General features: G+C 42.2%; 9 protein-coding genes and 1 long non-coding RNA gene across 14 annotated transcripts; 4 read left to right on the top strand and 6 right to left on the bottom strand.

Annotated features, from left to right (window-relative positions):
* Positions 1–26,047: 26,047 nt before the first annotated feature.
* Positions 26,048–38,967, bottom strand: nrn1a (neuritin 1a). Of its 2 annotated transcripts, XR_005446517.1 has the most exons (4): positions 37,760–38,967; positions 31,503–31,650; positions 26,680–28,488; positions 26,048–26,478 (listed from the first exon to the last, which is right to left on the bottom strand). XR_005446517.1 is itself a non-coding variant. In XM_038732923.1 (3 exons), exons 1-3 carry the CDS (start codon positions 38,181–38,183, stop codon positions 28,260–28,262), a joined length of 801 nt encoding a protein of 266 aa, XP_038588851.1. In that variant the 5' UTR covers positions 38,184–38,967; the 3' UTR covers positions 26,048–28,259. The 2 variants fall into 2 exon arrangements, 1 of the variants encoding a protein (XP_038588851.1); XM_038732923.1 differs by having other exon boundaries at positions 26,048–28,488.
* Positions 38,968–60,840: 21,873 nt separating this feature from the next.
* On the bottom strand, positions 60,841–68,292 carry LOC119913502 (pseudouridine 5'-phosphatase). 3 transcript variants are annotated; one of them, XM_038732920.1, is made up of 5 exons: positions 68,021–68,153; positions 67,099–67,317; positions 64,243–64,472; positions 60,947–61,199; positions 60,841–60,904 (listed from the first exon to the last, which is right to left on the bottom strand). In XM_038732920.1, the coding sequence occupies exons 1-4, from the start codon at positions 68,088–68,090 to the stop codon at positions 61,023–61,025; spliced, it is 696 nt and encodes a 231-aa protein (XP_038588848.1). In that variant the 5' UTR covers positions 68,091–68,153; the 3' UTR covers positions 60,841–60,904; positions 60,947–61,022. The 3 variants fall into 3 exon arrangements, with proteins under 3 accessions (XP_038588848.1, XP_038588850.1, XP_038588849.1); XM_038732922.1 differs by lacking the exons at positions 60,841–60,904; positions 68,021–68,153 and adding an exon at positions 68,271–68,292 and having other exon boundaries at positions 60,958–61,199; XM_038732921.1 differs by lacking the exons at positions 60,841–60,904; positions 60,947–61,199 and adding an exon at positions 62,852–62,998 and having other exon boundaries at positions 68,021–68,154.
* A 5,805-nt stretch (positions 68,293–74,097) lies between these two features.
* Positions 74,098–97,228, top strand: LOC119913486 (coagulation factor XIII A chain-like). The gene is made up of 18 exons (XM_038732919.1): positions 74,098–74,123; positions 77,279–77,366; positions 77,447–77,540; positions 77,641–77,817; positions 80,648–80,896; positions 82,234–82,352; positions 82,429–82,536; positions 83,929–84,103; positions 86,629–86,767; positions 88,544–88,647; positions 88,731–88,819; positions 90,014–90,167; positions 92,145–92,254; positions 93,752–93,917; positions 94,005–94,159; positions 94,322–94,458; positions 94,531–94,636; positions 96,201–97,228. Exons 2-18 carry the CDS (start codon positions 77,313–77,315, stop codon positions 96,234–96,236), a joined length of 2,172 nt encoding a protein of 723 aa, XP_038588847.1. The 5' UTR covers positions 74,098–74,123; positions 77,279–77,312; the 3' UTR covers positions 96,237–97,228.
* A 10,351-nt stretch (positions 97,229–107,579) lies between these two features.
* rreb1a (ras responsive element binding protein 1a) lies at positions 107,580–173,640 on the top strand. The gene is given in 27 exon segments (XM_038732914.1): positions 107,580–108,503; positions 147,909–148,001; positions 148,088–148,307; positions 148,774–148,843; positions 151,466–151,555; positions 151,826–151,989; positions 160,822–160,957; positions 161,109–161,257; positions 163,742–163,931; positions 164,018–164,272; positions 164,274–164,330; positions 164,435–164,524; positions 164,526–164,907; positions 165,001–165,464; positions 165,466–165,786; positions 165,788–166,345; positions 166,347–166,397; positions 166,399–166,703; positions 166,851–167,035; positions 167,125–167,319; positions 168,760–168,921; positions 169,265–169,414; positions 169,892–169,959; positions 169,961–170,020; positions 171,439–172,126; positions 172,831–173,405; positions 173,407–173,640. Coding segments are annotated over 27 exon segments (5,817 nt in total). The 5' UTR covers positions 107,580–108,463; the 3' UTR covers positions 173,506–173,640.
* A 12,683-nt stretch (positions 173,641–186,323) lies between these two features.
* LOC119899864 (amiloride-sensitive amine oxidase [copper-containing]-like) lies at positions 186,324–189,676 on the bottom strand. The gene is made up of 4 exons (XM_038714674.1): positions 188,125–189,676; positions 187,501–187,789; positions 186,761–186,893; positions 186,324–186,593 (listed from the first exon to the last, which is right to left on the bottom strand). Exons 1-4 carry the CDS (start codon positions 189,659–189,661, stop codon positions 186,324–186,326), a joined length of 2,229 nt encoding a protein of 742 aa, XP_038570602.1. The 5' UTR covers positions 189,662–189,676.
* Positions 189,677–193,614: 3,938 nt separating this feature from the next.
* LOC119899859 (amiloride-sensitive amine oxidase [copper-containing]-like) lies at positions 193,615–197,485 on the bottom strand. The gene is made up of 4 exons (XM_038714660.1): positions 195,943–197,485; positions 194,901–195,189; positions 194,171–194,303; positions 193,615–193,995 (listed from the first exon to the last, which is right to left on the bottom strand). Exons 1-4 carry the CDS (start codon positions 197,477–197,479, stop codon positions 193,726–193,728), a joined length of 2,229 nt encoding a protein of 742 aa, XP_038570588.1. The 5' UTR covers positions 197,480–197,485; the 3' UTR covers positions 193,615–193,725.
* Positions 197,486–204,983: 7,498 nt separating this feature from the next.
* Positions 204,984–209,733, bottom strand: LOC119899852 (amiloride-sensitive amine oxidase [copper-containing]-like). The gene is made up of 4 exons (XM_038714648.1): positions 208,191–209,733; positions 207,614–207,902; positions 206,874–207,006; positions 204,984–205,716 (listed from the first exon to the last, which is right to left on the bottom strand). The coding sequence occupies exons 1-4, from the start codon at positions 209,725–209,727 to the stop codon at positions 205,447–205,449; spliced, it is 2,229 nt and encodes a 742-aa protein (XP_038570576.1). The 5' UTR covers positions 209,728–209,733; the 3' UTR covers positions 204,984–205,446.
* Positions 209,734–216,797: 7,064 nt separating this feature from the next.
* On the bottom strand, positions 216,798–222,368 carry LOC119913472 (amiloride-sensitive amine oxidase [copper-containing]-like). Its single transcript, XM_038732903.1, has 4 exons — positions 220,817–222,368; positions 219,861–220,149; positions 219,121–219,253; positions 216,798–217,969 (listed from the first exon to the last, which is right to left on the bottom strand). Exons 1-4 carry the CDS (start codon positions 222,351–222,353, stop codon positions 217,700–217,702), a joined length of 2,229 nt encoding a protein of 742 aa, XP_038588831.1. The 5' UTR covers positions 222,354–222,368; the 3' UTR covers positions 216,798–217,699.
* Positions 222,369–236,229: 13,861 nt separating this feature from the next.
* LOC119913442 (protein NLRC3-like) lies at positions 236,230–272,484 on the top strand. Of its 2 annotated transcripts, XM_038732871.1 has the most exons (8): positions 236,230–236,341; positions 245,327–245,476; positions 245,842–245,958; positions 249,314–251,224; positions 261,338–261,514; positions 266,783–266,959; positions 267,676–267,849; positions 272,283–272,484. In XM_038732871.1, exons 2-8 carry the CDS (start codon positions 245,346–245,348, stop codon positions 272,467–272,469), a joined length of 2,874 nt encoding a protein of 957 aa, XP_038588799.1. In that variant the 5' UTR covers positions 236,230–236,341; positions 245,327–245,345; the 3' UTR covers positions 272,470–272,484. The 2 variants fall into 2 exon arrangements, with proteins under 2 accessions (XP_038588799.1, XP_038588808.1); XM_038732880.1 differs by lacking the exons at positions 266,783–266,959; positions 267,676–267,849; positions 272,283–272,484 and adding an exon at positions 261,641–261,710.
* Positions 272,485–277,491: 5,007 nt separating this feature from the next.
* Positions 277,492–286,045, top strand: LOC119913435. Its single transcript, XR_005446449.1, has 3 exons — positions 277,492–277,532; positions 281,452–281,649; positions 285,849–286,045. It is a non-coding gene; the product is annotated as an uncharacterized LOC119913435 (long non-coding RNA).
* The last annotated feature ends 2,313 nt before the right edge of the window (positions 286,046–288,358 follow it).

Here is a 288,358-nt window from a genome sequence, read left to right as displayed (position 1 = left end):
CCATTCCTCTCAAATGTTGCAGCATGGGTATTGCACAGGTGTGCCTTAGGCTGGCCACAATAAAAGGCCACTCCAAAATGTGCACGTTCACTGTAGTGGGTGGGTCCGTGTCAGTATCGGGTGTGACCACCATTTGCCTCACGCAGTGCAACACATCTCCTTCACATAAAGTTGATCAGGTTGTTGATTGTGGCCTGTGGAGTGGCGGTCCACTCCTCTTCAACGTGAAGTTGCAGTCAGGTCGACACCCCGATGAGGACGACGAGCACGCAGATGAGCTTCCCTGAGACGGTTCCTGACAGTTTTTGCAGAAATTCTTTGGTTATGCAAACCGATTGTTGCAGCAGCTGTCTGGGTGGCTGGTCTCAGATGATCTTGGAGGTGAAGATGCTGGATGTGGAGGTCCTGGGCTGGTGTGGTTACACATGGTCTGCGGTTGTGAGGCGGTTGGATGTACTGCCAAATTCTCTGAAATGCCTTTGGAGACGGCTTATGGTAGAGAAATGAACATTCAATTCACGGGCTGGTGGACATTCCTGCAGTCAGAATGCCAACTGCACGCTCCCTCAAAACCTGAAACATCTGTGGCATTGTGCTGTGAGATGGAACTGCACATTTTGGAGTGGCCTTTTATTGTGGCCAGCCTAAGGCCTTCTATTGTGGCCAGCCTAAGGCCTTTTATTGTGGCCAGCCTAAGACACACCTATGCAATACCCATGCTGTCTGATCAGCATCTTGATATACCACACCTGTGAGGTGGATGGATTATCTCTGCAAAGCAGAAGTGCTCACTAACACAGATTTAGACAGATTTGTGAACAATATTTGAGACAAATAGGCCTTTTGTGTACACAGAGAAAGTCTTAGATCTTTGAGTTCAGCTCATGATGAATGGGGGCAAAAACAGAAGTGTTGCGTTTATAATTTTGTTCACTATACATAAGTCACAAAACCTCTGTCACATGACATTAAACACGTGGTTAACGTGAAACGGTCGCAGTTTGGTTAGGCTTACTGTGCTTTCAGCTAAGCGAGCATTGTGGGTGGCGCGATAAAAAGTCAATGCAAATACACAGAGTCTCTGCTGGCCGACGGGGAGCTGCTGAGTGACGGGGAGCTGTGGAGGAGAGAGCGCCTGAGCTTTTTGACAAACACCCCCAGCTCTGACAACTGAACCGTTTACCGGTGGGAGGAGCTCAGAGTTAACCTATTTATTAAATTAACTTTTTTATTTAATTTTTGTGATTAAAACCTTGATTTACTTTCACTCGTGCTTCTCTGCAGCGAGCTACTGAGTGTTTCCGACTTCCAGCGTTGTTGTTAGCACCAGTGGGCACCCAGAGTTACTACTTCTTCATATTTACATTAAAAACCCAAACACAACTGGACATTGCTGGGAGGAAAGCAAGCGAGGAAGTTGAACTACCTGGTAAGTTCAGAAAATATGTATCTGTTGTTTTTTGTTGTACTTTACTGTGAACAAGTTAGCACAGCCTGATCGAGCAGAACTCCATTCAGAAAACAAACATTTTAAAGTTGTTGTCCCGCTGACTTGCTGACAGACCTGACAAAGCATGAATTCATATGTTAGCATCATGGTGTGGTTATTTCGGCATCACACGTGGCGGAAGTAAGTAACGCCTTTTGGTTAAAACATAATATAACATTAACTTGGTTTCACATGGGACTTGAACGCCGTTCTCCTGAATAAGAGTCCTGGGTTTGACCCATCCGACCTCCTTGTATATGTATATATTGGTTGTAATAAAGTGCTGCACAATCTACCTATATTGTTGTTTTTCTGGTGAAGACAGTTTCCCTAACACAGCACTGTAATGTCTTCTGTTGAAAATAACCCTGATGATGTCATGGTGATGTCAGAGCCTGTGGGACGAACTTGGGACATGGAGTTTGAAAGGGTGTACTGAAAGATGCTGGAACACTTGGCATTATGGGAGGTGTAGGACTCAGTGGTTTGGGATTTTGACCCACATTAGGATTTAGACCCTTTTTAGACGAACTGTTGTGAGTCATCTTTGTGAAAATGCAGTACCAAATCATTGGATGGCCCATTTAGCACTTCCACTACTGCTACGAATGGACTACTAGTACCATAGGTTATTAATTTGCTACTAGTAGTACTGCATCTACTTGTTTTATGATGCAAATGTCTACTACTGCCACTACTATTCAATTCAGTTCATTTCAGCTTTATTGGCATGAAGGTAAAACAACAATATCGCCAAAGCTACAAATACATTACAAAAGAACAATTCATTTCATACAGTTTGTTAAATAAAGAAAATAAAACAGTAATGTGTGTGTTTGTGTGAATTAAAAAAATAAAAAATAAAGTAAGAAAGTTTATAAAACAGTAAAGTGTGTGTTTGTGAGTTAAAATAAATAAATAAAGTAACAAAGTTTATAAAACAGTAAAGTGTGTGTTTGTGTGAATAAAATAAATAAATAAAGTAACAAAGTTTATAAAACAGTAAAGTGTGTGTTTGTGAGTTAAAATAAATAAATAAATAAAGTAACAAAGTTTATAAAACAGTAAAGTGTGTGTTTGTGAGTTAAAATAAATAAATAAATAAAGTAACAAAGTTTATAAAACAGTAAAGTGTGTGTTTGTGTGAATAAAATAAATAAATAAAGTAACAAAGTTTATAAAACAGTAAAGTGTGTGTTTGTGAGTTAAAATAAATAAATAAATAAAGTAAGAAAGTTTATAAAACAGTAAAGTGTGTGTTTGTGAGTTAAAATAAATAAAGTAAGAAAGTTTATAAAACAGTAAAGTGTGTGTTTGTGAGTTAAAATAAATAAAGTAAGAAAGTTTATAAAACAGTAAAGTGTGTGTTTGTGAGTTAAAATAAATAAATAAATAAAGTAAGAAAGTTTATAAAACAGTAAAGTGTGTTTGTGTGAATAAAATAAATAAATAAAGTAAGAAAGTTTATAAAATAGTAAAGTGTGTTTGTGAGTTAAAATAAATAAATAAATAAAGTAACAAAGTTTATAAAACAGTAAAGTGTGTGTTTGTGAGTTAAAAAAAAATAAATAAATAAAGTAACAAAGTTTATAAAACAGTAAAAGTGTGAGTTTGTATGAGTTAATATATATTAATAAATTAAAAATTAAATTATAATAAATAAAAACATAAATGTGTATATTAATAGACAAAAAAACAACTAAAAAAACAGTATCAAATTCAGTTAATCAGTATCAGTGTGAAATTTAAATAAATAAATAAATAAAGGAACTACAATAACAAACAATGAAAATAACAATAGTTTGAAAAATTTACAGTACAATTAGTACTATTACTATATCCTAGTGTGCTGATAGGCTATTAGTGGTAATAAGTGGCTGATAAGATTGATTGTGAAAGTGATTGTGGACGGCTCTGCCAGCTGATTACTCCCTTTAGGAGAAAAATGTAAAAATGATCACAGACAGAAAGCACTTACACTACTTACTTATACATGCATGTGTCATTAAAGCAGCTGGAGGAGTAGTTTCTGACCAAAAGACACGGTGATGTTAAACATAAGGCAGCAAAGAGAGAAACACTTTCACTTCCTCGCTTTCATCTCCCCGTCTACATCCTCATCACCACTCCTTCACTCCTTCCCCCTCTTTCTCCTGTTCTTCAAAGACCATTCACATTTCATTTTCATCCCCCCATCTACCCTACTCACAGTCCTCTTCCTTCTCTTCTTCCCCTCCACTCTAGCTCATCATCTTCCTCTTTCTCAAGTTTGTCTTTGCCTCTTTTGGAAGCAACAAAGCGCTCTGATAGAAATGATATTTTCTGTGCAGGTGGGCAGTGCAGGTGTGAAATGTTTGGTGTTAAATCAGTGTTAAAAGAAAAAATAAATAACTGGAATGATTGTGTCGCATTTAAAATTATGGCTGCCTTCTCTGAGAAACTACCTGGAATCAGTCCTCTCCTCAGTGATAGCTGTATCTTTGAGGTCCGTCACAGCAGGGCTGGGCGATAAAATGTTATTACAATAAAAAACATTGCATATCATTCCATATCGATAGTTGTCACCATAAATCAAGTTTTAAGGCTGATTTTTGCCCCTGAGTGAAAATTGAAGAAACCAGATGGTTAATTGTGTGGTTTGTCACAAGCCAGCTCTTAGCCCGTGACGAAAAGGAGGTGAGACACAACAGGTTTGCACGCCAATGGTATGATTTATTATAAAAGTATAAGAAGGGTCAAATGATCACCAATAATATGTGGTGTGGCAAAGTATGACTATCAGTTGTGTCAGCAGTGAATGGATGAATGAGATGTGTGTGTTGTCAGGATTAACCTGAAACACAAGACAAACCCGGTAGGACGGCGGCCTAGAGAGAACAAAAGACTGATCAGTCCTGGCTAAATAAGCTCTGCACAGGTGATTGTCCAGCCCAATCAGCCTCCCTGCCTGCAGCCTCCTGCAGGAGAAGGAAGCAGGAAGGGGGAGGGGCCGTAACAGGTTACACTTTCCTTTATGGTCAGATTGGGACAAACACTTCACGCCAAACGGTGGATCGCTTCACAAATCTGAGGGAGAACATTCAAAACTATTAAATGATAAAAAAAAAATGTTAACATATTATTATATTGATGTTGATGAAAATTATATTGCAATAATTATAATTATTGTTTTATTGCCCAGCCCAGCTACGTCAAAGATAAAAATGCATAAATTTGCTTTGCCATCATTGAAATTTCACAATGCAGGTTCTCTAAAATGTAAAGAAATATAGGTGCTTATTTCTGATGCAAAGACAATAATGATAAAATAAGTGTTTTTTTAGTATTCTCCATAGCATTTCTATTTGTTTTATTAGACGTTAAATTAGTTAATAATGTGATGTTTGCCAGATCTGTGTGAGCAGCAAAGCCCGTTACAAAAGGAGGTCGAACAAAACAATAAGTTTATTAAATGAACCATGAAAGACGCCCAAAACTCAACCCAACAAAATAACAGGTCAAACTTACCGAAAAGGGAGGGAAGCCCACAAACCTGAACCACCCTGAGCTAAACTACACCAAAGAGAAAGAAAGACTAAAGTACCACATAGGGGGGGGGGGGGGGGGGGGGTGTGTAAGTATATCAGGAAACAGGAAGCTGCATTCACACCTTTTCAGTTTATTTTTTTTTAGATAGATATGCTGTAATAAATAAAAGAAATGGAAACATACTGCTTTTAGGCTTCAAATGGTTCTTTAATGAATTCATGTGTTTCTGAGCTTCGCCCTGCTGGTCTCCCCCCTGTTGGACTCGCCTCGGGTCAGTGTGAACTTCTGTAGGATCGCATACGAGGCGCTAAAAGGTGAGCTGAAAGCAGCACTCTGTTGTCATGGAAACAAGACGAAACCGCTTTTTTTTTTTTTCCTGAGAGAGCGGAGAGGTCTGTTTTTGTGTCCGAGGTCACGCTGGTCTCAAACATCCAGCGCTCCCTGACAGGGACACTTTGACTTCTCCGCCTTTCCTTTATTTATTGTCTCTCCAAGGACTCACTGCTCTCTGAAGTACGAGTGTCTGTCCTTTAGCTGCCTATAAACTCAGGAGTAACTGGGACCCCTCCGTGACCTTTAACCTCCCAATTAGCTGCTTATAATCTTCAGCTGACTTGTATTCTGTTCTGAATGTCAGCTGTAAATGCTAAAAGCTTGCTGCTGATAATGTGGTAAATGTTAGCCCCTGATGTGAATGGGTAATGATCTAATGTGTGGATGAAGTGAGGCACCGGGGGAAAAAGAAGTCCTGTTTGAGTAAAATCGCAGGCTCCTCTTCAAAATGTCACAGGAGCGTTTTTACAAACCGCAGCGTTTCAGGCTGTCAGCACGGTACTGAGACTTTCACACGAAGTGCTCTCACAGAGGCGGATTCAATTAGGAAAAAGTATCACAGAGACAAACAGCTGGTGGAGCCGACTCTCCAGTCGCTGCCGTTAAAGCATCGCAGAAGAAGGAGAGGACATGGCGAGGTGACGCCATTAAAAGAGCTGCAGTCAAAGCAAACCATGTGGAGTGCAGACATTTCAGTTTTCAACCTCAGCCAATCGTGCAAACTTTACTTTACCAACAAGACCTCCAACTAAACGACAAAACTGGTTTATCCACGCCCCCCAAAATCACACAAATGCAGCGTTGGGCAAGCTACTTGGAAAATGTAGTGAGCTAAGCTACCAGTTACTCTACATTAAATGAAGCTTCACTACACAGAAGCTACCCCCAAGGAAATGTAGCAAGCTAAGCTACAGCAACGTAGCAAAAAGTAGTTTACTACATCTAAGCTACTTTTATTTTGTTTTAATTCAAAGTCATATCATTGCAGCATAATGCAACAAACAGAACCACTGTTGTTTGTATAAAGCTACTGTAAAATGATCACATTATCATCATTAATGTTGTTTGTTATTTCAATAATTGTTCCTTTGAAAAATTCTACTGCTTGTCAAAAAGCAAGATATTTTCAATGTCACATATTTTGAGTTTTGAGTTTGTTTTTGGTTGTTTTTTTTCCTCTTTCTTTAGTTTTTATAATGTCATTTCATTGTTTATTAATTGTATCATTTTTATTGTTTATATGTGAATTTGTGCTCTGGCAACATTGTTTACCTAAACATTCGTGGAAATTCATAGTTTTCAGTCGCGTGACATGCGCTGACCTGGAGGGGAAAAAGACCGGGATAGCGGCTCACACCGTGACTCCCTCGTAGAGACGCCGCAAGAAAGCTGCTAAATTTTATTTATATCACCTCTCAACTCAAAAAAAAGAAAATTTTTTACACAAACTGCATGTGTTGGGCGCCAGGTCCCTGCCGCCGCTCGACTGATGTTTACGTTCACCTCACACAGCCCAGGCTTGTCTCCTCAACGATTAGTGCATCCAAAAGCACAACAACAATCAGCATTTTGGCAACACCAAAGTAACAAACTCAGTAAGTAGAAGTACTGCTTCCTGGTTCTTTGCCTCACAGCCTTGGCCCCGGTGGAGTTTGCATGTTCTCCCCGTGTCTCCGTGGGTTCTGTCCGGGTGCTCCGGCGTCCTCCCACCATCCAAAGACATGCGGACTAGGTTGATTGGGGACTCTAAATTGTCCTTAGGTGTGAATGTGTCTTTCCGCCTTTCGCCCGACGTCAGCTGGGATTGGCTCCAGCCCCCCGCGACCCTGTACGCAGGATAAGCGGTTGACGATGGATGGATGGCCAGAGAGAGAGAGAGAGAGAGAGAGAAATCTCTCATCTCATGGAAAGTTTCTGGCTGGACCCTGATCCTTCTCACAAGATGTCTTACAATAACTATCACAACAGAAAGTAAACTCAGTCGTGCGTGTCTTCATTCTCCTGACTGATGATTGTGATTTAATGGTTTGCAAACAACGGTGGAAAAGAAAGGAGCAGTAGTAGAAAAACACCCGACATTCTCCAGTTAAAGCCAGAAGCCTCTACTCGCCCATTCAGAATTTCACTGCAAGGCAAGCAACACCCCACAAAGTCCCGGTACTTTCGGACTACTAGCCCTCGAGCAGGGGCTTTTTGGGGGGTAAAATAAAGACCCTAGAACAAAATTTAGACCCTGGTCCCTTCGGTGGAAACGTAGTGAGTTCCTCCAAAGGTTCCTAGTTCCAGGTTAAAGTTATAAAACACAAAAACAATTACATGCTGAAAACAAGAAAACACTTATAAGACTAGAATAGAGGTTTAAAATAAATAAATAAAAATAGAATCAAATAAAATTCAGTATAGAAGTAAATATAGAAGAAACAAATCTGCTTTGTCCAAAAAAGTAACTTAGTCTAAAAAACAACCTGCTGATGAACCTGCATTAAATTTGATAATATTTTTATATTCTGAATTGTCTCCGTCCACATGAATTTTTTTCCACCATAAATTGGTGCAGAATATGCAGGAAATTTCCCCCAAGTCCAGCCGCCTTTTTCATCAATGAATATTTCTTATAAATAGCATTGGAGCATCTTGTTGTCTTGTTCTCGTGACTCCAATATTGTGCATCGTCACGTCTCGTGGACTAAGTGTTTCGTCACACCCCTAAAATGAGCCTTTAAATGTCCGCACCACCTTTCAACACAAAGTGACGCCCTTGCACGGGACTCAAACGTCGCTCTCCTGAGTGAAAGTCCTGGGTTTGGTTTGACCCGTCCATCCACCCCCTCACACTGGCTGTATAGACTCATCAAAAATAATCCTCTCAATCACCATTCGTGTGTGTGTTCATGCTGTCACCGTCTCCTCAGGAGAACTCGACAGTAACACCGTGCAAAGACAAAAACGCACCATAAGACACAAATCCTTAATTAGTTTACCGCCTCACTAATGTGTGCACAAATGCAGACGCTCCCTGAGTTATCGGTGCACTGGTACTGCACACAGACGCTCCCTAACTCAGTTTACCTCAGCCTGAGGGATGTTCGCCTCGCAGACAGTCGCTAACTCAGTTAGCGCAGCTGTAACCTAATATCACAGGATGAGGATGTAGTGAGAGCGGCATCTGACTGTAATAAGTGTGTGAACAGGGAATAACCATGCGTGCCTCTAAGCCACGTGGATGAAGGTCTCACCTCCAGAATAGGAACATGAGGAGAGAAACCGTGTCCAGAACGCCATCGTCAGTGTCAGGTCAGTGATCAGTGTGCTGTGACATCACTAGTGGGTGTGGCTACGGCTCTCCAGAAGAGGAACGTGACACAATGCTTCTCAGTTTGGTGCAAAGTTCCTATTTTGAAACATTTGATTTCATATTGAAAGATTAATAAAAAAAGGTCATTTAAATCCTTCTTACTGAACAAAGAACAAAGAAAAATAGAAATACTTTTTCCATTTCTAGGACCTGAATCCATACATTAGATTTTAACGACTTTAACGTGCTTTAATTTCTTTAGTTTTGGGGTCTAATTTATAGGAGGAACATCATGCCACATCTCAAAATCCAACTCACTCCTGTGACACCCTGCGGGGTCAGGAGTGGGCGTGGCCTATCTCTCTCTCTTCCTTGTAGAGGAAGAGATGATTGTGGTAACTGGGCCCAGTTCCCTTGAGTGTAGGATATTTGTAACACTGTCTCCTCATTCTGCAGGAGGCTGCTGTCGAGGCCAGGTCACACCTCCCTGCGGCCCGGCTCCCCGGTTTTCCCCTTCAGTTTGGTTTTCTTTGGTTTTGGACTGTTGCTTTGTGGTTTTTACCTTTTACCTTTTTGCCTAATAAAACACCTTCACACATAGACATTCATGCAACCATCATCCTGCACAGACACCACTGAACCCACACACTACATACCTCATACTTTAATTATGTTACCTCTTAATTTGGCTTATTTTTGTTAAATAAACATATGTTGTTAACCATATTTTTTTTTACCATGGTGTGTCTCTCTTTTGTTGCGGCCTTCTGAGCCAGGTCATAACAGTCCCGAGTCATCACATATGGACGCATGCTCAAGAGCCATTGGCCTCAGTGTGTAACGCACTGGGGAGCCCTGTAGCGTCCTTTGTGGACGCTAAAAGCCAGTGTAGGATATTTAACACAAAAGTCTAAGTAAGGAGGTGGTTGGGGTTGATGGCTGGTGTTTCCTGCGTGAAACAAAAAGAGGTGTGATGTGAATTCGCGACAATCTGCGTTAACCAAACTGAGACTAGTCTTGTTTTGCAAATATTTATTAGCGCCACACATCCAAAAACAGCAGTGAAGTGGTACCCAGGGTGTTAAAAAGCGATGCCAAGGGGTTTTGATCAAGTGAGAATGCGTTGCAAAAACTGTTTTGAAACTAAGTTTTTAAGGTTTGCATAATGTTTTGAAATATTTAAATATCTGCAAACATTATTTTGTGTTTTCCTTCTTCACATGTGCGGCAAAGTTTCACATTTGAAACTTTCTAAATGGCGTTCTGACAACATAAACACAACCAGCTGTTCACAGAGCCAAGAGCCGCCAACATGGCCGCCACCGGTGAGTGAGACTCTCTGGTTATAAGCACACTTTAAAGAAGCACCTTCTTCTTTCCCCTCTCCTTTGTCTTTCTTTAAGCGATTCTAACATGATGTCTTTATTGCACCCCCTCCTCTTCCTCCACGTTACAGTCCTGAAAGACCTGCTGAGGAATTACAAAGGTGTTGCACAGATGTTGCCTCTTCCTCTTCATCGTGCATTTCAGTGCTAATGACTTATGTGTCCAACTTTATAGGACTGTGGAGGATATCTTCCAATAGTGCTTCTCCTCCCTCCTCCTCTTCCTCGCCTCATCGAGTGCTGATGAAGCTGCTGTGTGATTAAAATGTTCCACAGATGTTGCCTCCTCCTCCTCCTCCTCCTCCTCCCTTAAACTGTTCAAAACATGCAGTCATGTTTTTGTTTTTTTTGCAACTCTTCCGTTCTTCTTCTCGTCCATGTCTTTCGGTTCTGGAGTACAGATGGTGCCTCCTTCTCACCTCCTACTCTTCCTCTCATATTCCTGTTCGTCTTCCTCTTTGTGAATAAAGTGTGAGACAGAAAAGGAGAAAATGAAAATACTACCTCTGTTTACAATTCTCTTTACTAAGTACTACTTTTGTTCAACTTTCTACTCCACTACATTTATTTGACAGCCGTAGAGACTTCTCAGATTACAATTTTACATAAAAAGACACGATAAATTATTAACATTCATCCAGATTAACAGGATTAAAATAGTAATTATCAACATTTTAGGCTTGTGGTCTCGTACAAAAATGCAGTTTCTAGTTGCCCCTTAATTTCGGTTCCCCTTCACATAGTTTCATTCAAATAACTGTTCAAGACCTTAAGGGGCCAAATGATTTAAGGCTGGAGAAAAGTCCTAAAACTGAGAACAGATTTGGTTTCCAGAACCGGGTTTTTCTTCTTTCCTCTCCCATTAATCATCTCACGACCCCTCAGATTTATTCGGTGACCTTGAGGGGCCCGACCCCTAGGTTGGGAAACACTGGACTAGCTAACTGTACGAATATACAGTCAACTAGTTTTAAATACAGTTGCAGGGAAAATGATGTGAACATTTTGATCATAAAATGTGATCGGATCTCCATCTAAGTCGAAACAATAGACAAACACAGTCTGCTTTATACAAACAATTATATGTGTTCATGTTTTTATTGTAACACACGGTGTAAACAGTCACAGTGCAGGGTGGAAAAAGTATGTGAACCGTTGGATTTAATAACTGGTTGACCCTCCTTTGGCAGCAATAACTTCAGCCAATCGTTTTTCCTGTAGTTGGTCAGGAGGAATTTTAGCAATTCCTCTTTACAAAACTGTTTCAGTTCAGCAATATTCTTGGGATTTCTGGTGTGAATCACTCTCTTGAGGTCATGCCACAGCATCTCAGTCGGGTTGAGGTCAGGCCTCTAACTAGGCCACTCCAGAAGGGGTATTTTCTTCTGCGGAATCCATTCTGTTGTTGATTTACTTCTGTGCTTTGGGTCTTTGTCCTGTTGCATCACCCTCTGGTGAGCTTCAACTGGCGGACAGCTGGTCTTACTTTCTCCTGCAAAATGTCTTGATAAAGTTTGGAATATCATTTATCCGTCGATGATAGCAACCCGTCCAGGCCCTGAGGCAGCGATACAGCCCCAAACCATGATGCCCCCTCCACCATACTTCACACTTGATAAGAGGTTTTGATCATGGTGTGCTGTGCCTTTTTCCTTCCAAACAACTCAACTTTGGTTTCATCTGTTAATAGAATATTTTGAACTCCATTCTTGTTCAGTGTTTGACGTATCGTAGAGTCGTCAGTGTTCCAGAGATTTCTGTAAGTTTTCAGCTGACATTATAGGATTCTTTTTGACCTTATTGAGCATTCAGCTCTGTGATCATGCAGTCATCTTTGCAGGACGGCCACTCCTAGGGAGAGTAGCAACAGTGCTGAATTTTTTCCATCTATAGACAGTTTATCCTACCATGGACTGATGGACATCAAGGCTTTAGGATACTTCTGTAACCCTTTCCAGCTTTTTGCAAGTCAACCATTCTTAAACTTAGGTCTTCTGAGAGCTCTTTTGTTTAAGACATGGTTCACATCAGGCAATGTTTCATGAGAATATCAAAAATAAAATTGGTGGGTGTTTGTATAGGGCAGGGCAGCTCTAACCAACACCTATAATAATCTTGTCTCATTGATTGGACGCCAGGTTGGCTGACTCCTGACTCCAGTTAGCTTTTGGAGAAGTCATTATCCGAGGGGCTCACATACTTTTTCCACCCTGCACTGTTGAATGTCTACATGGTGTGGTACATTGTGTGGTAGTAGTTTAAGCAGACTGCGTTTGTCTATTGTTGTGACTTAGTTGAAGATCTGATCACATTTTATAAGCAATTTATGCAGAACCAACACATTCTCACTCCCGACTCGTCACATATTGAAGCTTGGTCAAGGCCCTTTGGCGTCGCTTTTTAACGCCCTGGGCCAAAGCCGTCTCTATTTTCTGAGTTCCTTCAACATTTGTCGGACGATTTTGAAGATGTTTTATGAGTCTGTGGTGGCCAGTGTTATCCTCTTTACTGGTGCATGCTGGGGCAGCAGGCTGAGGATAGCGGACGCCAACAGACTCAACAAACTGATCCGCGAGGCCAGTGACATTGTGGGGGTGGAGCTGGACGCTCTGTCGGCGGTGTCAGAGAAGAAGATGCTGTCCAAGCTACACATAATCTTGGACAATGTCTCCCACCCGCTCCATGACGTGCTGCTCAAACACAGGAGCAATTTCAGTGCAAGACTTATTCCCCCAAAATGCACCACAGAGCGCCACAGGAAGTCATTCCTGCCTGTGGCCATCAAACTTTATAACTCCTCCCTCTAAGTGTCTTTAAGTTAGTCATTAAACTGGACCTTATTATCTGTCGTCCGGTAAAATTAGCAACAACAAATATGCAACGTCCGGCTATGCATTCAAAATAAAACACTAGAGTTTTGAAACATCGCCATTTTGAAACGACACGTTATTAAAGTTGTGAAACGTTGCAGTTTGGTTAGGTTTAGGCAAATAAAGAAAAAGATCATTGTTTGGGTTAAAATAACTACGTAGGTCAGTTAACAGGTAAGTTAACTTACGTCACTTACATAACTTGCGTAACTTCAATAAAAATATTTAATGTTGTTGGTTCAGAGTATATATTCAGTAGCTGGTTATAAATTTAACATTTTATTGAACAACAAGTACTTTTACTTTTTGGTACTTTAAGAATGTTTTGCTGATATTACTAATATGCTTCTATTTTCAAATGCAAGACTTTTACTTTATTATTACCTGTGCATCCACTTCCTTCTCTCCAAACACTTTCTCTCCTCCTGTTTTCTCTTGTGATTTAGTAGTACTCTTCTTCCTCCTCCTCCTCGTGTTAAAGTGCTGATGAGGCTGGTGTGCGATTAAAGAGGTGCTCCACAGATGTTCCCCCTGTGATTGATTGCTTCATTTATTGTCTGAGGGCTGAATATAATAAACTCATTATCACAGTCTCTGGGTAGGAGGCCTGTCAGTGTGTGTTTGCTGTCCTGACCTACAGTTTCCAGCTCGGTCTCTGTGTCTGTCTGACAGCTGATTAATGCTGGATTTCTTCTCCCCAGGGTGAGTTACATTGCTCCGTCCTCCTGTTTCTGTTTAACTAAACGCAGCAGGTCGTGACATCATGTCACAAAGTTTTTACATGCTTGAAGACCATCGACAACAGGAATTCATTCCAAAATCCACAATTTTGTTTCAATATTGCGTTGTTGAATCAAAGAGCAGTGCCTGTAGGCTAACACTAGAGCTAACTTGGTTTGTAGTAAAGTTCAACTCACAGCTGAAATCAAGTAACAGAAAAATATTTTTATAACTTACCTTATAGTATTATGGTTTATCTCAAGTCCTTTCTCACTCCCAAGTCGTCACATATGGATGCATGGTCCAGAACCCTTCGCGTCAGTTTGTAACGCACTAGAAAGCCCCATAGCGTCATTATTCAGTGCACTGGGGGAAGCCCTCTAGGGTCATTTAGGAACGCTAAAAGCAGGTGTATAGTTAATAACAGAAAAGTCAGAGTAAGGAGGTGGTTGGGGTGGACGGTGGGCCGGAAACTGGACTTTCGCCCAGGAGACTGGTTTGTTTCCTGTGTGAAACAAAAAGTCAATATTGATTGTTTTTAGTGAAGCTACGTATGCTACCTAAGTTATGTGAATACATGTAAGTAGTGTTGCTTAACTTACGAAAGAGAAAGTCACAGAGACAACTTCCCAAAGCATGTTTTCTCAAACGTAACCAAGTAGTTTTGGTGCCTAAATCTAACTAAATTGTGACGTTTCAAAACATTTACCACTAGTTTTATTTTGAAAGTCTAACCGAATGTTGCATGTTAGGTTGTCCTCCACTGCTGATTTTTTGTGACGTCGGGAGAATCTCAACAATTATAGTCATGATAAGGTCAATATCTGAGCTTAAGAAAGCCACAGTTGACAGCTGTCTTGATAAGGGTGCAATGTGATCTATTTGTTAGATAACTCAGGGTCGGTTTATTTTGTTTTATTACCGGCAGACTGACTGGATCTATGTAAAACAACAAGACCTAATATAAAAACAAGAGACACAAAAGGACAACAAATGCAAAACAACTATAAAGAGACACAAAACAACTACAAAGACAAAAACAAAGCCCTAATACAAAAACAAGACACAAAAAGATGATGAACAGATGCAAAACAACCTCCAAGAGACACAAAACAACTACACAGAGACACAAAATGACTACAAAGAGACACAAAACAACTACACAGAGACACAAAATGACTACAAAGAGACACAAAACAACTACACAGAGACACAAAATGACTACAAAGAGACACAAAACAACTACGCAGAGACACAAAATGACTACAAAGAGACATAAAACAACTACAAAGAGACACAAAAAAACTACAAAGACAAAAACATGGATTTTACATGTGGCCCGATGTCTTATAATCTGTGCATGGCTGTAAGATATTGGGAGGATATATTATTTGATATTATAATATTTATTACCATTGTTAATTTGACTTTAATTTATTACCATAACTTTAAATGCGTTTCCCCCTTCTTTCAAACTCTGCCCCTGTCTGGCCCCCCATTCACAAGTTGCCCAACCTGCCCCTGGTCTAAAGTGTCCATGAGCAAGACGCTGAACTCCACCCAGCTGCTGTGGCCAAAAAGACCTCTGACGTTGTTGGTGAAATATTTTTGCATGTCACAATCAGAGACGTTTTCCAGTGTGGTGATTGAGAGCTCTAATTTTCAGAATAAGGCTGCAGATCAATTTCCTCAGCAGCATTTCTCATTACAGCTGTTCACTGCAGCGTTCGCTTCGGTCCACATTGATCTTGTTCCATTTCCATCTTCCATTTTCAGGCTGAAGGTAATATCATCTGTCCAGCCTGCAGCTCTGGCAGCAGTTTACAGAAGGGCGAGGTTCTGTTCAGCCTCTGGATGTACAGAGGACAGGAGTAGTTACTGTTGAAACAAATGCTTGATTGACTGTTCCTATTCTCTCCAATGTGAGGATTTGCTTTTCTCTGCTCTGAATATCTTTGGGTCTTTTACAAGACATTTGAAGATGTCATCTTGGAGTCTGGGAAACTGTGATGGGCATTTTTAAAAAGCATTTTTTAGAGCAGTTAATCAAAAAAGGAGATTGTTAAAGTTGTCGTAGTAGTCCGCTCGTTCTCATCTTCTGCCTAATAAAGCGGAAAATCCCACAATATGAATTAAACTGGACTTTTCGGTGATCCTGGGAAAACTTGTTGACTGGTTTTCTGTGGGGAAACAAAGCGCTTCCTCTCCGTCCTGCCAACTGGCCGTCTCTGCCTGTTGGACGTCGGCTTTGTGTCTGTTGCCTCGCCAGATTTTATTTATTTTTTCCTCTCTGCAGGGCTATCAATAGACCGTCACATGACAGGCACGTGTGGTTCATGTGAGGATGCTGGATGGGAACCAGGAGGCTGAAGCGGTTTCCCCTCAGCGCTCCGGCGGCCCAGCCGATGTGTTTATTGCTCTGCACTAAGAACGCTGCAGGATATATATTTAGTAATGACCCAGTTCCAAAGGGTGCTGGCAGGGCCAAGCTGGTCCCTGCAGGATAATTTCCAGAAATGAAACAAGATCAAAACCAGAACTTCAGGAGAAATACATGAAGCTTCCTTGTGCAAAGGAAACAACCACAATGAAAACAGATCTGTTGCATCGTATCTTCTGCTTGTATTTGAGTCGTTTTATCCTCTTTCTGACCTCTGAATGAATCCTATTCATCATGTTTAAAATTCAAGGATTTTCACATCCAGAAATCCAGAAGTGCCTGGTCTTTGATGCTTTACACCAGAAGACACCAAAGAAGTCAAGGATCTGACACCAGTGAATCAGGCTCACTGCAGGCAGGGTACTGGTTTCCTGCTGGTTCAGACTTTTCCCCTGAGAGTTACATTCACTTGTAACTGTTTTATGTTTGTGTTGCATTGTGGGGAAAACATAATACAGCCCGCGTTATGTTTTATATCAGCATGTCAAACAAAACATTACAGAAACTCTTTGTGAGCATTTTACAATCTTCTTTTTCAACCTTGACCTTATTTTTCATGCTGCAACGAAACCTTTTCCGTCAAGTAAGTCCCCTAAAGTGCTTGTTTTTGCCTCTGACAGGCTCAGATTGTTCTAAGTGATTGACAACATTATGGAAAGGATCCCTACAGAGAGAGAGAGAGAAATTTTTTTTAATGAGTAAGATCCTGTTTGTTTAACCAGAAACAGGTAGTGTTTCGCTCTTGTCAAAGCCACCAGACTCCATTGATAAAAACAGCAATTTTACCTCACAGAACACGGACGTTGCTGGTCTACCGCTGCCTCGGCCTGTTAGTTTGTTTGTGTTATTGTGTGTTATTGTGTGACTATTGGGTTTTCAAGGGTAAAAACACCAAAGTTACAAAATAACACAAACTAACTAAACAACCAAGACAGTGGTAGACTAAAGAGGTAAAATTTCTATTTTTGTGAAAAGAGTCTGGTGGCAAGCGCGATTTAGCAACTGTTTCTGGTTAAACAAAATGCATGTCTCTGTAGGGATCCTTTACAAAATGTTCTCAGACACTTATAATGACAAAATAATCGTAACTTATGGTCTGGAAGGGTGCATGGCTAATAAAGTTTGACAGCCACTGATATACACAATTCTACATTGTGTAGTGAAATGCTTAGTTACCATCTGCAGATGAAGTTTACTCATCTGGGGATGTTTAGTCACGATTTGTTTGTCAAACTATATAATATCTCAATAAAAAGATGTTTGAAAAGTCAGAGAAAAAAAGTGCTTTGCTAAAGTTTAAGCAAATTTTACTTCAGGTTTACCTTGAGATCCATTCGAGGTTAAAACGACATTGTTTGTTTTGATGCATTTCTTTCTTCTTCATTTTAGTACAGGCGAGATAATAATCAAACCTGTGGCATCTGAAACACAGTGTGAAGAGTTGGTGTGAAGAAATGCTGCAGAGCTGCTGTCAGAAACTCTCAGCCAACCCACTAATCTACTTCTGTGAAGCGTCTTCCAGCTGAAATGTAGGCTGTTAGCTCAAAGTAAGAACTTGTGACCCATTTACACATCAGCAAACTCAGTTTTAGCTCCCTCTGCTGCGAGAAACTACCGGACACGTTTATGGCGGGCCGGACAGTCACGGCTCACAACCTCAATTCCAGTCCCCGCTGCCTCTCACATAATGCTGTAAGCCTCAACATCTGCCCCATTTACACCAGCTGAAATCCCAAAGAACGCAGGGGATGTTATTTTAGGCTGCCGGCCTGTTTTAAATTTCAGATATTAAATGTCTGTGTTTTCTCGAGGTCCCAGACCCAGCATCCTGAACGCATCACTGCTGCTGGTCTCAAAGAAAACAGATGGTCTGGTTGTGTTTCTGCCCGTTCGCATCAGGGCTTGTTGCTGTTTAATGCTTCGTCGTAGCTTCACGGCAGAAATGTGATTAATAAGGATTATTAAGATAATAATGATTCCATAATAATCCTCTTTCCTCTGCTGTTCATTCTGAATTCAAACTAAATTGTGGAAATCTGAGTAAATATTTATAAGAGCTTTCTAATTAGAAGCCTTGGAACAAGCAGAATATGTTATTTTTGTACTGTGGGGGTAGTAATTTAACAGCATGGTGAAATAACCACAGCAGCATGGATAGAGGGATGCTGATTGGCTGTTTGATAAAATGCTGTACAATAGAGCTCAACATTGAGGTTCCAGAAGGAGAAAATCCTGTTCATTTTCTGTATTTGGATTTTCATTGTGAGCCATAATTTTGTAACCACTGGACGTAGACTCGCCACCAGCTACGAGGATGTGCTACGATGGTATATGCTCCTGTAGAAGCCACAAGTCCGTATGATATCAACCTTGTTTAAAGATAAACACGTTTTATTTGCGACAGCTGGATCACCAAACGAGTAACGTTACCTAATATATCTGATCCACCGGTTTTTCGTGTTCCTCCATGTCACACTCACTGGGGAAGCGGTAGAACCAACACTGCTGTACACATGAGCGGCAACAATATAAACACTGTGAGAAGGATTCATTTCAAGAAGAAGCTAAACCATCGTTGAGTTGGAAGTGCTTGGGAAAGGTATCTGTCGCAGTGGTTTATGGGATGAGTAGTTCCTTCACTCATTTAAATAATTATGTACACTGTCTTGGAGCTTTTGTCCTTTTTCACATTTTTCTTGTAGTTTTTTTTTTTTTTCCCCAGATTCAAATATTTTATGGTCATGATTCACATTGTAGCTGGTTACATTGGTTCAAGGCTTAAAACTCTTTATATAATATATTGCGAAAATCAGGAACATCCTGTCTAAAAATGATGCAGAAAAACTAGTCCATGCATTTGTTACTTCTAGGCTGGATTACTGCAATTCTTTATTATCAGGCTGCTCGAAAAAGTCCGTTAAGACTCTTCAGCTGATCCAGAATGCTGCAGCACGTGTTCTGACAGGAACCAGGAAAAGAGATCACATTTCTCCTGTTTTAGCTTCTTTGCATTGGCTTCCAGTAAAATCCAGAATATAATTTAAATTCATTCTTCTTACCTACAAAGCTCTTAATGGTCAGGCACTATCTTATCTTAAAGAGCTCATAGTACCTTACTACCCCACCAGAGCACTGCGCTCCCAGAATGCAGGGCTACTTGTGGTTCCTAGAGTCTCCAAAAGTAGACTAGGAGCCAGAGCGTTCAGCTATCAAGCTCCTCTCCTGTGGATCCAGGTTCCAGTTTGGGTTCAGGAGGCAGACACCATCTCCACATTTAAGAGTAGGCTTAAGACTTTCCTCTTTGATAAAGCTTATAGTTAGGGCTGGCTCAGGTGAGTCCTGAACCATCCCTTAGTTATGCTGCTATAGGCCTACACTGCCGGGGGATTTCCCATGATGCAATGAGCTCCTCTCTCCTCTACTTTCTCTCCCTCTGTATGCAACCTCATCCCATTATTGCATGTTACTAACACAACTTCTCCCCTTTCTGGTAGTCTTGTGCTTTCTCGTCCCTCTCCTCTCTCCTCCTATCACTTCCTGCAGGTTTTCTGGCTCTGGAGCTGTGGAGTCTGGATCTGTGGTTGCGGGTCACCTGCTGCCCCCGTGTTCCTGCTCGACACCCTCTACTGCAACGACTATTGTTGCTAGTCCTATTGTTATTATTGTTATTATAATCATTAACATTACGATTGTTATCATTAACACTATTATAAATATCTGTACCATTTTTCATTTAGTCTATAGCAACATCACCTTCACTGTCTGTACCTCTGTGTGGATATTGTGTAGTCTCTCTCTCTCTCTCTCTCTCTCCTCTCTCCCCAACTGGTCGAGGCAGATGGCCGCCCACCCTGAGCCATGGTTCTGCTCGAGGTTTCTGCCTCTTAAAGGAAGTTTTTCCTTGCCTCTGTCGCCTAGTGCTGCTCTTGGTGGGAATTGTTGGGCTTCTGTAAATAGCATCATAGAGTACAGTCTAGACCTGCTCTTTATGAAAAGCGCTGTGAGAAAACTGTTGTTGTGATTTAATTGAATTGAATTGAATATAAGGATTTTTGGGAAAACTCAATGGATTAAATGAACAGGAATTTTTTACCTCCGGGACTGGAGCCGTGAAAAAAGTGGGTCACTGCTGAGCTCTATTTGGACTGCTGTTGTTAGCCTGTTAGCCATGTTAGCACCCACAGGCCGAGATGCTAATCCAGCCTGATGTCATCAAAAGGCGCATGGATAACACACTGATTTCTTAAGCCATTTGGCGTTCCAATGCATTTTTTGCATTTTGCGTGTCATTTCACGCCGTTTACACTGCATTGACGTTTATTGTGCAGAAACGGGTGCCATTTTACGCCTGCTGTCACAGGTAGAATCAGCACGACGCTCTGTGCACGTATGAAGCAGCCTCATAATGTTTTTGGAAAAACACAAATTGAAAATGTTTTGGAAACTTCTTCTTTGCTTAAATCTGTGCTTCCCAGAGCAAATCCACATCTCATCACGTCCACGTTGACTTTGTATGCAATTCAAAAGAACTACGTGGATTCTGTGAAGGGATTATTTGACTCGTTGATGTATTTTTCTGATTTATTTTTGGTTCAGTAAAACAGGATCATCAGTGTGCGAGGAAGACATGACTGCAGACTCATCACATGTGTGAATGGGAAAAATATGAGTGACACCTCTCTGGGGTTTTGGCAGATTTCCAACTATTCACTGATATTCAGCCAGCTGGTATTTTCCGGCTGACTGCTGCCTTACTTGTCTTAATTACACATCTTTTAATATTAATTCCAGATCCTAGGCCATCATATCATGATAATACTCTGAGGCTAACGCTAGCAGGTCTCAGGTCATCATATCATGATAATACTCTGAGGCTAACGCTAACAGGTCTCAGGTCATCATATCATGATAATACTCTGAGGCTAACGCTAACAGGTCTCAGGTCATCATATCATGATAATACTCTGAGGCTAACGCTAACAGGTCTCAGGTCATCATATCATGATAATACTCTGAGGCTAACGCTAACAGGTCTCAGGTCATCATATCATGATAATACTCTGAGGCTAACGCTAGCAGGTCTCAGATCATCATATCATGATAATACTCTGAGGCTAACGCTAACAGGTCTCAGGTCATCATATCATGATAATACTCTGAGGCTAACGCTAACAGGTCTCAGGTCATCATATCATGATAATACTCTGAGGCTAACGCTAGCAGGTCTCAGGTCATCATATCATGATAATACTCTGAGGCTAACGCTAACAGGTCTCAGGCCATCATATCATGATAATACTCTGAGGCTAACGCTAGCAGGTCTCAGGTCATCATATCATGATAATACTCTGAGGCTAACGCTAGCAGGTCTCAGATCATCATATCATGATAATACTCTGAGGCTAACGCTAACAGGTCTCAGGTCATCATATCATGATAATACTCTGAGGCTAACGCTAACAGGTCTCAGGTCATCATATCATGATAATACTCTGAGGCTAACGCTAACAGGTCTCAGGTCATCATATCATGATAATACTCTGAGGCTAACGCTAACAGGTCTCAGGTCATCATATCATGATAATACTCTGAGGCTAACGCTAACAGGTCTCAGGTCATCATATCATGATAATACTCTGAGGCTAACGCTAGCAGGTCTCAGGTCATCATATCATGATAATACTCTGAGGCTAACGCTAGCAGGTCTCAGGTCATCATATCATGATAATACTCTGAGGCTAACGCTAGCAGGTCTCAGGTCATCATATCATGATAATACTCTGAGGCTAACGCTAAACGATAGGCCTACAGGAGACGAACTTTACACTTTTGCTCTTTTTGATCGAATTTTATGTCTCCATCTCATTACTCTGTGTGAAATGTTGTCTTCTCTGTACTCAGAATTGGCAGTGTTTCCCCTATATGCATTCAGGAGCGGCGGTGCGCCGCTGCTTAATCACGACCGCCGCTACTAAAATTTCCCACGATCATTACGTGACAGATGCTGTTATAAGTGCTGCGTAACTCTGAATCAGGTGCGTAGCGAGTGTTTGACTGTCCGAGCGGCATAAAGTGGATTGGATTTTAATGTGCAAATAAAATGCACCTCAGAAGGGAGGAGGTTTCTCATGCTGCCTGTTTTTTATATTAATGTCTACAAATAAATGTCAGAAGCTGTGAAATGAAGACACAAAGGCAAACATGAACAGTTGTATCTATAATGATTCTCAGGTCATATTAACAGGGTTTTAGGGGTGATGCCCAAAACATGCTGTGCCATCACTGTAAAATCACTGTGGAGCAACAGAACCAACCAAATTACTTTCTCCAGATCTAAAAGGTTGTCGTTCCACCAGCAGACTGATCTTTGGGTGTTGTTTATTTACTATCTGCTCCAGCTTTTCCAACTATTTGTTCAGAGATATGGAGAAAATAATGGCCCAATATGATGTGAAATTACATATTTTTCATAGGAAATGCTGCTGTTTGTCCTGCCCCCGCTGCTGAAAATAATCCTACACCGATTGGGATGATTTATTCACATTTCATCTCTAATTCATCCTTTAAATCTCAGTATAGCCTATGATTTTTTTCAATCCCTAAATTACAAAAACAAATAAAAGGGCAAAATTCCTTCTGAACTGACAAAGGATTCTGGGTAGTGTCGTTAAGGGAAAGGAACCCCAGGAACAGAACCTTATTTTGTAGCATCCAGATGTAAATGAAGATGACTGACTCTATATTAATATTTCAGATCCCTGTGAAGAAACCAACCCCCAGTTCGAAGCACAAAACCAGATCACATGTTCATAATTTAATCTAATTTGAGTCCGAAACATAATATCACGTGAATAAATGAATCTTGTGGTGCTGGCATATTACTGAATGAATATAAAACGAGGTTAGGCTGTTAGAAGTCTCTCCAAATCCCGCGGGAATTCCTCCATCTCAAAGGCTTCCCTCCATACATTTTTAATGAGCAGCTCGCCTGAAATCTCGCCTGCTCTTGTTTCTTCCTACAGGCGATAATTGCGCTGGAAGAATGTGTTGGTTTTTTTTCATTTTCCAGGAATTATTCTGTCTCCTCCTCCTGCTGCTGCTTTATCGCTTTATCAAACATGTTTTTAAAAATACGATAAAATCACATTCCGTTGTGATTTTATTAAAATATTTATGGGCAATTAATTGATTATTATTGGGTTTATTACATATTGAGACAAAAATGAATTTAAGAGGAACATTTTGAGAATTTTAAATTAGCTTTCTAACGAAAAAACGCCTTAACATTCTTATTTTTATTCTTTTTCATTTCATTCATTTATCTTTTAGGCCTATTTCCCATTTTCTACTGCGCCTATTGTGTATTGTGATAATGTTTTTATACAATTTCTTCTTATTATATTTTTAATAGAGTCTCTTTTATGAGAAGTAGGCTACAGTCTACTGTATATTGATTCCAATAAAGGCTGAGGGGATAAAAAATAATCGATTACGTGGATTGGCCTTGCACAACTGAGCTTATAGCAACCCTTATATATCACTTTACAGAGTTAGTGTTTAATATCCCTATATTATGATAGAACAGTTTTATGTAATAGTTTTCAATGACTCCCCTCTAAAATCTATCATAGGGTGACTGCTGTTATTTATAAAATCGGATATCACGCTTTTCACTCTCAGCTGCTGTTTTTTCCCCAAGATGTTAAGAGTGAAAATTGATGATGAAGGGAAATAAAAGTCGTTTTCTCTCTGTTCTATTTTTTTTTGTCCTGTGAGGAGCTTCCTGGTCCGCAGCAGCCGTGTTCTCCATCACATCACATCGCATCCATATTAATGCAGAGAGACGCACATGTGCGTTTCCCCCCGAGACCCGCAGCACGCAACCTGCGGCTCAGATGAAAATCTGCATGAGCTTCATTAAACCTTAACGAAAATACACAGCTATAGCATTATTGAAACCCTTACTATAAAAACTGTAAGGCCTTAAAGTAATTTCACACGCAACAAAAGGCCTTCAAAACGGAAAAATAGGTTATTATCACTGTAACCTGATTATAATCTGACATAGGACACAATAATATACTGTGAGAAAGGAATCTAGTGTCACTGCAGTTAAATGCCTATAATAAGACTGTTAAATGATAAACAGCACCATAAACCTGCACAATCAATAAATAGACACATTTTTATAAGCTTAGAAATATAAACATATTAAAATATTATCAGATCACTTAAAAAATTAGAGGGATGCATAGAAACACTATGAGCCCTATATTATAATAATATTTAAATACTATAAAGCACAAAAAGTCTAAAGAAAATCAAACGTCTCCTCCCTGTTTCAGATTATATTACTGTTGTATTACCACATCAGGCATGTTTACTCCTGCTTCTATGTTCTCTTGCATCATTATTTTTGGGATATTAAAACACAAAACATCAGCTTTGCAGAACAACAAACATTTCCACTGGAGTATTACAACAGCATCATAGAAATATTCCATCTGGAGTCTTTTTCCTTTTGTAGATCTCCCATAAAGTCCACATTTAGTATTATATTTCCTCCTCTAGCATGGAAATGTGGTCTGTTTTCATCCTAACAGGATCATTTAAAAACCACAAATGTCAGTGTAAAATCTATTTAGGAATAATTTAGAAATATTGAATCACCTACTTAAGAGTTTTCTTTGCATTATCGATCCTGAAATGTTCACCTAATAATTTCTCCTGCAGCAAGGAAACAACATCTGGTTTGATCGTTGAAGGTTATGGGAATATTGGCGTTTTTAAAGCACCATAAAACACAAAATAAATCTTAAAAATCACCTCCTTGTTGGAATATTTGTTTCATTATTGGTCTTATGGAAAGATTGGTCAAGATCAAATTGGTTTTAAAGGTCTTGGCAGCTTGGATTATCCACGTTAGACTGAACAAACATCTTCTACATCAGGAGAGTCAACCCATTGCCTCCTCCTCCTCCTCCTCCTCTCGATCAATATAATCTGAGTGCTGAGACATGTGGCAGCTCAGGGACTCTCCCTCTTATTAATAATGAATGCACTCCAAACCACTCTGTGTGTATGTGTGTTATCCCCGCCATCAAAATAAAAGCACACACTTATTTTCAAACATTAGTCATTTTATTTATTACTCTTTATCATTTTAGCAATCTTTTATTTATCTATTTTTTTATATCTCAGTAGGCCTACAATCTGTAAAGTATCAATCTCGTGTTAAAACTTTCTGGGATAGACTATCTATAATAGAGCTTTTTTATTTTAAATTCTATTTTTTCAAAATCCTTTGATATACATATTCTGTTGTTAGATGATTTTTTTTCTGAAAACTCTTTTTTCTTAGGCAACATCCCCATAAACAAACGAAGAGACAAACCAACAAACAAACAAAAAGGTACACATCTTTTTGTCAGAAGGCAGTGGAAACGTCATCTGTGCCTCAGCAAAGAAATAAACAACCTCCTCGAATTTATTTACTGTATTTATGTAGTTTATGATGCTACTGTACTGTTGGGACTTTTTAATCTAACATACAGACCTAAAATATATCACCTCTAAGGTTGTCTAGTATGAATCACTGCCATATGAAAAGGGGGGATGTGCTAAATGGCAACAGTCTTATCACTCTTCAGCCACGGTTTTATTTTTTATTTTTTTTAGCTACGCTGGCCATGAAGTCTTTGTATTGCTGTCGGCTTTTCAAAACAACATATTTCTTTCTTTGAGTAACGGTTTTGCGCACAGATTCATTCATTTCTAACATGGTTGTGCTGAGCACAATAATGTCGTTCTACTGTCACGTCCAGGCTGATGTGCAGTTTATACTCTGAACTATTTCTGGAAATGAGCGCAATGCCAAGTGGCTAGCTCTGACACAATCCCATTTTGTTGTTGACATAGACATTGTCTGTTTTAGACTATAACTGTTAGCTCACATGACCCAGTCTTGTTTAGTTGTTTTCTGTTTGAGACTATAAACTGTTAGCTAACCTGACCTAATCTTGTTTAGTTGTCTGTTTTAGACTATAAACTGTTAGCTAACCTGACCTAATCTTGTTTAGTTGTCTGTTTTAGACTATAAACTGTTAGCTAACCTGACCTAATCTTGTTTAGTTGTCTGTTTTAGACTATAAACTGTTAGCTAACCTGACCTAATCTTGTTTAGTTGTCTGTATTAGACTATAAACTGTTAGCTAACCTGACCTAATCTTGTTTAGTTGTCTGTTTTAGACTATAAACTGTTAGCTAAACTGACCTAATCTTGTTTAGTTTTCTGTTTTAGACTATAAACTGTTAGCTAACATGACCCAATCTTGTTTAGTTGTTTTCTGATTCAGACTTAGCTAACCTGACTTAATCTTGTTTAGTTGCCTTTTTTAGACTATAAACTGTTAGCTAACCTGACCTAATCTGGTTTAATTGTTAACCTAAATATTGTCTGTTTTAGACTATAAACTGTTAGCTAACCTGACCTAATCTTTTTTAGTTGTTTAGCCAAACATGGTCTGTTTTAGACTATAAACTGTTAGCTAACCTGACCTAATCTGGTTTAATTGTTAACCTAAATATTTTCTGTTTTAGACTATTAACTGTTAGCTAACCTGACCTAATCTGGTTTAATTGTTAACCTAAATATTGTCTGTTTTAGACTATAAACTGTTAGCTAACCTGACCTAATCTTTTGTAGTTGTTTAACCAAACATTGTCTGTTTAACCATATAAACTGTTAACTAACCTGACCAAATCTTTTTTGGTTATTAAAGTGAATTTCTGGCTAATCCAATCTATTTTAACACACACAGCCATCCATTGCATATTAGTGAAAATGCCAGATTTAACCAGGGTTGTTGGTACTGATTTGGGCTATGATTGAAGTCCAATCAGCAGCAGCCGATCCATAAACCTTGCTGGATAAAGTCAAGAAACATTTTGGCTAGGTGGAAACAACTTATGGGACCAAAAGTTTAAAGCTATGTCCACTTCCTTGCTGTTATTCCATATTCCTTTATGTCAGTGGGATGAATCAACATTTCAGAGTTTGTGCTCATTTCCTGAAATGTTTTGAGACTGTCTGAACTTTCATCATGCAATTTAACATCAGTCTAAACTGTTATTTAATGAAAAGCAGGCTTTACGATCTCACTCCTACACCTCAGATCTTGGTGGGGACAAATAAGGCCACGGTCACACCAGAAAACGGCAGAGTGAGATTTCTTCACGCGGCGTTGATTTTATAAGTGGTAGCTAGCGGCATAGCAAGCTAGCCAGTTCAACAATCAAAAGTAAAATCCACCGCTGGCACACGATTGACTGCAAGCCATGCTGCATGGGTCAAAGGTCAATACTGTCATCATCAGTGTTCATCAAGGACAAAACTAATGTTTCCGGTTATGACGACTCCATTCAAATTACTTAAACTTGGTGCAAATTGCCGCTGTAATAAAAGCTGGTGTAACCGTGGCCTGAGCAAGACAAACAGCCAATAACAATACAAATATTACATTGGCATCAAGTGTTCAGTCCAACAAACCTACCGGGCTCAACACAGTCAACTTGGCGCAATACAAAAGGAAAAACTGTCTGTGATGGAAATGAGGCGACTGGTCTGGGCTCTAGGCTTCGGCTTGTCTTATTGATTTTGTGGTGTTAAGCGCTGCCTCGCGTTGCACATGAATATGTACCATAGGCTATATGGGAACCCTAATATATAGCCTGATACTGTGTCAGCACCCAGCAGGCACATAGTGCTATCTAGGCCTAGCCTACTAAACATTAATAATTCATAGTTGACTTTAATACTGTGTAATTCCACGATTGTAAGCGGGCAAGGATCCATCAAATTTTCATCACTGTCATCGTTTCAGCTCGACGGCGTGTTGAATATTTCATGTTATCGACCTCAGGGTCAGGTCAGTGTGTGATTGGATGAGCACTCCAGGAGGATGGCCTGCAGATGTCCCAGGACGGCAAGCCAGGCCGCCGTACAGTGATGTAGTAAAAATCCATTTGGGGTGTCGTTTTCTGGTGATGAATTCAAACTCGGTCCTTTTGAAGTTGTTTTTTCAGTATCGAGGAGAAGTTATCGCTCTTTTTCTATTTTCTTTTTTCATTTGTATTTTCCCTTTTTTTTTTTTTTCTTCTTTTCACTTTGTGTTTTGTTTTATGTTTTTCCTCGTTTCTGTTAAAACGCCAGCCAAGTCAGTATGGTGGGCAGTGTGGTTAGGACCAAGGCGAGGCCCCTGGCGTCGGCTGATCTGGGGGCTGCGTTGCCGCCGCCACAGAGTTCAAACAAACTCCCACGGAAATCCAGGCTGCGGGACTCCTTTTTCAGTTTCTCCCAGAGGTCCGTCGCTCCCTCCTGGCAGTCCGCCAGCGCCGTCGTGGCACAGGAGTGGAAGTTATCCCAGTAACTGGCAGGAGAAAACACAGCAAGCGTTAACACCACAAGCTTATGACTGCAGTGGGAGGCTGGTTTTAAACTGAATGCATCATCTAGTCAGGAGGCAGAGCCAAGAGTGGAAGTCATCCCAGAGTCTGGCATCACAGAAAACACAGCGAGGAAAAAGCTTATGAAGACACAGCCGGTGAAGTTTATATTACAGCTAAACTAAAGCAAGTGTGGAGCCTCAGAGCATTTTACTCCACTGTCTTTTCCACTGAGTATTGGACAGAAAGACAAACTAAAAGACAGATTACTTGCTACCAAAGCTACCATTAATGACACCAAGAGACATTATTATTATCACCATGTTGTTTTCGATATCCAACTTTAAGGTCAATAAATACACTGCTTTTTCTAAACTCCTGGCAATCGTCCTGCTCAGGAAGCTCCAAATAAAGATATCAGAAGTCTGAAGTACTGGACGTCATCGGTTTTTAGACATTTAGGCTTCTAAATAAACCAAATTAAATAAATATAATTCAGTGGACAAAGTATGTAAACATTAAGAATTAAAAAGTCGAGAGTGAGTGGCCAAGAAACTACCTACTGTTGCTTAAGGGTACTTAAATTCAAATTTGAGGTACTTGCAGTTGTACTATGCTACTTTATGCTTCTGCTAAACTACTTTTCAGCTTTTTTACTGCACTACATTTGTGACGGCGCTGCAGAGTAAGTTTTATGTAGAACACAAGATGGGTTTAAAATAATAAGCACAGCACATAAAGTCCACTTTGAACAAGACTGAGGCGGACACGCAAAGTATAAATAATATGTCACGAGGTTATCATGATGATAATAAGAGCAGTTAGCGTCAGGTGACCAGAATTACTTAAAATAGGATAATATGACATCATCTGCTCCAGTGAATGTGACATAAAGGCACTTATTCAGCTGACTTTAAACTCCTTCTCTTCTTCCATCCTACCTTTTTACCGCTCTCCTTTCTCTCCTCATAGCTCCCTCCCCCACACTCCATCCTCCCTTCTTCTTGTAAACCATGACTCTCACCCTCCCTCCCTCCCTCCTCTCTCACTTCTTTGCTGATATAATGTTTTTATTCAGACTCAAGCGGCGGCGTCCTCCCTATCTTCTTCTGTCTTCACCCCTTTGCCCTCGTTATTCCTTCCTTTTCCCTGTCCTTTATTTAGTTTTTCTGTTTTTCTTTTCATTCCCTCTCATTCTTTGTCTGTTTTTGGCTCCCTCTCGCTCTCTTTCTTTAGTCTCCACCTCTCATCTGTTCATCTTTTTTTTAACCTCCTTCCTCCTGCCAGCTATTATAAAGGCGTCACCAGCCTGCTCGCCCTCGCGTGCTGACACACACACACACACACACACACACACACACACACACACACACAGCGTATCTAATCCAATCTTCCAATCTGCTCTTATTGATGTTGACCTCCTGAACCGAGCCGTGTCGATGCTACATCTCTGAGCAATTAGTGTGTGTGTGTATGTGTGTGAGGAGGCGTATTAACACATCCCTCCTGCCACGCCTCAACACCGCTGTGATGGAGCTGTCGCTGAATTAAAAAATCATGTGTGTGTGTGTCGGGGGGGGGTTCTGGCTGCAGCGTGCCATCTGGTGCCCACCCGGTTTGGGTGGTGGGGTGGACACGGGGGATAAAAAGGGGTTTGCACAGTCCCCAACTGCTGGCCTCAGTTTCCCCCTCAGGGTCTGCAGTTAAATCACTCATATTATTTTCTCTGTTTGATCAAGAAGCCTCGCTGTCAAATGCTGAGAAACCTTTTAAAAAATTGCACAAATATTCAAATAAATAGGCATTAAAAAAGAGAGAGAATATATAAATATATAAATGTAAATATGCTGCAAAATGCCAATTTGTTTTATATACTTTCTACTTTACTTGGGAGAACTATTGCTGATATTGGATGAATTTGCAGTATTTCGTGTGATAGTTGAAGGGCTGCTTTCTATTCTCTATATAATACTATACTACCATTACACAAAACAGCTTTATAGACTGTATACTTTCTACACTGTGCAATTTTACAAAATGTTCCTATGTTTTCCTGAGAAATACTTGAATCCAATAAATCAAAATCAAAATCACTGCTACAAAGCACAAGGGGTGGACAAAATATCAGGAACACCTGCAAAAGCTGCAGCAATCCCATTAAACCAAACACTACCACAATGCAGTAATAGCACAGTGGAAAAATACTCAAGCCTCACATTCAAAAACTTACTTGAGTAAAAGTACAGAAGCAAAATGTACTTTAAGTAGGCCTATGGAAAGTATTTTTACTGATGCATTAACATGAAAGCAGCATCTTCATTTGTTGCAGTAGTTTTATCTACTTATGGGGAGTTTATTCTACTACAATGATTAACTCTATTAATATAATATATAAATACACATAGAGCAGTATCACGTTTAATATTTACCACACACACGTAGTGAAGTACAAGTAGCACTAAATGGAAATGCTTAAGTAAAGTATGAGTACCTAAAAATGAAGTTACATCATATTTAATTAAGTAAATGTACTCAGTTTCACTCGACCACTGGACTCATTTTTAGGGTCTACATTATGTTGTGCAGGATTCTCAGTTGTCATTTTAGGGGTCCTGGGCTACAATGGGGGCCCTTGAATCTGACCCTCAACTCTTTTCAGTCCATCCTCACATGAATTTACAGTCATGGATGGATTTTCTGTAAGCAGCTGTTGATTCTTTATATTTAAAGCTTGCCAGCATGTGCTTTAATTACTTCTTGTGTGTTTGCCCTTGTCAGTCTTTTAGTGTTTTGCAGCACTTGGTGGGAGTGTAAAAGAAACCAAGTACGTGGTAAAGGCCATGCATTAAAGAGTAATACTCTAATATTTTGCCTTCTCGAGCCTCTGTTGCCACTTCAGTCCACCTCCTCCAAATGGGAAGACCATCTCTAACATGATATCGTAATCTGATAATATTGCGATGTTTCCACCCTCTGAACGTGTGCGTGGTGAACGTACCTGCAGATCTTGTGCAGGTTCTCCCTGTCGTCCAGGTCCTGGGGATAGTTGGCCATGTTCTCCCCCAACTGAAGCAGACAGTCCGAGAAACCTTTAAACACAGAGTCACATTGACCAGCACTGACCAGCACCGTCTGCAACACAGAGACTGCAGGGGGAGGAAGAGGACGAGGAAGAGGAGGTAAGGAAAACAGAGAGGAGGGGAGACGGGGGAGAGGATGGGGGGGAGAAAGAGAGAGAATTTTACATTAAAGAAAATCACATTAAGCTTCTCTTTGATGCGTCCTTGCAGGAAAAAGGCAGACCTCTGATGGGCCACATCTGTTCTGTTTTCTTATTGGACGAACAGCAAAACGTGAGGACCACCTTTCATATAGGAGGTACCGATTTAAAGAGTTAATTCATCCGTTTCCTCCAACATTAACCTTTAAACTTCTCTTTTGAGCTTTAGCACGACGTGTGCTACTTACACATGTTGATGTTTTCATTTCAAGTGTTTTTTTTCCTACAATTACTTTTAATTGTGTTTTAGAAACTTGCCACCACATCTTTTAAGTTTCATTTCAGTCTGCCTGAGGTTGATGTCACGTATCTGCAGTTTGCTGGTGCTCTCTGCCGTCTCAGCCAACGCCTTACCAGAGAAACGGCCGTACAGGTCGATTATGCAGAAGTTTATTACGACCCTTATTTAGGCCGTGACCTCTAGTGGCAAAAGAAGTCAGGTGAAGAGCACACCTTCCTGTAAGGTGTAGGGGTGGATGGATGAGTCGCGTAAACTAAGGACTTTCACTCAGGAGACTGAGGAGTCCCTTGAGAAAGAAAGTAGAAGTTGACATGTTTTAAGTTAAATAACGTTTTGTACATGATATACATTTCATGACTTATGTAATGTACTTACATTTACCCAAACCACGATGTTTTCCTAAACCTGACCGAGTAGTTTTTTATTCCCTAAACCTAACCAAACAAAAACTGTTTCACAACCTTTCCCACGTGTTCAAGGTCATGTGATTAAGGTGTGATACTTGTCAACCCTCGGGCATGTCATCTTGGAAAACCGTCTTACAGTTTTACAAGTTATTGTAGTTTCCAATAGACAAACGACCTATTCAATCGTTTAGGTAAGATGTTGTATATATAGTAACATTTGTCCAAAATGTCCAAAGGCTTGACCTGATGTAAGCACGCGTGGTTTTTACAAATGTATTATTTTACATGTAAAACATTAAACATGAACTGAAATATTTAACTGAGTAGCAAAACTGAAATCACCAAAATATCTCGCATCATGACAAAATGGCGTGGCGACACACACACACACACACACACACACAGTTCAGCTCTGTATATGTAATCAGCAAGCGTCTCCTCTCTGATTCCCTTTAATGGAGAGAAAACTCCCTAATAAAACTCAGCACGGGTTGATCTGACACGCCTCCACCCCCCTCCTCAGTCCCAGTCACACACACGCCCCTTTACATGACCTCTGTGAAGTCACTGTGTGTTTGTGCACGTGGTTCGTTAAGCAGGGGATGGGGCTGATTGATCGGTTTGGATAATAACACGCCTGCTGTCCGGTTCCACTCGATCTAACTGCGGACTAACACAGCATGACGTGTAGGACGAGACACGGCTGTTAGAGGAGGACGGCGGGGAGAAATCTATTCGTCCTGACTGCAGCATTCAAAAACCATGTGACTGTTTCTATCGGCCGTGTCAGTTCCTCAATAATGGGTTCACACTGAGCTTCTACTTCATGGGATGTACTTCTACTACATCTTTCCAATAGTATCCCAATAATTTTCCTATAACATGCCAACAGATGTGTGTCTGGCGCTTCGCAGTGAGTTTAAACTGATGTATCATCATCACACTCCTATAACCAGCCTGGGATCACCAAATGGCGTCTAAATAACACACCAATGGTGTCACTTCACACCATTTAGTCTCTACTGACTTATATTGTGCAGAGACGCAGTGTCATTTCATGTGCGAATGTCACAGAGAAAAAGAAAAGTCAGGTGACGTAGTATAAAGAGGGAGAAAGTCTGCGTCAGTGTGGATGGACGGGTCTAACAAACACTGGACTGTTTGATTCACCTAAAGTCATCTTGGATATTTACTTACAAATGTTAAGTTATGTACTTATTTTAACCCAAACCATCATCTTTTTCTAAACTGTAGCCAAACTGCGACCGTTTCGCAACGCTAACCACGTGTTTATTACCATAAGAAGGACGGCAAAGGTCAACCAACCAACTGTCCTTTCGTGCACGTCCAAAACTTGACGTGTGCGCTACATACTGTTTCTCAGCTATCCCTTGACATCATGTAGCTATAACAGTGTTAAAAGTGTGATTGTATGGAAGTCTCTGAGAAAATGTTTCTACTTCTCAGCTGATTTATTCCCTCAGTAAACACTTTCCTGATGAGTTTATGGTCTCAGTCGCTAGTTTCATGTCTTCTTCAACACAGCATGATGTTCATTTAGTAAATTATGGTCCCATTTAGAGGAACATAGACCAGAAAGCAGGGAAGGCTTTAGGGTGGGGCTATAGAGGCGACTTGTATCCGCTGCTCTGTGTACATTTAACCAGTTGAAAAAGCTAATTAAGCCTGTTTGTCACAAGCCAAAATTAGTATCCAGGTTAAAATCACACTTATGGTGCATTCCATTTACCTCGGAAGTCGGAGCTTGGAATGACGTCACACCCAGGTTGACGGCGTTCTCGCTCGGCCAGCTGTTGTTTGCAACTAGCCAGGCTAGTCATTGTTATGCCGGTTGATTAAAAAAACACATTGTGCGGGATTTACTCATACTAAAAGTTTAAAGTTTATTATTAAAGTGTAAAATCACCAGCTGTGTGGTCCCAGTACACTTTACAGAAAACAAAGACACATAGAATTTGCATAAAAAGAAACACATAAGAAACACACATTAAAAAACAACAATAAAATAGAAAATTATAAAACTAATAATAAATACAATAAAATAAAATAGACAATTAAAATGTATAAAAATTCATAAAATACCCTAGCCCAAACTATAAGCCTTCTCACAAAATACAGAAAAAACATCCCTAGCTAAAAGCTTACTAAAAAGAAAAGTTTTTAGCCTACTCTTAAATATGGAAATGTTGGTTGCTTCCCGAACCCAGACAGGGGTCTGATTCCACAGCTGAGGTGCCCGATGGCTAAAGGCTCTGGCTCCTATTCTACATCTGGAGACCCTTGGCACTACAAGTAGCCCTGTTCTGGTGGGGCAGTATGGTGTAAGGAGTTCTTTCAAATAGGATGGTGCCTGACCACTAAGGGCATTGTATGTAAGAAGAAGTATTTTAAAATCAATTCTCAATTTTACCGAGAGCCAGTGCAAAGTTACTAAAACAGGGGTGATATGATCTCTCTTACTGGTTCTTGTCAGTATGTGTGCAGCAGCGTTTTGTATTAACTGGAGAGACTTAAGAGAATTTTTTGAGCAGCCTGAAAGCACGGCGTTACAGTAGTCAAGCCTTGAGGTAACAAATGCGTGAACAAATTTCTCTGCATCATCTTGATGTAGAAGGTTTCTAATTTTCACAATATTGCGAAGGTGAAAATAGGCAGTCCTTGTAGTTTGCGTTATGTGTGCGTTGAAAGACAGGTCTTGATCAAAAATAAAATAACCCAGATTCCTCACGGTGGTGCTGGAGGCCAAGGCAATGCCATCCAAGGTAACTATGTCTGCAGTCAATGTGTCTCGGAGGAGTTTGGGTCCAAGTACTACAACCTCAGTTTTCAGAGTTCAACATCAAGAAATTATAAGACATCCAGGTCTTCACATCCTTAATGCACATTTAAAGCCTAGCTAACTGGTTGGTTTCATCAGGTCTGATAGAAAGGTATAACTGAGTGTCATCAGCATAACAATGAAAGTTTATACTGTGGTTCCTAATGATATTACCTGGCGGAAGCATATACAAGGTGAATAATATAGGTCCAAGGACTGAACCTTGTGGAACTCCATGGGTAACTCTGCTGTGCAGAACTGTACAAACTGGGTGCGATCTGATAAGTATGATTTAAACCAGCTTAAAGCAGTTCCTTTAATGCCGATTAAGTGTTCAAGTCTCTGTAGTAAAATATGGTGATCAATTGTATCAAATGCCGCACTTAGATCTAATAAGACTAATACAGAGACTAGTCCCTTATCTGATGCTGTTAAAAGATCATTAGAAATTTTCACCAGTGCTGTCTCTGTACTATGATGCATTCTGAAACCTGATTGAAATTTTTCGAATAAGTTGTTGCAAGGATCTTGGATATGAAAGGAAGGTTAGATATCGGTCTGTAACTGTCTAAAACCCCTGGATCAAGAGTAGGCATTTTAAGAAGTGGTTTAATAACCGCTTCCTTAAAAAACTGAGGTACATAGCCTGTTGTTAAAGAAAGGTTGATAATATTTAACAAACAAGTACCAACTGATGGCAAAACCTCTGGTTTGGACGAGGACACAACTGAAGTAATAGGCTGCTCTGGTGCTGTGGAGGGCCTTCCTATACATTTTCAAACTATCCTGCCACATTAAATGAGAATCTTCGTGATGTGTAAGACGCCATTTCCTCTCAAGTTTCCAAGTTGTTGCGTGTTTGACTGTTGTACCATGGAGCTAGTCTTCTATGTTAGTCAGTTTCTTTTTTAAAGGAGCAACAGTGTCCAGTGTCATTCGGAGCAGTCCTGTAGTGCTGTCCACGAGATGATCGATTTGTGAAGGATCAATTTGTGAGGGATGGACATTAGCATAGGAGTCTATAGGAGGTTTTATGAGACACGTAATTGAGGTACACACTGATGCAATAAAATCCTTAAACTTAACTACAGCACCATCAGATAGGGATCTACTAGAGGCATATTGGCTTGGTGGCTTGAAGTCCAACATTTGGAACTCAAAAGATAATAGATAGTGGTCAGATAAAATGGGATTATGAGAAAAGACCACCAAGTTTTCAATTTCAATACCATATGTTAATACTAGGTCAAGGGTTGAAACAGTGTGTGGGTTTATGAACCGAATCAAGCAGTGAACTAAATGCAGTGCTGAGGCTGTCATTCTTGACGTCCACATGAATATTAAAATCACCTACTATCATTACTTTGTCTGTTTTAAGGACTAAGTCAGCAAATTCTGATAAAAACTGGGTGTAAGGACTGAGAGCACGGTACAACTAAAATCTGCAGCATATTTGTCCAGGTTGGGTTTGAAATACCAAGAACAAGGCTTTCAAAAGAGCCATAACTTTGTTTGGGTTTTGACTTGACTAAAAGGTCTGAATAAAAAATAAAAACTCCACCACCTCGGCCAGTGCCTCGAGGTATGTGCATATTACTGTGACTGGGAGGAGTGGATTCATTGAGGCTTACACAATCATCATGACCCAGCCAGGTTTCAGTCAAACAGAACAAATCTATATTATGATCCGATATTAATTCGTTAACCAGTACAGCTTTTGAAGAGAGGGATCTGACATTTAATAGCCCACACTTAATTTTCATGCTATTCTGTTATTTTGGAGCAGTTGTAATAATCTTTATTAAGTTGTTAGGCACAGCTGTTTTTCTGTTCACTTTTGATTTAGGTGGCCGAACAGATACCGTTACTATGGGAATATGAGAGTGATGCATGTTTATACTTCAAAATCAAAATCAAAGATGAGGGTAGCTGCCAAGGGGAGCCACTGATGGAAACAGCGCAGGTCGGTGCAGCTGTGGACATAGAAAAAGTGGCAGCTACTGTGGAGGGGGTGTGTGGCGTAACTAGTCAGACACGTGGGGCGCATTGTACAGTGTGCTCGATATTAGCAGCCAGCATGCGGCTGCCTAATCTGCAGAACAGATTAAAATTGTCAATAAAACCAAAGCCATGAGTTTTGCAGGCTGACTGGAGCCAGGAATGAAGGTAAAGAAGTCTGCTAAAACATTCCGTTCCTCGACCAAGCCGGAAATAAAAACTGATTTTCCACAGCCAAAATCCCCTTTTGTCAGTTCAGAGGCACCCCGAGCTACATCATTTGCCCCGACATGCAAGACTACACGGCAAATGGAGGCTGGGAGTGAGCGGAGCAGTTCCGGGAGTTTATCCAGGATGACGGGGACTGTGGCTCCAGGGAAGCAATGAGTAGCAGCATTGAAGAACCGGATGGTCCGGATAATTGAGTCTCCAACTATCAAGGTAGTCGGGAGGAAAAGGGGACGAAGAGATGGTGATTGTGTAGACTTACAGGTGGAGGGTGTGTGATCCAGGCTGTCCACACCGTTTGTGGAGACCGGCGGACTCGGCGGGGAAGCAGCATCAGACCTGGTAGGGCGACTGCCCCCCAGCTCCGGGTGAGGAAAACCCCTGGATCGCCGTAGTACCACCTCCTTCAGGATTTTTCGCCGAGCAATGGAAGTTGTAAAGCGGGATGGTGGTTGAAGAGGCTTGCTTGTTGTTTGGCCAGAGGTCTGGGCGCTGTCAGCCACCAATGGAGGGAAGGCGACAGCATCGAAGTTAGATAGCAATGGGAGACGGGCCTTAAAGCTGGACAGGAGCGAGTTCCTTTGCTGGAGTTCATCAGAGAGCCGTCGGACATCCTCCTTAAGGTCAGCAATGTTCTTTTGTGCTTTTTCAAGGAGAAAACTGTCTGCGCACAGTTCACAGGCCATTGTTTATATCTTAGCCCCAGTGTTAAAAGCAAGCCGGCGTCAATCCAGGCCAGATTGTAGGCCGGTGGCTGGCAGGTGGCAGGTACTAAACACAACAGCAACAGAGACAGCTATTGGACAGCACTTTGTGTGCGAAAATTTCTATGAGACACAAGTACACAGAAGTGCTAAAAAACAGTATAAACTACAGCTGCTCATACTCAGAGCAGCCATCTTCCATCACAAAGTCGGGGTAGTGCAGTTCTTCCGACTTTCCAAGTAGGAAATCCGACTTAAGGGGGCGTTCCCTTTGAAATTTACGACTTTGAACTCAGACATTCCGACTTCCCATGTCAAATGGAAGGCACCATTAACATAAATCACAGATGCTCCTAGCTAACCAAGCTAGCTACCACCACCATCTCATCCATCACTTCTGGTGCCTGGCTCCAAAACACAAGATGGCGATAAACCCAATTCTTCAAACTGTAGTCCACAAACCCACCGGTGACGTTGCGGCTACATCCACTTATTTTATACAGTCTATGCCCAAAAACTTCCATTTGCATGAAACACAATTAACCTCGACCACCAACAGGTCAGTCAGAGAATCAGGTGTGTTATGCTAGTAGCTGCTAATGTAGCCTAGCATCAGCTCCAGAGGTCTAGACGACTCCACACCAACAGATTTCTTCCAGTTTCAAACTTGTAGTCTTCAATAGACCCTGACTTAAGTGACACATGCATTACTACAACAACTGGACACACACCTTGATGAGGAAATTGCTTTTAAGCTGACCCTTATTGACCTCCTAGTAGCGCTGCATGGTAATGTGACACACTGCAAATCAGGACATCTCCATCTCTTTGGCAGCACATATACTGTATTAATAACAAAAACACACAAACCACATTAAACAAAGCAGATTTTTTCACTTTGAGATCATAAAGAGACACAAACGAATGCAGAGGACACTGAGAACTGATGAACATGCTCGTCATGTTGTAAAGGCTGCTGATGATCTGTGCAGTAGCTGATATAAAACAAAGCTTTCGCCAGAAAATTGAAATCCAACAATTTTGCAAAAATTCTACTTTGATATTAGATCATGAGCTGCTGCGTTGTCCGATACGTCCTGAGGATGTGAGGCTGAATATCACCGATCACAAGAAGTAGTGGAACATACCCAAGTCTGTTTCTAGGTACCTCAAATTTGGAAAAAGTTTAGCTACTAGTTACTCTTAGATTACAAATGTTGATCACGTTTTTATTCTCAGAGCGTCAAATAGCTACACTTTGTCACGTCTTTCGCCATCTGGTACCAACACACGAGGGGAAGCCCTTTAACACTAACAGTGTTACTATAAGGGAGACTGTCCTCACCAGAAATACGACCATATACTGTCGGTCAAGACGTAAACGCCAACGCGGAAGTCCCTTAAACCTGAGAAGAAGTCCGGCTCCATTAGAAATAAAGGTAAAATGTTTCTATTTCTCAGCTGATTTATTCCCTCAGTAAACACTTTCCTGATGAGTTTATGGTCTCAGTCGCTAGTTTCAAGTCTTCTTCAACACAGCATGATGTTCATTTAGTAAATTATGGTCCCATTTAGAGGAACATAGGCCGTTAGCTCCACCGTCTCGTCCAAATATGGTCACGTCCGGTGCCGCAGGTTGCAAACTCAAGACTTCAAAACGGCGGCCCACAAATCAACGGGTGACATCACCATGACTACGTGCACTTCTAATATACAGTCTATGGTCACGTATTATAAAAAGCCAGAAAGTCCTAATTTGGAGGTGGTGGGTTGGACACCAGACTTTAACCCAGGAGGCCGGTGATCCGGACGGTCTGAAACTCAAGTCAACATTGATTCCTTTTAGTGATGTTACCTAAGTTACGTAAGCAGTGTTAGTTAACTTACGTAATTTAAGTCACGAAAGTGTCAAACCACGATCTTTTCCTAAACCTGAAGCTAGCGAATAGCTATTTAAGTTACTAGTAACTTGACTTTACTTGAGTATTTTCATTCTGTTACCAGTTACTTTACAAATTACGATTTTTACACACAAAAGTTACGTTTTGTCATAAATTAAACTACTTTTACTACATTTGTTGACAGACTGTTTTGGTAATCGTTGAAGTCATTTTTCATGTGAAGATTTGCGGCTTTTCTTTTTTGAATATTTAAATGTATTGTATTGTTATTGTAAATTCAATAATTTTGAGGTTTAAACTTACAAAACAAGCACTGTGAAGGCGTCACATTAAATATATGTAATAGCAGCTAAGAAAACTCACTTCTGGAGCTTTTGATCACATGATCTTCATCTGCGTTTCCATTTTCTCGCCCTGATCAATCAATCCTAACACTCAGCTGCTGTTCCCAACGTTAGAAATGAACTTTGAAGTTCAAATTTTGAGCCAAAATTCACAAAAAGTCCAAAAAGTAGAACAAATTCAGCCCGTTGTTACAGACTCTGTTTACGTGACCCTGCAGTCTTCCTCTAATATCTCCTCTGGGACTCTTGATACTCAGACCTATAATAACTCCTCACTTACTATATTATATAATATCACATATTTTCATGTATTATGTCGCTGTAATATTACTTTAATGTTTATATTGTGATTTTAATTAAGTGGAGCTTATAGTAAAGCCTTTAAATGTCCATTATATCTGTAATATATGTAATTAATACTCCCATAATACTCTTAAAGCTGCATCTGGATTAATCCTCCAAAACAAAATAAACCATTTTAAAAACTCCTATAATGTTTTTTGAGCATTTTTCTTTTTTACTCCGGAATAAAATATATATTAATTATAAGTGTTAGTGCTTAAGACTGTTTTCTTGTATGAACCTGCTGTTTGTGAAAATCTGCACTATTCTTCAGTCTCTCTCTCCATTGTTTCTCCTGGTGTCTCTCTACCACCATATGGAGGTGGCGGCATTACATCATCTCAGACATGAAGCCTCCTCTCTGCAGCAGTTGGGTTATTTTCTCTCAGTGAGACGGGCCAATCAGCTCCAAACAAGGTCACCAGAACACATGAATGAATCTACCCCCCCCCCCCCCCCCCCCCATTCACTACAACCCCTAAAATCGTCAGTGTTTAATTTTAACGACCCAAAATCTGCGTTTATTAAAAACAGAAATCTGACTCTTGAATAATTTTCATTCAGGCTGTTTTAAAATAATCAGTATTTATTATTAGTAATATAAAACGGAGTTTAGTCACGTGAGAAATGAGAGATTTTTTTAACGTTATTTCCTTAATTTTTATTATCTGCAGCATTTCCCCTCCCTTTATTACCTAAAAATAGCCATTAAACTATTCATGTTTTATTTATTTACATTTGTTATATATTTAAAGTATATATTTGTGGTTTTAGCCTATTTGAAAGGTTTTATATCACCTGTTCAGAGATGCAAACCCGTTCGTTATCTTTTCATTCTTGATCCCTAAAATCGCGTTTTACCTTTTTTATTTTCGCGCTTCTCCTTTGTTTTAAAAACAAAATTATTTCATCCCGCTGCTCCCTCAGGCCTTTTGTTTATTAATTCATTATTTTTATCAGTTATTTATTTTTTAATTCTTGTGAGTGAAACCAGGACGCACGCGCGTGAACGGGGCCGCGCACAGCATTATTCGTTCACGCCTCCCATTAAGCAACTCATTCACCCCACCTCCACACACACACACACACACACACACACGCACACACACGCACTCACACACACACACACACACACACACACACACGCACTGTTGCCTGCAGTGCATCGATGCCAGAATCAGCGTGTTGTAGCTTCCACGCAGCAGACACACCCACCATCACACGACACGAGGCAATTTCTTCGCGCGTAAAAATGCCCCCCCCCCCCCCCCCCCCCCCCCCCAGATTAGCCTACAAAAAAAAAAAACAACTATAAAAAATATTTAACTCGTTTTTAAATTACTGCTGGGGATTTTCTGCACACAAATGAGTTGAACAAAATAGTAAAAAGAGTTAACAATCATATATTTAAGAATATTTGTGCAGTAAATGTAGATTTTTTTTCTTTGCATTTGTGCAAATCATTTGATTTTGCTTTTTCTGGGTGGATGAGACGTTTGGCTGCAGCAGCGCGCCAAATATCATCTCGCAGCAGCCAATCACACGGCAGCATTTAAATAAAAACACAATAAAATATTAAAAATAATTCAGGCTGACAACAGGAGGAGGATTCAGAACCCCCCCCCCCCCAAAAAAAACAAATGAACCCCAGTCTGCTGGAGGCGGATTCGCTGAAAATCAAACGGGATGGCTGATATTTAAAATGCAGGCTAAAACATGTAAAAATTAGTGAAATAATTTAGCAGCTATTTTCCCTCATTTCGGTTTTATTCTCGTCTCGTTTGTCATCTGAAAGCATCCCAATAAAACACACACATTTATCTTTATTCCACATCTATTGTTTCCAACACGAGTCCGCTGGTTTCTGCCTCCTGAACCGTCCGGACCGCGAACACAGAACCTCCCTCTCTAACAATAGCACCGGGGAGGATCCTGCGTCTTGAATAATTCAGCACACACACACACGCAGAGACCTCCTCCACAGCGTCGTTATGCAACAGCAGAAAACAACAAGCATCTCCATATTCCTCTTGTTTCATCTCCAGATATTTGCGTTTTATTTTTGTTCCGTCCAGATATTAGACGGATCCCGGAAGGTTTCCTCCTGCAGATCTGCTGCATTAAAACCAATTCAGGCTCACGTGAAGGCTCATTTTGACTACACACGATTTTACTGTATTATAATACCAAAAAAAAAACAAAAAAAACCGTGCAGTTGGTTTTTATTTCCCGTCGTGCACGAGGCGCGTTCACACAGATAAATCAGATAGATTGATGAAGCTTTTCTCTCCTGATTTCTGCTTAAAAAAAAATCAGAAACAGGAGCTTTAGCTGATAAACACTGAGATGAAACGAATAACGAGATGATGTTTAAAATGGAGGCATTTCATCCTCCCGTTTTGACTCCCGGACATGCGGGTGTGCCGGTGCTTTCCTCCCCGCAGCCCCGCGCACTGCGGCGGGAGGAGCGGATCCTGCAGAGCCGGCACACCGGGCAGCTGCTCCGGCTGGACATTTTAACATCTATTTCTGTGATATCTTTCTGTTCTGTTAAAAGGACGTTTGCAGACATTAAAACAGGCCTTTCTTCTTCTTCTTCAGCTGCAGAAAAACCCCAAACACCATCAGATCCGACCGACAGCAAACAAAAACAGCGGAGATGATTTTTACATCATTAAAACTGAAAAATAAATTCGTTTCTGAACAAATTCAACAAATGTGTCCAGTGTGGGACAACCGGGGTGCAGGGGAGGAGAGGGGGGAGGGAGGGAGGGATGGGGGGGGGGGGGGGCATTCCCCTTGTTAGCGCACACACACACACATGCACAGGCACGCACTCGTGTCACGCGTACACACTCCAAATGTGAAGTGGAGCCCCGGTAAGATGAGCCGCCGCTGCTTCCTGACACCACCTGACAGCAGAGATTTTTAAATATCAGAAAAATATATTTTATTGACATTAAAAACGAATTTAAGTTTCTAAACCTTAAAAAAAAAAAAGGGTTTTTTTTCTGGCGCTGATTTAGAAATGAAGATAAAATGTTTCAAACTCGTTCTCAGACGCGACTTTAATGATGAAAGCGGGTTTACATTATTAGTAAGACATTTTAAACACCGTCATGTCTCAGAATGATCCACATGGAGCCTAAAAACACCACATTTACGCTTTTCCTAAAAGAGGAGCACGCGGCGAGAGAGAAAAAGAAAATCACGTTTCTCGTCCTGGAAACGACTAAAAAATATTTTCAGCACAAACACATCGAGAAGTCTCCGCAGCTCTTCTTCGTTAGATTTAACTCACCTATGTGTAGAGCTAGAAAGAGTGCGAGGCATCTGGAGGACCAGGTTACTCCCATCCTCTGCGTCCTCCTCTCACCATGAGAGCAGACAGTCAGAAAGTTGGAGAGCACATTCCCCGCAAACTGCAGCTACATCCACCGCTCTCTCTGCTTCCTCCTCCTCTTCCTCCTTCTTCTTCTTCCTCTCTTCTTCTTCTGCTGTTGTCTTGTCTTTCCTGCCTGCTCTTCTTCCTCTTCTTCTTCTTCTGTGGCTCCTGCTCTGTGTCGCGCTCTGCTCTGCGCTTCCTGCCCGTTTTACGCGTCTGGAGAGAAAAAAGAAGAGAGAGAGAGAGAGAGAGAGAGAGAGAGAGAAAGCCCCTCCTCTCTCTCTCTCTCTCTCTCTCTCTCTCCCTCTCCCTCTCCCCTCATTCCTCCATCACCTCCCTTTTCATCCTTCATTTCATGTTTTCATGGTTCCTTTTATTCAGAAACACAAATCAGTTTCATTAAAAACAGATTTAAGTCGCAGCTTCACCCCTGATTAAAAAAAATAATTACATCATTTATAATAAAATCACTTTATTAAAAAATATAACTTTTATTGCAGATCTGAAAAATATTTAATTTATACATTAAATTCTGACATAAAAAAAAAAGTCTGTTCACTTTGACCCTGAAAGGTTTGATTTTTGAGTTCTCTTCTCAAGCTTTTTCCAGGGCTTTCAAGGCCTTCATCCACTTCTTCATAAAGAAAAATAAGAACTGCCTCTTTCAACTTCTGTGTTTCCAAACGTCAAGAATTAAATTCAAAACTCACATTTTAAAATCTGCTAAGACCTCAAAATATTGATTTAAAGTTTCCACTTTATTCGGTGCGACTCTTCAATCTAATGTAATCTTCTACCATAAAGTCTGTAAGAAGAAGGAAACACCAGCACCTGTAAGCTGGAGGGACCAGGCCTGCAGGCTTTAAACCAATCAGCTGCCTGCGTCATTCATTGGGTTCGATGACCTTTGACCCCTGTGGAGTCAGAGCTGCTGTGAGCTCCGTTTCCCCAAAAAACGGTTTTATTATATTAATATTAATATTATCTGACCCCATCGCACATCTAATGAAGATGCAAACCTGAAACACTAATATCATTTGTAATAAATCTTGACTGCAAGTCTTCATTTTTAAAAGTTGTTCAGATAAACAGAGGGTGACTCCTGTCTGAGACTTTCCTTTGCCTCTAGTCACAGGCAGGAGTGAAGTTTCACACAGACACAACAGATTTTGCAGTAGTAAACACAAATAGATGCACACACCGGCTCTGTTGTTTCCTGTCCAACCATGTGCATCTACTGAAATACAAAATATATCAAAACAAAATAATACCAACAATTAACTTCTACGCAAATGTCGTTAAAAGAGCATCTTTCCACAGTCCCAGGCCCGACAGCTGCAGGACGGCGACGTCGCCTTAAAGGACAACGTCAGTGTTTTAAACCCGGGCCCTGTTTCCACACGTGGTGCTGTTGACTTGTAGGTACAGAAAGTTTTGGATCCGTGCAGTTTGATGCTTCAGACTGCAGCTGAACCGGCTGCAGCGGCTGCAACGTATTCTGCGTCCACAGAAAGAGCTTCTTTTTGTCAGCGACAAGCTCGGGCTGTTTTACCAGGTGTCTCACAACATCATGGAAAGGATCCCCACCAGGGACTCCCGGTGACCCCCTTAACAGGAAACTGAAGTCTCCCTCAAGGACAATTCTCGCTCTGAAATCACGTGAGAAAACTACAGCCAAGGTAAAGGCTTAGCTCCCTCCTTAAAGATTTAGAGAGGGTGATTAACGCCTTCATAACTTCATAAACCAGTCAGCCATTCAACGCCTGCAGCTAATCCAAAATGCTGATCGCCTCCTGACAGGAAAGAAAAAGAGGGACCACATCACATGAACTCCCTCCACAGGCTTCTTGTTCACCACAGCATGGATTTTAAAATCTTACTGTTACATTTAAATGCCACGTTCCTCCTGGATTTAGACAGAACCAGAGGTGACTGAGGAGCCCCCTGACCTGCCGTTCTAAAATCAGAACCGCCTCCACTCTCAAAATGTTTGCTCTGGCTTTTCCTTCGGGTCAAGAAAGTTATTATCCCAGGAGCATCTATTATCATTGTGTACTTTAATTGCTGTTTTATTATTGGACATTTACCCTGTAAAGCATCTTGGTTGTTTTAAATATGCTATATAAATAAAGTTGACATTGACACTGAGATTTCAGAGCGAGAAATTGATTTTGCAGCACAAAAGGCCATTTTAAAGCCAGTGCAAAGTGCTTTACATAAAACAGCACTGACATTTAAATAAAACGAGTCAAAGAGAAAATAAAAACATGAAGAAAGAGTGTGAGATATGAATAAAAAGCCTCACGTTTCATTTAATAGTACTAAGTCCTGAATATGTAATCATGTGCTCTGTCGTCCAATAAGAGCGTAACTCCCCGGGAGGCCTGTCTGGCCTTGCAGCCTGTCCTGCAGGGCCCATGTGCTACCGTGGGGGCCCCCTGGTGGATGAATGGAGCCTCACATTATTTAGACCACATTGTCCTCTGTCAGTTGTGTAGCTGAGCTGAAGGTTTACCTGCAGGAGCACCATCTTTGTTCCTGTTAAATAAACACTGCTTTCACCTGCACGGCTTCATTCTCTGTGTTTGATTTCAGGTTTGACTGATTATTGGCGAACAGCCTCGGCGCTGTTTGTCCTCTGACGACCTCATTTATGCATTTTGACATTTTAAAGTCCTACAACATGTTTTAACTCAGCTGGAGGTGAAATAAGAGCGGCAGCATCTCCAAAAGTGCTTCTGACCTTTGACCTTTACAGGAGAAACACACACAATTTAACTGCCATGAGGAAAGACATGAAATATCACTGAATACCAGAGATGCTCACAAGTCAGCTAGAGTCCAAGTCAAGTCTCAAGTCTCTGAGCTAGAGTCCAAGTCAAGTCTCAAGTCTCTGAGCTAGAGTCCAAGTCAAGTCTCAAGTCACTGAGCTAGAGTCCAAAGTCTCAAGTCTCTGAGCTAGAGTCCAAGTCAAGTCTCAAGTCTCTGAGCTAGAGTCCAAGTCAAGTCTCAAGTCACTGAGCTAGAGTCCAAGTCAAGTCTCAAGTCTCTGAGCTAGAGTCCAAGTCAAGTCTCAAGTCTCTGAGCAAGAGTCCAAGTCAAGTCTCAAGTCTCTGAGCTAGAGTCCAAGTCAAGTCTCAAGTCTCTGAGCTAGAGTCCAAGTCAAGTCTCTGAGCTAGAGTCCAAGTCAAGTCTCAAGTCTCTGAGCTAGAGTCCAAGTCAAGTCTCAAGTCACTGAGCTAGAGTCCAAGTCAAGTCTCAAGTCTCTGAGCTAGAGTCCAAGTCAAGTCTCAAGTCTCTGAGCTAGAGTCCAAGTCAAGTCTCAAGTCTCTGAGCTAGAGACCAAGTCAAGTCTCAAGTCTCTGAGCTAGAGTCCAAGTCAAGACTCAAGTCACTGATCTAGAGTCCAAGTCAAGTCTCAAGTCTCTGAGCTAGAGTCCAAGTCAAGTCTCAAGTCACTGAGCTAGAGTCCAAGTCAAGTCTCAAGTCTCTGAGCTAGAGTCCAAGTCAAGTCTCAAGTCACTGAGCTAGAGTCCAAGTCAAGTCTCAAGTCTCTGAGCTAGAGTCCAAGTCAAGACTCAAGTCTCTGAGCTAGAGTCCAAGTCAAGTCTCAAGTCTCTGAGCTAGAGTCCAAGTCAAGTCTCAAGTCTCTGAGCTAGAGTCCAAGTCAAGACTCAAGTCACTGATCTAGAGTCCAAGTCAAGTCTCAAGTCTCTGAGCTAGAAGTCCAAGTCAAGTCTCAAGTCTTTGAGCTAGAGTCCATTTCAAGTCTCAAGTCACTGAGCTAGAGTCCAAGTCAAGTCTCAAGTCTCTGAGCTAGAGTCCAAGTCAAGTCTCAAGTCACTGAGCTAGAGTCCAAGTCAAGTCTCAAGTCTCTGAGCTAGAAGTCCAAGTCAAGTCTCAAGTCTTTGAGCTAGAGTCCATTTCAAGTCTCAAGTCACTGAGCTAGAGTCCAAGTCAAGTCTCAAGTCTCTGAGCTAGAGTCCAAGTCAAGTCTCAAGTCTCTGAGCTAGAGTCCAAGTCAAGTCTCAAGTCACTGAGCTAGAGTCCAAGTCAAGTCTCAAGTCTCTGAGCTAGAGTCCAAGTCAAGACTCAAGTCACTGATCTAGAGTCCAAGTCAAGTCTCAAGTCTTTGAGCTAGAGTCCATTTCAAGTCTCAAGTCACTGAGCTAGAGTCCAAGTCAAGTCTCAAGTCTCTGAGCTAGAGTCCAAGTCAAGACTCAAGTCACTGATCTAGAGTCCAAGTCAAGTCTCAAGTCTCTGAGCTAGAAGTCCAAGTCAAGTCTCAAGTCTTTGAGCTAGAGTCCATTTCAAGTCTCAAGTCACTGAGCTAGAGTCCAAGTCAAGTCTCAAGTCTCTGAGCTAGAGTCCAAGTCAAGTCTCAAGTCACTGAGCTAGAGTCCAAGTCAAGTCTCAAGTCACTGAGCTAGAGTCCAAGTCAAGTCTCAAGTCACTGAGCTAGAGTCCAAGTCAAGTCTCAAGTCTCTGAGCTAGAGTCCAAGTCAAGTCTCAAGTCTCTGAGCTAGAGTCCAAGTCAAGTCTCAAGTCACTGAGCTAGAGTCCAAGTCCAGGTTAAGGTTACGGTTGACCATCTCCTCATGCCCAAGTCGTCACATATGGACGCTTGGTCAAAACCCGTTGGCGTCAGTTTGTAACGCACTGGGGGAAGCCCTGTGGCGTCATTTATGAACGCTAACAGCAGGTGTAGAGTAAATAACAGGGAAGTAAGGAGGTGGTTGGGGTGGATGGTGGGCCAGAAACTGGACTTTCACCCAGGAGACTGAAACTGAAACAAAAAGTTAGTGGTTTTATTCCTCACGCCAGTAACTTACGTAACATAAGTTTTAACCCAAATCATGATCTTTTCCGGAACCTGACCGTGTACTTTTTCACAACGTTAACAAGTACTTTTATTTTGAAAGTCTAACCAGACTTTGAATAGTTATTTCTGCTAACTTGACCCATACACGTCCAAAAACTACACTATATGGACAAAAGTACTGGGACACCTACACATCACTTTTATGACATCCCATTCTGAATCCATAGGCATTAATATGGAGCTGGTCCCCCCTTTGCAGCGGTAACAGCGTCCACCTTCTGAAAAGGTTTTCAACAAGACTTTGCAGTGTATCTGTGTGAATCTTTGCCCGTTCATCCAGAAGAGCGTTTGTGAGCTCAGACACTGATGGTGGATGAGAGGGTCTCGGTTCTAGTTCATCCCAGAGGTGTTCGATAGGGTTCAGGTCAGGCCTCTGTGTGTGCGGGCCAGTCAAGATCTTTCACACCAAACTGGGAAACCCATTTCTTTATGGAGCTGCTTTGTGCACGAGGACAACGTCACATTGAGACAGGAGGAGGCCAAACACAAACTGTTGGAGGAACTGTTGTCCACACCATGATAAAACTGCCCCCACCAATAGTGTCCATATAGTGTTTGTTAAAGGGCGTTAAAAGCGACGCCAACGGGTCTTGACCAAGCGTCCGCATGTGAGGAGTTATCTCCATTCGTACGTTTCATCGCGATGAGACCCCTGAGAGACACAACACTTACCTTCTTGTTGAATCGTTTGGACTACAAGATGTAATAAAATAGTGTAAAATGACCATCACAGTTTCCCAAGATCACACGGTTTGTCTGAAACCCAAAGAGGCCGGATTCGTGAGGGTGGAAGGATGAACATGTGGGGGATCTCATCCTCCTGCTGCTGATGTCAGCTGAATCTGAAACAAACCAACTCTCTCTCTCTCCTGCATATTAACACAGATGTTTCCCTGCGGCGATGCAGCAGCAGCAGAACACACACACAGTAACTGGGTCTGCGGACAGTTTCCAAGCGTCTCAACAACACTTAACTCCTGGACAGACACAAAATGGCCAGCTGTGTGTGTGTGTGTGTGTGTATTACTGTGTTGACTTTGACTTTGACCTTCAAACACACGATCCGTCCTCGTCCTCGTCCAATCAGCCTGATGTGATCCCATGTGCAGAGTGAAACCCACCAGTGAGCCTCGCTGCTGCACTTCACGAACACTTAGTATTATTCTTTCACACAGACTCCGTCCTGCTGCACCAAACACTCACTACAGCTCCACACGTGGATTCATCCGCCGCTGAAAGTAGTCCCCAACAAATAGCACTACTTCCTCCTGTTTTTTGAAGGTAACATTGTTTACGTTATTCCTCCCCACACGAACGCATAGTCAAGACCCCTTTGTGTCATTTATGAACGCCAAAGGTAGGTGTAGTATTTTTCACAGAAAAAGAGTGACAAGGTGGTTGGTGTGGATAGACCGGTGTGAAACAGTCAGCATTGATTCGTTTCTTTAAAGAGCCAGTGTGTAATATTTCTGAGCATCAATATAATATCTATAACTATGTTTTCAGTGGTGTAAATAGACCTCACATAAAGAACCTTTGTGTTTTTATTACCTTAGAATGAGACATTTATATCTACATAACTGCACGTTGCCACGTTGCGCCGCCATGTTTCTACAGTAGCCCAAAACAGACAAACTGCTCTACAGGGCAGTAGAAAGTAGTAGTAAATATAAGTATACTGTGGATTGGTTGCAAAGTTTAAAAAAGTTTTCTCCCACTGTTTGATATTAAAGTAATAAATACGGAGCCTTTCATCGCGACGCAGAGCTGCAGTGAAAATGCAGAAAAGACAGATGCATGCTGTGTTTAACTCTGAGGTGCAGTGAGTGGGTAAGGGGAGAGAGACTGATTTAAAAGCTGTCACTTTCAAGAGCGTCACCGAGTGCAGCCCAGTAGCTTTGTGTTTGGGCATGTTGATTGGTGTAACAGGGACACAGGGCTGCCTGTCACCCACACAGCGATGCCTGGTGATTACCAATAGACAGAGAGAGAGGCAGCTGGATCAGAGCTAAAGTAGCAAATTAAAATAAATTTAATCCTAGAAAAACTATGGATCGATCCGAACCCTGAGTTTTGTGATCAGTTGCATCACTAGTGAAGTAGCATTGATCAAAAGAATTTTCAGCAGAGGCGGGCAAGGCAATTTTATTTACATAGCACCTTCCAAACACTGCAGTCATACAAAGTGCTTTACAGACACAGAGATACAAAAACAGATACAAAGGTACTTTAACATATGAAGCTAGATAATTAATGTGCAACAGATAATAAATTCCAGATTAAAACAATACACATGTATCTGTCAAAGTGCATTAGAGAATTTTAAAAAAAGAGATACATTAAAATACTATAAAAAGAGATAAAATAAAAATAAATATTGATTTTAAAACAACGAGATAATTTATTGGACTGGGCTAAAAACCTTTATTTGATAAATACAAATTTATAAAGGTTTAAAAGGTTTAAACGGCCTCAGAGAACCTGACTTAAAGGACTGTAAGGTGCTGGCTAGTCTCAGGTGCTTTGGGAGTTTGTTCCAGGCATAAGGAGCATAAAAACAGAAAGCTGCTTCTCCATGTTTGGTTCTTGAGAAGGGAACCACAAGCAGCCCACCATCTGAAGACCTGAGGGGTCCGGCAGCCTCCAGCCTTTGAAGGAGGTTGTTTATGTAAATTGGTCCTAGCCCATTGAGCGCCTGATAAACAAGCAACAAAACCCTAAACTTGATTCTTTCACTCACTGGAAGCCAGTGAAGTGATCTCAAAAATTTTCTAGTCCTGCGGAAAACTCCAGCTGCGGCGTTCTGAATGTGCTGAAGTTGTTTAATTGATCTTTTAGAGGCCTGTGAAAACACGTTACAATAATCTAGTCTGCTAAAGATGAATGCGCGTATGAGTTTCTCAAGGTCCTTCTTGGACCTGAGATTATTGAGATTATTTTTAAGGTGACAGTAGGATGATTTTGTAACGGTTTTGATGTGGCTGTTAAAATTTTATTCTGAATCGATAATTATAGATTTTTTACTTGAGTTGTGGTCGTTGTGGACAATAAGTTCTGTGTTATTGGTATTGAGCTGCAGGAAATTGCAGTGCATCCAGTTGTTAATATTTTCAATGCATTTGGTGAATCAACTGGACCGTATTCATCAGCTACGTAGATCTGAGTGTCATCTGCATAATAATTGTAGGAGATGTGGTTATTTGTGGCAGGGATATCCTAACCAGCAAATCGCTCCCTGGAAGTAGAAGTAGAAGTCGACTCGTTTGTTAGAAGTAAGAAGAGAAGTGAAATTTGGACAAACGGAGAACCACACGTATTGTTTAGCCAACAGTAGCTTCTCCTGCTCGCTTGCAAACGGAGGGGGGAGCAGTTGCAATTCACAACCCTCAGCACTAGATGCCACTAAATCTTACACACTGAACCTTTAACTCTTGTAAGTAACGATAAATGTCTTTATTTAAAAAGGGAAATTCAGGTGACAATTCAAAATAAAATAAAAAACAGAATGTAATGCAGTAATCAGCAGTTAGTGTTACTTTTTTTTGGACAACGCACATTTGTTGCAGTTTTTTGTTGTTGTGCGAACAAACCTTTCTCAAGGTATTTTCATTTAACATTTCTTGTTGTTATTTTTCAGAAAGGTTTTAACAAATGCTTTGTCCCTATTGTCCCCCGGGGCGTCTCAGACGAGGTCCTTGTGCTTTTTGAAACCCAGTACTGAGAAGAGAAGCACCGTTTAACCAACTCGCTCTGTGAGTCCAAGTCTGCAGCGGCTCTTTTCTAAACCCCCCCAGTCACAGCCACTCATATTTTCAAAGCAAACAAAGTAAAATATTCAGTGTTGATGACCTCAGTGTGTTTAAAATCTCTGCCTGCAGCTTGTTTTTTGGGCCCTGAGACTGATTCAGCCGCTTGACACCAAACTTCATTCACTTTTCTCGTCACCACTTGTGCGTCACCATCGCCTTACAGTCCCCGTCCTCTCTCCTCCTCCACAGGCATGACGTCCAACCCGCCCCTGGTCTTCAGCGCCAACATTGCATCGCTTTGTGTGAGTGTTTGTTTCAGACGTTATTAAAGTGTGCAGCAGTTATGAGTTTTCTTCATGCAGTGTTGGGAGCGAGGCACAGATTGGTTGCATTGATCCTCCGGGGAGATAAGGACACACCATCCATAATACATCACAACTGTAGATGTTCAGGGGGGGGGGTCTGAGGGGGGAGGCGGTGGCGATGATGTCAGCCAAATGGCTCTTTTAGCCCCATGAGGAGGAAGGAGGGGTGACGTCACAGCAGCGTATTCTTCAATGGGGAAGTGCAGCAGCATCATTCATCATCATTAACCTCCATTTGTTTTCTCAGTTGGTGGCGCCATCTGGTGGCAGAAACATGCGACCGCAGCTGTGAGAGACGACCGATGCTCTTTGTTTTTGTTTGTGGTTTAAAGTTTAACTGCGTACATTTACTTGATGAAGTATTCTGATCCTTTACTTAAGTAAAAGTATTAATACCGCACTATAAAAATACTCTAATTTCTGCATTGAAAATGTATTTCAAGTATGTAAATATATATAAAATAACCTTAAAGTATTAAAAGTGTCCCGCTTTGACTGTTGTACTATTATATCATTACATTATTGTTCCTCATGCATTAATGTAAAAGCAGGATTTGACTGTTTGTATCAGTCTGCAGTTAATGATTATTTTCATTATTAATTAATCTGCGGATTATTTTCTTCATTAATCGATTGTAAAACTTCTGAAAATAGTGAGAAAAGTTGTCACAGTTACCCAGAGCCCAAAGTGACGCCTTCACAATGTCACTTTGAACCTCAAAAGGATTAAAAATCGATGAAAATCATCAAAATGAAAAGCAGCAAATCTTCTCATGAAATGTTTTTACTTAAAAAAAATGACTTCAACGATCATCAAAGTAGTTGCCAATTAAATTTCTGTCAACCAAAGAATGTCCCAGCTGTACTCGTATAAACTGTTGGAGTTTAATTTATAACAAAACATCTTATTTTATAAACTCTTCATGTGTTTTGTGTGCAAAAATCTGACTTTGTAAAGTAACTGAAGCTGTCAGATAAACGTAGAGAAGTAAAAAGTGCAAAATCTCTCTCTGAGAAGTCGAAATGCCATGAAAAGAAAATACTCACACAGTACTAGAGTAAATGTACTTAGTTACTGTCCACCACTGCATTTACTCAACGAACTGTAAGTACAAGTTTGAGAGTGTTTACATTTTCTGCTACTTTATACTACATCTCAGAGGCAAATACTGTAGTTTTTACTACATCAGTTTGATAACTTTCCAGATTCAGATTAATATTAACAAATATAATCATCAAATAAATGACGACATTATGATGTTAATGAGACTTTATTGATCCTCGGGTGGAAATTCACAAGCCAGCATCCTTTGACTCTTCCCTTATTTCCTCTGTTGAAACTCAACACCTGAAACATGCAGTAAAAGATTTTAAACTTTAAGTTAAGATCCATTTGTTAGCTGTTTGCAAAGCTTTTAACTGCATCTCCTTCCTCTGAGCACCAAAAAAGTTAGTGAGGTGACTAAAAAAAATGTTTGTACCACTTGTCAGTGCAGGTGAATAAAGTAATAAAAACTTTCAGAAAAAATATTATTAAAGTCAGATTTGATGTCGCTCGAGCCTGCAGTCGTCTCTCAGCTCTGCCTCGTCTCTTATTTATTAATTACCCATGGCTGTGTGTGCAGAAAGGTTTGCTAATCCCTGCAGCATAATTACAGGGCTGTCTCGGTACAAAGCGCCTGTCGGGCTGATGGGTATTGACTCGTTCTCCCGGGGTGGCGACGAGCCGTTTGTTCTGCTGCTCTGAGACGCTCGGCTCATCGCCGGACCAAACCTCTGAGGAGGTTTCTCAAGTTAAGACAAAAAGAGATTAGTTCAACATCAGGACTTCCTCTGCAGAAACACCACCGCCATTTATTTTGTTTAAACAACTCGACCACAGGGATATTATGACGTCCCAATGACCTTTGACCTCGGTCTCTTTGGATTTTACAGCTCTGAGAGGAAACAAGTCAGATTCTTAAAGGGCCAGTTCAACCAGATTCAACCATGTTCTCACTCCCCTTTAGTTGTGTCCATCCATGCAGAAAGATCTGGGCTGCGGGCAACAAGTCTTCTTTGCTGAGGAAGGCTTTAACTGAGTGAAATGACCTTGAAGGATGTGAGTGGGAGCCACGATAAGAGCAGGTCAAATTCTCTAAAAGCTGAGGAAAGGTGCTCATTGCTTCCTTTCTTAACTCCTTTAGCACCGGGCACACTGGACCTTTACCAAAGGAAGGGAGATTCATTTCCATGTGGCAGCAACATTTAAATCGACACAGTTTTGTACTTTGACCATGTAAATGTAGAAACAACAGAGCGCCTGTTTTATGCTTATAACACGTTCCAAAACGTCTGGAAATCTGTGTGTGATGAGCTACAACTAGGGTTGCCAACTGTCCCGTATTAGCCGGGATGTCCCTTATATTAGGCCAAACTGATTTGAAACCTTAATTTTTTGTAAAGCATGCAGTTTGTCACTTATCTTCCATGTGTTACAGGTAAAGTGTTTTTTTTTAAAGCCTAGCGTTAGAGCGGGCTGATTCTCTGAGCATCTTTTCGTAAGTCCATATGACGTATTTCACTGAGGTCCAGGAAAAGTGGTTAGGGAAGGACATTTTTGGGGCCCCTTAAATCCAGGTCCCAGGTTCAGTGTACGGATGAAATCGTCGTTCCACCACGTTGGTCCAAACTGAAATGTCTTGACATCTGTTTGAAGCAGCTTTGAGCTAAATGCTAGCGTCTGCATGCTAACCAGCTCACAATGACAATGCTAACACGAGTAATGTTTACCAGGTTAACCATCTGATTTTAGTATGTTAGCATTTGCTTATTAGCACTAAGAAGAAGAACAAGAAGACATTTATTAATCCCACAAGGAGAAATTCAATGTTTAACACAAAGTGGCTGATGTTTGCAGGAATTCGGTCATAAACCGAAGTATAAATAAAGTGTTGGACACATTTTGGCCTGATGATGGCGCTACATGGAAAATCAGAGGGTTATTATAACTGTGCATTCATGTGATGTCGGAATAATTGGGAAAAATTATTTCCTGAAAATTCACGTGTCGCTCCCCGAAGACGGAACAACAACTCGGAGAGTCTGAGAAAACTTTGGTGCACGAGCTGCCGAGTTATTGACGTCTTACTTAAGTACAAACAATATTTTAGTGGTTACTGGTGCAGAAACAACTCTGGGACAAAAATCCTTTTGTAATAGAAAGCTTCAAACTGTTTTAGCACACTTGGATGACAACGACAATCCAGCACATCCTTGTAGCAGTCAGTGTTGGGCAAGGTACTCAGAAATTGTAATCCCTTATTACTTATTACTGGGTGAGAAAAGTAACTTTTGAACTATTGTTTTTCTGCACAGTATTTTTCAGTATTTTTTCAAAACGTTACGTTAACGCCACTCCCTCCCGACGAGTCCAAGCATCAGTGGCAGCAGCTGCAGGAGTTTCTTTCTGTAAGTTTCACGTCGCTGTGCCGCTTCATCAGATGCTTAAATAAATCAGATGTAAAAATGTTGAAAAGCTTACAAAGAGTTTACAATAGACGACAATGTTCTTTGCATCTTAGACTGTGACACAATAACGGCAGTAGCCTCTTACAGCTGTGGAAAGAACGCCTCTCTCCCTCGGTCTCCGTTCTTCCTTTAGCTTCTGGCTAACAGCGGACTTGAACAACAAAGTGCGGGCTGCTGCACAGCCGCGCATTTAAGGATGGTGCGTTCAGTAACGCAGTAACGCAGCATTACTTGCATTAGTAACTGTTATAATGTTACTGTTGTAGAAAAGTAATCCTACTGGGAAAAGTAATATTATTACAGAGACGTGTTACAGCCCAACACTGGTGGTAGCGTCCAAGTGGTTTCCACAAGCACAACAACACCGAAGTCAGAAGAACAACGTCACAACTCAGGAAATGGGACCATCCGAGCAGCACGTGAACGCACAATAAGTTATTATGGACGTCTGAACCAACTCTCATGAGAATCCATCTCAGAGCTGATGAGATATTTCATTCCCTTTGAACTTATTTTATCACAGAAATGACTTTTGCCTGATGATTGCAAACTGTTTGTACATGTCAAATGAACACCGTGATTTTGTATTCTTCTTCTTTGTTTTAGGAAATGCTTGGTGAAGGTGAATGTTAAACAAACTCCGACTAATGATAATTTATTTAGTTCACAGGATGACTCGGTGAAAATGTTGTTGATGCAGCAGCAACATGTCGGAGTGTTTTCTGCGTGAGGAGCAGCGTGACCTCTCACTTCCTCTTCTGTCTCCGAGACGAGTTGACACAGCTCGTATTAAACATTTCACAGGTCAAACATGATATGAGACAGAGATCACTTTAGAGCCAGTCAACGCACTGGGGGGAAGCCCTGTGTTGTCATTTAGGAACGCTAAAAGCAGGTTTAGGATATATGAATAACAGAAAAGTCAAGTGATTTGGATGAGTGGGCCAGAAATCGGACCTTCTCTAATACTCCGTTCTCTCACATTTAAAGTCCCATCATCCTCGTCCTCTCCATCTTTTCTACGCTTATGTTTTCCATAATGTCCCATCCGTGTTTCCTGTCTTCTCATTCTTGCCAATGTCCTTTCATTTCTTTGTGTCCTTTCTTTTCCTTTAATGTCAAGTTTTCTTCCTGTTGCTTTCCTGACATTTTCTATACATATACATCTTTACGAATTTAGCCTCCCGGGGATCAATGAAGAATTTCTTCTGATTTCTGATCATGACCTTCTTCATCTCTGTCCTTTTCGTTTCCTTTTCACTGTAAATTTCCAGCTAAACTGAGGCTTTTTGAAGACCCCTTTCTCTCTCTCTCTCTCTCTCTGTCTCTGTCTCTCTGCCATTCACCGGTCTTGTGCAGAGTTTTGCGTGCATGACGTGCTGCCGACTGCTGCGTACACGTCGCGGTTCCTCGCGGGTCTATATCAAGCAGCCGGCTGCTTAAAAACGATAAAATATTCTTTGTGTGCTTCATCAGCGGTGATAAATTGGTGGTGGAGGTGTGGACAACTCGGCACAACACCAGTGAAGCTGGAGCTCCGTCTCTTCTGCCACCGCACACATTTTTCAAATTTGGATTTATTCACGCACTTTAAAAACATTTATTGAAAGTTTCTTTCTTTTCACATGTTTATTTACAGCATTAAATGGTGAAATGTGTATTATAACAGGCTGTATATAAACTTCTTGGGAGAAAACTGGTATTTCTGTGTAAAACCAGACGTTGAGCACCCCCATATCGCCAAAATTGCGTGATCCTTGCTCAACAGCTTTACATCAAACTGCGACTTTCTTGACTTTGAAATGAATATTTTACACTGACCATCATCATGTGTGTAATTATAATTAATTATATCTTTATCTTGGGGGGAAAAAAAGTTTAATCATCTCAGGATCTCGAGAAAGTTATCTGGTTATCTCTGGAAAACAACATATGTTATTTTCCAGATACTTGTCATTTCTCTCCAGTGATATCCTTGCTTCTATTCGTCTTTTCCATATTTCTGTCCTGCTGTTTTTGATTTTTCCCGTCTCGTCCTGCACACTGAGAGACGAGAGCAGATCGGCTGACAGACCATAATAACCCTCAGTCAGTCCTGATGAGTCAGACGGATTACAGCCCGTCGGAGGTGAGACGAATCAGCCTGAAACCTCAAGACGTTGGTTTAAAGATCACTGGCTCTCCGCCCAGAAAATAAAGACAAACCACAGCTTATATTTCATCATGTCGTCTGGTGACTGATTAAATGTTGCAGCAGAGGAGAGACATGATGTTATAGAAGGAAACTTTTACCGCTGGGTTGATTGTTGTTTACGTGCCAAAATAACTGGGTGGATTTGGAGACTTTTTGTTCCTTAACAGAGGAAATAGGTTTTGGGAGCTGACACCAAACTTGAGCTTTGTTTCTGCTTGATATAAGGTCCCGAACCTAAAGGGGGCATCGACAAAAAGGACAGTAGTGGAAAAATTAGACTTAGTGCTGCTTTGCTTTGCCTAGAGTTCTTGAAATGAAGTGAAAAGCTAACTTGGCAGCAACCAGCTGACTCTGAAGGGTAATATTTCGCCTGGCTTTCAGTTTGGCCTGAACATGACAATAAATTCTACAGATTGTACTTATTAGTGTGCCTAAAAGAGGGTCTTTGTGGTGACAGAAGATGGAGAATAGACTGGAGAGGGTGGAAATTATGAAAACTTGGAGAGGGAGTATAATATAACTAGAACAAAACCGACTACCATATAAACCATGGAGCAGCTGCTAGTTAATGTAGCCACAGTACAAATGTATTTAGTTATCCTGACGTTACACTCGTGAGCTGTCTGTGATATTTCCTGTCTCACTTGGCCCTGAGTCTCCCTGCAACACGTTTGTGAACACAGAACCGTCTTCAATGCAAACTCTGATGACATGCCGCTAACAAAGTCTTTTTACCATGTGAGTTTTATAATATATTACATCTACTAGCTATCAACTTACAAGCTCGTCCTCCTCAGTTTGTTCTACTCCTGCTCCTGTGACCTCTGACCTCTTAAATCCTGCAGGATGCTCGTCTCTGTGTGAACATTTTGACTGCTTTTAAACTGTTTACGGACACGAAGCAGAGACACATGCACACCTCCTGGCACATGTTTTTAAGGTCAAGGATGGTCACAGACCGAGGCAAAAAAGTGGCCCAGGAGTTTGTCCCCGGTCAACCTGCTCTCCAGACAAAGCATGTGTCGGGCCCTCTGGGTCTTTAGAGACCTTATGTAAGTAGAGTACATCACTAAATGAGCCATTAAAATATATTTTCAAAACTAGAAACATCCCTCTAACAGCCCTAAAGTAAAGTGATCACTTCAGCTGAGCCCTTGAGTAGATGAATAAATAAGCCATATCATCATCAATCTGACCATAAACTGCTGCTTTGACTCTGTTCTGCTACTGACCTCATCTCTGCTGTCTGTCTCATGTTCACCATGTCAGCGCTAGTACTGCTGCTGCTGGCCAGTGGCAGGGAGAGTACTCAAAATCTTTACTCAAGAAAAAGTACAATTACTCCCATAAAAAGGAAAAGAACAAAATGACAAACCTACTCATGTATATATAAGCTATAATAATATATTTCATCTGCTGTTCATCAGGTTTGAAACAGCTGCAACATGGTTATTTCTAGGGAAAGCAATTTGCTTTGCTGGCTGATTATCTTTAGCTATTTCTGTTCAATAATTATTTTCCTTTTTAAATCTCCATGAATTTGTTGATAAGATCACTTTAAAATATCAGCTTGCTGCCCAGCCGACTTTTGTTGCCTGTAAATTTTGTTATGGACATGCAGCCAATCAAACCTCTTGCTTTGCAGCAGCACAGGCAGCCAGTTTGTTAAAGAGCGACGCAGGCTGCTTTCCAACAGGCCACCAGTCCCACGGTGAGCGCTCACTGGATTTCAGTTGTTTCAGTAGAACAATAAAGCCTTTAACTGAAAAGGTATTTGCCTGATTTTCTAAATGTTTATATCTGCCCAGCTCATTCATCTCTGTGATAAGCGCCCGTCTCTGTACCACAGAGGAGACCTGGCGCTCTTGTATGCACTTTGAGTGGTCGTAAAGACAAATACAAATATCAGAAAACCTTGACTATCTACATGTATTCTGTACATTGAAAAATGAGTGACACATCAAGAAAGATTTTTAAAAGGTGTAATGAAAAAGCTTTAAAGATTTTTCCAATGATGTGATGCCTCATCTGACAGAAAAACAAATATTCACAACAGAAAAACAAATATTCACAACACGGTGACATGCAGGAAAACAAACTTTAACATCACTCTATCACAAAGACTGAATTACACGGTGTGGTTTTTGTGTCAGTTGAAAGCCGGCAGGCCAAAGAGCTGCGGCACAAATTCGTCCATGCTCCTAAGTCGCATCGTGGCCTCCTGGGTAAGGCCGGGGTCCAGGTTGTCGTCAGGAATCATCACAACCTGCATCCCCGCAGCCAAAGCTGCCTTCACACCATTAGGAGCGTCTTCAAACACCAAACACTAAGAAAGGACAGATGAGAGGAAAACAAAGTGGTATTATCCTATAAGCCTTTTAGGTGTGCAAGAATGTCACTCTTGTAAACTGCAAACCAAAAGCAAACACAAGAAAACGGGAAACAGGAGCACCAATTCCATTTTCAACATAATCTGCAGATAAGAACTGTTCATCTCTGCCACGTGGAATATCCTTTTATTCTACAATTTGAATACCTCCTCTCTGCTCTACCTCCTCAATATGACCTAAGTGAGCACCACATGCATGAACAGCAGTAGGATTGGAGAGAACACTTAATGATTGTGCCGCTTGGGAGACGTGGTTGTCACATGCCTTCTGATATGTTGAGACAATGACATCACAGCCCAGCTGACCGTGCCTGACTCCACCTGCAGGTGGATCACTGACTTCCTGACGCACACGGAAGCAGCAGGTGAAGCTGGGTAAACAACTGACTCCAGGACCATCAGCACTGGATTCCCTCAAGGCTCCATTCTTTCCTCCCTTCTCTTCTCCCTGTACACCAACAGCTGCACCTCCAGTCACCAGTCTGTCAAGCTCCTGAAGTTTGCAGATGACACCACCCTCATTGGGCTCATCTCTGGTGGGGATGAGTCCGCCTACAGGTGGGAGATCGACCATCTGGTGACCTGGTGCAGCCAGAACAGTCTGGAGCTCAACACTCTGAAGGCCGTGGAGATGGTCATGGACTTCAGGAAGAGCCCAGCCCCACCCTCCCCCATCATCCTGTGTGACTCCCCAGTCACCACTGTGGACTCCTTCTGCTTCCTGGGCACCATCATCACCCAGGACTTCAAGTGGGAGCTGAACATCACCTCCCTCACCAAGAAGGCCCAGCAGAGGATGTACTTCCTGCGGCAGCTGAAGAAGTTCAGCCTACCAAAGACAATGATGGTGCACTTCTACACCTCCATCACCTCCTCCATCCTCACCTCCTCCATCACCATCTGGTGCGCTGCTGCCACTGCCAGGGACAAGGGCAGGCTGCAGCGCATCATTCGCTCTGCAGAGAAGCTGATTGGCTGCAATCTTCCATCACTTCAGGACCTGTACGCCTCCAGGACTCTGAGGCGAGCAAGAAATATTGCAGCTGACTCCTCCCACCCCGGACACAAACTGTTTCAGACTGTCCCCTCTGGCAGGAGGCTGCAGTCCATCAGGACCAAAACCTCTCGCTACAAAAACAGTTTCTTCCCGTCTGCAGCCTCATTAACAAGGCCCGGGTCCCACTGACACTCCCCCCTTGCAAATAATACAAATGTCTCTGCACGTGTAAATACTATTTCATTTCATAACGGCACAAACCTGGCAAATTGCATATATTTGTTGTTAATTGTTAATTAACAACAAACAACGTTGTTATTCTGTATTTTTATATTTTGTCAAATATATATTTATGTACAGTATATCCTCTCCTGTTGCAATACGTCTGCACAACACAAACCTGGAATAATGTACTCTGCAAATAGTTGTATTATCTGTCTCTATTCTTTTATCATTCTTATATTAACTGCATCTGTTTATTCTATATTTATATATTTCTACATTTATTTATGTCAACTGTATGTTTGTCTACGCGCATTACATCACATTTACTCATTTAGCTGACGCTTTTATCCAAAGCAACTTACAATTGCTATATATATGTGAGAGGTCGCAGGTGGCAATGAGGGGTTAAGTGTCTTGCTCAGGGACACTTTGGAGGATGTGTCACAGCAGGGGATTGAACCCGGTTCTCTTGCACCAAAAGCATTTGTCTAGGGCTGGACATAAGCATCATTTCCTGCAATGTAGAAATCAGAACAAAGTTCTTTACAAAAATTAAATGTAACCTCCCAGATTTTGAGACGCTCTCTGACCAGAATAAAATGCACCATCTACTTCTCTTTTACTAGTCCTGTAGCCTAGTGAGTGTTGCTGAGCAAGAGACAGCTAGAGTTTTAATCTCATAACACAACATGGTTTATTAGCTTTTAATAGTTTAACAGTAATTCCAACTGATATAACAGAGTCAACTGGAGTGGATGCATATTTACTTCAATTTGAACTGCCTGGACCAATTCTTCAGCTTTTATTGTCACATACAATTATTTATAAACAGCACAACACATGCTATTCTCTGCATTTAACCTATCCTAATTAGGATGCAGGGGGCATTTACTGTGTTCAGACCAAATGCAAATTTAATCCTCGCACTGCTTCTCTCGCTGGACTACTGCCGAGAGTTCACACACAACGCGATAATGCGAATAAACACAACCCACAATTACTCCAGCTGTATGAATTGATGAGTTAATTAATTGTGATTTAATTGCACTAAATGAATAAAAATGATGGCAAAATAACTACAACATGATGCCGATTTGAATTCATGTTTGCCAGCAGGACAGAGAACAATAACTTTTAAAATGTGTGTTTTCTGATTGGAGCTTGAAACGATCGGGGCTATGCTACGCTAACTTGTTCACAGTAAAGTACAACGACAGCTGGAATCAAGTAACAGACCTGAACTTACCAGGTAGTTCAACTTTCTCGCTTTCTTTTCTCCAAGCAACGTCCAGTTTTGTCCCTTTTTGATATAAATATCAAGTAGTAGTATCAACAACAGTGGAACCAGAAACACACAGTGGCTTGACTGTGTGTTTCTGGTTCTGGAAAATTGAATAAAAGCGTCAACTCTGAGCTTCTCCCACGTGTGAACGGTGTAGTTGTAAAAGCATAATCAGCTCTTTCCTTCACAGCTCCCCGTAGCTCAGCAGCTGCCCATTGGTTGAAATTCACTCCCCTATTCTGCCTGGCCCTCTGCAGACAACGCTCTGAAGCCATCGGTGACATCTAGACAATCTCAGCACTGATAGGTCAAGGAACTTTCTCACCTTACCTTTGAAATCTCAGCTTTCCACTTTAAATACATGTGTACACCATTTAAATGTCACCGCGCTAGTAAAATGGGCTGACCTATCAGAGCCTATTCTTAAATGAACAAACATGACTTAAAAATGTGGATCTGCAATCTGTAATACTTACTTGTTCCGGAGATGCTGGAGGGTGGAACCTGCTGGCACAGACCAGGAAGGAGTCAGGTAGAGGTTTGCTATTCTTCACCTCAGGATCATCACCCAGAACAATGTGGTCAAACAGACAGAAGAAGTCTTTGTGTTGGCTTGTTTTCAACTTATACGTCACACTTGCTGAGCTGGTTGCCACTGCAATGGGGATTTTGTGTTTATGCAGATGGTGGACCAGTTTCTCCACACCTGGTGATACACATGTTGAAAAATTAGACTTAAGGTTAGACTATCTATAAAATAGGTATCTACACTGCTCAAAAAAATAAAGGGAACACTAAAGTAACACATCCTAGATCTGAATGAATGATATAATCTCATTAAATACTCCTTTCTTTACATAGTTGAATGTGCTGACAACAAAATCACACAAAAATTATCAATGGAAATCAAATTTATCAACCCATGGAGGTCTGGATTTGGAGTGGAAAACCAAACTACAGGCCGATCCAACTTTGATGTAATGTCCTTAAAACAAGTCAAAATGAGGCTCAGTAGTGTGTGTGGCCTCCACGTGCCTGTATGACCTCCCTACAACGCCTGGGCTCCTGATGAGGTGGCGGATGGTCTCCTGAGGGATCTCCTCCCTGACCTGGACTAAAGCATCCGCGAACTCCTGGACAGTCTGTGGTGCAACGTGGCGTTGGTGGATGGAGCGAGACATGATGTCCCAGATGTGCTCAATTGGATTCAGGTCTGGGGAACGGGCGGGCCGGTCCATAGCATCAATGCCTTCCTCTTGCAGGAACTGCTGACACACTCCAGCCACATGAGGTCTAGCATTGTCTTGCATTAGGAGGAACCCAGGGCCAACCGCACCAGCATATGGTCTCACAAGGGGTCTGAGGATCTCATCTCGGTACCTAATGGCAGTCAGGCTACTTCTGGCGAGCACATGGAGGGCTGTGCGGCCCCCCAAAGAAACGCCACCCCTCACCATTACTGACCCACCGCCAAACCGGTCATGCTGGAGGATGTTGCAGGCAGCAGAACGTTCTCCACGGCGTCTCCAGACTCTGTCACGTCTGTCACATGTGCTCAGTGTGAACCTGCTTTCATCTGTGAAGAGCACAGGGCGCCAGTGGCGAATTTGCCAATCTTGGTGTTCTCTGGTGTTTGGGCTGTAAGCACAACCCCCACCTGTGGACGTCGGGCCCTCATACCACCCTCATGGAGTCTGTTTCTGACCGTTTGAGCAGACACATGCACATTTGTGGCCTGCTGGAGGTCATTTTGCAGGGCTCTGGCAGTGCTCCTCCTGCTCCTCCTTGCACAAAGGCGGAGGTAGCGGTCCTGCTGCTGGGTTGTTGCCCTCCTACGGCCTCCTCCACGTCTCCTGATATACTGGCCTGTCTCCTGGTAGCGCCTCCATGCTCTGGACGCTACGCTGACAGACACAGCAAACCTTCACAGCTCGCATTGATGTGCCATCCTGGATGAGCTGCACTACCTGAGCCACTTGTGTGGGTTGTAGACTCTGTCTCATGCTACCACTAGAGTGAAAGCACCGCCAGAATTCAAAAGTGACACAAAACATCAGCCAGGAAGCAAAGGAACTGAGAAGTGGTCTGTGGTCACCACCTGCAGAACCACTCCTTTATTGGGGGTGTCTTGCTAATTGCCTATAATTTCCACCTCCATTTGCACAACAGCATGTGAAATTGATTGTCAGTCAGTGTTGCTTCCTAAGTGGACAGTTTGATTTCACAGGAGTGTGACTGACTTGGAGTTACATTGTGTTGTTTAAGTGTTCCCTTTATTTTTTTGAGCAGTGTATAAAAGATATGTGTTTTCACAAAGATCCCTGTTGATATGGAGCGCCTTCCCAGACAACAATTGGCACATAGGCTTTTATTCGTCTAATTTCAATGGTGACCAGAAGCAGATATGAGTTGTGGGAAGTCTTTAATCTTTGGCTACAAGGATGACAACCTATTAAACCTGTAATAAAACTACCTCAAGGAACGAACTCTTACGTCTCACTCTTCTCATCTTATCTGTTAGGTGAAAAGAACATGGACACTGGACACATCACTATGTACCGAGTAAACATTACGAAGAGTTGATCTTTGACGCCACGCCACGGACACGCCCATTGACGAAAACTCACAGATAGCACAACTTTTCATCTTCAATGCCTTTAGAAGGCACAGCACAAATTTGACGTCGATCCAACTAAATCCCTTGGAGGAGTGTGTTAAAGTACGGAGTGTGTAAATCATCCAAAAATGACCATAAAATTCAAAAGACTTCCTGTTGAGTTTAGGATATGGGTTCTTGAGTCTTGAGCTCCAGAATCTGCAACGCAGCTGCCTCACACCTCGACGCGCTGCTGACAGCTTTAATTGATCATTATTTTTGACGTTTTACAGAATAAATGATTAAACAGAAAATAATTGCAACCGTAGTACTGAATGTCAGAAAAAAATATTGCATACATGCCCCAACAGTTGCATAACTGCATGCAGTGGCTCAACACGTGTACACAAACAGAAAGAGCAGCACTTACACATGTAGAATAAAGAGTACAGCAGCCCAAACCAGAGATTATGATAGGCCGCTTTTGAGCTGAGAACAAATCAGTTGCAAAAATTTTATTAAAATTTTTAATCACGATTAATCGCTTTTCTTGCGATTAATCACATTGTTACATGTGAAATTGAATAATGATTTCTAAAGTAGTGTATTGTGCACTTTTAATTTAAATGTACTGTTATATACACAAAAGTGCAATAACATGTGCTTTAAAAACACTTAATAAGGGGCTTTTTACAGTTATCATTAAATATCAAACTGCATGGTAAATCAGGCATACCTGGCAAGAGTTTGGCAGAGGGAAAGATTCTTTCTTGTATTTGTCTGCTTTCAGCAAGGAGTTCCTCAGCGGTCATGGGAAGCTCTAGAGTGTCCCGAATAATTTGGGCAGCATCCAGAGCCTTTTTACCCATCACCGATGACTTCACGTCCCATGTGTACCGTTTTCCAAAGCGGTCACATATTTCCTGGAAGGACACAGTGTACAGTCGCTCTGTGTCTAAAATCAGAAAACAGAAAAAGAAAATTAACAACTTTTAATTAGATTTAATGAAACCTATTTTAGCGAGAAAATGAAAAGAGAAGATCATTGGCTGTGACCGCAAATTGTGAGTCAAAATAAAATGTATTGCCTCATACTATTGAGCATCTTTTTGATAGAGTTAACGTTTGAAAATTAAATGATCAAAGTTTAACACACATTAAATGATCGCACAGAAAGATAAAAATAGTCCCAGGCAGCGCTTTAAGATCAAGTTTAACATCGTTAAAACTTAAGTGAAATTAATTTCTAGTGGTTGCGACACCTACAATCAAGCATTGTAAGTTTAGTGTTACCCCTCTTTACCTGGTCAGTCTATAAATCGCTTTAATAAGACACATGTTTGATTAATAAAGCAGTTCTGTCAGTAAAACTTTAAAAAGTGGGTGAGCGTCGCAAGCGTTTGTTACGGTAATTTGGGGGGTAAACTAACCTAATTTACGTCAACCAGGACGTTGAATGTGTAACATTTGTAGCGCATATCGCTAATTCAGATATATGCCAAGTTTACACAGATTATAAGGTTATAAAATCTATATTAATGTTACACAAAGCACGATTTGTTAACCTTAGTTTCTGTATCGGGTTTAGCGTAGGCGTAATCTAATCGTAAGAAATGAGCAAAACTACAAGATATAACACACAAAGTACGTTTCAAGACCTAATAATAATCCATCCATGTCGAAAACAACATAGCTCACAGGTTTGAAGGTGCTGCAAGGCACAGACATGTTTGATTCATGAGTTTTGGTTCCGCGTCGGACACGAAGGGAGGAGGACAAAAACAAAGTAACACTTGTGTGTGCCAGCATAAAACACGTTGCTAATAACGTGTCGTGCTCCAATTACAGCCACGAGGACGGACATTAGTCCAATAGCACAGACATAACTTACAGAATGATAAAACTAACCATACATGAATATATTTGGTCTGAGATTGAGCTGGAGCCTGTTCCGGGATACTTTTTAGTCGTCCCAACGCAATGGCTCACGGGAAGTGAAGTCCACGCTGAATTCCTGAATTAAAAACTGAAAAATAATTGTAGTTTTTAATATTTATTTTGCACATGCCAGCAGTTGTAGGCCTATAAGAAACAACTTTAAAAAAAAGAAAGTATATTCTCAAGGTGAAAAATATTTTTTTTTATGATTTTCTGTTTTAGCATCATTTTTATTTCTAGAAAAATCACTGGAGTTGATACCATTGTGTGCAAGTTTCACAATTTAATGTTGCCTGCTTATAAGATTTGAATCTGCATGTTAGCGTTCTATTTAAAGGTCTGCAAATAGTGTGTAATATGGAGTCTGATATATTTACTTAAAAAAAAAAAGGTCAAGGTGGCGCTTCCCATGTTATGAGCACAGATTTAGGGTTGGCTAGAGACCTTTGTTGTATACCAGAGAGAGGGAGATTAAAAAAACTCAGAGAGGAAGAGGGTCAGAGAGAGGGAGTATAATATAACTAGAACAAAACCGACTACCATATAAACCAGGGAGCAGCTGCTAGTTAATGTAGCCACAGTACAAATGTATTTAGTTATCCTGACGTTACACTTGTGAGCTGTCTGTGATATTTCCTGTGTCTCACTTGGCCCTGAGTCTCTTAAATCCTGCAGGATGCTCGTCTCTGTGTGAACATTTTGACTGCTTTTAAACTGTTTACGGACACGAAGCAGAGACACATGCACACCTCCTGGCACATGTTTTTAAGGTCAAGGATGGTCACAGACCGAGGCAAAAAAGTGGCCCAGGAGTTTGTCCCCGGTCAACCTGCTCTCCAGACAAAGCATGTGTCGGGCCCTCTGGGTCTTTAGAGACCTTATGTAAGTAGAGTACATCACTAAATGAGCCATTAAAATACATTTTCAAAACTAGAAACATCCCTCTAACAGCCCTAAAGTAAAGTGATCACTTCAGCTGAGCCCTTGAGTAGATGAATAAATAAGCCATATCATCATCAATCTGACCATAAACTGCTGCTTTGACTCTGTTCTGCTACTGACCTCATCTCTGCTGTCTGTCTCATGTTCACCATGTCAGCGCTAGTACTGCTGCTGCTGGCCAGTGGCAGGGAGAGTACTCAAAATCTTTACTCAAGAAAAAGTACAATTACTCCCATAAAAAGGAAAAGAACAAAATGACAAACCTACTCATGTATATATAAGCTATAATAATATATTTCATCTGCTGTTCATCAGGTTTGAAACAGCTGCAACATGGTTATTTCTAGGGAAAGCAATTTGCTTTGCTGGCTGATTATCTTTAGCTATTTCTGTTTTCCTTTTTAAATCTCCATGAATGTGTTGATAAGATCACTTTAAAATATCAGCTTGCTGCCCAGCCGACTATTGTTGCCTGTAAATTTTAGCCTTGTAGCGTCAGTTTTTGACGGTAAAGGAGGGTATTTGATATTTAACAGAACGCAGACTTTGAACCAGGAGAGCGGGGTTTGTGTCCCGTGTGAAACAAAAAGTCAACAACAAATATTTTTATTTAAGTTACATGAGTTACGTAAGTTAACTGACCTACGTAGTTATTTTAACCCAAACCATGATCTGTTCCAAACCTTAACAAAGTACTTTTTGTGCCTAAACCCAACCAAACTGCAACGTTTCACGACTTTAATATCGTGCCGTTTCAAAATGGCGATGTTTTGAAACGCTAACAAGTCTAACTGGATGTTGCATATTTGTTGTTGCTACACCGCGGAGCCCTAAACGTCTAAAAATTACGCTCAAGGTGTACTTAGGGCGATAAAACGCGACGCCAAAGGGCCTTGACCAAGCGTCAATATGTGACGAGTCGGAAGTGAGAACATGTTGGCATGACACGCCTCTATGTTTGAGACCATGACCATCAAAGACCAGACCGAGACCTTCAGTATGTGATCCTGAGACCGGTCTTAAGTACTACAACACAAGTAGCAGCTACAAGCATTGGTGTCTGGAAGGTTTCCGGTTTGAAACGCAAGCTTTACAGAAATAGATCTTGTTTACACACTGTGGACCGTGAGAAACAGCAGCTCATTAATTTTTATACTTGATATGTGGATGAATGACAATAAACAAACTTGAACTTGGAGGCAGTTTAGATTCTCTCCATCCATTACTGTCTTAGTACAATCAGTTCTTAGTTCTTTTATTTTGTACTGTAGTCTCTGTTTTCTTTGTCCACCAAACAGGAAGTGGAACACTGGTCACCTGACCAATCGGCCTCAGTGTGTCAGGATGACCTCCCACCGTGACGGTAGAAGTCAGAGGAAGCTCCTGCAGAGGAAACAGCTTTCAACACAACACAACTTTCTGGTGTTTATCACTTTTTCCAACATCTCAGTAGGTTTTTAATAAAGAACCAGAAAGTAAATATCTAAACCTGGAACATTTCATCTCATGATATATTACATTTTGACATTTTAAATTTAAAAACTGCTTCTAAAAGACAATATGTCCCTCTGAAATGCACAATAATGTGAAACTGCTGAGGAAGTGAGTTTATTTGAGACACAGAAACCAGGCCACAGGCAGGTCATGTAATAAATCCAACAATTAGTGAAAGACAAAGCTATTTCTTAGTAAATCTGAAATCTCAGTCAGCTGACTCTTGGCAATCCCCTTAAATCCTGTCAGGACAATAATAATACTGTAATATAATCTACATTATAGTGACACCGGTGGTTTCAGGATGATTATAGGCTTCGTTCTGTACGTTTGTTTTGTTTGTTACCCTTTTGTTTGTCATCTTTCTCACAAAACTATTCCCTCCAGCGTCAGAGAAGATGAAATTGTACCTGTTTTATAGCGACTGTCCTCCCAAGATAAACGAAAGCATCAGTTGTTGCTGCAAAAGCGACCTAAGTTCATGTGACAGCGCCCTCTAGCTGCCGGTGTACTTGTGAGTCTTGTCTGTTGGCAGGATGTCGTTAGATAGAAGGGTCAACAAAACTTCTGACCACCATCGTTTGTTATGTAACTATGATGACGAAGGTTCCTTAACCGTAGTGGAGCAGTGATTTTAACCCAAACCATGATGTTGTTCCTAAAACCAAACCTTATTGAAGGAGCTGTATGCGACATTCACTGCCACTAATATCCCATTACATTCACCAAACCACATGGCTGCCACAGCCCACCGGACTACATTGAGAAAAACAGTAATTAAACACTTTCCTAGGCTGTAATTCCAAGATATCATACGGACAGAAGTCCTGGCTTTAAATGGAAAATAAAAATGCAGATGTGGAGAGGTTTCTCAGATTTACATGAGACAAGTCTGTGAGGAAGATTTAATCGCCATCATCATCGGCGTTGCCACCTCCAGGTTCAGAGGCATTGTCAGAGCGGCGTTACAGATCATTGTGAAACACGCTTCATTTAAACTCGTTTGTTAGTCTCTCCGCTCTTCCAACAATCACCAGAATATAGTGCAGTTTCTGCGAAGGGATACGGAAGTTCTGCGGTTGAGAATATGTAGTTCCTAGTGAAATGGCCTATGGCAGGCAAAGCTCTGGAAATATTCTGAATATAGTGTACACTTGAACTGATATTGTTTTTTTTAAGTGGGCCTTCTTTCAGGTGGCTAAAACATGTTAGCAGCTGACCCTGTCGTCTGCAGAACGTTGCTTTGCTTTCTTGACAGTACAACGTCTGCTTCTCCAAACTGGGGATCTACCACCATGCAGTCAAGACGGCCCAAACCGAGACCAAGTCAAGACCAAGAGGAGAGTTTATGGAGACCGAGACGAGACCAAGACTTTTAAGGGCTGGGAACAAGTCGAGAGCAAGACCGAGACAGAGTCAAGACTGAGACCAAGGGAGGGCGAGACAGAGTCAAGACAGAGACCGAGACCGAGTCAAGACTGAGACCGAGTGAAGGCCGAGACAGAGTCAAGACCGAGACCGAGGGAGGGCGAGACCGAGAGAGGGCGAGACAGAGTCAAGACCGAGACCGAGGGAGGGCGAGACCGAGTCAGGACCGAGACCGAGGGAGAGCGAGACCGAGTCAAGACCGAGACCGAGGGAGGGCGAGACCGAGAGAGGGCGAGACCGAGTCAAGACCGAGACCGAGGGAGGGCGAGACCGAGTCAGGACCGAGACCGAGGGAGGGCGAGACCGAGAGAGGGTGAGACAGAGTCAAGACCGAGACCGAGGGAGGGCGAGACCGAGAGAGGGCGAGACAGAGTCAAGACCGAGACCGAGGGAGGGTGAGACCGAGTCAGGACCGAGACCGAGGGAGGGCGAGACCGAGTCAAGACCGAGACCGAGGGAGGGCGAGACCGAGAGAGGGCGAGACCGAGTCAAGACCGAGACCGAGGGAGGGCGAGATTGAGGGAGGGCGAGACCGAGTCAGGACCAAGACCAAGGGAGGGTGAGACCGAGTCAGGACCGAGACCGAGCGAGGGCGAGGCCGAGTCAAGACCGAGACCCAGCGAGGGCGAGACCGAGGGAGGGCGAGACCGAGTCAAGACCGAGACCGAGGGAGGGCGAGACCGAGGGAGGGCGAGACCGAGTCAAGACCGAGACCCAGCGAGGGCGAGACCAAGGGAGGGTGAGACCGAGTCAGGACCAAGACCGAGGGAGGGCGATACTGAGTCAGGACCGAGACCAAGGGAGGGTGAGACCGAGTCAAGACCGAGACCGAGGGAGGGCGAGACAGAGTCAGGACCGAGACTGAGGGAGGGCGAGACCGAGGGAGGGTGAGACCGAGTCAAGACCGAGACCGAGTCAAGACCGAGACCGAGTCAAGAACGAGACCGAGGGAGGGCGAGACTGAGTCAGGACCGAGACTGTGGGAGGGCGAGACCGAGTCAGGACCGAGTATAAATGCAGTCGAGACGAGACCAAGACCATCAAAAAGTGGTCTTAAGTCCAGTCTTGAGTACTACAACACTAACTGCAGGTAAAACAAGAAGCGAACTATCCCTTTAACGATGTAAACCGGAGAGTTTCAGTAACCAGCTGTAGTTCTTGTTTAATGTCAGGTCAGAGTTTCCTCACCAGTCTGACCATCGCAGTTTGTTTGGGTCGAGGTCACCGACACACACTTCCCTGTTCCATGTTCCAGTTTTGACAATACAATTTTTACATACTTAAGTATTTCCATTTTGTTCTTTTTCATTTTGTACTTTTCACTCCACTACATATAATATTAATCTTACATGATGCAGTATACACTACTAGTCTACACAGGAGTACGTAATGAATCTAAAACTGGCCCCACATTGACAAAGTACAACACTAAAATACTCTTATGTGTATTTGTCAGTGATAAATATAAAAATAATATCTTTTATAATAATAGTATTGATATTTGATACTTTCAGTGCATTTTGCTTATACTACTTAATGCGCTGGTACTTCTGTAACATTTCTAATTTTGTTTTGTTTGATTATAAATATTTGTAACTTTTGTGACATCATCAAAATGTTTTTATGAAAGCAAAAAGTTTTAATGCACAAATGTGTTTTAAAAACATATTTAAAATATCTCTGTTACTTCTCTGTAATGGGAGTTCTGCTTACTATTCTGTTTAATCACATAAACACATACAAGACCACATTAAGTACAGTAGATGCAGTACTACACATCCTCATAAAATGGAAATACTCAAGTAAAGTAAAAGTGTGTGTGTGTGTGTGTGTGTGTGTGTGTGTGTGAGTGTGTGTGTGTGTGTGTGTGTAAAAAGGGGAAGCAGTGTGTGTGTATATAAACTGATGTTGAAGTTGATCTGATCATCAGAAACTCGACTGACGAACTTCATCTGAACGGTGAGACACACTTTAATTTCTTTTCACGTGTATATTTGACATTTCTTCAGCTCGACACAACATCTAACACACAATTCACATGTTTCTTCGGACTCAAAAATACTCTTTTGATCACTGGGGTGGAAATTTGTTAATTAATTGCATTTCTCTAATCAGGTAGTACAAACAGCTCCACACAGTTAGTCTGTCTCTCTAAAGTAAATCTTTACGTCAGTCCTTGTGTCATTGTTGATGATGGTCAAAATGTTTAGCCATATCGTCCATATAAGAGTGTGCTCTGGAAGTGTTTTCTGATGTAAACTATGGCTAAGGTTTGGACAACAATTCTTGAGATTGCACTTAGCTGCATTTTGTTCTGTACGTCATGTGACAATTACAACAGTACAAAGTTATTTTTTTTGCAAGAGACTGGACAGGATTCACAGTCACACTGTTACTGTTTGTAGTGTAAGTTGTTGACAGAGCATGATGTCTTACAGCACTGCAGAGCACATCGGGAAAAATGACTAACTAAGAAATGTAAACATGGGACAAAAGCCAGCAGATGTCTTCATTAATTCAGGACACATTTACAAAAAATATCTAATAGACATGTATGGAAAATATGTTGGCAGATTATGGTATAACGTGTTTGCATCTAGTGACGTGTACAGGTAAAGTATGCCTTGATGTTTTGGGTGGTCAGACTACTTTCTCTCAGTTCTTTCGGTAATTTCTCAGATCAGAATTGAAAATCTCAAAACTTTCACATCATTTAGTAACATCAAAAAATCAATTTCTCGTTCCTTTGAACAAATAGCAAATGCTCTGACACATTTATGCAAATGATTTTGGACACTTGTCCGCTGTTTTCTACATTATCAGTATGTCATGTTGGTCACAATGTGTTAGACTGGCTCTCCGCTGAACTTTCTTACTGGCCAAAGCATACGTTCATTGTCACTACATGCAAACACTATGTCAGAATTTCTACACATTTTCATTCAATTTTCCATTTTTAACAACAAAACAAACAAATAATAAATAATTAAACAACAGCAACACATTCATAATTAACATCAAACAGACATTCATAAACAATAAAGTAAAATCAAGCAAATATAGCGAAGAGGGGCACCCACGCATAAAACAACTAATTACCACCGCATACCAACACTTTCCTCATCGGGGATTTAACTAAATTAATAGCAGCTGACCAGCGATTGATTGTGTGAACATTTGCATTGTGAAATCTTGCGGTAGCACGTTCAACAAGTTCAATTTCAATTCAATTCAATTATTAAAATTAATTAAAATTATTATTAGAAATATTTATATGGCGCCAAATCACAACAACAGTTATCTCACAGCGCTTTTCATAAAAGAGCAGGTCTAGACCGTACTCTGTGGTGCTATTTACAGAAGCCCAACAGTTCCCACCAAGAGCTGCACTAGGCGACAGAGGCAAGGAAAAACTTCCTTTAAGAGGCAGAAACCTCGAGCAGAACCATGGCTCAGGGTAGGCGGCCATCTGCCTCGACCCATATCCATCGACAATATCCACACAGAGGTACAGACAGTAAAGGTGATGTTGCTATAGACTGAATGAAAAATGGTACAGATATGTATAGTAGTGTTAATGATAATAATCGTAATGTTAATGATTATAATAACAATAATAACAATAGGACTAGTAACAATAGTCGTTGCAGCAAAGGGTGTCGAGCAGGAACACGGGGGCAGCAGGTGACCCGCAACCACAGATCCAGACTCCACAGCTCCAGAGCCAGAAACACCTACAGGAAGTGATAGGAGGAGAGAGGAGAGGGACGAAAAAGCACAAGACTACCGGAAAGGGGAGAAGTTGTGTTAGTAACATGCAATAATGGGATGAGGTTGCATACAGAGGGAGAGAAAGTAGAGGAGAGAGGAGCTCAGTGCATCATGGGAAATCCCCCGGCAGTCTAGGCCTATAGCAGCATAACTAAGGGATGGTTCAGGACTCCACCTGAGCCAGCCCTAACTATAAGCTTTATCAAAGAGGAAAGTCTAAGTAAAATGTCCAAAAAAGAAAGCATCTAGGCAGATGTATAATTAATGTTCAATTCAAATCAATCTTAAAGTATTTTCAAAGTAATTTTTTATTTTGCTGCCATTAAAATATTAGAAATGTGCTGTGATGTGGCTGGATGTGAATCTGTGGCCCGACAAACTAATTATCTGCAGCCGTCTTCTTCTTCATTTGCATAAATTTGTTCAAAAGAATGAGAAATTGATTTTAAGATGTTACTAAATGATGTGGAAGTTTAACAAGTAGTTAGTCGATTTTCAATTCTGGTCTGAGAAATGTCCCAAAGCGACTGAGAGAAACTGTAGAAGAAATATAAAAAAAAATAATAAATAGATAATATAGAAATATAATGATAGAGTGTGAAATGTGTACCTTATACTACTTGACAGAAGTATAATGAACAAATAGTAGTAATAATAACTGATATTGATGATGTTGAGAGCTGGAATGGATTTAAATCCTTAAAAATTGCAGTGTTGCTCGACATACTTATTTTACAAAACTGTACTGCTGAAATAACCATTAGATTGTTGCAACATGTTCTAATTTTTGAAGGTTCAAATTAGCAATTTGCACTGTTTTGCAACATTTTCTGCTTCCTTGCAACGTTGCGGAAACATGTAACGCTTCGAGGTATATTTTTTCCCGTTTGGTGGGCGTGTTTCAGGTGTTACCCAATCAGCTGCGACAAGTTTGTAAACACAACGGTATTGAAAAGGCAGGAAACTGCAGTGCGCTTGCGTCCACAGCAGGGTGTTCAGGGAACCAACGTTTCCGTTTAAAAAAAAGTTTTGCTAGGTTCTGTCAGCGCTGAACTCGCCCCTGGTGAAGAAGTGTAACATTTTCATTGGTTGTGTTTGGAAAAGGAAAGCAGGTCACTTCCTGTTAGATTTTTGAAATCGGTTTTAAAAATCGTGTGACACGTAAAGATTTTGTGTGTAAGCAGTTGTAAATAACTGTGAACTCCTGCAGAGTTGCATCTGTGGGGTTTCATGATGCCCTATATGTTCCTATTATTTTCTCTGTGTTGTGTGCTTTTTCAGTGACCTTTAGGTTTTGTTCGGAAGTGATTTTTTTTTTTGGTTAAATATTTTTTTCTCTCCAGTGACCTCAGTGTAACCTCTGACTCTTCGATCAAGATGTCTACAGTAGCCAGCCAGCCCAGCAGCTACACAGGGCGCTTCAACAGACTGGTAAAACATTACAAGTTACTTTGAGGGAATTTCAGGGCATCGTCAATTACTCATTGATTTTTATTTCCACTGATCTCTAGCCGGCGACCAACAACCTTCACCATCATCATGATTTGCCAGAATTTGAACCTTTTGATGAAGATGCCAAGCCCAGAGCCCCTGCGCCCGCGGGCGGTAAGACCCGTTTAATTTAACTGTCTGTGTCCAGATATCAGTGCATTCCCTGATTCATGATCGATAACATAAAACCCCGGTGTGTACTCCTTCCTCTCAGCCTCTCTGTCGGTGAACAAAGTGGACATGTGTCAGCAGATGAACAAGGCGTACCACTACACCACCGCCTACAACACCCCAAAACTGGCGGTCCGTCGCGGTCAGGAGTTCGTCATACAAGTCACCTTCAGCCGCCCGCTAACTGCAAACGACGACTTCCAGCTGGAGTTCCTGATTGGTGAGTTTGAATTCTGATCTCATCCCCCATTGGCTGGTGTCACAGAATTCTGAGGTCTTATGTTTCTGACCGGAGAGCGTCCACTCTGATTGGCTAGTTTGAAGCGGAGCTCTCTCTGATTGGTTGAATGGTTGAGTTGGACCATGACTTCCTCATGGTTTGGGCTCTTCTGAATCAAAGCCTGGTCGTGATTGGAGAATTTCTATCAGATGTTGAGTCAGGAAATAGCTGTCAAGCAGTAGGATACAGCTAGCCTGGCTCCGTACCAGTTCAAACCTTAAACTACTGACCCATCTGAAGCTCACTGATAATACCTCTCGCTTGTTGAACCAGTACACAAACAGAAATGTTTGTGGTTGTAGGAAAGGGATCAGGATCGGGATCAGGATTGGGATCTGGAAAAGAAAAAGGATCAGGGTAGGGACTAGGATAAGGATAAGCAGCAAAATCAGGAGTGGAATCAGGAGCAGGATCGGGATGATCAGGAAAGGGATCTGGATCAGGTTGGATCAAGAGAGTGTCTAAAAGCTGAACGCAGGTGGAGGAAAACAAATCTCCAGGTTCATTATGACATCTATAAAGAGAGACTTCGCATTTATGATTTAGAGCTGAGAAATGCAAGGCGGTCCTTCTTCTCTGACATCATCACCAAAAACACTAATAATGCACAGGAACAGGATGTCAGTAACAGGATATGTCTTGTCCCTGTGTCCACTCAAAAACAATTCATATAGCATGAGACAATTTGATTCTATTAACCACAAAAACCTGGAGGACATAATACAACATCTGAATTCCTCCTCATGCTGCCTTGATATTCTGCCAACAGGTTCTTTCAAAAATGTTTCTAAATGCATGGCCTCAGATCTACTACAAATTGTCAACATGTCTCTCCTCTCAGGTTTTTTCCCACAGGTCCTGAAAACTGCAGTCATTAAGCCACTCTTAAAAAAGAGCAATCTAGACAGTTCACTAATGAGCAATTATAGGCCCATATCAAATCTCCCATTTTTAAGTAAAATCATTGAAAAGGCTGTTTTTCAACAGCTTAGTGCTTTCTTGGCACTAAATAACTGTTTTGATGTCTTCCAGTCAGGTTTTCGACCACACCACAGCACTGAGACGGCTCTTGTTAAGCCGTCTCAGTGCTGTTGTCAACGACATCCATTTAAACACTGACAGTGGCAGAATTTCAGTCTTAGTATTATTGGATCTCAGTGCTGCATTCGACACGGTCGACCACAACATATTACTAGACAGACTTGAAAACTGGGTTGGACTTTCTGGCACAGTACTAAAATGGTTTGAATCCTACTTAAAGGACAGGGACTACTTTGTGTCTATAGGTAATCACACAACTGAGCTGACAAAAATGACATGTGGAGTTCCCCAAGGCTCCATTCTGGGGCCTCTTTTGTTTAACATTTACATGCTTCCACTGGCTCAGATTATGAAAAACAACAAAATATGTTACCATAATTATGCAGATGACACACAGATTTACATAACCATTTTACCAGGGGACTATGATCCCATACAGGCGCTGAGTAACTGTTTTGAGCAGGTCAACGATTGGATATGCCAGAATTTTCTTCAATTAAACAAGGATAAAACTAAAGTTATTGTTTTTGGAGCCAGGGAGGGACGATTGAAAGTCAGTGCTCGACTTCAATCTGTAATGTTAAGAACCACAAATCAAGCCAGAAATCTTGGTGTAGTCATGGACTCAGACCTGAATTTGAGGAGCCATATTAACACAATTACGAAGTCAGCCTACTATCACCTGAAGAATATATCAAGGATTAAAGGACTTATGTCTCAGCAGGACCTGGAAAAGCTTATCCATGCATTTATCTTCAGTCGACTCGACTACTGTAACAGCGTCTTTACAGGACTCTGTAAGAAATCCATCAGACAGCTGCAGCTGATTCAGAACGCTGCTGCTCGAGTCCTCACTAAGACCATAAAGGTGGATCACATTACTCCAGTTCTTATGTCTTTACATTGGCTTCCTGTATGTCAAAGAATTGATTTCAAAATCCTGCTGTTAGTTTATAAAGCACTAAATGGTTTAGGGCCAAAATACCTTTCTGATCTTCTGCTTCGTTACGAACCATCCAGACCTCTCAGATCGTCTGGGATCAGGTCTGCTTTCTGTCCCCAGAGTCAAAACTAAACAAGGAGAAGCAGCGTTCAGTTATTATGCTCCGTGTATCTGGAACAAACTCCCAGATAACTGCAGGTCTGCTGAAACTGTCAGTTCTTTTAAATTAAGACTGAAGACATTTCTTTTGACCATTGCTTTTAATTAAATATTAAAGATTTTTCTTTTTACTGATAACTTACACTGCACTGTAACTTTTATTGTCCTGTTTTCTTTTTCTTTGTTTATAGCTTTTTATTATTTTCCATTTAACTCTTTTAACCCTGATTGTAACACTGTAACCTGTATTATATTTTATGTTGCTGTTAAACTTTTTTATATTTCCCTGTTGCTTTTAGGTTTTATGTAAAGCACTTTGAATTACCTTGTTGTTAAATTGTGCAATACAAATAAAATTGCCTTGCAGGCACACACACATGCACGCACACGCACACACACCTCATTTCCTCTCCTCCCTTTGCTTCCTCTCCTTGTCTCTTCTCCTCTCCCTGTTTCCTCTGCTTGTGTCCTCTCCGCCTTGTCTCCTCTCCTTGTCTCCTCTGCTTGTTTCCTCTCTTCCCCTTGTCTCCTCTCCTTGTCTCCCCTCTTATGTCCTCTCCTCTCCTTGTTTCCTCTCCTCTCCTCTCCTCTCCTCCATCACTAACCCTCCTCCTCTTCCTCCTCCAGGTTCCGACCCGTCAGCCATTAAGGGCTCTCTGCAGGTGGTGACCTTTGGGTCCCGTAGCGGCGGTCCGTGGTCGGGGCGGATTGTGGAGAATAAGGGTAGTTTGCTCATGCTGGGCGTCACGCCGACGCCCAACGCCATCGTTGGGAGGTTTCGAACCTACGTGACCATCGTGACGGACAGCGGCCTGCAGCGAACCAGGACGGATGAAAACACCGACCTGTACCTGCTGTTCAACGCCTGGTGTCCAGGTGCGAACTCTTAACCTTTCGCCGCCTCCTAGTGCCTGAAGGACTCTATTTAGGGTTTTTTTTAAAGTCATCTTTATTGCAAAAAAATGTTACAATTCAAAAGTGACTTAGCAAAATATACATAACAATAATATGTAGACAAAATAAAATAGGGGAAGCTTATAGGTCATTATAGAAAGAGGACAGTTTTAACGCCTTTTTGTTGTTGGAGCCAGAAATCTAATTAACATAAAGCACAACTTCATGGAGAAAAAGTACAAAATTAGTTTTTTTACTGCTGAATTGAATTAATACATTTATAATGAAGTACATATTTTCTTTACTTTGACTTCTATAAAAGGAAAATACAACATTCTTCCACAATAAGGCAAAGTCTTTATAAATATGGTCAATGATGAATCTGATGAGGTTTTGTCAAAATGTTCTGGTGTGTGAGCAATAACAAAAGAGGTGCAAAACAGTTTCTGGGTGGTCTTCACAAAAGGAACAGTTTGTATTGATGTCTCTTTTAAATTTAACGATATAATGATTAGCAGGGTAATATCTGTGAATTATTCTGAACGACACTTCTTTCACCTTGTTTACTGTCGAGTATCTGTGAGAAATCATCCAAACCTTTTCCAGTAAATGTCATTTACAAGTCGGATCCAATAAAATGTAGCATAGATAGATAGAAACAATGTCTTTCTGAAATAAAGCACAAATGTTCTTATTATTTCAGGGAAGTTGAGAAAAACAGATTTTTCCACCTGGTGATTCAGCCACACTGGGGAGGGAGACAGAAGTATGGGGATGTCTGCCAGTATATCTAAAAAGCATTATTGTGCCTGATGGAATGGCGTGAAATACAACTGCAAATTCTCTTGGCGTAATTGGAATATTATATGTTAATAAAAACTCTCTATAAGAGAAAAGTCGCCCCTCTCTATTAAATTGCTGGACCACCAGCAGAATCTGATTGAGTACCCAATTCTCAAAATGGCTGAAGGAGTCATTGTTGGACTTCCTGTCCTGTCAAAATAAATAAATAATAATTTAAATTTACAGTCATGGGCGCTGGTTTTCCAAGCAGATGTACGGTCCTACAGGTAATTCATTTTTAAAGAAGTTTTGTATGATCATAAAGGAAACACATTAACACAGACTTTCACTTTACTTTAATGCTTTTATTTGGACTGTCTTTCATTGTGTTGTTTGCTACACATGAAAGTTGTTTCAGACGAGCCCCTCTGTTCAAGCACGTTTCAGAGAATTTCATTGCTTGTGAGAGTTTTAGATTACCCCTTTGTTTCTGATAGCGGTATTGAAACACTCTTCTGTGTCTCTGTTGTCTGCAGAAGATGCTGTGTTTCTTGGTAACGACGCAGAACGCAATGAGTACGTCCTGAACGACAACGGTGTGATCTTTCAGGGTATAGCTGAAGCTCCAACATCCCGCAACTGGATGTATGGACAGGTAAGAACAAATACTCGAACACATCACAACAAATCATAAAGAATGAAACTAAAGTTAATATGTTCTCTCCCTGCAGTTTGAGCGTGGTGTTTTGGACGCCTGTATTTACATCCTGGATGCGTCTCGGATGCCGATTGAAAACCGAGGCAACGTTGTCGAACTCGTCAGGAAGGGATCTGCCATGGTGAGAATATAAAGTGGAGTGTTCATTTGATCATAGTAATGAGTTCATGTATCATGTCAGTCACATGACACATTTTAACGCCCTGGTACCCCTTTATAACAACATTTTTCAAAGTTTAGGACAAGTTAGCAACAACAAATATGCAACATCTGGTTAGACTTTCAAAATAAAAATGCTTGTTAACATTGTAAAACATTGCCATTTTCAATCAGCCCGTTGTTAACGTTGTATAACGTTGCAATTTGGTTAAGTGGAGGCAACAAAAGTAGTTGGTTAGGGTTAGCAAAAGTTGATGGTTTGAGTTAAAATAATTGTACGTCAGTTCACTTACGTGAGTTAATTAATGTATTTAATGTTGACTTTTTGTTTCACACGGGAAACAAACACAACAAGTCTGGTTTCTGGCCCTCCATCCACCCCAACCACCTCCTTACTCAGTCTTTCCTTTTAAATATCATATATCGACCTTCATCGTTAAAAAACGGGGCGGCTGTGGCTCAGGAGGTAGAGCGGGTCGGCGGTTCAATCCCTGGCTCCCCCTGGTTGCGTGTCGAAGTGTCCTTGGGCAAGATACTGAACCCCGATTTGCCCCTGGCGGCTGTTCCGCCAGTGTATGAATGTGTGTGAATGTTAGTTTCCGTTTGAGCACTTAGGCTCAGTGTATGAATGTGTATGACTGGTGAATGCAGATGTACTGTAAAAGCGCTTTGAGTGGTCGAAAAGACTAGAAAGGCGCTATACAAGTACGAAAAAAAAAAACAACAACAACAAAAAAAAAATCGACGCAATGGAGATGTGTGCGTTACAAACTGACGTCGACGGGTCTTGACCATGCTTTCGTGTGTGGCGAGTGAGAACGGGTTGACTTGTGCGTCGCTATACAGTTACACTAAAACACTAGTTGGAACACCCACTGTGTGGAGTTGCTTCTTCTACATTGGTGTAGGCTGCTACAAATGATGGCGACTGAAAATCAGCGGATCATGTTGGATTCAGAACTGATCATCAGCGGATCATGTTGGATTCAGAACTGATCGATGTTGAACAGCAGTTACCTTTAGTGAAACTACTAACATGCAGACACGGGAGAAGAGAACTTGAAAATGGCGGCATAGAAGGACGTTTTGCATTTTTAGCTAGGCTAGCTTGGTCCACCAGTCCAGGTACTGTGTATGTATTATATATATTTATGATAAACTCTTTTGATTTAGGTAATACCATGACCTTTCCTCTGGCACCACCCTCAGGGCAAACATTAATTATTTTGTCTCACTAGTGCTAAAAATCTAAGAATAGCAAAGCTGTCTCTCCTGAGTTGATCATTTTTTCTGGCGTGCAATGAACATTTTGGTCTCAGAGGATCACATTCCTTTGACCCTCTTCTTCCCTCAGATTAATGCTCAGGATGATAACGGTGTGGTTGTTGGGAACTGGAGTGATGACTACTCCATGGGCACAGCGCCAACATCTTGGACTGGCAGCGCCAAGATCCTGCTGCAGTACGCTAACACCGGAGTCTCTGTCTGTTTTGGCCAGTGCTGGGTGTTTGCTGGAGTCTTCAACTCCTGTAAGAGTGTGCACAGTTACCATTACACAACTAAAATACTGGTATTATATCAGGGCTTCCACATAACATAACAAAAAATATGGATGGATTGCCGAACCACAAAGAGACCCTAAACAACCACATAGAGACACAAAACACCCACAAAGAGACCCTAAACAACTACAGAGAGACACAAAACACCCACAGATTGACCCTAAACAACTACAGAGAGACACAAAACAACCACAGAGTGACCCTAAACAACTACAGAGAGACACAAAACACCCACAGAGTGACCCTAAACAACTACAGAGAGACACAAAACACCCACAGAGTGACCCTAAACAACTACAGAGAGACACAAAACAACCACAGAGTGACCCTAAACAACTACAGAGAGACACAAAACAACCACAGAGTGACCCTAAACAACCACAGAGTGACCCTAAACAACTACAGAGAGACACAAAACAACCACAGAGTGACCCTAAACAACCACATAGAGACACAAAACACCCACAGATTGACCCTAAACAACTACAGAGAGACACAAAACAACCACAGAGTGACCCTAAACAACTACAGAGAGACACAAAACAACCACAGAGTGACCCTAAACAACTACAGAGAGACACAAAACACCCACAGAGTGACCCTAAACAACTACAGAGAGACACAAAACAACCACAGATTGACCCTAAACAACTACAGAGAGACACAAAACAACCACAGAGTGACCCTAAACAACTACAGAGAGACACAAAACAACCAGAAAGAGACACAAAACAACCACAGAGTGACCCTAAACTACTACAAAGAGACACAAAACACCCACAGAGTGACCCTAAACAACTACAGAGAGACACAAAACACCCACAGAGTGACCCTCAACAACTACAGAGAGACACAAAACACCCACAGAGTGACCCTTAACAACTACAGAGAGACACAAAACACCCACAGAGTGACCCTCAACAACTACAGAGAGACACAAAACAACCACAGAGTGACCCTAAACAACTACAGAGAGACATAAAACACCCACAGAGTGACCCTCAACAACTACAGAGAGACACAAAACAACCACAGAGTGACCCTAAACAACTACAGAGAGACATAAAACAACCATAGATTGACCCTAAACAACTACAGAGACACAAAACACCCACAGAGTGACCCTAAACAACTACAGAGAGACATAAAACAACTACAGAGAGACACAAAACACCTACAGATTGACCCTTAACAACTACAGAGAGACACAAAACACCTACAGATTGACCCTTAACAACTACAGAGAGACACAAAACACCCACAGAGTGACCCTAAACAACTACAGAGAGACACAAAACACCTACAGATTGACCCTTAACAACTACAGAGAGACACAAAACACCCACAGAGTGACCCTAAACAACTACAGAGAGACACAAAAGAACCAGAAAGAGACACAAAACACCTACAGATTGACCCTTAACAACTACAGAGAGACACAAAACACCTACAGATTGACCCTTAACAACTACAGAGAGACACAAAACACCCACAGAGTGACCCTAAACAACTACAGAGAGACACAAAACAACCACAGAGTGACCCTAAACAACTACAGAGAGACACAAAACAACCACAGAGTGACCCTAAACAACTACAGAGAGACACAAAACAACCAGAAAGAGACACAAAACACCCACAGAGTGACCCTAAACAACTACAGAGAGACACAAAAGAACCAGAAAGAGACACAAAACACCTACAGATTGACCCTAAACAACTACAGAGAGACACAAAACACCCACAGAGTGACCCTAAACAACTACAGAGAGACACAAAACAACCACAGAGTGACCCTAAACAACTACAGAGAGACACAAAAGAACCAGAAAGAGACACAAAACACCCACAGAGTGACCCTAAACAACTACAGAGAGACACAAAACACCTACAGAGTGACCCTAAACAACTACAGAGAGACATAAAACAACTACAGAGAGACACAAAACACCCACAGAGTGACCCTAAACAACTACAGAGAGACACAAAACAACCACAGAGTGACCCTAAACAACTACAGAGAGACACAAAACACCCACAGAGTGACCCTAAACAACTACAGAGAGACACAAAACAACTACTACAGAGACACAAAACACCTACAGATTGACCCTTAACAACTACAGAGAGACACAAAACACCCACAGAGTGACCCTAAACAACTACAGAGAGACACAAAACACCCACAGAGTGACCCTAAACAACTACAGAGAGACACAAAACACCCACAGAGTGACCCTAAACAACTACAGAGAGACACAAAACTACTACAAAGAGACACGAAACAACTACAAAGAGACACAAAATGACTGCAAAGAGTCAAAATGACTACAAAGACACAAAATGACTGCAAAGAGACACAAAGCAACTACAAAGACATAAAATAACCACAAAGAGACACAAAACAACTTCAAAGGCGCAAAATAACCACAAAGAGACACAAAACAACTTCAAAGACACAATTTAATTTAATGGATTTAATTTCCCTGTAGTCTTGCGTTGCCTCGGCATCCCGGCGAGGACCATCACCACCTTCAACTCAGCTCACGACAACACGGGCAACCTGAAGACCGACATCATCTTCAACACTGACGGCACACCGGACACCCGCAACACCAGGGACTCCATCTGGTTGGTCCAAAAGCCTTTCAGTCATGTCTGTCGCTAGGAGGCCGCTGCTCGCGAACACCCTGCTGATCTCTTGCTAGCTTTTTATTAAGATATACTGTATTTCTTCTAAACACAGAGACATCGTGGAGTTTGATGAAGCAAGTAATAGCAAGTAGCAAGTAATTCCAGCTGTTTAATGTAGAGGTCTTTTGAAAAATTTGTTTTACCACAGTAATATTATGCCTTAGGAATTTGCTATTCTCTGTCTTATTGAACTCGACCAAACAACCAGACAACAAGAGAGAATGTGTGGACTTTTTCTACCTGTTTCTAATGACTGGAAAGTAAATTTTGACGATCTGACATGTTATAAATTCAGTTTTTTATACCCCATGGTGAACCAAATACACAAAGTTAAGTTAAACTAGACCTGTTAAAAGCTAACTAACCTAGCTTTGTCTCACGCTCTGAGTCTAGTGGAACTGACCTGTACATTAATTTACTGACCATTAATGTAAAAGGGAGACAAGTGAGCTGAAAGAACCAGTGTTCAGATCTTTAAGTAGAAGCAGCATTACCACAGTGTGAAGGATATAATAGCACATCATCATTTATTGTTGATTATAGTTTGTATTAGGGCCAAACAATTTTGGGAAAAAATCTAATTGCAATTTTTCTGCCAGATGTTGCGATTACGATTCGATTTAAAAAAAAAATTTAATTGAAGTTTTGCTAAAGTTTAATATTCACTGCCGGTCTATTTTTGACTGAAGCCGCGTCAAGCAGCATAGAGCAGATGAACCAGGCAGGAAGTCAGACACAGAACAGCATAGAGAATCCGGTCTATTTTCAAAATAAAACACCTTTTGCAGACTACTTATTGTTCATCAACAATATACACTGTTAAAACAGACAAAACTAAAATCTGGTGAAAAAACTATTTAACTACGTAGCCTTCTTAACCATAGTAGAAGCACAAAAATCAATGACAAGTGCAGCCTGTTAGCCTGCAGAGAGCGGAGCGGGCTCACAAAGAGCTGTTATCCATAGTTGAAGCACAAAAATGACAAATTAACAACATGTTAACAACGTAGGACAGCTGAACACTCCGCTGCTGAAACACTTCAGTGTGAGTTGACGCCGGACAAAACCGCGGTGAGTAGGACTGTGACAGGAGGCGCAGGAGGCGCATGGCGCTTCTGACTGGTTAGCAAGTCTGTCACACAAGGACGACAACAGCATGAATCTGTAACTGCATGACTGTTTAAAACAGGTCAGATGCGATGTTTAATTAACCTACATTTTAATCGCCGTCTTCACGATTAAGCTAATCGTGTTCTTGCAAATCCCAATTTCAATTTGAAAACGATTAATCGTTCAGTTTGTATTATCAATCTGAATCTGCAAAGTAACATCTCAAATAAATTTACTGGGGTAAATCAACTTTACCATCTAGTCTGAATGTTTATATTTATTACATTATGATACGAAAATATATTATACAATACAATTATACAATTATACAATATTTTCCTCTGAGGTGTACTGGAGTAGCTGAAGTAGCAGAACCTGGAAATATTCAGTATAAGTACCTGAACTTAAAGTATTTAGTTACTTTCCATCCACCGCTGGAAGGGACATGTGTGTGTAGATACAGATTCTTCCATGCACCCTTGTCCAAAGAGTGCGGTATCTGAATTTCCTGACCAGCCTTGAAAGGTACTTGGTAGCCTATTGTTGTACAGCTGATACACGTTTGGGTTAACTAAACGCAGTATTTTCTGTCTCTCTCTGTAGGAACTACCACTGCTGGAACGAGGTGTTCATTACGCGTCCTGACCTGCCGCCCGGCCTCGGAGGATGGCAGGCCGTGGACGCCACGCCCCAGGAGACCAGTGATGGTAGGACAGACAGACGGGACAAAGAGACTCATGGACAGATCAATAAACAGGTGGACGATAATGACTCTGTGTTTGGCCTACAGGATATTATCGCTGTGGTCCAGCCTCAATCGCCGCCATCAGGGACGGTCTGCTTTGTCACCCGTTTGACTCTGGCTTTGTCTTTGCTGAGGTGAGTTTCAACATTTTTTAAAGACGTATTCATATCATTTAGTCTTGTAAAAGTAGCAAGTTTAGAAATACTCTGTTAAAAGTCCTGCATTCAAAATGCTACCTAGGTAAACGTACAAAACATCAATATGTACTTAAAGTGCTGAAAGTAAAAGTAGTTATTATGCAGGATTTTTTCTGGTCTGGCTATAAACTACAGTGGAACATCATTAGAGCTCAGACAGTACACTGATATAGTATATTAGTATATACTAATACATGTACTTTAATATATAAAAACTATATATATCTATTGCCTTTAAACGCTGTCAGCTGAGGTGATTTTAAATTTAATTGACTGGAGGTGGTCAGACTAAAGAAAAATACTGAATTATTATCCAACGAAGGTTAAAATCAAGGGCAACTGGACTTGGTTGAAGATACTGGAAGACGTTTCGTCCCTCATCCAAAGGACTTCTTCAGTTCTGACTGACTGGCAGGGAAACTATTTAACCTCAGTGGGGTCGTTATCCCGGGTCATGGATACCGCTGGTTCGTTAGTGTTCCTTGTTGCTGTGACGACAGTCGTTACAGTCGTTAAGACTACCTGTGGCCGAGACTGAACGACCATCGTTGGCATCTTCACCTGAGGCCAATAGGTTACGTTTGTTGAGTTTCCTGGGAAGTGATGAAAGGACAGGCCTCTTGGGTAGTAACGACCATAATAACAGCCAGGAGCACTAACAAACCAGCGGTGACCTGGATGACTGAGAATCTTTACATCTTACAGAATGATTAGTTTATTAATTGATTAGTGGGGTTTTATTATTATTATTTACTATGATATGAGGTCGGTTGTTAAAGTCATTGAGCAAACAAAAATACCAAAATATTTAAGCTTCTCCGCTCTGTCTACTTTTATTTGTTTTATATACCTTAAATGTTGAATTGATTTGAATAATCTTACAGTTTTTGACAAATCACGCAGTTTAATCGGCACTGTTTACTGTTCTCTGACATTTTACAGGCTAAACATTGAGATGAGATCATAAAAACGATGTCTAGTTGCAGCTGAAAGGAGAACAAAAGCTCAGGAACTAATCCGAGTACCTCAGGATCATTAGTATAATCATCGCTGGATATTTTTGCCCACGAAAGCTGTTATTTTCTTTATGGCCTCTTTTTATTCATTACATACTTGTTTCCTTCCCTGCAGGTGAACAGTGACGTGGTCTTCTACAAGCGGGATCGCTACGGGACTCTGACTCCATTCAACGTGGACAAGACTCGTGTTGGAAAGATTATTTGCACCAAGGCTTTAGGCAGCACTGACATTGTGGATATCACAGGCAACTACAAGTACAGTGAAGGTAACACACACACACACGCAGCCGCAACGTCCGAATGACAGAAACTAATTACGTGACCTTTGACCTGTGTCATATGTTGAGTTGAGAACTTACATTTTCCCAAATATCTCCCAATTATACTCAAACCCAGAGACGTTTCATTTGGTCGCCTGTCAGTGGCGTCAGATTCCCTTTACCTCCTCTAGTATTACTTTTTAAATGGCTGATTTTGTCCCCATCACTTTTTTAAAACCTTGTATTTAAAAAGGGGGGGGTGGCGATAGCGCAGTGGATAAGACAGCCTTTCGTGTGGGAGACCTGGGTTCAATTCCCACTGCGACACATCCACCATTGTGTCCCTGACCCTGAGCAAGACACTTTGGCCCCACCCACACTAGTTTTAAGACGAATACGATCTCTGTCCACAGCAGCGACTGAAAACGCACATCTAGTGGCCGTTCAGGCACACTGGGCATGTGCATGCCGGGGTAAACAGGAAGCAGACGGTCTACTCCCCACTGCGGTCGGCAGCGTTTTTTAAACTTCTCCGTTTTAGGTCTTCGTTTTCGCCATTTTAGTCTGGACGGGAGGTGCAAACGCAGCCGTGTGGACGGGGCCTTAACCCTGAGCTGCTCCAGAGGTGTGAGACATATGTTGATATTTTAAGTCACTTTGGATAAAAGCGTCAGCTAAATGACAAATTATTTTTTTATTATTAAAATTAAAAAAAGAACACGAGACTTAACAAGAAATGTTAAATAACAAATGAAAAGTTTGAGAAAGGTTTATTTGCACCATAAGAAAAGCAATTTAAATATAGAAGAAACAAATGTGCAGGAACTTAAGCTAAAAAAAAAAAAAGACAAGCTACTGATTATGAAATGACCCCAAAACGTGCAGCTCCAGTCAGGAACTTTAACAACTTCTTGACACTGTTTCTTTTTGGTCAATTTTTCCGTTCTCTCCCTGTGAACATGACAGAAGAGGAGGGAAGAGTAATCAAGCCTCAGCAGGGATGATGTTACATGAGAAAAGTTGATCTACAGGAGAAACAGATCTGAGAGCTCCTCTGCTTTATAATCTATTTTGAATTTTCACCTGCCACCTGAATTGTGTGTTTCATAAGACATTTCAAGTGTTAAAATTTCTTGTTCTCGTGAACCCAACAACAATACTTTCTCCATATTTCTAATATTTCTCCATCAAATATGATCCAGTTTCACCAAAATCAGTAAAAAGAAGTTTTGTTTTGTTCAGTAATCAGAGGGAGACACTTGAACCCCAGGAACACTCTGCTTCAGCAGCGTTATATTGAGAAATCTTTTGATTGGACGCTAAATTAATACAACCTGTGCAGAATGACTCATCAACATTTTAAAATGGTTTCCCAAATGACAGACTCTTAAATGTCATCAAGAATACCTACAAAACAACATTTTTCTGTTTTTGATGGGCCAGATAGTGGCGACATAGTGCAAAGCACATCATATAAAAACATTTAATTGAAGATTTTGTATATTTCTCTAAATATACACTGAGCAGACAACGCATCACTGATACTCTTGTCTTCATTTGCCTTCATTTGGCATTGAAGTAACTAAAAGTAATCAGGTTACATTACTTTTATTTTGTGGTACTTGGATTTCGTCTTCGATTACATCTTTAAAAAAGTAATTAGTAATTGTACCAGATTACATTTTTAAAGTAACCCTCCAGCCCTGGCTGGAGCCATCTTTGGCGTTCAGGCTTTTCCCATAGGATTCTATTCAGGATTCTTTAAGTGGCGTGTCTCTTTCCCTGAAATTGTCTCTGGTGATGTGAATATATAATCATCTCGTCCGTCAGATAGATGTTGAAAACTCCCATGGTCCCGCGCTGCTTCACATCTTTTGTTGTTGTTTTGATTAGAGGGACCCCTGGCGGCAGAAATGACACACTGTGTGTTTAATTCAAGCTTGAGGGGAGTTAAGAGAAGTCTGTACTGGTTTGTGTCTCCAGGAAGTGCAGAGGACAACAGGACGATGACTCGGGCGGAGGAGTACGGCCTGGAGAGGGATCACACTCAGCTGCCCAAAGCCAACATATCGATCGTCATCACAGCTGACGACGTAACACATCTGCTTACATCCACCCGTCTATTCATCCATCCATTTAATTAATCCAGTCTATCAAAGTGTCTATGGCAGCTGCTCCATGTGTCTGAGCAGGATGCACTCAGGTCCAGAAACATAATCACTGTAGTTACATTATCATTATTATTATAACCTTTATTTAACCCGAAGAGTCCCATTGAGATTATGAGTCTCTTTAGCAAAGGGTGACCTGGCCAAGACAGGCGGCAGCAGATATAAAAATGGAGTCTGCCTCTAATTCTTTCATTTTGGATTTAAAAGCATTTAACGAGATAAATTCAGTGAGTTTCAAGTCTTTTTACAAAACGTGGGAAAACAGGCCTGAAGCCTATAAATATGATTTGAGTAGCGTTAACACACGTGTACTGTGTTTTTAACCCGTTCTCATCCCAGGACGTCACACGTGGACGCTTTATCAAGACCCCTTTAGCGTTGTTTATGGACGTGTAGTGTAATAAATGTGAACGTCCGGTTAGACTTTCAAAATAAAACCAGTTCAATTTAATCTTTATTGTCCCACCAGGGGGAATTTGATTTACAACAGGGTTAAAACAAACATACATGAGACAGAAACAAAGAACAGCTGATGCTGTAAACAACATCTATTTGTTCGTCTAAAGGTACTCAAAAGGTTTAATGGTAGCCTCAACACTGTGCTTCTGAACGGCAGCTCAGGCTCAGTGCAAATTTGGGGCATTAATTGCCGCGGGTGCAAAGGAAAATTTGTATCTGTTAGTCTTTATTTTGGGGAATCTGTTTCTTCGCCCGGAGGTGAGAAGAACAAATTCCTCCAAGAGAGGGTGGTCAGAGCTGGCTGTGATACTCCGAGCCTTACGTGTAACTTGTCTTTTGTAGATGTCTGCCAGGGAAACCTGTTGAGTGCCAATTTATTTTACAATGTCAGACAGTTTATTTTTGCTTTGCACAGTAAGATTTCCCGGACCATGCAACAAAAAGTTCAAACTGATTCAATAAAGGATTTTTAAAGTCATCAAAGTTTTGTCCACATTGAAGATATTCAGCCTCTGAAGTGCCTTCTTGTAGACAGCAGAAGTGTTAAACCAGTGGTTAACGTTGTGAAACGCCGCAGTTCAGTTAGGTTTTGGAAAAGGTCATGGTTTGGGTTAAAAAAAAAATTGCGCAAGTTCAGTTTCACACGAGAAACAAACACACAGTTCTGCTGGGTGGAAGTCCGGTTTCTGACCCACTGTCAACCACAACCACCTCCTGACTCTGACTTCTCTGTTATTTATAGTAAGCCTACTTTTAGCGTTTAACTATGACGTTGTGCGTCAAAGGACGTGACAAAGCGATCGGGATATCTATTCTATCACACGAGCGTGAGATGGACGACTGAAAACTGCATCTTTAACGCCTCCCCTGTAACGAACCCAGAACTGTAACCTGCAGTTTGACGTCTCACCACGACACCAGCTCTACTTTCTCTCCCTCTCCCTCCGCCCCTCTCTCCAGGTCGCGCTGGGTCAGGACGTGATCCTGGCAGTGGATTTCCTAAACCAGGGTTCACAACCCCAAACGGTCCAAGCTCACCTGGCCGGGTACATCGTCTTTTACACCGGGATCAAATCCGTTCAATTCAAAGCTCAGGACTTCACTGTGACCGTGCCGGCCAATCAGAGTGAGCAGTGGGAAAGTCCTGTGCGTTTGTGGGTTTAGAAATAACCTACAATCAGGATTAACGTGTGTGTGTGTGTGTGTGTTGCAGCGAACCGTGTGAATTTGAATATTACAGCTCAGGAGTACCTGCCTGAACTGGGCTCTCAGCTCACCCTGAAGTTTGTTGTGACTGGACAGAGCGACGACCAATCAGTGAACACCGTGAAGATGATCAACCTGCAGACCCCAACGCTCAACATAACGGTAAAACACAAACACACATGCGCACTTTATAACCCATAAACTTTAAAACCACACCTCAATTAATTTGACGGGAAATCTAAAAACTAAATTCATTAAAGTCCTTTGACGAATCTCCTTCTTCTTCTTCTTCTTCTTCTTCTTCTTCTTCTTCTCTGTTTGTAGGTGAGCGGCCAGCCTCGGGTGAGGCAGCAGATGTTTGTGAACGTTTCCTTCACCAACCCGTTCGCCTTCTCTCTGAAGAAGGTGAACCTGGCCATGGAGGGCGCTGGGCTCATGGACCACAAGACACGTTTCTACAGGTACACACGGCTGTGACGTTGTGTTATTCCGGGCGTGAGCTGTATATTTATGCCTCTCTGTGTGTGTTTCAGCGTCATCGATCCTCAGTCTACAATCTCCTGGAAAGAGACGTTCTACCCTCGGCTGGAGGGAAACCGTCGCCTGATGGCGGTGATGGACTGCAGCAACCTCCATCAGGTGACCTTCACAGCTTCCTCTGTTCATACTGCTGTTAAACTTCCAGGACCACTTTTGCTCAGTCATTACTTTTGACCGATGACATACTTTTGTCATTAAAACCACATTTCCCATCAGTCCCATTTCCCTCTGCCCTCCCTACCATTACTCAGCCACATTGCTACATTTTGACATGTTAGCATTCAAATTGCAGTCCAGCAAATCCAGTTTCTGTCCTGTAATGGCCACCGTACCTCTGGAGAATTAACCCTTTTGATTTGGACAACAAGACTTTAATTTAACTGATCTGTGGCCTGTTCAACCTACTCAGAGTTAACTCGGGGTTATATCAGGCAAACTCAGGGTAACAAACTCTGAGTTAAACGGTCCTACGACGGTGGATAAGATGTTGGTTAGTTGAGTCCGTGTTAACTTAATTGGAGTTTGCATGAAAGGGGCGTGTTCGGCCGTGCAGGCAGAGTTTGTGTCACGATATTATGAGTTTAAAGACACGTTAGCGGACAAATCTAACAGCGTGGCGGCCGACAAAGCCAGGGAGGCTTGTTGGCACTGAGTAAATCTGTAGCCTAATCATCTTCCCAGTGTTCTTATTGTAGTTCAAATCTCTATTCTGTATTTTATGGACTCTTCTTTTATCTGTAATATGATTAAGATATAAAGGTACAGCTGCACATAAAGTCCATTTTAATAGGAACAAAAAGGAGCCAGCGGAGAGGGGGAATAATTTAATTTCCAAGATTAATCTACAAGTAAAAAAACTTGAATATTCTCTGACATTATAGTCACATATTTACAGAGAAACTTCTCTTTACAAGGCTGCAACATCACACACACACACGTCTGCCGTGGAAAGTTATATTAAACTTTGCAATCGGATTTAGCAGTGAGGAAATACTGAGTTCAGCCCACAATCACTACCATGCACCTTACAGACTTTGGATTGGGCGGATTCAGAAGAAAACACCAGAGTGATTTAGATTTTTTGTGAGTTTAATTTCAGGGAATTTTTGTCCTCGGTTTATTAACCTCCACCCTGGCTACGTACTTTTAGGACACGTAAAATAGTCAATCTAAATATGTGAATACACTTTAATAATTCAGTTACAGCCTACAGTTGGGCTACATCTCAGAAACTGTCCCGTTAATTAATTAAGATCTCGTCTCTAAAATCACAGAGGCTGCAGGACTCGCTGTATGAACGTGATGCTGTTGTGTTCAGAATAACTTAATTTCAGCTGCAGCTGCAGTGGAACAAAGTCAGGATGAAATCTAAACATATCTTATCAAGTGGTGTGTATTAATATCCAACGTCTCATCTTTAACACCGAGTACAGATGTGGTGTGTAGTCCTCGTGCAGGGTAACCTCGAGTTAACCACAAACAAAACCTGCTCGGAGCAGTTTAGACATGCGGCGTAAATCTTTCCACCATTCGTAACACGAGTTAATCAGGAAGTTACACCCGACGTCACGAAGTTTCTCCTGAAATTACTTAGAAAAGCCAGTTACCTCGCTTCGCAGTAAAACAAGTATTAACACACTGATGCCCTGTTGTGTATTTTCAGGTGTGGAACACTGTTGACATCCTCGTCATGCCCTGAGGTGATTGGTTAACAGAGATGTGACCCTTTTCCATTTCTATCAATCACAGAGAGGGCGGAGCCGACAAACAGCATTAATCACTTCCTTGATGATTTGTTTTCTTCTTTAATTTCATTTATACAAATTCAGAGTTTATACATTTAGCTTTACGGCTGAGGGAGGTTTGAAAATGAGCAGTTTAGGTGGTTTAGTGAGGAAGCTCAAGGGTTAAAGGTCACAGTATCCTTAAAATAGATACTGGCGTGAACACCAAGGAAAATTCAGAGCATGTCAAGTTAATAGATACTTTTAGATTCATAGAATTATCATGAAAACACAGAAGATCAAACAGGAAACATTAATAACAGCAAAAATGTAACGTAAAACAGACATCTGGTACATTTACACTCACAAATTCATTTTAAACTTCGACTGTGAGCCTGTAAACATGGCCAAAAGTATATGGACGCCCAAATAATTGATTACCAACAGGGGGTGTCCACATACTTTTGGCCATATAGTTTCCACTTCAGCACTCATCTTTATGTTTTCCAGTTTTAAAAAAAATTATATATGCAGAAAGACAAAATCTATATCGGTATGAAGAGATTTAAAAAATCGCCGCTGCTCTTAATTAAACAATAATTAAAAACTCAACTGTTTTTTAACTGAAATAACTAAACACAACCTTTACAAAAAAAAGCTTCAGGAGACAGAATTAATCTGATAAAAAGGTTTTAAAGTTTCCGCTTTTTACACCAGGTTTACTCAGCAAATTAAAATAAAACCATTTCATGATAAAGTGAGATTTTAAAAACCAAAGTGTGAGCTGAAAACAGCCGGATCAGTGTGAGCGTTTTAATCAGTCGTAACGCCCTCCAATCAATAAACAGAGCTGACGTTTTTCATTTTGAGATGAAAACAAATGTGATTGTATTATTTTGCTTTGTGCCTCTGATATCTTTTATTAATGCTCAACCTTTCTACTAATAAAAAGCATATTCAAAACCCCTGAAGCCGTCACCGACCATTATTGTTAAATTGATCATAATCATTGATGATGACAGGAGAGTTTCAGGATTCAGAAGCTGCTTTATTTTTAAGGAATCTGCTTTATAGTAAGGTAGAAAGTATAAGACAGATAAAGCAAATCCTGCAGGCCAAGAATCATTCATTTAAAATTGACAATAAGACATTTATGAAACGTTAAAGAAAAGAATATGTTCAATTTATCTGTTATTTAAATTGCTTAGTGTGCGTAGTGTTCAGATATCATCTGTCCAATGCAGCATAATATTCTAAATTACTTATTTTAACTATAAAAATATGTTTTTTAATGTTAGTTACAGTGTTGGAAATAGTACTCAGATGCTTTACATAAGTGAAAGTACAATTACCATAGTGTAAAAATACTGGACTACAAGTATTTTACAAGTAAAACCCTTAATTCCAAAGTACTCGGTGTACAGAGTGGCTCCTTCCACAGAGAATGTTATATTGTTCTGTTTTTTATCACTAACGAACACGTGTAAGAGTATTTTAATGTTGTATTTCATCAGTGTGGAGATGGTTTTAGTTTTACTGGGTATATCGGTAGTAAAGTACTGCATCATATCAGGATATCATGTTTTTATATAAAACAACATAAATGTAGTGGAGTAAAAAGTATGTCAAACTTGTACTTAGGTACTCCACTTGAGTAAATAAGTACAGAGTAAATGAGTACTTCCTCCATCACCGCCACAGTGTTGAAATACCTCTGCAGAATACTTTATATTACTGGATTATAACGTGTTTGTCACTTTAACGTTGCAGCTGGTAAAATGTGGAGCTGATTTTAATATCTTTACTGCCTGCTGGCTTGTCAGTCTTTCCCCACAGTGATCAATAAAGTCTCATCTCAACCTCTAATGACGCATCATCAGTTATTTGCTAATAGTATTTTGTGTTTGGTAAAGAAACTAAAGCTGTCAGACGTAGATGTAGAGAAGTAAAAGGATTACCTTTTTGAGAAGTATTTTTATACTTGTTTACGTGTATTTTCGTGTACTTGATCCCTGAGGCCCTGGTTGCTGAAGCACTAACTGTACTTCAGTATCTGTTGTGCAGACAGCTGACCTCTGTGCTGTGTTTGTTATGTAACCCCAGGTGGAGCTGCAGTTAAACACTCTCACCGCTAGAGGGAGCCAGCAGCGTTGTTTCCTGCACACCTGAAGCTGCAAGGTGTTGCACTTTTACTCAGCGCTTTTACTTTAAATAGATCATTCTGAAAATCTGTTTATGCATCTTAATCAAATATTATTTATCTTTTTTTAAAATCTTTATTGGTCCTAACAATGTTTTTAAACTGCACTACAACATATTTTAATCCTAATGAGACTTTTAGTTTATCAAATAAAGACAAACACAAAACAAGATGAAATTGCAGGTTGTTTGTTTGTTTGTACATCTGACGTTGTCTGAGACTGGAGTTGTGAAATGTTACCACATACTTGTGATAATAGTAGCAAAGTGATTCACAAATACCGTGATATAGAAAAAAATATAAAATGACATAAAGAGGCCTGTCAGCAGTAAACAGAAATATTTAAAGTATATATTTAACATCAAATGCTTTTCATAAAGGAATTTCTGGATGAAAAGTTTTCTAACTTTCTTTACAAAAACTTTCTTAGTAGAATCTTTTACTTGTAAATACTTGCTTTTACCACGTATTTACAAACACTAATATATATGCAACTTAACTGAATATTATTTATGCTCTGAGTTTAGCAGTGGTGGAAAGTACGTTTACTCAGGTAGTGTTCTTTAATACAGTTAAGATGTACTTTTAAGTTACTTTATACTTCTACTCCACTATGCTGAACATGGAAGTATTGTGCTTTTTACTCCTACATACATGTATATGACAACTTTCAGATTCAAATTGTACACAGCAAACCTGTAAATACTCTCTAAAAGGGATGGACTACTATTGATAAAAAAACTACTACTATATAAAATTACTGTATAGTGATGTTATAGTAATTATATATGGATGATATAGTTTATATAATATGGTAGTTTTACTTTTGATACTTATAGCAGACTTTGTTTTTATACTTTTACTTGAGTAATATTTAGAATTTTACTTGCAACAGAGTAATTTTTACAGTGTGATATTTTTATACTCGAGTGAAATATCTGAATTCATTTTCCACCGCTGAACATTTTATGCTGCGTCGCTCATTTTTACTTGTTTAAATAAAAACAGAGTGAATGAATGAATGGATCACAGAATTTAATGAAGGCCCTAATGACAATAAAGAATAAATAAAAGCAAATAAATTAAAAGCAATCCATGTAAAATCCACTTTCTGCTACCACAAAAATCCCTTTACATGCACACAGACTGGACTGCAGTTTTATTTATACATTTGATCAGTTATCTTTTGGAGTGATTTTGCCTTTATTGTTGATGACTGACGCTGAAGACAGACAGGAGAGAGATGGGAAGGCAGGTCGTTTTTCTTTAACCTTGTTTTATAATAATATTCTGAGTGACTTTGACTAAAGATTGGCAGAGTTTGCGTAGTTTCTCTTGTGTTTTTGTTTCCAGGCAGCTTCATACTTAAAATTAAACAAAACAAAAAACCAATTAATTCACAGAAAGTCTGAAAAAGCGTCAATATTCAAACATGATAAACAGGTTGTGAAAATGATAAAAAGGTTGGTTTTCAGCAGACAGTCAGAGGTCACAGCGACAGATCATCTGACAGAGGAGTCAACAAACTGCCCCCCCCCCCGTCCTACCTGACAGCAACAGGTGAGGCGTCATCATGGTGACCGTTTCTAATGTATCAGCATCACAAAACAGGTTTGTCCAGATACCACACACACACACCTTCCCCCTATCTGCTTGCATATGTTTGTTATCCTGTGAGGACCCTCGCTGTACCTTCCTCAGCCCCACCCCCTTATACCTAAAACCCTCAAACTGAACCCTGTGGAGACGCGAGGACCCGACACAACGTCCTCACAGAGACAGAAGTACGAGAGCATCACGGTGATTTCATTACAGCACAAAGCGCTAACTGCCCTGTTAGCCTGGAGGATTGCTGTACACTGCACCGACAAAAGCCGCCGCTGCTGTGTTTTCCTTCATTAATATTATAATATATATATATTCCACTGCTGCAGAATAACTTGAAGTTGTTAACTCATCACTTGATCCGTGAAAATTGTTCATCTCTAAAATTAACATAATTTCTCAGTTTTGTGGGCCTAAACTTTGTCTTTACCTTCTTTATTCTGCAGCAGGGGAAGTAAAGGAAGCACATTTCTACAGTAAACACCCTTTAACATATTATATAACTGAACAAAATTATAAAGGCAACACTTTTGTTTTTGCCCCCATTCATCCTGAGCTGAACTGAAAGATCTAAGACTTTCTCTATGTACACAAAGGCCTCTTTCTCTCTAATATTGTTCACAAATCTGTCAAAATACAAAAATTTGCCGAGATAATCCATCCACCTCACAGGTGTGGCCTATCAAGATGCTGATCAGACAGCATGGGTATTGCACAGGTGTGCCTTAGGCTGGCCACAATAAAAGACCTTAGGCTGGCCACATTAAAAGGCCACTCCAAAATGTCCTGGGACTCTAACGCTGTTTTCCTGCGTGAAAGTCCTGGGTTTGACCCATCTGTTCATCCCGTCCACCTCTGTATGAGGGCTTTATCACTATTTATAATCAACACTTCCTGCTTTGCTACCGTCATATGGCCACTAAAGGTCGCTGCCACAACAAACATACATATGGTTCGTAATAACATGCAGCACAAACAACCTATTTGGGCGTTTTTCTGGTGAGGACAGACTCTTTGATTGACCAACACAGCTCCTTAAACTTTGTCGTGATGATGATCTGTTAATGTGCAACAGAGCATTTCCAGATGAGAGTGGAGGAAATGTCTGTGCAGTATTTATACTGTTTCCTGATGGTTTTCTGTATTGATTTAGTTTGAGTGTCGACCCCTGATCCCGACGGTCAGACCAGCACCTTGTGTGGCAGAGCAGAGCGTTATTGAGCGGTATCGACTCCACAGAAGAAGTCTGTCGGATGAGGGACAAAACATCTTCTAGTATATTCAATGAAGTCCAGTTACCCTTGACTTTAATCTTCCTTGGTTGGCTGTGCAGCCTGTGCACAACCAACACATTCCCACTTCCAACTCATCACATATGGCTTTTGGGTTTGTGGTCTTTGTAATTATGTATTTTCACAGACTGATACTTCAACAGTTTTACATCAAACTACATCAAAGTCGCAATTTGATGTAAAACTGTTGAAGTATAAGTCTGTGAAAATACATAATTACAAAGACCACAAACCCAAAAGTCATGTATGTGACGTCGTAACTTTTCCTCTCATTGACGGAAGCTAACGTTACTGAAGCTATCGTTACTGAAGCTAACATTACGGAAGCTAACGTCAAAGAACTTCCATGAGAGGATGATGTGATAAAAGGACCGAGAGTCGTTGGATCAAACACATCAACGAATGCTAGCTAGCTTTAGCGCGCTCACATGTCGGTGACGTATATTGTGCGAGACGAGAGATGTAGTTTATTGAACGTGTTTTCACACAAAACGACATGTAACTTTACTGTTTTACGACAAACTGCGACTTTCTTGACTTGCAAAATTATATTTTAAATTGACAAAAATCATATGTGTAAATCAGGACTCAATTCTAACGGGATAAAAAGATAAGTTGTCTCTCGGCGAAACAATGGGCCGGAAGCGAGAGACATAGACTCTCTGTGGTGGTCCTCCGGAAGGGGAGGGACTTAGGCTCTCTATAATGCAACATCTGGTTGTACTTTCAAAATAAAATGACTTGATAAGGTTTTGCAACGTCGCAATTTGGTTAGGTTCAGGATTGGTGGTTAGCTAATTTAACTAATTTACATAAGTTAAATTAGCGTTACTTGCTTAGCTTGAGTAACACTCACTGTCACCTTTTTTTTGACATGGCAACAACACTGGTCTCATGGTTGAAAGTCTGGTTTCTTCTCCCAACCACCTCCTTACTAAGACTTTTCTGTTACTTGTTTCCTACACCATCTTTTAGCGTTTCCCCCAGTGCGTTGTCCAGTGCGTTGTCCTATGACGCTAAGGGGATCCCCAGTGCTTTACGTAACTGTAGCCAACGGGACTTGATCATGCATATGTGACGACTTGGGTGTGAAAACGTGTTGGCACGAGCAATGATTGACACTGCATTAGACACTGCTCTTGGCTCTGATTGGTTGTTTGTCGGGATGTAGTGACAGTTTCAGCAAAGTTCTGCAGCTTTAAGAGGTCACTGATCAAAAACCACCGGTTCAAGACAAATAACTCCAAATGTAATGCAATGTAGTGTTTCTCTGCGGCCAGCGGCGACAGCCAGACTCTCTCCTGTGACGTGAACGCAGCATTAAAACTGTGTCACGATGAGTTCAGGGATCGGAATGTGTGAAACTACAAAGATGGCAGACACAGCACTTCCTGCCTCCTTTCTGACAGCCAGTCACTGCTCTCAGCGATGTGCCTCTGCCCCACGGAGGAGGACAGAAAACATCTTTGTTACAGACTTTAATGTGTTTTACTTTTTGCATCCTGCCAGTGAGAAAGAAAAAAAAGCTGCAGCGACAAACAGGCTTCAGGGCTGAACTCTAATTTTCAGCCTGTCAACAGCTTTTCAGTCCTGAAACTGTGTCTGAGCGCTGGGCAGGCCTCAGGCTGCAAGGCAAACAACTGTTACCTACAAATCATCCGTCACTATTGGAAACCGGTTTTTCACCCCCTCCTCCCTCGCTCCCTCCCTCCCTCCTTCTCTTCTCCCCCACACCACCATCCTCACTCCTCTGCTGCCGCTGCAAAGCACTCTTAGCGTCTGAGCTGCAGATTTTAAACATGTTCGGGGGGGAAAAGAAAACAGGGGCTGCAGCGAGGCAGGAGAGAAGAAGACGTCTGGTTGAAGCTGGTTGGGAAACAGTGAGGCAGAGCAGCATGAGCTCGTCATCCCCCCACACTGCCGACAGGTGTTGGCTTCATGTGACTGCCTGCCTGCCTGCCTGTCCGGACAGCGCTCCAATGAAGAAAGAGGAGGAGGAGGAGGAGGGGGAGGAGGAGGAGGGGTGTGTAAAGTTTCATCAACAACAATTGTGTCAACTCGTACTTGCTTTGCGTTGGGAAACCCTCCAGCTCAGATCTCCTTTCTTTCTCCGGCCGGTGGAGACTCTGGTCGGCTGAGTTTGGGGATGCCTCTCCTCCTCCTCCTCCTCCTCCTCCTGCTCTTCGCTGGATGAATGGATGAATCCACCCTTTTGTTAGCGATGGTTCGTTCCTCAGCAACGGCTCCATGGTTACAGTCCAATAAATAACATCACACTCTCTCCTCTGCGTCTCTGGTGTTTTCAGGCCGGGATGTAAAAAAGAGAGATAAACTTTTTCTTTTTCTTTTGTGCCCTGATGCATCAAAACCCCCTGGTTTTAAACGCAGAGTATCGTAGTTTAAACACGAGCTGTATTTGTAGCTCGTCTGTTTCAACCTGAGGTGAAGTCCCTCTGGTGCCTGATGAAATGAGCAGTGCAGTTATTTTAATATAACAGACGGACACTCTTAGTTCTCAGCAGATTAGGAATGAGCTCGTTTGATAATGGACGAGTTAACGCAAACCCTTTTGATCAACAACATGTAACACCAAGCAGAACAAGCTTTTAGAAAAGTTTTCATGTTTGCTCACAACATTTAGGCTTCTGGCAAAAAAATTAAATACATATAAAAGACAGATTACAGTATTTTATTTTAATTTTGGTTTAAAACCAAACTAAAGAGATTCCCCATTTTATGGTTATACAATAGTTTCCAGGTGATAATCAAACGTCAGTCTCAACAGAGAGCAAAACTATGAAATGCAGCTTATAAAATATTTTATTTCACAGCTCGGGTGATTGATAAAAATTATGACGCCTTGTCTAGACCGAAAATGCTAGTAGCTACATTAGTATAAAGGCGTTGACAGCTTCCCAAAGCCCCTAACCCTTACCCTAACCATCACAGGGGTGTGTGCCTAAACCCAAATCTGCGATTGCACACTTATCGAACCGCTAGCCTCTTTTGTGTTGCTTCTTTATTAGATTGTTTTCCTAGTTGGAAATGAAAAATGTACTGTTGAATAAGGTTTATTCCTACTGTGTCCAACAGTTTCACCTCCAGTGATTAAAGAACATTTGGGCACAGACAATGTTCACCACTGTCTTAGTTTAGCGTGTTAACACATTACATTTACATTCATTCATTTAGCTGACACTTTTATCCAAAGCAACTAGGGGTTAAGTGTCTTACTCAGGGACACAGTGGAGGATGGGTCACCATGGGGGATTGAACCTGGGTCTCTCACACCAAAAGCTTAGTCTTATCCATTGCGCCATCCCCTACCTTAATGTGCTAAAATGAGCTAATTAGCAGTAAAGTACAACTGAGGCTAATGGGAACGCCATTAGTTCTGTAGGTTTATGATCATAAACCAAAGAACTGGACTCACTGATCTTTTGGCTTTTGACCACCAGAGTTACTGCAGTTCGTCCTCTGGGGAGCGTGAACGCCTGGATGATCTCTACCAAAGCGGTGGACGATCGCCGTGCTAGCGTGACTAAAAACCTGCATGATAAACTTTAAAAGTAATGTAATAAATAATAATCTGTAATACTATAATGAGGAACATGATGTGTCGCTGATCCATCACATGATGTCAGACGCTCCTTAAACCAGTTCAGCTGCTCCACATCAGAAACTTTAAGTAAGCTGCTCATGTTAATGTTGGTGAATAATGAGTGTGTGTGTGTGTGTGTGTGTGTGTGTGTGTGAGTGTGTGTGTGTGTGTGATGGGCTCTTTGTATCTCAATAGATTAATTTGAATTGAAAAGTGGCCAGTTGAGGGGTGAAAAGCAGTGATTGGATTAGTGATGTAATGCCGTTAGCTGCTTTTCTGGCTCTGTGTGTGTGTGTGTGTGTGTGTGTGTGTGTGTGTGTGTCCATAATGAAGTGGAGGCTCCTGCAGCTCCCTCGCCTGTATTTCATATGTCAACAGTACACACAGATCTGTTTCTGCTTCTCTATCAGATCCTTCTCGTCACGCCGGGAGGTTTAAAGCTGCAGTGAAGAAGTATTTTTACTGTAGTAAAAGTAGCAGTACAAATACTCGGTTACAAGCTGAAGTACTGCATTCAAGATGTCTGTGTTTGCACTCCTGTACAAACACATACACTAACTGTGTTTCTGCTGTCCCTACATTGATTATCACAGATGGATATCAGTCTCGTGTCTGTGTGTTAAACACAGAGTCAGGACGTGATTAGCCTAGCTTAGCATAAAGACTGGAAGCAGGGGCGGACAGCTAGCCAGGCTGTGTCCAAAGTTCAGCACCACCTCTGTGATAAACATGCTGTGTCTTGTTTGTTTAATCGGTACGCAGGCAGGTACGTGTGAAGTCTCGTTGTAACTGTGAGTTTTATGGGTTTTGGTATCAAACCAAACCCAAAGCCTGTGCTCACGGACTGGAAACCACCGCTGTGGATCACAAGTTCTGGGCTGGGCGGATGGATACACAGATGTTTAATAAACAATAAATAGTGCCAGCATTTCCCTCCTGCTAAAACCACAAACTGTAGTTTTAAGCCACGCAAGCAGCACAACAGTCTTTTACTTGTAAAAGCCTCCTAAACCAAACTCAATGCACTTTCTAAAGCATTTAAGCCACAAAGTCCTGGTAACACCCAGGCGTCCCATGAGCCCCTCCTCCCTCCCTCTCCTTCATCAGCAACAGGCCCAACCAGCCCGGGAGACTCTTCCTGCTCTGCTGCAGCCGCCTGCAGGGGAGGAGGAGGAGGGGGAGGAGGGTGTGATGGGAGGAGAGATGCCTGAGCGCTCCTCTCTCCAGCAGGGGATGATGGGAGGAGGGGTCTGTATCTGGAGATGGAAGGCTGGCAGGAATGTGGGGAGAGTGAGAGGAACCCGGGCGGGTTTAAATTTAGTTTCCAGCTTCACGGCCTGCAGTTTAAGTCCGAGCTGCGAGCAGAGAGCTGCTGCTGCTGCTGCTGCTGCTGCTGCTGCGGAGTTATTTATATCCTCACACACATCCTCATCACTGCCTGCAAATGGTGGAAAGCTGCTGGTCAGACAGTGTGCTAAGTTTAAATTTGAGTAACTTCTAACTTTTTATTTTATGCGGTAAGATTTAATTTCACATAACTTTAAAAAAAAAACACATCTTATAGCTACAAATAACAACATTTTCTTTATAAAAATGTAAATGAATGAACAAGGAAATGTATAAACGTACATGGAGTTACTATTTTTAAACGTTTTATACATAACATTTTATATATGTAGGCTATTAATACATATCTAAATAAATAAAGGAAGACTTTTAAAGACTGTATGCATGAAACAAGGACAAATATAAGCTGTCAGCTGGTATATAAACATATGAATAAGGCTTCCTTTTAGGAATCTAAAACTTTTTTAAATAATTAATTTAAAATACATGATTAAAAGGGCCTTTTTGTGTGTTTCCCAGTATTTTCCTAATTGTATCAAACAGGAAATATGTTGTTTTAGAGTAATTTAGACATAAAACTATAAACTTTCTTTTTGGATCCCAGATCCTCAGCACCTTAAAGTTTAACTCTCATTTTCTGGGGGGATAAAACACTCAGTGATTACTAACTGAGGTCCTCCCTTCACCAACACCTCCCCTGAAACAGGAACAGTTTCAACATCTTACAGCAGCAAATAACGAAAGAAAAAGTACAAAGAACGAAATGAATAAATTACTTGTATGAACATTTTATATATGTGGGCTATATATAAATAAAGGATTATTTTTAATGATTGTGTAACAAGGACAAACATGACCTGTCAGCGGGTATATATATAAATGTAACACTTTTTTAAAGGGAACATTTTATAAACATAAAGTTTTTCCTTAATATATCAGACCGGAAATACGTTGTTTTTCAGTAACTAAGACATAAAACTTTAGACTGAGGATCCCACAGAAAAACTTTTACTAAACCTCCCTAGAAACAGGAGCAGTTTCCTCCAGCTCCCCCCCTCCCCCTCAAAGGCTGACGGTTGGCATCCTCTCTCTACTCCCCAAATCCCGCGATATCTCACTCGTATCACCGCTTCTCCGTCCCTCAAACCTCGCGATAGCTCGCTGGAGCTGCCTCCGCAGGAGTGTGTGGCAGCGCGGATGGGTTTCTTATCTTTTACTACCTTAAACTCAGCGTCAGCGATAAAACAAACGTTTGCAGCGCGGGGTTTGTGCTGAATTAAACCAGCTGAGCGGAGGGGTAGTGACTTTTTTTTGTTTGTTTGTTAGGAGAAAAGTGATGTGAGGAGTTAAAGTTGTAGAAATCGACTTTTAAAGGTAATATTTCGTGTGATAACGTGGATGTAAATGAGGCTGAACGTGCGTAAAGTTACATTTTAACTCCTGCACATGTTCAGACAAGAGGAGGAGACGTGAAACCCGGATTAAAGCGGAAATAGTTACGTGTTGCCTAATGTTTGTTTGTTTTTTTTGTTAAAATGATCAACAAAGTGGGATTACGTCTTCCCCCGTCGTGTTAGAGGCTCGTTACCGGGGAGGAGAAGTAATCCTTAACGCGTCTCCGAGTGTGCGTAAAGAGAGAGATGCTTGGTGGCCACGTCCCCTTGGAGACTGCGAGACAACACGTGATGAGCTTTACTTATCAGGTTTAGAGGGAGAGAGACACGCTGAGAGAGCGAGGGAGAGAGAGAGAGCGAGAGGACGCAGTCAGGAGTCCCGGAGGAATCAAAACAAAATACAACTTTAACCAACATTTCCCTCTCGACGACTGCTTTTCCGCGAGTGTTTTACTTCTTCTCCTCCGGGAGAGGAGAGAGGAAGAGAAGCAGAAGAAGAGGTGGAGGAGGGAGAAGGGGAGGAGGAGGGAGGGAGGGAGGAGGGGAGGAGGAGAAGCCGGAGTAAAGTTTGTCCAAGTTTGCACATCCCTTCGGAAACGCCATTTTGATTCCTCTCCTCTCCGGAGCAAGTTTGCAGCCTCTCTCTCCTTTTTCTTTTTTTTTATTTTGTTACTCTCTTCATCCCCTTTATCATCCACCATCACCGCCGTTCATCATCATCATCATCATCACCCCCACCACCACCATCATCATCCTCGCCACGATGTCTCGGCGCAAGCAGCCCAACCCCAACAAAGTCAAGCGTAAGTCTGTTTTTTACCCTCTCCATCGTTGTGTTTTGGTGCTTTTCTGGCTCCGTGCGCTCGCTCGGATCGATGTTTGACATGTTTGGGGGAAAGTTTGGACTTGTTGCGGCTGTTACAGTAAAGTTTAAGCTGAGATGTGGAGACGGCAGCGGAGGGATAATAGTTTTTTTTCTCTCCTCTCCGTGCTGCTTCCTAGTTTGATGCGCATCCAAGCGGTGGAATTCAAGCCCAGGTCTCTTCCTCATTCACCCTACTTCAGCTAATTAGCCTAAACTTGCTTGTTTTTTTGACTTTAAGTGCAACTTTATCACCAGTGTGCACGTTTCGGGGTGTTATGTGGTGGTTTTGCCCCGCGGGGAGGGTGGCAGGAGGGGGTTCAAAGTCTGCTCGCTGCCGGAGTCGAGCATCCATATCTCGGGTGCACTTTGGTCGGAGCCTCGCTGCTAGTGGCCATGTGTAAAGCTACCAGACACCACCAGCAAGCTAGCAGCAGCTAGCGGCGGCGCTTCCTCTCTGCGCCTTCAAAGTAAAACCACCTGTTGATGAACGATTAGCGGAGGACAAATTAGCAGGATGAGCTGTGGTGAATGTGATTTTTATTTGAATTAATCTGCTGTCTTTTATGGAAGCTTTATCTTGCTGTGGTCGAAATTTATACAAGTATTTTGTGAGAAAGTGATGCTCCTGATACAGAAAGTTTCACTTGGTTTGGTGGATGTTTTTTTTCTCTTGTGATGAGTCATTTGTGGTTTTCTCACTAGCGTCACTGCATTTTCATACTGGCTGTTCTGAAACGATCAATGAGTTACTTATTGGTCAATTTAACAACAGAAGAGGGGGGTGTGGGGGGGGGGGGCAGTGCACAAGGATAAACACTAATGTAAATGCACCAAGAAAGGTTAATGTCACAAAGTCATCCTAAAAACAAACAGACGCGTGTCTTATTTAGTGACTCTGTGTAACTTTATGTTGCTGGAAACTGTAATAAAGATGAAAACGTGCTTTAATCTTTAAGTTAGTTTGAAGGGCGAGCCGCCCCACTTCCGGTCGCATTCTAGCTAACAGCGGCTAACTCTACACCGCTGCCGTGACCTTGCCCAGACATATTTAGCACGAATCCGACTCTTGTTCATTTACAAAGTGCACCAACACGGCAGCGAGGCGTCCTCCGCCGCCGCGCTGCCCCGTGTTCGTCAGCTTCTCTCGCTGTTTGGCCACTTTTCGCCGCGTTTCGGACACTTTTCTCCTCCGTCTCCGGTTACGCGCTGCCAGCAGCAGCAGCAGCAGCAGCAGCAGCATCGACGTGACGCCTGTTGCATCCTCCTCCTTCCCCCCACCTCCTCCTCTAGTCTCTCTTTTCTCTCTTTCGACATCATCCGCAGCTTTAACTTCCATTTTAAACGTTAACTCGGGGCTTAGTGTCACACTCGAAGGCGAGTTTGGCCTCAAACCGTCGACTTTGGTCGCGTTTCGGCGGTCGTTACGGCCGTTGGCCTCGTCGTCGGCGCTTTCCGTGTTGCTAAACGGAGGATGATGCTGGCAGTTATAAAAACAATAATGTGGTTTTACTGTGTCGCAGAGAGACTTTGTTATCAGGTGTCCGGGTCAATGATTGATGGACGGGGTTTGATTCCTCTGGGAGAAGACACGACGAGTGTTTCTGCTCTCTGTCTCAGGGCTGAACGGGTTAGATAATGGTTGCTAGGGATTTTCTCTCTCTCTCCCGTGTCCCTGCACCTCTCTCTACCTCCCTGCTGTGGGACTTTAACTTTTAAGAAGGGAAACACTAAACTTTGCCCATGTTTTTGGCTTTTAGAGCGTTTTTAGTAATAAAGAGTGAGTTTATAAAAGATTTATCTAACTTTATAGTGTGTTTAAGCTCTACAGTGTCCATATGTAGAGGTTTGAAGTGTGTTAATGGCAGTTAGAAGTGAGTGTTTAGCTAGATTAGCACACAATATGACTTTTCACTCTTATTATTTTCTTCCATAATATTAAAATATGGGTATTTAGTGCATTTTTAGTAATAAAAACCACATTGTGGTGTGTTTAAACTCTACAGTGTCCATGTGTAGACGTTTGAAGTGTGTTAATGGCAGTTAGAAGTGAGGTTTTAGCTAAATTTGTAGTAATAAATAGTGAGTTTGTCCAACTTTATGGGGTGGTTGTGCCCTACAGTGTCAATATGTAGGGGTTTAAAGTGACTTAATGGCAGTTAGAAGTGAGTTTTTTTGGTAAGTTAGCACACTTTGACTCTTTACTCTTATTATTTTGTTGTGTAATATTAAAACAAGGGCTATAAGTGCATTTTTATTAATAAATAGTGAGGTTATGCACCTTCATGTGGTGTTTGATCCCTACACTATCCATGTGTAGGGGTTTGAAATGCTTATATGGCAGTTAGAAGTGAGCTTTAGCTAAATTAGGACTTGACTCTTAGTATTTCATTCTGTTAATTTAAAAAAGGGGCCTTTAGTGCATTTTTAGTAATAAATAGAGAGTTTATAGAAACCTCATCCAACTTTATAGTGTGTTTTGAGGCCTACAGGATGCATGTGTGGAGGTTTGAAGTGTGTTTATGGTAGTTAAAAGTGAGTTTTAGCTGAATTAGCACACTTTGTGACTCTTATTATTTTATTGTATAACATTAAAACAGGGGCTTTTAGTGCATTTTGGGAAAAACATTGTGACTTGATCCCACTTAAAGATTCCATACGTCTTGCTTCCAAAACCATCCTATATAAAAGCTTTATGGTGAACTTATTTCTATTTTTTTATATATTTATAATTTAAATATATGTATTTACATGTTTTTGCCAACAAGAGATTGTTTGTGTTTGTAGCTTCATGTGGTGAATATGTGGTTGTAGGACTCAATGGCAGATGTTTGTTGGGAGTCTTTCTGTAATAATCTTAGTGACTTCAGTGCCTCTGTTGTGCACAGCAGTGACAGTATACTGACTTCCTGGCATGGTAAACTGCTCTAGTCTTTCACCAGAATCCCTATATGAAGAGTTTGTGGCCGCCAGTAGTGTGTAGTACTTTTTGATGGTGCTTTAAGGTACTTTTTGTCAAGAATTCAGATAGCACTTCTGTAGTGACTTTCAGGGCATCTTTTTGACATTTTAGTGCATTTTGAGGACTCTATTGTTAGTTTGAGGCACTTCATAACAACCTCAAACCCTGCGGTGATCCTGTAGTTGTTCTCCGGGTATTTAAAGTGTCTTTATTTTCTGTTGTTTCTCTTGTTTGTTGCTCTCAGTAGTGAGTTTATTTTGACTTTATCACACAGCGTTTTAGCCTATTTTCAAGCTATGTAGTGCACCTAAGAACTTATTGCTTGTTTTGTAGCAACAAACAGCAGATTTATTGCGACTTTCTTGCACTTCATGGTGAATTTAAATGCATTTTTAACCACAAAGTTGTTGCTAAAACACTCATTTGGCTTCAGGAGAATGTTTAAAGAGCATTTATTGGGTTTTTACCTCCTGTGGTGTGACTTCAGTGTGTGTATTACTCACAGTATAGAACTTTTATTGACTTTGTCCTACTTCATAGCATCTTTAAGTAGTATTCCTTTAGGAAAAGTTAATTTTCGTGTCAGTTTGTGGCTATGAGATGGAGCTCCTGCAGCCTGTTGGATGCTTTTGAGTGTTTGCAGATGAAGTATTTTTCTAAGATGATAAACTACATATATTCCTGCCGTCTTTGGTCCTCTCCTCCTCCTGACAGAGGAGCAGCAGCAGCAGGAGGAGGAGGAGGAGGAGGAGGAGGAGGAGCAGAGATCCGGATGAGCAGTTAGCATTCCATTACGAAATTCAACACTGAGGCCGAGCTGGGCCCTCGGCGACAGGCGCGGATCTCCCTCTCTCTCTCTCACGGAGAGGCACTTCTTAACTCGCCCTTCCACTCCTCGACTCCTCGTCTCGTGGAGCAGCGATTTCAAAAGGAGATGTATGCTGGGTGTGTGGGAGGGAGGAGGGGGGCATTAATCAAAACATCAAAGTGCATGCCGTATCTGAATTCCTCGGGTTAGCTTAGCTGCTAAAAAGTGTTTGTCAGGTTGAACCTTTGTGTGGCGGCAACAGGAAAGGATGCTCTGTGTGTGCGTGCGTGACCCTCCACACTCTCCTTTCACCCTCCGACTTTCCAGACCGCAGCGCTGGTTCGTTCACAAAACGACAACAAAGAAGTGTCTCGCTGTGTCAAAGCTTTGGTTCTTCTTCTTCTGTGGTGGTGGACATTTTAAAATGCTGACGGCTGATGATGTAGCCGATGATGTGTCCTGCTCGCGCGCGCACACACACATGCAGATAGTTGCACACAAAGAGTGTCTTGTGCGACGGGGCATCCTCCATTGTGAGTGCTTTTTGTGGGAGCTGAACACACACAGCCTGCAGATACAGTCATGTAAAGGCATGATGCAGCAGGAGGGAGGAGGCCTGTTTTCCCTCCTGTACAGGTGAAACTAACCGACTGTGACTTCGCTTTGTCTCCTCATAGTGTCGTCACCAGGCGAAACTTTTTAAACCGCTCACAGACTCGTGTCGGGCGTCGTCTGATGCACATTAAGCCGTTCATTTTCAAGTGTTGATGATTGATTACTGACATGAATCACCTGTCGGTTTGCATTTCTGCACCAACAGCATCAGATTTTCACTAAATATAAGAAACAGGTACACTGTTTTTTAATATGCTATTATTTATTCTTAATATTGTATTTTATCAAAATTCATTCATTTTAGGATAAATGTATTACATTAAAACATTTATTTTTGTCTATTTTTCAAATTAAGTGTGTTCATGGATTAATAATGAATAATATTGCTACTTTTTGATAATTATTTAGGATATTATTATTTAGATTATTGTAATTTAGATTTAATTAAGACAAATATATAAAAAATACATTTTAACCTGTCTAATTATAAATTGCGACAATGTTTTCGGTACAGTATGATGTTGAAGCTCTGCATCACGTGCATACAATACAAACAACAAATCACAACATGTAACAATACATTTTAACCTGTATAATACAAGTTTCTCTGTTTATTAACTATTTAAAACAGCTTTTTACTGCTCTTTATTGTTGAGTTTACTAAGTCAGTTTTCCATAAATTAAAAGCACACGGACTCATCGTCACAGTAAATAAAGTTCAGCGTTCAGTCTTTGCGGCTGCTCGTTGATTATAATCATGAGTGCGGTGTAATTGTGAATGAGCGAGTTAATGGGGAGTTTCAGTGGGACGTTTGTGTCCACGGGGACCGAAGCAAAGCAGCTAATTAAAAGCCCCGGTCGTCCCTCTGAGACTGCTGTTGTCGCCACATTAACCTCCATTTATCACACACACACACACACACACACACCTCTCAATTGATTCCCACAGTTTCAGTCACATGACGACCCCTAATAGTCACGCCGTTAACAGACCACTTCAAACAGAGCTGAGCGCCATCTTGTCTTTCTGTTCGTCACCTCTGCTGGGCCACATCGTGTTGATATCTGGGTTTATCAATCTGGCGATTATTGTTCTTGATTTAATGGCAGAAACTTGTGAAACACGTCGATCTGGGTTTCCCAAAGCCTGAGGGGACGTCCTCAAATGTTTAAAATATATTCAGTTTACTGTCAAAGAGGAGGAAAAGAGAGAAATTTTATTTAAAAAATGATTAAAACGGATTAATCGATGATCCAAATAGTTGTCGATTCGTTTAAAAGTCGACAACTAATTGATTGATCGTTGCTGCTGTAGTTGACACGTGCAGGAAAAAGCCAAAGAAAAGGCTGCAGCTAACACGTATTTTGATTCGTATTTTGACCCTTGCTCCAGATTAATTGTCGGAGAAAGAAAAATAGTGGAAAATGTGTCTCTCAAGTCAATCGATTAGTTGTGAACTATTAAATGAATTGATTAATCGTCATTGTTTTTAAGAATAAAGTTTCTTAAATGTGAATATTTTCTGGTTTCTTTCCTCCTCTGTGACAGTGAACTGAATAGATTTGGGTTGTGGACAAAACAAGACATTTCAGGACGTCATCTTGGGCTTTGGGAAACACTGATCGACATTTTTATGGACCAAAGAACTTAATTGATTGATCATGAAAAATAATCATTAGTTGCAGCCCTACTCTGTGCCCCAAAGTCGACGTCTTAAAACTGCTGGTAAAAAGCAGATCTGTTGAGTTTAGAGTAGAAATAAGGCAGAGCGGCGAGTCTTCACATGCGCCTCCGTGTGAAACTCTGCCGCCTTTGATGTGACGTCTCAGGATGCTGACAGCCCTCCTCAGCGTCACGTGACTTCCACCTTCTTTAAAATGTGATTGATGCTGCGGCAGCCGTGTGAATATTCACACCAGGAAACTTGCAGCAGAGCAGACAGAGCGCACGCTGGCGCTTGGAGCTGCTGGGGTAAGAAAGTGAACGGGGTTATTGTGTAGTACAGCAGGCCAATCGGAGCCCACGCTGGGTTTACCACACGGTGACACGACGCTGCAGGTCTGTGCATCGACCCCGGGCTGCAGAGGGGTCAGTGGTTCTGCCTCTCCTGGTCTCCCTCCGTGCCCAGCCTCTATTTATAGACACGCCTTTTTTTAGATAAGATTATGTTCCATACCCCGACTGACAGGAGGAGGAGGTGCAGGAGGAGGTGAAAGAGATCTGAGTTGACACAAACTAACTCAGCCTGCTCACCGGTTCAAATCTCCCTCCCTAACTGCAGCAGAACCTTAAAGGCGTCCGATGGATGTATTGACCGATGGCGTGCACTAAGATCCGACCTCGTGCTCTCAGCCGCTGGCGTTAACTTCCTTTGTCTGTCTGCAGAAAATCAACCAATCGTGCAGCTGTTCTGACGATCAATTAATCACTTACGTGGTGTTTAAAATGGGACTTTTTAAGCGTTAAAAGGTGAATTTATCTTTGAGGTTTGGACTGGCTGAAGTTGAAGATGTCATGTTGGGTTTCGGGCGAACTGGCATTTTCCGCCATTTCATAGATTAGACAGCCAATCAATCAAATCAATCTGCGCATGAATTGATAGTAAAAAACACACTCATGTGACAGAAATGAGGGAACAAAGATATCAAACGCCTTTTTATTCAGCCGGGCGTGTTGAGCGCTCACCCGGGTGGAGGCGCAGCTCGCTTCAGATTAGACTGGGAGGTGTGGAGGAGGGTGGGAGTCGATCTGTAACACCTCCTGCCGGACCAAATGGCTCCCCCACTCCCCCCTTTTTAAAAGACTTTAAGACTTTCGGTGTTAAATTGACAGCTGAGGTGCAAACAGCTTGAAACCAAACCAGCAGATCCACAGTCGGGGTTTCTCTCCTGATCCACAACAAGCCGAGCTGAAGCTAAATTAAAACTCACTTCCGGTTTAGCGGCGTCCCCTCTGGGACGATGCCGGTCAGTTTACAGGAAGCCGTGCTGCGGACGCTCGCCGTGCCGGTGAGTCATCGGGAGATCCGGGATGTGGCGGTAGTTTGTGGTTGCTGGTGATTGGTCAGAAGAACGCTGATGATGATGCTTCAGGGTTTTATTATCTGCAGTCTGTTTCATTAAGAATAAACATGGAGGTAACACGTCAGAGCAATTCGCTCCAGTATTTCCTCCTCTGTTGCCCTAAAACGACTGATTGTTTTCATTATTGATTTTATCTGCTGATTATTGTTCTTTGCATGTGTAAAATACTGCGTTGTTATCGTCTGGTACTGCTAACGATGGCTACAGGCGTCCGTCTTGGTTTTTTCCAACTTAAATCTGTACTGGAACGCCAACGTCAACTCGGGTGTGATTCCCAGCTCTGAACGTGGTAAATAAAGCGCAGCCTCACTGAGCCGGAGACCGTTTACCTCTCATTGATCATTAAACGCCACAGTCGAAGGAAGGGACACCACGGTCACATGACGTGTTGTGACCTGCCGGGACACTTTCTTAAGAATGAAGACCAAATATAAAATAAACGTCTGCGTCCTAAATAAAGTAAAAGCTCGGTGTCACTTCTGAGCAGCGGCGTTTGATGACCGATAAACTGATCGATTGCATCGTGAGCTCAGAGCCGAACACTGAGTCCTCGCAGAGAGACAGAAGAGGATGAGTGTAACATGAGACCTGGGATGAATAGTGCTAAAGTAGGACACACACACACACAGTTTTGCATGCCGTCTGATGGGCCTCCTCCCATGCAAGTGTGTTTCTGCGGGAACCACACACACACACAGAGCGACCACCGTCTTTATTTAGCAGTGGGTCCGCTAAAGTTAGAGCGAGTAAATATTACAATCTTCTGCGTTCACAGCAGCTGCGTCACATGAAGAAGACTGTTGACATCAGTCTGTAATTCAGAGTCTGATCAATCAAACACTTGAGAACGTGATTAATAATAAAAATAGTCTTTAGTTGCAGCCGTAGTCTCACCCGCTTCTGAGGCAATCTCAAATTAATCTGCAGTTTGACTGTAGTTTTGCAGATTAGTTCAAATGTTCATTTTCTAAATGAAGTCTTGCATTGAAGGCAGTAACGTTTAGATTTAGAGTTTCATTTCTAGTTTTAGTGTCATGTGACGCTGTTAGCAGTTAAATGTTAGGGGAAATGGTTAATGTTTGTCATTTTTATGGCCTGAAAGTGATGAAATGTGTAGCTGGTGGATATAATCTCTGCCTCTGAACGTCCCTCAGCAGCCAGGGTCAGCAGAAACTTTACTGTGTTTCAGTTGTAGCCCCCCCCCCCCCCCCCCCCCCCCCGGCCTTGACCTGACGGGTTTGTTACAGAGGTAAATTTACATAACTCGGCCTGTTTGGAGCCGATAAGCTCGCTGAGGTTCTGTGTTGAAATGTTTTGATCCTGGCTTTTTGTGTGTGCTTGTTAGCGGGACAGAACGTTCTCATGAAACACTTGTGAGCAGCCAGATATCACCAGAGATGCTGTTTCACACAGTTTTTAATACTTCTGCATCTCTTGGCCGCAGGATGAAACTCTTGGTGCTGACGGACTTTTTCCTCTGATGATTGTGGTGGGGTGTTATTTTTTTATTTTTTTTTCTTTCTTTCTGAGTTGCTGAAACTTTCCTGGAAGCTCAGCAGCAGAGGATGAACAACATTTCTGACACTTACGTAACTCTGATAATAAAGGCTTCGCATGGACCAACAGAGAGAGAGAGGAGCTATTGTTCCTGCACTTCCTCCTCCATCTCCTCCTCCTCCTGCTCTCCTGATGAGAGGCTGCTTCACTTCCTGTTAACCCCCCTCCTCTGCTGTCCTTCTATTCCTCTCTTAACACTTAGGGACATACTGGCAGCGAGCAGGAGGAGCTGGTTAGCTTAGCTTAGCTCAAAAACTGGAAACAAACCTGACCGACATGTTTACTTTACAAAACGTAAAAACTGATTGTCTGTAGGGCTGAATGATTCTGAAAAAATATCTAATTGGGATTATTTTGACTGATAATGCAGTTAATATGATAATAACATTAAAGGGAATTATTATTTTTACACAATTTTTAATTGAAAAACATATTTAAATGATAGTGTGTTTTTTTGCAGGGATCTGTAGAATATGAGGTGTCTCTGCAACACGACAACATTTAATTTAAAAAGGTATTTTGACTTTTAACAAACTTTGCACCTCCTCCTCTGATTTGAAAATTACGGTAGGGCATATCACGAGTTTGATAGTTCTGCACAGGTGTATTTATTTGCTAACCCAGTTTACCGATGTTTAAGCCTGATTTATACTCCTGACGCGAACCACAAGAACAGTGATTGGCCGACTTGGTAGCATTTCCCCCAATGCTTTGGAGTAAATTTTTACTAGTGGCCAAACCAGCAGCTGTAACACAGTGGATACAGTTATTTGGGCGCCACAACTCACGTGAAAAGACTCATTTCACTATCAGAGAAAAGTCTAGAAGAGCCGCACAATTATCATTTTACCCCCATTCAAGTTACCGGGGGGGGTCTAAACCAGAAGTTTGCCGGGCTGGCAAAAGCAACACAGAAGACTCTATAACGCTACCGCCAACTAGCGTTTTGGCGGTGTAATTAAAGAGCGGCGCAGACACCAACGCACAAGTATAAATGCTACGGTGTAGACTCGAGCCAGAAGTATAAAGCAGGCTTTACTGGTGAAAGGACAGAGAAGATAGCGGTGTCCTCCAGGGAGCGCACGCCACTCTGGATGTGTCGTGTGTTCAGACGTGCACATGTGCAAAACCCTCTGTGCTAAGCTAAGTTAGCGTCTGTTAGCTCATCCTCTCTCCACCAGACAGTTTATGTGGACAAAGTATAGGTTTGTCTTAAACGCTTCAATCATAAACAAACTTCCAGATAGGCTCCTGGTAGCATCCTCCTCCTCCTCCTCCTCCTCCCCTTTTCATCTCTTCAGCTCCTCCCCCCCTCTAAGTTGCCCTCTGTTTCCTCCCTCCCCTCCTCCTCCTCCTCCTCCTCCCTCCATCCGTTGTGACATTCTTTCACAGCCGAGCCGCTGGGACTTTGGACTCGCAGTAAATACGGCTTTATTTGCTGCAGGCTGCGAGCAGGGTGAAGGTGTGTGTGTGTGTGTGTCAGCCATCACATTCACACACACTCCCATGCAGTGGTAGTTTGCTCCACAAGCTGCTTATCAGCAGGACAGTCTCACCACACCCACAAACGCACTCAGAGCCGCTGGCATCCCATTCAACAGGTCTGGCCTACGTGTGACTCCATGACACGAACATTTCTACCCCATTCCTCCGCCCCTCCTGCTCCTCCATGCGGCCGTGCACCCGTGCAGCTCAGGCACAGTGTCACAGTTTGAGGAGACAAACTGATGAAGCAGCTCCAGCCCGACTTACGTGCAGTTTAAAACAAAAAGTTGGAGAAAAAGTTCCCTATCAGTGATTTGATGGAGCATAAACGTGGTGCGTTTGTGTGTTCAGCTGTTTGTGTGTTTGTCAGGTGGTCGAAGCAGCCCCCCCCCCCCCCCCCCCCCCCCGTTCTGTCAACAGTGGAACCTCCCTGCTCCCCTCCAGCAGCAGCAGAGTGGTTCATCCCGCCCCCTCTTTAAGCATGATGGAGGCTCTGAAGGGAGGCAGCTAAAATCTCCAGCTCCCCTCTCTCCCTGTCTGTCTCTAGCTCGCTCGCCCTCCCTCCTCCCCCGCTCGCCTTTCTTGCTGACTAAACAGTTTTGTCAGCTGGCTGCTGCTGAGGACTGGAGAGAGGGGGGAGAAAGAGAGGAGGGAGGGAGGAGGGGGAGCATGCAAATGGCAGTGGACTTTATGGCGGTTAAGTCAACACAGGTAGATTGAATTTTAACCGCAATCACAACCCAAACTCACCTCAGAGAGAGAGAGAGAGAGAGAGAGTGTGTCTCTGGACTGATGCCGAGCTGATGAGTTGATCATTAATCCATTAGCTGATCAGCAGAAAATTAATCGAGCATCACTTTTGAAAATCTAATTAATTATGTGTGCCAAACAAAATAACAATAATAAAGCCTGGATATGTTTGTGTTGTGAAATGTTTCTGGTGAATCTTTAACGATGCTCCGCAGATTAATCAATAATGAGAGTGAGGGCGAGTCGCAGCCCTGTTGCAGTTGTTACAGTGAAGGCATCCTTTGGTCTCTAATCTGTAGTTCTGGTCAGTTTTTTTTTGCTGCTCTTCGCGTGAACACGGCTGTGTAATGCTGTCTAAAGTAACCCTGATGATGTCATCCTGATGTCATCAGCTCTGTTCTCAGAGAAGTTTGTAACAGGAAGCGAGTGTTAACTAATCGGGGTCTAACAGAGCTTGAAGGACCCGGGCGGGTTTTAATACAAGTCACTGTCCCGGTGCATTGTGGGAAGTGTAGTATCCAGTATTGTGGGAGATTTGTGGAAGCGAAGTACCTCCTTTAATTTCACGTTTGTGTGTTTAAATTTTCTTTTTTTTTGTTGAAAATTGGCAAAGCAACGCTCTTATTAAAGAAAAACATCCAGTTAGCATTAAGGATGATGATGATTAACCGACTGATAACAGGGCCCGTGATCAATAAAGGAAATTACTAGTTCTTTACTTACATTGAGCTTTTTGTCCCTGTGTACAGGTGTTAACAATGCACCTGTGTGCATATTCTAATTAAAGATGCTTGTGATGTCAGGGAGGAGCAGCCGCCTGATTGGCTTGTTTTAAATACCTCTTGTAGCGTCCTGAGGGACTCGAGGTGGATGATGCTGCAACACCGGTGGCCATTTTGAGACGAGCTTTGAGGCTAACATGCTAACCTGAAGGAGTGAAGTAATGTTTGAACATTAAAGTTTCAGACACTTTGAGGGGATTATTGGAGTTGGATTAGCTGCCATGTTAGCATCTCTGTTAGCATCTTGGGGTTCCTTTAATGTCGAGTAAATTATGGATGTAAAAGCACCAATGTGAAGTGTTTTAAAGGGGCTGTGTGATCGGAGGTTGATGTTTTTGGCAGTTTAGCCTGTTAATGTTGCTCAGCAGCTGGTGTGAGTGTGTGTGTGTGTGTGTGTGTGAGGGAGGTAAGTGGTTAAATGACCTGACGGAGCAGCAGCATGTGAATGGAGCGAACAGACCCGGCCTCCATAATCCCTGTTAATCTGACTGTTAGCTGTAATCTTGACACACGCACACACGCGCACCGGGCCACATCAGAGCAGCCGTGAACACAGATTAACACGCTAATGAAAGCTCACGCACACTCACACACAACAATAATAATAAACTTTATTTATAAAGCACTTTATGACACACTGACAGGATGAAACATACAGGGACACGCACACACACACACACCCTGCCCCTCCCTCCTCTGAAAAGGTACCATTGTTTGTCCTGCACAGTGTGCAGGACACACCTCGTTACCACGGCAACCTGAGCGGCAACATGCCCCCAGACTTTTCCACACATGCGCCCGCTCGCGCGCGCGCGCGCACACACACACACACGTTACCTGAGCATCTGTCTGTGTGTGATGGGGGAGGGGGGGGAGGATTACAGGATGGAGGAGGAAGTGGGGGGAGGAAGGATATGAGAGTTCAGCGGAGTGATGTTACATGTCTCCTCTCCTCCTTGTCTCCTCCTTTCCTAGTTTCTTCTCCTCCTTGTCTCCTCCTTTCCTAGTTTCTTCTCCTCCTTGTCTCCTCTCCTTTCCTAGTTTCTTCTCCTCCTTGTCTCCTTTCCTAGTTTCTTCTCCTCCTTGTCTCTTCTCCTTTCCTAGTTTCTTCTCCTCCTTGTCTCCTCTCCTTTCCTAGTTTCTTCTCCTCCTTGTCTCCTCTCCTTTCCTAGTTTCTTCTCCTCCTTGTCTCCTCTCCTTTCCTAGTTTCTTCTCCTCCTTGTCTCCTCTCCTTTTCTATTTTTTTCTCCTCCTTGTCTCCTCTCCTTTCCTAGTTTCTTCTCCTCCTTGTCTCCTCTCCTTTCCTAGTTTCTTCTCCTCCTTGTCTCCTCTCCTTTCCTAGTTTCTTCTCCTCCTTGTCTCCTCTCCTTTCCTAGTTTCTTCTCCTCCTTGTCTCCTCTCCTTTTCTATTTTCTTCTCCTCCTTGTCTCCTCTCCTTTCCTAGTTTCTTCTCCTCCTTGTCTCCTCTCCTTTCCTAGTTTCTTCTCCTCCTTGTCTCCTTTCCTAGTTTCTTCTCCTCCTTGTCTCTTCTCCTTTCCTAGTTTCTTCTCCTCCTTGTCTCCTCTCCTTTCCTAGTTTCTTCTCCTCCTTGTCTCCTCTCCTTTCCTAGTTTCTTCTCCTCCTTGTCTCCTCTCCTTTTCTATTTTTTTCTCCTCCTTGTCTCCTCTCCTCCCGAGAGCTCGTACTGAATAATTCAGCTGGTCCACGTGACGCTGGTTATACGCCACATGATTATAGTGATCATGTGACCCTGAGAGAGTTTACTCACTTCTCTCTCTGTGGACGGATCAATTCTTTGGATGGATGTTTTATTTCACTTTCTTTTTCCCATCATGCCTCTCTTCATAGTGATTATAATCACTACTTCTACTACTACTTTGAATACTGTTATTAATACTATAGATACTAGAATTACCACCTCTACTACTGTTATTAGTAATTAAGTTATTTGGGTCTTTTATTTTGAAAATGTTTAGAGCGTGTGTGTGTGTGTGTGTGTGTGTGTGTGTGTGTGTGTGTGTGTGTTCCCAGACATGTTGTCAACTAATTATCATTGTACTGAGTGTTGGTGATGACACACACAGCATCATGATGACACGCCCTAGCCGGTCAGAGGCGAGATGCTGCAAAACATCCTGTCTCCTCCCGTTTGACAGCACTTCTACCGAAACACACACACTTCTGTCTAACCTTTATTGACAAACACGCTGCTAATTTACGTGGTTATCGCACGGAGGAGTATTAACCCTGATGACGTCATAGTGATGTCATCAGGGTTAATACCTCAGCTTGAGCGTTGAAACATACTCCTTAGAAGCTGCAGGCGTGGCATTTGGAAGAAGTGGCCTCCCTTTACCAGACAGAGAGGTGGGGGGTGTGATGAAAGGATGATGTGGTGTTGCATTATGGGAAATGTAGTATCCCGTATCTTGCCGTGTACTGACCTTTTCTTTCTTCACTTTAAACGTACTTGTTTAAACACTTTGTTGTTTATAACATAAATATACATGAACTGCAGCTTCTGTCAAAACTAAATGTAAGTGAAGCCACCCTGACACTGAAGAAAGCGGTGATAACAACAGTCTCCAGTAAACGTGTTCTCCGCTGCTCGCTGCAGGAAGTGTTTTGTTTGTTAAAGTTCAGTGTGTGAAGGTTGGGAGAGTCTGTCCTCAGTCTGCAGACAAAACGTCCAAACACAGCGAGATACAGGACGCCACGTCTGTAGCCGCTCGCCCGTCAGCTGATCTTTATTACTTTTGTCTTTATTTACTGAAGTCTCTCTTCTGCTTGTATGTTCTCATCAATAAAACAGAGTTTGAGGACCTGGTGTCTTGTGTTGTCCCACCAGCAGTCCAGAACCCAAAGACATGTAGTTTACCGTCAGGTACGACTCAGAAAAGCAACAAAAACTCACATGTTTGGCTTTTCTTTGCTTAAAAACTGACTAAATCGACGATCGGATTGTCAGAACTTAAATTCTAGCACACGTTGGTATGTGTGTTTTTAAACGGGGGATGTGTGTGTTTGGAGGTGACCGGGGGGGGGGGGGGGGGGGGTGTAGCTCAGAGGTGTGTGTGTTGGTTAAGTGGTTAAGGATGGTCTATAGGTGTGTGTGTGTGTGTGGTGGGTGTGATCTCAGGTATGTGTATTGGGGGTGGGGGGTTGCAGTAATAGGCGTGCCCACCAAACTCCATTCAGCTTTTAGCTGAAAATACAATAAAAAACCTTCCATGGGAAAGTGCTCTGGTGGGACACACACGCCTACGCATAAACACACAAAGGTGTGTGTGTGTGTGTGTGTTGCCCCGGAGGCAGAGACACAAAGAGGCTCTGAGTCTTTTCACTCAACTGAAACCTGGTCCTCCTCAGCACCACGCCCTGCACACACTGTAACACACACACTCACACACACTGTAACACTGTAACACACACACACTGTAACACTCACACACTCACACACACACACACACTGTCACACACACAGTCACACACACACACACTGTAACACACACTGTCACACACACACTGTCACACACACACACACACTGTCACACACACACACACAGTCACACACACACACACACACACTGTCACACACCACACACACACACACACACACACACAGTCACACACACACACACACACTGTCACACACACACACTGTCACACACACACTGTCACACACACACTGTCACACACACACACACTGTCACACACACACACACACACACTGTCACACACACACACACACACACACTGTCACACACACACACAACACACACACACACACACACACACACACAGTCACACACACACACACACACACACACACTGTCACACACACACACTGTCACACACACACTGTCACACACACACTGTCACACACACACACACACACACTGTCACACACACACACTGTCACACACACACTGTCACACACACACACACACACTGTCACACACACACACACACACTGTCACACACACACTGTCACACACACACACACACACTGTCACACACACACACTGTCACACACACACACACACACACAGACACACACACACACACACACACACACACACACTGTCACACACACACACACACACACTCTCACACACACACACTGTCACACACACACACACTCACACACACACACACACACACACACACACTCTCACACACACACACTGTCACACACACACACACACACACACACACACACACACACACACACACACACTGTCACAGGACAGAGTTTTTTTTTCTTAATTCTGTCGTGTCACATCAGTCTGCATCTTATTTCTATTTAACACCTTGACCTCATCGAATCTTCATCTCCTTCTCCTGCTCTCCTCCTTTCCCTCCTCTCCTCCTCTAAAGGTTTTTATTATCTTATTACATTCCTCTTCTCCCTTTCTTCTTCTCCTCCTCTCTCCTCTTCCTCCTTTTCCCTGGTCTTTCTCCTTCTCCATTATTCCTTTTCCTGCTTTCCTCTTCACTGTTTCTCTTCCTCCTCTTGTTCTACTCCTATCCTCCTCCTTTAAAGGTGTTCATTATCTTATTACACCCCTTCTGCCTTATTTCCTCTCCTCCTACTCTTCCTCTTCATCCTCTTGCTCTGCTCCTCCTTTTAGAGGCTGTATTCCACACCTCCTCCTCCTCCTGCAGCGTTCAGGAGGTGAAGTCTCAGCTGGACTCTGGCCTCTTGTGTAACTCTAACATGGAGGGTCCAGTCAGGACAGATTAGACACACTCCAGACGAGCAGGCACCCGGAGCACGGGGTTCTGGGTAATGTAGTTCAGAGAGGAGAATCCCAACCACAGCTTGTATACCTTCATTCCTCTCTTGTCCTAAAAACAGGGGCTGGCTCCTTTAACGCCTCCCTTCCTCATAAGGTACGTAAGGTCACGCCATAGCTTTCGGTTTTCTCGCCATCCTCGTCGTCCAATCGGAGCTGTGACCTTTCAAAATAAAAGCTTCAAAAGGCTGAAATCAGCTGATTCTGAGCTTTTTGTTCACAAGCGAACGCTCCTCTGGTGTGTGTTTGGCGGGGGGGTCCCTGCAGAGGCCCCCGCTTCCTGCTTCCTCTCCAGACAGGAAGTGAAGGATACCATAGTGTTGTTTCAGCATCTCTGCAGCACAGATAAGCTCGGGATGGAGGAGAAAGGAGTTGGACTTTGTCAGAGTTTATACACAGTGACACATTAACCCGGTTTATCTGGGGCAGCCCTTTGCTCTCGGTGTGTAAAAAGATGCTGTAAAAAAACACGCCTACACGCCATTTTGTCAAGAGCACAGTCTGAGGCCTCTACAGAGTCTGGGTCGGGGAAAAGACTCAGCCCACGTGGTAACTTTGAGATGGTGTTGAGAAGCCTGATCAGGAAGGGAAGGAGGCAAGGGAAGGAGATGAGGGGAGGAGAGAAGCCTGTTCAGGAAGGGAAGGAGGCGAGGGGAGGAGAGAAGCCTGTTCAGGAAGGGAAGGAGGCGAGGGGAGGAGAGAAGCCTGTTCAGGAAGAAAAGGAGGCGAGGGGAGGAGAGAAGCCTTTTTAGGAAGAAAAGGAGGCGAGGGGAGGAGAGAAGCCTGTTCAGGAAGGGAAGGAGGCGAGGGGAGGAGAGAAGCCTGTTCAGGAAGGGAAGGAGGCGAGGGGAGGAGAGAAGCCTGTTCAGGAAGGGAAGGAGAGAAGCCTGTTCAGGAAGGGAAGGAGAGAAGCCTGTTCAGGAAGGGAAGGAGGCGAGGGGAGGAGAGAAGCCTGTTCAGGAAGGGAAGGAGGCGAGGGGAGGAGAGAAGCCTGTTCAGGAAGGGAAGGAGGCGAGGGGAGGAGAGAAGCCTGTTCAGGAAGGGAAGGAGAGAAGCCTGTTCAGGAAGGGAAGGAGGCGAGGGGAGGAGAGAAGCCTGTTCAGGAAGGGAAGGAGAGAAGCCTGTTCAGGAAGGGAAGGAGGCGAGGGGAGGAGAGAATCCTTGCAGGCAGATAGGGCTCTGCTTGGCCGAATGCATGGCCTTGTACTTCAGCATGGATAAAAGAGAGAGGAGGAGGAAGAAATGTGAGGAAGGAGGAGAAGAAAAGAGGGATGAGAGACAGAGGAGGAAAGGAAGGCTCGATGGGGAGAAGGAGGGAAGGAGGAAGAAAGGTGGGAGAGGAGTAACAAAAAATGAGTGAAGGAGAAAGATGGAGGGGAGGAGATGAGAAAGGGAGAGGAGGAGGTGCGTGTGTGCGTCCACATGAAGGCTGTATTCTTCTGACACACAAAGACGCCATTATGGAGCAAGGAGGGGGCGGGGTTTCTCTCCTCCTGCACCTCTGTTTCCTTCCTTCTTTCACCTCCTCCTCTCCATCCTCTCCGCCTCCTCCTCCTTAAAGGAGCAGAAGTCTGGTTGTTGTTGTCTTACATTTGTCTTACTGTCAACAGACAGTGTGTCAGTCTGACTTCCTGTCTGAGGCTCTCAGCTCTAAGCCTATTGGTTGGAGCCGTTACTCTCTAAAACCACAGAGGAAGAAGTTCTGCTCTGTAGATCTTCCTTTAAAACGCCGTAAAACATTTAAATAGTGAAAATCTGTCACAATAGAGCTTAGATGTTTGTCATCGTGCAGGCCTGGTGTGGACGTCTCTGCTGCCGGCTGCGTTAGCCGCTAGTGTGGCTGGTGCATTCTGGGTAATGTAGACAGCAGGTTGTGACAAGGAAGAAGAAGAATGTGTGGAATAACTTTTTAGTTGTTTTTCTCCTTAATCACTCCCTCCCTCCTCTCCCTTTCAGTTTCCTCTTTCTCTCCCCCTTCATTCCGCCCCCCCCCTCTCTCTCTCTCTCCCCTTCAGTTTCCTCTTTCTCTCCAATTTCTTTCTTTTTACCTCCCTCTCTCTACCCTCCTTTCTCTCCCCTTCAGTTTCCCCCCCTCTCTTCCTCCCTTGCCCCTTTCTTCCTCCCTCCCCCCTCTCTGTACATCACCGTGTGTGAGATGATCAGCGACTGTTTTATTATTAATTGGTACACAAACAGACTGTTATCAGCTCATCGATCAGTGATTTAAAGTGAAAACACTTTGGCGGTTTAGTGTTGTGTTAGTGTGTGTGTGTGTGTGTGTGTGTGTGTGTGTGTGTGTGTGTGTGTGTCGCCTTGAGGCCCCACTGCATGCTCGTACATGCCAAAGCCGGTTTGAGCTCTGGACTTATTCAACACACACACACACACAGAGCCGTCCTGTATTTCAGGTGATGAAAGAGCTGAGAGGGTTTACTTTGCACACAGAGATGGAGAGAAGAGGGAGGAGCAGCAGCAGGAGGAGGATCAGGAGGAGGTTTCCTCTCGCTGTTCAAACCTAATCTTTTCATTATTAACAGATTAAGCACGTTCCTCAGCTTATCTCGTCGTCTCTTTACATCGTGCAGAAACTCTTCAGAACTTAGTTTTAAAGTCTTCGGTGACGTCGAGCTGCAGCTAACGATTAGATCTGTTATTGATTAACCGTTCTGTAATATTGATTTATCTTTAATGGCTCATACACCTCCACTTTCACACGCTGTTGCTCCAGAGCCTGACCTGTTTGTAAACCCTGCAGTTAGATTAATTATAGAGTAATTAAAATTAAAAACTAGATTGATTATTCACTTTAACGGCAAATCATTTCACAGCTGACCAGCTGTTAGTGGCACCAATCAGAAAGCTTTACACTGAGGTACGAGCAGATACAGAATCTGTGGTGAGTTTTGCCTAAAATGGAGTCCGATGAGGAGGTTAACGCTGAATGATTAATGCAACAAAACGCAGATGAACACACACTCAGTTGAGCTGCAGCATCTCTCTGAAGGATCACAGCAGCCCGTTGAAGCTCTCTCTGTGTTGCGGATGGATGTGGCCAGCTGTGAGTGAGTCCTCCCACTTCTTCTTCTTCTTCTCCTCCTCTCTGACACACACCAGTATCTGTCAGCCTGAAAATATGTGGACGCCACACACACACACACACATTTACACACATGCACACACTCCCAATTGTGTTAGCAGATATGCGGGCGGTGTGTGCGCCAGCTGCTGTGTGTGAGCTGTGCAGAGGATGAATGTGTCGCTTGTTGAGCAGAGAGACAACTGGAGGAGGAGGGAGGAGGAGGAGGAGGAGGCGGCGGCGGCTCCTGCAGGGAGGGATGGAGTGATGAACCAGGAGCGACTTAAACAAAAGACAGAATTTTCCAACCACATCGGAAAGTTTGTCTTTCTTTTTTTTTTTTTAAATGATGAACATAACAAGCTCAGAGGAGGACTTCATATCCCATCATACACTGCGGTTAGAGACTCGGGAGACTTTGAAACAGGTTTCCCTCGCTGTAATCGCTCTGCCTGTTCACTCCTTTTATCAGGGTTTTTCCTGCATAGAGAAATTTTTGGCGCCCCCCAAAGCAGCTTAGCATGCGCCAAAGGAAAATCTCCAGCGCCAAAATGCTATGAAAAAAAAATTGCATTTCAAATCCTCAATTTATCAAACAACTGTTGAGCAAGCAGAACATTAAGTTAAATACGACGTCTCTCTCCTCCCGTCCACAGCCTCTATATTTTACACATGCAGCTGGCGCTGGATTTATCAACCAGCTGCTGCGTTGGTTTGACGGCGCCTGAACGCTCCACCACAAAGCGAGCGCTAATGGGAGACATGACTCTACACTCCTCGCATTGACCAAACTAGTATTTCCACTTGGTGAGAAAGCGTCTGTCACAACAATCTCCTGTTGTGTGCTGCTACATGAAAGGACAGCTACCTGTCTGGAGAGCAGGTAGCTGCCAGCAGAGCCTTAACAGAGCAGGGAGGCGGCGAGATGAAAATTCTTGGCCGAATACGAAATATAATGAAAAAATTTGCACAATACCGAACAAGTACATTCACATTTTTAACACAAATAAAACTGCTGGTTTTTCCAACTGGAATTAATATTATAGTAGCGGTAAACTATAGTAGCCTCTACTGTGATCTGGAATTATAATAAATCCGCTCACATTAACCCTAATCAAAGCTTAACCACTGGGGTGTAAGATCACAAAACCCTTTTATTTGTGAAACAGTTGAATTTTAACTAAGAAGCCGGTCATGGGGTGACTCTTCTGGTTCTGTCGTACTGTGGTCGCTCCCCAGGGGCCCTTCTGAGGCAGGAAAAACCCTGCTGCATTAATATGAACTTCACTTACAGCCTTTTATTGTGCAATCTGCCCTCTTTCTGTTCCTAACCAGGGAATCACAAGGAGGGAACTCTTGGCTGTGACCTTTGACCCCCATCACTTACATTTGAATCACGTTATGAACAGATCTGCTAATGTCAGTGTGAACAGGAGGGATTATTACGGCACTACTAACCAGGTTTAATGATGGACACCTGGCTGTTCCCGTGAGCCTCCTCTTTAATAACAGGAAGTAGCTCGACACTAAACTCACTTTCTCTCAGAGATTTGGATGAGAGGAAATCGTGACCTCGTGTCAGCGTGTCTCAATTCGCGCCCTTCTGGTTTCTCAACAGGCTCGCCATCTTGCCTACGTAGCGGAAGGGGAGGGACCAGCAACTGATTTTGAAACTTGTGAGTCAAGTACGTTGATTTTTTTTCTTTTTCTTTTCATTTTTAATAAAACTGAATTGAAGTCAAGCAAGCAAAAAAGCGGGTGACAACCGCGACCAAATGATGATGATAATAAACCGCCCGGTTCCAGTTCGCCATTAAAAGAGAAGAAGAATCAAATCTTGTGATTGTCATTTCCAGTTAGTGCACAGTGAACTGACAGAAGTGTCCTGGAGTCAGGACGTGCTTAGCTTAGCTTAGCATAATGGACTGTAAGCAGGGGTCAGCCCAGCTGTCGCTCACTAACCGTCATCTTTTTAAAGCTGTTGCATTACACTGACTGGTGTTTGTATTATTTTGTCCACCCTGCGTTTAGCTGCAGCCAGTTGAACATTGACTCACAGCTGTTTCAGTGAACACTCTGGTGAAAATGGCCACAGCACAAGTGTTTGGCAGCAGACGCTGGTGTGCGAGTGTGTTCCAGGTTAGCATCTGGTGGCTTGAGAGTGATTAATACACCTTTTTTTTTTTTTTTTTTTGAGTGAGACGGGGAAACACAAGTGGCAGCGTCTTACACACACGTGTGCGCACACACTGGGACGCAGAGTTAGCCAGGTTAGCATCTGTTAGCGTGGTGTGAATGAATAGAGGCCTCACAGAGGAGGGAGCAGAGGTCGCTGGCTGTCTCAGACACCTGTTCATGTGTGAGAGACAGCTGCTCAGCACGTTGACAGGGGCCCCCCCCTCCTCCTTCTCCTTCTCCTCCTCTTCCACTGTGGCTGTTGTTACAAGAGGAGGATGGAGGAGCACAGAGAAGGAGGAAGACGGTAAAACGAGGCCGCGTTTGTCAGCTGATGTGAATTTTTGCAGGCTTTTCATTTTCACATGAATGAGGAATCAGCCCGTGCTCAGATACAGGAAGTAATACCGCTGCGTCATGATGGGCAGAGCGCTTTCTGTTTGACAGAGGACTGATGGACAGAACGCCGTCCGTCCGCCATGTCAAGAAACTTATCACAAAACGACTGTAGGTCACCTGAGGTCAGCTCAGGAAGCCCTCAGGCACCTTATCTGAAGGAGCTCATACTGCCCCAGCTCCCAAAATCAGGTTACTTGTGGGGCCCAGGGTGTCCAGAAGTAGAAGGGGGGCCGGATCTGACTGATTATACTGACTGGTGTTTGTATTATTTTGTCCACCCTGTGTTTGAAACGTCTGACATCTTTAATAAAGCACAAGACGGCGTTTAAATGGCTTTAAACCCTTAATGGACAGCCCCCCCTCCTGTTTCACCCTAAGTGGCTTTCAGGATGTTTTGAGGGCGTCTCAGGGTGTCACTCGGGCGTTGTAAGGCGTCTGTAACCATCGCGCAGCGTCTTGAAGGCGCCGCGCACGAGTTATAGAACACGCCGAGAACCGCCGAGAGCCTGATCCTGGTCCGTCCTCGGCTGTTCATAATGATGTCACTCAGCAGCACGGGCTCAGACATGAACAGAGAGTTAACCAATAACGACGTGTGCTGACTCGTGTGTGTGTGTGTGTGTGTGTGTGTGTGTGTGTGTGGATAAGGATGCTCCGAGAACCGAGCAGTAAAAGAACGGGGGGGTGAGAAGGTGTTAATGTCCTTGAGGCAGATGCCGGGCACTTTGCCAGGGCCACAGCCGACAATGGCCAATCAGCTGCGAGGTTACATGCAGGGTGTCGGGCAGCCAGCCAATCGGCGCTGAGCTCAGTGAGCGCGTGCAGGATCAACACGGTGAAGCGGCTCGACTGGTCGGACTGGATTCTCTCTCTGACAAGACGTTCACTTCTTTCTTTCTTTCTCCTTCTCTCACTTCCTTTTTTCTCTCTTACAGTCAGCCAGCGCTCCTCCCTCTCCCCCCCCTCTCCTCTCTCTCCTCTCTCTCTCCCCAGACTCCTTAGCCTCGCTCGCCCCGCTGCATCCCTGCCGTATCAGTGTTGATTGTGAAACACGTGATACGCCCTGTTTCCTGAGAAACCGTCCAGAGGAGGGGAGAGAGCAACATGTCTGACTCTCAGACTTCACCTCCTCTCTCCTTCTCCTCCTCACATGTCTGTGCGTGTAGGATAGACATTTGTCAGCTGATAAAAACTCAGACTTCAGAAAACTAATGATTGTTTTTATGATCGATTCACCTAAATGTCCAGAAACATTCCTTCACATCACTCCTCTCCTGCAGCCTGTAAAACTTGAACTTCACTTTTCTACTTAAATTATTTCCCATTCTTTCTCTTCTCTACTCTCTTGTCTCCTCTCCTCTTGTTTCCTTCCCTCTCCTCTTCAGTCCTCTCCTTTCCACTTGTCTCATCTCCTCTCTTGTCTCCTCCGCTTGTCTCCTCCACTTGTCTCCTTTCCTCTTGTCTCCTCTCCTCTCTTGTCTCCTCTCCTCTCCTTGTCTCCTCCTCTTGTCTCCTCTCTTCCTCTCGTCTCCTCCTCTTGTCTCCTCCTCTCTTCCTCTGGTCTCCTCCTCTTGCCTCCTCCTCTCCTCCTCTTGTCTCATGTCCTCCTCTCCTGTCTCCTCCTCTCTTGTCTCCTTCGCTTGTCTCCTCCGCTTGTCTCCTCCGCTTGTCTCCTTTCCGCTTGTCTCCTCTCCCCGCTTGTCTCCTCATCTTGTCTCCCCTCCTCCTCTTGTCTCCTCCTCTCGTCTCTTCCTCTTGTCTCCTCCTCTCTTGTCTCCTCCTCTCCTCCTCTTGTCTCCCCTCCTCCTCTTGTCTCCTCCTCTTGTCTCCTCCTCTTGTCTCCTCCTCTTGTCTCCTCCTCTCGTCTCTTCCTCTTGTCTCCTCCTCTTGTCTCCTCCTCTTGTCTCATGTCCTCCTCTCCTGTCTCCTCCTCTTGTCTCCTCCTCTCGTCTCTTCCTCTTGTCTCCTCCTCTTGTCTCCTCCTCTTGTCTCATGTCCTCCTCTCCTGTCTCCTCCTCTTGTCTCCTCCTCTCCTCTTCTTGTCTCCTCTCCTCCTCTTGTCTCCTCCTCTCCTCCTCTTGTCTCCTCCTCTCCTCCTCTTGTCTCCTCTCCTCCAGGCTCTACACTTGTTCGTGCCTGTCACCCAAAAGCAGAGCAGCATTCTTCAACACACACACACACACACACACACACACACACACATTCCTCGCCCTGCTCGGCGAGTTATTTTTACCGCCGGCGTGTTGGCGGCCCTCTGATGGCCTGCTTCACAGTTTGGAAGCATCCTTTCGTCGTCTCGCTGCTCTCAGGTTCTGCACCGTCATGGCTGCAGTCGGTTCCCCGTCCGCCCGGTGACAGTGTAACACACACTGACCTGCGCACACTCGCCGGTTAATGTTTCACGCCTCGCACGTTGGCAGGAAAACCGAGAAAACAAAGATCACAGAGCAGGTTTGATTATTTAAATCCCTGCGATGCTTCACGCCGAGGCAGCGGGGTGAAGTTGACTCCTCATCAGTTTGGTTATATTGACATGACGTCAGCAGCTCTTTATATCATCTGGAGCGCTGAGCTAGAAACAAAGCAGCGGCCTGAAGGCGGCGAGTTAGCGGGGCTAGCTCGTTAGCTGCTGGCTTAGCGGGAGCTTTGTGTGGTGGAGGCAGAACATGGTGATAAACCCTGGTTTAGGTGGGGAGCGGTGGCGCCTCCCTGTATCAGCTTACACCTCCTCTATCTCCAACAACACTCGGCCCATTAACACCGACAGTCTCTGCAGGCCGCCGCTGACTGTTGGTTAAACGCTCGGCGGTACAGCAGCTGATTAAAGACTCTGTATCTCCTCTACATCACCTCCTCTCTCTCCTCTCCGTCCATCCTTAGCTGCCTCCTAATTAGCCTTACCAACCCTCTAAGCTCTTAATCTTCCTCTCTGTCTCCTCCTCCCCCTCCATCCATCCATCCATAAATACTTCCACTGAGCATCCACCAGCTCTGCAGCCTGTTGCATCCCCCCCCATCCATCTTTTATCACCTCTCTCTCCCTCCATCCCTCCTCTTACCTCCGTCCGTCTGACAGTAGCAGATTATCGTCTTTGTGCAGCACTGATGCCCCTCCTGTCTACATCAGGAGCTCCACGCCGTCTTTAGCTGCCCTAAGCCTCTGTTTACTTCTTTGTTTCTTCTTCTGTTCTCTTTAAAACATCAGACTTTAGATGCAAAGTGTGTTTTTTTTTTTTTTTTTTTTTTTTTTTTTTACCTGTATGAGGTTCGGTTTTAAACCAGATGCACATGGACGCTTGGTCGTCAGGTAAACGACACATTAGCCCAATCATTCCCAAAGCTCTGATGAACTGGGCCTGATGCATCATTCTGAGCAAGCTGTGCTAACTAGTGATTTCTGCTGATTATTTTCATTAACTATATTATAAATCGATTAGTTGTTAGTTGCAGAAAATAGTGAAAAATATCCACGGCCCAAATATATTCAGTTTACTGTCACCGAGGAGGAAAATCTTCACATTTCAGAAGCTGGAATCAAAGAATTTGGAGGTTTTTTGATAAAGCGATTAATCGATTTATCAAAATAGTTGATAACCAATGAACGGTGATGATTTCAGCCACGTGGATTTATTTCCGTCCAGGCCTCCTGCTTCGGTCGCAGGTACGTCACACGTCCTGGATCTCCCCTCGCACCCCGGTGATCCGGATCACACCTTCTGACTGTAAACCCCCTCTGTCCTCCGAGCGTCTCCTTGTTATCCGATGTTGCTCCACATTCTGCTGCAGATACCAGGTATCTCTGTGTTACCCATGATGCACCGAGGCACCGTTCAGTTTGTGTTTCTGTTATCTGACAGGGTCATTGTATCGGTGTGTTCCCCCCCCGCACACACTGACCTCTGTACAGAGATTCAGCTGCTGCGTGTAAAGTCCATTTCTACCAGTTTATACACTTTAGGCCATCTAACAGGTTACTGAGTGTTTGTGGGAAATATTGTACTTTGGACTCTTAAAGGAGCAGGCTGTGCTCGTATTGGACCTCGGCTGTAATCCTTCCCTCCTCTTGCAGATTATCATCTCATTATAATCAAAACATTTATCTGACTGCAGGAGAAACTGTTGTCTCGTCAGGATCTCCTAAAAGCAGAGTTTATAGATTTTACTGTCTTCTAACAACATGCACAGCCACAGATCCACAGCTTTTTCCTGTCGGTACAAACTAAACTAGTGTTCTTCACAGTGAGGACTTGGATACAACCTTTGTACTGCTGATACTTGTTGGTATTTACTTCAGTGTGTTTTTCATTATCCACCAATTAACCGTTTAGTCTAAAATGTCAAGAAATTGTGAAAACTTTCTTCTTTTGTCCGACCAACGGTCCAAAAACCCAAAGACTCTTCATTTTTGTCATAAGTGACAAATCCTCACATTTAAGATGATTAAACCAGCAAATTATTGACATTTTTGTTTTTAAGAAAAGTTTCAGAAACGCCGGCCTTCTGTAGACGCACTGCGTGTGTCAGAAAAGTTGGTGAACGTATTCTCGTAAATATGTGTGTGTGTGTGTGTGTGTGTGTGTGTTTGGTCAGTTGTTGTCAAAATTGTTACAAACATCTCTGTAAAATAGTACAACACAGCAGAAGCTCGGTGTGTAATGACGTCGCTGTGTGTGTTAAAATGTTTTGTTCCCTCGCTCTGTATAGTGTGTGTGTGTGTGTGTGTGTGTGTGTGTGTGTGTGTTCCCCGGCTTCCTACATTGTGTGTTATTCACTGTGTGTGTTTCGTTGTGTGTCACTGACTGTCTCTCTGTGCTCTCCCCCCTGCAGTGTGAGCAGTGGTTGCAGACACACACACAACAAACCCCGCCCCCTCCCGCCCCGCCCCGAGACACGAGCGAGCGATCGTTGCTTTACGAAAAGGACGGGTAAATATGCTCCTCCCCCTCCTCCCCCCCGCACCTTTCATCCATCCATCCCTCCCTCCTGCCGGCTGTCGAACACATCGCTCTGCCTGCCGTGCTTCTCTATATCCACCTGTCTTCTCTACCTGCCTACCTTTCATCCCTCGCTTCCGACACCTCGCGACCCCCCCCCCCCCCCCTTTTTTTTAAGCAGCATGGCCGCCATCCTCCCCTTTTCATTCTTGAGCATCACCGCTGACCTACATACGCTTTGTCACACACACACACCTGTAAAACGCTGCATCAGCTGCCGCTTCCTCCTCGCTGCCTCACCTGTACGCATCACACGCCTCTCTCTCTGTCATCAGCTGGTTACAATGCAGGTTTGGTTGGTTCCTGTTCTTCTGTCACATGACTTGTTCACCTGTTCCCCGTGTCATCACTGTGTGATGCGAGGCTGCTGGGGTTTTATTTGGGAAGTTAAAGTTTTCTGCTCGCTCTTGCAGCTGCAGGGCTGAGCGGCCGGTCAGGAAGATTTTTCGTTGCCCTTGAAGAGATTTTCATTTGAACGTTCACACGATGTTTTTTCGTGGGATGTTGTAAGTTTTTCTGACTAATAACTATTTTAGGTCCTAGAAGCAAATCTGTTTCTCTTTTAGCTCTTGGCGCATCCTGAGCTTTTTGATGTTTCCACGTCTTTGGTCTTAGTTTGTGGATGGGTTCAGAGTGCGTTGTCCCGTCTGCTCTGTGCTGTTTCTCTTCATTCTTCATCTTTGAATCTGCACTTGCACCCTGGAAATTCTCCTGAAAGTTCCCTTTTAAATAGCTTTAATCACAGACTACATTCAGCATCAGCTTGTCACGGCTCCTCATTGACGTGTAACGATGTTTAAACAGAGTCAAGCATTAAAGTGCAAATATTCTTATTTTGTACACAAAAGTCAGCCTGACAGAGTTGGTATTTTTGGAAACTTTTCCAGGTTTGAACAGTTGTTGATGGTCCTCATGGTGTATGTAAAGCCGTTGTGTTGTCCTTAAAGTGACATGAAGTGTGTTTTATAGAGAAAAAAGTGAGAGATGGATCCAATAAATATTGATTAAAATTTAGATATTTAACATCTTGTACTGCAAAAATGTAAGAAATAAGCCGTATCTCCTTTACACATCAGATTATACGCTGATTAGAGTCAAACAATGTTCAGTTGATCGTTTATTTATTAATTTATACTGAACAACGCACATTAGTCAACACTGCTACTTTAGTCACATTTAATGTTAGAGCTGCGACTAACGATTATTGTCATTGTCGATTAATCTGTTGATCATTTTCTCGATTAATCGAACAGTTGTTTGGTCCATAAAATGTAAAATGTCAGGAAATTGTGAGAAATGTCCTCAAATGTCCGGTTTTGTCCGCAACCCAAATATATTTCAGATTACTGTCATACTTTTCACATTTGAGAAGCTGGAATCAGAGAAATTTTGAGAGTTGCTGCACTGTTGAACATCCTGGTCTTACTTCACAGCAAATTGTGCAGAACAAGAATATTATAAAGTGAGTAAATCGGTAGATTTATAAATAAATGATTGAATTAACAAAGAAATATTTATCAAAATAATAATGATAACAAATGTGACTTTTCAGTGGAATTTCATTAATTTTTTTTTTTAGGCATAAAATAAGAAAAACATCTGAAAGACAAACAAAAGTAGAATAACACAGAAAAAGATGCATTTAGTCAGTCTACGATTAGTTTTTCACAGAAATTACAAACAAAGGAGAGAAAAGATGAAACACAGACGGACAGGATGAATGTGTTTGTTCATCTGAGAGAGACAGAGCAAGCGGAGGAATCTGCGTCCTGATTGGCTGAGAGCTGGCAGACATTTTCCACAGTCAGGCTGCTCAGTGGTTGGCTGAGACTCCCCCACCGCCCCCCCCCACCCCCTCTCTGCCTCCCAGCTCTGGTATGCAGTACAGTAGAGCTGACACACCGGCGATGCTATCTCAACACTTTATCACATCGGGTCTAAACTCCACCGAGCGTGCACGCACACACACACAAGATGATGCAAGGGAGGGAGGGAGGATGGGCAGAGGGGGAGTCGCTCACATGAACAGTAAAAAAAACAAACATAAAAGGACAGGAAAAAGAAACTCTTGGTTCTAGCAAAAGATGGAGGACAAGATGCAATAAATTTAATATCGATTAATAACCTGTCATTCATTTTCACGATTAATCAATTAGTTGTTTGGCTCATAAACTGTCAGAAAATGGTGAAAAATTTCACAGAGGAGGAAAGAAACCAGAAAATATTCACATTTAAGAGAAAATTCTAGATAAAATGACTCAAAACAGTTGATCTATCATGAAAATAGTTGGTGATTAGTTTAATAGTTGACCACTCATCCGTTAATCAGCAGCTCTAATGGACACCTGTGCACTCGTAACACCAGGTGTGTTTTTTATTTTTCACTGCTGAAAAACATCAATAGATTAGTTGATAGACAGAAAAATAATCAGCGAATATTATTATTAAGTCCCAGAGTTCAAGCTGCTGTTCCTTACGGTTTAAATGATTTATATTTTTAATATCTGTGTCACCTCGGCCTCGTGGAAATCGAGACTATTAATTGACTAAATAATCAGCACATAAACAGATAATGACCATAAACGATAGTTGTTGCTCTATTCATTAAGTTATATTGTGCTGCAAGATTTAGTTTTTAAACATACAAAACATAGGAAATAATTTTCTTGATTGATTCATTGTTTAGTCTATAAAAATGTCCTACAGTATTTTAGATTGTCAGACTAACGCAACATGTGTTTCATTAACAAGAACATTGTTGTGTAATTTAGCCTAACATCCTGGAATCAGTTTACTTTTCCATCATTACAGTACCAGCTGCTTATAGATGTTTATGATTAAATGTTTACTGGCCACTTCTGCAGAATTTAATGCAAAAGTTACTGAAACTGTCAACTTTGCTTCTTTATCTATATCTTTGTGAGTTACCCTGCAGTTTAAAAAAAGCTTTGTAAAGACCTGGTTTAGTGTGGAAGAAGCCTCTTTTGACAACATCACATGTGGCTGTAATGTTCAGGCGTCCACATACTTTTGGCCATGCCGTGTGAAGGAAAGGCCTTGGGGATAGTTTGTGTTTAGTTTCATGAGTTAACAAGTTAGGGCAAAGTACTGCTGCGAGGGGAGCGGAGGAAGGAGGGCCGTCAGGAGTGCAGAGCAGTGGAGGATGGGTAATGGCAGCTGAGTGTTAGATGGTGGTGGTGGGGAGGGGGGGTCAGTGAGAAAGAGAGCGAGAGACTGCCCATCAATCTCTCTCGCTCTGAGCACACTCGCACATGGGGAAGCAGCAAAGCACTCTCTTGTGACTCCCGTGAGTGTGAGCTTCCTGTTGTGGTCGAGACTCAGAAACAGAAAGAGAGGGAGGGTTTGGTGATTAGCTTGATTCGCCAACAATACCAGCATCAGTTTGATTTACTGGCAGGAAAGAAAATCCATCACATGCAGCTGTTTCTGCATGTTGAGTCAGTGGTTTTGGGGCGTGGGGGTAAAAAACCGTGGACGTTAAGCTTTAGTGTTACTGAGCATCAACCTGCTGACCTGTAATTTTCATCTGTCCTCATACTTCTGACCACAAAGAAAAGTTTCTGATCTGGGATTAAAGGGCCGTCAGTTGACAAAAGCTAATTAGCTTTAGCTGCCAGCATCAGTAGCATGTTTATATTTTTAAGTTAAAAAGCTCGTCAAAAATATAAATAAGCCTTTAACCCCAGTCCATCCATCAATCGTCAACCCGCTTACAGGGTCGCGGGGGGCTGGAGCCAAACCCAGCTGACATCGGGCGAAAGGCGGGGTACACCCTGGACAGGTCGCCAGTCCATCGCAGGGCCACACATAGAAAACAACCAGTCACACTCACACTTTAACCTCATTAAAAAAACTAAAATGTAAATATCTCTGTCATCTAATTTACTAACTAATTTCACTTGATTACTATAAATGCCAGCATACTCTTAGCGATAGCTGATGAAAGCTAATTAGCTTTGGCTGTCAGCATCACTATTCTCTCAGTGGTGGGAGGAAAATAGTTTTTGTAGGCTAAGTAGTGTCCAATGCTATCACCAGTACTCCCCTGTTGGTAAATAATATGCATGTGCAGGGCTGCAATGATTGCTAACATTACCATAACTAGCCTCAGTTTTAACAACATTCAATTTAATAACTAGTTGATTTGCCTGGATGTCGACATTATGGCTATTGAGTCAATAGCTGTTTAAACTGTTAGCTAAACAGCTTAAGTTAGAAGTGTCTGTTGGCGGTATGAATAAAGCTTGAAGGCTAATTAGCTTCAGATGCTCCATTTTATATTTGTGGTTTATTGTTGATTTTATACAGGTTAGAGGTAAATAAAGTTTTAAAATGTTGCCTAATGCAACATTAATTCAAATTTCTTAATAAAAGAGGCTGCTAGTGAAACCAAGGGTTATATTTAGATAAAAGTGAGTTACAAGAGACTGACTGATTTATGTTTAGAGAAATGTTGACTGGAATCTGGTTTCTCCCGTGTGTCTTTGGGGCGTTGTACTGAATCTGTGTGAAGCCATTTTAAAAGGGGGGTAGGATGGAGGGAGAGAGTGACGGTTAGGAGGAGGTAATAAATAGCTGACATATGGGCTCCGTATCCTGCCCTCCCCCCCCTCCTTACTCCTCTATCTATCTCCCCCATACATCCCTCCATCCCTCACCCCGTGTCTGTACGGCTAAACTCAGACTGTTAGCCGACACCCGGGAGGACACGCATACAAATATCCCACCTCACTAAAAGAGAGTGATATAAATATAAATGGAGAAGGTTAGAGAGGAACAAAAAGAGGAAGAGTTAAAAGCAGAAAGAGGAGAGAGAGTTAAGGATGACTCCTGTGGGGCTGTTTGCTTTCTATAGGAGGTGTTAGTTTTGTCAGTTTGCCTCTGGCTCTTTGCCTTGTTGGGGCTGTACATGATGCTAACCGGCTACTCCGGCTGCTAACAAAATAGGTTATTATTTATCTATTAAGCAAAATAAACATTTAACCTGTGACTCAACCGTAACAAAACTTGCTTCCAGGGGCTAACATGACCAGCATGGTTTAGCTAACGGTTAACAGCTGAGTTACCGCTGGAACTTTTCACGTCGAACTCGCACTTAAAAATGTATGTAGTAAGCTTGCTAAGGCGTAGCACTAATTTAGAGTGTAATATGCTAATTTGACAGTAATTATTTTATTAACAGAGTGCTAATCTAAAATAAAAATACCTTCCATTACTACAGAATGCTAGTTAGCCTCTTTTTTATTATTTATTTATTAAGCGAAATAAACATTTAAACTGTGACTCAACCGTAACAAAACTTGCTTCCAGGGGCTAACATGAACAGCTGAGTTACCGCTGGAACTTTTCACGTCAAACTCGCACTTAAAAATGTATGTAGTATGCTTGCTAAGGCGTAGAGCTAATTTAGAGAATACACCCCAGCTTACTACAGTATGGTAGTTAGCCTCTAAATATAAATCTATACTCTACCCAACAATGCTAACTGCTAACGCTGGGTTAGCACTGTTAAAAGATATCATCTAGCTAGCAGAAAACAAACTAATGCCATTTAGCTTACCAAAAACATGTTTTTTTTCTTGGGAAGCTACCAGTACCACACAATGCTAGTTTAGTAGCTTTTGAAGCTGCTAACATCATGAGCAATGCTACAAAGTTAGCATTAGAGTTAGCATAACTTAATTTAGTCACATGTTAATATTAAATATTTCAGTCAAATACAACTTCTGAATCAACATTCTAAAGCTGCTAAATGTGCTTTCATAGATTTCAATAGAGCGATCAGTCAGTTCAATCAAAAAAGATTAGCCATAGCCCCAACTAGCTGAAGTAGGCTTTTCAAGCATGTTAGGTAGCCTGCTAACACAGTAGCTGTGGGATGCTAACTATATGCCAGAGATGCCAGTTAGCTTCCACAGCTGCTAACACAATATGCTACATGTAGGTAGCTGTGGGATGCTAACTATATGCCAGAGATGCCAGTTAGCTTCCACAGCTGCTAACACAATATGCTACATGTAGGTAGCTGTGGGATGCTAACTATATACCAGAGGTGCCAGTTAGCTTCCACAGCTGCTAACATGAGGTAAAAACACAGTTATGTCAGAAGATTTCAGGTGTTTAAACAGAATGAAGTTATGTAAGTAAGACATTATTAAAGTAATGACAGAGGAAGGTGTTTGTGACTAGAAGCTGATGTGGATTGAGTTTATTACTCTTTTAGCAAAGGGTAACTCAAAGCTCGGACTCTGCTGGGACTCTGCTGTCCACTTTTTATGTCCCAGCTGTCATGTCAGATGAAAGGAGGCAGGGACGCAGAGGATTTATGGGGTTCAGGTGACAGGAAACCTTTCGACTCCTGCCCTTCAACTCTCCCTCCATCCCACACATTCGTCCTCCTCCTCCTCCTCCTCCTCCTGTGTAATGCCTGTCACTGGGGTTACATCTTCACACAGGTGCCGCACACAGCAGGACGTTCATGCTGTGAAATCACTGACCTCTGTGTGACTGAAAATTGGGAAAGTGAACCTGGTGAAGAGATTTGTTTTTAATAAATCTAATTAAAATGACTTCTGGCGACTGGCCAAACTCACTGGTAGTTTTACAAACCACAGACACAAGTGTAATAGCGTTCGTCTGGTCAGGTTGGTGGTTAAGTGTTTCCCACAATGTGTGTGTGGGTAAAAATGTCCAAAAACAGGTTGCTGCAATCTGTTTTAAATGCTGTTAATTCATCCTGTCCTTCATTAATCCATACCACCTGGCAGGAGGTTCCTTTTTGTAAAATAATTTTAAGTAAGTTTTGGACAATTAAATTCTATGTTTTTCAAATTATTAGGGCCATTTAATTTCATTATTGGTCCAAAATGTCAAAAAATATCTATCAGTCAAAGAAAATCTATTTATAGAGCACTTTAAACAACCAAAATGGACACAAAGTGCTGTACAGAAATGCACGAAAGAAAAGAAAATAGTAAAGCAGAAATTGACATTGAAATTGTTTGCTTTGTCCATCCATTTACCCCAAAACCCAAAGATATTTAGTTTAAACATCATCAGTGACTAACAAAATAAGCTAAAATTCACATTTCAGAAAGCGGATGCAGAGAATTTAGGGGCAATAATAAAAATTTAAAGTTCAAATTGTAATTCAGAGTACTCGCTTATGTCTTTTTGTTGTTCGTCATGACTTTAGTCGTGTATAATTTGGCCGGTAGGTGTTTGTCAGTTTGTCTCAGAAGTTGCATTCCAGGTTACTGAGCTTTGGGTAACTGGAAACGGCGCTTCTGCTTCCTGTTGTGTTAGCAGTAAACTGTCCCCGGTGACAACATGTGAAACTGACTTCTGACGCGCTTTAAAAAGAAAAGAAGAAAAGATGTTTCAATAGTTATAATAAACTCTGAAGTAGGACCAAAGAAAAGATCAATTTCTGTTTTAGTTCGTTTTTTCTCTGCTGTTAGATACCACGCTGTTATTATTGTTGTTATTATTATTATTATTGTCATATAGATGGTAGTGATGGGCAGTTAGCAGTGTTAGGGTTAAAAATACAGTAGAAAAATAAATCTATTAAAGTTGGGTTTAGTGAACTTGAGTGACCGAGCTGTGAGGCAGCCGTGTTTGATAAATCTTTGTCTCCTTGTCGCAGTTAGGACTTGTTGAAACGACAGGTCAAACACTGTTAAATGAATGCTGTTTGAGTTCCTTACAAGTACGATGCTTCATTATCCCCAAAGGGGCGTTGGTCTCGCAGCAGGTGAAACCTAAATTGACGTAAACATACAATAAAAAAAAAAAATATATATATAATGTTTGATTTTAATGAATTTAAATCACAAATGAATCAGCACTTAATTTTTCTATTATGCTTTTTATTTTGTTGAGTGAAGCGGGGACTTACTTTTACTCCTGCACATTTGTTTAGAAAAGGATTTTATCCTTTTCGGCCAAACGTTAAAACGGCACTTTAGTGCCGGACTATACCATGAGGTTCCTTACTTATATTTTACATTTAGACATTTTAAACACAGGTGATAACAGTAAGAACGTGTTTTCCTGCTGTGAAGAAGTCAAAATGTCCGTGTGCTGTTCCTGTTTAGTTTCCTAAACATCCTTCTATAACGTCCTCACGTTCTCCAGCGTCCCTCTTCTGGTTCTTTGTTTGTTTGTTCTTTGGTGCTTTTGAACAAGAAACCTCACAGGTGTGTTTTTGGCGCTGTGGCACAACTTTCCCCGTCGCGCTCTGACACGTCCACGCCCTCGCCGTCTCCCACACGGTGACCTTTTCTTTCTGCTTTTGCAAGGATGTGCAGGAATGTCAGGATGTCAGCGCTGTGTGTGCGTGTGTGTGTGTGCGTGTGTGTGCGAGGATGATGGCTGCGAGCAGATGCAGTAACTTCAGCTATCACACACAGTGAATCTACCCACAGCCGTGTACCCGCACAGGACAGATATATACGCACTCTGTGAGCGGATCTGATGGATTTATAGTTATTGATCCAGTGTTGAGATCTGTTTTTAGTTTAGATGTTTTTAGAAGAGGGTTTTAAAGTTGTTGTTTTTTATGCTTGCAACATGGCTGTGTGGATTGTGATGGAAGTTGGTTCAGACCAAGGTTATTATTGAAACTAGGTGTGAAAAAACATTTTCGTTAACTGAAATAAAAATATAAACAATATTAACGATAACTACCTGAAACCGTTTTGTCTGTTTGCAAAACTAACTAATAAACTAAAATTACAGAGTAAATGTCTTTAGTTTTTGGTCTGTCAGTTTATTTCACAGGACTGACATAAGCCTAGTATTTAGGTTTCTTAGCTGTGCCAGTTTTTACCCCACAACCTCGCCTAAAGACTAAAACTAGCAATGAAATAATTAAAGACAACCTAAACCGACTTTAAAAACTAATCAAAACCAAACTTAAATTAAAAACAAAAAGTCTAAAGGAAATAAAAATATAAACTCATGAGACTACAGTTGAAAATTAGCCTGCTGGCTAACACTGGCACATTTACAGAAATGTTGATTAATGTGCACTGTCCTTAAATAAATAAATGAAATGAAATGAAATTTAATACAGTAAAACCCTAGTTCAGACCTTAATGCTCCAGTCAGGAAGACTTTTTCTAGCGCCACCATGAGGCCAAACTGTAACGTGTCCAACACACATCCAGCTTTATTTTGTTTTTAGCACCAAGTAGCTACGGTTAGCATGCTAACACTGTCGTTAACATTGTCGCTTTTTGAGAGGAAGTTTGATTTTATATTTGAAATACAATTAAAGGAGGTCAGATGATCCTGTGACCCTGAAACGTCCCTTTAATCCTTTTGATTCTCTTGTTTACCTACTTACATACTAACAGCCCTTTTAGTCTACCCTTCCTTCGTCAACACCGACACTTGTTGCTCCCCTTTCTGTTCATCCACCGTCTTTCCTCCCTCCCTCCTTTCTCCCCTCGTCATCCCCTCCTCTCCATCCTTCACCCTCCTCCTCCTCCTCTTACAGCCGTCTGTTGCCATTCGTTTCAGCAGCCTGTGAAATGTGCTGCCCCGGCACTTCGTTAGCCAATCACAGCGCGTCTCCGTGTGTGTGTGTGTGTGTGTGTGTGTCTCGTAGCACCTGCCAGGGCCATGTTACAGTTTGTCATGTAAGAGCAGTGATACAAGGAGAGGCCAACACACACACACACACACACACACACACACACACACACACACACACACACACACACACACACACACACACACACACACACACACACACAGTATGAGGGGTGGAACATATTCACTAGGACCTCAAACGCCTCACTAGCGCCTGACTTCACCTCTGACCCACCTCTGACTTCACACCTACCTCCTCCACATGGCGCAAGTGTGTAAAATCCAGGTGTAACGTTAACGCTGAAGTGCTATTTCATATTTTCGCCCGATATCAGCTAATTGCAGATAAATCGGTTTCAGTGTTTATAACGTCCGATAAATGACGTTACGAGTGTTGTCACTGCAGAGTTTGTCCACCAGAGGGCGCACACATGCGCTGACATGATCAGCTGTACTGTTGGTCAAAGTTCAACTATTCATACCAATAAATTTATTTTTGTTTATTTATTTATCTTAGTGAGGTCTCATAACTACACAAAACAAATGTCTCCATCATGAAAAGCAGAATATGGCGTTATCGTGTGAAACAAAAAGCTTCAGAGAAAAGAAGGTTTTGTAGAAATTAATCTGTATATTACTTATCTGTTTATTTCTACAATAAAATGTGGGTGTTTTTTATTGAAGATTTTTAACCTGAGTCATTTCTGAATTAGTATTATGGTCTGGACCAAGTGGGACTTCATGTTAATATTAACTTCCTGCTTTGTGGTTTCTCATCATATTTTCACACCGAAGATCAGCTCAGAGCCAGGCTGCTTTGTTTTTACAGCTTTGTTTAAAGATTTTACATTTAAATAAACTCCTCATTTACATTTTCTCCATCTTTACTGCTCCAGTTTCTCCAGTTTGTTTTTGTTTTTTGCGTTCATGCCAAACTCCATTGAATTTTTCATGATCTTTAGAGCCTCGCTCTCTTTCTCTCCCTATCATAGTTTTTCTTTGAACGAGGAATGCCAAACACCCTCTCCCACCCTGCAGTGCGCGCACACACACACACACACACACACACACACACACACACACACACACACACACACACACACACACACACACACACACACACACACACACACACACACACAGAAGTTGTCTCTCTGAGCTGGAGGAGGAAGTGGCCAGCTCTGGAGAGCGTCTTCCTGTGGGGGCTGCCGAACAGGAAACAGTAATTAATTCTCTTCTTCTTCTCTCCTCTGTGAGGGGGGAAAACTTTTTCTTCTCTACCATCATCCTCCATCTTTTCCCTCCATCTAAATCTCATAATTTCCTCATCATTTTCCCTCAAACACACTCTGAATTTATAAATCTTGTCTCTGACTTATGTCTCTCTCTCTCTCCTGTGTGTCTCTGGGTCTCTCGGCCCTGTGTAGAGACAGGTGTGAGGATTATGAACTCTACATTTTGTCTCCTCTGGTCCAGTCGGCTCTGAGCCAAGCTTCCCCCCTCTTGTAGATCAAAGGTCACGGCTGCCGTCCTCTGCTGTCTCACATCACGTCTTCATCCACGTGTCGTCAGAAACTAAAAGGGAAACACATGGAGCAGCTAAAGGATGCTGTTAGGAAAGAGTTGAGCACAATAACGCTGTTTTATAGTCCTTAAAATGCATTAAAAAAAGCATTAAATATCCCACATTTTCTGTCCATTTATAGTTCTATAACCTCATTATGCCGACATGATTTGTAAAACTTTTGAAATATTTGAATGGACATCTGTAGCATTAAAAACACATTTTAAATGATGAATATTCCTCTGTGAAACCAGATACTCTACTTACAGGTAGGCTGAGAAACTAAGAAGCTTTTTAGGTTTCACACACCAGCCTCCAGTGGAAAAAATGCCCGTTTTAATGAGCCATGAGTTGACACACAAAAACACTTGGTAGAAGATTAGTTAAGACCTTTCAAGATAAACCAGGAGCTGGTCTTTAATGTGGCTCTCCACAGAAATTTATAAAAGATTAACCACCTTGTTCTCCTGAATATTTCTGCCGGCTCTAACCATCTGAATACACTTTCTGCTTCTTGCTTTGTGAATCATTTGTGGGCCGAAATCACTGATGATTTATAAAACGCGTCAACTAATAATCTTTAAACTCTCTCTGTTTATCAATATGTGACAAATAAGAGTTGTTGTGTTTTTATATAAATGTATGTCAAGTTTGTGTTGTTTGTGCACATTTCAGCAGTCATGGAAAACTCCACAGAGGAGCAGCGAGAGGAGATTAACGAGGAGGAGTCTGAGCTGAAGGAGGAGAAACCGCACAGTAACCTCAAAGGTCTGTACAAAACCTCATTCAAAATCTGATGTATTTTAGCTCAAAGAAACAATCAGTAAACATAATCTGATAATTTCACGCTCTAGCGATCAACGGAGTGATGGAGGAGGCAGCGGGCGGAGGAGAGAAGCTGCAGAATGGAGACCGAGGAGGAGGGATCATGGGAGCTGAAGGAGGAGGAGACCTTTCCTCCATCAACGCCATGATGTCAACGGTGATGTCAGCAGGAACCATGAATGGAGGAGGAGATGAAGAAGGAGGGAGCGGAGTCACCTCAGCCAACTCCTCCGCCGGGCCGTCCCCGAGGTGAACGCAGACCTCCTTTAAATACTCCACATCACTGACCTCCGGTTTCTAAAGAACAGAATAAAAACCCAGATCCTTCAGCCAGGAAGCATGTCTCCTGATAGATAATCCACGCCGTCATTAGGTCACTTTATCACACGCTGCAAGCAGGAAGTCAGTCTGTAAAGATGTTGCTGCTCACCTGCCGTGTTTGAGTGTCCCTGAACGCACCGAGAGGGAGAGTTTACCCGACAGGTTTCATGACGGAAAACAAAACAAATGCCAGCACGAAGTATTAAATTAAAAGGTTCTTGCTCCGTCATGGCGTGCGGTTCACATCAGGTCACGGCTGAAGATACTTTAAAGCTACCGCAACGTTATTTAGAAGGTTAAATCTGGCGAAAATTAACTTCATGAAACCCAATAAGTTACTCAGGTTACAGGTGATGGAGCATTTTTCTGACACTTTCTTCTTCTCTGCTTGAAGCCCCTCCCCCAACAAGTCGCTCACGGCCGCCATGAGAGCCCCGCCCAGCCGCAACGCTCGCCGCAACCAGGTACACACACACACGCACGCAGAGTCTGAGCTGTAGGGGCGCTCCTGTCCTCATGAGGCGGATTAAAGCTGCAGGTTCACAGCAGACTCCTCCAACGTACATCCTCTCCTCTCATCTCCTTTTCTTCCCTCTTCTCTCCTTGTTTCCTCTCCTCTCGTCTCCTTTTCTTCCCTCTTCTCTCCTTGTTTCCTCTCCTCTCGTCTCCTTTTCTTCCCTCTTCTCCTTGTTTTCTTTCCCTTATTGTCTCCTAGGTTCCTCGCCTTCTTTCCTTTCCTTTTCCTCTCCTTGTATCCTCTCCTTCTTTCCTTTCCTCTCATCTCCTTGTATCCTCGCCTTGTTTCCTTTCCTCTTCTCTCCTTGTTTCCTCTCCTCTCGTCTCCTTTTCTTCCCTCTTCTCTCCTTGTTTCCTCTCCTCTCGTCTCCTTTTCTTCCCTCTTCTCCTTGTTTTCTTTCCCTTATTGTCTCCTAGGTTCCTCGCCTTCTTTCCTTTCCTTTTCCTCTCCTTGTATCCTCTCCTTCTTTCCTTTCCTCTCATCTCCTTGTATCCTCGCCTTGTTTCCTTTCCTCTCCTCTCCTTGTTTCCTCTCCTCTCATCTCCTTTTCTTACTCTTCTCTCCTTGTTTCCTCTCCTCTCGTCTCCTTTTCTTCCCTCCTCTCCTTGTTTCCTCTCCTCTCGTCTCCTTTTCTTCCCTCCTCTCCTTGTTTTCTTTCCCTTATTGTCTCCTAGGTTCCTCGCCTTCTTTCCTTTCCTTTTCCTCTCCTTGTATCCTCTCCTTCTTTCCTTTCCTCTCATCTCCTTGTATTCTCGCCTTGTTTCCTTCCCTCTTCTCTCCTTGTTTCCTCTCCTCTCGTCTCCTTTTCTTCCCTCTTCTCTCCTTGTTTCCTCTCCTCTCGTCTCCTTTTCTTCCCTCTTCTCTCCTTGTTTCCTCTCCTCTCGTCTCCTTTTCTTCCCTCTTCTCCTTGTTTTCTTTCCCTTATTGTCTCCTAGGTTCCTCTCCTTCTTTCCTTTCCTCTATTCTCCTTGTTTCCTCTCCTTCTTTCCTTTCCTCTATTCTGCTTGTTTCCTCTCCTTGTTTCCTTTCCTCTCCTCTGCTTGTTTCCTCTCCTTCTTTCCTTTCCTCTCCTCTGCTTGTTTCCTCTCCTTCTTTCCTTTCCTCTCCTCTGCTTGTTTCCTCTCCTTGTTTCCTTTCCTCTATTCTCCTTGTTTCCTCTCCTTGCTCCTTTCCTCTCCTCTGCTTGTATCCTCTCCTTGTTTCCTTTCCTCTCCTCTGCTTGTATCCTCTCCTTGTTCCTTTCCTCTCCTCTGCTTGTATCCTCTCCTTGTTTCCTTTCCTCTCCTCTGCTTGTATCCTCTCCTTGTTTCCTTTCCTCTCCTCTGCTTGTTTCCTCTCCTTGTTTCCTTTCCTCTCCTCTGCTTGTATCCTCTCCTTGTTTCCTTTCCTCTCCTCTGCTTGTATCCTCTCCTTGTTTCCTTTCCTCTCCTCTGCTTGTATCCTCTCCTTGTTTCCTTTCCTCTCCTCTGCTTGTTTCCTCTCCTTGTTTCCTTTCCTCTCCTCTGCTTGTATCCTCTCCTTGTTTCCTTTCCTCTCCTCTGCTTGTTTCCTCTCCTTGTTTCCTTTCCTCTCCTCTGCTTGTTTCCTCTCCTTGTTTCCTTTCCTCTCCTCTCCTTGTTTCCTCTCCTTGTTTCCTTTCCTCTCCTCTGCTTGTTTCCTCTCCTCTTGGTATGCCTCATCGCTGTGGTACATTTCTCTTGTCTCATCTCCCACCATGCATTGCTGCATTCCACGCTGCGTAATCACTTCCTGTGGCAGAAACAGTAAAAAGGAAGTGATCCTTCCCTGACTGTGTGTGTGTGTTCACACAATGACCAGAGCAGAGCAACACGTGTGTGTGTGTGTGTGTTGTACTGTCAGTGTGTGTGTGTGTGTTGTACTGTCAGTGTGTGTGTGTGTTGTACTGTCAGTGTGTGTGTGTGTGTGTGTTGTACTGTCAGTGTGTGTGTGTGTGTGTGTGTGTGTTGTACTGTCAGTGTGTGTGTGTGTGTGTGTGTGTACTGTCAGTGTGTGTGTGTGTGTGTGTGTGTGTGTGTTGTACTGTCAGTGTGTGTGTGTGTGTGTGTGTGTGTACTGTCAGTGTGTGTGTGTGTGTGTGTTGTACTGTCAGTGTGTGTGTGTGTGTGTGTTGTACTGTCAGTGTGTGTGTGTGTGTTGTACTGTCAGTGTGTGTGTGTGTTGTACTGTCAGTGTGTGTGTGTGTTGTACTGTCAGTGTGTGTGTGTGTTGTACTGTCAGTGTGTGTGTGTGTGTGTGTTGTACTGTCAGTGTGTGTGTGTGTGTGTGTGTGTGTTGTACTGTCAGTGTGTGTGTGTGTGTGTGTGTGTGTTGTACTGTCAGTGTGTGTGTGTGTGTGTGTGTGTGTGTTGTACTGTCAGTGTGTGTGTGTGTTGTACTGTCAGTGTGTGTGTGTGTGTGTGTTGTACTGTCAGTGTGTGTGTGTGTGTGTGTTGTACTGTCAGTGTGTGTGTGTGTGTGTCAGCTGTTCGTACACTTTCATATCGTGCATAGTTTCTTTGTTTATTTGTTGTTGGTTGTTTATTTGTGTGTGTATCTGTTTGTTTTCCAGGACACCAAAGATGACAGCTCAGCTTTTATCTGTCCGCTGTGTAACAAGAACTGTCAAACACAACACAGCCTCACCATGCACATCAGACAGGTAGAGACTCACTGCTGTTACTGCTGTTTTTACTAAGAGAAAGGTGCAAAGCAGTCAGACTGGCTGCAGAAAGAAGTCCGATTGGATAGAAATAAATTTCATGCAGCTTGCTGAACAGGCTCCACCCTCTTGTCCAAATATGGTCATGTCTGGTTCCAAAAAACTAAGATGGCGGCAATTAAAATAACTCAAGGCTTTAAAACGGTATCGTACAAACCGCCGTCCACTTGTGTTACGCCGTCTGTGATTAACGTATCTTCCTCTCCGCAGCACAACGCTGACACCGGAGCGACGGACCACTCCTGCAGCATCTGCGGGAAGTGCCTGAGCTCGGCCTCGTCGCTGGACAGACACATGCTGGTGCACAGCGGGGAGAGACCCTACAAGTGTAGCATCTGTGGACAGACCTTCACCACCAACGGCAACATGCACAGGTGCGCACACACCTGCACGCACGCACACGCAGCGCTGGGCCTCCTGCTCCGTCGGCAACAACTCTTTTTATAACACTAGCCCGTTCACAGGGGCCCGTTCACAGGGGCCCGTTCACAGGGGCCCGTTCACAGGGGCCGATTTGTTCAAAGTGTTTGTCTCCCATTGGTTCCACCTGTAGCAATAATAACACTGTCCAAACTGCTCCAAACGAGACCCTGCACTCCCTTCGGGTCCGCAGCGACACCGCGACCACGTTTGAAGTCTATTGGATGGACGGTTCCTGACGTCATCGAAAGACACACACACACAGATTGAGGTTGAACATATTTTCCCGCCCTGACCTTTAACCTCTGACCTTCTGGAAACAAGACAAAATGTCCACGAGTCAATAAAGTAGAACAAAGAAAATACAAAACAAAGCGTCGTTTTTAATTCACACAGACTGGCTGCAGATTATTGCGCGCGCACACACGTATTTAGCGTGTAACCTCGGGCAGAGGAAGTTGGCGTTTAACCCGGTTCCCAGTCAACTGTGATGGAGCACAAAACACAAAAACGGGTCCTGAGTTAGTGTGTGTGTGTGTGTGTGTGTTTGAGATGGGGGATTAAACAGGAAGTGGGAAGATGACTTTAAACCATCCATCACACACACACACACACACACACACCGCCCAGTCATTTATCAGTAGAGTCCAGCCTCCACCATCAGACTCAACGGTCCTGCAGCAGTGTGTGTGTGTGTGTGTGTGTGTGTGTGTGTTATGAACCTACATATTAATTATTGTCTGAACTGTCGGGGGGGTAGACGACCTTGCATTTAAAACAAAAAATAAAAAACACATTATAAATCCAGCTTCTTCACGCTGAACACGGCTGTTTTTAAGTAAATCTTTGGTTTGAGGATTTTTTTGTTGAACTTTTCTCTCTAACACGCTTCATCTTAAACAAACTGACACCAGAAACAAAAGGAAGACAGAACGAGAGGCAGAAATATTGTGTTTGAGGTGGAAAACACAGAGAGAGAGAGAAGCATTTTTATAAAAACACCTTTTATTTTGCTGAGTTCTGGCCTCAGTGGAAACATGACGACTAAGAGCTGAATGGAGATGTTGTGAGTCTTTAAACTCAGCTGTGTGTGTGATTGTGGGGGAGTTTCAGAAAGTTGATGTCAAAGCAGGAAATTTTCTCATGAGTCAGTGGGGAAAAAATAAAGACGTCGGAATAAAGAAGGACTCGTTTTACTGTGTCAACCTTTGGTATATTTGTACAGAAAGTCAGTTTGAGCTCCACTACTGTCTGTGATGATGCAGCTCGCTGAGGGATTAATGGAAACCGACGTAGTGGTAGAAGGAGTCCGTTCCCGTGTCTAAAACTCGGCGTCGTTGGAAACCCGAAGCCTGCGGCGTGTTGATGTCTGTTTGGGACAGAGAGACGAGTGTTTTGTTCTTCCTCACACTCCTGGTGATGGTATGAGGAGGCGTGGGCAGGAAGGAATGACCGTAGGCTGAGAGACAGACGGACACAGAGAGCTGTTAGATGTTTCTCAAAAAGAAAACCCTCCCGTTTGTTTCTGTGCTCTTGCTGTGGGAGCAGCGAGGACTCCTGTTTCCTGTGGGTAACGTCAGTTAAAGAGGAAGTTGTTTGGACCTGAATGGAAAACCGTCTTCAGCTTCAGCTCGGAGACGAGACATGACACAGTTAGAATCAAGTTACATTTCTGATTCAAGTCTCTTTAAACCTGCAGCAACGTATGAATGGCCACTTGTTTTCAGCAGGAACAAGCTGTGTCATCAGCTTTACATTGATTTCTCTCTGTGTTCGCTCTGTGTTTGGTCTCCACCAGCTGCTGAGGGAAATATCTGGCTCTTGAGCTGCTAAAAACTGAGTCTGTTGGCTGCCGAGCTGCTCGTGGACGGCGGCTGTTTACAGTTTTGTCTTCTCTTGAAACGACGCTCTGAGAGTGAACCAGGACAGGAAAGCTGCCGCCGGGCTGATAAACAACGAGCTGAAAGAATCTATAAAGCAGAGAAGCTGCAGATTCAGCTGGTTCCTTCGCTCTTTGCTGTTAAAAAGAGTAAAGAGAGAGAAAAGGTTTGATAAAAGATTTGTTGGTAGATGGTGAGACACTAATGGATTTAACTAATAGATATCACCATGAAACCTTCCTAGAAGATAAGTTGCATTAGGATAATATTTTCTTGTATTACAGGTTTTCTGAAGTTTTATGTTCAAATATGCAAATGAGGCAGTTTTTAATTAAATATACGCTAATTTGCAGCTATTTCAAGAACTGAAATCTGAACCGTGGATTAAATCAGATTCAAAATTATTTTATTTTTTTGACACGTTAGACTCAAATGTTTTTACCGAGGGGATTTTGGATATCTTTTTTTTTTTTTTTTTCATAAATTAAAAAAATACTGTAACAGGCATAAAAAAATAATATAATTCAGGCTGTGAATGACACATGAACAAACCCCTCTGTAAACACCTTCAGAGGAGAGGACTGTTTGGTGTCTGTAAGTGCTACTAAAGTGGAGATTTCAGGTTCAGAGGATGAGGAAAAACAGCCTTGTGAAATTCCATACATTTCTTTATTGAAAATCTAAAACGCATAAAAACTGAAGAATAATCAGACACTTCATTTTTTCTTGAGACATGTTGAGGAAGCAAAGTAGCCAAAAAACGGTGCGTGATGAAACAATGCGTTTGCCTGGCGTGTCCCGCCTTGAAGCCGACCCAGGACCCAGATCCAAACTGTTGCTTCACACCCTGATCTCACCTGCTGCAGCTTTACCTCCAGCAGAAAGCCGGCGGTCTGGTTTCGTGAGTCTGTGCGGTAGCGTGACTCTCCTCCCCTCTCCCTGCCGAAAGACAAACTGAACTCACACGGAGGGAATAACACGGCCTCCTGTAGCCTGCTGGAGATCTGGATGCGGATTTCCATCAACACGCCCTGGAAATGGTTGCGTCATTGTTTGTCAGAATCCTGCGAGGGTTATGAAACAGAAGTGAAAAAACAGTAAACTGGGCAAGAGAAGCTTTTTTTTTATTCAGAGTTAATTTACAATGCAAACCAGAGAGCTGAGCTCCACATGTGGAGGCTGGACTTCACATGCTGCTGTAGGAAAATACAGACCAGGCCTGTGTGGATGGAGAGAGGAAAAGCGAAGCAGAGGGAGGAGGCAGAGAGAGGAGGAATCCATTTTGCAGCAGAGCATCCTTTGAAATGTGAAACGCAAGATTTTCCTAGTTGACTGTCTTCAAACAGGACGGAGAGAGAGAAAGAGGGAGGGAGGGAGGGAGAACGGCTGAGAGGAGCAACAAGAAGGAAAGTGATGAGAGTTAGGCGATGGATGGAAATAATGGGATGGATTCCCATCCTGGTTTGTTGCCAGTTAAAGAGAGACATTTAGAGAAAGGGAGTATAAAATGGCCTGATGCAGCAGGAGAACGAGGGAGGAAGCAGACAGGAGGAGGAGGAGGGGGGGATCATCCCTGAAATGTGAAACTAGTTTTTCTAGTTTCTTTGCGTAGAGGCCCCGAGGTGGCGTCCACGCTCACGCAGAGAGAGAGAGAGCAGTTCAGAGAGGACACGCACACACACATGATGATGCTTTGCCATCCAAACAATAACTTTATTCAGAGTTTGTAAAAGTGACACACACCTTCAGACCAACCTGTTGGTGGTCATACAGGAAATACGCAGTCAGACAGTTCGGGTTGGCGTGTTCCCAGACTACGTTACTACTTACTAGCTACTATTTAGTATATAGTAACTATTTCCATTTCCCTATTCACTGTTTCCATTTTACCAGTAACTATTTCCATTTTACCAGTAACTATTTCCATTTTACCAGTAACTATTTCCATTTCCCTATTCACTGTTTCCATTTTACCAGTAACTGTTTCCATTTTACCAGTAACTGTTTCCATTTTACCAGTATCTATTTCCATTTTACCAGTAACTATTTCCATTTTACCAGTAACTATTTCCATTTTACCAGTAACTATTTCCATTTTACCAGTAACTATTTCCATTTTACCAGTAACTATTTCCATTTTACCAGTATCTATTTCCATTTTACCAGTAACTATTTCCATTTTACCAGTAACTATTTCCATTTTACCAGTAACTATTTCCATTTTACCAGTAACTATTTCCATTTTACCAGTAACTATTTCCATTTCCCTATTCACTGTTTCCATTTTACCAGTAACTGTTTCCATTTTACCAGTATCTATTTCCATTTTACCAGTAACTATTTCCATTTTACCAGTAACTATTTCCATTTTCCTATTCACTGTTTCCATTTTACCAGTAACTATTTCCATTTCTGTAGTAACTATTTCCATTTTACCAGTAACTATTTCCATTTCTGTAGTAACTATTTCCATTTCCCTATTCACTATTTCCATTTTACTAGTAACTATTTCCATTTCTGTAGTAACTATTTCCATTTCCCTATTCACTGTTTCCATTTTACCAGTAACTATTTCCATTTTACCAGTAACTATTTCCATTTCTGTAGTAACTATTTCCATTTCCCTATTCACTGTTTCCGTTTTACCAGTAACTATTTCCATTTTACCAGTAACTATTTCCATTTCTGTAGTAACTATTTCCATTTTACCAGTAACTATTTCCATTTTACCAGTAACTATTTCCATTTTACCAGTAACTATTTCCATTTCTGTAGTAACTATTTCCATTTCCCTATTCACTGTTTCCATTTTACTAGTAACTATTTCCATTTTACCAGTAACTATTTCCATTTTACCAGTAACTATTTCCATTTCTGTAGTAACTATTTCCATTTCCCTATTCACTGTTTCCGTTTTACCAGTAACTATTTCCATTTTACCAGTAACTATTTCCATTTTACCAGTAACTATTTCCATTTCTGTAGTAACTATTTCCATTTTACCAGTAACTATTTCCATTTTACCAGTAACTATTTCCATTTTACCAGTAACTATTTCCATTTCTGTAGTAACTATTTCCATTTCCCTATTCACTGTTTCCATTTTACTAGTAACTATTTCCATTTTACCAGTAACTATTTCCATTTTACCAGTAACTATTTCCATTTCTGTAGTAACTATTTCCATTTCCCTATTCACTGTTTCCATTTTACCAGTAACTAATAAATGCAATGGAACAAGTATCTAAATAATAGATACTAGTAAAATGCAAATAGTCACTAGTAACTACTAAATAAGTACTAGCAGCTTTTAAATGGCGAGTAGTAGTTTTAAAGGAATAAACGACTTGCCATACTTACTTGGAGTTAATCTAATGAGTGAATTTATATTTGAGAGTTTAAAATGATCCAGTAACAAACGTGTGAGCGCTCTCTGATGGACAAACTGTTTCTAACTCACTGCAAACGTTCTGCAGGTTCTGCTCGCTTGTTGTTCAGCTTGTGTCGACACCAATATTATCTGCAAAAAGCAAACATCAGCCGATATGTATAATCAGCCAGGCCGACTCGACACACCGCGACACAAAGCTCTTCAACATGTGAACTAGCAGCGGATAAATATGTCAAACAGCTGTGAGCCTTCGGAGCTAAAAGTTAGTTTAAATAGTTTCCTGTTGATTTTCAGAACCTGACGTGGCACCAAGTATAAAGAGTTTCACTTCCTTCCCAGAATAACGAGGAATCTCTCACGCAGAGAATAAAGATAATAAGATTATAGATTCATCCTCCATGGTGTCTGCAGGACAGCAGATTAGATAAACCGTTTCCGTTACAGTTTGTCCAGGTTTTGAGAGATGAAACTCGACGTCTGTTTGAGGATAAATGTTGATAATAAACTACAAACGTCGCCTTCCTGTCCACAGAAACTTAAACCAGCGTGTAAAAACTTTTCAGGAGACAAAGTGAAGCACAGATGGAGAGAGCAGCATCACATGAGCCGGCCCCTCTCGGCCCTCTGTTGTGAGGCCGTTGGGCCCTGTTGCCATGGAGAGGCATCCCATTAGCCTATTATGGGCTGGCAGCGGTGTGCTGAGCCGTGATTGGCTGTCTGAGGCTGCTGCATGTCAGAGGCGAGCAGAGGAAGAGAGGAGCTGCTGTCTGTTTCTGAGAAATTTTATTCTTCCTTCTTTGTTTCCTTCCTCACTTCCTCTGAAGAGGCCTAAGTATTCCTCCTCGTCCTCCTCCTCCTCCTGCTCCTCCTGCTCCTGATGTTTGTGGTTGACTCACACTGATACGTGCACAGATGCATGAGTGGGAAAGCTGTGCGTCCTGAGCTCTGGCTGACTCAGCAGCGCCCCCGTGGCGGTGCAGAGGAACTGCAGGCAGTCAGACAGGCAGGAGGTATTAAGTTACACATAGTACTACTGTTGGTACTACTGAAAGTACTACTGCAGAAGTAGCAAATTCCTGCTTCCATGAAACAGCAGAAAATGTAAAGCAAAGTTTTCAAACACTATTAAAGTGTATTTTGTGCCGACTGGCTGTGTATTCCTGAATGTATTTGTAACCTGCTGCAGGGTTAGTACTCCAGGACAGGAGTACTGCTTGTTCAAAGTATCCGTATAGTCCTTTGTGTGTACTTCACTTGATGCGTATAAACGTACACAGTGCACACAGCGTAGGGGGGGTCAGCAGGGCCTTCTACACAGTTAGTGCCATCCTGAAAATACTACCTAAAATACTACTACTAGTTGTACTTTTACTGTTACAAGTCACAAGCCACTTATGCTAGTACTACAACCAAGGGTAGAATTAGAAGTAGTACTGCAACTGCAACCAGTACTGCTACTTTTACTGCTGCCCCTCCTCCACTACTGTAGTGCTACTTATATTGCTACTGCTACAAATATTACTACTACTAATAATAGTATTGCAGCTGCAGGGCTGCTTGTATCAATACTACTCCTAGTACTCCTGCTGGTACTTGTAGTACTACTATGATCAATACTACGGGTTGATGATATTATCTAAAGTCTTTGTCTGATACAGTAATCAGGATCAGTTTGATAACTATTGATTAGTAGTCGCAGTATTTTAAATACTTTAATCTTCTGGACTCCTGAGTTGCACCATGGACTGACTGACTGACTGATTGATTAATCATAAGGATTTGATCTTTGATCGTGTGTGTGTGTGTGTGTGTGTGTGTGTGTGTGTGTGAGTACACTGATATGTTGAGCAGCTGTTGGCGACACACAGATTGTCTCTCTGCTGACTCTGCATGCTTCCTGCTCTCCGATTGGTCCGTTCTGGGGTCACAATACAGTTTGAGCCAAGGAGACTTTGCTCTCTTGTTGTCCCGCCTCCTCTCTGCTTCCCCGTTACCTGATTGGTTAATAGTAAACTTCCTGTCAGCTGGTCCCAGATCTGCTGACTCCGTCACTCTGTCAGGACCTCTTATGGGCGTTCAGCCTGCTGCCTGTCGGGTCCTAAAAATAGACGATAACATCCAACACCTTCTCCCCTGCTCCCTTTACTTACTATATGCTCCTTTCCTCTCTCCTCATTTCCTTTCCTTCTTTTACTGTCCTCACTTTGTCTTCTTTCCTTGTCTCTCCTCTTTTCTTTCCTTTCTCCCTCTCCTCTCCTTGTTTCCTCTCCTTTCTCCTTTCATTGTTTCCTCCTTCTTTCCTTTCTTATCATGTTTTGTTGTCTCCTCTCCTTCTTTAGTCTCCTTTCCTTCCTTTCTCCTCCTCTTCTCTCCTTTCCTTTCTCATCTCTTCTCGTCTTGTCTTTCCTCTCCATTCCTTCCGCGCTCTCTTTTTATTTCCTTGTCTCCTCTCCTTGTTTATTGTCCTTTCCCTTCTTTCTTCTCCTCTCCTTGTCTCCTCTCCTCCTCTTCTCTTCATCTCTTCTCATAGCCTTGTCTCATCTCCTTATCTCCTTTCCTCTCTCCTCTCCACTTTAAATCAAGCAGCACCATCAGTCCTTTGAGAGGAGGAGGACATCTCCCTCCTCCTCCACAGTGCAGAGAAACAAAATGTCTCCTTAACACCTTCCAGCTTCTGGTTTTAAGGACTTAAACAGGATGAACGGTGGAAAGGAGTAACATCTGTTAGAGCTGTCGTTTATAGCAACAACAAAACACTGTAAACAAGATGCGACAACAAGCAAAATAACTGCGACATGGTACAGTCTTGTGTTTCCTTCCTTAAAAATTAATAAATAAAAATAAATGAATGAAACCACATCAGCTGTTTAAATCTAGAGGCTGTCAAAGTCAGAAAGCTTTAGTGACGTCGTGAATTTAAAGCTCTTCCTCTCCATGAGGAAATCAACCCGCCATCGTAAGACAACTTCCTGCCGTGACCTCAGGGCGTCCCCGTCTCTCCCGCCGGCCTTATAAGGCGGCTACGCTGCTGTTTGTGTAATTATGTGATAATTGCACAAACTTACAGATCGTTACAGGCTTGTGTGTGTGTGTGTGTGTGTGTGTGGGTATCCCGCCACATTCCCAGCTGATTAAGTCGGATCAGGTTTCACCATCGGTTGACGAGCTACATCTTGGCTCTTATTCTTACTCACACTCCCAGAATCCCTTGTTTTCTGTCCATTACCCAGAAGTCCTGGCTGTTTTAAACCCACGCGCACACACACCAGCCTGTTTGTGTGACACGTCTGATTTGAACACATTTTAATCTGCACTTTCTGTAATTTATATTCTAAAGATGTGAGTTTCACCTTTAAACTCAAGTACTTGTTTCTAGAGGTGTGAGTTCTGCAGAGGGCAGCGGTTTGACCCAGTTTCAGGTGCTTCGTCTCCACCTGGACATCCAGCAGCATGATACAAGGTTCAGGTTGTGGACTAGACTAACCTCCGACCCTCCGTCTCTCTCGCTCTCTCAGACATATGAAGATCCATGAAAAGGACCCGGCCAGCGGGCTGCTCCCCGTCAGCCCGCCCTCCCCCACCAAACGCCGCCGTCCGTCCGTCAAGAGGAGGTTGGAGGAGGAGAGCGGAGAGGAGCCGCCTAGCAAGAAGGTAGAAACACACACCTGCAGCAGCAGTAAAATCAGGCGTAGTCAGTGTAGATCAATCGTGATTATCAGTTTGGCCGTAATCGTGCAGCCCTAGATGAAGCTGTGATAAGTGGTGAATAAATAGTGATGTTGGTGTGTGTGTGTTTGTTCAGGTGGTGGAGGACGTGGCGGCGGAGGAGTTGGCGGCGGCGGTTCGAGGAGCGGAGGAGGAGCTGCTGCCCTGTCCACTCTGCTTCAAGACCTGCAGCTCCAGACTAGAGCTGGACGAACACATGGACGCACACCCGGACACCGCACTGAGGTACCCGCAGATAAACACACGCCTCTCCTTCCCAGAACTCCCAGCATCCTTTGCAGAAATGTTTGTTTTTTCCCCATAAAGGTTAAGTTCGTTCGAGTTTTGTGCACTTTAGTATTTAGTATTATTATTATTATATTATTATTATTAGTATTAGTATTTCCATATTCTGCTTCTTGACACTTGTACTCCACATATTGTACTTTTTACTTCACTACATTTACTCTTTGTTACACTTTACATAAAAAAACATAATGATACCCCGCAATTTAGTACTTTATACTAATCTACACAGTAGTACGCAAAGTATCCGAAACTGGCAAAGTACAACGTTAAAATAATATAATATTCTATAACAATATAGAAGGAGTACTTTTACTTTTGAAACTTTAAGTAGAGTTTGCTGCATAAGTAGACTTTTACTTGTAATGGAGTACTTTTTTTATGGTACTTCTACTTCAGTGAAGGATCTCAGTACACGTTTGCAGTCTTTGTGCTAAGCTAAAGCTAAGCTAAGCTAAGCGGCTGCTGCCTGTAGCATCATGTTTAACAGCTGACACTTCTGTAGACCAAGCGATCAGGTTTCAGAGCAGAGCTGGTGAAAGTTTCTCTGAAAAATACTTTTTGTCAGAGTTGAGATAGTAATAAAGAATAAAGCAGCTCCTGGACTCATTAGCAGGCAGGGAGTCAGACGGAGAGGGAGGGAGGAGGAGGAGGGAGTAAATCAGTCATTAAGAGATAAAAGAGGTGGAGGGCGGGCGGCGAAAATGAGGGTCGGCTTAAACGGACGGATGAATAACGAGGAAACGAGAGAGGAGGGGGGGCTAATAATTCACCAGTGGGCGAGAGACGTAGAGAAGCAGAGAGAGAGAGAGGACAACTTAATAAGTCACACAGAGGAGGAGGAGGGGGAGGAGGAGGAGGAGGTTTCATGACACGCTCGGCCAAACACAAACAGAGTTTGAGTTCAAAGTTTAGTGTTTTATGGAGTTGCACCGAAAAGGAGGAGAAGACGGAAAGAAAGAATTGAAAAGTAAAAGCAAGGAAAGTAAAAAGAAAAGAAAAGAAAAGGATGGAGGACAGAAAATCAGAGGGAGAGAAGGAGGAGCGGCAGCTGAGCTGAGCTCGTTATGGAGGAAGGCAGGAAAATTTAGCTGTAAATCCTCACTAATCAGCCTGTAAGAGGATCGACTGGACTGTAGGGAGGAGAGAGGGGGGAGGAGGAGAGGAGAGAGGGGGGAAAAAGAGGGGGAGGAGGGAGGAGGGGGGGGAGGAGAAGAGTGGAGGGAGAGGGGGGAAAGAGAGGGGGAGGAGAGGGGGAGAGAGGGGGGAGGAGAGGAGGGAGAGGGGAGGAGAGGAGGGAGAGGGAGAGGAGGGAGGAGGGAGGGAGGAGAGGAGGAGGAGGAGAGGGGAGAGGAGGGAGAAGAGGGGAAGAGGGAGGAGGGAGAGAGGGTGAGAGGAGGGGAGGAGAGGGGAGAGGAGGGAGAAGAGGGAGGAGGGAGAAGAGGGAGGAGGGAGAAGAGGGAGGAGGGAGAGGAGGGAGGGAGGGAGGAGAGAGGGGGGAGGAGAGGAGGGAGAGGGGGGAAAGGGAGGAGAGAGGAGGGAGGAGAGAGAGGGGAGAGGAGGGAGGAGAGAGGGAGAGAAGAGGGAAGAGGGAGGAGGGAGAGGAGGGAGGAGAGGGGGGAGAGGAGGAGAGGGAGGGAGGAGAGAGGGGGGAGGACGGTGGAGGAGAGGGAGGGAGGGAGGATGGAGAGAGAAGAGGAGGGAGGAAGAGGAGGAGAGGGAGGGAGGAGAGAGGGGGGAGGACGGTGGAGGAGAGGGACGGAGGAGGAGAGGGAGAGGAGGGAGGATGGAGAGAGAAGAGGAGGGAGGAAGAGGAGGAGAGGGAGGAGGGAGGAGAGAGGAGAGGGAGGGAGGAGCAGGAGGAGAGCTGGGATGAGCCAAATTATTTATTCAAGTCTCATTGAGAACAAATCAGCTGCTGCTCGTCTCTGCTGCAGGCTACGTTAGCCGCTAACAGCACAGCCGAGTTGCATTGTGGGTAATGTAGTCTGCAGGTGTGCTGATAAATCTAATCTGTGGACTGAGGACTCTTTCAGAAGCCAGTTTTCACTGGAAAGCAAATAAAAGTTGGGGACAAACTGGACAAAACAAGTCAAGTAAACTACGAACCGTTTTTTGGCTCCGGCTTCCCAAAATGTAGTTCTTTAAAATAAATTTTGAGTTTAGGACAAAACAAGACAGTTGAAGTTTGTGCGTCCCTGCAGGTGAAAAGGAAAACCTTTCTGTACACGTGAGGACCCTCCTGACATGTTCCAACCAAATCTAAACCGTCAAACGGCCTTTTGAAGAACCTCTCGAGGTTTAACCTTAAAGTGATGAAACATGCAGGAGCACAGAGTAATGGCGCCACCTGCTGGGATCATTTTGTTTGCTGGTCACTCGGCGTCGGTGTTTACTGACGGCTCCCCTCGCTGTGTCTCCCAGGTGTGATCTCTGCTGCCTGTCTTTCCGAACCCACCGTGGTTTGTTGCGTCACAACGCCGGGGTTCATAAGCTGCTCCCTCAGGACCCCAGCGGCCGGCCCTTCATCCAGAACAACCCCTCCATCCCCACCGGCTTCAACGACCTGGCCTTCATAGACTTCTCCTGCAAGAAGTTCGCTCACATCGCGCAGGTACCAACGCACGCCGCTGTGAACGCCACTCGGACAGAAATCACCCTCCTGGGTCAGTGTTTAATCACCTCTGTGCTTCCTTCCAGGTTTGGTGCGAGACAAACCTTCGTCGCTGCATCAGTAAGTTCCATCGGTTCGTCTGCGATTGCTGCGACAAGGCGTTCCCCCTTCGCTCCGCCCTGGACCTCCATAAATCCATCTCCCACTCCGACAAACCCGCCACCGCTGACACGCAGGACACGCAGGACACGCAGGACACGCAGGATACGGAGGACGAAGCAGCGGGTGGAGACGCAGAAAACGGCGTCGAGAACGGCGGTCAGGATGTTGAGAAAGAAGCCCCGCCCCTCAGAGCAGGCCGGCTTCTTGGAGTCACTGGGCCTCCTGCACGTCTCCAAGGTGAGCTTCAGAAGTAAATCTTTACCACAGAAAGTCAAATTAAGAAGTTTAAAGAAAAGACAAACGCAGCCCCGTAACGGCCCTCTGATGTCTTTACTCCTCAGGTAAAGTCTGGTCCCACAGACGATGAGATCCATCAGGCCCACCTGGACAGCATCAAGGTGATCCACGTGGAGCCGCCGTCCTCCAGCCTTCCCCCAGGAGCCGGCCTCAGCTTACCTGTCCGGAGGTCTGGGGCTGACTTTGGGGCTGGGCGTAGGCGGTCTGGCGGCCCTCAGCATCCCGCTGATGGAGGCCTCGGGCTCCGCCTCAGCCCTGCAGGGCCTCTCCCAGACAGACGCCCTGAGCCTGCTCTCCCTGCAGCCCTTCCAGACCGGCTTCCTGCTGCAGCCTGACGGGAGCGCCGCAACAGGCAGCGCGGGCTCGTCGGGGGTCAAACCCGGAGAGGCAGGGGGAGCCGGGATCATGGAGCTGGCGGACATCCAGCAGATCCTCAAAGTGGCGTCTGCAGCGCCGAATCAGATGGCACTGACCCTCCCCGCTCTGGCCAAAGCTCCAGGATTTGCTGGAGGTCAAGGTGTGTGGCGTCTCGAGCTGGACGCTCTCGTCTTTGTGTTTTTAGATTTAGGATCCAAAAGAGACTCACTGACTCTGTTTCTTCCTCCTCCAGGTCAGAAGGCGATGCCTCCGTTGAAGCCCAAACCTCCCATCACCCCTCGCTCCAGCCTCACGGCGACGACTCCTCCCCCCCTCCAGAGCTCCCAGCAGGCCTCACTGGGCTGCATCAGCCCCAGCCTGCCGCCTCCCAACCCGACTCTCTTCAAAACGCCCTCCTCATCCTCCTCATCCTCCTCTTCATCTGGGAACGGAGGGCAGTTGGACGCAGAGTGTATGAGTGACGCTCACACGCCTGTATCTGATTCGCCGCCAGCTGCTAACACCGCAGGACACGAGGAGGCGGGGCTTAGCGGGAGAAAGCCAGGAGCCAAAGGAAACAACGCCGGCTCGGCTAAAGGCTTGTTCCCGTGCCGATTCTGCGACCAGGTGTTCGCCTTCTCCGGCGTCCTGCAGGCTCACATGCGCTTCCACCTCGGCATCCTTCCCCACCAGTGCAACATCTGCGACTACGTGGCTCCCCGACAAAGCCACGCTGATCCGACACCTGCGGACGCACAGCGGCGAGCGCCCGTACGTCTGCCGGGTCTGCCACTATCCTTTCACTGTCAAGGCCAACTGCGAGCGCCACCTCAGGAAGAAGCACGCCAAGACCTCGAGGAAGGACATCGAGAAGAACATCAAGTACGTCACCTCCACCACTACAGCCAACATGGCGGCGGCGATCACTGCCGGACCCACCACCACCACCCAGGACATGGAGACGGGCTGCACCGGAGCTGAGACGACCTGCCGGTTTTGCGGCGAGGACTTGAAGACGTACCGGGCGCTGCAGATCCACCCTGCGCACACACAACGGCTGCCAGAGGAAGCCGTTCGAGTGCCGCCGCTGCGGCGCCGCCTTCCTGGCCAAACGCAACTGCATTCACCACCTGCTGAAGCAGCACCCCGAGGTGCAGGAGAGGGAGATCGAAGAGCACATCGCCACACTGCTGCCTGCCGCCGTTCCCGTCGCTACCGCCGCCTCTGGCCGAGCTGCTGCCGTGAGTCAGATGGCGGTGAACGGGATGAGTCCGCCTCCGATTCAGGCGGTGAAGGTGGAGGAGCTGGCGATTTATCCTACAGAACTGGACCAGCCGCTGGACTTCTCCGCCAAGAGTCGTGGCTCGGGCAGCCACGCGGGTTCTCCTGGGGTCAAACTGGAGAGCGTGTCCCCCACCTTCGACTGCTCCGTCCTGGACCAGCCCATCGATCTGTCCATCCCCAGCAAGAGGCAGAGGAGGGAGGTGAGCGCCGGACAGATGAAGGAGATCAAGACGGAGCAGAGCGGCAGCAGCATAGTGGAGCAGCAGCACGCTCTGTCCAAGGAGGACAAGGCGGGGAACACCCTGCCTCCCCTGCACCCTCACCCCCCAGCTCGGCTGCTACCAGCTCCCCCCTGGATCCACCCCGCCCCCCCGCGCCCCTCCCCAGCCTCAACAACTCCACACGAGCCCAGCGCCTCAAACCCCTGCTCCCCAAACCGGCCTCCTCGGCCTCCTCCCCTCCCTCCGCCGCCCTCAAGGAGCTCCCTCCTCTGGCCTCCATCGCTCAGATCATCCACTCGGTCTCCGGAGCTCCGGACCTGCTGAAGAGAGAGGCCGTCGCCTTGGAGGGCAAAACCAGGGCAGCGGTCGCCGCCTGTCAGGCCGATCCTGCTGCAGGACCCTCCGCTGTCCCGGAGACGCAGAGCGAGGACACGTCTGAGGGATCCTCCAGGTGAGCTTCATTCAAAACGGTCATTAAGATAACCTGCTGCTTCTGGTGAATCCACACTCAAATGTGTTTTTTAATTCACAGTTTTGTACTTTTCAACAGTTACAGAAAGATAATCAAAGTTAAAACATATCAAACAATAAAACACAGGAAGCGTTCCAGGAAGAAACCTGCTGCGCTGACGGTGAAGGAGAAGAGCGTTGTTAGCGGCGGCGGCATCGACCTGGAGTCCAGCGGGGAGTTCGCCAGCGTGGAGAAGATGCTGGCCACCACCGACGCCAACAAGTTCAGCACATACCTGCAGACCGGCGCTGCGGACCTGGGAGGAAAGAGAGGTAGGAGGGAGGAGGGACACGTTAAAGATGACCGAGCTGAGGAACAGGTGACTCACTGAGACTTCATTCAAACCTCTCGCTGTGAACAGATGTCGACAGAGCGGGAGGAGCGGAGGAGCAGGAGGGAGGAGTGAAGGAGGAGGCCAAGCCGGCGCCGGTGGCGCCGCAGTCCAAAGGAAAGAAGAACGCCTACTCCAACTCTGTCCAGAAGATGACCTGCCCCTTCTGCCCCCGAGTGTTCCCCTGGGCCAGCTCCCTGCAGAGACACATGCTGACCCACACCGGTAACATTTACTCAGTACTGCACTTGCGTACAGTTTTGGAGTACTTGTACCTCACTTAATGCTTTTATCTGACAGCTATAGATGCAAGTTACTAAGGGTGTGACGAGAGATCGCGCCACGAGGTCCCGCGAGATTAAATTGTGACGATATTTCTCATCGGGTAAAAAGCTGCGAGACTCGCGCTAATTTTCTCACTCAGTGAAATACAAATAAACTCCGCCCAGGTGATTGACAGTGGCGTACGCTGTGATTGGAATCAGCTGAACCCGCTCGGCAGGTAGACGTTATGTTACGACTTTTCTCTGGACCACAGATCTGTGGGGGAGATTCTGAACGTGCAGAAAGTTTTGAACATGAGCAGAAAAGCTGCTGAAACACAGGAGCTGTTAAAGTCCAGGAGTTTCTAACTGAATTAAAATTAAATAATTTATAATGGAGGTGAAAAGGAGCCACAGTCAGATTTAAAGAGGTTACTTCCTCAAACAAAGACACAAAGAGGAGGGAAGACTGAATCATGAAAGTTGATCTACAGACCTGCATTTTATCGTCACCTGCCACCTGAATTTTGTGTTTCTCTTCATATATATAAAAAAAAATAAAAAATCATCAGAATGCAGAAAATAAAGTGTTTAATACTCAATTTTCATTTAATTCAGCACTAAAGATTTTTTTTAAATAGTGTTAAAATCTTGTCTCGTCACCCCCCCCACTAGTTACCTTCCAGAATAAAGCTGATAAAATACAAAACCCTCTGCGACACAGCAGGTTTGTTCCACCAAAGAGACGGGTTCAGGTTTTATTTTATTTGTCCCTGTAGGCTAATATGTCTCAGCAGTGGAAAAGTCATCGGAAACAAACACTAAACAAATTACAGTAAACAGTAGATAAAACATAATAAAAGTACTCAAGGTTGCAGTAAAATACATAAATCAATGTAAATCAAACTTCTGTTTAGACGTGAGAGGCTGAAATTCCCTGTTCAAAAGGCGGCGTCATCAATTTACAGTTATCTGTCGACTCAGCAAGTTAACAGTTTGGTTCAGTTTCTGTTTCTCACGTTTCCAAACCACCCAAATGTGGAAAAAGTTTCCTCAAACAAAACAAACGCTGGTGCCACGGCTGCACGCTGCTGTTCAAAGCTCAGTGTTGAGTCCCGAGATATTTGTAAGATTGTGTGTGCACAAAGTCCAGAATATATATAATAAATGTGTCAATCACGGCCCCTCAGACTCATCTGGTGACCCCATGGAGGGGCCCGACCCCTAGGTTGAGAACCGCAGGACTAAGCGGAGTGCATTTGAAGAACTTAAACTCGACATTTTGCTCTTACTGCTGATGATAAAGTACATTTAGCTGATAATACTCTTTGTCAGTCCGGATGTGTTCTGTTACAAATAAAGTAAAACGTCTCCTCATCTGACTCCTTTTGTGTTTCTTCAGGCCAGAAGCCTTTCCCCTGTCCCAAGTGCGACGCCTTCTTCTCCACCAAATCTAACTGTGAGCGCCACCTGCTGAGGAAACACGGCGTGACGCACCGAACGCTGCGGCGTAACGGCGCCCTCGCCAAGAAGGACGGAGATGAAGGATCGATCGAGAGCGCAGGTCAGAAATAAAAACTGGAGCTTTGAACAGATTAAATTTCATGGTTATTTATTTAGAATTTGATTCATTTTAAAATCGTGCTTCCGCTGTTTCGTTTCCTGCAGCTTCTTCTACTTCTTTTGCCGTCTCTTTGTATGACAATAAATAAAGTTCTTTTGAATCTGTCGGCCGTTTCCAAGCCTTTTGATACGAAGCGGTGGTTATTTTCCCTTCTCAGACTGCTTCCTTAGCATAAAGAGGTGAACCTGAGCAGCACACTGAGCTGCAACGATCATTGTTGAACTTGTTTCTCACCTGGAGACTGTTGATGTGTGTGTTGGTCACTGTGTCGACTGTGTTACAGAGAGTCAGTCGGAGACGGAGCAGGTCGCACCGGAAGCGCAGGATCCCGGCACTTCCACAGACTCGGGCTCCGCCCCCACATCAGAGAGTCCCGCCCCCTCCGACCAGCAAGAGGCGACAACACCGTGCCCCACCCGCAATTCAAGCCACGGTTAGTCATCAGAAAGAAGTAGAGCTGAACCTCCTGGTCGATTGACTGATGAGTGAAATCACAACGCAGTAATGCAGAAACTTTTCTGATCATCAGTTGTTGCCTGCTGGTCGCAGCTGGGAACGCTCGCTGCTTTTCTTTGCTTTACGTGAATAAACATATTTGGGGTTTGAACGGTTGGTCAGACCAAACAACACACGTGAGGACGCTGCCTTTTGCTTTTGGAAACTTTGATCAGCATTGTTTTGTCAACTTTGTGTAAATTTACACGTTCTGTTGTTTAAATTAGTCTGAGGTCGTTGGTTTCAAATATGTTGTTTGAATCGTAGCCTTTTCTTGTTACTCCCATCTCGCTCCCTCGCGTTTCCTCTTGTGTTCACGCTGCACACAATCTAACAAAGACCTTTAGGGTCTAAACAAAAGCTGAGTAGCTATTTTGCAGCTGATGACTCCGACTCGTGTCCGTTTGTGCTGCAGGATCCAGTCCAGCCGCCAGCGGTGCAGAGCAGCAGGAGACTGAAACCACGGAGCAGCCGGACCAGCAGGGGGGCGCCAGAGACCAGAGCAGCGCGGGGAAAACAGCCTCCACAGAGCAACAGCTCCAAGGTAACGCCACATGTTTAGACGCACTGCAGTGACCTGACGACTGTCACTATTCAGGCGTGTCCCCTTCAGTGTTGGGCTTTAGTTCTGTTTTATTATTATTATTACTCCTTAGAAAGGTATTAACATTACTTTACTTATTACTGGGTAAAAAGGTAATTAGTTACGTTACTATATTACTTTCACTAAAATGAATCCAGTTCCCTGGAACAATAATGAACTCACACAGCAGCCTGTCAGACCAGATGATGCTGTGCAGTAAAAGGCTCTGGATATGCAGGATTTAACAAAATAAAAAACGTTTACAAATCGTTTCTTAACGCCACCGGCTGAAATAAAAACAAAAGCAAGTCCCTCCCGACGTTTGAAGTACCGTTTTTCTGAGTATTTACAAAATATCGGACTTTGCTTAGCGCCGCTCTCTCCTGACGAGTGCATCATCTCTGGCGGCAGCAGCCGGAGTTTCACGTCACTGTGCTGCTTCAGCAGATGCTTCAATAAATCAGATGTAGAAGTGTTGGCGGTTTAAAGCTGGTCGCACATGTTCTTTGCGTCTTAGACTGTGACACAATAACGGCAGTAGCTACTTACAGCTAGAAGAACGCCTCTCTCCCTCGTTCTCCATTCTTCCTTTTAGCTTTTTGGCTAACAGCTGACTTGAACAACATAAGGTGGGCTTGGCAGTGGAGCAGTGGCTGAGACTCGGGTTCGAATCCACACTGTGACACGTCCACCAGTGTGTCCCTGAGCAGAACACTGAACCCCTCGTTGCTCCAGAGACGTGCGACCTCTCACATATATAGCAGCCGTAAGTCGCTTTGGATAAAAGCGTCAGCTAAATGAATTAACGTAAAATGTTAATACTGTAATAAGGTCCGGCTTCCTGACTGGAACAGCTCCTGACCTCGTGTCTTTCCTGGTTTAACTGTATCAGTGACACAGGGTGTTGATTCCTGTGCTGGAAACAGACTTATTTAGACTTCCAGAGGACGCACAGTGTTAGTTTGTCTACACTTTCCCTGTCTGCGGTCTTTCTTATCTCACACATCCAAGAAATCATCTTCGTTCAGGAGAACTCTTAGCTGGAAAACCGGGTTCTTCTAACCCCCCTCCTCCAAGTTTAAGAGATTACTGGAGAAAACCAACTGGAAAATGGTTGCTAAAGTGCATAAAAATGTTCTTCTTGAAGTTTGGGTTCATCTCTGTTATCTGTTGGAACAAAAAGAACCGGTTCCTTAAGAACATCTTTAGGCTGTTAATGGTCTTTGAACTCCAACGCAGTGTGCGTGACATCATCCCTGACAGCGGATACTGCACTGTAAGGGCTTTTAGTTTGAAATTCAGCGGGAAACCTTGATGGGAGAATCTGCTCAGTGGGATTTTAATAGATCCAGCGCTGATTTCTCCTTCCTGTCTTCCAGGCGGAGAGCGCAGACGATGACGACTGCCACAGCAACAAAAGTCTGGACCTGAACTTCGGCAAAAAGCTAATCGACTTCAAGCTCTCCACGTCTTCAGGCCCCGCTCAGGAAGAACAGTCCTCCCAACCTGCCTCCTCCTCATCCTCCTCATCCTCCTCATCCTCTACCTCTGCTCCCCAAGTAGCAACAGAAAGCCAAGAGAAGGAGAAAAGCGGCGCCTCCTCCTCTTCCAGCAGCCCCGCGGTGAAGCAGCAGCCGGAGTACAAACACGTGTGCCGTGTGTGTAAGAAGAGCTTCCGCTACGCCACCACCCTCGCTCGCCACGAGAGGGCGCACCTCTCCGAGGAGACGCCGGCTTCAGCGGAGGAGAACCCGCCGGTGAAAGAGGAGGCGACGGAGAGCAACAATGCCAAACTGACAGAAGAAGAGCAGAAGAAGGAGGTGGAGATGGAGGAGGAGGAAGGAGGAGCGAGGGGAGGTGAGAGCGAGGGAGGAGACAGCGGGGAGTCGGAGGAGGAGGAGAAGGAGAAGGACGAGAGGAGTGACGAGGAGGCGTCCGAACCAAAGAGTTCAGAGGGAGGAGAGGCGACAGGAAGACGAGTAGACAAGAGGAAGAAGATCTGCAACGTCTGCGGCAAAAGATTCTGGTCTCTGCAGGACCTGACCCGCCACATGAGGTCACACACGGGTATGACACGCACACACGACACACACCACACACACACACACACACACACGACACACACACACACACACACACACACACACACACACACACTGCAGTGCCTACTTTGTGTTGCACAAAGACATTTAGTTGTTTATGTATTTATTTAAACTTTTGTGCTATTTTTTTTAAATTAATTTACTTTAAATGTCAAATTAATTGTTTATATAAACATTGTTGTTTTTTTTACATTTTTATTTTATAGATTTTTATTTTATGTTTTTTATTTGTAATTTTAAAATGTATTAAAAATTGAAATTTTATTTTCAGTGTATTTATTTTTGTTTACTTAAATGTTTTTTATTTAAATGATGATTTATTTTATTTTCACATTATTTTATAATTGTTAGAATTTATAGTATATTTACATATTTAATGTTTTTATAAAATAAATATAAAATATGTAAATACTCATGCTAGGTTTTTTTAAGTATTCATAATTTTTTCATTAAAACTATTTTAACTATTCTTTCATTTTAATTTCTTATAGTTATATCTTTTATTTTAAGGTTACATTTACTCTCACATTACGCTGTTACCATGGACCCGCTGCATACACCTTAACTTGCAGGTCTTTCCAGCACACGTTTACTTCAGTTCTGTCCGTGTTGTTGTTGTGGATCTACTTTCTGCGTATTAATCCCTCCCCCTCGCTCTGTGTCCTCCAGGTGAGCGGCCCTATCAGTGTCAGACCTGCGAGAGGACTTTCACCTTGAAGCACAGCCTGGTTCGCCACCAAAGGATCCACCTGAAGCCCCGTGGGGCCGACGGAGCCTCGGCCGGGAACGACGACGCCAGCGAGGACGGAGACTCCTGCACCCCGACCCCGACCTCCACCTGCCCGCCCTCGGAGAACGAGAGCGAGTGTGGCAGCGGCACGGCGGGGGCCAAGGAGCTGGAGCTGGAGGAGGAGGATGTGAAAGAGGAGGGTGACGGAGCAGAATCGGCCGCGTTGGAGGAAGAAAGCCCCTCGAAGCAAGCAGGGTCCGCTGCGGATTCAGAACCACCGACCACGGCCGCTTCTGAAGACCCGGACGCTGAGGAAAAACCTGAACTTTCTGCAAACTCTGCGACACAACAACCTTCTGTTGACACAACTCCCAGCCAACAAGCTACTGACACAAAGACTAGCGACGACTCTTCAGCCAGCGACCTGAAGTCGACGCCCGAAACAAACATCTCCAAAGACCCCTCTCCCTCATCCTCCAGCTCTCTGCCGGAGGAGTCCGTGGCAGCTGCCCCCCGCAGAGGGCTTCGTCCAGGGGCTGCTGGAGATCCACGCCAAGCCCCCTCTGGAGCACCTCCTGCCCAACGGAGAGCCTCCTCTGGTGGGGGCAGACTGAGGGGCGGCTCCCCTGGCTGTCTGAACCAACGTCACCACAGTGCCATACGACGGAAAGATGCTACACCATTGATGATGATCACGATGATGCAAAAACCAGCCCGGAAAACTTTTTTCATAGAAAGACGAAAACCTCGTTTTCTTGAAGTGCCTTACTACTAGTCCTACTTCTAAGAGATGTTTTTTGCTATATCTTTATCTGCATTATTACAGAGGATGGATCTAATTTTTATAGCTTTTTATGATGACAATGATTTGCATTACTATTTTTTTTGTGCGGGAAATCTATATTTCAGCAATAAAAAGAATAAAATTATGATTTATTATGGTTCTAGATTCTGTTTGAGAATTGATGATCAACTTAGGAGACGCAGAGAGACCGACAATGACTGAGAAGGACTGTCGGCGTCTGCGTTTATTCTTCTGTATTTAAATCACAGCTGGGCTCCGCCCACACGGCAGAGGCCGAACAATCCCATTTTAAGATTTGAACCAGCTTTGGGTTTGAGAGCGAACCTGTCATGGTGGGGAACTTTCTTTTTGTCCGCCAGCCACTTCTCCTGCTCAACCATTTATTTTTGGATAAAGTCGAACCTGGAGGTGCGATGGCTGGCAGGATGCCAAAGCGGCTGGTCGGACCACGTTTCACCAGCAAACGGTGACTTCCACCGATGGCTGGTGGTCGCCTCTCACTGCGCGACAAAGGAAGCTTTTTGTAACTGGAAAATACAGAAAGGTCGGCGCCTCGTCGTCCTTTCGGCTCGCTTCCGCACCAATCCCCATCTCTCGGCTGGCTCAGAAAACACACAAAAAACATTCACGAACTTGTCAAAGTCGCATCAGATGCTTGTGTGAAAGAGAACTCTTAAAAGGGCTGACGTAGTGATGATCAGTTTGTGTTCTCCATGTTTGTTTTTTTTTAAACCCATCACACTATTGATCCCTTTAAAGCCACCCTGTGAGTTGGTTTGCGTGTTAATAATTTCTCATTCATAATCATTCTCAGTTGATTCCATGTGTGTACAGAAAGTTGAACATGTGGCATGTGATGCTAGAGTATTTCTGTTTTTTTGCGTGTGTGTTTATCAGTGACATTTAGGTGTAGGGAGGGGAATTCTTGTGTTTTGTGGATTTTTTTAAATAACTGAACAAATCAAATTTCTTTTGTTGTGTGAGTGCGAATGTGTGTGACTCCCGCCTGTCTCTCATCGCCCTCTAGTGTTCATTTAGGGTTTATTACTGGGCCTCCAGCATGCTAACGTATATATCGCCACTAACACGTGACCCAGGTTCAGTTTACCTCTGCTTTTTAACTGCAACCATTAAAACAACAGATGAGCAACCCTTTAAATCCTATGTCTTCCTAAACGGGGCTAGCAGGGCTAATTCTGTGCTAACCTAGTTTCTACTGTGGGCCAACTCAGCGCTAACAAGGCTAGCCAAAGCTAACATGTTTTAACTGGCTTAGCTTGCACAATGGCGCAATCACAGCTAACCATGGCTAACTTGGTATCAACAACAGTGAAAAATAGAAATAGCAAGTGCTAAGTCTGGCGCACACACGAGAAAGACGGCGCCTACTTATAGCTTAGTCTTCACCACAGCGTGTAAAAGGGACGATACCAGCTAGCTGTAGTTATTAGCCTGTGTTGGCTAAACAGACAACAGCCACAAGCTACCAAAGGCTAACAGACCAGATAACTGAGCTACCAATGCCTTAATTTAGTTTCTTTAATTTCTCCGGTTAGCTAGCCCTAGCTAGTTGACCTTGTCACAGTGGGTCTATAGATATCAACCACATGCTCAAAATACATGCTAACCAGGGCTACCTGACGAGAGTAGACACGTTAACCAAGCTACCAACAGATTAGCTCAGTTAACTAGGGCTATGCCCTAACTAGCTCCAAGTGGACCCTAAGGTATTATCCACAGAGTAAAACATGCTAGCTAGGACTTACTGACCAGACAAGTTATCAAGCTAACGCGTTGCTAAGCTTGTTAACAGCATGTCCAGCTAATAGCATATCTAGTTAGTCTACTTCCAGTATTATCTCTGCATCTTGAGTTGGCCCCGGATCGCTTTAGTCCTGTTGGTCCCTAATTAACTCCATCTTCTCCTAAAGTGAAAGTCCATGTTAGGACCCTCTTTCCTGTTCCACACCTTAACTGAATGCTCAGACTCCGTGTTGATGTTCCATCACTGAGGTTAGCAGCTATCTGAAGACACGTGGTTATGAATTTGGCGGTAGAGACAATCAGTTGTAATTTTCAAATGGAGAACGGATACGTTTATTAAACTAAACCCGTCAGTTGAGCCTCGGTATGATTTCCAGAAGGAGCTAGATGACGGGGTGAATGTGACGGATGGTTGGGGGGGGGGCGTTGTGAGTGAACTATATTACCCTGCTGCACACAAACAAACACAAGTGAAAGGGCTTAGTCCACCCCCTCGCACCAACCGGCCATTTCCACAACAGAAAAGGGAGGTGATCGCTTATTGATCCTGATTCGGCAAACAGAGGGGACGGGTAGTGTGTATGTGTATTTTTTTTTGTGTGTGTGTGTGAAGATGAATATAGCTAATTTTTCTTCTTGTACATTTTCGTCTCTTTTGTTTATTTTGTATCAAGCAACCTCATAATCAAAACAAATCGAACCTCAGCGGCTCATAACGGAACTGTAAGGCAACAGCGACGGTCAGTTGTTGAGTCGGTCAAAAAGAAGTGAGAAATATTGAACAACCACAACTGGACTGGCTGACTGACTGGACGCTGCTGTGAACTGGCACTAACGACTTCCAAAACTACTACTACTACTTCTACTACTAGTACTACTACAGTGGAATATTGCGGCACAATCAATAGAGAAAGAGAATGAGAGAGTTTCCACTGGTTCAGGACTCCTGAAATCAGTCCCAGCACTTAGCAGCAGCGTGTTTGAAGACCATTTTTCTCTCGATCTAGGATAAAATATCTCCGATGTAGAGTGCCTTTACCTCTTCAGTCCCGTCCAAATGGACCCAGGACTCTCATGAATGAACTCCAAAGCCTTTCGTTTGGATTGAAAGTGAACTAAAGGAAGATCTAATGTCTCTTTTATCGCCTTAACACGCTTCCTCCCTCCATGTTTGGAAGTAAAAGTTACGCAGGAACCGAACATTAAAGATATAGATTTCATACTGCAGAATGAGCAATGAGGGGTTTTATGTTTGGAGCAGACTGGATTAGAGCTCTGGAGGAAACCTCACTGTCATTCGTTAGCTTGTTTGCTAACGGAACAATAAGTTCTTGCAGCTCTCTTAAGTTCTTGAACCATTGATTTCTGACTCATATTTGCCTCCAGACCATGTTTTGCTTTTGCTGAGCAGTTTGTACTCCCACTGAGGAGGGTTTTTTAAAACGTAGATGCTGCTGCTCAGCTACTAGGGTTCGTTAGCTTCCTCCATTTTGGGCTCTCTGTTTGCTATTTTAGTTGAACTTTATTGAACCGCGTTAACGCAAGTCTTAATCGTGAAACCCCAAAAAGTAAAATCCGTTTTAACGCTGACATCTGCTGGGGAAGTCAGGCTACTACTGAATGGCTAATACGCTAACGGCCTTCACGCAAAGAAAGCGCTTTCTATTATTTACGACGTACGTCATAATTATGTGAGTCCTAATTTTGAATTGCGCTGAAATTCTGAGTTATTAATTTAAACTCCCATATCCGTGAAGAAACTCTCTCTTTCTCTCTCTCAGCTGTTTAATGTTAGCTCTCTCTGTACATCCCTCTCCCTCGGGTATATGTGTTAATGTCAGCCTGACTCTGTGTGTGTGTGCACGGCCATATGAATACTGGACTTCCATTCGAATGCACATGGACTGTTTTTAAATGTATTTATTTGGAGCCCAGGTGTGTGTGTGTGTGTGTGTTTGTTTGGGTGCGAGTTGGTTTCTACAATGACTTGAGAAAAAGCCATGTATTAAAAATATCACATTTATGCTGCAGAACTGTTTTGAGGAACTGATGGTTTGTGTTGTGGACTAACCGGCTTGCCGTAGTGCGCGGCGGGCCAGGGTGCGAAATCGGACTAGCAATAAGAATCCCTCTGAATCCAAAAAGCTTTATGTAGATCTCCTGTATATGAGTTGTAAACGGACTGTCTGGGTCTCTTGGTTCTGTTGTTTATTATTAGTTTGGCTGAGAAATGATTTTTGTTGTTTTATTTTTTTTTTTCTCTCTGACATATAAATGCGTATAAAACTGTGAAAATCCATTGTGTTCAGTTAGAGGGTGAGTTTTAGGTTAGTTAATTTTTATTTTTTTTTGCATGTTAATCTAATTTGTTCAATTATGGATGATTTCTCCTTTCTCCATCTCGTCTCGCGCTACGCATATATAAATATAAAAATATATAATCTCGCTCTCAGGGTCTTTCACAAATCCATTATTCGAAAAGCTTCATGTTCTTATTTCCTGAGTTGCAACTTGTTCTTTCCAAGTCTGGATTATTGTCTATATTTTTTTTTTCTTTTTTTTTTTTTAAATAATGATTCAGAACTGTCAATCACTACATTTAGCACTTGACTGTGAACTCGTCATCGCCTAACAGATAAAAGATGTCGTCGTATTTTGGTGTTTTAAAGCCTGAATATTGTTCCTCCGTTCTCCCCTCTCACTCGGACATTTGGTTCAAACCTTTTCTGTTTTTCTGTCTTGGTTTAACCCTCGTGCAAACTTTCTGTCCTGTTCGGAGGTCAAAGGGAACGTAGGAGAGGAGATTTAAAGCCTCCTCGAACACAAACACACTCAGATGCTGGACCTCAATCAGAAAGCATTAACACGCAGTCATGTGGAAAACGTTTTTTGTTTTTTTTGTTTGTGGTTGTGTTTCCATCCTTCCTTCCATCACCTCGTCTGTCCTCTGCTCCCCATGCTGTTAGTAACACGTGACAGTGTTTCACAAAGTCAAGAGATGTAAACCTGTTCTGTATTCAACCCAATAAGCAATAAAGATTATATTAAGGAAAGGTGTGTGAATCAAATGCTCTCGATGGTTTTGTCTTTATTTACGCGGTTGTGAAGCACCACCGCTGCCCTGTCACTTAATCTGCATTTATTCACGTAGTTTTAGGGGTTGAAGTGTATTTTTAGACAATAAATTGGGTAAAAGTTTATGTATAGATAGACTTTTGTAAACTTATCTTATCATTAAAAGCATAACACAAACAACCCTTACAATTTAAACAAAAAAAACAATGCAAGCTTTATGTAGACCAGTTATCAAAAATACAGATTAATAAGTGAAATAAAGTTACAAATGGTGAGGCAGTCCATAAAACAATGAATCCACAATCTAATATGAAAACAAAAATCCAGGACAGGAGACTGTACTCATTTTAAATGACTGTTAACGTTTTTCTAAACTCGTTTATTTATATGAACAATAACAAAATGTTCTTATTTTATTTAGATTAGATTCAACTTTATTGTCTTTGCGCATGTCACTGATACAAAGCAACGAAATATAATAATAGATGACGTCTAACCAGAAGTGCTGAAGCAGTAATTAAATAGAATACGATACATTATTATACAAAGTGCAAGGTATAAATGATATATAAATATATGTAAACATGACTGTACAGGCTATGAACAGGTGATGACAGTATATACAGAATGTGTGGTGCAATGATATTGCTGTTATTTTCCTGTATTGCCCTGACGGGTTTCTTGTAAACAAACACTTGTGGATGTAACTTGGTAGCTGGTCAGAAGACTGTAGTCAACCACTGCGATCAACGTGGATTTCAATAGTTTGTAAAATCTTGTTGACTCAATAATGAACTGCCATTTCAGAGTAGGATCAGTTGGTTTACATATTTACATACATCTCAGGGGCGTATTTTTAGAGAGTGCAGCTGCACTGGGGCCCCTTGACGGGAGCGGCCCCGCCACGTGGAAAAACTGTTAAGTAATTTGAGGTGTAATAAGTATTATTTCCATGGAGATCATGTGGTTCATATGTGCATTTCACCCTTCGCCGTGGGTAAAACCATGGTTCAAGGCTTGGACCCCCCCAAAAGAGGCAAAAACAACAGTTCAGGGGGGTCTTTCTTGTCTGTAATTGTAAATTTTATATTTCACATACTTGCCTTATATTTAAGAATCTTGAAATATGATTTCATACACCCCTAAAATGGGCCGTACCATTTCATTACATTGGCGTTAGTTGAATGTCTTGTCTGTCAGCATCACTACACTTAACTTTCCTATCTTTCACTTAAAATGAGCTATCTGATGTGAGCTAGCTGAGAGCCCACCCTGTCATTTTATTATCACTATGTCATTTCATATTGTATGTAATTATCAGCTAACACTGGTGCTTATGCATGAGCAGTGAAATTGGGGATTAGTTATTGTAGAGATACATTTTAATATTAATATAGAGTTTATTATTTCATTTGAAGTATTTTGCGAGTCCTTTCACAGTAAACATGGTGTTTGTTTTAACTCTGGAATTCCCAAAACAATTCCCCGACAACTGTGTGTGTATCATCATCATTCACAGTCAACATGAGCGGAAAGAGGAAAGGAGATATTTACTAAAACAAGAGTAAGTTAAAACTTGAAATGGTAAGAATCAGGAATTAGAGATGATAACACAGACTGTATTTTATGATGGTGTCTTTGGTTCTGGTTCAGCATTGTGTGGGTCTTGAGCGGTCATGATGCTAAAAAAATGTATTCCACAGATTCAACAGAATGAATTTAGTGTTATTTTTTTGGTATTCGTGTCACATAGTTTACACATGCAGTGATGATTGCTGGGTAATGTGTCTATAGCTGCCCAATCATAAGGTTCTCTTTGATCATGTGACAAGACTCCAGAAACCAGGTGAAATGCAAAATCTGACAAGTAGACTAGCAGAGCACACGTGCATGGTAGCAGCCATGCTATTCAAACGTAAAAGTAGTTTCAAGAAGAGACAGCAGAGAAAAGAACAGGAGGAGAGGGTCTCAAAGCTCACAGATAAGATCGTTTTGGATTACTGAGGACATTGTCAATGCAGGCTCGTCGGATGCCTTTCAAACAGGTGAGCAAATTTACAAGACCCTCTGCTGGTACTAAACGACTGGCTGACGAGCTGAATGGTTTCTATTGTAGGTTTGAAAAGCCCACAGTCACACCTCTCAGGAAGATCAGGAAGGCTCTTGGCCCCGCCGGTGTGTCCCCATCCTGCATGAAAGTCTGCGCAGACCAGCTGGCTCCCATTTTCACACAGATCACTGGAGCTGTGTGAAGTTCCACCATCATGTCGCCCTGACATCTGTAGTGTATTCAGCCTGATTCAGTACTTTATAGAACCACCTTTACGCTGCAAGACTTTTGGGGTATGTACCAGTTTTGCACATCTAGAGACTAGAATGTTCGTCCATTCCTCTTTGCAAAATAGCTGGAGCTCAGTCCGATTGAATTGCGAGTGTCTGTGAACAGCAATTTTCAGGTCTTGTCACAGATTCTCAATGGGATTTAGGTCTGGACTTTGACTGGGCCACTCTAAACCCTTCCATTGTAGCTCTGGCTGGATGTTTAGGGTCATTGTCCTGCTCTGAGGTGAAACTCCGCCCCAGTCTCAAGTCTTTTGCCGACTCTTTTTTCCCAAGATTGCACTTCATTTGGCTCCATCCATCTTCCCATCAACTCTGACCAGCTTCCCTGTCCCCGCTGAAGAAAAGCATGATGCTGCCCCCCCATGTTTTATGGTGGGGATGGTGTGTTCAGGGTGATGTGCAGTGTTAGTTTTCCGCCACACACAGCGTCTTGTGTTTACGTAAAAAAACTTTCCATTTTGGTCTCATCTGACCAGAGCGCCGTCCCCCACATGGCATTTGGTAAACCACAAACAGGATCCTTCTTTTCAACAACGGCTTTCTTCTTGCCACTCTTCCATAAAGGCCATTGAAAATACTTTGAGACAGGTTTATTTGCACAATTAGAAAATATGCAATGCAATGTAAATACAGAAGAAACAGATCTGCCCTTTCCAAAAAAAATCTCTTAGGCTAAAAGAAAGAAGCTACTGATTTCTGCATTATATTCTATAATATTGTTATATTCTGATTTGTTTTATATAAATAAAGACATTTTCACCACAAATTGTTGAAGAAAATTTCTCCAAAATGCAGGAAATTAAGTGTTTAATGCTCAAAATCATTTAGGGGAGGACCCCCAGACCTCCTATTGTATTTTTCATCAATGCTTTTTCTTCAAATTACTATTAGAGTATCTTCTTGTCTTGTTCTCATGACCCCAGTATTGCGCATCGTGTTTTGTCCCCAACACAAAGTGACGCCGTGTGTGTGTTATGCCATAATGACAATGATGAAGTTTACTTCAATTAAGGTCAATGAGAATAATATAATTGCATTGCTATCATAAAGTGAGACTGTCACCTACTGCTGGTGATCACTCACTGTCAAACAAATGGCTGATTTTGTCCCCACCACTTTTTAAAAGCATTTGTTACAATGTTCTGAAAAATGGCTTGCACCAAAAGATTTTAACTAACAAATAAAAATACTTTAAGAAAAGTTTATTTGCACAGTAAGAAAAAATACAACATAATTTAAATATAGAAGAAACAAATGTGCATTGTCCAAAAAATTTTATTTAAATAAAAAAAACAAAAACAACAACAAGCAACTGGTTACTGCATTATATTCTGTTATATTTTTATAATAGTGTTAAAAATCTTCTCGTCGTGTTCTCGTGCATCGTCATGTCTCGTGAACCAAGTGTATCATCACGCCCCTAATCTGGGCCCTTATGTCCCCAACACTTTTCAACATAAAATGACACCCATGCACGAAAGTTACGTAATAAGGCAAGAGATAAAACTCCTATATAAACATTACATCCACGTAGCTCATAAAGAAATTTATATCTGACCAGAAGCCATCATATCTTTAATAATAGGTCCAGATATCACTAGATGGTGTGCTTTTCACAGCCGGCAAATGGTTTCTTGATTTCACTGTATTTCAAGTATTTCTACCCCTGGATAGAGTTGGGTTGAACCAGCAGAACCAGCTCCTCTATTTTTTCCTCGAGCTAATTTGTCAAGCCGGTCAGGGAATCGGACTCAGAAACATCCGTGACTTTCAGTGTTCAGCTCAGATTAGGGCTGTGAGCAGAAACTTCACATCACGATTCGCAATATTAGGTTCATTTTTTATTTTATTTAACCTTTATTTAACCAGGGGAAAAATACAGTGTTATACAGCTGTTTCAAACACAATGCTCGTGTCTAAAATGTTTGGATTAAATGTGACGGTTGTAATAATCAATACGAAAAAAATGATATTAGTACCTCTGCCAGGTCTGGATCATCCACAGTTGTTGTGGGGACAGACTCTGTTCTCAGAAGGTGATTATCCCACCTCATCCTGAAGACATCGAGCTCTCTCTGCAGACCTGCTGGGTACAGAACAGATGGATGCTGGCAGAAGATAAAACACCTTCATCCTCAAGGCTGTGAAAAATCTCGTAGTGCACGTTTGAAACGGTCAAACCACCAACGTTCGGTTCTGTTCAAAGAAAAAATCTATTTACCTTCAGGTGGGTACATTACGTTTGAACTTATGCTTGAACTTGTGTCAAAAACATAAATGGAACATGAAACAAAGGTCTGCACACCGGAGCTCAATTTAGTTGAAATTATTGGAAAACTGTAAGTGAAAGATCAAGCCATAGGTGTCAAAAGCGTTGAGTCACAGTTCTCACAGTACCTACGTTTCTTTAATGCAACACAGCCAACACAAAATCAGGGCCAAAAAGCTGGAGCTGCATCAAAAACTGATCTGAAAGTGAAAAAAAGAACTGAAACTGAAAAGAAAAGACAAAATTGGCTTCGATTCTGAAAACATAAAATGCGAAACTAAAACAAAAGTCCTCAAATATCAAAAGATTTGAAAGTGAAAAATGAAAGTTAATTATTTATTCAAAGTAATTACAGAATTGAGTCAACATTTTGTTTAAACTGAAAAACAAACACTAGTTTGAATACATGGTTGTATATTTCAAGTTTAAGAGTAAAAAATACATTTTCAATTTCTACGTTTAGTTTTTCTATGTTTTTAGTTTGTTTTTTTTTTAAATTAACAAAACATTTGGCCCTGATTTAGCTCCACGGTTTTACTGTTGCACCTCTGTTGACTTCCAATCCATAATCCTACTTTGAACCTGATATCCAACCCTTCAAACAATCCAGTGATTTGATCTTCACACCCACTGATCCTCCTTTGGGCCAATCAAACAAATATCTTATGGGTACAAACTCTGCTCAAATGCACAGAACGTAAATCCTACTTGAGTTCCCAATGTGTCCAAAACAAACTATATGACTGAATTTCAGTAAATGTGTATAAGATGATGGTAAAGACCAAAATTGCATCTTGGTTTTAAATATTATTTTAAAAGTTATACTGTACCTACTTCAAATATCATTTCTAGCAACATAAGGGGGAAATATTTTATTACCATGACCAACTGATTTCATTTCCTCTCTCCACCCTCTTGGAAGGACACTGTGGACAAACTGAACAAGGTAGCCCTCCTAGTGCCACCATTTATTTTTCTCATTGAGGTTATTAAAGTGCACACAAAACGGGGGAAATTCTGCCAAAGAGGAAAGCAGCAGAGCGATCGGTCTGTGCTCAGTCCCATGCAGACAGTAAACAAATGTTACATCCGTTGTATCAAAGCTCATTTCTCAGCCTGTGTCAGTGAAACGAAAGACTTGTTAGGAAAAGTTTAATGTCACGGTATAAGCACTGTGTGGAGACACTAGACATTTACTTCAGCATCAGAAGTCCACCCATTTATCTATTAGCTATACCTAATTATCTTTTGCAGGGTCATGGGGGAAAAAGCCCGTAGATAATAACTGGGCAATGAATGAATAATAATTACATTCATGGCATGTTTCCACCAAAAATCAGCTGCTTTCAGCGTCAACTGATAATCTGAATAGACCAAACAATTATTCAAGAAACCAGTAGGCGGCAACAAATCACCATCCCCAGGCTTTTTAAACAGGCCCAGGAAGACTTTCTCATCACCACAGGCTAAACTTAGTACTGTAGAAATATTAACATGTGTTTTTTGCCATATTATTTGTCTTCTTTTCCAGATTGCTTTTTCTATTAATAATTTTTGCTGATTGTGTGTAGTGACATTATGGATGTTGTGCTGTCTTGTAAAACCATTCACTCATGCGTGCACATCATATCCATGTGTACTGTAAAACAGCAGCACAAACTTGTGAAAGTTGTTGGTTAGGTTTATTTTTCCCACTCCAAAGACATTATTTACCCTTCACACAAACTTTGCCACTGTGAAATCCACCTCTCTCCTCACCAGCTATACTTAGTTTTCTGGCTAACATATATATGTGTTTTAATCAGCGTTAAAATGTTCATGTGCGTGTAATATTTCTAACTCTGCTATTATCAGCCTGCTCCTTAAGTCAGATCCACACTCCCATCCAGTTATCACCCAATATCACTTATTAACACAGATCTTAAAATCATCTGCAAAACCCTAGCAAGAAGCCTAGAGAAGGTCACTCCTGGTATAATACACCCCGACCAAACAGGATTTATTAAGGGCAGGCACTCCACCAACAATACATGCAGGCTACGTCATGTAATAGACTATGCCACTATTCAGAACTTGGAAACTACAGTTGTTTCTTTAGATGCAAAGAATGGATTTGATTAGAAATTTCTATTTGCTACCTTACATAAGTTTTGATTTGGGAACTCCATGTTTTATTGTGAGGGGGCAGCAAATTTACACTGTTACACAAGCTGCACACTCACTACTTTACATTGTAGCGAAGTGTCATTTCTTCAGTGTTGTCACATGAAAATATATAATCAAATATTTACCAAAATGTGAGGAGTGTACTCACTTTTGTGAGATCCTGTAAGTTAGGAATTGGGCACAATAAGGACAGTTATATGTGCTGTTGATATTCAGCACATTGTGTCATGTTGTATGTAAAGTTAGGTTTCCAGGAGCAGGCGTACTCTGCAGGAATCCTGGACTGTTTACAGGGAAGGATCCAGAATCAGGCAGTTTGTTCTGCAAAGGCCTGTTATCTTTCCAGTTAAAACATTCCCATCCTGGGGGCAAGAAAAACATGCTGAGGGCCAGAAGTTTACCACAAGCAAGGTGGATACAGTATATCAGGCACCCTGTATGCTTCCTGCTGCTAAACCCCAGCCATGGAGACCCAACATGGGATTCCAGGAGCTCACAAAGCCCGCCATGCCCCACACCACCTCATCTTCTCCCCTGCCAGGTTATATGTGTGTTTTTTTGCAGTGCATTAATTTTAACATTAAGATTAACTATGTGTATGATTTTGGTTATAAATCCATGTTTTTCTTCTTTTGACGCAGCAGGAAAGATTTGAGAAAGACGAGGAATATGTCACACATGTGTACGACTTTTAAAACAATTTCTATATAAAATATGATTTTAAAATATATATGAACAGCTATATAATCTCTTATGAAAAAATGTTCACAGAATAGGCTATCAATAATTCATTTTTTAAAATGTTCATCTTCTTTATTTAATCATTTTTTTACACATAGATTTAGTTTTTCTCAAATTCAGATATTTCAAAAAATTCTCAAAAGTTTGTGACATTGTTGGAATAAATTACTGGGAATAAATCTGGCTAAATGTACATACAGCAGTCATGAGATCTTCACTGTGAATTCCAAATTAAGCAAACATTTCATTTGTGCTAAAACAAAACAAAACTAGACTTCTGCATAGGTGCCATTGAAAAAGAATGGCTTGTCTGTCACACAGTGACCTATGACTTCTGGTGTCCATCTCTGGATCTTGAGCTTGTTGTCCTTTCCCGGCCGGACGATGACGGTGCTTCTGGACGCCACTGAAGGGTCTTCTTTGAAGAAGTTGAAGGGTCGGAGCAAGAAGCCCACTGCGTTACCGGGTGTTGTCGTGTTGGGGATGTCTTCTGAGTGAGGCACATGCAGGAAGCCGACTGTCACCCAGGCCACCAGGTCCTGCACACAGGAGAGCAAACAGTACATTAGTTAGAGGGGTTAAACCCCAGGGACACAATGGTGGATGGGTCACAGTGGAGGATTGAACCTGGGTCATAAGGGTCCAAAGGCATAGACTGCCATTGCGCCACTGCCAACCCCACTCTCTGTTTAAATGTTCACTTTACCTGGTTGACTATGTTTTCATTGTTGCTGATGTAGTCCTCAAAGGACACAACGGGTTCCCAGGGGTTATTCTGGGCATAAATGCTGCTGCTGGTGGCTTCACTGTCTTTATGACGGGTCACAGCCAGAGGATACCTGCGGAGAAAAAGTTCACCAGTCACTCAGTGTTTCATACTATCTGTAACTGTGACGTCTAACTGGAAAATAATTAATACAGAGAAAAGGCACCTCTCACTCCTCAAACTCTGTCAGTTTGTCATTTCAAAAGTTGGCCTTGTTTTAATTGTGTCCAACCGACATGTTTATCTCATCCAGTCAAACAGAACATATTCTACCAGTTAACCCCCCTGGGTGTTTAGAAACATTAGCAGTTTTCCTAAGTTTACTTAAAGTGCAAACACTTTACTTACATAGCCCAAAGGGTGTTGACGCTTTGTTGACTCCCAAACTGTAACTCTTGAACCAAGATTTAACCCATCTCCCAAACCAGAGATTAACCACTTCAAACTCACTGATCCTCCTTTGGGTCAATCATTACAAACAATTATGTTATGTGTGCAACCTTTGGATAAATTCTACTGGAGGTCCTAATGTTTCAGAAGAAACCAACAGCAATTGAATTTTGGAGGAAAATGTGTATAAGATGATGGACAAGACATGTGAAATGGCATCTTGGGTTTAAATATTTTCCCCAAGTTCTAACTACCAAATTTCTAGACACATAAGGGGCACATTTGATTACCTTGACCAACTGATGCCATTTTCCTCTCTCCAGCCTCTTGGAAGGACACTGTCGGCATGTGAGTTGTACTGAATACGATAGCCCCTCTGCTGCCCCCATTTATTTTTCTCATTGGGGTTGTTAAAATGCACATAGCGAGGGAACTTTTCACCAAAACTGAAAGCAGCAGATCGCTCGGTCTTGTGCTCAGTCCTGTGGAGTTTAGACTGGACGATGAAATTCTTTGGGCTCCAGGGATTTGTGAAGTTGACAAATTTCAGATCCACTGTCTCAAAGCTGTTCTCTCGACCTGTGTCACAGTGAAAAGAAAGAGTTTTCGGTAAAGTTAGAGGTCTGTTGAGAGGATGAACTGTCTATGACAGGATGAACTTTGGTCTCCTACACCTGAAAATCTGACCCATTACACCCTTACTTTCCACCTTGCTCCATAAAGGACATGCTAAAAATAACTAGCGAGTTGCAGAATCATCCAATATGGCCGTTTTTCATAGGATGGCCTACTGTGGTGGATTCTCCACTGATCTTGAATTTTGCCAGTATTGAGTACAGATAGTCAGTGGCCAATAAAGTGTTAGTGACTTAAAATGGGCCATAAAAACTACATGATTGTACCATAATACTCACCAGCAATATCCAGGTCCACTTTATAATGGAAGAGGTGTGTGTGCAGGTTACCCAGCACATAATTATGCACCTTGGTACCAAAGTGAAGTCCATTAGGTGTAAAGAAAGTTGTGTAGAGGTATCCAGTAGAGCTGGACTTTACTTCCACCACTCCATTCTGGTAGAAGAGGAAGTCCCAGATGTAATCATAGTTGTCAACCGTTGAGACTGTTCGCACTACCAGCACTGTGTTTTCCAGACCTCCATAATAGTCATATCCCCCCCCAGGGTTGGAGTTGAAATGTCTTCTCAGAGGCATAGCAGTTGTCATCTCAAAAATACAGAGTGCATTTTTGTATTGCACGGGTTTGTCTGTGTCAAAGTAGTGGTAAAGGTCAACAAAGGTGGCAAATTCTGGACAGTCGATTCCAGGCGCCAGCTCATAGTTTGAGCTGCCCATTGCCCAGCCAGAATCGATGAACTTTGTTTGCATTGCAGTGGGAGTATCACCAGCATAGAAGGTAACAGCTTCTTGGAGACTGATCTCATAGGCAATCCTTTCTCCATTAAAACGGACATCAAAGACTTCAAGTCCAGCTGATGAGCGAACTCGGTAGGCGAAGGACCATCCAGCATATTCTACAAAATTGCGATCAACGTTGTAACGAGGCCCCTGGGGCTCCACAAGTTTTGGCCCATGGATGTTAGTGGGAGTGTTGGTCTGACCCCGGGGGATGTAAGTAGAGTAGAGATCACTGAAATCATGATCGGCAACTTTGACCTTCTCCACACCTCCTGATTCATATTTTTCTACCAGTTCCTCAACACTGTCAAAGTACATGTTGTTATACCAGACCTTCTCAACAGTCCACCTTTCTGGATCCAGGTCCTGGTGGTTGATCAGTACCTCAAACCCAACTGGGTGCAGGAAGTGACCCTCCACAGACTTTTGCAGCATAATCCAGCTTCTCCTCTCACCTGGACCCAGCCCACTGGGAGATGTGTTTGAGGACATTAGGCAGCGGTCAGTGCAGTTAGCAAAGGAAAACCCCCCTGTGGTCTCAAACAGAAGTTTGTGAGCCGTAGATGTGATCTTCCCGACAAAGTCATTAATGTGGTTCTGCTCTACGAAAGTCGGAGGCCTCGACGTAAACTGGATAGGCAAATCTCCCTTGAACGTCTTTACTTCGTGGGACATTGGGGATGGCAGAGGACTCACAATAAACTCAGTGATGTTGGGCCTGGTCTGATTCCCAAACTGGATGATCACACGGGCTTGACGTGGAGGTTTGGCCTGTCCATGGTCTAGAGCTCTCAGGGCTTCATGCTTCCTTGGCAGATGGAGTTCTATCAGTAAGATGCTGTTCTTCTTCAGAGTCTTGCTATGAGCGTCGGTGAGCTCCAGCTCTGGAATACCATGCAGGTAGGCCCGGACAGCTTTCAATTCAGGCACAGTGAGGTCGGCAAACATGGAGGCACCGTCACGAGCCCAGTCTCTTGATCTGGAAGCACAACAACCAGCCAAGCAGACCAGCAGCAGCAGACAGAGAAGCCTCATGACTTGAATCTGAGGAAAGAGTAATAAGCATGAATTGACAGGAGAAAAACTGGATATGTTGAGTGAATTAATTTATTTTTAAAAAGAATGAACATCTTCTAAATAACAGGAACACAAACAGTATGTATCGGTCTCTGCTATATCACACTCTTGCATCTCGGTATCAGGAATTAAGAAAGCTACTGTACCTGTAATTGTTCTCCTGCTTTAGCAACTGAAGAAAACTCTCTTATGCAAATAGGGATCAGTGCACTGCTACTTATATTTGACCTCCTACTTTGAAGTGACAGAAGCTGATTGGTCAACAGTTGACTGTAAACATGATAAAAAAACAGGTTCTCTTTTTAGATAATCCTGCATAAGCAAGGCAGGTTTATTTGTTTAACACCTTTCACCAACAAGTAAACTGAAAGTGTTTTACATAAGACTTAAAAAGCATTAAGAAAAGAAACACAAGGCAATATAAAAATATAATGTAAAAACTCACATGTGAATATGATTTAAAAAGAGAATGAGACAGAATAAAAATGACAGTGATGTGCAAGATGTGAATAAATCAGCCCAATTTTAATTTAATGAAAGTCAACGGCAGACCGCAGATTCTCTGAGAGTTTGGTACTGATGCATGAAAACTTGTAAAAGTAGAGCTCTGACAATGGGAGAATCTCAGGTTCTTCATACTGAACTTTGGTGTTCAGTATGGCCTTAAGTTCAGCAATGGAAATTTAGGTTATGAAGGTTCTGTTGGGCACAAGCCCCTTGGTTTCTAGAAGAGAGTCTCGGAGCCTTCACAACAGCAGAATACTGTGGATTGTTGCATTCCAGAGGAATAATTTAAATTCAGTTTTTATTCATTTAAAAATGTGAATAACCACTGTTTTAAGCTTGACTCATGAAAAGTAAATATAGGTGATACACTTTTAAAACAATGGCTAATTGGGCCCAATTTGGACATTTTCAATTAGAGGTGTACTCACTTTTGTTGCCAGCGGTTTAGACATGGCTGTGTGGTGTTATTTTGAGGGGACAGCAAATTTACACTCAGGGTTAAAAGAGTTAAATAGAAACGAGAAACAGGCTGAAGGGTTGAGCAAATAATTGAGTTACAATTATTTTTTTGTCTTTGAAAAGAGAATATACAGAGAAGTATCTACTCTCTCTAGCAAAGTACATTTATAGTATGTGTCCACCACAAATCAGCTGTTTTCAGCATCAACTGAAAATCTGAATAGACCAAACAATTATTCAAGAAACCAGTAGGTGGCAACAAATCACCATCTAAGTACCCAGGCTATTTAAACAGGCCCAGTAAGACTTTCTCATCATCCAAGGCTAAACTTATAGAATGATATGTTGTAGTGATTTACAAATATACCATATTATTTGTCTGCTTTTCCAGATTGCTCTTTCTATTAATAATTTTTGCTGATTGTGTAAAGTGACATCATGTATCTTGTGCTGCCTGGTAAAACCATTCACTCATGCATGCATAACTTCCACATCATCCCCCCTTTTCCATGAGTTATGTAAAACAGCAGCACAAACTTGAAAAAGTTGTCAGTTAGGTTAATTTTCCCCTCTCCAAAGACACTCTATTATCTCTATTATCTATTATTTACCCTTTACACAAACTGACTTTACCACTGCAATGAATTGCATATACATATACATGTGTGTTTTAATCAGTATTTAACACAGAAAAGTTTCAAAGCATAGAATATTATCAATATAGTTTGATTGATTTTGCACTACCTTAAATATTAGGCTGACATCTGTAAAGTGAAGTTGCTATGTCAGGAATTGGGTACAATAAGGACAAAGCAGTTATATGTGCTGTTGATATTAGAACATTGTGTAATGTTGTATGTAAAGTTATGTTTGCAGGAGCAGGCGTACACTGGAGGAATCCTGGACTGTTTACAAGGAAGGATATGGAATCAATTCGATTCAATTTTATTTATATAGCGCTAATTCACAACAAGAGTTATTTCATTTCACTTTTCATATAGAGCAGGTCTAGATCTTACTCTGTTAGATTATTTACAGAGACCCAACAATTCTCACCAAGAGCAAGCATTAAGCAATGCAGGCAAGGAAAAACTTCCTTCTAAGCAGCAGAAACCTCAAGCAGTTACATGGATCAGGGTGTGGGGCCATCTGGCTGTGGGGTACGGGGGGCAGCCAACACAATATTTACACAAATATACAGAAAGTAGTAGTACAGACTGAAAATGAATAATGGTACAGATAATTTCAGTAATGTTAATAACGAGGAAAGGGAAGAAGCAAAGTTAGTAACACGAGTTAATGGGATGAGGTTGCATACAGAGGGAGAGAAAGTAGAGGAGAGAGGAGCTCAGTGCATCATGGGAAATCCCCCGGCAGTCTAGGCCTATAGCAGCATAACTAAGGGATGGTTCAGGACTCACCTGAGCCAGCCCTAACTATAAGCTTTATCAAAGAGGAAAGTCTTAAGCCTACTCTTAAATGTGGAGATGGTGTCTGCCTCCTGAACCCAAACTGGAACCTGGTTCCACAGGAGAGGAGCTTGATAGCTGAACGCTCTGGCTCCTAGTCTACTTTTGGAGACTCTAGGAACCACAAGTAACCCTGCATTCTGGGAGCGCAGTGCTCTGGTGGGGTAGTAAGGTACTATGAGCTCTTTAAGATAAGATGGTGCCTGACCATTAAGAGCTTTGTAGGTAGGAAGAATGATTTTAAATTCTATTCTGGATTTTACTGGAAGCCGATGCAAAGAAGCTAAGACAGGAGAAATATGATCTCTTTTCCTGGTTCCTGTCAGAACACGTGCTGCAGCATTCTGGATCAGCTGAAGAGTCTTAATGGACTTTTTCAAGCAGCCTGATAATAAGGAATTGCAGTAATCCAGCCTAGAAGTAACAAATGCATGGACTAGTTTTTCTGCATCATTTTTAGACAGGATGTTCCTGATTTTCGCAATATTACGTAGGTGAAAAAAGGCGGTCCTTGAAATTTGTTCAATGCCATTAGTCAAATGACATGTCCTGATCAAAGATAACTCCGAGATTCAAGGGAAAATATATCTTTGGATTATGTGTCACGGAGGTGCTTGGGCCCCAGTACAATAACTTTGGGTTTATCTGAGTTTAACATTAGAAAATTACAGGTCATCCAGGTTTTAACACCCTGAAGGCACATTTGGAGTTTAGCTAACTAATTAGTGCTGGCTTGATCAATAGATATAATTGAGTATCATCTGCATAACAGTGAATGTTTATGGAGTGTTTCCTGATAAAATTACCTAAAGGAAGCATATATAAGGTGAACAGGATTTGTCCCAGCAATGAATTAGGCTATTTGCTCTGCAAAGGAGTGTTATCTTTCCAGTTAAAACATTACAACCCTGGGGGCAAGTAAAACATGCTGAGGGCCAGAAGTTTACCACAAACAAGGTGGATACAGTGGTTCAGGCATCCTGTATGCTTCCTGCTGCTGAACCCCAGCCATGGAGACCCAACATGGGATTCCAGGAGCTCTCAAGGCTCGCCATGCCCCACACCACCTCGCCTTCCCCACTTCCAAGTTACAGTACATGTGTGGTTTTATTTGTTGCGGTACATTAATTTTAACATTAAGATTAACTATGTGTATGATTTTGGTTATAAATACATGTTTTTCTCATGGGATGCAGCAAGATTTGAGAGAGATGAGGAATAAGTCAGACATGTAACTGATTTAGTGTGCAATGTGTTGAGTCAGCAGCTAAATAATTTTCTATTTAAAAATATAGGATTTTAAATTACATGTGAACAGCTATATAAAGCATCATTTAAGAAAAAATGTTCACAGAATATCAACATTTTCATTTACCATGTTCCTTTTATTTATTTATCTTTGTTTTTTTTTACATAGATTTGTTTTTCAAATTCACATATTGCAAAGAATTCTCTTGGACATTACTGAGAATAAATTTGGCTAAATGTACATACAACAGTCATTGTCATTAATCTGAGATCTTCACTCTGGAATGAAGCAAACATTGCATTTGTGCTAAAATCCTTATGGGGAAACAAAAAACAAAACTAGACTTCTGCATAGGTGCCATTGTAAAAGAATGGCTTGTCTGTCACACAGTGACCTATGACTTCTGGTGTCCATCTCTGGATCTTGAGCTTGTTGTCCTTTCCCGGCCGGACGATGACGGTGCTTCTGGACGCCACTGAAGGGTCTTCTTTGAAGAAGTTGAAGGGTCGGAGCAAGAAGCCCACTGCGTTACCGGGTGTTGTCGTGTTGGGGATGTCTTCTGAGTGAGGCACATGCAGGAAGCCGACTGTCACCCAGGCCACCAGGTCCTGCACACAGGAGAGCAAACAGTACATTAGTTAGAGGGGTTAAGTGTCTTGCTCAGGGACACAATGGTGGATGGGTCACAGTGGAGGATTGAACCTGGGTCATAAGGGTCCAAAGGCATAGACTTATCCATTGCGCCACTGCCAACCCCACTCTCTGTTTAAATGTTCACTTTACCTGGTTGACTATGTTTTCATTGTTGCTGATGTAGTCCTCAAAGGACACAACGGGTTCCCAGGGGTTATTCTGGGCATAAATGCTGCTGCTGGTGGCTTCACTGTCTTTATGACGGGTCACAGCCAGAGGATACCTGCGGAGAAAAAGTTCACCAGTCACTCAGTGTTTCATACTATCTGTAACTGTGACGTCTAACTGGAAAATAATTAATACAGAGAAAAGGCACCTCTCACTCCTCAAACTCTGTCAGTTTGTCATTTCAAAAGTTGGCCTTGTCTTAACCGACATGTTTATCTCATCCAGTCAAACAGAACATATTCTACCAGTTAACCCCCCTGGGTGTTTAGAAACATCAGAAGTTTTCCTAAGTTTACTTAAAGTGTAAACACTTTACTTACATAGCCCAAAGGGTGTTGACGCTTTGTTGACTCCCAAACTGTAACTCTTGAACCAAGATTTAACCCATCTCCCAAACCAGAGATTAACCTCTTCAAACTCACTGATCCTCCTTTGGGTCAATCATTACAAACGATTACGTTATGTGTGCAACCTTTGGATAAATTCTACTGGAGGTCCTAATGTTTCAGAAGAAACCAACAGCAATTGAATTTTGGAGGAAAATATGTATAAGATGATGGACAAGACATGTGAAATGGCATCTTGGGTTTAAATATTTTCCCCAAGTTCTAACTACCAAATTTCTAGACACATAAGGGGCACATTTGATTACCTTGACCAACTGATGCCATTTTCCTCTCTCCAGCCTCTTGGAAGGACACTGTCGGCATGTGAGTTGTACTGAATACGATAGCCCCTCTGCTGCCCCCATTTATTTTTCTCATTGGGGTTGTTAAAATGCACATAGCGAGGGAACTTTTCACCAAAACTGAAAGCAGCAGATCGCTCGGTCTTGTGCTCAGTCCTGTGGAGTTTAGACTGGACGATGAAATTCTTCGGGCTCCAGGGATTTGTGAAGTTGACAAATTTCAGATCCACTGTCTCAAAGCTGTTCTCTCGACCTGTGTCACAGTGAAAAGAAAGAGTTTTTGTTAAAGTTAGAGGTCTGTTGAGACTCTAGACATTTACCTTAGCATCAGAAGTCTATTATTTATCTTATAGCTAGGTGGGCTCAATGTAATCCATGCTAACATTGGGGCGAGAGGCGTGGCACACTTTGGACAGGCTCTGACACAGAGTTGACACACAGTACAATACAAGTATTCACACTCACATTAACAAATGTGGGTAATTTAACTTGGCCTCTTAACCTAATTGCATATGATCTGAAAACCAGGTTTGCAAAACATTATATTGATTGTATTTTTATATGCTGTGACAACATTTATTAAATTTTCACTTTCTCCAATATCTGTGCATGGCAACTATGGCATGGGAAATTGTGGTTGTGGCAAATAAATTCTTGTTCAGGTATGGTTAGGGTTAGGCTACTAAAACATTGGGTTAGGGTTTGGGAAAAGATTGTGGTTACAGCTGATAGAAAAGCAAATGTTAATTGTAGGCCTATGACAGGATGAACTTTGATCTCCAACACCTGAAAGTCTGACCCATTATACCCTTACTTTCCACCTTGCTCCATGAAGGACATGCTAAACATAACGAGTTGCAGAATAATCCAATATGGCCGTTTTTGATAGGATAGCCTACTGTGGTGGATTCTCCACTGATCTTGAATTTTGCCAGTATTGAGTACAGATGGTCAATGTGATTTAAAATGGACCTTGAAAACTACATGACTGTACCATAATACTCACCAACAATATCCAGGTCCACTTTGTAATGGATGAGGTGTGTGTGCAGGTTACCCAGCACATAATTATGCACCTTGGTACCAAAGTGAAGTCCGTTAGGTGTAAAGAAAGTGGCGTGAATGTATCCAGTGGCGCTGGCCTTTACTTCCACCACTCCATTCTGGTAGAAGAGGAAGTCCCAGATGTAATCATAGTTGTAAACCGTCGAGGTTGTTCGCATTACCAGCACTGTGTTTTCCAGACCTCCATAATAGTCATATCCCCCCCCAGGGTTGGAGTTGAAATGTCTTCTCAGAGGCATAGCAGTTGTCATCTCAAAAATACAGAGTGCATTTTTGTATTGCACGGGTTTGTCTGTGTCAAAGTAGTGGTAAAGGTCAACAAAGGTGGCAAATTCTGGACAGTCGATTCCAGGCGCCAGCTCATAGTTTGAGCTGCCCATTGCCCAGCCAGAATCGATGAACTTTGTTTGCATTGCAGTGGGAGTATCACCAGCATAGAAGGCAACAGCTTCTTGGAGACTGATCTCATAGGCAATCCTTTCTCCATTAAAACGGACATCAAAGACTTCAAGTCCAGCTGATGAGCGAACTCGGTAGGCGAAGGACCATCCAGCATATTCTACAAAATTGCGATCAACGTTGTAACGAGGCCCCTGGGGCTCCACAAGTTTTGGCCCATGGATGTTAGTGGGAGTGTTGGTCTGACCCCGGGGGATGTAAGTAGAGTAGAGATCACTGAAATCATGATCGGCTAGTTTGACCTTCTCCACACCTCCTGATTCATATTTTTCTACCAGTTCCTCAACACTGTCAAAGTACATGTTGTTATACCAGACCTTCTCAACAGTCCACCTTTCTGGATCCAGGTCCTGGTGGTTGATCAGTACCTCAAACCCAACTGGGTGCAGGAAGTGACCCTCCACAGACTTTTGCAGCATCATCCAGCTTCTCCTCTCACCTGGACCCAGCCCACGGGGGGCTGTGTCTGAGGACATTAGGCAGCGGTCAGTGCAGTTAGCAAAGGAAAACTCCCCTGTGGTCTCAAACAGAAGTTTGTGAGCCGTATTTATGATCTTCTCGAGGAAGTCATTAATATGGTTCTGCTCTACATCAGTAATAGGCCTCGACTCAAACTGGATAGGCAAATCTCCCTTGAACGTCTTTACTTCGTGGGACTTTGGGGATGGCAGAGGACTCACAATAAACTCAGTGATGTTGGGCCTGGTCTGATTCCCAAACTGGATGATCACACGGGCTTGACGTGGAGGTTTGGCCTGTCCATGGTCTAGAGCTCTCAGGGCTTCATGCTTCCTTGGCAGATGGAGTTCTATCAGTAAGATGCTGTTCTTCTTCAGAGTCTTGCTATGAGCGTCGGTGAGCTCCAGCTCTGGAATACCATGCAGGTAGGCCCGGACAGCTTTCAATTCAGGCACAGTGAGGTCGGCAAACATGGAGGCACCGTCACGAGCCCAGTCTCTTGATCTGGAAGCACAACAACCAGCCAAGCAGACCAGCAGCAGCAGACAGAGAAGCCTCATGACTTGAATATAAGGAGGAAAGAATAATAAGCATGAATTGACAGGATATGTTGAGTGAATTCATTCAGTGATGTTTCATTTTAGAAAAGAATGAAAATCTTTTAAATCTATCAGTCTCTCCTCTTCTTCTGCACAGGAACACAAACAGTATGTATCAGTTTCAGCTATAACGCACTCTTGCTGCTCTGTCAGGAATTAAGAAAGCTACTGCACCTGTAAGTGTCCTCCTGCTTCAGTACTGAATAAACGGGATCAGTGCACTGCTGCTTATATTTGACCTCCTAACCTCCTACTCTAAGGTGACGGAGGTTGATTGGTCAACAGTGAATTTTAAATATGATAAAGTAACCGGTGCACTTTTTAGATAATCCCACAGAATGAAGACAGCTTTAGCTTTTACATTAAGAATAGAAACTGATGGATGGAAACCTGTGAAAATGAAGCTCTCAAAATCGGAGAATCGCAGGTTCTTTAGACTGAACTTTGGTGAAATTTAGTAATAGGTTGCAGGTTGTTAAGATGCTGTTAGCCCCTAGGTTTCTAGAATAGACACTCAGAATACTGTGGATTACTGCATTCTAAGGTAAAATGTGTGTAAATAAACAGCACAGTTCAGAGCTTTTTCCGTCTTCTTCATCACATTGAAGAATGGCATTGATTCTGATGTTTTACAACCTGCAATCCATTTACTGTATAAAGATTATTGCGTTTTCATTTGCACCAAGGTATCTCTGTATGAGGCCCAAGTGAAAACTAATCTTAAAGATTTACAGACTAATCACTTGGGATTATTAATTAAAAAATCTATTTTAATTAATTAAAAACTGTTTGAATAAATACTGTTTTAAGCTCCAGTTATGAAAGTAAATATATGTGATCTAGACTACTTTTACTTTATTTATTTTACTTGAATTAAATATCTGAATATTGAAGGAAAAAGTGAAAATGTTGTTCATATCACTTAGTCTTATTTTTTCATGCAAATCAACAGTGGATGTAAGTTATTATCTACTATATAAGGTTTTTTTCATCAATAACAGTGTTGATCTAGAAAAAGTGCCTTTTGAAAATGAATGCTTCTTCTTTGTCTTTTTCTCACACAGTTACAAACATTTATGCCTGGGTCAACTGGTTTAGCAGCTTGAAGCAGAACATATGAAACTGGCCTGTAAAACACTAACATGCTAACTGCTGTGTATTATTCAACACTTATTGAATGTACACTGTAACAAATCGGTTTGTATGTGGATTCTTGCCTTTTAAGCTGATTGTTGGTCATATGTGGTGCATTAGTGCATAGTGGAAAAGAAGTTTGGTCGAGGTGTCACAGCTACTTATTTACAGTCCCTTTAGAGCAATAGCTCTCTGAGTGGATTGAGGATCCCCATCCTGGGCCAGAATTTTATGAAATGGGAGTCCCTGGTCTAATTTGTCCTTGATTTGAAAAAGTTTGAGAACCGCTGCTCTAGAGAACAGTGGCGTATCCAAAACATTTTTACTGGGGGGGCCAAGACGGGACACAGAGCTAGTGTGAGAACCTTTATAAACGGCACTTGATCAACGTATAAATATCACATTGCTTTGCTTCAACATCTACAAATAAAACTCATGTCAGCATTCACTGAATTGTTTGTATTCAATATCAGACTGTTGTTTTGACATTTGACAGTATTCCTATTTCAACCTATTACAGTTTCTAGGAACCTCTGGTAATTTATACATCCATTTTTAAATCAGTTTTAGGAAAAGTCAGTTACACATTTTCAAGAGCCATTCTCATTGTAGAGAATTAATCAACGTATAATATAAGGGTTTAACTCAAAGATGGCGTTTCGATCAGTAACAATACAGGTGATGTAGATGATGGCCTGATGACTGAAGGATGTCATTCGGTTTTCAAAGAGTTTTGAACTCTGTGTTCCTGTTTGGCCCGTAGAAGAAATACGTTGAGATGTATAGATAGATGAATAGATTTGCAAGTCTCTGCTGTCATTCCCCTTTGAACATGTAATTGTATTTCCTTTATATTGTGATCTTTTATTTAAATAAATTGTCAAATGAATTATTACTTTTGACATGTATCTTTTTTATTATTATACAGTACACCTGAGGTTATGTGCAGATTAATTCTCTACAATGAATATGGCTCTTAAAAAAGTGTAACTGACTTTTATTAAACATGATTTAAAAATGGATGTTTTAAAAAAAGAGGTTCACAGAATCTGTAAAAGGTTTAAAACAACAGTCTGATATTGAAAACAAACAACTGAAAGCTCACATGGGTTTTAGAATTCACGTGTTACGTCCCAAGGTCTAGGGGTGTCCTGGATGTAACATAAATGTGTGGCCTCCCACTCTTCCCATTCCCAAACAAGGCCAACACACAACAAATACAATTTAGCAGTTTTTATTATACATCGGAGATGAGCAGTGCCCAAAACAACAACCAAACACTAAGAAAACCTAAATCTTTCCTAAACCCAAAACCAAAAGGTAAAGAAAAGACAAAGCTCTAAAACTAGGCTTCTAAGTCCAAAAACAGGAGAAAACGGTGCAAACAAAAGAAAGGGCTTCTCACTCCTACTCACTGCTAGTAGCTGACACAATATAACTACGACAAAGGAAATTGCTTCATAGCAACAAAAATGGCAAAGCCAACAAAACCAGGTTGTCATAAGACAATCAGAAGGACTACGATAAACTACTTACAATCTAAGTTGAATATAGTCACAACCGTTCACTATGTACAATAAACACAGACATAACACACAGTAACACACAGTCCTCAGGCAGGTTGGGAATGGCAGAGAGAGGGGAGAGTTCCTGTCTGTAGGGCTTAAGATGGCTGCTGTCATCCAGGTGCCCAATCAGGAGGCTCCATCAGCTCAACCAGACCAATCCAGTGTGTCCACCTGTTCTCCAGTACCTGCATACACTCACACACACACTCTAATGGAGGAGAACAGCTGACAGTGCCAGGAGAGATAAACAAACAACAAAATATGACCCCAGGGTCATAACACTTGTTATACAAATGTGTAGCCGTTGAAGCAAAGCTATGCGATATTTACACATGTTGTCACGTGCCATTCTTAAAGGTTCACTTGGTATCCCACACCAGACTATCTCTGTGTCCCATCTTGGCCACCCAAGTAAAAATTTCCTGGATATACCACTGCTCAAATGCTCTGAACTTAAATTCTACTTGAGATCTCGAGTTTGAATTTGGGGAAATGTGTGTCAGACAATGAACAAGAAATGTGGAATGATGGCAACCAAACAAAATAACTTTTACCAAGCAGCACACACTTGTAAAAGCTGTTTCCCCCACTCTAAAGACACTCATTATTTACCCTTTACACAGACTGACTTTTGCCACTGTGAAATCCACCTCTCTCCTGACAGCTATAATTAGTTTGCTGGCTAACATATACGTGTGTATTAATCAGTGTTTAACACAGAAAAGTTTCAAAGCATAGAATATGATCAAAATAGTTTGATTTATTTGGCACTTCTTTAAATATTTTGGCTGAGATCTGTCAAGTGAAGTTGCTATGTTAGGATTTGGGCACAATAAGGACAAAGCAGTTACATGTGCTGTTGATATTCAGCACAGTGTGTCATGTTGTATGTAAAGTTATGTTTGCAGGAGCAGGCGAGGAATCCTGGACCGTTACAGGGATCCAGAATCAGGCTATTTGCTCTGCAAAAGCCTGTTATCTTTCCTGTTAAAACATTCCCATCCTGGGGGCAAGTAAAACATGCTGAGGGCCAGAAGTTTATCACAAACAAGGTGGATACAGTATATCAGGCATCCTGTTTGCTTCCTGCTGCTAAACCTCAGCCAATGAGTTCACTGTACTCCAGCGGCCTGATCTCAATCCAATAGAGCACAGTGTAACTGGTAATTGAACTGTTTCAACTGTGAGGATCATAACATGTTATTGTATATTCCAATAAGGTTCTGAGTAGACTCTCTGATTTTGAAATTCAGTCAGTATTTTACACTATCTGTAACTGTGACAACTGGAAAATAATTGTTTGTCTTATCCAGTCAAACAGAACTTATTCTACCAGTAAACCCCCCAGTGTTAAGAAACAATGACAAAATGCAAACACTTTACTTACATAGCCCAAAGGTGATAGTCCACAATTAGGTGACAAAAGTTAAAACCGTCGTTTTACTGTAGCACCTCTGTTGACTCCCAAACCGTTAACTCTATTTTGATCCCATCTCCCAATCCAGAAATCGTATTTCAAGATTCTTGAATATAAGGCATGAATATGGAAATTATATTATAATATTTACAATTACAGCTAAGAAAGACCCCCTTGAACTGTTGTTTTTGCCTCTTTTGGAGGGATCCAAGCCTTAATTAGGGGGGTCAGACCCTCCCAATCCCTCCCGTAATTGAACCATGGCACAGGGTTTTCCTGCCCTCCATAGAAGTTATGCCCCCAACCAATGACCATGGAATTTCACATATGTAGGCATGAAATCTTTACTGTGTTGCTTTCATCTTACATGTTTAGTTAAAAGGGCACTTATGCAATTTTCTGTTTGCATAGAGTGACAGATTAGTAGTAAATGAAATAAGTAATAATTATTGCAGCACTAGCTAAGATTTCATGACATTTTTGCACACTAGTTTAAAAAACTGAATAATGATAAGTACAAACTGAATAATGAAAAGTACATTTATGGCATGTGTCCACCACAAATTTGCTCGTTTTCCACTGTGTGGTACCAGCCCGACTCGCCGCGACTCTACTTGCCTTTTTTGGTTTTCCATTGGGAAAAGTTGTACCTGCTACCTGGTACTTTTTTTTGGGATCACCAAGTGAACTGAGGCGATACTAAAATGTGACATGAAAACACGGCAGACTGCTTAGTGGTCAGAGAGAATCGTCACTATTCACTGCATCATCTTTGCGCTCATGCCAACCAGCAGGGGTAGCTCGAGAAAGCCAGATGGCCGTCCGCTCACAGACCCCTCTGGTCACACAGTCACACAGTCACACAGTCACACAACCCACTGCAGCAACAACGGTTGAGGAATCACAGCTGTAAGATTTTCGTACCGCTATTCTGTCTTTACATTCTTAGTAATGTTGAAACTCTTTAACTTAAATCAAGAGACAGCTGGTGTGTGTGGGTAACGGGTGTGTGTCGAGTTTTGTCGAACATTTTGTCGTGGCAGTTATGCACGGTGTTGCTATGATGACCAGCAACATTGAAGAGGTATTATCTGCAATGGAAAACGGAAGACGGCGGGCCAAAAGAGAGTCGAGGCGAGGCGAGTTGAGATGTACCAGCAATGGAAAAGGGGCTATAGGCTGCTTTCAACATCAACTGATAATCTGAATAGACCAAACAATTATTCAAGAAACCAGTAGGTGAAATAAAGCACCATCTAAGTCCCCGGGCTTTTTAAACCAATAAGACTTTCTCATCATCCACAGGCTAAACTTATTTTATAATATAAACATTTGTTGTAGTAATCTAGAAATATCAACATTATTTTTCTTCTTTTCCAGATTGCATTTTCTTTCATCCTTTTTTTATTGGTATCTTTAATTCTAGACCCTAAATTTATTATCACAGTACTATAATTTATGATCCACTGTCTTGCTGAATGTGTGTGTATTGACAGTGTGTATGACGAGTCACAGCCAGATGATACCTGCGGAGAAAAAAATCACAAGTCAGTCACTATTTTATCTGTAACTGTGACATCTTCCTGGGAAAATTTGTTTGTCTTGTTCAGTCAAACAGAGCGTGTTTAGAAACATAATCCTTAGTTTCCTTCCTAAGTTTACTTAAAGTGCCAAAACCATACTTATATAGCCCAAAGGTGATTATTAGGTAACAAAAGTTCAAACAAAGTGTGGTTTTACTGTAGCACCTCTACTGACTTCCAAACCGTGACTCTATTTTGATCCAGTATCCAACCCATCCCCCATCCAGAGATTAACCTCTTCAGACCAGCTTATCCCCAGTTGGGTCAATCATTACAAACAAATTATGCCATGTGTCCAAACTTTGCTTAAAATGCAGAGAACTTAACTTCTACTGGAGATCCCAGTGTGTCATAAGAAACCAATATGGCTGAATTTTGGTGAAGTGTGTATAAGATGATGGTTGAGATATGTGGAATGATGGCAACCATACAAAATGGCATCTTTAAATATTTTAACCAAGTTATACTGTACCTACTAAAAATATTATTTCTAGCAACATAAAGGGAAATATTTTATTACCTAGACCAACAAATTTCATTTCCTCTCTCCAGCCTCTTGGAAGGACACTGTGGACGAATTGAACAAGGTAGCCCTCCTGGTGATCCCATTTATTTTTCTCATTGGGGTTATTAAAGTGCACACAGCGAGGGAAACTTTGCCAAAGAGGAAAACAGCAGATCGCTCGGTTGGTGCTCAGTCCTGTGCAGAATTTTTTTGGGGTTCCAGGGATTTGCAGAGGACATAAAGAATAAGAAAGGAGAGCAACAAAGGAAATTACCCGAAAACACTAGAATAAATTCCTCTTACATTCCCCCTTACATGCCTTCTTGTTTATGTGTAGATACAGAGGAAGAATGGGAGAACAGCACATATCCCATTGTTACTGTGTTATTATAGAGTATAGGAGAACAGTGGATACTTTAAATACAGCCCACACCCCTAATATTACTGTGTAGCTATAAGATTTTTACAACTGTGTGCATAGTTTATTCATCTTGTGCAATGTGTTTAAAGACTTATAATAAATAGGCCTTCTAGGCTCCTCTGTACCTATTTAACATTTAAGATTAGCTGTGTTTGATCCACCTTCATATAGTATATTACTGTATTACTTGAGAAAGGTGAGTTGTTTTCTGCTCCAGCCTCGTCCTAAATAGCTGCTGCAGTGCAGAGTGAAGGAATAATAGACTGGTTTCTCTGCTTGTTATTATTCTAAATCATGCAATGAAGTATTAGAAATGCATAATAAATCCCAGAAATGTGCCATTCTGAAGGTGGGACAAATCATTTGTATTTATTGAAATTATATCACAATTGAGAAAAACATCATAATGAATTAACAGATGCCACAGGGTGTCATTCTTTATTTACCAGCACTGTAAATTGTAGGTACACAGCATTTTAAGTTTAATACTTGCATTTTGCAAACCAAAAGAAAAGAACATAATCAAACAGTTGTATTTGTTGAAATGTAAATAGTTTTATTAATTGCAGAATTTCAGCCCCTGTGGTACTGCTCTTTATTCTGGATTTTCTGTACCTAAACAAATGTATGTGACTGCTGAATCATCTGATTGAAGTATTTGGCTTTACATACAAAGGTGCCTTTGAGGGTGAACTGATAAATGGCAACTCATCTGTTGATGATCACTGTGAAATTCTCATTCATTGTTCCTTGACAATGAACTCCAGGATATAGCTGTCCACTAAGACTGTGCAGTATGTAGCCTAAGGAACAATACTTGTGTTGTAGCTGACTTGGGCAGTGAAATGTTTTATTTTTTAATTTATGTGGTCCTGGTTGTCCACAATTCAAATCAAAAATTATGGAGAATTATGGAACAGGTCAGACATGCATATGATTTAGAATGTGTAATGTGTAGAGTATGCAGCTAAATAAATTTCTGTTTAAAAATATAGGATTTTAAAATACATATGAACAGCTACTTAAGGCATAATTTATGAACAAATGTTCACAAAATATCAGAATTTCCCTTTTAAATGTTTCTCTTTCATTCTTTATTTTTTACATAGATTGTTTTTCCAAATTCCCATTTTATTAGAATTATCATAACTCTGTGACATTGTTGGACATTACTGAGAATAAATCTGGCTAAATGTACAGACAACAGTCGTAATTGTTATTAATCTGAGATCTTCACTGTGTAATTTACTTAAATGATGCAAACAGTACATATGCGCTAAAACACAAAAACAAAACAAAACTAGACTTCTGCATAGGTGCCATTGAAAAAGAATGGCTTGTCTGTCACACAGTGACCTATGACCTCTGGTGTCCATCTCTGGATCTTGAGCTTGTTGTCCTTTCCCGGCCGGACGATGACGGTGCTTCTGGACGCCACTGAAGGGTCTTCTTTGAAGAAGTTGAAGGGTCGGAGCAAGAAGCCCACTGCGTTACCGGGTGTTGTCGTGTTGGGGATGTCTTCTGAGTGAGGCACATGCAGGAAGCCGACTGTCACCCAGGCCACCAGGTCCTGCACACAGGAGAGCAAACAGTACATTAGTTAGAGTGGGACATATCACAGGGGATTTTTATCTTTTTGAAAGTGTCAGCATTCATGAGTTACCATGATGGAGAGTGACCAGAAATGAACAAATTTTAGGAAGAGCAATCTTAACGTACTAACATAACCTCTAAGAAAAACACCACACCCTCAAATGTAAACCACATTTCAAAGAATCCTTGCATCAGTAAAACATCACGTAACGTAAATCTGTGTAAATATATTGCAGTGTAACTTGTAATTGAACTCTTGGTTGGGGATCCTAAGATGATATTGTATGATCTAAAAAGGTTCTGGGTAGACACTAGAAGGTTCTGGGTAGACACTGTCTGTCTATGTACGAAAGAAAAAGCATAGATTTAACTAACTAACAGTTAAGTTTAAATGTGTAGTTTAACATTATGGAAACTTTGTTTACTTTCCTTTTATGAAGTTAATTTGTTAACTTCAGTTCGGGACGGACTATGCCTCAACCACACCTCCAATCACCTGCCACGCCAACGCATTCTCATCTCAGTGAATCATTACCGACACTTGCACAGCTGTAGGGTTAGCCGGTTAACATGCATAGTACTAAGTCACTGACTTAGGTTTAGGCACAAACAATTGTGATGGTTATGGTAATGGTAGGGGGCTTAGGGGGGCTGTCAACACCTTTAACACGAATGTAGCTAGCACTTCCGGTCTCATAGAGCCGCTGAAGGGTACATTTAGCATCGAATAATACAAGGTATTTTCATGGCCACTCCTCAACCTCCAATCACCTGTCAAGGCTATGTCTGCCCCACTGGTCTCAGATTGCTTGACCCACACTCCCTTTCCCTTCCTTTGCCTTCGCCAGTCCAACGCAGGGCCACACCCAAGGACAATTTAGAGACACCGATTAACCTAGCCTGCATGTCTTTGGATGTTGAGAGGAAGCTGGAGTACATGCAAACTCCACACAGAAAGGCCGGGGCAACCGGGGTTTGAACCCACGACCTTCTTGCCGCGAGGCGACAGTGCTAACCGCTGCACCACCACCCCACACCACACCACACCACACCACCACCCCCACTATAATTCATGTATTCCAAACAGACATCCAAAAGATAATGTTGATGTCTCTGTTTAAATGTTCACTTTACCTGGTTGACTATGTTTTCATTGTTGCTGATGTAGTCCTCAAAGGACACAACGGGTTCCCAGGGGTTATTCTGGGCATAAATGCTGCTGCTGGTGGCTTCACTGTCTTTATGACGGGTCACAGCCAGACGATACCTGCGGAGAAAAAGTTCACCAGTCAGTCAGTGTTTCATACTATCTGTAACTGTGACGTCTAACTGGAAAATAATTAATTCAGAGAAAAGGCACCTCTCACTCCTCAAACTCTGTCAGTTTGTCATTTCAAAAGTTGGCCTTATTTTAATTGTGTCCAACCGACATGTTTATCTCATCCAGTCAAACAGAACATATTCTACCAGTTAACCCCCCTGGGTGTTTAGAAACATCAGAAGTTTTCCTAAGTTTACTTAAAGTGTAAACACTTTACTTACATAGCCCAAAGGGTGTTGACGCTTTGTTGACTCCCAAACTGTAACTCTTGAACCAAGATTTAACCCATCTCCCAAACCAGAGATTAACCACTTCAAACTCACTGATCCTCCTTTGGGTCAGTCATTACAAACAATTATGTTATGTGTGCAACCTTTGGATAAATTCTACTGGAGGTCCTAATGTTTCAGAAGAAACCAACAGCAATTGAATTTTGGAGGAAAATATGTATAAGATGATGGACAAGACATGTGAAATGGCATCTTGGGTTTAAATATTTTCCCCAAGTTCTAACTACCAAATTTCTAGACACATAAGGGGCACATTTGATTACCTTGACCAACTGATGCCATTTTCCTCTCTCCAGCCTCTTGGAAGGACACTGTCGGCATGTGAGTTGTACTGAATACGATAGCCCCTCTGCTGCCCCCATTTATTTTTCTCATTGGGGTTGTTAAAATGCACATAGCGAGGGAACTTTTCACCAAAACTGAAAGCAGCAGATCGCTCGGTCTTGTGCTCAGTCCTGTGGAGTTTAGACTGGACGATGAAATTCTTCGGGCTCCAGGGATTTGTGAAGTTGACAAATTTCAGATCCACTGTTTCAAAGCTGTTCTCTCGACCTGTGTCACAGTGAAAAGAAAGAGTTTTCGTTAAAGTTAGAGGTCTGTTGAGACTCTAGACATTTACCTTAGCATCAGAAGTCTGTTATTTATCTTATAGCTAGGTGGGCTCAATGTAATCAATGTGAGGTGCAGATTCATCCAATATGGCTGTATTCAAAGAATAGTTTACTGTGATGGATTCTCAACTGATCTTGAATTTTGCCTGTTTTAAGTATAGACAGTCAATAGAGAGTTACTGCATAAAAATGGGCCATAAAATCTACATGATTGTACCATAATACTCACCAACAATATCCAGGTCCACTTTGTAATGGATGAGGTGTGTGTGCAGGTTACCCAGCACATAATTATGCACCTTGGTACCAAAGTGAAGTCCGTTAGGTGTAAAGAAAGTGGCGTGAATGTATCCAGTGGCGCTGGCCTTTACTTCCACCACTCCATTCTGGTAGAAGAGGAAGTCCCAGATGTAATCATAGTTGTAAACCGTCGAGGTTGTTCGCATTACCAGCACTGTGTTTTCCAGACCTCCATAATAGTCATATCCCCCCCCAGGGTTGGAGTTGAAATGTCTTCTCAGAGGCATAGCAGTTGTCATCTCAAAAATACAGAGTGCATTTTTGTATTGCACGGGTTTGTCTGTGTCAAAGTAGTGGTAAAGGTCAACAAAGGTGGCAAATTCTGGACAGTCGATTCCAGGCGCCAGCTCATAGTTTGAGCTGCCCATTGCCCAGCCAGAATCGATGAACTTTGTTTGCATTGCAGTGGGAGTATCACCAGCATAGAAGGCAACAGCTTCTTGGAGACTGATCTCATAGGCAATCCTTTCTCCATTAAAACGGACATCAAAGACTTCAAGTCCAGCTGATGAGCGAACTCGGTAGGCGAAGGACCATCCAGCATATTCTACAAAATTGCGATCAACGTTGTAACGAGGCCCCTGGGGCTCCACAAGTTTTGGCCCATGGATGTTAGTGGGAGTGTTGGTCTGACCCCGGGGGATGTAAGTAGAGTAGAGATCACTGAAATCATGATCGGCTAGTTTGACCTTCTCCACACCTCCTGATTCATATTTTTCTACCAGTTCCTCAACACTGTCAAAGTACATGTTGTTATACCAGACCTTCTCAACAGTCCACCTTTCTGGATCCAGGTCCTGGTGGTTGATCAGTACCTCAAACCCAACTGGGTGCAGGAAGTGACCCTCCACAGACTTTTGCAGCATCATCCAGCTTCTCCTCTCACCTGGACCCAGCCCACGGGGGGCTGTGTCTGAGGACATTAGGCAGCGGTCAGTGCAGTTAGCAAAGGAAAACTCCCCTGTGGTCTCAAACAGAAGTTTGTGAGCCGTATTTATGATCTTCTCGAGGAAGTCATTAATATGGTTCTGCTCTACATCAGTAATAGGCCTCGACTCAAACTGGATAGGCAAATCTCCCTTGAACGTCTTTACTTCGTGGGACTTTGGGGATGGCAGAGGACTCACAATAAACTCAGTGATGTTGGGCCTGGTCTGATTCCCAAACTGGATGATCACACGGGCTTGACGTGGAGGTTTGGCCTGTCCATGGTCTAGAGCTCTCAGGGCTTCATGCTTCCTTGGCAGATGGAGTTCTATCAGTAAGATGCTGTTCTTCTTCAGAGTCTTGCTATGAGCGTCGGTGAGCTCCAGCTCTGGAATACCATGCAGGTAGGCCCGGACAGCTTTCAATTCAGGCACAGTGAGGTCGGCAAACATGGAGGCACCGTCACGAGCCCAGTCTCTTGATCTGGAAGCACAACAACCAGCCAAGCAGACCAGCAGCAGCAGACAGAGAAGCCTCATGACTTGAATATAAGGAGGAAAGAATAATAAGCATGAATTGACAGGATATGTTGAGTGAATTCATTCAGTGATGTTTCATTTTAGAAAAGAATGAAAATCTTTTAAATCTATCAGTCTCTCCTCTTCTTCTGCACAGGAACACAAACAGTATGTATCAGTTTCAGCTATAACGCACTCTTGCTGCTCTGTCAGGAATTAAGAAAGCTACTGCACCTGTAAGTGTCCTCCTGCTTCAGTACTGAATAAACGGGATCAGTGCACTGCTGCTTATATTTGACCTCCTAACCTCCTACTCTAAGGTGACGGAGGTTGATTGGTCAACAGTGAATTTTAAATATGATAAAGTAACCGGTGCACTTTTTAGATAATCCCACAGAATGAAGACAGCTTTAGCTTTTACATTAAGAATAGAAACTGATGGATGGAAACCTGTGAAAATGAAGCTCTCAAAATCGGAGAATCGCAGGTTCTTTAGACTGAACTTTGGTGAAATTTAGTAATAGGTTGCAGGTTGTTAAGATGCTGTTAGCCCCTAGGTTTCTAGAATAGACACTCAGAATACTGTGGATTACTGCATTCTAAGGTAAAATGTGTGTAAATAAACAGCACAGTTCAGAGCTTTTTCCGTCTTCTTCATCACATTGAAGAATGGCATTGATTCTGATGTTTTACAACCTGCAATCCATTTACTGTATAAAGATTATTGCGTTTTCATTTGCACCAAGGTATCTCTGTATGAGGCCCAAGTGAAAACTAATCTTAAAGATTTACAGACTAATCACTTGGGATTATTAATTAAAAAATCTATTTTAATTAATTAAAAACTGTTTGAATAAATACTGTTTTAAGCTCCAGTTATGAAAGTAAATATATGTGATCTAGACTACTTTTACTTTATTTATTTTACTTGAATTAAATATCTGAATATTGAAGGAAAAAGTGAAAATGTTGTTCATATCACTTAGTCTTATTTTTTCATGCAAATCAACAGTGGATGTAAGTTATTATCTACTATATAAGGTTTTTTTCATCAATAACAGTGTTGATCTAGAAAAAGTGCCTTTTGAAAATGAATGCTTCTTCTTTGTCTTTTTCTCACACAGTTACAAACATTTATGCCTGGGTCAACTGGTTTAGCAGCTTGAAGCAGAACATATGAAACTGGCCTGTAAAACACTAACATGCTAACTGCTGTGTATTATTCAACACTTATTGAATGTACACTGTAGGCAAATCGGTTTGTATGTGGATTCTTGCCTTTTAAGCTGATTGTTGGTCATATGTGGTGCATTAGTGCATAGTGGAAAAGAAGTTTGGTCGAGGTGTCACAGCTACTTATTTACAGTCCCTTTAGAGCAATAGCTCTCTGAGTGGATTGAGGATCCCCATCCTGGGCCAGAATTTTATGAAATGGGAGTCCCTGGTCTAATTTGTCCTTGATTTGAAAAAGTTTGAGAACCGCTGCTCTAGAGAACAGTGGCGTATCCAAAACATTTTTACTGGGGGGGCCAAGACGGGACACAGAGCTAGTGTGAGAACCTTTATAAACGGCACTTGATCAACGTATAAATATCACATTGCTTTGCTTCAACATCTACAAATAAAACTCATGTCAGCATTCACTGAATTGTTTGTATTCAATATCAGACTGTTGTTTTGACATTTGACAGTATTCCTATTTCAACCTATTACAGTTTCTAGGAACCTCTGGTAATTTATACATCCATTTTTAAATCAGTTTTAGGAAAAGTCAGTTACACATTTTCAAGAGCCATTCTCATTGTAGAGAATTAATCAACGTATAATATAAGGGTTTAACTCAAAGATGGCGTTTCGATCAGTAACAATACAGGTGATGTAGATGATGGCCTGATGACTGAAGGATGTCATTCGGTTTTCAAAGAGTTTTGAACTCTGTGTTCCTGTTTGGCCCGTAGAAGAAATACGTTGAGATGTATAGATAGATGAATAGATTTGCAAGTCTCTGCTGTCATTCCCCTTTGAACATGTAATTGTATTTCCTTTATATTGTGATCTTTTATTTAAATAAATTGTCAAATGAATTATTACTTTTGACATGTATCTTTTTTATTATTATACAGTACACCTGAGGTTATGTGCAGATTAATTCTCTACAATGAATATGGCTCTTAAAAAAGTGTAACTGACTTTTATTAAACATGATTTAAAAATGGATGTTTTAAAAAAAGAGGTTCACAGAATCTGTAAAAGGTTTAAAACAACAGTCTGATATTGAAAACAAACAACTGAAAGCTCACATGGGTTTTAGAATTCACGTGTTACGTCCCAAGGTCTAGGGGTGTCCTGGATGTAACATAAATGTGTGGCCTCCCACTCTTCCCATTCCCAAACAAGGCCAACACACAACAAATACAATTTAGCAGTTTTTATTATACATCGGAGATGAGCAGTGCCCAAAACAACAACCAAACACTAAGAAAACCTAAATCTTTCCTAAACCCAAAACCAAAAGGTAAAGAAAAGACAAAGCTCTAAAACTAGGCTTCTAAGTCCAAAAACAGGAGAAAACGGTGCAAACAAAAGAAAGGGCTTCTCACTCCTACTCACTGCTAGTAGCTGACACAATATAACTACGACAAAGGAAATTGCTTCATAGCAACAAAAATGGCAAAGCCAACAAAACCAGGTTGTCATAAGACAATCAGAAGGACTACGATAAACTACTTACAATCTAAGTTGAATATAGTCACAACCGTTCACTATGTACAATAAACACAGACATAACACACAGTAACACACAGTCCTCAGGCAGGTTGGGAATGGCAGAGAGAGGGGAGAGTTCCTGTCTGTAGGGCTTAAGATGGCTGCTGTCATCCAGGTGCCCAATCAGGAGGCTCCATCAGCTCAACCAGACCAATCCAGTGTGTCCACCTGTTCTCCAGTACCTGCATACACTCACACACACACTCTAATGGAGGAGAACAGCTGACAGTGCCAGGAGAGATAAACAAACAACAAAATATGACCCCAGGGTCATAACACTTGTTATACAAATGTGTAGCCGTTGAAGCAAAGCTATGCGATATTTACACATGTTGTCACGTGCCATTCTTAAAGGTTCACTTGGTATCCCACACCAGACTATCTCTGTGTCCCATCTTGGCCACCCAAGTAAAAATTTCCTGGATATACCACTGCTCAAATGCTCTGAACTTAAATTCTACTTGAGATCTCGAGTTTGAATTTGGGGAAATGTGTGTCAGACAATGAACAAGAAATGTGGAATGATGGCAACCAAACAAAATAACTTTTACCAAGCAGCACACACTTGTAAAAGCTGTTTCCCCCACTCTAAAGACACTCATTATTTACCCTTTACACAGACTGACTTTTGCCACTGTGAAATCCACCTCTCTCCTGACAGCTATAATTAGTTTGCTGGCTAACATATACGTGTGTATTAATCAGTGTTTAACACAGAAAAGTTTCAAAGCATAGAATATGATCAAAATAGTTTGATTTATTTGGCACTTCTTTAAATATTTTGGCTGAGATCTGTCAAGTGAAGTTGCTATGTTAGGATTTGGGCACAATAAGGACAAAGCAGTTACATGTGCTGTTGATATTCAGCACAGTGTGTCATGTTGTATGTAAAGTTATGTTTGCAGGAGCAGGCGAGGAATCCTGGACCGTTACAGGGATCCAGAATCAGGCTATTTGCTCTGCAAAAGCCTGTTATCTTTCCTGTTAAAACATTCCCATCCTGGGGGCAAGTAAAACATGCTGAGGGCCAGAAGTTTATCACAAACAAGGTGGATACAGTATATCAGGCATCCTGTTTGCTTCCTGCTGCTAAACCTCAGCCAATGAGTTCACTGTACTCCAGCGGCCTGATCTCAATCCAATAGAGCACAGTGTAACTGGTAATTGAACTGTTTCAACTGTGAGGATCATAACATGTTATTGTATATTCCAATAAGGTTCTGAGTAGACTCTCTGATTTTGAAATTCAGTCAGTATTTTACACTATCTGTAACTGTGACAACTGGAAAATAATTGTTTGTCTTATCCAGTCAAACAGAACTTATTCTACCAGTAAACCCCCCAGTGTTAAGAAACAATGACAAAATGCAAACACTTTACTTACATAGCCCAAAGGTGATAGTCCACAATTAGGTGACAAAAGTTAAAACCGTCGTTTTACTGTAGCACCTCTGTTGACTCCCAAACCGTTAACTCTATTTTGATCCCATCTCCCAATCCAGAAATCGTATTTCAAGATTCTTGAATATAAGGCATGAATATGGAAATTATATTATAATATTTACAATTACAGCTAAGAAAGACCCCCTTGAACTGTTGTTTTTGCCTCTTTTGGAGGGATCCAAGCCTTAATTAGGGGGGTCAGACCCTCCCAATCCCTCCCGTAATTGAACCATGGCACAGGGTTTTCCTGCCCTCCATAGAAGTTATGCCCCCAACCAATGACCATGGAATTTCACATATGTAGGCATGAAATCTTTACTGTGTTGCTTTCATCTTACATGTTTAGTTAAAAGGGCACTTATGCAATTTTCTGTTTGCATAGAGTGACAGATTAGTAGTAAATGAAATAAGTAATAATTATTGCAGCACTAGCTAAGATTTCATGACATTTTTGCACACTAGTTTAAAAAACTGAATAATGATAAGTACAAACTGAATAATGAAAAGTACATTTATGGCATGTGTCCACCACAAATTTGCTCGTTTTCCACTGTGTGGTACCAGCCCGACTCGCCGCGACTCTACTTGCCTTTTTTGGTTTTCCATTGGGAAAAGTTGTACCTGCTACCTGGTACTTTTTTTTGGGATCACCAAGTGAACTGAGGCGATACTAAAATGTGACATGAAAACACGGCAGACTGCTTAGTGGTCAGAGAGAATCGTCACTATTCACTGCATCATCTTTGCGCTCATGCCAACCAGCAGGGGTAGCTCGAGAAAGCCAGATGGCCGTCCGCTCACAGACCCCTCTGGTCACACAGTCACACAGTCACACAGTCACACAACCCACTGCAGCAACAACGGTTGAGGAATCACAGCTGTAAGATTTTCGTACCGCTATTCTGTCTTTACATTCTTAGTAATGTTGAAACTCTTTAACTTAAATCAAGAGACAGCTGGTGTGTGTGGGTAACGGGTGTGTGTCGAGTTTTGTCGAACATTTTGTCGTGGCAGTTATGCACGGTGTTGCTATGATGACCAGCAACATTGAAGAGGTATTATCTGCAATGGAAAACGGAAGACGGCGGGCCAAAAGAGAGTCGAGGCGAGGCGAGTTGAGATTGTACCAGCAATGGAAAAGGGGCTATAGGCTGCTTTCAACATCAACTGATAATCTGAATAGACCAAACAATTATTCAAGAAACCAGTAGGTGGAAATAAAGCACCATCTAAGTCCCCGGGCTTTTTAAACCAATAAGACTTTCTCATCATCCACAGGCTAAACTTATTTTATGAATATAAACATTTGTTGTAGTAATCTAGAAATATCAACATTATTTTTCTTCTTTTCCAGATTGCATTTTCTTTCATCCTTTTTTTATTGGTATCTTTAATTCTAGACCCTAAATTTATTATCACAGTACTATAATTTATGATCCACTGTCTTGCTGAATGTGTGTGTATTGACAGTGTGTATGACGAGTCACAGCCAGATGATACCTGCGGAGAAAAAAATCACAAGTCAGTCACTATTTTATCTGTAACTGTGACATCTTCCTGGGAAAATTTGTTTGTCTTGTTCAGTCAAACAGAGCGTGTTTAGAAACATAATCCTTAGTTTCCTTCCTAAGTTTACTTAAAGTGCCAAAACCATACTTATATAGCCCAAAGGTGATTATTAGGTAACAAAAGTTCAAACAAAGTGTGGTTTTACTGTAGCACCTCTACTGACTTCCAAACCGTGACTCTATTTTGATCCAGTATCCAACCCATCCCCCATCCAGAGATTAACCTCTTCAGACCAGCTTATCCCCAGTTGGGTCAATCATTACAAACAAATTATGCCATGTGTCCAAACTTTGCTTAAAATGCAGAGAACTTAACTTCTACTGGAGATCCCAGTGTGTCATAAGAAACCAATATGGCTGAATTTTGGTGAAGTGTGTATAAGATGATGGTTGAGATATGTGGAATGATGGCAACCATACAAAATGGCATCTTTAAATATTTTAACCAAGTTATACTGTACCTACTAAAAATATTATTTCTAGCAACATAAAGGGAAATATTTTATTACCTAGACCAACAAATTTCATTTCCTCTCTCCAGCCTCTTGGAAGGACACTGTGGACGAATTGAACAAGGTAGCCCTCCTGGTGATCCCATTTATTTTTCTCATTGGGGTTATTAAAGTGCACACAGCGAGGGAAACTTTGCCAAAGAGGAAAACAGCAGATCGCTCGGTTGGTGCTCAGTCCTGTGCAGAATTTTTTTGGGGTTCCAGGGATTTGCAGAGGACATAAAGAATAAGAAAGGAGAGCAACAAAGGAAATTACCCGAAAACACTAGAATAAATTCCTCTTACATTCCCCCTTACATGCCTTCTTGTTTATGTGTAGATACAGAGGAAGAATGGGAGAACAGCACATATCCCATTGTTACTGTGTTATTATAGAGTATAGGAGAACAGTGGATACTTTAAATACAGCCCACACCCCTAATATTACTGTGTAGCTATAAGATTTTTACAACTGTGTGCATAGTTTATTCATCTTGTGCAATGTGTTTAAAGACTTATAATAAATAGGCCTTCTAGGCTCCTCTGTACCTATTTAACATTTAAGATTAGCTGTGTTTGATCCACCTTCATATAGTATATTACTGTATTACTTGAGAAAGGTGAGTTGTTTTCTGCTCCAGCCTCGTCCTAAATAGCTGCTGCAGTGCAGAGTGAAGGAATAATAGACTGGTTTCTCTGCTTGTTATTATTCTAAATCATGCAATGAAGTATTAGAAATGCATAATAAATCCCAGAAATGTGCCATTCTGAAGGTGGGACAACATCATTTGTATTTATTGAAATTATATCACAATTGAGAAAAACATCATAATGAATTAACAGATGCCACAGGGTGTCATTCTTTATTTACCAGCACTGTAAATTGTAGGTACACAGCATTTTAAGTTTAATACTTGCATTTTGCAAACCAAAAGAAAAGAACATAATCAAACAGTTGTATTTGTTGAAATGTAAATAGTTTTATTAATTGCAGAATTTCAGCCCCTGTGGTACTGCTCTTTATTCTGGATTTTCTGTACCTAAACAAATGTATGTGACTGCTGAATCATCTGATTGAAGTATTTGGCTTTACATACAAAGGTGCCTTTGAGGGTGAACTGATAAATGGCAACTCATCTGTTGATGATCACTGTGAAATTCTCATTCATTGTTCCTTGACAATGAACTCCAGGATATAGCTGTCCACTAAGACTGTGCAGTATGTAGCCTAAGGAACAATACTTGTGTTATAGCTGACTTGGGCAGTGAAATGTTTTATTTTTTAATTTATGTGGTCCTGGTTGTCCACAATTCAAATCAAAAATTATGGAGAATTATGGAACAGGTCAGACATGCATATGATTTAGAATGTGTAATGTGTAGAGTATGCAGCTAAATAAATTTCTGTTTAAAAATATAGGATTTTAAAATACATATGAACAGCTACTTAAGGCATAATTTATGAACAAATGTTCACAAAATATCAGAATTTCCCTTTTAAATGTTTCTCTTTCATTCTTTATTTTTTACATAGATTGTTTTTCCAAATTCCCATTTTATTAGAATTATCATAACTCTGTGACATTGTTGGACATTACTGAGAATAAATCTGGCTAAATGTACAGACAACAGTCGTAATTGTTATTAATCTGAGATCTTCACTGTGTAATTTACTTAAATGATGCAAACAGTACATATGCGCTAAAACACAAAAACAAAACAAAACTAGACTTCTGCATAGGTGCCATTGAAAAAGAATGGCTTGTCTGTCACACAGTGACCTATGACCTCTGGTGTCCATCTCTGGATCTTGAGCTTGTTGTCCTTTCCCGGCCGGACGATGACGGTGCTTCTGGACGCCACTGAAGGGTCTTCTTTGAAGAAGTTGAAGGGTCGGAGCAAGAAGCCCACTGCGTTACCGGGTGTTGTCGTGTTGGGGATGTCTTCTGAGTGAGGCACATGCAGGAAGCCGACTGTCACCCAGGCCACCAGGTCCTGCACACAGGAGAGCAAACAGTACATTAGTTAGAGTGGGACATATCACAGGGGATTTTTATCTTTTTGAAAGTGTCAGCATTCATGAGTTACCATGATGGAGAGTGACCAGAAATGAACAAATTTTAGGAAGAGCAATCTTAACGTACTAACATAACCTCTAAGAAAAACACCACACCCTCAAATGTAAACCACATTTCAAAGAATCCTTGCATCAGTAAAACATCACGTAACGTAAATCTGTGTAAATATATTGCAGTGTAACTTGTAATTGAACTCTTGGTTGGGGATCCTAAGATGATATTGTATGATCTAAAAAGGTTCTGGGTAGACACTAGAAGGTTCTGGGTAGACACTGTCTGTCTATGTACGAAAGAAAAAGCATAGATTTAACTAACTAACAGTTAAGTTTAAATGTGTAGTTTAACATTATGGAAACTTTGTTTACTTTCCTTTTATGAAGTTAATTTGTTAACTTCAGTTCGGGACGGACTATGCCTCAACCACACCTCCAATCACCTGCCACGCCAACGCATTCTCATCTCAGTGAATCATTACACTTGCACAGCTGTAGGGTTAGCCGGTTAACATGCATAGTACTAAGTCACTGACTTAGGTTTAGGCACAAACAATTGTGATGGTTATGGTAATGGTAGGGGGCTTAGGGGGGCTGTCAACACCTTTAACACGAATGTAGCTAGCACTTCCGGTCTCATAGAGCCGCTGAAGGGTACATTTAGCATCGAATAATACAAGGTATTTTCATGGCCACTCCTCAACCTCCAATCACCTGTCAAGGCTATGTCTGCCCCACTGGTCTCAGATTGCTTGACCCACACTCCCTTTCCCTTCCTTTGCCTTCGCCAGTCCAACGCAGGGCCACACCCAAGGACAATTTAGAGACACCGATTAACCTAGCCTGCATGTCTTTGGATGTTGAGAGGAAGCTGGAGTACATGCAAACTCCACACAGAAAGGCCGGGGCAACCGGGGTTTGAACCCACGACCTTCTTGCCGCGAGGCGACAGTGCTAACCGCTGCACCACCACCACACCACACCACACCACACCACCACCCCCACTATAATTCATGTATTCCAAACAGACATCCAAAAGATAATGTTGATGTCTCTGTTTAAATGTTCACTTTACCTGGTTGACTATGTTTTCATTGTTGCTGATGTAGTCCTCAAAGGACACAACGGGTTCCCAGGGGTTATTCTGGGCATAAATGCTGCTGCTGGTGGCTTCACTGTCTTTATGACGGGTCACAGCCAGAGGATACCTGCGGAGAAAAAGTTCACCAGTCACTCAGTGTTTCATACTATCTGTAACTGTGACGTCTAACTGGAAAATAATTAATACAGAGAAAAGGCACCTCTCACTCCTCAAACTCTGTCAGTTTGTCATTTCAAAAGTTGGCCTTATTTTAATTGTGTCCAACCGACATGTTTATCTCATCCAGTCAAACAGAACATATTCTACCAGTTAACCCCCCTGGGTGTTTAGAAACATCAGAAGTTTTCCTAAGTTTACTTAAAGTGTAAACACTTTACTTACATAGCCCAAAGGGTGTTGACGCTTTGTTGACTCCCAAACTGTAACTCTTGAACCAAGATTTAACCCATCTCCCAAACCAGAGATTAACCACTTCAAACTCACTGATCCTCCTTTGGGTCAGTCATTACAAACAATTATGTTATGTGTGCAACCTTTGGATAAATTCTACTGGAGGTCCTAATGTTTCAGAAGAAACCAACAGCAATTGAATTTTGGAGGAAAATATGTATAAGATGATGGACAAGACATGTGAAATGGCATCTTGGGTTTAAATATTTTCCCCAAGTTCTAACTACCAAATTTCTAGACACATAAGGGGCACATTTGATTACCTTGACCAACTGATGCCATTTTCCTCTCTCCAGCCTCTTGGAAGGACACTGTCGGCATGTGAGTTGTACTGAATACGATAGCCCCTCTGCTGCCCCCATTTATTTTTCTCATTGGGGTTGTTAAAATGCACATAGCGAGGGAACTTTTCACCAAAACTGAAAGCAGCAGATCGCTCGGTCTTGTGCTCAGTCCTGTGGAGTTTAGACTGGACGATGAAATTCTTCGGGCTCCAGGGATTTGTGAAGTTGACAAATTTCAGATCCACTGTTTCAAAGCTGTTCTCTCGACCTGTGTCACAGTGAAAAGAAAGAGTTTTTGTTAAAGTTAGAGGTCTGTTGAAACTCTAGACATTTACCTTAGCATCAGAAGTCTGTTATTTATCTTATAGCTAGGTGGGCTCAATGTAATCGCTGCTAACATTGGGCGAGAGGCGTGGCACACTTTGGACAAGCTATGACACAGAGTTGACACACAGTAAAATACAAGTATTCACACTCATATTAACAACTATGGGTAATTTTATGTTGCCTCTTAATTTAACTTGTATATCTTTTGAAAAACTGGTTGGGACTATGGCATGGGAAATTCTAGTTAAGGCATGGTTAGGCAACATAAACATTTAGTTAGTGCTGGGGAAAAGATTGTGGTTACAACTGATAGAAAAGGAAATGTTGATTGTATGCCTGTAACAAGACATGAACTTTGGTCTCCTATACATGAAAGTCTGACCCATTATACCCTTACTTTACTTTACCTTGATTCATGAAGGACATTCTACCCTAGAAATAAATTGTGAGGTGCAGATTCATCCAATATGGCTGTATTCAAAGAATAGTTTACTGTGATGGATTCTCAACTGATCTTGAATTTTGCCTGTTTTAAGTATAGACAGTCAATAGAGAGTTACTGCATAAAATGGGCCATAAAATCTACATGATTGTACCATAATACTCACCAACAATATCCAGGTCCACTTTGTAATGGATGAGGTGTGTGTGCAGGTTACCCAGCACATAATTATGCACCTTGGTACCAAAGTGAAGTCCGTTAGGTGTAAAGAAAGTGGCGTGAATGTATCCAGTGGCGCTGGCCTTTACTTCCACCACTCCATTCTGGTAGAAGAGGAAGTCCCAGATGTAATCATAGTTGTAAACCGTCGAGGTTGTTCGCATTACCAGCACTGTGTTTTCCAGACCTCCATAATAGTCATATCCCCCCCCAGGGTTGGAGTTGAAATGTCTTCTCAGAGGCATAGCAGTTGTCATCTCAAAAATACAGAGTGCATTTTTGTATTGCACGGGTTTGTCTGTGTCAAAGTAGTGGTAAAGGTCAACAAAGGTGGCAAATTCTGGACAGTCGATTCCAGGCGCCAGCTCATAGTTTGAGCTGCCCATTGCCCAGCCAGAATCGATGAACTTTGTTTGCATTGCAGTGGGAGTATCACCAGCATAGAAGGCAACAGCTTCTTGGAGACTGATCTCATAGGCAATCCTTTCTCCATTAAAACGGACATCAAAGACTTCAAGTCCAGCTGATGAGCGAACTCGGTAGGCGAAGGACCATCCAGCATATTCTACAAAATTGCGATCAACGTTGTAACGAGGCCCCTGGGGCTCCACAAGTTTTGGCCCATGGATGTTAGTGGGAGTGTTGGTCTGACCCCGGGGGATGTAAGTAGAGTAGAGATCACTGAAATCATGATCGGCTAGTTTGACCTTCTCCACACCTCCTGATTCATATTTTTCTACCAGTTCCTCAACACTGTCAAAGTACATGTTGTTATACCAGACCTTCTCAACAGTCCACCTTTCTGGATCCAGGTCCTGGTGGTTGATCAGTACCTCAAACCCAACTGGGTGCAGGAAGTTACCCTCCACAGACTTTTGCAGCATCATCCAGCTTCTCCTCTCACCTGGACCCAGCCCACGGGGGGCTGTGTCTGAGGACATTAGGCAGCGGTCAGTGCAGTTAGCAAAGGAAAACCCCCCTGTGGTCTCAAACAGAAGTTTGTGAGCCGTAGATGTGATCTTCTCGAGGAAGTCATTAATATGGTTCTGCTCTACATCAGTAATAGGCCTCGACTCAAACTGGATAGGCAAATCTCCCTTGAACGTCTTTACTTCGTGGGACTTTGGGGATGGCAGAGGACTCACAATAAACTCAGTGATGTTGGGCCTGGTCTGATTCCCAAACTGGATGATCACACGGGCTTGACGTGGAGGTTTGGCCTGTCCACGGTCTAGAGCTCTCAGGGCTTCATGCTTCCTTGGCAGATGGAGTTCTATCAGTAAGATGCTGTTCTTCTTCAGAGTCTTGCTATGAGCGTCGGTGAGCTCCAGCTCTGGAATACCATGCAGGTAGGCCCGGACAGCTTTCAATTCAGGCACAGTGAGGTCGGCAAACATGGAGGCACCGTCACGAGCCCAGTCTCTTGATCTGGAAGCACAACAACCAGCCAAGCAGACCAGCAGCAGCAGACAGAGAAGCCTCATGACTTGAATCTGAGGAAAGAGTAATAAGCATGAATTGACAGGATATGTTGAGTGAATTCATTCAGTGATGTTTCATTTTAGAAAAGAATGAAAATCTTCTAAATCTTGTAATTAATAGTTTTACATAGGGAGTTTCAGAAAGAAAAGCTTTCTACTTATCCCAATTATTTTAAAGCCTGTTTCTTACCCCTTTCTTGTAAACTAAAGAATCAAAAAACTATGGATGTCTTTCTACTTGGCTCACCTTTCTTCCTCATATTCTCTTCACAGCTGGATAAACAATTATTCCTTGTTCCTTTGCCTATAGTTATTTTCTCTTTCTATCAGTCTTTCCTCCATTTCTCCACAGGAACAAAAATAGTCTCTGCTATAACACACTTTTGCACACGCATCTCGGTATCAGGAATTAAGAAAGCTACTGTACCTGTAATTGTTCTCCTGCTTTAGCAACTGAAGAAAACTCTCTTATTCAAATAGGGATCAATGCACTGCTACTTATATTTGACCTCCTACTGTGAAGTGACGGAAGCTGATTGGTCAACAGTTGATTGTAAACATGATAAAAAACAGGTTCTCTTTTTAGATAATCCTGCATAAGCAAGGCAGGTTTATTTGTTTAACACCTTTCACCAACAAGGCAACTGAAAGTGCTTTACATAAGACTTAAAAAGCATTAAGAAAAGAAACAGAAGCAATATAAAAATAGAATGTAAAAAGACCACATGTGAATATGATTTAAAAAGAGAATGAGACAGAATAAAAATGACAGTGATGTGCAAGATGTGAATAAATCAGCCCAATGTTAATTTAATAAAAAGGCAGACTGCATATTTTCCAAGTTTGGAGTCTGTCCATGGAAACATGTAGGCTTCATCAGCAGAATACTGTGGATTACTGCATTCTAGGGGAAAATGTGTGTAATTACGCAGCACAGTTCAGAGCTTTTTCCATCTTTTTTACAACACTGAAAAATGACATTGATTCTGATTAAAGTTTTACAACCTGCAATCCATTTATTGTATAAATCAACTTTGCTCTTTCATTTGCACCAAGGCATCACTATATGAGGCCCAAGTGAAAACTAAAAGACTTAGCTTTTAGACTAATCACTTGGGATTTTTAAATAATAAATTCATTTTTTATTCATTTAAGAATGTTTAGATAACCACTTTTGTAAGCTCCAGTTCAGGAAAGCAAATAGATGCGATCCACTTTTACTTTATTACTTTATTTTACTATATCTGAATACTGAAGGCCGGAAATAAACTTTAAGTCCTGGTCATATCACTTAAAGTGTTTTTTTTACATGCAACTCATCAGTTTATAACTTATTACATACTATATGATGCTTTTTTTATACTTCAATTACAATCTTCATCTAGAAAAATAACCTTTTGAAAATGAGTGCTTCTTGTTTGTCTTTTCCTCATACATTTACACCTGGATCAACTGGTTTAGAAGCTTGATGCAGAGCATCTGAAACTGCCTAAGGGCTGTAATACACTGAGACAGTTACTGAATTTCACCCTGTGACTGCTAGTGCTGTGCATTTTTCAACACTGTTATTTCTGAACATCCACTGTAGGCAAATCAGTTTGAATATAGATTGTTACCGTTTCTATACTTCACTGTTAGTCATATGTTGTGCCTTAGGCCATAGTGTCAGGGCGATAACCAAGATTTTATAACTACAGAGGTCCAAAGCCAAACAGGAGGAGCAGGAGGAAAAAGAACACACAGTAGCACAACGCAAGTTCAACATAGAGATGGAAAATAGCTCATTGTAATTGCAGTGGTAATAATATACATTCAAAGGAAAAGTTTTCCACCCTACACTGTGAATGTTTACACAGTTTGTTCAATAAAAACATGAAAACATATAATTACTTCTGTGGTATTAGTTTAAGCAGAATGTGTTTGTCTATTGTTGTGACTTGATGAAGATCAGATCACATTTTATGACCAATTCATGCAGAAATCCAGGTAATTCCAAAGGGTCCAGAGATGTTTTCCTGCGACTGTATCAATAATAATAATGATAATGATAGCATCATCAAAGTAGAGCAGCTGTCGAAGGCAGAGAGGCGGGACACAGTGGATCTAATGGGGCAGAAATATGAATTTGCTGAAGCTGTGCAGGTGATCATGATCATTTCAGGATTTTCAGATCAGAAGGAATGATCTGGTGAGGAAATTACCAAAGAACGACTCAGGAGCAGAAGGTCAGTCACAGGAAGAGAAAAACATGACGCCTTTCTGTCCCATCTTATCAGTTTGTTTCAGCATGTCGTGCCTCCAGACAGCAGATCTGTGTTTATTACAGGTCACTCTTTATGCTTCAGGACTTTATAGATTCAGATGTTACTGGGACCTACTTCACTAAAGTTGCATTTCACAAATGATTGTTGCTCACAAATTGAGAGTCCTGCTGGGCTTGCAGTGCACAGCTTGCACGTTGCAGATCAGTTGAAAATGTTTAATGAAGCAGCTTTTGGAACAGAGAAAAGTCACTTAGTAAAGCTGGTTTTTGTTATTCTTGCTCAACTGTCTCACACACAAAGACTCAGAACTTGAAGAAGAAAGATGCGCAGGTGCTTTACACACTGAAGTTTAAACTGCAACCACAGAGCAGCAGCAGGCTGAGGGCCTCAAATGATAATTTCCAGTATTAGTTCATCTGTGGAATATTTCCTCAAACATTGATTAATTGTTTTGTCTTTTTGAAACGTGGAGCAGAGAGCATGTTCTGTCTGGAAAACATCTGATAACAACAACTAGTAGACCAACAGCTGTCACGTGAATGTCCTGCAGTAAGAAGCTTCTGCGTCGCCAGGTCATTTTTCCGGGGCTTTAGCCTCCGATGTTTGTCTATATTAACAGACTGTTCTCATCTCAGGGCATCCAATACCAACGCTTTCAGAAAAAGTGACAAAACGTAGTTATTTGTTGCCAAAGGTACCCTTCAGCGTCTCTATGACAGTATGGAGAACACATATATGCACACTGTAAACAAAAACAATAAATACAGATTTAGACAATAGTGCAATGAGCAGAGTACAAAGGATGTAGGAGTAAATTATTATAACCACTGTTATTATTATTTACATGTCAGAGGTGGATGAGATATACAGGTACACATACATGCATTCATGTACACAGTGTGATGGAGAAGAGTGCAAAGGACACTGGAAGGGGGGGTTGAAAACATGGAACATTTCTGGGCTAGGCTAAGCTATCAATGTTTCAAGAGCATGGTAAGAAGTCCAATACTTTGGGTCCTGCTGTAAATGTATTATGTAGCAAATACATCCCGATATCTCTCATCTGGTCCTACACATGTCCAACCACTCTAATGAAAGCTCTAACTCTAACCACTCTAATGAAAGCTCTAACTCTAACCACTCTGATGAAAGCTCCAACTCCAACCACTCTAATGAAAGCTCTAACTCTAACCACTCTTATGAAAGCTCTAACTCCAACCACTCTAATGAAAGCTCTAACTCCAACCACTCTAATGAAAGCTCTAACTCTAACCACTCTAATGAAAGCTCTAACTCCAACCACTCTAATGAAAGCTCTAACTCCAACCACTCTAATGAAAGCTCTGATGTTAACCACACAAATGAAAGCTCTAACTCTAACCACTCTAATGAAAGCTCTAACTCTAACCACTCTAATGAAAGCTCTAACTCCAACCACTCTAATGAAAGCTCTAACTCCAACCACTCTAATGAAAGCTCTGATGTTAACCACACAAATGAAAGCTCTAACTCCAACCACTCTAATGAAAGCTCTAACTCCAACCACTCTAATGAAAGCTCTAACTCTAACCACTCTAATGAAAGCTCTAACTCCAACCACTCTAATGAAAGCTCTAACTCTAACCACTCTAATGAAAGCTCTGATACTAACCACACAAATGAAAGCTCTAACTCCAACCACTCTAATGAAAGCTCTAACTCTAACCATTCTAATTAAATCTCTAAATAGCCGGATAATAATAACAACAAATGCACCAACACACATTTACAGTTACAACCGCTGGCCGCTACAACTCTCTCACAAAATCCACTACTGCGACGCCATCTTGGGATTACGCAATACCTCTGAGCTCTGCATTCTTCCTTTTGGCACAGACTGCACCAGAGGAAAAGTGTTGCTTTGGAACACATGGTCTTTATCGCCATCTGGTGGCCGACCCATAGTAGTTACATGGACAAGCATGGTCCCAAATGAAAGGTCTGCTCGAGATAAGTCCATATGCATCATGGTGGGATATTCTGTTCTAAAGTTATTAGCTTGTAAATCATGGGACTTCTCTCGGTCATAGGAATGTTGATCAATATTATCAATATTTCAATGTTTTGGAAACTTTATGTTACTTGTAATGGGGTTGTGTACACAGAAATAGTGTTTTGAAGAAAACTCCCATTAAAAGTCAGCATGTAAACAGGAAATGCGGCCAAAACATGGACATTCGCCTGGTAAATTTTTAAGAAATTGTAAAGTAATTGTTGTATTTTAGTTTCTTTTGATCAAATTTACTGTTACAGTTCTGTCCAGGTGTAGTAAAAGATATTTATTTGCATTATATCAGCTAGATGATGGTTTTGATGGTATAGTGACTTTGAAATATAGATTTTATCCAAGGAAAGGATGAAAATATCATATTTTCCTTTATTGCATCTCCACTCAGGCAAAGCAAGACAAGGCAAGTTTATTTGTATAGTACAATTCAACAACATAGAAATTCAAAGTGCTTAACATAAAACATAAAAGCATAATAGGGAATTTAAAATAATTTTTAAAAGGATGAAAAAAAAACAGGATAAAATAAAATTTAAAAGTTAAATAGTTCTATTTAACTCTTCAAAAAAAAAATTCTAAAATAAAAACAGGATAAACAGGACAGAAAAGTTACAGTGCAGTGTGAGTTATTAATCTTCAGCCTTGAATTTGATCAAATTAAAGGCAGTGTCAAAAAGAGTTTATGGATGGTTCATAACGAAGCAGAAGATCAGAAATGTATTTTGGTCCTAAACCATTTGGTGCTTTATAAACCAACAGCAGGATCAATTCAGGAAGCCAGTGTAAAGACCTCAGAACTGGAGTGATGGGATCCACTTTTTTGCTATTAGTGAGGACTCGAGCAGTAGCGTTCTGAATCAGCTGCATTCTGATGGATTTCTTAGGGAGCCCTGTAAAGACACTGTTACAGTAGTCAAGTTGACTGAAGATGAACGCATGGATAAGTTTTTCCAGGTCTTGCTGACACATAAGTCCTTTAATCCTTGATATATTCTTCAGGTGATAGTAGGCTGACTTTGTAATTGTCTTAAAGAGGTGGTATTATGCTTATTTTCAGGTTCAAAATTGTATTTAGGGGTTGTACCAGAACAGGTTTACATGGTTTAATTTTCAAAAAACACCATATTTTGGGTATGGAGTGATACATCTTGTCTCTAATTTATCTTTTTTAGGAGTTGCACATGCGCAGTTCCTAGTTAAGAACTACTAGCCAATCAGAAGCAGAGAAGGGCGGGTCAGTGAGAAGCCGGTAAACAGCTTCGTTTCAGCTGTCCATGTTGCCGACCAGCTTGGCAACATAGACTGGAGTTTCAGAGTGGTGAGTTATTAATCTGTAACGAAAGGATCTTTCATCCATAAAGTTTTAACTGAGCTCTGTCTCTACATCACAGGAACAACTTTATGTCCACTGACTGCCTGGAGGGCAGCTGGTGTTTGGAAGGGAGAGGAGAGCTGTGTGCTGCAGCTCACTGTTTTTCCACCGGTGTTTTTGTCGGACTAGCCGCTTAGCAAGCGTTATATGAGGCGCATTTAGCTTTCATCCCTGTGACATCATGAAAGGGAAACGGCTGGATGACAAACGAGCTGTATTCAGGCAGTTCAGAGCAGAGTTTTCTGTGGGAGATGGTAACTCCCTTTGGGCTGGACTTTTTTTGCAAACCTGTTATATGCAGAAAAAAGGTATATATAGGGAAAAAGCCAAAATAAACAATACCTCCTCTTTAATGTGGCTGCTAACATTCAGGTCCGAGTCCATTACTACACCAAGATTTCTGGCTTGGTTTTTGTTTTTAACATTACCGACTTTTAATCGTTCTTCCCTGGCTCCAAAAACAATAACTTCAGTTTTATCTTTGTTTAATTAAGGAAAATTCTGACACATCTACTTGTTTATTTGTTCAATGCAGTTACTTAGCGCCTGTATGGGATCATAGTCCCTTGGTGATATGGTTAATCTGTGTGTCATCTGCATAATTATGATAACATATCTTGTTGTTTTTCAGAATCTGTGCCAGTGTAAGCATGTAGATTTTAAACAGAAGAGGCCCCAGAATGAAGCCTTGGGGAACTCCACAAGTCATTTTTGTTAGCTCAGATGTGTAATTACCTATAGACAAAAAGTAGTCTGTAATGACCAAAATTATGCCTCTAGGTCTAATGGATGAGGAGTTATTTCTGATTCTTTTGGGTATGGTATTTTATGCTTTTTTCCTGGAAAAAGGTTGTAGTTTAAAAATCTCCACAGTCTAACTTCTACACAGACTTATATGTTTCAGACATGTTGTAAATGAAGGCTATTTGTTGGATTTCCAGAGTTTTCTGTCTGACCGAGGAAGATTCAGGTGTTGCAGCTGTTATTTGTCCTTCATTGAGATGTAGATGCAGGAAAATGAGTGTGCGGCTGCTATAAGACTGTCAGACAGCAACAACAAGCCACACACAAAAGAGAACATGGAAGGATGTCTGATATGTTATTTAACAACAGAAAGAGAGCAGCTTTGTGTTAGGATTTGATTTTGTGCTGTTGTTTTTTCCTGTGTTTATTTGATATTTTCATGGTTTGGAGTTTTGTAGTCTTGTTTATTATTTTGTTCATTCGCTCAAGTCTTTTTAGTAACTGTCTTGTCTGTTATCGTAGTTCTTAGTCCTGTGCTTTAGTTCATGTTTAATGTCTTTCTTGGTCGATGTACTTCTGTGTTTTATTACTTACAGTCTGTGTCTTTGTCGTTAGTCTTTTATCTCCATATTTTAGTTTGGTCCTGTCCATGTCCTGATTTTGCAGTCATTCCATGTTTTACTTTGGTAGATCTGTCCTTCTGTGTTTTGTGAACTTTACTTCCTGTTTTATTTTGTAGTCTTCTGTGCCTGGTGTTTTTGTCTAGCTCCTGTTGTTAGTTAGTAAATTGTTGTCTTGATGATTTATTTGTTACCTCTGCCTTTGTTTTTGGATCTGTGTCTGCTTGTGTTTGTTGTCTTTTCGGTTTATTCTTTATTCTGTTCTGTATTAGTTTCCTGTCATGTTTCTTTGCTGTTGCACTCTGTCTTATTCACTGTGTGTCTGCTGTGCCTGATTAGTCCTAATTCCCTTCACCTGTGTTGCTCCCACCCCGCTCGTTAGTTCCTGTGTGTATATATGCCTGCTTGTTTCTTCAGTCTTTGTCATGTCCTTGTGTCTAATGTTTAGTGTTCCTGCCTGTTCCTTTGTTTCATGGATCCCTTCTTTGCATTTGGATTATTTTCTCTGCCCTGTTCTGGATTTTACTCTGCCTGTTTGGAGATGCCTTTGTTTGGACCTTTTGCCTGCTGTGCTCATGAGTATGCCTGCTTAAGTTGCTGAATAAATCTTTTGTTTGAACTGCATCCTCCCCTCGCCTTGCCATTGTCTGCATTTGGGTCCTAACCTCAGTCAGCATTAAGCCTCCCCCTATGACACTTTGTCTTCAGCTGGTAGTTTGTTGGTTTAGACAGAAGGTGGTGCTGCTGACTCAAACATGTTTAAGTCTCATCTGGAGACTTAAACATCTGGAGACAAGCTGGGTTCAAACTTGTGATGTGGACACAACTGAAATACATCAACATACATATCAAGTTGAGCTGTGAAACAGGAAGCTATGACATTTTATTAACCTCTTCAAACCCACTTTTCTCCTCAGATTTCCCCTGAAGGAGCTTTAACATAATAACACTGACAGGGGCCGTCCTGCAGAATGAGTACTTTTACTTCAATCCTTGTGTAGTAACATGTTGGATGCAGGACTTTAACTTCTAACAGTACTTGTACTTGAGTGATTGATCTGAATACTTCCTCCACCACTATTTATTTCACGTTAGAAGCTCCACATTAAAGTTGGGTAAGATCTGATCAGTTCTGACTCCAGCTCTGATTCTGCTTGTTGATTCTGGTTCTGATCAAATCCTCTGATTCTTCTCTTCTTATTGGAGTCAGAAAATAAAGCAGAATATGCTGGAAGCAGAAATCACCTTTATTTTCAGATTCACATTCAGGCTGCCAGAATAAGTCTTATGAACTTGACTGTGTGGCCACAGCGGCTGTTTGTGGAGCTGACGGCTGAATTTTAGTCCCATAAAGAGAGTAAATAACTGTGTATGTCTCACTTCATTATAGCAGTTAACTTAATGTAGAGAAGATGAGCGAACACTAAACTTTCTCAAAGCGAGGACCAAGTGTGGTGGAAACTTTGGTAATAAAATCACTGAAATATAGCAAAAATTCGATCTATGTTAACTTTTAAGGACACCGAGACCATTTTACACGCCTTCATCTCATCACGCCTGGATTATTGCAACAGCCTTTTCACCTGTTTAACCCAAAAATCTATTGATCGACTCCAGACTGTCCAGAACTCAGCTGCCAGGCTTTTAACCAGAACAAAGAAATATGACCACATTACTCCTATTTTAGCTTCATTACACTGGCTCCCAGTGTGTTTTAGAATTGACTTTAAAATTCTATTGATCACTTTTAAAGCTCTTCATGGCCTCTCGCCTTGTTATATTTCTGACCTTTTAGTCCCATACGCACCAGCACGTACCTTGAGATCCTCGGGCAGAGGTCTGTTGTCCCTTTCCCGATCTTATTTGACTTTATTTTATCCCTTTTATTTTATTGGGTTTCTGCACTACGCTCCCTTCAATTCACCTGGCGAATGTCCGCTCTCTAGCCAACAAAAGACTCCCTGCTCATTGTTCTTGGGGATTTCAACAGAGCTAACCATCTTCAAACAGTCACCTTCCCCCTCTGTCACTCTGGAGCCCAACAGGGACACCATCATAAAGAAGGCCCAGCAGAGGATGTAGGCTACTTCCTGCGCCAGCTCAGGAAGCTCAACCTGCCTAAGGAGCTGCTGATCCACTTTTACACAGCTATCATCCAGTCTGTCCTCTGCACCTGCATCACTGTCTGGTTTGGATCTGCCACCAAAAAGGACAGGGACAGACTACAATGGACAGTCAGGACAGCAGAAAAGATCATCGGTGCCAACCTGCCCTCCATTCAGGACTTATGCATTTCCAGAGTCAGGAAACGGGCACAAAACATCACTGCAGATCCATCTCACCCCGGACACAACCTGTTCCAACTCCTCCCCTCTGGTAGGCGCTACAGAGCACTGTACGCCAAAACCAACAGACTCAGGAACAGTTTCTTCCCACAAGCCATCACTCTGATGAACAGCTGATTTCTGACTCACAGTGTCAGGAACAATTCCTGTGCAATAACCCAGTAAGTCTGTCTCTAATCAGCCACCTGTTTACTGGCTAACACTTATTATTTATTTATTCACCATTCTCTATTTCAGTGCTTTTCATACTGTTATATTGTCACATTGTAGATACTGTATACCAATCCACCTACCTCAGGTCATTACTCCTGCACAAAATACTTATACTTATTTATTCCAGCATCATATGTGTAGGTATCTGTTAGATACCATAGAAGGGTTCAGTCCCTACATAAACACTAATCACTGCTCTCCCCTTGAAAGGTCACTAATCCTCTATCCAGCTGCTACAGTGTTATTTTAAACTGTTATGCCTCAAATGCAGATTTGTTATACATCACATATTCCCCCCTGCCAGACTTAATTGAGTCTCGAAAAAAAAAAAAAAGAGATCAATTTCTCCAACACATGCTTCTTGCAATATTATTTTTCACAATATATCAACTTTATGGATTGTGAGAACGAAAAACCTGTCCAGCAGCCTTCATTCCAAAATGCCCTCCAAGACAATCTAGACAGGAAAATTTTCTCACGGCCCCTCTGCCTCCAGTTCGATTAATAAAATACATCTTTATCAGTCAATGCAGAGATATGGTTTAGCCAATACATGTGAAAACCTCAGGAAATTAAATAAATCAAAACAATGTCCGAAATCAGGCTCGTCAACCCATCGGACCCTCCAACTGACCTTTCCCTGCCTAGACCCTATATCCCTAAGCATCAAGAAAAAGAAACAACCTGAGGTCCCCAAATATTAACTCCCCATAACTGAAAGTATAAGTCTTTACACAGTTAACACAAAAAGAATATGATAGTTAATTAAGTATTATTCATTCACATATGTATTCATATCTATATCAAAGCAGACATAGGAAGGTATTCCACTGCAGCTCCTCAGCAGTGTCCTCAGCAGTGTCGACTTCCAGTGTAGTGTCGATGCAATCCAGACGTTTCCACACCGTCCTTGTCCAGAGTTCATTCATATTGTCCTTGTTTGAGTATTTGAATCCCCATCTGTACATCCCCATATACTCTGGAAGAAAAGAAAACACCAACCAGTCTCTTGTTGCAAATAACACATGAAAATTAAAACCTCAATGTATGGAAATACAAAGTAACATTAAAATGGATCTTTCCATCATTACTTCATCTGGTTCCACTTCATCCTCTCCATCTGAATCAGCCATAGTTAACAAAGGCATCTGAGTGTTCTCCCCAGGCATTACCACTCCAACCCATCTCAATATCATAGCTTTCGCAAAAGTCAATAGCACCGTACAAAAGCAAAACATCAAACACAGCGCTACAAAAGCTGCTACCAAAATCTGAACCACCACTGCTCCCACTGGTCCTAACTGATTTTGTAACCAAGTATTTGCTGACCATCCAGCTCCCTCAGATTGACCAAACGCAACCTCTTTAATGCATCTATAACACTAGTGATATTATCAGAACTATCGGGATCAAAGTATATCAACCGTCTCCCGTCAAGTTCATAGCCACACACAAACCTCCTTGTCTGGCTAAAATATAGTCGAGAGCCATGTCATGTTTCAACAATGTCAGTCTGTGACTTCTTTGAGTATTTGACAGAAGATTAAACCCTCGTATAGTTTCATTTGCAAAACCCCATTAATTTTTTCACAAATCCCTTGACTTTGTGGGTGATAAACTGCTCCAAGACGTTGTTTGATTCCCAATTTGTGCAAAATCAATTTCACTGTTTTATCCACAAACTCTTTCCCATTATCTGACCATATTCGATCTGGAAGTCCCCACCTGCTTATGACTTCTCTACACAAAAACTTGGCAACCGACTGAGCGTCTTTCCGCTTTGTTGGACAGGCCTCTGGCCATCGTGAAAATCTATCCACAACCACTAGCATGTATCTTTTCCCTTCAACTGGTTTTATCATATCGACAAAGTCAACAACTAACTCACGCATAGGACCCCTTGGGGTGGGAATGTAACCAGGAGGAACAGTCACACCCCTGCGGACATTATTTTTCAGACAGATTGTACAGGAGAACAAAAACCAAAAAAGCAAACAACAATTTAGTGCTTTTATGTACTCACAAGGTTATTTCCACCGTAAAATAAGAGTGTTAACTCTCTGAGTAATCATAATCTATTTTCTCTAACTTTTTGACGTACCTACGTTAACATGCAAGCTAAGGAACATCGGTGTCATTTACACTGGGGATGCTGGGGACACTCTTCACTCCTATTTAAAGCTTACTCTGTTAAAAAAACGTTCTGAAATATAGCTTGTGGTTCAAAAAAAAAAACCTCAAATGAAATTCAAGTAAAATATAGAAAAAACAAATGTGCACTTCCCAAACAAAACCCAACTGCTGATTATGAAATGACCCAACAGCAGCATTAATCAATAACTTTAACAAATTTCATAACACAGTTTATTCATATATATTTTCTTTAATCCTCGCCTTATCCCCCTCTGCAGAGTCTCTCTCACACACAGCCGAGACACAGCAGGGGCAGCTCTCCACACACACACACATGGTAGCTATCCAGTCAACAAGGCATGCATTCCTTCACACTGTTTATACAGCATGCTTCCGCCGCACCCTTTTCCTTTATTTCCTTCCTAAATTTGTGCTACCTCGAGTTTGCAGATATTTAATGGCTTTGGCTTCCCCAGTTCCCGAAAATTCACCTAGTTCCTTTCCAGGATTTGCGGCCCATCTAAGATCGCCTTTTAAGGACTTTTTGTCCAGATCTGCGGCGTCCTAATCCTTATATTACCTTTTTCCTTATCCTTATATTTTCTTCCTTATCCTTATTAATTTGTATTCAAGCTGAATGACCCTGGCCAGGGTTACACTCTCTCTTTTACCCTTAATCCAATTTACCTATTCCTTAAAGCCTAGTTTCACGCGACAGTAATTTCCATCCCACATGATTTACGGTTATAAGAATCTGAGGGCCCATATTCTTAATCTTTGCAAAGTTATGAAAGCTCACTTCCCGTTACTCCTAGGCTATTCCTTTTTCTTCCTTTTATATCTAACTATCTGTCTTCATTACATTCACACACACCCCTTTTTGCGTTATCCACAACGCACACAAAATTTAGAAGGGAGTCTTCTCACACATCCACCCGCAACCCACATAGCAGTGAAATTTGGCCCAGATTTGGCTTAAAGCTGGCACTGCTGGCACTGAGTCGGCACTGGCATAAGGCATATGAACCGAACATGGCCCAGGTGTGGCAGACAATGGCACCGCCTTTAAGGCGGCAAACAAGATATGGGCCAGTTGTTGAGCGTTGTATTTGGCCCAGATGTCAAATTAGAAGTGTGGGCCACAGATGTATGACCGGTCTTGTCCCACAGTTTAATTTCAGATATTTTTGAGTAAGGTGCTAATAATTATTTAAAAGCATACTTCCATGACTTGTATTTGTAAACAAACAAATTAAAAAAAATTAGGCCCATGATGTTCATAAAACGTCTGTATTGAGGCTTTTTTTTTTTTTGTAATCTGGGCCAAACACGGCAACTGTATAAAATTAAAGTGGCATGGTGAAGGTTTAGTTGAGGCTGACATGTGGAAACAGTGCAAAACTCAGGTATGGTCCAAAATAGGGCCAGCTATAGTCATACAGTGGGCTGAGATATGGCTATATCATGGGCCATATGTGGCCCGTGTTCTAGCTACCAGATATGGAGCACTTGTGGACCGTAATTCATTGAGGTATCTGGGCCGAGTCTAAGTGTGTTGTGTGGCCCGTCACTGGGCCAGACCAGTTTTGCTATGTGGGAAGCATTCACACGGGATCGAACCGGTGTACCCTTTAACGCACACACAGACACTGAACTGACCAGCGCCCACAGTTTATGAGAAAACTCACCCTATACGCCAGCGTCTGGAGCGGGAGTCAGCTCGACGGTGCCTGTGATGGAACGATGAATTCTGGCACAACACGGTTCCTTCGTGGTCGCCAATTTCTGTGGTGTCCGAACAATAATGCTGCGATGATGTGTTGAGAAGAAACCCGCTTGACACTGTTCTTGATCATAAAAGTTTATTACATCAAGGAGTTCAGCATCAATTACAAGCTCTGCAGCCCTCTATCCAGCTGCTACAGTGTTATTTTAAACTGTTATGCGTCAAATGCACATATGTTATACACCACACACAAAACTTATTATTTCATTTATCAGTTCTATCAGTTTTTTAAATGAGGTTTATCATTTAAACTTCATTTAAGTTCCAACATTTTGACCAAAACCCATTTTAATTAAGAGAGATTGTCACAAACACATCATGTTAAACACACACATACAGACAGATTTCGAGTAAATGGAGAGGAGGAGCAACAGCATTTAAAACCTGGAAGTGAACGTATTTCTTTCAGTTCAGACTCCATTTAGAGTCGACAGGGCAGAAGGAGGAAAACTGAAGGCTGGGGCAGGGTGAGTGTTAATCAAACATTATTTATTATTTTACCGTCAAAGTCTCTGAGTCAGTTTTCTCCCTGTGGACTGGAGAGGAAAGAAAAGTTAGAGTGAACACCTGTTGTACTGTGGCCGCTTGAGCAGCCGGTAAAAAAAGCACAGGTCGTTGCCTCACTTCGATTATTTTCCAGCTAAGATCCTCGACAGTCCGGGCCACTTCAATCTGACAACGTGTTTTGCTACGTTTTTGTCGCTGAACTCGCCCCAGTTCAGTTAGTCCGGTCCAGGGGTGCTTCTCAAAACTGTTATGCCCAATCCCAGTGTCCACCCTCACAGACTGTGAGGCGCCTTCCCGGGAAGTCCGTGAGGACACTGTTATCACATCTTTTGTCTCTAGTTCAGAGGAGTTTTTTTTTCTTTCCATATTCCGTGTGCGTCCTTGAGAAGTGAGTACAGTATCTAGTTTGTTCGGTTTATCACGTGTGATGTTGCCGTGTGTTTTATCACCCTGTCTCACTTCCTAGCATATATTATATATTGCTGTGGTTGTTTTCATGTTTATTATCTATATCTAGAGAGAGGGAGAGAGAGAGAGCGAGAGCTGGAGAGAGGGAGAGAGAGAGACTTTTGATTTTTCAGCATCTTTATTTAACAAAAGATTACTTACATAAAAACAATATATATTTTGTTACAAATTTCTTTTTTTTAATAAAAATAATGCAAAGTGAAGTTCATTATCAATGACAGAACACAAAGCCCTTCTGTGACACAATATTCCTTGAAAAACATTTAAAGAGTACATTACTTTATAAAAACGAAAATCAATTACAATCCTCGGTTTGATCATAGCTGCAAACACCCTTTCAACATTATATTCACTTTTTTTCTCAATTTTATCTCTTCTACTAATGTAAATGGCCATTTTGGCTTTACCCAAAATAAAATTCAACAAATGACACTCATACTTTCGCCTTTGAACATATTTAAAACCTAAAATAAAAGTTTGCACAGAAAACTTCTCATTAAAACAATTAGAAAGATTCTGAAAACTATCAAATAAAGGCTTTAGTCTTGAACAATACAAAAAGGTATGAAAAACAGTTTACACAAGCTTTATAAAACATTTTTCCACTACTTTCATACAAATCCATATCTGTAAACTTTTCAGATTCTAGAAAAATTCCTGCATATTCACCTAAATTTGGTGTAAGAAACAGAATTGGAAACGGATCCGACTCGTTAGGGATAACTTCCCCTTCACAGTAATTTTGAAGCATCTTTTTTTCTTCCGTTGTGAAGGCAGAGTTCAGTTTCTGTAACACTTGTGCCACAATTCGAATGGATTTAACTCCCAACGAAACAGCTACATCTTGAACTTTATCAAAACTTGGGCCATCCACTTTAATTAAACACCCAAGTGTTGTGATCTTAGATTTAATAAAATCTGCCGACATTGTCCCACATGCTCCTAAAATGTCCAAACGTGATCCATAAAACAGAGGTTCTTTCAACAGCCAAGACAATGATGACATAGAATCAGTTCTTTTAACTTGAAAGAGGTCCCAAACTTTAAAAAGATTCTTGTAAAACTCCGGCAATCTGGATGTGTTGATTTTTCCGGGATTTAACAAGAACAACGACTTGTCCAAACATAGTCCTTCAGCAGTCTTTAGGATCGTCCTGGCCACTGGCCTCCAGCTTAGGTTCTCCGGACCAGTGAGAAAGCGCTGTATAAATTGTAGCCGAAAACCTGCGGTCCTACTCTGCAAATGTACAAGTCCTTGTCCTCCTTCTTCTTTTGGTAGATATAACACATTATGAGGTATCCAATGCATTTTTTCCCCCAAAAAATCTATTAAAGGGGACTGAATCTTAGCAAGTATCAATGCAGGTTGATCAATACAAGCCAGTCGATGCCATAGGGAAGAGGCCACCAAATTATTAATAATCAGAGTACGTCCTCTATATGATAAACTCTTAACAATCCATTTCCATTTCATTAGACGTCCTTTAATTTTTTCAACTGATCCCTCCCAGTTTTTTTGAACAATCGTTTCATCTCCCAAAAACACTCCTAAATATCTTAAACCATATTTTCTCCAACTTAACCCACTTGGGAGTATTGGTACCCCTCTTTCCCACTTTCCTACTAACACTGCTTCGCTTTTACCCCAATTAATTCTTGCTGAAGATATAGTTTCAAAATCTCTCAATGTTTTTAATAATAAATCCACATCATTTTGTTTATTAAGTATAATGACAACATCATCAGCGTATGCTGACAAACACAAAGTGCTGTTACAGGCTTGTAAAGATACCCCTTCTAAAACTCTTCTCAATTTATTTAAAAGTGGTTCTATTGCCAAAGTGTAAAGTATTCCTGACAGAGAACACCCCTGTCTTACCCCCCGACACACTCTAAAAGGAGCAAATAAGCCACCGTTAACTTTCAGTAGACTCTCAATGTCATTGTACAGAATTTTAATATAACCAATAAAATCAGAACTAAAACCAAATGCTTGCAAAGTTTTCCACAGATAATCGTGTTCTACACGATCGAACGCCTTCTCTTGATCTAAGGAAATCAAACCCATGTCGACTCCCAATATTTTTGAAACATCAAATAAATCTCTTATAAAATGGATATTATCAAAAATTGATCTTCCATGTACACAATAAGACTGACCAGAATGGATTACCTCCTCCAAAACTCTTCCTAGTCTAGTAGCTAAAACTTTTGAGAGCAATTTATCGTCATAGCACAATAAGGATACAGGTCGCCAGTTTTTTATGTCTCTTACATCACCTTTTTTTTGGCAAAAGAGTAAGGACCGCTCTTCTACAGCTCAGCGGCAGAAGTCCTCTGACTAGACTGTCACTGAGAACTGCCAGCAGGTCCCCCCCTCTCACAGGCCAAAAGGCTTTATAGAACTCAACTGGGATTCCATCTATCCCAGGAGCCTTATCATTCTCCATACTCTGGAGAGCTTTGTGCAGTTCTCCCAGGCTTATAGCTCTCTTGAGTTCTGCATTGGAGTCTTCAGAGACCTTTGGTAGCCCTTCATAAAAACACTGCTCAACAACCCGATCTTCTCTGTGCTCACAACTATAAAGCTTTTCATAAAAACCGTTTGCCCTTTTCCGAATTTCAATAGGGTCTGATTCAAGAGAACCAGTCTCAGAAAATAAAGAATGTATAAAGCGTTTCTGACCGTTCTTTTTTTCTAGACTAAAGAAAAATTTGGACGGTACATCCATCTGGTCTATATCTTTAAAACGTGATCGAACTAGCGCCCCTTGTGCCTTCACTTTTTGAATATCAGACAAAACAGATTTCTTTAAAAAAAGGGATTCAATATGTGTTTGATTTCCACTTGACTGTTCCGCTTCTTGAAATTTAAGAATTTCATCTTCTAATACTTTTATGGATTTGATTATATCTTTTGTGACATTGTGAGTGTACTGTTGAAATAGTTGTTTGGTTTGTATTTTATCTTCCTAAAATTTTCCCAAAAAAAATGTGAATGTTTCTCTAAAATGTGCATCACTTAATAAATTTGTGTTAAAGTGCCAGTAAGCACTTTTCGGCTTGACAAAGTGTAAAGTTACTGTACATATAACAAGACTATGATCTGAAAAACCAACTGGGATTATGAAACAATTTTTAAAAATACTAAGATGGTGTTTAAAGCAATAGAATCTATCCAGTCGTGCTAATGACAACCTGTTATCACGAGCATGCGCCCATGTGTACTGCTTTACATTCCCATTTACACTCCTCCATATGTCACATAAATCATTTGCTTTAATCATTTGAATGAGTCGCTTGCGAGAAAGCAAATGTGGCTCTACATGATTTCTGTCCATGTTACTGTCTACACAGTTAAAGTCTCCACCTAAAAATAAATACTCTTCACCATTACATTTGTCCAACATTTCACAAAGACTATGTAAAAAAAAACAACAACAAAAAAAAACATTCTTTCTGCTGGTAGAATTGGAGCATATGCACATATAAAAATAAAAGTATGGTTCTCAACCTGGGCTCGAATCTTTAACAATTTACCATTCACAACCTCCTCCACCTCTGTGGAACAGGGAGTAAAACTATTAGCAAATAAAATAGCAACAAAACCATTTAATGAGGATTAGTGACTTAAAAAGGAGCATTTGTTGTGTCGCTATGCGTGTCTTGTAAAAGTAAAACATCAAGTTGTTTCTGACTCATGTTATATATTAATGTGCGTTTTATACATTCTCTTGCTCCATTCATATTTAAGGATGCAATGCGAATGTCACCCATGTGAAAAATATAAAAAAATAAACTTAGGCCATAAAGAAAAAAACAGCCAAGAAGGGCCAAAAAATTAAGCCGATTTACTGCCATCAATTATTCGATTGTTGTTGGAGTTTTGTCACAAATTTTTTCAACCTATAGACTTCCTTATTTGTGAAACATCCCTCAGTCATTAAAGCCCTTTTCCACAAAACGTTTTGTGTCTGGAAAATAGTCAGCAACCTGTACTCCCCTCAACTTTAAAAACTTCTTGATTTCATCAGTGTCATACTCTAGACATGTCCATTCAGTCTGGGAACAACTAGAAGCACCAGAATCAGAGACATCACTCTCATTACCAACATCAACATCAGACCCTTTTTCATTTTCTGTTTTTCTAGCTTGTTTTGATTTAGAGACCTTGTCATTCTTTTTCCTCTTCAAAGGGGTTTTGAAAACTGCCTGATCTAGGTCCGTCATTACGTCATCACTTAAGTTGACACTCTCTGAAGGAAACTTTGAGTCAGACACTATATTAACATGTGAAAAGTCCATGCTCTCATCAGCCTTGGGCTCACTCTTATCAACAACAGGGATAACTAAATCATTCTCCTCATTATTCCCAACCATGGCCTGATTCGCTTCAGTCTGTAAATGAGGAATTGTTTCAGTTTGGCCGCTAGTGGATGGCCTGGGTTCAGTTTTTTGTTGGATCAGGAACATTATCAGTGCCTGCATTCCTGACTTGCCCACCAGTTTCACCTGAGACATCTGGTGTATTTGTACCATTTTTATCTGGATAAGTGCGTACTAAATGCCCAGTTTTCCCACAGCCAAAACACTTCATCGCATCAGTACTCACGAAAACAGTATAATCAAAGTCATCCACTCTGAGTTTCAAAATCAGATTGAGTTCAGTTCGATTATCTCTCAGGATCATGTAAGTAAATCTCCGAAAAGATACCACGTGTTTGATCAGGTCTGACATGCTACCAAGAACGATCTTTTTCACGGGGCTGACTATCTTTCCAAAACGTGACAATTCTTTTGTCAGCATTTCGTCTTTTATGAACGGCGGGACGTTAGACAAAGTTACTTTCTTAGCGGGGGTGGAAAGGGGAAGCACTGGGGTGAACAAACCACTAATTACTACACCTTTTTCCACTACTTCGTTTGCTTCGTTTGCTTTCTCAACAGAATTTAAAAACAAAACCATTGCATTATTCATCCTAGACGCCGCTAAAATACACTCATGACCAACAACATTTCCAAAGGCCAAAATGCACTCCTCCACATTCACTGCGGACACCACTTTCACTCCGTGGCGCCGCGTGAGAGAATCTAAACAGGTGTTTGTGTTTTGGGCTGCCATGTTTCCAGTGATACACTGGTTGCTAACGGCCGAACAACCCCCACCAAAGGAGCCTTACTTCACCACCCAATACACCACAGATATCAAAAACGAAAAAAATAGAAAATAATTGAAAGAGAAAGGTACTCACCACACGCACCTCACACTCGCTCAACAGACGCTCACGCATGCAGAGAGAGAGAGATAATAATAATCTTTATTTGTAGAGCACTTTTCAAAAACAAGTTACAAAGTGCTTTAACAAGTGTAAAGAATAATACAAAAAAAAACAAGATAAGAGCATGAAAACACTGAAAAGACTAAAATACAGATAAATATAAAATTAGTAAAATACAATAAAATAAAAGGGATAAAATAAAGTCAAGTAAGATCGGGAAAGGCTCTACTATAAAAGTATGTTTTAAGAAGGGACTTAAAGAGTTCACTGACTCAGCCGACCTGATTTCCTCGGGCAGGCTGTTCCAGAGCCTCGGGGCCCTGACAGCAAACGCTCTGTCCCCTTTAGTTTTCAGTCGAGACTCTGGAACAGACAACAGACCTCTGCCCGAGGATCTCAAGGTACGTGCTGGTGCGTATGGGACTAAAAGGTCAGAAATATAACAAGGCGAGAGGCCATGAAGAGCTTTAAAAGTGATCAATAGAATTTTAAAGTCAATTCTAAAACATACTGGGAGCCAGTGTAATGAAGCTAAAATAGGAGTAATGTGGTCATATTTCTTTGTTCTGGTTAAAAGCCTGGCAGCTGAGTTCTGGACAGTCTGGAGTCGATCAATAGATTTTTGGGTTAAACAGGTGAAAAGGCTGTTGCAATAATCCAGGCGTGATGAGATGAAGGCGTGTAAAATGGTCTCGGTGTCCTTAAAAGTTAACATAGATCGAATTTTTGCTATATTTCTAAGTTGATAAAAACATGATTGAACAAGCTTTGTGGTGTGCTGCTCGAAATTTAAATTACTATCAAACCAAACACCAAGGTTCTTTGCCACAGGCTTAATGTGATTTACTAGCGAACCAGCAGATGGCAGTATTTGATTTGCCATCTGCTGAGACCCGATGACCAGGATTTCTGTTTTGTCTGGAGGAAATTATTTGACATCCATTTTTTAACTTCACAAAGGCAGTTGTTAAGTGAACTCAGCATTCCAGGGTCTGTGGATCTGACGGGCAAGTATATTTGTGTGTCATCAGCATAAATATGAAAAGAAATGCCATGTTTATGGATAATATGTCCAAGGGGAAGCAGATATAAGGAAAACAAAATGGGTCCTAAGACCGACCCCTGAGGCACACCATATTTAACTGGACAGAACGAAGAGACATAGTTGTTTACAGACAGGCAAAACTTCCTATTTGACAGGTAGGATGAAAACCATTCTAGGGCAGTACCAGAGATCCCCACCCAGTGCCTCAGTCTGTCTAACATGATGTTGTGATCAATGGTGTCAAAAGCAGCGCTAAGGTCCAGGAGTACCAGGACTGAGCACATACCTTCATCAGCAGACATTAAAAGGTCATTGGTGACTTTAAGCAGGGCAGTCTCAGTGCTGTGGTACTTCCTGAAACCAGACTGAAACTTTTCAAATATTTTGTTATTTTCCAGTACAGTGAGCAGCTGTTTGGACACAATTCTTTCTAGAATCTTTGCAATAAAAGGCAGTTTTGAAATTGGTCTAAAATTATGTTGGAGGGAGTGATCTAAACCAGGTTTCTTTAAAAGTGGGTTCACGCAAGCCGTTTTAAAATAATCAGGGACACAACCAGTAGATAGGGAGCTGTTGAAAACAGAGATCAAATGGGGCCCAACAGAATCTATTACTTTCAGTAAAAACTTTGTAGGTATTACATCAAGTGGGCTGGAGGACACTCTCATTTGTGATACTGTTTTTAAAAGCTCAGACAGGTCGATGGGATAAAACTGGTAAAAACTCTCTTGTTGCTGGTGAGGAACCTCTGAGTAAGAGGCCGCGGGGGTAATAGAGGCTCTGATTGACACCACCTTATTGGTAAAATAAGATAAAAACAATTCACAGTCATCATTACTTCCAGCTGAGGCACAAGGAGGGGTTGGATTTACCAGCTGATCCACAGTCTTAAACAGAAACCTGGGATTGTGTTTATGTGTAGTAATGAGTTCAGAAAAATAGTGTGTTCTCGCATCCTTAACCATGTTATTGTAGTTAATTAATAAATCCTTCAGACTGAGGTAATGGACTTGGAGACTGGATTCTTTCCATCTGCTTACTAGCTTTAGACGTAGGCCTAACCTTTAGAGGAGCAGTAATATTTAGTGACGACAAGCAGATATGATTGAAGTGATCGACCAGATTGTTGGTGTAGAGAGAGAGATGGAGAGAGAGAGAGAGAGAGAGAGAGAGAGATGGGGAGAGAGATATAGAGATAGATAGAGATAGAGAGAGAGATAGTTTAGGTCGGACTTCCCTCCCGTTTATTAGTACGGCGCATGCTGACGGGTCAGTAAGGGACCATCACGAAATTAGCCTATGCAACAGAGCCTTTTCAGTCCATGTGTGTAAAATATGGAAGCTCCCTTATTTAGTTCATGCTTTCTCTTCAGCAGTTATCCATCTTTGTTCATTTCGTTGTCATATGTCATTATTCGCACTTGTTTATCTCATATTATATTGCCTTTATTATTATTGCCTAATTTAAGTGAATATTTAGGACTAAATATTAAGTGTCAGTATTAGTGCTGATTCACGACACTTTGCTGTACCGCAAACAGGATTTTGGATGACGACATAGGCAAGGACAAATCACTGAACAGATTTCCTGTTGTGAGTGGAGAGTCACAGAAAGTACCTTGAAGTCCAGTGTGAAGCTTCCACTGTCTGTGATGATTTGGGGTGCCATGTCATCTGCTGGTGTTGGTCCACTGTGTTTTATCTGCCTGTATTAGACTAAAACACTCATTTATACTAATTCCTCCTCCAGGTTGTGCATAGTGTCTCTGCACTGGACAGATGTATATATATTTGCATTGCACGTTTTCTTTTTGTGCAAGTAAACCTTTCTCAATGTTTTCAGAACATTTTTAACAAATGCTTTCAAAAAGTGATGGGGACAACATCAGCTATTTAAAAAAAAGTTTCGGGGACATGTCCCTAGCGTCCCCAGTGTAAATGACACCTATACATACAAACTGTTGTTTTTACTGAAGTTACTGTTATACATTGTTCAGTCATCTTGTTAACATAAAGTGTGGCGTGGTTCCATATTCCACAAGCTGCAAGGCACCAATCACAGTAGAGACTTATTGAAGGAAAATAATACAATAATACACATTAACCCTACAGTAACCCAAGAAAACAACAATACACACTGTTTCACCTCTCAGACTGACTGAAGTCCACAAGATGAATGTTGGTGTGGAGGAGGAGGAGGACAGAGCAGAGTCTGCAGCATCCAGCTGTCTGTCTGCGAAGAGAGACCGGTCCAAAGAGGAACCTCCATTGTTTAGTAATGAACCTGGACCCTCAGACACAAAGTAAGAGAACTGATACTAACTCATTTATATGACTGTTGTTCAGTAAACCCAGTCAATGCCATATTTTTCTGTTTGTGATTATGTTTCTAATGTTCTCCTAACATGTATTTGCTGCCTAAATTTAAAAACTCAACTGTTTGTGACAAAAATAGAAATCATTGGTGCCATATTCCTCTTAGTATCTGTGACAGCTGTCAGTCACCTAGAGAAGCTGGAATCTGATCTAAGAGACTAATACAATTTTTTAAACCTCCTAATTATCGACAGCAGCAGCAGTTTGTGTGTTTAGAGCTACCTAAATGGCTTCATCAGAGAATCTATCAAAGATTCATGTGATATGAACAAAAACATCTTGGTGTTTGCAGAGTTCAGTCCAGACAGAGAGCAGAGTCTGCAGCATCCAGCTGTCTGTCTGCGAAGAGTGACTTGTCCAAGGAAACTCCTCCAGACTTCAGTCCTGAACCTGGACCCTCAGACACAAAGTAAGAGACTGTTTTTACTGTAAACTGACCTGATGGAAGATGATGCATTGAGGATGAAGACAAAATGTTCTGCTAAAAGATTTATATTCGCCCGCTTTAGCTGCTTCTAAGCTGCTTAGGTCGTTAATACAAATATTAATGTTTAAAAATATGATCAATATGTCAGTATGGATATGCTACACATCATTAGATTGGTTAGATTCTCAAGGATTCAGTCCTTCATTTCATTTAATGGAAACAAGGAGCCCCAAAGTCTGATTCTTATAGATTTACCGGTGTAACCTACATGGTAAAAGAGGCGAAAAGGAAAAAAAGGTCCGACTCCCGTTATCTTTGAAGCGTTTCGTTAAGTCCAAATGTTTCTGTTCTTTGATTATTTATATTCTTCATCCAAAATTCTTCCATCAAAAGAATCAAAACAGCTTTTCATAAAAATTTATCCAAGTTGTAAATCCTGTCATGTGAAGTCCATCGCTCTCTGCTAACTTCTGCCACACTTCTCTCATCCCATGTTGTTGTTTTTCATTAGTTGCTGCCTTCAAAATAAAAAGCGCACAAGCAGTCTGTCAGCGCTAGATCAAATGAATGACGTGTATTTGATATCATTTGATATTATTGTTATTTAATTATTAAATTTTTATACAAGTATTTTTCTGTTTGAAATCAATTAACTGTTTCATAGTAGTTTCAGTTTTCTGCAAAAGGAATTAAAGGCCTGTCCCATATGGATGCCTGTCCCAAATTTAGGCAGAGTCAATTCAGTGATTTTAGCAAATAAAAGCCCGGGCTATTATTCAAAGTTTTACGGTAGTATAAAGAGCGAGAAGTCCATGTCAGGAGTGGTTGTCAAACAACCACTTTCACCCAGAAGACTGGGTCTCAAGTTGTAATGGCAGAAAATTGTTTCTCCCTACATCTAAACTTTTATGCATGTTCTATTATTACTTATATTTCGATAATTGTTTGTCTTATATACAGTGACTCAAAAAAGTGAGTACACACCTCACATTTGTATAAATATCTGATTTTATCTTTTCATGTGACAACACTGAAGAAATGACACTTTGCTACAATGTAAAGTAGTGAGTGTGCAGCTTGTATAACCGTGTAAATTTGCTGTCCCCTCAAAATAACACAGCACACAGCCATTAATGTCTAAACTGGCAACAAAAATTAGTACGCGCCTAAGTGAAAATATCCAAATGGCCATTTTCACCTCCCCAGTCTCATGTGAGTCATCTCAGGTGTGAATAGGGAGAAGGTGTGGTAAATTTGGTGTTATCTCTCTGACACTCCCTCATACTGGTCACTGGAAGTTCAACATGGCACCTCCTGGCAAAGAACTCTCTGAGGAACTGAAGAAAGAATGGTTGCTCTACATAAAGATGGGCTATAAGAGGCTATAAGAAGATTGCCAAGCCCTGAAACTGAGCTGCAGCACGGTGGCAAAGACCAGTCGAACAGGTCTCGCCGTGGTTGACCAAAGAAGTTGAGTGCATGTGCTCAGCATCATATCCAGAGGTTGTTTTTTGGGAAATGGACATACGAGTGCTGCCAGCATTGCTGCAGAGGTTGAAGGGCTGGGGGGTCAGCCTGTCAGTGGCCAGACCATACGCCGCATTATCTATAATGCATAGCCAAAAATACTAGACAGGCAGTGCGTAGCGACTGTGTGAATTGTTTCTGTAACGTTAGGCGCAGGGATCTCCTGTGCGCTTGTTTCACTCTTAAACGCTCCAAAAAATAGATCCGTGCGAACCAGAAAATGATTTACGAGTACAACCGACCGTAATGTCCCACCCTGCCGGACCCTGAATGCTAATTGTCCAGGACATAGTCGTAGTGGCGATCAGGAGTAATGGGGTTAACCCGGTTGGCCGGTCGCTCTATGGCCACAGCCCCGTTCCTGAAAAACAGGAGTGAGATGCGCCGCCAGCAGCGGAATCAGTAAGACAGAATACAACAGGAAACATTCAAGGAGCGTGTGGGTTTGGCTAACCTTAGCTGGCAATTTAGCTAAATCTCAGCTTTTTATTGAAACACATTCAACTTTTCGTAAAGCCGATACACTCGTCAATGTCACTTTTTGTGAACAGATCAATCACAGCCTTAATGGATGGATGAATATCTTAATATCAAACTTACAGTTTAGCCTACTTTTAAATTTATAATATACTTTTAATTTTCCTCAAGTGGTCGATGAAAGTAATCACACATCATTGCAGGAAAGCTCACATTATCTAGTTTAAACCAACTAAAACACAAAATGACACAACTTAACACAAAGAACAACTTAACTAAATACTTCTAGGATAATACTGATTGTTAAACGTTCTTACTTAGAAAATATGCAAGAAAGTTATAAGAACATGGCATCAGATTATAAACCATAAAACATCACAAGGAGAGTTTAAGAACAATAGCATGTTACACCTCTTTTGTCCTCTGGGGGGGAAATGAAAGAGGATTTGAAAATAACTCTGACTATTTAACTTTACAGTTAATTCAATCCTTGGCTCAGGAGCTGGGAAAATGAATTGTAAATGTATTGTTGAACCATATTATTTATAAGAAAGTATATAGGAAGGTGTTTGGAGCAAAGATTGACGGGCTTTTCTTATCAGTTTGGCACATCAGCGTGAAAAGGAGGGGGCAGCCTTTATGTGTGTGTGGGATGCAGTTTGTCCCTTTACTTATGGCTGTTTTGTGGGGTAGTCAGGACTGAAAGAAAGGGGGTTCCTTGATGTTTCGAGGTAACTTGCAGGGTGAGGTCGGTTACCATGGTTACTTGACCATTTGGTCTTCCTGTTGATTGAACGTAGTGACACCTTTACAGCCAGAGTGGTTGGATGGTCCCAGAATTGTTAGTCTAGCATGTGTGTTTGAGTCTGTGCAGGGGTATTTCTACACACCGAAGTCTGTGTCTTTCCTGTGCAGGTCACAAATGCCAAGTCTTGGGATTAGGCCCCCCTGGGTAAAATAATTAATCTCCCCTTCTCTTAAAATTATGAAATTTATATTGTAATAGGCATTATATTAACTTATTGGGAGAAAACTGGTAGTTCTATATGAAATCAGACGTTGAGCACCCCACCCCCATATCGCCTATCGTGGCCATTTTTACAATCTGCAAGAAGTCTATCTTAGCCTGACGCGTGTCCACTTATGTGTGTCCTAATATCCATACAATCCACAATATCCAGTGTATATAAAAATCTAGAAGAGACAAGAAGAAGAAGTTTTGAGTAAACCTTTTAATCCAGAGTTTACAAAGGCTTGGTCCATTACCAGCAACTTGTGAACTGTGGGTTGGTCACCGCCAGTGTTAATGTTATAAATAATGTCTTCTCCACAGAGAGAAGAGGAGTCCTGTTTGTGTGGAGGGGCAGCCGTCCTGCTGTGCTTTGTACCAGGACGTCTTAAAAGACCCAGTCTCTACCAGCTGTGGACAGAATATTTCTTCTTCACTTTTAATAGATAGTGGTCTGCAGGAGGTTTTAGATGAACATGAGATCAGTCTGAGGAGGAGATGTGAACGTGTGACTGAAGGAAGTGATGAAACAGGAAGTGGAACCCTCCTCAACACGATCTACACTGAGCTCTACATCACAGAGGGACAGAGTGAAGAGGTTAATACCCAGCATGAGGTGAGGCAGCTTGAGACAGCTTCCAAGATGGAGACCCTCCATGACACTCCAATCAGGTGCCAGGACATCTTTGCCTTACCTGGCCAACAGAGACCCATCAGAGTGGTTCTGACCAACGGCGTCGCTGGCGTTGGAAAAACCTTCTCAGTGCAGAAGTTCACTCTGGACTGGGCAGAGGGCTCGGAAAACCAAGATGTCGGTCTGCTGGTTCTGCTCTCGTTCAGGGAGCTGAACTTGATCAAAGATGAGCGGCACAGTCTCCTCACGCTGCTCCATGTTTTCCATCCAACATTACAGAAGGTCCCAGCAGAGAAGCTCGCCGTCTGGAAACTGTTGTTCATCTTTGACGGCCTGGATGAAAGCAGACTTTCATTGGATTTCCACAACAGTGAGGTTGTGTCTGATGTCACACAGAAGTCATCAGTCAACCTGCTGCTGACAAACCTCATCAAGGGGAATCTGCTTCCCTCGGCTCTCGTCTGGATAACTTCCCGACCTGCGGCGGCCAATCAGATCCCTCCTTCGTGTGTTGACAGGGTAACAGAAGTACGAGGCTTCACTGACGCCCAGAAGGAGGAGTACTTCAGGAGGAGAGTCAGTGATGAAGAGCTGTCCAGCAGAATCATCTCACACATCAAGACCTCCAGGAGCCTCCACATCATGTGTCAGATCCCAGTCTTCTGCTGGATCACTGCTACAGTTCTGGAGCACATGTTGACTACAGAGCAGAGAGGAGAGCTGCCCAAGACCCTGACTGACCTGTACTCACACTTCCTGCTGGTTCAGATAAAGAGGAAGAAGCAGAAGTACGATGAGGGACATGAGACGAGTCCACAGGAGCTGACGGAGGCTGACAGGGAGGTTCTTCTGAAGCTGGGGAGGCTGGCGTTTGAACATCTGGAGAAAGGAAACATCATGTTCTACCAAGAAGACCTGGAGCAGTGTGGTCTTGATGTCACAGAGGCCTCGGTGTACTCAGGAGTTTGTACAGAGATCTTCAAAAGAGAGAGTGTGATCTTCCAGAAAACAGTCTACTGCTTTGTTCATCTGAGCGTTCAGGAGTTTCTGGCTGCAGTCTACATGTTCCACTGTTACACCAGCAGGAACACAGAGGTACTGGAGGACTTCCTCGGAAAATACAAAACTAGTGACCGATCACTGGATGTCTTCCTGAGCAGAGCCATGGAGAAATCCCTTGAAAGTAAAAATGGCCACCTGGACCTGTTTGTTCGCTTCCTTCATGGCCTCTCTCTGGAGTCCAACCAGAGACTCTTAGGAGGCCTGCTGGGTCGGACAGACAACAGTCCAGAAATTATCCAGAAAGCTATCAATAACCTGAAGAAGATGAACACGTATGAGATCTCTCCTGACCGAAGCATCAACATCTTCCACTGTCTGACGGAGATGAACGACCACTCAGTACATCAGGAGATCCAAGAGTTCCTGAAGTCAGAGAACAGATCAAAGAAGAAACTCTCTGAGATCCACTGCTCAGCTCTGGCCTACATGCTGCAGATGTCAGAGGAGGTTCTGGATGAGTTGGACCTGAAGAAGTACAACACATCAGTGGAGGGACAACAGAGGCTGATTCCAGCTGTGAGGAACTGCAGAAAGGCTCAGTAAGTCCAGATGTGATTAACATTATAAATCAGTGTGGATAAGTAGTTTACTTCTACAAATATTTACACCATAATAAATAATCTTATTATTCTTAAAATAGTGTTCCACTTAAGAATGTGTTTTGACAGATGAGATATTTCTAAGTGCAAATATTTTATACTTTTCATTTGGTTATGTTCATAACTGTCAACTTAATGAACACATTTTTTTTTCTATCTCCTTCCTTGGGGTAATGGATGTGAATTACAAACCTTTTGATACAAATGAAAGACATTCTTCACATTAATAAGAACAATAACATCACTACAAGTTAGTGACCCTACTTCGAATTCGAAGGAATGAGTCTGTATGTGTCTGAGAGGGATGACAAGGGAAGGGGTCAACAACCTCCAAACAGTGGACATGCACACAGCAGAGTTGTATTGAATTACATTTTCTTTCATTATCTGGTTAGATATGTATAACAACTGTTGTGTCAGTATACTCCAAAAAGCCTAAACACTCCATCTAGGCTACAACAACTGCGAGAAGAGAATGACACATCCTAGGCTAATACATAATTATAATAAGTAACCTTTGATATACACTCACCTAAAGGATTATTAGGAACACCATACTAATACTGTGTTTGACCCCCTTTTGCCTTCAGAACTGCCTTAATTCTACATGGCATTGATTCAACAAGGTGCTGAAAGCATTCTTTAGAAATGTTGGCCCATATTGATGGATAGCATCTTGCAGTTGATGGAGATTTGTGGGATGCACATCCAGGGCACGAAGCTCCCGTTCCACCACATCCCAAAGATGCTCTATTGGGTTGGGATCTGGTGACTGTGGGGGCCATTTTAGTACAGTGAACTCATTGTCATGTTCAAGAAACCAATTTGAAATGATTGGAGCTTTGTGACATGGTGCATTATCCTGCTGGAAGTAGCCATCAGAGGATGGGTACATGGTGGCCATAAAGGGATGGACATGGTCAGAAACAATGCTCAGGTAGGCCGTGGCATTTAAACGATGCCCAATTGGCACCTAGGGGCCTAAAGTGTGCCAAGAAAACATCCCCCACACCATTACACCACCACCAGCAGCCTGCACAGTGGTAACAAGGCATGATGGATCCATGTTCTCATTCTGTTTACGCCAAATTCTGACTCTACCATCTGAATGTCTCAACAGAAATCGAGACTCATCAGACCAGGCAACATTTTTCCAGTCTTCAACAGTCCAATTTTGGTGAGCTCTTGCAAATTGTAGCCTCTTTTTCCTATTTGTAGTGGAGATGAGTGGTACCCGGTGGGGTCTTCTGCTGTTGTAGCCCATCCGCCTCAAGGTTGTGCGTGTTGTGGCTTCACAAATGCTTTGCTGCATACCTCGGTTGTAACGAGTGGTTATTTCAGTCAAAGCTGCTCTTCTATCAGCTTGAATCAGTCGGCCCATTCTCCTCTGACCTCTAGCATCAACAAGGCATTTTCGCCCACAGGACTGCCGCATACTGGATGTTTTTCCCTTTTCACACCATTCTTTGTAAACCCTAGAAATATTTGTGCGTGAAAATCCCAGTAACTGAGCAGATTGTGAAATACTCAGACCGGCCCGTCTGGCACCGACAACCAAGCCACGCTCAAAATTGCTTAAATCACCTTTCTTTCCCATTCTGACATTCAGTTTGGAGTTCAGGAGATTGTCTTGACCAGGACCACACCCCTAAATGCATTGAAGCAACTGCCATGTGATTGGTTGATTAGATAATTGCATTAATTAGAAATTGAACAGGTGTTCCTAATAATCCTTTAGGTGAGTGTATATAAATTTAAGAAACAAGATAATGTTAAGCAGTAAATATAATCTCAGAAGCGAAAATTGAAAGAAGCAGCCAAGCAGGAAAAGCAAAGCTTCCAAAAATATTCAGTTTCTTTAAAAAGAAAGATGTGATAGCAGCAAGCATGAGTTGTAAGCAAGAAGAGCCAAAGGGTCCACCTGCTGCTAGCACCATCAGCCCGCCATTCACGGCTGTTGATGATGAGGTGGAGGAAATGCCCCAGACACATTTAAACTTCTAGAGCCTGAAACACGAGTAATGCCATATTTTTAAAAAATTACATAACCTCTGCATTTCACACGCAATGCAGTATGCTGTCACTAATAGGATCATGTTTTAATACGGGTGAAGGTGCGCTTTGACCGGTTATATTTTTTCACCTATCAATGTGCCCTCTCACCGGTTAGGCTATATTTTAATTTTATGGTGCTCCAACACCGATTTGGTCAGGTAGGTAAATCACTGTCTTAGCCTTGCTATTAGGACTTATCTTTTTGGTAGAATGCTGTCTGGTCACTGTTACTGGTTGTTTTAAAGCTGTGTAACATAATGTAAAGTAGCCTTAAAGAAGTGAAAGCTTCTTTAATTTGCATTATGTTACTCTGATTGCGATTGGAAGGCCCGCTTTGACACTCATTTACATTGTGGCCCTGTGTTCTGATGGTATAGGCTACCTTGTCGAAAATGCCTACTGTAAGGAGATGGGGAACATGTTGAAATACTATATTATGCAATAATATAGACTAATAATGATTTTTTTTTAAGATATGGCTGACTATCAGCCACTGTCTCGACGGCATGCCCGACAGCAAGGTTGCACAGATTTATGGCCGTGGAAACAAAACATGGTTGTGGGTCATACGCATGTGCAAAACCGCTAAGTAGCACATCTCGATAGGTAGCATAAACACCATAGAACACAATGTTTATCAGTTGAGGAGGCGAATATCAATGAGCGATTAAACTGTTGTGTCTCTAGTTACAGTCGGCGTGTCAGAAATGATTAAACATGAGCTGAACAAGTATCTAACACACCGTTGCAGGTCCTTGTTGTAGACAGTCATGTAGTATTAGATTAATTCAAGGACAGTGTTTCCTCAGTGTCACTGTATCATTGAGCCAGAAGTGCAGGTGATAAACTAGATGTAGAAAGTAGTCATTGTGGCGGAATATATGAAAGGTAATAACTACTGCATGATTTGCCTATGTAGGAGATCCCTGTTTATCATTATTATGATAGCAATGACATGAGAGATGATATACGAATGGTGTTATTATTTTTAGTAGTAGTACTATATTGTTTTTTTTCTTTGCTGGCCCCGACAATACATACACTATTTAATTTCATTAGTAGTAGTAATTTATAATAAATCAGATATTTTAAAAATGTTTTCTGTAGTTTTATACATTTGACTCTTATTTCTAAAAACTTTAATATATTGTACTTTTGTTCAAAGTACTATTTCTAACAATACAAGTTTATTTTTAAACTGCATTATGTCATGGTATCTTGGTGAGGGCTCAACATAACAAAGTTTGGGGATAATCTTTGTTTATGTTATGCTTTTCTTAAAATAAGGGGAGAAAGAAATTGGCGGATTTCAAAATCCTCAAATATTGAAATCGCTATTGAACTTAAAAATCTCATATCGGTCGGGCTCTATAAATTATTACTATTCCGACGTGTGTGAGTTTGCAAATATACGACATGATACCACTGCACAAATCAGTGCCCTGCATAAGTCAGCGTAGTCAAAATGGTCTGGATATAACAATGGCTAGAACAGGGGATGTTCCTCGAAAGGCAGGTTGTGCTATGCATGGTCAGGGAAAGCAAGTTGTAATTTACTAAACTGGCATAGGTTGTCTGAATTGGCCCTCACCTTTTGTTGATTTTTGCAGGTCTGTTGTAAATCGTCAGTGAACTTTCCATTAGCAGCCTCCCGAGTTAGCAGACTTCCCTGGGAGAAGTTTATCAGTTCTCTGGAAACATTTAAAATTGGTCATCATCACATCAACATCTTTATCACATTAAACATCTTTCAGATGACATTGACAGCAGCAGGTAGCTGGCAAAGAAAGATCATATTTCCCAACTGTAACTGTTCACTGAGTTGTAAAAATGTTTAGCTGTTAAGTTAGCTTAATGCAAACTTTCATGCACATGCTAAGACAGATGTGATCAGATCACATGGACAGACTGAGGACATTATAAAAGCCTAAATGTCCTAAATGCAACTACATTTCCCTTCAATATCAACTAATCACTTCCGGTTCCGGCATGGCGCCTGTGTTTGGCTTTGCCGCTGCGGCTGATTTTTCGTCCGACTTGTTTTGTTTGTTTCCTGCCCTATATTGCTACTAAGTTTGTCAACAAACGTGTCTACTGCATGGGTGTACGATCGCCACACAATGCTGTTGATCCGATCCTCCATGGCGGAGTGCGGTGACGGATGTACCTGGAGTGGTACAGATGTAGAGTTTGCAGCCCCGTTCGTACGTCCGACTGCAACTGCTGTGTGTTTGCGGCACGGAGAGGTCCTAATACGACCTACAAATAGACGGCAGATAAAGCAAGGAAAAAGGGCAGGGAGGCAGGTTCATCTGAAAAAACTCTTGAAGCTGGGGGTCTTTGACAGCGACGCCAGACCTTCATGTCTTCATTCTGTCTCCTGATGTTGCTGCAGTGGGCGCAGTGATCATTAAACGCTTGTGCACAGGCGTTTAATGATCACTGCACCCTGTTGTTGGAAAAAGTGGCGCCTCTTAACACTAGAGAAATTCCCTCTGTTAATACATCCCCGTGGATGAATGACGCCATTCGCAGCTTGAGGCGTGTCTGTCGGAGAACTGAGCATTTATGGAAAGCGACTCAGCTACAAGTCCACCGCCTGCATCTTAAAGAGCTCTTAATAGACTTAAACGGAATGATCAAGGATGCTAGATCCACTTACTTTACTAACCTGATGTCTGCCTGTAAAACCCCCCCTAAAGCTCTGTTTGAGACCATTAACAACATTGTTTCTCCTGCTGCATTTATTGTCCCTGTGTTTTCAAATGTTGACTGCAATCACTTTTTGTCTCACTTTGTGGACAAGGTTAGAGCTGCCAGGGCAGGCATTGTTCCATCAGCAAACCCCCATTTAGTTAAACATCACAGACTTTCAATACTGGACTCTTTCTGCCCCATTACCCTGAATGACATCATTAAGCTAGCGGGCAAGATGAAACCTTCACAAAGCCCTTGTTGTGGTGGCAGCCCGGCTGACGGTGAGTGTCCTGGTTTTTTCTACTTTTTATCAGTTTTTCTGTTTTTTCCCTTGGTTTCCTGTTCTCTGCCCGCCTCTCTGTGTTTTCTCCCCCGTGTGCTCTCTCTCCCTCTGCTCCTGAGCCCAGCCAACTACCTGCACCTGCAACCCATCATCCACCTCGTCAGCCTGCCACACCTGCCAGTAATCAACCTCATCCCAGCCTGTATTTCAACCCCGGTTCTCCACACCATCCTTGCTTGATCGTCGTTGCTCCATACCTGGTGCCACTCCTGTGTTCAGGCTTCCTTGTTTCTTGTTTTTTCAAACTTACCCTGTGCCTTGTCATTGTCTCCCCCTAACCTTGTCTCTCTGTTTGTTTCCCTCCCAGGTACACTCACCCTCGTCCTCCGCTCGGCTGGGCTCATCCACTGGCCCACTCCCCTTCGGACCTCCCTCTCGGCGTCCTCCCTGTTCCCCTGCCTCTCCTCGCTTCCTCGGCCCGTGTTCCCCGGCTCCCTGGCCCCCTGTCTCCTTGGTTCCCCGTGCCAGTACTTCCCCGACGTCCTCCTCTCCCTCCACTCCAGTCCCTCTCACCCTTTTTTCCCCCAATAAACCTCCTTCCCTCTGAGTGCAGCATTTGGGTCCTCTCTGTCCACACACCACACCCCGTAACAGAACGATCAAGCCAACTATGGACCCAGCAACCGCCCATCAGGAGGAAGCTAGTCAGCTATGCAAGGAGCTGTTGGAGTTGGAGGAGAAGTGGAGGGGCTCGACCCACACGGGCTACAAGCTGGCGCTTTTGACCTTTGGCCAGGTAAAAGTTTCTCAGAGGCCTTGGCTGAGAGACGCCGTCCCGGAGAGGCTGGCCAGATTTTTCCATCTCCCCGCTTGCCCTCGGTGGTCTCCTATCCAACCCGCTAGTTGCAGGCTGGGAAGCATTTCCCTGTGTAGCCAGACCCCAGCCGCCAGCCCCCAGCCTGCCCCCATGCCTGCCAGCGCCTCTAGCTCCCAGCCTGTTCCTTGGCCCGCTAGCGCCGCTAGCCCCCAGCCTGTCCCTCGGCCCGCCGGACCCTCCTGGCTCCCCTGGTCCGCCCTCGGGCCGCCCGCCGGACCCTCCTGGCTCCCCTGGTCCGCCCTCGGGCTCCCCTGTCCCGCCGGACCCTCCTGGCTCTCCTGCTCTGCATTCGACTTGCCCCCCTGAACTTCCTGGTTCCCCCTGTCCGCCCTCGGGCCGCCCGCCGGACCCTCCTGGCTCCCCTGGTCTGCCCTCGGGCTGCCCTGTCCCGCCGGACCCTCCTGGCTCTCCTGCTCTGCATTCGACTTGCCCCCCTGAACTTCCTGGCTCCCCCTGTCCGCCCTCGGGCTGCCCGTCGGACCAACCTGGCTCCCCTGGTCTGCCCTCGGGCTCCCCTGTTCCGCCCTCGGCCTGCCAGCCGGATCTCCCTGGCTCTCCTGCTCTGCATTCGACCTGCCCCCCTGAACTTCCTGGCTCCCCCTGTCCGCCCTCGGGCTGCCCGTCGGACCAACCCTGCTCCCCTGAACTTCCTGGCTCCCCCTGTCCGCCCTCGGGCTGCCCGTCGGACCAACCTGGCTCCCCTGGTCTGCCCTCGGGCTCCCCTGTTCCGCCGGACCCTCCTGGCTCCCCTGGTCTGCCCTCGGGCTGCCCTGTCCCGCCGGACCCTCCTGGCTCTCCTGCTCTGCATTCGACTTGCCCCCCTGAACTTCCTGGCTCCCCCTGTCCGCCCTCGGGCTGCCCGTCGGACCAACCTGGCTCCCCTGGTCTGCCCTCGGGCTCCCCTGTTCCGCCCTCGGCCTGCCCGCCGGATCTCCCTGGCTCTCCTGCTCTGCATTCGACCTGCCCCCCTGAACTTCCTGGCTCCCCCTGTCCGCCCTCGGGCTGCCCGTCGGACCAACCCTGCTCCCCTGAACTTCCTGGCTCCCCCTGTCCGCCCTCGGGCTGCCCGTCGGACCAACCTGGCTCCCCTGGTCTGCCCTCGGGCTCCCCTGTTCCACCGGACCCTCATGGTCCCCCAGCTCCGCCCTCGGGACGTCCGCCCGAACCCCCTGGTCCCCCAGCTCCGCCCTCGGGACGTCCGCCCGAACCCCCTGGTCCCCCAGCTCCGCCCTCGGGACGTCCGCCCGAACCCCCTGGTCCCCCAGCTCCGCCCTCGGGACGTCCGCCCGAACCCCCTGGTCCCCCAGCTCCGCCCTCGGGACGTCCGCCCGAACCCCTTGGTCCCCCAGCTCCGCCCTCGGGACGTCCGCCCGAACCCCCTGGTCCCCCAGCTCCGCCCTCGGGACGTCCGCCCGAACTCCCTGGTCCCCCAGCTCCGCCCTCTGGCACCCTGTCTAGCCCTGAGTTTTCAGTTCCGCCCTGCCCGTTCCCCTAACCCTTCCCTGCCCTGAAGCCCTCCCTGAATTCCCAGTTTGGTTTTGGACCCTGGACCCCCATCAGCCGGACCCCAGTACATCTTCCCCCCCGTGTTCACCTGCCAAACCCCCTGTCCTATAGGAAGGCCGCCGGGAGGCGTCCATTGAGGAGGGGGCCCTGTTGTGGTGGCAGCCCGGCTGACGGTGAGTGTCCTGGTTTTTTCTACTTTTTATCAGTTTTTCTGTTTTTTCCCTTGGTTTCCTGTTCTCTGCCCGCCTCTCTGTGTTTTCTCCCCCGTGTGCTCTCTCCCTCTGCTCCTGAGCCCAGCCAACTACCTGCACCTGCAACCCATCATCCACCTCGTCAGCCTGCCACACCTGCCAGTAATCAACCTCATCCCAGCCTGTATTTCAACCCCGGTTCTCCACACCATCCTTGCTTGATCGTCGTTGCTCCATACCTGGTGCCACTCCTGTGTTCAGGCTTCCTTGTTTCTTGTTTTTTCAAACTTACCCTGTGCCTTGTCATTGTCTCCCCCTAACCTTGTCTCTCTGTTTGTTTCCCTCCCAGGTACACTCACCCTCGTCCTCGGCTGGGCTCATCCACTGGCCCACTCCCCTTCGGACCTCCCTCTCGGCGTCCTCCCTGTTCCCCTGCCTCTCCTCGCTTCCTCGGCCCGTGTTCCCCGGCTCCCTGGCCCCCTGTCTCCTTGGTTCCCCGCGCCAGTACTTCCCCGACGTCCTCCTCTCCCTCCACTCCAGTCCCTCTCCCCCTTTTTTCCCCCAATAAACCTCCTTCCCTCTGAGTGCAGCATTTGGGTCCTCTCTGTCCACACACCACACCCCGTAACAGCCCTGATGATATTTTACCCACATCTTTGCTTTTAAAATCCATACATCTACTTGGCCCATGTTTGGTTTCAATTTTAAACTTAAATCTTCAGCTGGGCCAGGTGACCAACTGTTTTTAGCTGTTTATCTTATCTTGAAAAAGAACTATCTTGATGCAGCTTCATTTAGAAACTATAGGCCTATTTCTAAATTGCCTTTTCTTTCGAAAATTCTAGAAAAGGTTGTTGCGAACCAGCTACATAATGTTTTGGATTCCCATAATATCTTTGATAAATTTCAGTCTGGTTTTCGTAAAAACCATTCAACTAAGACTGCCCTCCTTAGGGTCTCAAATGATATTTTGATGGCTGCTGATGGGGGTAAATGTTCTGTGCTGGTCCTATTGGATCTCAGTGCAGTGCACTGAAAACAACTGTGGGCATTACTGGATCGGCTCTGAACTGGTTTCCCTCCTATCTCTCTGACAGAAGTTTCTGTGTCCATAGGAACTGTGGAATGTCAGACTCTGCCCCTTTGTCCTGTGGCGTGCCCCAAGGTTCTGTGCTCGGCCCCCTGCTGTTCAGTCTGTATATGCTTCTTCTTGGAAAGATTAGTGGTAGCTTTGAAGACATATTTTATCATTGTTATGCTGATGATATCCAATTATATTTCTCTTTTAGTCCTCATAGGCTAGACAAACTGTCTGTGTTGCACAATTGCTTAGCCTCCAGTAACAAATGGATGGCAGACAAGTTTGTGCAACTAAATACAGACAAAACTGAGGTGTTGAATTTTGCCCCAGACAATATTACCCCTAAAATTAGGCAAGCCCTTGGGGCTCTATCATCCTCTGACAGTAATGTTGTGTGAAATCTGGCTGTCATTTTTGACAAATCTATGTGTTTTAACAGTCATGTTAAATCTATGGTTTGTTCCTGTTTTTTCCATCTCAGGAACATCGCTAAGATTAGATCTATGGATTCTAAAGAAGAGATGGAGATGCTTGTTCATGCTTTTATTTCTTCTCGTCTGGATTATTGCAATGTACTGTACACTTGTCTAAACAAATCCTCCATAGACCGACTGCAAGTTGTGCAGAATGCAGCTGCAAGGCTTTTGTCTAAAACTAACAAGAGATCACACATTACTACTGTGCTTAAGGCTCTTAATTGGCTTCCGATTGGTTTTAGAGTACATTTTAAAATCTTAACCATTACTTATAGAGCCTTGCATGGACAAGCTCCCTCTTACATCCAGCATCTGTTGCATGCACACATTTCTGGTCGCTCTCTGAGGTCTTCAGGCCAAGACCTTTTAACTGTTCCCAGAACACGTTATAAAACAAGAGGTGATCGTGCTTTCTATGTGGTGGCTCCAAGGCTCTGGAACGCTCTCCCTTTAGCCTTGAGAGCCTTGGATTCTGTGGAAACCTTTAGAAAACACCTTAAGACACATCTTTTTAGATCTTAGATCTTTTAACTAGCCATAAAGTTTTGTATTTTAAGTGTTGTTGTTGTTTATTTTATTTTATTCTATTTTTTACTGTGAAGCACTTTGTGACCCCTCTTGTCTGTGAAGGGTGCTATATAAATAAAGTTTACTTACTTACTTACTTACTTCCCTTAATGTGCCAGATTAAAGCAAAAACAAATATTAAAGTGAGCAGTAATGACAAAGAATTATTGTTTCATCTCAAACACAGTGAGATAACATTAGTTGAACCACTGATGTGAAGAGCAAATGTTAATCGAAACTGGAATGTCAAACTGCGATTTAAACACATTGAAGTTTCTTCTTTCAATATCATTTTTTTTGTTATATATGTGTCATTACAGACTTTCTGGCTCTCAAATCTCAAAGACTCACTGTGAAGTCATGGCCTCAGCTCTGAAGTCTAACCCCTCCCATCTGAGAGAGCTGGACCTAAGTGAAAACTACAACCTGCAGGATTCAGGAGTGAAGCTGCTGTGTGCTGGACTAGAGAGTCCAAACTGTAAACTGGAAACTCTAAGGTCAGTTCAATGCCTTTAGCTTATGTAGTTATTTTGTTTTTTTTTGTTTGTTACAACCCGTGAGGTCTCTGAGGTGCTGTGTGCTGTGCTTGTGTTGCTGTGGGTGCGTCTGTCCCTCTCCTGCAGGTGGGTGTGTCCTGAGCCTGATGTCTATGAAGATTCTCAGTCATCCAGGTCATAGTTATCCAACGAAGGTTAAAATCAAGGGCAACTGGACTTGGTTGAAGATACTGGAAGACGTTTCGTCCCTCATCCGAAGGACTTCTTCAGTTCTGACTGACTGGCAGGGAAACTCAGCTATTTAACCTCAGTGGGGTCGTTATCCCGGGTCATCGATACCGCTGGTTCGTTAGTGTTCCTTGTTGCTGTGACGACAGTCGTTACAGTCGTTAAGACTACCTGTGGCCGAGACTGAACGACCATCGTTGGTATCTTCACCTGAGGCCAATAGGTTACGTTTGTTGAGTTTCCTGGGAAGTGATGAAAGGACAGCATTGTAAGTGGGGGATAAGTGGTGGCGTAGACCCCCTCCCCTGTTCAATGACGGCTTCTCAACCCTGGTGTAGATGCTTCCTTGACACCTCTTTCAAACCATCCATCTTCTCTGTCTAAAATGTGCACCTGGTGGTCCTCAAACGAGTGTCCTCTGTCCTTCAGATGTAAGTAGACAGCAGAGTCTTGACCTGAGGAGTTGGCCCTTCTGTGTTGAGCCATGCGTTTGTGTAGTGGTTGTTTAGTCTCCCCAATATACAGGTCTGTGCATTCCTCACTGCATTGGACCGCATACACTAGATTGCTTTTCTTGTGTTTGGGTGTGCGGTCTTTGGGGTGTACCAGCATCTTAGTGTGTTCTTGGGTTTAAAAAACACAGGGATGTTATGTTTGTTGAAAATCCTCCTGAGTTTCTCTGATACTTCAGACACGTATGGAATCACAATGTTGTTGCGTTTGACCTTCTTTTCCTCCTCCCCTGTAGTTTTGTTCTTCTTGGATCTTGTGGCTGTCTTCACAAAGGTCCATTTAGGGTATCCACAGGCTGTAAGTGCCCCCTTCAGGTGGTTCTGTTCCTTCTCTCTGGCTTGGGCGCTTGTTGGCAGCCTGGCGCTGCGTGAATCCCGCAGCTGGAGCTGATCGTCAGCAATCAGTGGGGCATATATGCTGAGCCAGTGAGAAATCAGAAATGTTCTTTCTTTCCAAATGGCCGAGTAACAAAAAGTAGAGAAATTACATGTTTGACAGGACAGTTTTTCAACTTCCACAGACTCGCATTGTGGTCCATAAGTCAGTGGAGATAATGTCAGTACTGATGATGCTGTAGAGTGTGTGAGGGATATGAATGAGGTTGTTGGAGATCTGATGATAGCAGATAAAAACCGACTGCAGAGAGTTTGAGCTTCTGTGTAAACACAGAGAGACATAGCTTGGATATCAAAAGAAAGACCTGAATGCAAAGCTCAATAAAGATGAAGTCAAGTGTGATCTTCGTTTCCACGGCAGCAGACCCTGCACAGGAAGACACTTCTCTTCCGTCTCCGACCCCGTTTTCCACAATTGTAAAGCCGGCCAGGAAGTGGGTGAGTCTAGCTTAACTCCATCTCACCTGAGTATCCTCCGTTTCACAAGAACAGCTGATCACAGCGTTGCCCCACTCCAGCGAGGTCCCACGTCAAAAAGTCTTTATAAACGATTTCGAAATGGACTATAGCCACTCTTTAGAAAACTGTTGAAGATGAAAGAATCCTGTACTGGGCACCCTGTGGGGTGGTGATGGCGCAATGGATAAGACACATGGGTTCAATTCCCCACTGTGACCCATCTACCTTTGTGTCCCTGAGCAAGACACTTAACCCCTAGTTGCTCTAGAGGCGTGCGACCTGTGACATGTATAGCTTTGGGTAAAAGCGTCTGCTAAATGAATAAATGCGTCTGCTAAATGAATAAATGTAAATGTTTACAGAACAGACAATACAACAAACTTTTCAACACTATCGTGTCAGTATGGCATGCCCACCGTGAACAGGCTAGTTCAACAATACAAACTCAAAAGTTATCAAACAGTGGTCGGACAAAGAGAGATTCTGTAGGAACACCACAAAATGTTCAGTTTCAATACCATACAACAAAACAAGGTCGATGGTGTGGTTAAAACAGTGAGTCGGTTCATGAACATTCTGAGAGAAGCCAATGGAATCTAAGAGAGAGATAAACACAGTACTAAAGCTGTCATTCTCAACGTCCACATGAATATTAAAATCCCCTACAATAATAACTTTGTCCGTTTTAAGGACTAAAGTTGACAAAAACTCTGCAAATTCAGATAAGAATTCAGAGTACGGACCAGGTGCTACTGCGGATTTCCCTTTCATAGCTTCCCCACAACGCTTTCAAATGTCTATTTAGCAACTGCAGGCCTCGTACATCATTCTGTTTCCATCATCAATAAATCATTTAACTGTATCCATTGATTGTGGTTCTTGCTAGTTGAAATAGTAGGCTATTTGAAATAAACCTGCGAGGAACTGCGATGTGCAAAAGCAAAACTCTGCACAAGACTAGTGAAGCAGTCAACTATAGGCAAGACTTGACAATTCTGATTCGACTATGTAAGTCTTTAGTTGGGGACAGCCCTAAAAGGAATACATCTTACCGGTGGGACTTAAAGGGCTTCTTGGGCTTCTCTGGCTTGTCTCGTAGGGTCCAGTGGGCACAATTACGAAGAGGCAGAACAGGCCCTGGAGCAGCTGGGTGACAAAATCAGTGGCATGGGGTCCCTCCAGTCCTTCTGTATATGTTGTTGCTTCTGGATCTGCCCTTTAGGTCTTCACACTTGTCATCTAGACACTTTACTTGCACAGATAGTATGCTAACGGCGATTTCTAGCTTCCCAATTAAAGTGCTGTGATCAGTAGGGTTCAGTGTTCAGTGCATTCAGTTTTGCCGTTAAGTCCGTCAGAAATCCGAGGTCAAGTAGCCACGCGTCATCTGACAGTTCTTTGTGCTCCTCATTCCTCGTTGACAGAAAAGTCTTTATCTCTGGCAGCAAGTCAACAAATCTCTGTAGCACTTTGCCGTGACTCAGCCACCAGACATTAGCGTGGAGAATCAGGTCTCCGTAAGCGTCATCGAGCTCATCCAATAACGCCTTGAATAAACGATGTTGGAGAGCTTTTGCTCGAATCGAGTTAATCAGTTTGACCACCAGTGTCATGACGTGAGAGAAGTCCACGACTTTCCCAACCAAGGCCTGCTGATGAATTACGCAGTGATAATTCACAAAGTCTGGAAAAGCAGGATCATTGCGGCACAGTGCTATAAAACCAGAGCGCACACCGCGCATTGCTGGAGCTCCATCAGTAATGATTGCCACAAGTTTATGAATTGGAATGCAATTATTAATATTATGATTATGCAATGTATTTTTTAAATTCCTTAAAAATATCCTCACCCCTTGTTCTGTCCTTCAAGTGCAGAAGAGTGAGAAAGTCCTCCTTTGTTGTAGAATCCTGGAAAACCATTCTGACAAATACAACAAGCTGAGCTGTGTCCATTACATCCAGGGATTCATCCAACTGCAGTGAGAAATATTCACAAAGTGACAGGACCCTTAACACCTGTTGATCCACGTCCTCCGACAATGATTCCACCCTTCTTGTCACTGTAGCAGGGCCAAGCGGGACACTGCTGAGTGCTGTTTTGATGTCATCTTTGTTTTTGAAGTCGTTGCAAACTGTGTCGGCAGTAATAGCCATAGCCTCCTTGATTAACTCGCCGTCTGTAAAAGGCTTCTTATGTTTGGCCAAAAGGTGACTTACACGAAATGATGCTTCTGTGGCAGCCTTATGTCGAACAGCAGGTTTAGTGAAGAGCGACTGCTGGGCTTTCAACTCCAACTTTAGCACCGCCACTTTTTTAGCATGGATGGCGCTCTTCGGCGGATAGCTGTCCCTAAAGGTCGGGTGGTTAGCATTGTGGTGCCGCTCCAGATTTCCTCTTTTAGTCAGTGCTTGTGTTTGCCGGCATAACATACATATACACTTGTCTTTAACTAACGTAAAAAAGGACGAGGACGACTTCTCTTAATTCATTGGTCAATTCAATTGTACTTTCATTTTATTGGTCACTTTCTTGCTACTGTAAAGAAACTACAGCTGGCTCAAGAGAGAGGCTCCTTGCAAAACCGAACTTTAATCGGGCATTTAAATGATTGTGTAATTATTTTAATATTTTCACGATCTACAGGAAAAGTCTCAAAGATCGACATGTCGATCGCGATCGATGGGTTGGTGACCTCTGGTGTAATGTAAAGTTGTTTGATTGAGCTCTTTAATTCTAGTCTCATAGACAGTATTTTGGAGTGTAGCAGCGGCGCATTGAGGGTGTTAGCAGTGTCAGTGTTCATTATTGTTGCAGTGGCCGTTTCAAGAGGTTTACTGCTGTGTGGCCTGTCCTACCCGTCTCTTGCTTTTGCTGATTGTTTGACATCCTGGCATGAATGAGTATATTTTGTCATATTATCTCAGAGCAGTAAGGGGACACGTCAACTCTCTTCTGTGCTCCATAACGCCCCACCCCACCCTTTCCGCAGTCTTTCCAGACATTGTGGTGGAATCAGGTCTCTGTAAAGATGTGAGCACAGCAGTCTCTGATGTCCCGTTGCTTGTTCTGGGGTGCAGTAAATGGAAGGGTACCAATTTTTTTGTTGGAGCATCTGGGAGGATGATTAGTCAAATCACTACAGCATTTTTGCACCAGAAGTAAACTGTGTAGTGGTATAGCCTTAGATCCCTTCCCCCTCTTCCTGTGATGATTGCGCCGCTCGTGGAGATATTTGATCGTCAAGAGGTCCACTGCACCGACTCCGATCCCTGCACATGAAAAAATGCTTTGGTAATAAAAGCAAAGAAGAATAACAAATTAAAACAATATTTTGTGAAGTTTGAAGTAGCTACTGGCAGCTGCCTCTGCATGCATCACTATTGTAATATGAATGTTGTGCTGACATTTGGATGATGTCTGTTGAAGTCTGACATTATGATGATCCACAATAACACAATGACAAAGTCACTTTAATCATTTTAGGGAAAAGCTCATTGATTAGCACTTTGTAACTTGTTTTTGAAAAGTGCTCTACGAATAAAGATTATTATTATTATTATTATTATTATTTATTATTATTAGGACATAGTAATGTTGAGCTCCACATTTAAAATCTGAACACATCTGATTGGATTAGAAATGGATTTGTTTCTCCATTTATTCTTTATTCAGATTGAGTTGGTGCAGTTTGTCAGAGATCAGCTGTGCTTCTCTGGCCTCAGCTCTGAAGTCCAACCCCTCCCATCTGAGAGAGCTGGACCTGACAGGAAACAAGATGCTGCAGGATTCAGGAGTGAAGCTGCTGTGGGTTTTTCTGGAGAATCCACACTGTAGACTGGAGACTCTAGGGTCAGTTCACCGACTGTTACTATTCTAGATCTGACAAGTTTAATTAACAATTGAACCTAATTTCTGTTTATACATAACTTCCTCCATCCATAAATGTCCTTTTGTTCATATTTTCACGTTTCTTGTACTAAATTTATAACTAAATATAACTAAATTTGTACTAAATTCTGCAGTCACAAAGACTTGTGTTTCTTAAATAAACTGTAGAAAATATCCGCTGTTGTTAAAGTTAATGAGTATTTATAATTTTTGGTAAATGGCCACATCTGTATACAGAAGACCCTCTGAACTAATATTTGTTTTAAATTAATAGTTTCTTGCTGAAGTTTCTGTTGATTTCAATGTGTTCACAGATAATCTCTGATCATTGATATTGATCCTTCAGAACACACACACACACACACGCACGAGCAAACAACACACAAACAAACAGGAACTCAGAGATCACACCATATTCCCAAATGCAGCTCTTTAAAGGACCAATATAGTTTTCCTCCTCTAATTCCTAATTCCTTAAACTCCAGACTGGCCTGAGATCAGCAGCATGTTATTGATCTGTGTTGACATGAATAGGTGGACATTTGGATGATGTCTGTAGAAGACTGACATTATGATGATCCACAATAACACAATGACAAAGTCCCTCAACTCATTTTAGGGAAAAGCTGATTGGATTAGAAATGGATTTATATCTCTATCATTTATTCTTTATTCAGATTGAGGGGCTGCAAGTTGTCAGAGATCAGCTGTGCTTCTCTGGCCTCAGCTCTGAAGTCCAACCCGTCCCATCTGAGAGAGCTGGACCTGAGTGACAACTACCTGCAGGATTCAGGAGTGAAGCTGCTGTGTGGTTTTCTGGAAAGTCCACACTGCAGACTGGAAACTCTGAGGTCAGACACCATTTTTTTTCTTTTTGTACTGAGATTAATATGATGTCAAAGTTGTGGTGACACTAAACTGCAGACATAAGGCTGATAATATACTGATCCATGCTGAGTATCTTAAGTCCTGTGGCAGAGCAACGTTGAGCTCAAATCTACACTGGATAATTCACTTTGAACCTCATTCTGAAACCTTATTTTAATTGTTTATTCTAGATCATATTTTTCAGTAAAATACATAAATACAATAATCTCAATTTCCACTTTCAGACAATAACACATATTTAGAGTATTCTTTACTTTTTTTATTCATTTATTCATAATTTATTTCATGAAGGTATAGGATGCGTATACTGAATTGTATAAAACTTATTTGAAGATTGTTTTAAAATGAAAATAGAAATAAAATGTGAAGTCGTGCAAAACATTGAAACCCCATATTTAATTGAAAATAGCACAGACAACTTATAAAATGTTGAAAAATGATGTCCATTTTGAATTTTATGCCAGTTTCCTGCTCTGCCACATCAGCTCTTCTTTTTACATTACATTACATTTAGCTGGCGCTTTTTCTTTTTTCTTTTATCTTTATTTAACCAGAAAGAAAACTCATTGAGATTAAAAATCTCTTTTCCGAGAGTGTCCTGGCCAAGACAGGCAGCAGCACAATTAACAAGGTTGCAGACATCAAAACATATAACATAAACGTAAAACATATAACAGTTTATGATGGGAATAAATGGTGAGTTACAAGGTCATAAAATATCAAAATTTCATATATATTTACCACAAGTGGTAAACAACAAGGATCATCCGAGTAATAATTCATAACATTTACAGCCAGTGTGTACAGCCTTTAAAAGAACTTTAAAAGTGAAACCGGCTCCTGTAGATTTAGGACATTTTGCAGCTGATACCAAGTGCAGGGCGCCGCATACTTACGCCCTTTTTCCCAATTCAGTTCAGACTTGAGGGACGGACAGTAGTAATAAGTCCTCAGAACGAAGACAATATCTTCCTGTGCCTTTCTTTTTGATGTAGGTTTGGGGGAAACAGACCAAGAATAGCCTTGTAAATAAGAATGTGCCAATGATTAAGTCTACGGGTGGACAATGCAGACCAACCAAGCCGCTCATACAAGGAGCAATGATGAGTAAGGGCTCTAAAGTTTGTGATAAACCTCAGAGCTCCGTGGTAAACAGTATCCAACAGTTTCAAGCTTTGAAAGGATGCATGCATGTATACAACTTTGCCATCGTCCAGCACTGACATAAAAGTGGCAGCCACAAGTCTCCTTTTGGCCTCAAAGGAAAAACACAACTTGTTTTTAAAATAAAAACCTAGTTTCAGCTTCAGTTTTTTTGCCAACTGCTGAATGTGAGGTTTAACAGTGAGAGAATCATCAATTAAGATACCGAGATATTTGTATTGAGACACAGTCTCAATCTCGGAGCCCTGAGAAGTAGTGATGGGTGGAAGGTTCAGTGACTTTGATTTTGCACTATATAAAAAAGGAAGTCAACTTGGCAGCAAGTGTTACTCCGAAACCTGTAGCCTATATATCATCAGCATCAATGGTGCCTCAACAAGTGTGCAGGTTACCCATGCTATGTGCACTAATGCACCCCCATATCATCATGGATGCTGGCTTTTACACTGTGCACTTGCAGTATAGTAAGCCAGATGGTTCCTCTCCACAGTAAATCAAGCCTAAGCCGTAGCCAGGCACGTGCACACATAGACATGAAAAGGGGTTCAAGTACCTTCTCTTTCCTTCCTCAAGAGACAGTGCACTTATTTCTAGGCTTTTTCATTTATTTTATATGTATATATATATGCTGGACAGCACCAGGCCCTGACATGATCCAAACCTACTGGTTGAAGTAACTAACTGCACTCCATGAATGCCTAGCAGCACAAATGAACCAACTGCTGATGGATAGGACCCACCCAGAATGGTTAACCCAAGGACGGACAGTCCTGATCATGAAGGACCCCCAGAAGGGAACAATCCCATCCAACTGCCGGCCAATAACCTGCCTCTGGGGGCCCGGAATGGGAGGGAGCCAAGCACCAGCTACTAGTTGACAGAGCAGTCACTCGAGACTGCAAGACCAGGCAGACCAATCTGTGCACCGCCTGGATTGACTACAAGAAAGCCTACAACTCAATGCCACATACATGAATACTGGAATGCTTGGAAATGTACAAGATCAACAGGACACTAATAGCCTTCATCAAGAACTCAATGGGGCTGTGGAAAACAAGTCTGCAAGCCAATTCAAAGCCAATTGCACAAGTCGCCATCAAGTGCAGCATATATCAAGGTGATGCACTATCCCCGCTGCTGTTCTGCATTGACCTGAAACCCCTCAGCCAGATCATCACAAAGACTGGCTACAGATACTGGTTCCGAAGTGGAACAACCATCAACCTCCTCTACATGGATGACATCAAGCTGTATGCCAGAAATGATCACTGATCCACACTACCAGGATCTACAGCAACGACATTGGAATGTCGTTTGGACTGGAGTGTGGTCACACGGTATCAAAAAGAGTGAAGATGATCAGAACCGAGAGGATTGAACTACTAGAAGGCCACATTGCAGATGTTCAGGCTGCAAATACCATGGGGTGCAGCAGGCTTATAGAAACCAGGAGGAGGCAGCAAGGAAGTCCGCCACAGCCAAATACCTACAGAGAGTAAGGCAGGTCCTGAAAAGTCAGCTGAATGGGGGAAAAACAACACATGCCTGTCATTAGATACCCCGCTGGTATAGTAAACTGGCCAAAGGAGAAGATAGAGGCTACTGACATCAAGACAAGAAAGCTCCTCACTATGCATGGAGGGTTTCACCCCAAATCCAGCACCCTGAGACTGTACACCAAGCGTAGCGTGGGAGGCCGAGGGCTAGTGAGTGTCAAGACCACTGTCCAGGATGAAACGACAAAGATCCAAGACGACATCAGGATGGCCCCCAAAGATGAAGGGCTTAGTGAATACCTCAGGCAGCAGAAACCCAAGGGTGGGGACAAGGAAGATGAAGAACCTTCATGGAGGGATAAGACGCTGCACGGCATGTACTACAGACAAATAGAAGAAGTGGCTGCAGGGCTCGACAATAACGGCGGCCCGATGGCCCGGGGCCAGTAAAATGTAACGTCGGGCCAGTGCAAAAACATTAGTATTTAAAAATAAATAAATTAAAAAACTCTACATCCTGCAGTTGTTTTGCAGCTCATGGTGCGCACCAATGTCCAATCCAGATCTGTAGTTACGTGATGAGTGCTTGTCAAATGTTGTTTCTCTAATCTCAATCATGCAGCGACCTCTGGGTCGAAAGTGAAACCTTGCAGACGGAACTTACACCTGCATTCTCAATAACAGCTAGCAGGGGGCGAGTCCACATGTTGCAACAGGAAGACTGGTTCCATTAGAAATAATGGTAGAATGTAAACAATTTAGGGTTTAGTGTCTCAGTCGCTAGTTTGAAGCATTCTTTAACACTGCATGATGTTCATTTAGTAAATTATGGTCCTATTTAGGGGGAATTGGACGACAATACAGCGTATGCTTTTGGACGGGACTACCTTGTGACTGACAGGTCGCTACCATGGCGTCCTGTCAGTCAGGATAGAGGCGACTTGTATGTGCTGCTCTGTGTACATTTTTTATTAAATGGCTGTGAGCAAGAGAGAGGGCACGTCATGTTTGAGTCTTAGTGTGTTTTGTTTTAAAAGTAAATTGTTTTGTTAACCTTTTTATTTTTTATAATTTTGACTGTGTTTTTATATCCAGGATGTATTTAATAACCGATGCATGGTTAACATTATAACATTACTTATAAGTATTTGGGTTTTTTGTATTACTGATAAATAACTTTTGGAAGGAGGGACAGTAAAAATTGTCTTTGGGAAAGTAAGTTTCAAACCCACTGGCCCGGCGGGGCCAGTTGCAAAAAAGTTTAACATTGAGCACTAATTATGGCGGCGCAAGAACAGGCACTCAGTACAAGATCAATAGAGGCTGGGGTCTACCACATCAGGAACTGGGAGAGTGGCTTCAGCAGATTCCAGGTAAAACATCAGAGGTCTCTGTCCAGAAGAGTGCAGTCCTAGGAACAGATAAGATACTGAGCAGAACCCTCAAACTCCCAGGCCTCTGGTAGAGGACCAAAGCTTGAGGATGACCCCGCAAGAGGTGATAGGGGGGAATTGTTTTTTTTAACAATTAATAATAAGTAATGTTAGTGAGATCTCTTTTGACCTTTTTATTTTTTACAGTTTGAACCTGCATCCTGTTGGGTTCAGGTGTTTGAAGTTTCCATTTTCTAAACTTCTACATTCTAAACCATCTTCAGCTCTGAACAGATTATAAAACACTGAATGATTTCAAGCGAACGTTGTCTTCTAAAGTTACATAATTTACTCTTTATTCAGATTGAGGGGCTGCAGTTTGTCAGAGATCAGCTGTGCTTCTCTGGCCTCAGCTCTGAAGTCCAACCCCTCCCATCTGAGAGAGCTGGAGCTGAGTGACAACAACCTGCAGGTTTCAGGAGTGAAGCTGCTATGTGGTTTTCTGGAGAGTCCACACTGTAGACTGGAGACTCTGAGGTCAGTTCACTGACTCTCTGTTACTATATGTTTAATTAACAATTTGAAGTTACTTGTACATGTCTTTTTGTGCATATTTTTTATTATATATTTTTTTAATTACATTTATTCTGCATTTAGAAAAGGCCTTTGTTTCTTAAAGACACTGTAGAAAATGTCTGTTGTTAGTTGTTAAAATAAATGTATGTTTATAATTTTTTGTTAAATTTCCAAATGCAGCTGTTTAAAGGACCAATATAGTTTTTCACCTCTAAGTCCAGACTGGCCTGAGATCAGCAGCATGTTATTGATCTGTGTTGACATGAATAGGTGTATGAATGTTGTGCTGACATTGGATGATGTCTGTAGAAGGCTGACATTATGATGATCCACAATAACACAATGACAAAGTCCCTCTACTCATTTTAGGGAAAAGCTCATTGATTAGGACATAATAATGTTGAACTCCACATTTAAAACCTGAACACATCTGATTATAATGTGTTTTTATCTCCATCAATTATTCGTCATTCAGATTAAGTTGGTGCAGTTTGTCAGAGATCAGCTGTGCTTCTCTGGCCTCAGCTCTGAAGTCCAACCCCTCCCATCTGAGAGAGCTGCAGCTGAGTGAAAACAAGATACTGCAGGATTCAGGAGTGAAGCTGCTGTGTGATTTTCTGGAGAGTCCACACTGCAGACTGGAGACTCTGAGGTCAGAAACCATTTGTTTTACTTCTGTGCTGGGATCTGATGTGAAAGTTGTGGTGACACTGGAGAGCGTGGCACTCCTACCATTGCTTGGAATTAAGTGGTCAGCTGAGATTCAGATTTCGGATGAGAGCAGTTTAGTAGAGCGTTTAGCACAACCTTTGCTTGGGACTTGGGTTCAGTCTCAAGGACAGTCCACATGTCATTGCCAAGAGCAGAGACACATGTTGAAAGGATTAGATCCTTACTGTTAGTGATTAGGGAATGGTCACATTTTTTCAGTTAAGAAATAGTGATTAAATCATAAAAATCTAATAGTTTAAGGGACTATTGTCTTGTCTTAAAAAATATGTTCTCCCTTGTTTTTTCGGTTTACTACTACAGTAAAATGTGTGCAGTGGCAGAGACTAAGCACTGGGTGGACAGACTAGCTCCACTGTTGCCGCAGCAGGAGGAGCCCAGTGGAAAGCGATGTTTGGCTTAGCTGAAACTTGTTCATTAGATCACACTTCAGCTGTCTGATGTCCTCTTGCAACAATGAGTATGCTGGCAGGCAATGTCTATGCATAGCCATAATGGTGATCAGCTGTTTCAAAGGCCAGCCACCAGTAGCAACCAGGCAAACAAACAGATGGACCTAGCTAAGAACGTCTGACTAGTCCCCAAACAAGGCTTCAGAAAGCGATCGGGTTTTATCTGCACCAGGTTGTATAAGACTAAAAGCTAAGGTGGCAATACACAAACAACACAAAAAGTCACTAATATAAGCGCAAAGCCAGGCGAGACAATTAAAAGTAGTAGCTTTCCATGGTGGCTCTCTCAACCACAGTCATCTACATTCAGACTGTGTCAGCCACCTTACCAGCTTTCGCCTTCCAGATCGAGTGGAGTGCGTGTAGCCCACATACACTTCAAACTCTTCTGCAGAGCTGGTCAACTTAGGAATCATGGCCTACTGTACTACAGTGAAGCACAAGCTGTCCTTCAGTGGTAATACATGTTAATTAGTCACCCCACAGTCACAGTTCCCTCTCCACGTGTCTCAATTTGCCAATTTAGCACATAAGCACTTCCACATTGCTACACTGACACAGACAGCTTAAGATGCATGTCATGTGTTGACTAGAAAAGCCCCATTGAGAGATGGGCCTTTTTCTGTCTCCCTAACTCAGGTAGGTGAGTAAGGGAAAGATTATGTCTGACGTGCATTCTTCCCTGGCCTCGCATTTCACTCTGACACACAGGTTGTTTCAGATAAAACCTGAACATATGTGGTTGGATAATAAATTTTTTATTATTTTATTTTATTTTATTTTCTCCATCATTTATTCTTTATTCAGATTGAGGGGCTGCAGTTTGTCAGAGATCAGCTGTGCTTCTCTGGCCTCAGCTCTGAAGTCCAACCCCTCCCATCTGAGAGAGCTGGAGCTGAGTGACAACAACCTGCAGGATTCAGGAGTGAAGCTGCTGTGTGGTTTTCTGGAGAGTCCACACTGTAGACTGAAGACTCTGAGGTCAGACACCATTTTTTTTCTTTCTGTACTGAGATTAATATGATGTCAAAGTTGTGGACTGGAGATTCTGAGGTCAGCTCACTGACTCTGTTACTATTGTAGATTTGATATGTTTAATTAACAATTAAAGCAAATTTATGTTAATACATAACTTCCATCCATAAAGTTGAATATTTGTTTTTGGTTTTATTTAATTTTTCTAAATTTACAATGCAGTCACAAAATTACATATATTAGATAAGATTATCTTTATTCATTGGAATTTAATTTAGGTTGTTGCAGCAGCAAGCTCAGGATTAAGAACAGAATAGGAAAGAAAAAAACAAGTAATAAGAGGTATGTAAAACTAAGAAAATGCAAAGAATACAAGAGCAATTAAAGACAAGATTACAAGGTAAAGTGATAGTGATGTGATAGTGTGAACAGTGAGTCAGCAAATCTGCTCAAATAAATTCCAAGGAACACTTAAATCAATTAGATCTTGATGAACATAAAAGTTTAAAATCTTAACTGTACATCGTATAATTCATTGAGAACAAAATGGCTCCTGGACAGTTTGTTTGACTACTTATTGACATTGGATGCACTGATACATAACATCCCAGAGGTTCTCAATTGGATTCAGGTCTGGGGACCGTGAGGGCCAGTCAATGGAATCAGTGCCTTTTTCATCCAGGAACTGCCTACACACTCTAGTCACATGAGCCCGGGCCTTGTCCTACACAAGGAGGAACCCAGATCAGTGCAGTTGTGTCTTTTATTATACTGAGAACTACCACCTTGTTAGACTGGGCTGTCTAGAATGCAGGAGCAGAGACAGAGGCACAGGCACAGTTAGAAACAGGAACAGGGGTTTTATTGAACAACAGGAGGAAATAGGGCTTAGAAATCCTCCGTGAGACTGGGGCTGAGTGCGGGCAGACGTGCGGGTATCTGAAGCAGGAGCAAAAACATGTAAAGTCAGACAAGGATCAAGACAAGTGATTCAACAGGCAACTATGCAAAAAAACTAAGATTGGCCGAAGCAAGTGTTACCACTTAGGTAAACAGACGATCTGGCAAAGATTGGTTAGAAAGCTGAGGATTAAGACAGGTTAGGTGATTGCAGAATCTGCTTCAGGTGAGTGGGAAAGCACAGGTGTCCTGATGAGGAGAGAGCAGTATGCAGTAATGTTAGCAGTAACTTTCTGATGTAATAAGCTGTGTAACTCTCTTGAAATTCAAACTTTATACCTGATCCGTCTTCTGCACAGTGCCACAGTCAGCATGCCTCAACTGTTTCAACTAAACAACAAAAACGCATGTTCAGTCGGGCAGATTGGGTCTAATGTGGGCCCCCTATGAGCCGTGGACCCGGGGCGGCAGCACCCTCTGCCTCTCCCAGATTATAGTATACCATAATCTGTAGAATAGTACCCCAATGTCATATAAAATATTAAAAGATTATAAGGTAAGTAATAGTATAGGTATAATACAATATAGAACAAATAACATATGAATTCGTTCAACAGACTGTTGAGAGGGAGAATAGTGTGAATTGTTGGATGCCAAGTTACCCCTGTACAGGAGGTACTGGTCCAGCTCTCTGTTTGAAGGTACTGATCGTCCAGGCCAGAGTATTATCCTATTAGTTAAAACTGAGGAATGTTTAAGCTGGTGTCGAAGAGATTTGTCTAGCTTTTAACTGCCTTTATCTGGATGCCTACCCTGCTAACTCTGAAAAAGCACCAGGCCGTATAGCCCTAGAGCCAGATACCACAACAGCCATGTCGGTTAACAGCAGCTCTCTTCTCATTGATCAGTGCACTTGGTTTGGTTAGGATAATATTTAGTTGCTGGGAAAATAGGCCCCAAGATAAGGGCCTTTTAAAGTAGGTAAACACACTATACCAAGTAAAGCATTGCCTTGCCTTTAAACTGAATGTCTACAACTTGTACTTTAATTGCAGTGATTATAAATTTGTTGCAAAATTGAGCAAGGGCAAGCATACACCTTTATAGTGATTAGAATTGATTGAAACAATAAAAATGTTTAAAATTCAAAACCTGATTAAAAAAGCTGAGCTTGAGTAATTTGGATGTCTTTTTTTTTGTTGAGAGAGTGGAAGCAGAAGGAACTATCCTAGCCAGTGAAATCATTCCTTCGCTGCGGAGCTATAGAGTCTTGTAGAAACTTGAGGCTTTGCCCAAAGCCCTCAAAATGTTCAGCTTCTCATGGAGAGTTTGCCTCTACACCACTGACTCCATAGTGTCGGGTTGCAGTCTGTCTACAGAGCTGGCCTTCCTCACCAACTTCGCCTTGCCGGCTTTGATGCCACCTTCCCAGCACACCAGAGCACTGGCTACTACATACTGGTAGAAGGTCTTCAGGAGCCTGTTGCACTCACTGAAGGATCTGCTCTGTCTCTTCCTGAAGAGGGTGCAAGTGTTGTGTTTTCAGTCCAGTTTCTTATTGACGTCCACCCTCTCCCCTTCCATAGAATAACTGTGACAGGGTCCCTCTGGTTCCTCTAGCAATCTTGCTGATAGAAGCTCTCAGAAGATCTCATTCTGAACTAATGTTTTACTTGCTGGAGTTTACATTAATTTCAATGTGTTGTCACAAATATTGTCTGATCATTGATACACATTTCAAACCTAAACACATCTGACTGGATTTTAAATCAAATTTCCTCTACATCATTTATTCTTTATTCAGATTGAAATGCTGCAGTTTGTCAGAGATCAGCTGTGCTTCTCTGGCCTCAGCTCTGAAGTCCAACCCCTCCCATCTGAGAGAGCTGGAGCTGAGTGGAAACAAGACACTGCAGGATTCAGGAGTGAAGCTGCTGTGTGGTTTTCTGGAGAGTCCACACTGTAGACTGGAGACTCTGAGGTCAGACACCATTTTTTGTTTTTGTGCTGAGATTAATATGATATATCTGAGAGTTGTAGTGACACTGGACTGTAGACTCATGGTGGTGCATTAGCGGAGTGCAGACACAGGAAAAAGCAGGGATTTGTACCCAAATGCAGGACATTTAAGCAGAGCAGGTACAAATCCATCAAACTAGTAGAAGAATACCACAGCACGGAGGGAAGTGACCTGAAATGAGACAAGAGGAAAATACCAGGAAACAGAACAAATGAATAAATGACAAGACAAAACAAATACAGAGAACGAGAAAACACAGAGACAGGAAATGATTAACGGACTAAAACAGGAAATACCAAAACCAAATCCCCACATTTTAAGATAAGATCAACTTTATTGTCCCCTGAGTGAAATTTGTCTTGGACATCAGTGCTGCATGAGGCTGCAGTAAACACCAGTAACACATATGGACTTTACATTCACATACATCATACAATCCACCATACATTTACATTACATTGCACAAGTATCTATGACCCTGCCCCTGTCAATCATTGATTACAAGGTAAATAGAACCTGAGTGATATGAAACCTCAGAATTATAATATTCAATTACCTTTGAGCACATAAAGCAGAAAACAGTATGACAAACACTAAAAGTACTACCGCCACAATTCTATATTAAAAAAGACTCATATAGATCTGGTTGATAAAAAACATTAGTGCAAGCGATCAAACAACTATGCTTAAAAATAAAGTGCTGAATTACTTCAAGCCATCTTGTTCTGAGCAGATTGTTTATTTAGGAGCGCTGTGGAAGTTGGGATGAAGGACAGCTTATAGCAGTTACTTTTACATCTGCTGGCTCTAAGGCGTTTCCCTGCAGGTAAAACATCGTATTCAGAGTGAAGAATATGGGAAGGATCCTTCAGAATTTTCTGAGGCTGGGAGACGGTGATGGTCTGAAGGAAAGTGTAGTCTTTCTTTCCCATAACCTTCATCACAGCCTTATGGTTGATATTATACTGATTCACAATGAAGGTGCATCTCAAGTCTCTTATTTGTCGTTTCCTCGCTCCTCGTCCCTCGCCTTAACCAGAAGTTGTTCTGGTCGGCCTTCTTGCAGACCGTCCCAAAGCTCTTAATTGTGCTCCGAGAAACGAGGACCCATCTCTGAGGAGCTATGAGAGCGCATACACAAGTGCATTCTTCGCGGAAGTTTTTTACTGACTGACACGACCCCTTATTGGAAATCCGTTGATTTGTTTTATAATTCACAGTCTAGGTAAAATCTGTGTTCACTCTAAGTCTGAACAACAAAAGCAGCACACAACGCTTCTTCATTTAGGCTGTTAGAAATATTTCTGTTTTACTGAGATTTCCCCCATTAATGTATTTTATGGAGACCATTAAAGTCAGAGAGTCGGAGAGTTTGTCAGCAAGAAGCACTTTTTAGGCTTACATAATTTATCAGCATTTTCAATCAGTCACAGTGTTTAGTCCAAACAGATGACAAATAAACATTGTAAACGAGTAAGGAGTCAAACTAAACTGCACCTTTATTCAATTCAATTTTATTTATATAGCGCCAAATCACAACAACAGTTATCTCACAGCGCTTTTCATTAAAGAGCAGGTCTAGACCGTACTCTGTGATGTTATTTACAGAAGCACAACAATTCCCACCAAAAGCAGCACTACGCGACAGAGGCAAGGAAAAACTTCCTTTTTAGAGGCAGAAACCTCGAGCAGAACCATGGCTCAGGGTGGGCGACCATCTGCCTCGAAAGAAACACCTGCAGGAAGTGATAGGAGGAGAGAGGAGAGGGACGAGAAAGCACAAGACTACCAGAAAGGGGAGAAGTTGTGTTAGTAACATGCAATAATGGGATGAGGTTGCAGACAGAGGGAGAGAAAGTAGAGGAGAGAGGAGCTCAGTGCATCATGGGAAATCCCCCGGCAGTCTAGGCCTATAGCAGCATAACTAAGGGATGGTTCAGGACTACCTGAGCCAGCCCTAACTATAAGCTTTATCAAAGAGGAAAGTCTTAAGCCTACTCTTAAATGTGGAGATGGTGTCTGCCTCCTGAACCCAAACTGGAACCTGGTTCCACAGGAGAGGAGCTTGATAGCTGAACGCTCTGGCTCCTAGTCTACTTTTGGAGACTCTAGGAACCACAAGTAACCCTGCATTCTGGGAGCGCAGTGCTCTGGTGGGGTAGTAAGGTACTATGAGCTCTTTAAGATAAGATGGTGCCTGACCATTAAGAGCTTTGTAGGTAAGAAGAATGATTTTAAATTCTATTCTGGATTTTACTGGAAGCCGATGCAAAGAAGCTAAAACAGGAGAAATGTGATCTCTTTTCCTGGTTCCTGTCAGAACACGTGCTGCAGCATTCTGGATCAGCTGAAGAGTCTTAATGGACTTTTTCGAGCAGCCTGATAATAAAGAATTGCAGTAATCCAGCCTAGAAGTAACAAATGCATGGACTAGTTTTTCTGCATCATTTTTAGACAGGATGTTCCTGATTTTCGCAATATTATGTAGGTGAAAAAGGCGGCCCTTGAAATTTGCTTAATGTGAGACTTAAACGACATGTCCTGATCAAAGATAACTCCAAGATTCCTCACAATGGTGCTGGAGGCCAGGGCGATGCCATCAAGGGAAACTATATCTTTAGATAATGCGTCACAAAGGTGCTTGGGCCCCAGAACAATAACTTCAGTTTTATCTGAGTTTAACATTAGAAAATTACAGGTCATCTAGGTTTTAACATCCTAATGAAGCAAGCAAAGTCAAAGAAAGTCTGCACATCCAGCAGATCTCACCGACTGCATCTGATGAAAGCAGGTGGCTACGTGAGTAAAATCAGCTTCTGCAAGACGTTAAGCCACATTAAACGTTGTACGCATTGATTGATCTGGGATGAGTTAGAAGTGACTCACAAATAAAATGCTTGGAGTAGAGTTAAAGAACATCACAAGATGAAATAAATGGAAAACTGAGCTTAAGCTTTCATATGAGTTAAATCATTTCAATTTCCCTTAAACATTTAGTCTCATAAATCAGTATGTTCAAAATACACCATGATCATATACTGGGTTATTTAGTAATGAATACACAATGACAATAAATACAGATGCACATAAATAATAAAACATTCTGCCAGTAGAAATTATTCTGTCTCTGAGCAGGACAAAGTATAAATATAATTATTCATATGCAGGTGCTTGTTAAACAGCTACAGAGAGAAAACATTGACCCTTTATTATCATCAGCACAGTGCACAACAGTTTGTGTGCAGACACAAACTCCATCAAGTCTCTTCAGCTGGTAAAGCCGACTGATCCAGCAGTGATCAGCTTCTGCTCTCATCAATAATGGACGTCACTTCAGGTGACGCTTTTGAGGAAAGAACGTCTCATGTCTCGAAAAACATATTTCCTTGTTCCTTCTCCTCTCGCATTGTTTTCTTGCGTCTCTCCATTCTTCCCCAGTGGGCGGGACTAAGACACAAGGAAAAGATGCAAGTGAGGGAAACATGGATGCAATTAAGAGACTTGGGATGCACCCTGTGTATCTTAATGCAAAAATATGATCTCGAGTCGAATCTTAAAACAGTTTCTCTGGTTTTTATTTGGCTGCACAACATGAGTTTGTACAGATGGAGCCACTGGTGGAGCTGCAGAGTTTAAGAGGTGAAGAGACTATGTCTTTATTGAAGTAGCTGCACGTTGTTATTAATATTAATGAGAGCTCTTTTGACCTTTTTATTTTTTACAGTTTGAACCTCCATCCTGTTGGTTCAGGTGTTTGGAGTTTCCATTACTAAACTTCTACATTCTAAACCTTCTTCAGCTCTGAACAGATTATTAAACACTGAATGATTTGAAGCAGGAACATTGTCTTCTAACGTTACATCATTTATTCTTTATTCAGACTGAGTTGCTGCAGTTTGTCAGAGATCAGCTGTGCTTCTCTGGCCTCAGCTCTGAAGTCCAACCCCTCCCATCTGAGAGAGCTGGAGCTGGGTGGAAACAGTCTAAGACTGAGAGAAAACAAGGAGCTGCAGGATTCAGGAGTGAAGCTGCTGTCTGATCTTCTGGAGAGTCCACACTGTAGGCTGGAGACTCTGAGGTCAGTAGAGGGTTGGAGTCATTTAAAATGTTGATAATAGCAGGGATAATTGACAACAATTCACCCAAATTTGATATCAATCGGACTTGTGGTTATGGAGATATAAAATTAATATAAGACAATGGGATTTTTAAAATGTATTTAATCTGCAATAACAGCGCCACCTATAGGCATGTTAGAGTCAACTTTGGTCCCTGGAGTAAGGAGACTGTCCTGAACAATTCGGTTCCAGTGGCATGTCAATGTGAGGTGTGGTTATGGAGAAACAGATAATAATTGCTGTTACACAGCGCCACCTAGGAGGTAATTGCACCAAAGTTTTTTTACTGTAATATCTTGTGCACTATTGGCACCTGCCCAGGGACTGCAGATGGGAATTAGCTTTTAGCTATATCTGGTACACATATGGTGCATTGTTATAATAAGTAAATAAAATGCCACATAAGCTCACCAAGTTTGGTGTAGATCAGCCACTCTAAACCATAAAGATATGACATCACTTTCTGTTTTTTGCATTGCGCACAAACATTTGTTGGCTTATAATTCACAACTTTTATCAAATTCGTCAAATGATGGTCTGTGCCAAGGTTGGTGCCAATCGGACTCGCCGGTTCGGAGGAGTTAATCCCGTTACCAGGCAGGACGATCGATTTTTTTGCCTCAAATTGAAAAATCCATGGATGATCAGATTATTTTGTCACCCTATGCATGCCACACACCTCTGTGAAGCTAGGAGGCTCAGATAGCATCTCAAATCAACCATGTTTATCCACACCAAACACACATCAAACAGCATCTAAATGTACTTGTATCACAACATGAATGGCTCTGTAATCACTGTACGTGGATGCACTTACTGCCTTCCACGTATGTCTCATTTCATCCTACCTCGCAGTCTGACCACTCTAAAGAAAGCTCAGCTCCAGCTCTGATTAGCTGTGTTACTCATATCACTCAAATCACAAAGAGTTATTAGCCGACTAACAATAACAACAAACGCAGCAATATATATTTACAGTTACAACTGCTGACTTGCTTTTGTCGTTTTCACAGTTTTCAGTCCAAAAACAGCTGTGGGTTGTTGATGAATAATGCCTAATTCCTAGATTGTTTGTTAGGTTCTTTTTCTATATTTATACACTTTGTTGGTTTACAATATGTTATAATTACTTAGAAGTGTTTGTAGTATAGCCACTGGAAGAATGACTGTGGTCTCACAGGGTAAAGGTGCTGTTATTCTTTTAGTGTAAAGTTTAACTACTGAGTGTTTAATGAGTGTGTTCAAACTCATATTTATTCTTATACTCTGTGTGTTTATCATATATTATTCTTATACTCTGTGTATTCATGAACGTGTGCTTTTTCAATGTGCCTACATGAGCAGAGAAGCTGCTCAGGCCGCGCAGGCAAAACCTAGCCAACCGTAACCCACTCAATAGAAGCGAGGCACCTGCTGTCAGTCACGTACGCCAGGCCTGAGATCATCGCAAACTGAGGCCAAGAATGAGATCATGACACATTGTGATTTATGGCGCCTGGTACGGCAGGGTACGGCCAGGTACTGCACGAAACCAAGCTTTGCGCTGCCGAAACTAAACTTGTATGAGACAAAGCACCCTCATGGTTGGCATTGTTGAATCATGTACTTGTTCATTGAATCACGTTATACATGTATTGAATATGTTACTCCTTATTAATTCTTTTACGATTGTAAGTGTTTAAGTTTTAATGGTGTCAAACTATGCCTGTATAACTTTTAAAAAATACGGTGGGACTGAAGTTGAAACATATTGGTGGATTTCTAATCCAGTAATGTAAAAAATATAAAGAGAGATAAATGGTAACAATAATTACATGTAATAATAGCTAAAAAGTGGACATTGTAACATTAATGAAAGGGTTAATTTGGTAAAACAGTACAAGAAAAAGGCCACTAGATGGCAGTAGAGGATAAGAAATGCACCAAAGGGGAGGAGTGGTCAGCGAACACTATAGATGGAGTTAAGGTGTGACGCCCACCTGGAAGGAGGAGATAAGGAGGAGTTAAGCTGTAACGCCCACCTGAAGGGAGGAGATAAGGAGGAGTTAAGATGTAACGCCCACCTGAAGGGAGGGACAAGGTGGAGCTTAAGGTGGAGCTTAAGGTGAATATAAGGCGATGTTCGCTGACCACCAACTCGGTTCCATCCTGAGACCTGCAGGGATGTTGCTCGGGTTTATCTGTCCTTTATTGGAATAAACTCTTTTGCACCGACTCTTGACCGTCTCCAGTGAAGTTTTTGACTACACAGTTTTTGACTAAAGAAGAAATCTAATAGAGTAATTTCCGACCCGACATTGTGTCAATAGAGATCGCCGCGGTCCGCCATCTTGATATTGCTCAATCTGTGAATTCTTAGGTTTTGTTTCTCTTGTCAAAATGAAGGAGAGAACAAGCATTTCTTTGGAACAGACTTTCTTTATCAGCCTCTACTGGCCAACCAGTATACCAATCGATTTGTCTCTTCAATATATTAAATGTAAATGCTTCAATATATTAAATGTAAATGCTCCGTACTTGTATAGCGCCTTTCTAGTCTTTTCGACCACTCAAAGCGCTTTTACACTACATCTGCATTCACATTCATACACTGTGCTCAAACGGAAACTAACATTCACACTCATTCATACACTGGCGGAATAGCCGCCAGGGGCAAATCGGGGTTCAGTATCTTGCCCAAGGACACTTCGACACGCCAGGGGGAGCCAGGGATCGAACCGCCGACATTCCGGTTAACGGCCAACCCGCTCTACCCCCTGAGCCACAGCCACCCCAGGACAGCACTTACAGCCCTGTAGGATGTTCTGTTCTCAACTTGTGGGTCTGTAAAGCATGTTGATCAATATTCACTGTTTTTATCAATATTTCAATGTTTTGGAAGCTTTATGTTATTTAGAATGTGGTTGTATGGAGAGAAATAGTGTTTTGAAGAAAAATCCTAATAAAAGTGAACATATAAACAGTAAATATGGCCAGTTTCTTTTCATCAACTTTACAGTTACAGTTGTATTTCCGGTGTATTAGAAGATATTCAGTTGCATTATAATGAGTTAGATGATTGTTTTAATTGTGATATTGCTATTAAAATATAGATTTTATTCCAAGTGAGGATGAAAATATCATATATTCCTTTATTGCATCTCCATTTAACCTTTAATAGAAAAGTAAATAGTTTTGTGTAAAGTTGATTCATATTCCTTAGCTTCTAACCTATCAAAGGAGACCAGAATTATGCATCTAGGCTGAGGAGTTATTACTGATTTACTTCCCGTGTAGGCCGCAGTATCACTTTTATGTAAGGAAGAATAATGATAATAAAAATGAATACCATTACAATAGGGTTCCCAGCCCTGCTGGTCCTGGGTTCCCATGCCCTTCGCGGGCTTGCAACCCTAATAAAGCCCATTTGTTCTGCATCGTGGTAGGCTATATCTGCGCCCTGGTGTTAGCAGCATGAATTCACCTCATAAGGGATGGCTTGTATAAGCCAAGATTGTTCTCTCTTCCTTTAAGGACCTGACCTTGTACAGGTCATGGAGTTCATTGAAGGGTGAACGAGCAATTTTGCTGCACACCTTCAAAAGTGTCTTTGGAGTTTGAATCTTAGGCACAAGAACAATTATTCCAATTAGTCCTTCCAAAGACAAGGAACCTCATGCAGCTGTAAGGACAACTGGAAGATGAAGCAGAGGATGTCTACCGGTTGCACAGCACAGTCCTTCAAAAACTGACCTCCGATGTCATCAGGGCCAGGGCTTTTCCTTTATTTGATACCACGGAAGACTTTCAAGACCATGAAAACTCACTAACAGCCTCACTAAAATTATTGGCATTACAAAATGTTGTGATAAACACAGTATCAAAGCAGAGATCCAGTATTTCCTGTAAACCTCCAACCTTCTCAGCTGCTGCTTTCCTCAGTGAAGCTGTGAGAGGAGGATGGTGACAGGCTTCAGGATTTAATCAGAGACAGAGAGAGAGAGAGAGAACAGGCAGTGAACATGTGTTTGATTAAACTTCCTGCTTTCTTACAGTGCAGACACTTTGCTGCTTGCTCTTGCCTCTTCTTGCATTCTTTTGCTTAAACTCTCCTTTTTTCCTCCCTGTCTCTGTAAAATCTGCTTTATGACTTCTGCTCTCTGTCTTCTTCTCTCACCAGATGGAAGTGATCTCTGTCAGAGTGTGAGGGGTCAGAAAGGTGGAGGTGTTGAGAGAGGATCAGCTGTGTCCTGATGATCCAGAGAGGTTGAAGCAGCAGCATCAGCTTGTGTGTGGAGAGGCTCTGACTGGGCCATGTTACTGGGAGGTAGAGTGGAGAGGAGAGCTTCATCCAGCAGTGACTGACAGAGGAATCACAACAGTGCTGCAGTCTGAACTGCTCTGAGATCAGCTCCACTGTCAGACACAAAGTCAAGTCCACCATCATCCCTGTGTGTTCCTCTGGATGTGACAGAGTATCATCAGTGGATCTGGACTGCTCTGCTGCTGCTCTGTCCTTCTACACAGTCTCTGCAGACACACTGAGACTCCTCCACTCCTTCTGCTGCACACTCAGACACCTCCTCCACCTGGACGTGGACCTGGACTTTATTTCATTCAGATGTTGCATGCATTTATGCATTCTGTTCCCTCTCTGAAGTTCTGCTCACCAACACCAGACTTTTCTGTCAGTTTAACAGATAATAGTTACTCACAGAAACAAGATAAAACCTGTAAAAAGTTTGGATTTAAGTCTCATTGTTATTAGCGCAGGATTATATATCTGTTTACTTTATTTAAAATACTCTGTTTTACTAGTATATCCCAACAGATTGTGTTGTTGCAGAAACTTAATTAAAGAACTACAAAGTCTGGTGATAATTATCTGTGGGTTTGTCTCTATGAACAACCTCTTTCGCTTTCACGTCGTCATCTGATCCGCTGTGTATATAAAAAATTCATTAAAAAGTCTTTTTATCCCCGTATAACTTGGATGAAAGAAGAAACTACTCCACATTCATCACTGTTATTAGTCATGATGTGAAGTTTACACAAAATAAAATACTTGATGATGCTATCATCTGTGTATTATGTAGGGGGAAATATATTTTGGCAGTTTGTCCAGCCTGGTAGGACAAGTACTGTAATTGCTTTGTGTGTATGAAAAGTGCTATTTCAATGCAATGCATTATTAAATGATTATGATAATAATACAAAATATTGTCTACAATGCGGCATTCAGTTCAATGTACATTCTGAGTCAAGTAGGAGGCCTAGATTAAGGCTAATTAAGGCGAGCAATGTGTTAAACTGATCACAGTGATCTTGATTTTACAGTATCAATGGACCGTGTAGATATTTGTAGGAGTAGCTTCCTTACAAAAGCCTACAGTGTGACTGGATCTAGCTTTCAAAGAGTAACATGGATGACCACCGTCAGACTATAGCAAAATAAATGTACGATTTACGAAGGAAAATATACGGTCATCTTGTTAAGAGATTCTCAATTCATTGCATGAATAATACTAAGTTCGATAACACAACGTTAATATTTTCTTATGAGGATCAGAAAGGAGATAAAACGTGAACAACGTCTGGATTCAATCAAGGCTTCACTGTAGTTTCTTAGCTGATTACAAACAGATGATGTCTGTAGTCAGCTGTTTACGTCTTCATGAGGCTCTGAGCAGAAGATAAAGGCGAAAAGCCGTCTGACTGCTACACTGAGAAAGGTCCTGTTTTCTTTGCACAATTAATGTGAATTAGTTTCCAACGTGTGCTCGCTCAGTCAAAAGGTGGCCCCAGTATTAAACTGTCAACAGGATGAGAAGCTGCTGTCACTCTCAAACTGATTCACTGGTCTGAATACAGGAAGTCATGTTCAATAATAACTCAGCTGATCACCTGCAGCTGATTCACTCTGTGGCTCTCAGACGAAAGGCTGCTTCACTTATCAACAAGCTAAATATTATAATAGCTGTGTGGCCACTTTACATACCAACATTAAACCATTCTGAATCTCTGCTTTTTCAGCAGCTGCTCTGAGTAATGATAATCGTGGGATACTGAAGCGTCAACAACTTCATAACGACTCAGCATGATGCACTACTTTTACTAATTCATTAAACATTGAATGACACCCTGCACTTAGTGAACTGAAGGCTTTACTCTGCAGGGGAAGATCTTTTTCATTTACTGTCTTTATGCTGCAGACGCCTTGTTTTGAAATCAAAGTGACTCATACAGAGGATTTGCTCCACATGTGCATAAAGTAGCAGCGTTCATGTTCTGGAGCTCCTGCTGGAGCTGCTTTCTGCCAGCAGATGTCAGCTTTTCCACTGTTTTCACTCAGAGAGCTTTAACTGAACTGCTGATGTAAACACTTTGTGTCTGACTCACTTCATTTGGCAAAAATTTTATGGAATCAGAATTTAGTTCCAACTGATTTAAAATGTTAAACTGGATTTAAAATTAAACTCTGCGCACAAGTTAAAATGAGACCCCGATTTAACTTCTTCAAACCCACTTTTCTCCTCAGATTTCCCCTGAAGGAGCTTTAAGGTTGGAAAACTGCTGCAGCTGGATCAGATTCAGTGTTGAAGTAAAACACCAAACCACCATCTTTGTTTTCTTTATTTCCACTGCTGGAAACTCACCAAGTACATTTACTCAAGTACTGTGCTTTACAAC

This window comes from Micropterus salmoides, unplaced genomic scaffold (genome assembly GCF_014851395.1).
Source record: "Micropterus salmoides isolate LMB-PRFRI ecotype aquatic unplaced genomic scaffold, ASM1485139v1 Ms_hic_scaffold_1, whole genome shotgun sequence".
Taxonomy (NCBI): Eukaryota; Metazoa; Chordata; class Actinopteri; order Centrarchiformes; family Centrarchidae; genus Micropterus; species Micropterus salmoides.
The sequence above is the reverse complement of the archived record's forward strand: the minus strand, read 5'-3'. Positions and strand labels throughout refer to the sequence as shown.

Coding starts and splice junctions, on each gene's coding strand:
- nrn1a (XM_038732923.1), bottom strand. CDS start 38,183: ATGGCCTGTGAACTGTGCGCAGACAGTTTTCTCCTTGAAAAAGCACAA. Junction 31,651..37,759: donor GGATCACACACCCTCCACCT/GTAAGTCTACAC, acceptor CTCCCCCTGCAG/TCTCTGTGTTGCAGACGGTG. Junction 28,489..31,502: donor AACCTGCACAAGATCTGCAG/GTACGTTCACCA, acceptor TTCTCCTGCCAG/TTACTGGGATAACTTCCACT.
- LOC119913502 (XM_038732920.1), bottom strand. CDS start 68,090: ATGTCTGTGCCTTGCAGCACCTTCAAACCTGTGAGCTATGTTGTTTTC. Junction 67,318..68,020: donor CATGGATGGATTATTATTAG/GTCTTGAAACGT, acceptor TTCTGATTTTAG/ACACAGAGCGACTGTACACT. Junction 64,473..67,098: donor CTCTGCCAAACTCTTGCCAG/GTATGCCTGATT, acceptor GTGTATCACCAG/GTGTGGAGAAACTGGTCCAC.
- LOC119913486 (XM_038732919.1), top strand. CDS start 77,313: ATGTCTACAGTAGCCAGCCAGCCCAGCAGCTACACAGGGCGCTTCAAC. Junction 77,541..77,640: donor AGCCCCTGCGCCCGCGGGCG/GTAAGACCCGTT, acceptor CCTTCCTCTCAG/CCTCTCTGTCGGTGAACAAA. Junction 94,160..94,321: donor CCCCAACGCTCAACATAACG/GTAAAACACAAA, acceptor CTCTGTTTGTAG/GTGAGCGGCCAGCCTCGGGT.
- LOC119899864 (XM_038714674.1), bottom strand. CDS start 189,661: ATGAGGCTTCTCTGTCTGCTGCTGCTGGTCTGCTTGGCTGGTTGTTGT. Junction 186,894..187,500: donor AATGGCATCAGTTGGTCAAG/GTAATCAAATGT, acceptor TTTTCTCCGCAG/GTATCCTCTGGCTGTGACCC. Junction 186,594..186,760: donor ATGAAAACATAGTCAACCAG/GTAAAGTGAACA, acceptor TCCTGTGTGCAG/GACCTGGTGGCCTGGGTGAC.
- LOC119899859 (XM_038714660.1), bottom strand. CDS start 197,479: ATGAGGCTTCTCTGTCTGCTGCTGCTGGTCTGCTTGGCTGGTTGTTGT. Junction 195,190..195,942: donor AGTGGACCTGGATATTGTTG/GTGAGTATTATG, acceptor ACTGTGACACAG/GTCGAGAGAACAGCTTTGAG. Junction 194,304..194,900: donor AATGGCATCAGTTGGTCAAG/GTAATCAAATGT, acceptor TTTTCTCCGCAG/GTATCCTCTGGCTGTGACCC.
- LOC119899852 (XM_038714648.1), bottom strand. CDS start 209,727: ATGAGGCTTCTCTGTCTGCTGCTGCTGGTCTGCTTGGCTGGTTGTTGT. Junction 207,903..208,190: donor AGTGGACCTGGATATTGTTG/GTGAGTATTATG, acceptor ACTGTGACACAG/GTCGAGAGAACAGCTTTGAA. Junction 205,717..206,873: donor ATGAAAACATAGTCAACCAG/GTAAAGTGAACA, acceptor TCCTGTGTGCAG/GACCTGGTGGCCTGGGTGAC.
- LOC119913472 (XM_038732903.1), bottom strand. CDS start 222,353: ATGAGGCTTCTCTGTCTGCTGCTGCTGGTCTGCTTGGCTGGTTGTTGT. Junction 220,150..220,816: donor AGTGGACCTGGATATTGTTG/GTGAGTATTATG, acceptor ACTGTGACACAG/GTCGAGAGAACAGCTTTGAA. Junction 219,254..219,860: donor AATGGCATCAGTTGGTCAAG/GTAATCAAATGT, acceptor TTTTCTCCGCAG/GTATCCTCTGGCTGTGACCC.
- LOC119913442 (XM_038732871.1), top strand. CDS start 245,346: ATGAATGTTGGTGTGGAGGAGGAGGAGGACAGAGCAGAGTCTGCAGCA. Junction 245,959..249,313: donor CCTGGACCCTCAGACACAAA/GTAAGAGACTGT, acceptor TCTTCTCCACAG/AGAGAAGAGGAGTCCTGTTT. Junction 266,960..267,675: donor TGTAGACTGGAGACTCTAGG/GTCAGTTCACCG, acceptor TTCTTTATTCAG/ATTGAGGGGCTGCAAGTTGT.